We start from the raw sequence: 248,795 nt of genomic DNA on the forward strand, positions 1-248,795 counted from the left end.
ACTGATTCTTAGACGTGGTGGTAAAAAAAATTTTACTCTTTTTATGTATAAAGCACAAATATACACAAAGGAATATATGGCTTATCTGTGGTATTAACATTTCATCATAGGGGAAATGATTAAGGGGAATAAATGTCTTAAAAGGCTTTTCAGAGTGTGCAATAATGAAAAAAAGCTGAGAACACTGCCACAACGGTTAGAGTTCTAGAGCCAGTAGGCCTGGGTTTGAATCTCAGCTCTAGGAGTATTTGCTGTGTGACATCAGGCAAGCTAGTTAACATCTCTGAATCTCAATGCCTTCAATCTATAAAATGTAAATAATAATACCTACCTTATAGGGCTGTTTTAGATTAAAAAAAAAAAAAGTTCAGGCCGGGCACAGTGACTCACACCTGTAATCCCAGCACTTTCGAAGGCCAAGGTGGGTGGATCACTTGAGCCCAGGAGTTCTAAACCAGCCTGGACAACATGGTGAAGCCCCATCTCTACAAAAAAAAATACAAAAAAAATAAAATAAAATAGCCAAGGGTGGTGGTGAGTACCCGTAGTCCCAGCTACGCAGGAGGCTGAGGTGGGAGGATCGCCTGAGCCTAGGAGGTCAAGGCTGCAGTGAGCTGGGATCACACCACTGCACTCCAGCCTGGGTGACAGAGTGAGAGCCTGTCTCAATAATAATAATAATAATAAAGTTAGTATCCTTGGAATAGGGCCTGGTACATTAGGCTTCAGCAAGCATTTACTCCGATCGTTATTAATATTGTAGTTGTTATTATTAATTGGCACTTTTTTAAGGCTCAGGTCAAATATCACATCCCGAAAAAGGCCCTCCTGCAGCCCTCCTCTGCGCTCCCTGAGTTTCTTCCCTAGCCTGCTCTGACAGCATTTTTTGAAGAACATTCAAGTTTTGAACGTAGGTACAGATCAATTTCCTGACTATTAGCTTCTCATGAGTGTAGACTCTGCCCTTGAATCTTCACTTTTTGAGTCCTCTGCTCAGTTCAGCAGGTTGTGCACTGCCCAAAGACACCACATCCCAGGGGTGCATCATTCACATCACACTCTCCTAGATTTGTGTACGTCTATTAGGATGATTTCCCAGCAGATGGCAGTCAAGTATCCGGTTCTAACAATGTCCATGTATGATGACTGTTCTGCAAACGGCCGTCAATGTCTTGAGGAAGGAGTACCTTACTCTGATTTCAACAAATGCATCCCAATGACCTAGGGATAGCCCTGCCCAGTAGCAAGCATGGGGTCTGCACATATCTGGTGCTCAGTGAATGCTAGCTGAATGAATATAAAAAAGCAGCTCAGCATCCCCTTCCAACTCTCCCCGTGCTGACCCCAACTCTACATGTCACCTAGAGACCACCATACCTGAGACCCTGCCATCCACACTGCCTGCCATCCCCACGAGGTGTTCCAGGACCTGCTCACAGCAGGTGGTCTTCCCAGAGCCACTCCGGCCCAGGGCCACAATGCTCTGGTCTCTCCGCTGGTTCAGCAGCGCCCAGTATGCCCGCTGTGCCATGGAGCCAATGTGGGCAGGCAGGCCATCCCGGCGGCCCTTGGGCACCTGCAGGAAGATCACAGGTATCAGCCGTCCCATCCAGCCACTGCCTAGGGAGCATTCTAAGACAGCGCCCCGCCCCAGGCCTAGGGTCCAGATCTGTGTCCCTGCCTCCAGATCTGCATCCCTGACTCCCTTCCTACTCGACTGGGAGGAGCTGAGCCTGTGTGTCTAGTCCTGCCCCTGGCTCCCTGTGAGTCCTTGGACAACCCATGCCTGTTTTCGGAACCTAGGTCTCCTTTTTAGTTAGTTAGAGGCTTGAATGAGAGCTGCATTCGTCCATGAGATTCATCTCACTGGTTACTCAAAGCATCGAATAGTATCTGCCTGAAGCGAGGCAGCTGAATCGATGGCATAATTATCCATCACAATTAGTGATGTCTGCCATGGACACAGGGAATGGCACATGGGGGAGTTAGTGGTATGTGTGCTACATATTTGCCATAACAGATTTAGGTGGTAACTGAAACCGTATCTGCTTCATCCATTCATTCATACTTCATTCAGTAAAATAATCCATTGAGTGTCTACTATGCAGCAGGCACTCGAGCACAGCATGACACAAAATGGATAAAGGAAATTCCAGCCAATCGCAAAGAGATACCATTAAATACCTATTACGATGGCTGAAAAAACATTTAACAGTCACTACCAAGTTTTGGTGAAGATAAGGAGCAACTGGAATTCTCATACAAGGCTGATGGGAATGCTGAATGATACAGCCTCTATGGAAAACAGCCTGGCAATTTCTTCTACAGTGAGATGTACACTCATTACCCCTCTCCACAACCCCACAACCCCTCTCTAGGTGTTTATCCTAAAGAAATCAAAATGTATGTTCACAAAAAACCCCTCTATGTCATTGGTTATATTGACTATATATTCAAAATCACCAAAAACTAAAAACAACACAAATGTCCTTCAACTAGTGAACTACGATAATCACCCATCCTGGTTGTTTTTTGTTTTGTTTTGTTTTTGTTTTTTTTGTTTTGAGACAGAGTTTTGCTCTTGTTGCCCAGGCTGGAGTGCAATGGCACGATCTCGGCTCACTGCAACCTCTATCTCCCAGGTTCAAGCGAATCTCCTGCCTCAGCCTCCTGAGTAGCTGGGATTAAGGTATGCACCACCATGCCTGGCTAATTTTTGTATTTTTAGTAGAAATGGGGTTTCACCATGTTAGCCAGGCTTGTCTCAAACTCCTGACCTCAAGTGATCCGCCAGCCTCGGCCTCCCAAATTACTATCCTGGTTTTAGCATTGAAAGTCTCATGTCCCAGAAAATGTTTTAGTTCCAGGAAAACCAGGACAAGAGGTCACCCTATGAACAAATAAGCACACTAGTGCATCAATGGAATAAAATAAAGGAACAAACTGTGGATAAATAAAACCGCATGGGTGAATCTCCAATGCATTGTGCTACCTGGAAGAGGCCAATTCAAAAGGTTACATACCGTACAATGCCATTTATGTGGGGTTTTTTTTTTTAAGGCAAAACTATAGGGACAAAAAAAACAGATCAGTGGCTACCAGGGGTAGAATTTGGGGCTGAGTTGACCAAAGAGGGGCCCAGAGAACTTTTGGGGGTGACGGGAACTGTTGTGTAATTGATTGTCGAAGCAGTTACACAACTATACACCTTTGTGAAAAACGCACAGAACTGTACACGAAAAAGGTGAATTGGACTATAATATAAACTATACCTCAATAAGCCTGTTTTTTTTTTTTAAGTTCCTGCTTGGTGGAGCTTGCCTTCTGGTGGGAAGACAGAGATGATCGGCGAAAGAAATTAATTCAATTATAGTGAACGGGAGGCATCTGAAAGCCACAAGCCTGGATGAGATCACCGAGGAAGAGTGTGGGGACAGAGAACCCTGACAGGGACAGGTCAGGGAGACCACAAGGAAGACTGACTGGGCGGCCAATGGGTTGGAATGAAAACCAGGAAAGCGGAGTCTTAGAGCCGAGGAAGGGTGTGTTTCCAGGAAGAGGGAGGCAAATGCTGCTGAGTTCAGTAAGAGGAGACCAGAGACTTGACATTGGATTTGGCAGCGAGGGAAGAGGGCAGGTGGTTACTGTGAGGTCAGCAGGAGGGCACCAAAAGGAACAGAGGAATGGGCCCTGCTGCAGGAGGATGTCCAAAGCCCAAGATGCTGAGGGTGCCCACTGGGTCCGGCAAGGCCCCATCTGCCCTCCCTAGCGCAGTCCTTTGGCCAAACTAGGGGCACAAACCCTGGTGTGATGGCCCTCGCCTGGATGACTAGCTTGGAGCTGGGGCTGTCTCCAATCCACTGTTGGCTTTTCCTGCTCCAAGCCCTTGAGGAACAGTCATAGTCCCTATCCCGATGCCAGATGTAGGGCTCAGCAGGCACCTAATGCAGGCAAAGGGGGGATATGCCCCCACACTGGCCGGACACAGCCTTACGGTTTAAGGCAGTCAGAGGGTCCTGGGGTCTCGAGAAGTCCTAGAGCCATCCCCCAGTCTGGAAAAACTAAAGTTCAAGGAACGGTCAGTCCTGTCCATCAGCCCACTCAGGCCTACTGCCTAGAGGGAGAAGGAAGAATTCTGCACATCCAGGTTCTTGAAGTCACTCATATATGCATGCATGCACACATGCCTTTGCATCTGTGTACATGTGCCCTTGCATGCATGCACACAAGTGTGCTTGTAGGCACATGCACGCAACAGTTGGGGCAGGCTCTGCATGCAGAGATGGGATCCACCTCTACCCATGCAGTCACACCCATGCTCAAACTCACGCTCTTATTCACCTAGACCTGCATGTCCCCAGGCACACACCCAGACCCCAGCTGCCTGGTGGGGCTAGCCCCGCAGTGAGAGACGCCCCAGGTGTGGCCCAGACCCCACCCAGCCCATCCTCGAGGTGGTCTCAGCCTCACCGCAGGCCTGTGCTCCCACCTGGTGGCCATTTGGGGAATCAGAGGTTGATCCCGCCCAAGGACAGGAGGTGGCTGTGGATTTGAGTGTGGGAGGCTGGAAGACTTGAGGGAAGGGTGGGGACCAGTGCCGCACCCCACCCCAGGGTTAGGAAGGGAAGTAGGGGGATCTACCTTCAGAGTGCGTACCAATGCCTGCACCTTTTGGTGCTTTTGCCTAAGTTCTGATGCCTCAGTCCAGGATGGCCAATGAGGACCTGCTTGCTATCTGGGCCTATAAAAATGTCCCTTCCAGGGATTTCCAGGGAGCCAGAGGAGTCACTTGGCAATCTGGACAGCTCAGAGGCCTTGGGCTGCAGTAACAGAAGCCTAGGCACTCACCACAAGGACGGCAGAGGGCACATGCCAAGCTCTGGCCCACCCAAAGCTTCTGAGGTCCTCCCAGGCCCTTGACCATGGACAGCTGTGGTGGGAGAGCCCCTGGGAGTGACTGAAGGGGTGGTGTGGGTCACTCTGGAGGAGAAAATCTTGGAGAGAGGGGTACAGGCCCACTGTATCCCCTTTAATGGACTTAGCATTGCTGAGGGACTAGCGATGGGTTTGGCCCACAGGGCCCCAAAGGGCAAGATATGGCTTTTCATCCCCAATTAGCAGAGGATAACATGGAAACCAGAAGAGGTATCAAGATCTTTCCTAGACACCAGGTGTCCTAGGGGCTTCTGACTTCCCAGTGAGTCCCCAGAACAGCACACAGGTAAGATGTCTCACCTCCGACAGGCCTCCCTGCCTCCATTGAGCCTCTTCCCATCTGTCCTCCACCCGGCAGCCAAAGGCAACCTTTTACAACCTAAGTCACAGCATGTCATTGCTCTGCTAAAAACCCCAGTAGGGACTCTCTCTAAGCCTACTCTGGCTCGGGAAGCGGCCCAGTTCATAAAAAATAAATAAAAATCAGCCGGGCGCAGTGGCTCACACCTGTAATCCCAGCACTTTGGGAGGCCAAGGCTGGTGGATCACGAGGTCAGGAGATCGAGACCATCCTGGCTAACACGGTGAAACCCCGTCTCTACTAAAAACACAAAAAAATTAGCCAGGCGTGGTGGCGGGCGCCTGTAGTCCCAGCTACTCGGGAGGCTGAGGCTGGAGAATGGCGTGAACCCAGGAGGCGGAGTTTGCAGTGAGCCGAGATGGCGCCACTGCACTCCAGCCTGGGCAACGGAGCGAGACTCCGTCTCAAAAATAAATAAATAAATAAATATCCACGGTAGCTGCCATCCCAGAGTAAAAGCCAGAATCATCATCCTGAGAACTAACTGACACAGTTCTGTCCCGGCTTTTCCCAACCTCTCCCACCTCTTCCTCCACTCATCTGCTCGGGCCACTCTTATCTTTATTGTTGATGGTCTGTCTTTTCTTCCTAGAACAGCAATTCCACAAGGGCAGGCTTGCTCGCCCAGCATCTTCCCTGCCGTTCTTTGTTCCTGGCCCGGTAGGAGACCCTCAATCAATAGCTCAATCACTATGGATTGAATGAAAGAAGGGGGCACACTTCAATGACTCAGCTGAGGTACCTCGTGAGTCCACAAGGTGGCGCTTAGAGATTTCCTTTGCTCTTGTCCATCTCAACGAAAATTGGCCGTTTCTACACTTGCGAGAAAAAAACTAAAGCACAGCTGAAGCTTCTGTTTCCCCATTGATGTGGGTGCTCAGGACTCCTGAGAGTTCAGCATGGGATGAAGAGCACACAGGAGCCCAGTACCCTGGGTTTTCTCCCAGCTCCTCTGCTTGCTAGACCTGAGAGTTTAGCCTGTGCCTGGCCCAGTCAGCTCTTCTCATTTGTAAAATGGGCTAATCACAGTACCTGTGTTTTCAGGTGGATACGTGAGAATGAACTGAGTTAATACATGAAGGTGCATGAAGCAGCGTCTGGTAGAGTTCATACTCATTCAGTATTTTCTTTCGTTATTCTTGTGATATTTAATGCTGCTGTTTCTGTCCTAATGGTGACTGATCTTTCCCCCCAGGGAATGGGGGAATCTCATGATCCACGCCACAGGATGCCCACAATGCCGCGAGACGGATGCTGCTTGCAGACAGGTCGACTGGGGGCTCTGATGGTTCTACTGTCACCTCAGATGCAGAGGGATTCCCCCCAGACCCTCCTGCCCTCAGCTCCCCAGCCCTGCCCACCATGGTCCCACCTCACCTTCCCTGCAGAAGGCACTGAGGGCCCCCAGGGCTGGAGGACGATCAGATCAGGCCCCGAGCAGGTGTGCGGCAGCTGAGCCCTGTAGCGCTGCAGAAGCGTGTTCAGGACACTGGATTCGTTGACACTGATGAGAGAGGCCAGGTCCTCGACCTGGTCCAGCTCAGGGGGGTTGGCCTGTGAAACCATCACATACAGTCTCCTCTGGCTTCCTGGCCCCCTGCCCCCCCCCCCACCCCCCGCAACCAAACACACACTAAGCCCTCCTCTTGAGAGCTATGTGCCAAAGACCAGAACAGAGCACAGGGACTCTGGATGGAAAGTGATGAAGCCCTACAAATAAAATAGGGCCATCCCTTCTCCTTGCCCTCTGTGTAACCTATGAGGCACCCCCTCTTCGCTGCTGTCCTGCATTCTGTCCACCATGAGGGGAGATGCTCCCAAGTCCGACTTGACAAAATTCAAAGCACTTTCTGGATCTCAAACACCACAAAAAGACAGGTGATGCTCCAGTGTGTGCGAGCATCCATGCCATTTCCTCCTCTTCTGGGTCTTACGGGGAAGCTCTCAATGTGCTCCGTGATACCCAGGAGTGGAGGCCAATGGCCAGACCACCTCACTGGTCTCATAGCCCAACATGCATTGATTCCTAGGAAACCACCCAGACCCTTAGAAGCAAGGGGTATGTGAAGCTGCTTCTTAAAACATCTATTCCAAGAGGCATCCTATCATCCTCTCCAGCTTCAGGGAGTTTTCTGAACCTAGTAGTCTCGGGTTTGGGCCAAGCTTGGGCCCTCTCATGGATCAGCCTTTCTTGCAAGGCCACTGAGCCTCTGCAAATGCCCAACGTGGGAGAGGAAGCCTGAGGTGGGCAGAGGAGGGACAGAAAGGAATGCAGAGGAGCAAGGAAAACTCCTAAGATAGCAGGCTGTGAGGGGCGGGGGGAAAGGGCATCACAGAACATTTTTTTTCTATCATTATACTGTGACTTGTCCTCAAAAGGATTTATGGTGCACAACAAAAATGTATTCAAAACAATTTAAAGAGCAAAGCTGAAAGAAAGTTTGATGCCAAAATATAGGCCATTGGAACCTATGCTATGGTTAATGGCAAGCAGCAAATTTGGCTCTGAGTTCCCTGGCGTCCAGACTGAAAACAGAAACATGCTCTGTAGTATGATTTGCAATATCCAATATCTACAAAATTAAAAGCAGTCATTTTCTTGGGTCCATCAGAAGAACTCCCAGGGCCAAGACCTGACAAACATGTCCTCTGATGTGTCCTCATTAAGGGAAACCACAGGAAAGGGTGAATGACCCCCTAACAGTATCCCTCCAGTAGAGCAATGAGTTCAGTGGGGTTCTTCACCATAACTCCCTCCAGGGCATCAAGCCAAAATGGTATTGGTAGTCAGGAACAAGGAAACTTCTTGCAGGGCTGGGGAAGGAGGGTATGGAGCTGGGGTGAAGTGGGACAGGGGACTCATAATGGGGGGCAGCAGGACAGGGGACTCACCCGATGGACATGCCCCTCATCCACCTCAGTGATGGTTTTGTCAGCATCAATGCAAAGTCTCACCCTTCCTGTCGGCAGGTCTGCTGTTCCCTCATCTGGCTTTAGCACCGTAGCTGGTTGGATATCCCAGAGAGAGAAGGGGAAAGGGGAGGAGACGGGAGGGAAAGAGAGGAAAGAGGCAAGGGCAGGAGATAAGAGAGGCTCTAAGCTGGGCCAGCAAGCTTGGGAGAAGGCTTGGGACAGGTCAGAAAGACGCTACACCTTCTCCACTTGGGGTCTATTCGCTTGGAGCTTTCTGAGTTGTGACCCCAAATCCTTTAAGGTCAGGCTAAGTCTGACTCACCTTAGGCTTTTACCAGCTGTCACAGTGCCAGGCACAGAGAGGGCACCCAGACAGCTGGGCACACTGACCTATCTCACACATAGACCTGGAATGGCAGATGATGGCATACAAGCTGCCATTTCCCCCTCCAGTGTCCATGGCAGACATCACTAATCAACCACTCTTGCCAGCCATGTTCAAACTGAGACTCAGAATCATTTCTCAGTAGAGTGCAGTGATCAGCCACAACCAATCGACAAAAGTAGGCTCATGAGATCAAATCTATTGGCCCACTTGTACCAGACTCTGGCGTCCTCGAAGAACGCCATAGGAAGAAAGCATGCTTGTTGCATTAGTGAGTTACAATAGGTAAATAACTCATTATCAGACACAAATGCCTTTGAAAGACAGCCTCCACTGCTCCTCTCCCCTCCTGACCACCAAAGTGTAATCAGGACCTGGAACATATGGCTGGCAGCAGTAGGGGGCATAGGAGAAGACTCAGACCCTCCAAAGGTGCTAACACCCCTACTTACCAAGAATAAATCCGTCCTTCTGAGCCAGCCAGACTTTCTCTGCCTCATACCATCTGTCCTCAGGAGCCTGAGAACCAACATCACGTAAATTAAACCAGCAAATGGCACCACTGCCCATCTTCTACCCTACACAGGGGTTTCTCACAGTGTGCTCTTGAGCCATCTAAATCAGAATCTCCTGGGGGAGAACAGGAGAGGGAGTGTGCTTATTTAAATGCCGATTCCCGTTGTGGAGACCTGAGAGGCGGAGCCGAGATCACACCACTGCACCATCTAGCCTGGGTGACAGAGCAAGACTCCGTCTCAAAAAAAAAAAAAAAAAATTAAATAAATGCAGATTCCTGGGCCCCACTCCTGGCTTTTGTAATGAGAGACTCCATGGCTGGCCCCAGAAATCTGCATTTTTAACAATCTACTCGTTACGCCATCCCATTTGAAAGCTGGCATGTGACATCATAAGCAAGCTCTACCATGTCAGCCATGAGGAGACACCTCACATTTTGGGGACCTTCCCTCACTCTGTGGGGAATTCCCACCCCAGGGCAGGTGCAATGGAAATTTCAAGACTTCTGCTCATGGAGGAAGTGCTCGTCCCCTCCTCTGGGTGCCTCGCAGTTCCAGCCACCCCTCTCTAATTCCCTGCCCACCCCCTGTCCGCCCCTTGTCCATCCCTGGGGCAGATCTTTGCAATCTCTGCATCTCTGGAGGGCCCTGTCTGCCCCTCCCCGCTCCCAGGGCTGCAGCCCCCTCACCTGGTCTGAGTCTCTGCTCTGGCCTCCTTTGCCATCCTCCTGGGTGGCCAGCCCATCTTGGTTCTCCTTCTGGATTCGAGGCCTTTCTGCATCCTTCTCCAGAGCAGGCTGGCTGGGTCCTTCCAGCTCTGTCTCCAGGGCACCAGCCCCATCACCTGCTCTTGAGCAGGGCTCCTCTGCTTCCTGCCCATGGCTTCCCGGCCAGCCTCCCTTCCCAGGAGCTGTTGGCGACTCCACCATTGTGCTCACCTCCTTTGGGGCTTCACAGCCCTTCTCTGTCTGACTCTGAGCTTCACCTGCGTTCCCAGACTTACCCTGGCGTTGCCCCATCTGTTCCTTCTTATCCCAGGACTCACCTGCCTTCCCAGTCGTGCTCTGAAGCTCACTTGCTTTCTCCCCCATTCTCATATCATCCCCCAACTTGCCATGCACTTGGCTTGTCTTCTCCATCCGGGTCTGAGGCTCAGCTGTCTTCTCTGCCTTACTTAAGAGCACTCCTTCTTTGTCCTTCTTATTCTGGGGACCGTCCCACTTACTCCTTCTTCCCAGGAAACCTCCCCACTTTCTCCCAGGGATTTGGGGCCCTACGTGCTTCCCTTCACTCCCTACGTCCTTAGAGACATTCCCCTTTTCCACCATGTTTGTGGGCTCTGCTCCCTCCTTCTCTGCTTTCCCCGGTCGCACCCCCTCGCCGGGCCCTTGGGCTTGGGGCCTGGTCCCCTGCCTGTCTTTGCCCTGGGGCTCAGCCTCTTTCAGCTCTGTGGTCTTGGGGGTCCCACTCCCCTTCCCCACTATGCTTTGACCCTTCTCGCCTTTTTTCAGTGCCACAGTTCCTTGGCCTGTGTCCCTAAGACCCCCAGTCCGGGTCTTCTCAGCTTTTGGAGCCAAGATCTCGGTGCTGGCCTGGGGGCTACAAGGAGTCCTAGAGGTCTCCCCTTTCTTTTCCTTTCCAGTATCTGTGGCTGGGGGAGGGGTCTTGCAAGGGGGGGTGTCATGGGGATGAGTCCTCTCTGGCTTGGCTGAGTCCGGGTCCAGCTTGGCCACCATCAACAACACATCACCCCTCCTCACGCCCCTCTTGAAGGGGAGAGTCTTTTTGGCTGGTGTCACACTGGAGCCCAGCTCCTGGGCCTTCTCACCATTGATGCTGGTCATCCGCTCAGGGTCGGGGCTGCTGGACCCCTCGCTCTCCTTGCCCAGAATGTCTGAGCTCCCAGGAGAGCTTGACTGGTTGTCCTGAGAGATCTGCTGGCTTCCAGATCTGATGCCACTGCTGGACTTGCTGTTGGGTTGGCTGATGGAAATTTCTGGGGTCTAGGAGAGAGAACACAACCATGCCTACATAGCTGCTTGCTGACCTGACAGCTTTGTCATTCACTCACGCGTTCATTCATTCATTTCGTTGTTCACTTCTCCATTCATCCTTCCACAGATGCTCGAGCACCTCCAAATCCAACAAGCATGGCCAAGCCTAGCACCCTTGACCTTGGCCCAGCCCCTCAAAGTTAAGTGATGGAGGGGAAGGAGTGGACTTTGGAGCCCAACAGAACCAAGTTCAACTCCTGACTCTGACACTCTATAGCTGTGTGACCTTAGCAAAATGACTTCTCCTCTCTGAGTCTGTTTTTTAATCAATAAAATGAGGATGATAAAAGCCTACCTTGCAGGGTAGGTGTGAGAATGTGTGATAATATGCAGAAACTGAGCCCAGCACATAGTGTGTCCTCAACAACAGAAGCTGCTGCTACTACTGTTGTTATTTCTGCCTAGATTCTTCCTAGGCCAGTAGGGGGTCCGGGAAAGGACTCAGGGCCTGTCACTAGATGACCTGTTCTCATCTTGGCTCTAACACTCTCCAGCTAGGCTTCCTTCTATGTCTATCTGGGCTACCATCTCTTCTCTCTGGGCTTCGGATTTCTCCAGTACAGGCAGATACCACCTGACCATCCAGATCTTTTGTAGGATGAGATGTAGAAATGCACTTTGGAGATCATAGAGAGAGGAACAAACTGAGCTGCTGCTACTTCCACTGCCCTGGTCCCCATATCACACCTCCCATACCAGCTGAGGGTCCTGGTTTCTGCCCCTGGGGTCCCCCACTCTTAGCTGACCTAGACATTTGTGACTGCATAACACCCAAGCAGTTTCCACTGCCTGCTCCTCTCCCAGTCCTTTTTACTGCCTTGTGATTTTAGCCTTGCACAGGGCTTCATCCTCAAACCAGCCTGGCTGTGGCCTGAAGAGCTCACAGGTCCAGCTGTGCCTCCATCTCTGCAGAAAAAGACCTCAACCTCATAAGCAAGTTCCACCCTGATGTCTCGCTTCACCACCAGCCCTAGCCTGGGTTCTTCCATCCAGGACAATGCTAGCACAGCCTCAGAGACACCCATGCCTGGGAATCTGGGATTCTCCCCCTCCTCTTGCATTCAAACAAGTCCCAGGGGCATGTTGATTCCACCCTGCCAAGCTTCACATCTGTGTCTCTTTTTCCAAACCTATGTCCGCTATCCCTCACTTGGGCCATTGCCACAGCCTGTGAACTGCTGTCCCTTCGATTTGCTGTCAGCCATTTTATACCAGATCAAAAGATTTGGGTGGCTGCCCACAGCCTAAAGGAAAATCATTTGGCACCACCATTGGTCTTTCAAATTCCTCAACAAGGAACCCCAGCCTCCAATCTGACCATATTGTCCCTACTTGTTCCTATGCATGAACTGTACTGGTCACCTTCTCCCACCTGACCCTTCCCTGCTTCCAGGCTGTTGCCCATGCTGAGCTTGCTGCCCGGCGTGCCCTTTCCCCTCTTCACTTGTTCATGGTCTACTCATCTTCTATACCCAGCTCAAATATCTCTTCTATCTCCTCTCTACAAATCTTTGCCTGAAGACCTCAATCAGAAATTGTCCCAAGCTTGCACAAAGTTCCAGAACACTATGCTAGTACACCAATCACAGCGTGGCCACCTTCTGCGTTCCATTCTGGCTTTTGTGTCTCTCTCCTGTTTTAAGTGACCAATGCCACAGCAAAGTCTCTGTTTTCATCTTTGTAATAATCACAATAATAATAATATCTATCATTTATATCTTCCTTGCAATGAGCCCTATATCACCATCATGCAATTTCCTATTTAATCCTCCTAAGGAACAACTGGAGTAGATTCTGAACTTCTCCCCATTCTACAAGAAAAGAAGTAGACGTAAAGATGTAAGGTGACCCAGCTACAAACGTGAAATGTAAAGCCAGTTCTCTCTGACTCCAAAGCCAGTGCCTTGAACTGCTGCATATTAGATGCCCTTCCTTTTCTCTCTAGGGCTTTCTGGAATCTCCTGGGGCACTTTTAAAAACCTTAACTCCTTGGCCTTATTCCCAGAGACTCTGATTGAGTCTGTCTGGGTTGTGACTGCCCGGGTGATTACGAGGTGCAGCTGGTGCTCAGCATCACGGCTCTGGGGCCCATGGCTGAGTAGCTCCTCCTGACCTTCTGGGGGAAGGCAGGACATAGCCTTGGAAGGGGGATTGACTGCACTTGGCCAATCTCACCACTGTCTACACCATATTCAAAAGTGAGTCAGTGCCTTATTTTTAACCAACCACCACAGACGAGACAGTAACATGGGGTGGGCCAAATAAGATAGCCAGTGCCAGCCTCCTCCCACCCCACCCTCATATGCCCATGGATTCTCTTCCTTTGGATCTTCAAAGTCATCAAAGTCTTTGGTCCCCCCACCCTGCCACCCTTCTTAGCGTATAGAGGAAACAGCACCTCTAGAATCACTGAGGCTAATAGGAAACTAATAGCACATTTTTACAGATGAGTAAACTGAGGCCAAGAAAGGGGAAGGGGTTTAGCCAGGACCACAAAAAGTGGCAGGGCCAGAGCTAGAATCTAGGTCTCCTTGACATTCAATACGGGTTACTTTCCACTCCGGTGTTATTCCAGCCTCTCCCTGTTCCTCAAGGGCTGGGTAGCCCTAGGAGAACCAGGTCACTTCCCCAAGCCTTGTTTTCTATTCCTGCAAAATGGGATGGTTTCTAATGGCTTCTTGCAAGGATCAGATGAGGATCAAATGAAACAGTTGTGCCGGGACAAGACAAGAGAGTACGGAGTTATTTATTGACTGGAACAAGAAAATTAAATTGGCAGGAACCAGCCAGAGCTTGCTGCCTTGTGGAAACATGTCCTGAGGCTCCCTTGCTCCAGCCCCAGGAATATCTTGGCCCATGATCCAGCCACCTGCTGTGGGCTGAGGCTCAGAGCCATACTGCATCTTGGCTCTGAGTCTCCATCCAGGCACAGCAGTGACAGTTGGTCCCCATCCATGGCTTAGCTCTGCCTCTTTACTTGCTCACAGTGACACCAGCACTGCTGGTGTCAATCTCATGGAACTCTTTCCCCCCAGGTCTGTGTGGCACCACCCCGGCCACCTCACTCACCAGACTGGTCCTTTTCCAGGAATCTTGTGAGAGCAGAGAACACACAGGCTCTCCCCCTTGCTCTGCCTCTATCTGGTCTTATGACCTTGGGAAAATCACTTGACCTCTTTTGGCCTCAGTCTCCACCTGTGATAAATGGGTAGAATCCCATCCACCTGCATTGCTGCACGGGGTACTAAATAAGCCCATGAGCAGCAAAGAAGCATTGTCTGGTGATAAACAGCACACAGTAACATTTCATCATAACCTAACAACAGCCTGCTGGGGTCAACTTTGGCCCCCACTTATGCCTTAGGTCAGGCAAGAGTGGGAACAGAGCCTGTCCTCCCTGTCAACCACCCCAACAAAGACTTGGCCGAGGTATTTCAGCAGCTGCGGCTGTTCAGTTGCTGGAGGACCTCTCTAATGCATCAAAGTCGTTCATCGGACAGGTGCAGGCACATGTGGGACTAGCTGGGCAAACCAAAGCTGAAGGGAAGGGAGGGAAGAGCCAGGATAGGTCACTGGACTCAAGCCAACACCAGGCCCTGAGGCCACCAGACCTCTCAGCCCAAGCATTGCAGCATTCACCTTGTCTGAAGGGGGCGCTGCAGACACAAAGAGATGCCCTTTCTACCTAACACAGGGATACTCCCAAGATGCATTGCACTCCAAGCCTGCCTCCCTCATGGTCCACCTTGTCATCCTGCCCAGGTTCCATGGCTAAAGAGGACGAGAGAAATTGCAGTGGCCACCACCAGCAACAAGTTTACAAATCCTTAAAGTGTAAGGGCTTCATTGTATTCAACTATCGCTTCAATCCAGCAGCGCTATTCAGAATAGCTAAGGATTTTTAGTGGACATCGACCAATCAGGAGGGACACCAGATGGAGGAAGGTACGGAGGTTCCTACCTGTGCCAAGCATTAACCCTGTAATTATTGGACTGTAGCCATTCCAAGGGACTCAGGAGAGGGACCTGGGTAAACATGGCAACTGGAGGGCACTTGGGGGGCCACGGGTTACAACCATTTACCACCTGGTATGAAGGATTCAATATTTTAACAATCAATGCAGCTACACCAGTTAGTACCAACTCAATAGCTTTCTGCTTAAAGTTAACCAACTATACATCTTAGCCAGTATCTAGGTTTCCTTTTCTATAAAAATGGTGGTCAAGTAATCCCCACCAACCATGCATCAATGAATATCATTTATTCATTCACTAAACAAACTGTTAAGCACTCACTACTGGCCAAGTACTATGAGGGCTGCTCAAGATACAGAATTGAATGAGAGAAATCATTGTTGCTCTTAAGGAATTCCTAATCAAATAAGTCATATAATCAAATAAGTACTATGCCAACCAACCAGTTAAGACAGGCATAGAAGGTGCAGCTGGATTCAGAGGAAGGAAGGCAATGGAAGAATTTTCCAGAGATGTGCTATTTGAGCTGGGTTTTGAAGGGTACATAAGAGCTCAATAGATCAAGTTGAATAAAGGACATTCCTCAAAGCCAGGATAGCAGGAGCAAAGGTAGGATGACAAATGGACAAATGACTCAGAGGAAGCTTACAAGACAGAATGATGGGTATGGAGACGCATCTGGTCCTCCTTCTTAGGAACCGCTTACCTCTCGTTCCGGAGAGGCGAGAGCTGACTGTTTCCTCTGTCTCGCTTCCTTGGCCTCTTTTTCAGTCTCCCGGACCAGTTGCTTAATGAAGCCCCCTGGGATGACAGAGAAAAGGGGAGGGGGCGAGGATGGTGGAGGGCTCTTGTCCTCTTCCCGAATCTGTTTTGCAGAAGCAAGGAAGGAGAGAGCTCAGTGAGTCAACCAGCAGGAGCAAGGTGCCCTTCAAAAAGTTTGTGATGGAGCCTGGGAGGGGGCAGAGGAGGACATACACAACCAAGCCCATGTATGAGAAGCCACAGCCAAGCAGGTGAGGCCCAGCAGGACTCAGGGGGGTCCCTGAAACAGCGCATGAAAATGGAACACAGGGGCAGCCAGGAATTATGCGGGTCAATGTGATTTCTGCCTGGATCCAGTCTCCTTGTGATATGAACAGTCACTTGCATGGTCAAGGCTGCTGGTTCCCTTCCTTGCCATGGGACATGCCCATTTCCAGGAGGACCTGCTCTGAAAGGAGGTTTCCCGGTTTCCAGAAAGGGATGGATCACAGGGAATCATCCACACACTCCTGGTTCCCCTCAGCTTATAGTTAATATAATAGACGAACCAATTAATCACTTACTGTGCACCAGGAACATGGTAAGACACGGAAAGGCTTATAGCCATGATTTATATAAGGACCTGACCTTGTGGCTCCAACCCACTCAACTGACACAGTGCTGTGGCTTCCTGATGGTCCTTAAACCAGGACTTGGCCAGCCAGGGGCTCTCTAACACTGGGTCCTAGAACAGGCAGGTTGGACCCTGATATTTTACCCCCCAGAAATATGGCCTAGGCCAGCACTGGCTGGACTTGTGGTGCAGCTGAGACCCCTCTGTTGGCCACAGCGACTTGGAGGCTGAGGCATGAGACCAGCTGTGGCCGACTGAAGTGCGTCTTTAGCCTGCATCAGTGACAGCCCATGAGAAGAAAAAAAAGTCACCAGTGCTTTATATGGAAGAGCTCCATACTGGTTTAAAATAGCCTCCTTATCAAGAACCTCTGTGCATGTGTGGTCAAGACTTGCTGTGTGTAGCCCAACTGATAAGGGAGGAATTCAAAGGAGATAGCAAAGGCCGGGAGACAAGGCCATGGGATAAAGCTGGTGGATGCAGACCCCTGCCCAGGCAGAGAGAAGCAGGGGCAGCACTGCGGGGCCCATATCAACATCATTTCCCTTCTTTCCTTCCTGAAGTGGGACTGAAAGACACTTCATAAGTGAGAGACAGTCTTTTTTTTTTTTTTTCTTTGAGACGGAGTCTCACACTGTCGCCCGGGCTGGAGTACAATGGCGCGATCTTGGCTCACTGCAACCTCTGTCTCCTGCCTCAGCCTCCTGAGTAGCTGGGATGACAGGCACACACCACTACACCCGGTTAATTTTTTGTATTTTTTGTAGAGACGTGGTTTCACTATGTTGGCCAGACTGGTCTCAAACTCCTGACCTCATGATCCACCTGCATCGGCCTCCCAAAGTGCTGGGATTACAGGTATGAGCCACCGCGCCTGGCCGAGAGACAGTCTTAAGGCACCCTCTGCAGCTTCCAATGCCATTTTAGCTGCTACCCCCAGATCAGGCTGGGAGCGGCAGGGGCAGGCAGGAGGCAGCCAGAAAGCAGCTTCTCACCCTCCCACCTCCAACTCATCAAATCACATGCACAAGGTGGAGTGAGGGTGCAGGAGGTAACAGGCATCTTAGAAAGAGGCAGCCCTTCGTAGCATATCATGAAAAATACTAAAGGGGAGAAAGGACTATCTGAAAAGAACCCGTTGCCAGTACTCTCTGGTGCCCGAAGGCAGGGACCACAGAAACCCACCCCTGTGGCACAAACCTGGCAGCTGACAGCCCTGCCTCTGTCCCCCATGTGCCCCTTCTCCCACCCAAACTCCAGTGCTCATCAGAGCTGCCATGAGGATCCAGCTGGGACAGCTGGTCTACCACCCCCACCCCCCCCCCCCCCCCACCACCTGTGGAACAGGAAACGACCAGGCAGCCCTGGGGGGAGTCAAGGGTGTGGCCATCAGTGTCCAGCTGGGTTGGAAAGGCCAAGGCTAACCGAGCTGGCTGGGAGAAGGTTGAAGGTGGGATTGTACATGCTACTAGGAGGGCTGGATGTCAGACTCCCCACTCAAGGTGAGAAAGGTTGGACTTGTCTCCCGAGGGTCGAGTCAGTCCCTGCAGATGGCTGCAGCCCCAGACATGAGTGTCACTTTCCTTCTGTTCCCACAGGGCGAGGCGTGATGAGATGGCCATGCTGGGGCAGTGCCAGGGCCGTGAGATGATGAGATGAGATGGAGCTTCCTGCCAGACAGCACGGAATGAGGCTTTACAGACACACGCAGCACATGAGACGGATAGACACAGAACTGACACACAGGGACACAGTGGGGAGAGAAGAGAGAGACAGGTTAGCTCATGGGCACAGCCCTACTCCCACCCCCATCAACGCCATAAACCAAGACCACATGGGGGAATGGGCACAGTCAGGTACAGACACTGTCAGCTACCTTTGCAAGAAGGATGGTCAGGCAGGATTCTGCAGGCCACGGAGTGAACAGTGCCCTGAAATATTATTCCTCTTGGCCCCACACATTTATTGAGACATAATATACGACCAGAAAAATATATCATAAGGTATAGCTCAGTGGCTCTTACAGAAATAACACACCAATATAACTAGCACCCTGATCAAGATTTAAAAGTTATAATTTTATTTATAAGAAGTTCAAGAACAAGCAAATCTAATCCATGGTAAAGAAGGTCAGAGGAGCCATTCGCTTTTGGTTGGGAAGAAGCATGAGGGAACCTTCTGGGGCTCAGGAAATGCCTCGTATCTTGATCTGAAGGATGATTGCACAAGCGTATCATATGCAAAACTTCACCCAGCTGTACAATTAAGATTGGACATTTTACTGTATGTAAATCACATCTCAAAGTAAACAGAGACCTAGAATTTCCCTCATGCTCCCTTCTGGTCAATATTTCCTCAAGGGAAACCAATATTATTGTTTTTTTGATTTTGTGTGATTTTTTTTTTTTTTCTTGAGATAGAGTCTTGCTCTGTTGCCCAGGCTGGAATGCAGTGGTGTAATCTCAGCTCACTGCAACCTCCGCCTCCCCGGTTCCAGCAATTCTGCCTCAGCCACCCAAGTAGCTGGGATTACAGGTGTATGCCACCACATCCGGCTAATTTTTTATATTTTTGGTAGAGAAGGGTTTTCGTCATGTTGGCCAGGCTGGACTCGAACTCCTGACCTCATGATCTGCCTACCTCAGCCTCCCAAAGTGCTGGGATTACAGGCGTGAGCCACCACACCCAGCCGGGAAACCACTATTCTGACTTCTAACAACCATGAATCATGGGTTTTCTTTGTGGAGGGAATATTTGGTTCCATAGTTGGAAGATGAGGTAAGGGCAGGAAACTGTAGCTCTCAATGTGTCCCACGCTTGGAGAAATAATTCGTCATCATATTGAGAGCCTTAGAAAATTTTGATAACTTTTGACCTAGAAAGCCCTTTTCTGGGAAACAAGTTTGAGGAAGTAATCGTAAACCAGAAAACTTGATCACCATGTTGACTGTAGCACTGAAAGAGCAGACACAATGTCCGATAACTAGAGAATGTCAAATAGAGACCTCCAATTCGCAGTAACAGTATGAATCCATCGAAGAGTGTTTAGCAAGCATTGTTTTTACTTGCCATATCTCCACACAATTACTATATTTCCTTGTTTATTTACACCTGTTACTTCCCAGCCAAAGTTGTAACTTTTATTTTTATTATACTTTTAAGTTCTGGGATATATGTGTAGAACATGCAGGTTTGTTACATAGGTATACATGTGCCATGGTGGTTTGCTGCACCCTTCAACCCATGATCTACATTAGGTATTTCTCCTAATGCTCTCCCTGCCCTAGTCCCCCACCCCTCGACAGGCCCCAGTGTGTGATGTTCCCCTCCCTGTGTCTATGTGTTCTCATTGTTCAACTCCTATTTGAGTGAGAACGGGCAGTGTTTGGTTTTGTTTCTGTGTTAGTTTACTAAGAATGACGGTTTCCAGCTTCATCCATGTCCCTGCAAAGGACATGAACTCATTCTCTTTTATGGCTGCATAGTATTACATGTGCCACATTATCTAGTCTATCATTGATGGACATTTGGGTTCGTTCCAAGTCTTTGCTATTGTGAACAGTGCCACAATAAACATATATGTGTATATGTCTTTATAGTAGTATGATTTATAATCCTTTGGGTATTTGTTTTTAAACAGCTATATTGGGGTATTATTTGTATGTCATAACATTAATCCTTTCTAACTTTCAACTTGATTTTTAATAAATTTACAGAGCTGTGCAATTGTCACCACAATCTAACTTTAGAAATTCTCATCACCCCAGCCAGGCGCAGTGGCTCACGCCTGTAATCCCAGTACTTTGGGAGGCCAAGGCAGGCGGGCGGATCACGAAGTCAGGAGATCGAGACCATCCTGGCTAAACAAGGTGAAACCCCGTCTCTACTAAAAATACAAAAAATTAGCCGGGCGTGGCGGCGGGTGCCTATAGTCCCAGCTACTCGGGAGGCTGAGGCAGAATGGCGTGAACCCGGGAGGAGGAGCCTGAAGTGAGCCGAGATCGTGCCACTGCACTCCAGCCTGGGCAACAGAGTGAGACTCTCTCTCAAAAAAAAAAAAAAAATTCTCATCACCCCCAAAAAAACTCTTCTCTTCATGCCCATTTACTGTCACTAGTTGTTCCCTCTTTCAGCCCCAGGCAATCACAAATCTAATCTCTATAAATGTGCCCTTTTTGGACATTTGCTATAACGGAATCATAAAGTATTTGGTCATTTAACCCTGGCCCCTTTCACTTTGCATGTTTTTAACATTCATCCATGTTCCTGTGTGTGTCAGCCCCTCATTACTTTGTTGCTCAATTGCATTCCTGTTGCATGGATAGACAGGCTTTTGCTTTTTTTTTTCTTCTTAATCCATGCAACAGGTGATGAGCAGTTAGACTGTTTCCACTGTATGGGCACTATGAATAATGTCGCTGCAAAGTCACATAGGTTCCTCTGAGTGAAATTGCTGAGTAGTATGGTAATTTTACATTTAATTTAAAAAAAAAAAAAAACTTTCCTGCCAGGCGTGGTGTCTCACGTCTGTAATCCCAACCCTTTGGGAGGCCGAGATGGGTGGATCCCCTGAGGTCAGGAGTCTGAGACCAGGCTGGCCAACATGGGAAAACACTGTCTCTACTAAAAATACAAATATTAGCCGGGCGTGGTGGCAGGCACCTGTAATCCCAGCTATTCGGGATGCTGAGGTGGGAGAATTGCTTGAATCCGGGAGGCGGAGGTTGCAGTAAGCCAAGATGGTGCCACTGCACTCCAGCCTAGGCAATGGAGTGAGACTTGGTCTCAAAAACAAACTAACGAACAAACAAAACAACAAAGAAACTTTCCAACTGTTTTCCAAAGTGACTATATCCTTTTCCACATCCCCACCCCTGCAGTGTGTGAGAGTTGTTTGGGAAACATTTGCAGAATCATTGGAAGGTGCTTGTCTCAGCTTGTAAAGTGAGTAAGATTGAGTACAATGTTGCACACGCCAGAGCTGTCCAAAATGAACAACAAAAGGCTTCCTGTAAAAAATGCACGGTGGCTCACGCTTGTAATCCCAGCACTTTGGGAGGCCGAGGCGGGCGGATCACGAGGTCAGGAGATCGAGACCACGGTGAAACCCCGTCTCTACTAAAACTACAAAAAATTAGCCGGGCGTGGTGGCGGGCGCCTGTAGTCCCAGCTACTCAGAGAGGCTGAGACGGGAGAATGGCGTGAACCCGGGAGGCGGAGCTTGCAGTGAGCCGAGACTGCGCCACTGCACTCCAGCCTGGGCGACACAGCGAGACTCCGTCTCAAAAAAAAAAAAAAAAAAAAAAAAAAAAAAATCAAGTGGGAGGAAACATACCAAGGTCTTAGTAGAAGCAGTCTTGAGTGGAGGAAGGTGTCTCTTCTGCCTTTGGCTTTTCTCACTTCTAGCTCTGGTTGGCCAGGCCCTCTGAGCAATGTGCTTCACTGACCCCTCCTGAGAGACACCCACCCTCCATCCCAGCTGCCAGAGCAACCACTGACCAGCAGTTTTGTTTTTCGTTTTGGTTTTTTTTTTTTTTTTTTGAGATGGAGTCTTGCTCTGTTGCCCAGGCTGGAGTACAACGGCACAGTCTCGGCTCAATGCAACCTCCACCTCCTGAGTTCAAGCAATTCTCCTGCCTCAGCCTCCTGAGTAGCTGGGACTACAAGCACGTGCCACTACACCTGGCTAATTTTTTGTAGAGATGGCGTTTTGTCACGTTGGCCAGGCTAGTCTCTAACTCCTGACCTTGTGATCCGACCCTCGGCCTCCCAAAGTGCTGGGATTACAGGCGTGAGCCGCTGCACCTGGCCTGACCAGGACTTCAAGGCCTTGTAAGCCTGGAAGTGGCGCCCCTTCAGTGACTTGACTAGAAGGTGGCTATTATAACTAAAACTGCTATGAATTTTCATGCAGAAGTGTTGAATGGACATGCATTTTCATTCCCTGCCTGATACCTAGAGAATAGTATGCCATATAAGAGGTGTATGTTAAGCTTTTGTAAGTTCTAGTGTTCTATAGCACTGTATGATGACTATAGTTAACAATATTTTCTTTCTTTTTTTTTTTTTTTTTTTTTTTGAGACAGAGTCCTGCTCTGTTGCCTAGGTCGGAGAGCAGTGGCACAATCTCAGCTCACTGCAACCTCCGCCTCTTGAACTCCTGGGTTCAAGTGATTCTCCTCTCTAAGCCTCCCGAGTAGCTGGGATTACAGGCACATGCCACCAGGCCTGGCTAATTTTTGTATTTTCAGTAGAGACGGGGTTTTGCCGTGTTGACCAGGCTGGTCTCGAACTCCTGGCCTAAAGTGATCCACCTGCCTCAGCCTCCCAAAGTGCTGGGATTACAGGCATGAGCCACTGCACCCAGCCAACAATATATAGTTTCAAATAGAAGGACATGGAATGTTCCCAATACAGAGAAATGGTACATTTTTGAGACAAAAAGGTGAAGGCTGCTTAGGCAGTTTCACATCCTAGAAGCTGGTGAGCCCAAGAGCTGGCTTGGCCCTGCTGCTGTGCTGAAGCCCCCACTCATCATCTTCTGAGAGTCCATTGTGAACATCTCTTTCCAACTCTGCATTCAGCAAAGCCCAATTCATAACTTAACGGCAACCATGGGAGTGTTTACACCACAGAAATTGGCAAATGCTACAAATCAGGGCTTTTATTCTGGGAGCTGGCCATTCCACGCCTATCAGCACGTCACTAGCTGAGACCTCAGCATGCCTACGAAGCCCTGCAAGAGGGAAATCTCAGGATCCAAAAATCCAAGGAGCATTTCGGCTCTAATGAGGTCACGTGCCCAATGGGAGGCCACAAAAACATGCCCAAGTGCCAACAGCCAAGTCTTTACCTTAAGAAAAAATTTCCCACAGTGTGGGCTTTCGCATTAGCCTGTTTTGTGTTGCTATAAAGGAGTATCTAGGGCTGGGTAAGTCACAAAGAAAAAAGTTTGGCCAGGCGCAGTGGCTCATGCCCGTAATCCCAGCACTTTGGGAGGCTGAGGCATGTGGATCACGAGGTCAGGAGATCAAGACCATCCTGGCTAACACAGTGAAACTCCATCTCTACTAAAAATACAAAAAATTAGCTAGGCATGGTGGCGGGCGCCTGTAGTCCCAGCTACTCGGGAGGCTGAGGCAAGAGAATGGCGTGAACCCGGGAGGCAGAGCTTGCAGCGAGCTGAGATTGCACCATTGCACTCCAGCCTGGGCGACGGGGCATGGGGGGAAAGAAAAAAAAAGAAAAAAGTTTAATTGGCTGACAGTTCTGCAGGCTGTACAAGAAGCACTGCACCTGCACCTGCATCTGCATCTGCTGAGGCCTCAGGGAGCTTCCAATAACTGCAGAAGGGGAAGGGGAGCTGGCATCACATGACGAGAGAGGGAGCGAGACAGAGAGAGAGGAGGGCAGTGCCAGATTCGTTTTAAACAAGCAGCTTTCTCGTGAACACACAGAGCAAGGACTCACTGATTAACCCAGGGTGGGCACCAAGCCATTCAGGAGGGATCTGCCCCCATGACCCAAACACCTCCCACTAGGTCCCACCTCCAACACTGGGGATGACACTTCAACATGAGATTTGGAGGGGACAGACATTCAAATTGCATCAGATCTCCAGCTCGCAAAGGCACAGGAAGGTGGTTGGGCGTGTTGGCTCACGCCTGTAACCCTAACACTTTGGGAGGCCGAGGCAGGCAAATCACCTGAGGTCAGGAGTTCAAGACCAGACTGACCAACATGGAGAAACCTCGTCTCTACTAAAAATACAAAATTAGATGGGCGTGCCAGCGCATGCCTGTAATCTCAGCTACTGGAGAGGCTGAGGCAGGAGAATCGCTTGAACCTGGGAGGCGGAGGTTGCGGTGAGCCGAGATCGAGCCATTGCACTCCAGCCTGGGTAACAAGAGTGAAACTGTCTCAAAAAAAATTAAATTTAATTTAAAAAGGCACAAGAAGCTGGGAGGATGGGCAAAAGGGGAGAGGGAATGGGGGAAAGAAGGGAAGGAAAGAAACCCTCCCCTCCCATCCCCCTGGGAGACACTGGCGAGGCCCCTGAGTGACTCACAGGCTCCATGCCTAAGGAGCAAAGCCCGAGTTATAAATAGGCCTGACGTGAGGTGGCTGTCTTGGCCGCCACCACCCGCCTTCCTCTCCAACCCAGGCCTGGCCACGTCAGTAGCCGCTTCCCAAGAATCACCCTCAGCTTCAGGCTCCAGGGGGAATCCTGGCTGTCGTAGGGGCTGTCCTTAGCCCCGGGGCTGCCAGCCTTCCCAGAGGGCCTTAGCAGAAAGGGACAATGCGAGGGAACTCCATGTGGGGCCTCACCCCCCATGTCCTGCCCCCTCAGAGGCCCTGGGCCAGCTCCACTGACCCAGGGCCAGGAGCCAATCCCGCCGGGGAGGCTTTGTCAAGACTTAATTTAAGCAAGTGTTCTTATCGCCATACTTCGGTCCGGGCCCAAACATACACCTGCCTTGTCAGCTGCTGTTTTAAGCCCATGAGGTGGCCATAGACACTTGGGATTCACGGTATGAAATCTCGAGTCTCCCCTTAAAGGGGAGAGAGGCTGGGGAAAGAAAACGCAACCCCAAAGCCAGGAGATGACTTAAAACTGTTTTCCGCGTACACATACTGGAGCTGAGTAGTGGTCCCATGGGACCCTCAAAGGCTTCCCCCACTACCCCACAACGTCCAGTTGTAACACAGCGAACATAGCACCCGTCTCACAGAATACATTTCGAAGTCTTTGTAGCGCCCCCCCATGACCACCTGTCCTAGCGACCCTCCCCTTCTACCCTCTCTGTCAATCACACTGACCTCCAGGATACACCCTTCCAAGCACATTCCCACCTCAAGAACGTTGCACATGCTGTTCCCTCGGCCTCAAATGCTTTTCCTTCTGCATGGCTCACATCGTCACCTAAAGTCTTCTCAATGTGCCTGTGTTCACTCCCTATTTAAATTGCAGCTTAACTCCCAATCCCACCCCCACTCCTCCTCCAGAACACAGCCCCTATAAAGGCCAGAATTTTCACGTGTTCTCTTCACTTAGTGTAGTCCTTAGAGCCTAGCATATACTTAGCTTTCAATCAACATTTGTTAGTCCAGGCACAGCAGATCACACCTGAAACACCAGCACTTCCCGAAGCCAAGGCAGGAGGATCACTTAAAAACAAATAGTTCCAAAAGAGCCTGGGCAACATAAAGACTCTGTGTCCGGAACTGGCGGGTTCTTGGTCTCGCCGACTTCAAGAATAAAGCCGTGGACCCTCGCGGTGAGCGTTACGGTTCTTAAAGATGGTATATCCAGAGTTTGTTCCTTCAGATGTTCGGACGGGTCTGGAGTTTCTTCCTTCTGGTGGGTTCGCGGTCTCACTGACTTCAGGAGTGAAGCTGCAGGCCTTCGCGGTGATGTGTACAGCTCTTAAAGGCAGCGCGTCTGGAGTTGTTCGTTCCTCCCGATGGGTTCGTGGTCTCGCTGGCTGCAGGAGTGAAGCTGCAAACCTTCGCGGTGAGTGTTACAGCTCACAAACGCAGCGTAGACCCAACAATTGGCCAGCAGCAAGATTTATTGCAAAGAGCAAAACAAAAACACAAACATTCCACAACGCCTGAGGAAACCCAAGCGTGTTGCCACTGCTGGTTCGGGTAGCCTGCTTTTATTTCCTTATCTGACCCCACCCACATCCTGCCGATTGGTCCATTTTACAGAGACCTGATTGGTCCGTTTTACAGAGAGCTGACTGGTCCGTTTTGACAGGGTGCTGATTGGTGTGTTTACAAACCTTTAGCTAGACACAGAGTGCTGATTGGTGCATCTACAACCCTTTAGCTAGACATAAAAGTTCTCCAATCCAGCTCCCCCCACCCCCACCCCCGCACACCTGCAGCCGACTGAGGAGCCCAGCTGGGTTCGCTTAGTGGATCTTGCGCTGGGGCCACGGGCTGAGCTTCCCGCATTAATCAGCGCTTGGGCAGTCCATGGGACCGGGTGCCGTGGAGGCTCTGGTGGCGCGCGATCCCACCAGTGGGGGAGTAGGGGGGCTCGGGCATGGCGGGTTGCAGGTCCCGAGCCCCGCCCCGCGGGGAGGCGGCTGAGGCGCGGTGAGAATTGGAGCGCGGCGCGGGCGGGCCAGCAGTGCTGGGGGACCCAGCGCACCCTCCGCAGCTGCTGGCCTGGGTGCTAAGCGCCTCACTGCCCAGGGCCAGCGGCGCCGGCCGGCCGCTCGGAGTGCGGAGCCTCCGACCACCCGGAACTCGCACTGGCCCCGGTTCCCGCCCACTTCTCTCCCTCCACACCTCCCCGCAAGCCGAGGAGGCCGGCTTCGGTCTCGGCCAGCGCAGAGAGGGGCTCCCAAGTGCAAGGGTGGACTGAAGGGCTTCTCAAGCGCGGCCAGAGTGGACTCCCAGGCAGAGGAGGCACCGAGAGCGAGCAAGGGCTGCTAGCATGTTGTCACCTCTCAACCCCATGTCTAAAAAAAATTTTTTAATTAGCCAGGTATAGTGGCAGATACTTGTGGTTTGCAGCTACGCGGGAGGCTGAGGCAGAAGTATCACTTGAGCCCAGGAGTTCAAGGCTACAGTGAGCTGTGATCACGCCACTGCTCTCCAGTCCAAGTGGCGGTAATAGACTCTGTCTCTTAAAAAATTAATTAATTAAAATAAAATAAAAGTTAAATATTTGTCAAATGAATAGGTGAATGAATGAATGAACAGCTAGAAATGAGCCTGAGAAGGGATAGAGCAGCAAGTCTGTGGGCAGAGATTTCTGATGTCCCCCTGTGCTGTCTGCATCCACACATAATGGGAAAGCATGTTTATCATGGCCTGAGTTCACATCCTTTGAGACCCCAGGGAGCTCTCTGAGCCTCAGTTTTCCTAGCCGTGCAATGAGAGGACACCCACATATCAAGCATGTGCTGGATCCCTGGTAACCTCTCTCAGTCAGATTTTCACTTTCCCTTGACTCCACGGTTCAAACCGGACTGAAGACCCCAGCCCAGCACCCAGCACAAGACAATTTACCGAACATTTAGGGAGAACCAACTGTGCCAAGCACTGATATAGATCCTTACTCCTAAACTCCCCCATGACCCCTAAATTCCTACTGGACCTGGAATTTCATTATATTAAAATCCATGATCACATTTCATTCCCACAATAGGACTACATGGTTGGCATCACTCCCATAGAACAGACAGATTCTGAGAGGTTGAGACACTTGTCTGAGGTCCCCCAGCAAGAAAGCCAAGGTGAGACTTAACCCAGAGTGTTCCTGACTCCTCCCACACACGCTCAGCTTCCCATCAAAGCTCCACATCAGTGATGATAAGAGAGGACCAATCTGTGGGTGCCAGGCCAAGCCTCAGAGGTGCCCTATGTCCTGGTGGCAAGCTGTGGAACCCTAGGAAGCTGGCTCAAGTAGGTACATTCAGGGGTAGGGCAGGGTGTGCAGGGGGCACTGGCATTTACTTAGCATCTGTTTGGTGTTAGTCACAGCACAAGGTGTGTGGTAGTTGGGATCAGAAAGGTGAACAAATTGGATCAAGGTCACACAGGAGGAGGTGAAGATAACCTAAGTGCCTAAATCCCTGTATTTTTTCTGTTCCATTCTGAGATTTCTGCCATTCTTCCATTGCAGCAGGGGACATGACAAAATCAGGGCTATGGATAATGGTACCACTAGGATTTCTGCATTGCTCAATACTGAGGACTTAAGTAGATCACATCATTTACTCTTTCCATCCGAAGAGGTGGATTATCTGAGTAACTCTATCTCAGGACACTCAGGCAGAGGGAGGGGATGTGTCTTGTGCCCAGCCAGAAGGTGGTGGGGCTGATTCTTGGACCCAGACGGTCTGACTTTAGAGGCTGAGCTCAGAGCCACTTTAGCACACTGGCCTCCCAGCATGGACCTCCACGTGTGCCTGGCACACGGCAGCTTCTCAATAAAAGCTGTTTCCTTCCCCTTCCTGGCTCTGACTCCGCCATCTTTCATGTGCCTGGGGGGACACCTTCCTCCATGACACCATGCCTGAGGGTGCCAGCCGATGTCACCTTGCAGGATTCTATGACAGCCTCCTGCAGCCTCCACCCAAACACCCGCTGTCACCTGCCCTCCCCTCCACTGGCCACAAGGCTTAGGTCACTATTTGGTTCTTTATTAATTCGATCTTCATTTAGAATTCTGTCTTGCCCATAGTCTGGTTGGTGAGTGTAAGCATGTAATTCCTCAGCTGTTCCACAAGGTTCCTGGAGGCAGGCAGGGGGGTTGGCCACCGAGAACACCAGCACGGAGCTTAGATGCTCAGCAGGAATGATCTGACTGCCTGACACCTGGTTTCTCTGATGGTCATATCGGAGGCCAGACACAGAGGGAAAAAAAGGAGGCTGGGAGAACTGAAGACACCACTTTCAGATTCCCCCTCCATCTCTTCTACCTTGCTCTACGTCTGGCTGCTGACCCTGTGGACTCTTCCAATGGACTCCTTCACTTTCCATCTTCCAGGTGGGTTCAGCTAATGGGAATCATCCACTAGTAGGAGATCAGAGGGCATCTGTGTCTTCACTCTCCCTCCTGGATGACCATGGTTGCCTGCCTCCCTCTTCCAAAGGTGCCTTCAGGCTGCTTTCTCCACTCTCTCCCCTCTCCTGTTGCAGCAGCAGCTCCCTCCTCTTACACTTCAGGCCCAGAAAAGTAACAGCTCCACTGTTGCCATCCTCAAAGTGCTGCAGCATCCCTTAAGGGAGGTGGCAGCAAATATTTTTTGTAAAGTGCCAGATAGGAAATCTTCTGAGCATTGAGGCCTGTAGGTTCTCTGTTACAATGACTCAGCTCCACCCTTGCAGCTCAAAAGCAGCAATACTTAGTGTGTAAATGAATGGGCATGGCTGTTTCAATTTGACTTTATTTTTAAAACCAGGCAGAGTTGGATCTGGCCGTGGGCTGTCATTTGCTGACTGTTACCTTAATGCTACCATTGCATCCTGCCCCTACTTTGGCAAGCAGTTTTTTTCCTAAACTCCTCAAATGGCCCCACTGGAGTGAGCCCTCTGCACCCTGCTATAGCCCTGACTTTACAGCTGCCTCACCCCAAGAAGGAAAAGAACTTCCCAGGAGAGGATTGAGTAATGGGAAGAAGACTACCGCTCTGACGTCCATGTGGCTTGCCCTCTCCAAGGGCTGCCTTCAGGCCACGCTGCTGTGTGCCCCAAGAGCTGACCACTAGGCATTGTGCTCCCCACCCCCAGGCTCTCTTGCTCTCTGGCTTCCCCTCGTTTGGCCAATGGAAGGCTCTGGGAGGACCTGCATATGAGAGGAACTAGCGGTCAGGGTATTTTGTTCCGACTCTACCCACCTCTCTCTGTATCAGGCCCTAATTTCAGAAATGCTGTGTTTCTCCGTCTCCAACCACAACACCCTTCAAGTGGTCCCTGTCCACCAACTCCAGCTATCTCTGTGTTCCTAAATCACCCTTCCTCTCCCTTGTCCCATACAGCCCCAAGGCTAGTAAGGTATTCCCACCACTGCTTATCTCTGAAGGCTTCAACATGCTTTGTTGGTTCCCCTAACCCTGCACACATTTCTTGGGAGAGTTCTTTCATTAAAAAGCTCTCCAGGATACCAGTTGAGGGTGCTGTTTTCTAGTGGCACCTTGACTGATACAGTCAGTGGGGAAGTAGTTTTAATTCACATATCAATCCTGATAGATGGATAGTGGCTGCCTCGTGGGTTACATGGGAAGGACTCTGAGCCTTTATCTGGGCTGAGTGGAAGAAGGGTGCTCTGATTGATTATTAATGTCTGCCCTGGGCGTGGAAGGAGGGAATGGGGCATAAGTGCTATTTATTGCCATCCACAGGCTAAATGGACAAAAGAGACTCATGATTCATACAAAGTCCAGCCTACTTCACCCAAGCCTGGAGTTTGGTGGCCAAAGAGCCAGGCAATAATGAAAAGGGACTTTGCCCAGCACGCAGATCCTCTCCCTAATCAGGGCAAGGGTGGCTCACAGCCAGCTATAGCCAGAGATTCAGGCCATGCTCACAACAATACACATGAAGGTGAGAAAGGGGAGAGGGATGAGTGAGAAACAAAGGCAGGAAGGTTGATGGAGGGAAAATGAAATGTTGAAGAGGGAGGGAGGAAGGAAGAGAAAAGCAGGTGGGGTGGTGAGATGAAGAAGAATGGCGGGCAGGGAGCAGCAGGCGTGAAGGCTGCCAGAAACGCCCCTCAGCATCAGAACCTGGGGCCTTTATACGTGGAGAAACCCCAGAGACCCAGCTCAATTCACAAGGAATTTCCAGGATAGACAGTCAATGAGTTCCCTCTTGGTCATGTCCATTGACAGGGAGGTCACTAATACATAGGACATTTGGAGTCTGCTCTAATTGTGTTTCTTCCTTGGAACCAGAGCTCCAAAAGGCCCTCAGAAGCCATAAAACCTACTTCCCCTATATCCTGGCATCCATAGACCAGGGAAGGGAAGTGACTTTCTTGAGGTCCTACAGCGGCAATAGCAGAACCAAGGTCCTCATGTTCCAGTGAGTAAAGTCTGATGCTTTTTCTTCCTTCTCAGAGAGCTACCTCCCCAGGACAGTCACACAGTGGCCTCAGTTCTGCTCTCTGGAACAACAGACAACGAGGTTAACCCCTTTTCCAACTGAAATGATGGAATCTGCCCCCAGTTTTCTCATCTGTCGCCTTCAGCCTTTTCTCAGGGAACATGGCTCCCAGTTTCATCAGAACAATGCTCACTGTCTCTTGGGACTTTTCTAACCTGCCTTCTGCCGCAGAAGTGGACATTTCACTCTGCAAAGGGTTGACAAGGGTACACACGCCAGGCTTCCCGCACTTCCATGGGTCCACAACAGCCCTGGAAGTCTTAGATCTAAGTGTCGGCCTCCCTATGCCTGTTGTCAAACCTCTCAGGTCACCAACTCCTCCATCTGTCAAATGGGGATGCAGTTTTTCTTGCCCCATTCACAGAGCGGTTTGAGTACTAGATGCTCCGTAGGCCTGTGAGCCATTTCTGACGTTATTACCATGTCCTTGGCAGCAGCTATGTCCCCAGTTGACTCAGATTCAGTCCCAGGCAGATTAAAATCTTCAAATGCTTTGAATATCAGTGGCTGACCAGCCAGTAGCCCCACCCCCACCCTGCCAGCCTCCATTGCTAAATCATGCAGTGGGTGTTTCTTTGAGAAATTAGAAAAAAACATCTCAGCTCCTCCAGCCCATTGGCTCTCCCCTCTCCATATCATGGTTGCTCCACTGACCTAGGCTGGCCACACACTCCTAGCCACCCGGTGAGTCATCAGGCTACTCTTACAGGCCGATGAGATGCTGGACCTCACAGATGGGCCTTGTGGCTGAGTGCCAGGATGGCCAATAATGTTTCTTTCACCTGCCAGCACCAACTGATGTGTAGCTGGGGGCTGCCCAGAGTGTTGTATTGAGAAACATTCTGAGCTATGCCTAGGCGGAACAAGACAGCGTGCTGTGATTGACTAGCAATGTCTGCCACAGGTGTAGGAATGGCTAGGGATGGAAACTGTGCCAAGTATTTGCCATTTCCAGCCTAGTGTTTCCCGGCCACCATGAAGCAAGAAGCTGGTTAGACTTTTGGTAACAGATTCCCCTGACTGATTTTAGGATTGAGTGCTCCATCAAGGGGCTAATTTTCTTTTTTTTTTTCTCTTTTTTTTTTTTTTTTTTTTTTTTTGAGGCAGAGTCTCACTCTGTTGTCCAGGCTGGAGTGCAGTGGCGCAATCTCGGCTCACTGCAAGCTCCACCTCCCGGGTTCACGCCATTCTCCTGCCTCAGCCTCCCGAGTAGCTGGGACTACAGGTGCCCGTCACCACGCCTGGCTAATTTTTTTGCATTTTTAGTAGAGACGGGGTTTCACTGTGTTAGCCAGAATGGTCTCGATCTCCTGACCTTGTGATCCGCCCGCCTTGGCCTCCCAAAGTGCTGGGATTACCGGCATGAGCCACCGCACCCGGCCTCAAAGGGCTAATTTTCTATCCACTACTGTGTTGCTACTTAGAGCTGTAGTTATACAGTAGCCACTAGCGACAGGTGGCTTGTTAAATTTAGATGAATTCTAACTAAATTAAATCAAAAATTTAGCGTCTCAGTTGTATGAGCCACGTGGCTCATGGCTACCATGTTGGACAGCACAGATACAGAGGATTCCTATCATCACAGAAGGTTCTGTGGGACAGAACTCACCAAGTGGTGATTGTGCCTGCCAATGGACATTTTTGGAAACATCCTAAAGACATTTTGGGTTGTCACAACTGGAGAGGAGGTGCTACTGGCATCTACTGGGTCAAGGACAGGGATGCTGCTACACATTTTTCCAAGCACATGACAGGTCCACAACAAAGAGATATGCAACCCAAATATCAATAGTGTCTACACGGACATTGGTCTAGAACCCTGGTCTGGAAGAATCATGACAAATGGGAAGGAGCATCAAGAGAAAAGGAGGGCAACATCATCTTTGCTTTGAATAATAACTAGATGTAACAGAGAAAGAACTGAAAAAATGAGTCATCCACTGTTGGCAGAAAAACAAGCAGAAAAGCAAGTCACAAAACCTCTCTGATGCTGAGTTTCCTCCTCTATAAAACTGGGACAGTATCACTACCCTGCCTTGATCATCAGTGGATTAAATGAGGTAATGAATGTGAAAAAGCTTTCTTATCTGTCTCTGTGAAACAATTTATTATCTCAACGGATGTTGTTTATTACATTATGCTGAACAGTCCAGTCTCTGGCAGGAAGGTATTGAGTCCTGCTTTTACTTCACCCTGCATAACCTGGGGTCACTCCAGGCTCCAAATCTTACTTCCTGGCTTGTAAAATGGGGCTAATAACTCAAGCCCAAGCTCACTGGAATATTAAGCATGAATGAGACATTTAATCCCATCAAGCAAACATCTCTCCCTTAACGCAACAGTTAATCCAGCTGCCCTCCATGAAACTGAAACTCAAACCCCAGCTGGTACCCAAGAAACAGCTGAAAATGCATTCCATCTTTTATGGGCAGAGAAAAATTAACTTGAAACCCTGAACCTTGAAATTCTTGCTACCCTACGCATGAGCACTGGCCAAGTGGTAAACTCACTTTGCCGATTCTTGAGGATCTTTCCTCTGTTGCCAGAAACTACAATTCTTAAAAGTAAATCAGCATCAGGGAGAAACACAGTGAAAAAGAAGCAGATAGGGACAATTGTGAAACTGGATGAGTCAGGCTGTGGGAGAGGAGAGATTCATATGAAGCTAATGGTGTCTCTGGATCCTTCAGACTGAATGAGGTGTGTGTGTGTGTGTGTGTGTGTGTGTGTGTGTGTGTGTGTGTGTGTCAGAGAGAAAGAAATCTACCTTGATGTCCAAGGCCCTTGTTTGTATAATAAAGTTCATTTTCTGCCAGGCACAGTGGTTCCACGCCTGTAATCCCAACACTTTGGGAGGCTGAGGTGGGTGGATCACTTGAGCTCACAAGTTTGAGACCAGACTGGGCAACATGGTGAAACCCCATCTCTACAAAAAGTATAAAAATTAGCCAGGCGTGGTGGTGCACTCCTGTAGTCCCAGCTACTCGGGAGGTTGAGATGGAAGGATGGCTTAAACCTCAGAGGCAGAGGTTGCAGTGAACCGAGATTGTGCCACTGCACTCCAGCCTGGGTGATAGAGCCAGCCCTTGTTTCAAAATAAAAATAAAATAAGATGCAATTTATTTTTGCTGCCCCCATTCAAATGAGAACCGAGGTTTATCATTTCCTTAAGATCTTGGTGGGGGGGGATAATATGGTGGATTTGACTATTATTTCTAACATAAGGGGCTCCTGGTTGCTCCCTGAACACCAGCTGTGACAGCAGGGGCTGATCTTGGCCCAACGCTCTTGCTGCAGGGCTGTGTGTCCTTGAACAAGTGGCTTTCCCTCTCTGTGCCTCAGCTGCACCATCTGTCAACAGGAGGGGTTGGATTTGGCAGCACTCTGGAGGGGAGGGGGATCCTCCCTGGTCTCAAACCCTCCTCCTCCATTTTTCAGATAATTTAATTTCACTTTGTTTATTTTTATTTTTATTTTTGAGACGGAGTCTCTCTCTGTCCCCAGGCTGGAGTGCAGTGGCGTGATCTCGGCTCACTGCAACCTCCTCCACCTGGGTTCACGCCATTCTCCTGCCTCAGCCTCCTGAGTAGCTGGGAATACAGGTGCCCGCCATCATGCCCGGCTAATTTTTTTGTATTTTTAGTAGAGACGGGGTTTCACCGTGTTAGCCAGGATGGTCTCGATCTCCTGACCTCGTGATCCACCTGCCTCGGCCTCCCAAAGTGCTGGGATTAAAGGTGTGAGCCACCGCACCCGGCCACTTTGTTTAAATATTAAAGATATGCCACACACCACAGCAGCTAACCATGTGCTTCAAATGGGCCATTCAGACAGTTGTTTGTATCTACCAGGACCCAGTGAAGGGCCGTCTCACCATAGCCTTGTAGGCTCACAGCCCCAGGTCCCTATCTTTTGGCAGCTGGAAGTGGTTCTGCTCAGTTTTGACGCCCTCCATTCCCATCTCAAAATGCCACAGAAAGTCTTGATCTTACCCCTGGAGGAACATCTTCCCAATAAAATCTTTGCGACAGTCAGACCCTAATAAAGGGCTGTGCACATTTTCCGTGTTTGTGAACATGGAAATTCCATGAGTTTTGACAGGGCAGGTGCTGAGCAACAGCCTTCTGTGGTTTTGTTAGCTCGAGTGAAAGGAAAAGCTCTTCAATTTGGGTAGGCACCAGAACCACCTGTGAGGTTTAAAATCTGTGGATTTCTGGGCCCCTTCCCCCAAGACTGTTCAAAAGGTCTAGGATGAACCCAGGAATCTGCATTTTTAAAACAGCCCCCCCCGCCTCCTGCCCCACATGAGTCTGATAGGTAGGTCGTCAACGCCCGTCACTTCAAGAAACACCTTCCTGGATGCTGAATCCTAGGAAAGATCTCAGAGGTGGTCTAGCCCAACCCCCTCAGGTTTTAGAAGGAGAAACTAAGTTCCGACTGGGGAGAGGACTCGTCCAAGGTTACAGAGCCCACACCAGGATATTCAAGGTGACCAGGCCTGGAGGCAGGTGACATCAAATATTTGTTGATCGGTAACATGCAGCCCTTCAAAAGCCAGGAGACCAGGAGACTCCCTCTCCTCCTCCTCTTCCTCCTTCTCCTCCCTCCTCTACCCACTTGGCCTTTTCCTTTGCTATTCTTCTTCTCCTCCTCCTTCTCTTTCTCCTCCTGCTTTTTGTCCTCCTCCTCCTTCTCTTCTTCTCCTTCTCCTCCTCCTCTTTCTTCTTTTCTCTCTCTCCTCTCCACTATTATTTTCTAGAACTCATCCATAGCCTAAGAGTATATAGACCCCTCTCTTTTCTGCTCCCAAGGTACACACTGGACATGGTACCCAGGCACAGGAGAATACAGCTTAGGTCAGCAATGGATACCGCACCCAAGGCAACCATTATCCTTGTTGGAGTCTAGAAGCCCCAGTGGGACACTCAGCCTCCATGAGCTGGTGCACTGAATGAGGCAGCATCTTTTTGGACAGCCACAAAGTGAAAGAAACAGCCTCGTTTTCCAGGCCCTACAGGATAGAAGCCCAGGCCCCCACACCTGTGGGTTGAGGCCAGACTGGACAGCTTGGAGCCGACTGGGAGCCGACTGGGCTCCCCACTCCAGGCCTCCCCACTCCAGGCCTCCCCACTCCAGGCCTCCTCCACGGAAAAGCTGCAGGAAGGCAGCAGCCCAGGGGCCTGTGGCTGGTCAGGTCTTCTCTTCTCCTGGGAGAGAGCTCCATGTCAAAGCATAGCCCCCTTCTGCCCCACTATGGGGCCACTGAGACCTGTGAATCTTCTTCATTCAAAGAAATGCCTGCTATCGGGGTGCCAGATAAGACACCTTCCCTCAGACAGAGCTCAAGGAAGGTGGCATGAAATTGAAACCTTCGGCCATGAACTTCCATTGCCCTTCCCCCAACACTCATACATGCTTAATTTGCAGTTTAAAAAAGAACATTAAAATTAACATTTCGACTCGACAGGGTTGGAAACACGAAAAGGGAAGCCTGGCTCTTCCCTGACAGTAACTGAACACCAGTTAAGCAGAAATTACTGGTAGTTGAGGAAAAATATAAACCCTGACATCTGCGGGCCAAGATTCACAGTGGAGATTAACTCCCTAAACACATTTTTTAAAATTATTAGCGAACAGCTGGGGCCTGAGGAGAGTGACTCTTAAAAATGTCCATTTGCCCCAGCGTTTTGTTCTCAAATCCTTCCTCCGAAACACTCTTGTTTTCAAAGTGAGCAGCACGGGCAACGGGCAAAGGAATCAGGCCTCAGAAGCTCTCAACACCACAAAGGCCTAAAATAAACCAAAAGACCGGAGGCCTGCCACCGCAGCCCCCGACAGCGCATTCCGGAAAATTAAAACTTGCCGATCAGCTCGCAAGGTGCCCGTCTAAAACCCAGCCCAATAGTACCTTCTGCAAAGAGGACGCAGGTCACAGGAACCACGACCGCCTAAGACGTCTCCCCGGGTGGCCGCGAAGGGACCCCACCAAGCCGGGAAAGCAGGAGCAAAGGAGCACCCTCTCCACACACACCGACACACATCCCTCCCCGTTACTGCCCCTCCCCGACCCGTCCCCCCCCCACCCTCCTTCTGGGCCAATGTGATAGCAGCAGCTGAGATGACCAGAGTCATTTCTAAAATTAGCTTGTGAGCTCCAGGTCTGGCCAGGAGACGGCAGCCCGGGGTGGCCGTTGACCAGGCAGCCGAGACCATGGACATATTTGGTGGCCCCTGAGCAGGGAAGGGGACAGCTCCGGACACAAGCACATGCTCTCTCGTCATCCCTGTCCCAGGGCAGGCCACACACCCACACTCCCGCCTCTGCCCACACAGATAACTGGAGGCTGCAGGAACTGTTTGAGGAGGAGAGCTGGCCGGTTCTACATTCCGGGCGGACTCTGGAAGAAAATAACTTGAATGAATGCTGGTGCGTCGTGGTAAACAACCAGTGCACGTAAACATACCTTATGTCTAGGTAGTGGTTATCGCATGCCAGGCACCGAGGGCTTTCATGGACTCACTTAACATTCCCTATGAGGTAGGGTTTTTCCCCAGCCCCACTTTACGAGTGGGGAAACTGAGGCACAAAAAGTTAACCAACTTGCCCAAGGCCATGGAGAGCCAGAATTCAAACCCGGGCTGTGCTGGCCCTAGAGGAAAGAATCTTAGACACAACAGCAAACTAGGGGCTATAAAAAAGTGCTTTGGGCCTGGCACGGTGGCTCACGTCTGTAATCCCGGCACTTTGGGAGGCCGAGGTGGGCAGATCACGAGGTCAGGAGATCGAGACCATCCTGGCTAACACGGTGAAACCCCGTTTCTACTAAAAATACAAAAACAAAATTAGCCGGGCGTGGTGGCGGGCGCCTGTAGTCCCAGCTACAGGCGGAGCTTGCAGTGAGCCGAGATCGCGCCACTGCACTCCAGCCTGGGTGACGAGAGAGACTCTGTCTCAAAAAAAAAAAAAAAAAAAATCGGCTGGGTGTGGTAGTGGGTGTCTGTGATCCCAGCTACTTGGGAGGCTGAGGCAGGAGAATTGCTTGAACCCAGGAGGCGGAGGTTGCAATGAACTGAGATCGCGCCACTGCACTCTAGCCTAGGCGACAAGAGACTCTATCTCAAAAAAACAACAACAAAAAAAGTGCTTTGTCCACCGCCTAAAAGGAGAAAAGTACAGACTTCAATAAATTAGATAAACCATGCAGGTCCATGCAGCTAGCAAAAGGTAGAGTCGTGACTCAAATCCAAGTCTTTCCGGTTCCAGAGACCACAATCACCCCAGCATGTTACTGCTCCTGTGAGAATTGTCTCAATAATTGCTAAGTGGTGCTGCTCCTCTTTCCCCAGAGCTCATCGAGCAATATTTTCCCAAAGTACTCACTTCCGCCGAGGTCTTGAAAATTAGCATTCAATCAGAAGTTCATTGAAACACTAAGGGAAGGCTGCTTAGAAAATGGCAGTCTAGGCCGGGCATGGTGGCTCACACCTGTAATCCCAGCATTTTGGGAGCCTGAGGCGGGTGGATCATTTGAGGTCAGGGGTTTGAGACCAGCCTGGCCAACATGGTGAAACCCCGCCTCTACTAAAAATACCAAAATTAGCTGGGCCTGGTGGTGGGCGCCTGTAATCCCAGCTACTCAGGAGGCTGAGGCAGGAGAATAGCTTGAACCCAGGAGGCAGAGGTTGCAGTGAGCAGAGATCACGCCATTGCACTCCAGCCTGGGTGACAAGAGCAAAACTACATTTTGAAAAAAAAAAAAAGAAAAAAGAAAAGAAAGAAAAAGAAAATACAATATACATGATGTTGAGGAGGTGTCCCTGGGGCCGCCAGTGGAGAGTGGCATGGGACATTTAGGCCGCACCAGGGAAAGAGTTTGGAGACAGGTCCCAGTGAGCTGTTTTCTCCAGGTTGTGCTAGATCATTTGACATTGAAACAAGAACCTCCCTTCCCCCGCCCCTTGCTTCACAGGTCCTGAACCATCGGCTCCTGGGCTTTTCTGTCCTTGCTGTTTCTCCGATGCTGTTGGTCTGAAGTGGTAGAGTTGAGATGCAGAAATGATTCTCTGGGCCCAGGGCTGGAGCTCTCTGTAGGCCATGACCTGCAGTGATGGTTTGCTGACTTGAAGGGAACCGTCTGTCCCCAGGGAGTCAACATGGCATGTGTTTGCTCCATTCACCTGGTTGGTACCTGTGGTGGGTGGACTTTTGCTACACAAGACGACCAAGTATTACCTTGAGCACACTGTGATTTAGGGCAGCCCTTATAAGCAAGATTTTGTCACCCAGCTGAGCATTTATTGTCCAGTCTCCAGGCTTCATTCCCTAGGCTGGGGGAAAAGACGAGAAAGTGGAGGCTTTCTTATCAAGGCATCCAGAGAACTGGCTGCTTTGGGCTCATCTGATCCAGTTGGCGTGGTGTCATGGAAAGAGTGGATCGTGGTGCTATTCTGTTGGGCGTCAGGACAGTTCAAGTGGCTGTGGGTTTGTCTGGGCAAAGACCAAGGGAATCATCACTTTACACACCTGCCGTGGGGTTGCTGTTCTTCCTTTCCCCTGGAGATTTGGACTCTCCTTAGGCTAAGGAGTTCCAGATCCACAAAACAGCGAAGGGATTGTGACATTTTATATGGACAATTGACTTCTGTCTCTTGATCATCCCTTTTTTTTTTTTTTTTTTTTTTTGAGACGAAGTCTTGCTCTTGTCTCCCAGGCTGGAGTGCAATGGAGCGATCTCTGCTCACTGCAACCTCCGCCTCCCGGGTTCAAGCGATTTTCCTGCCTCAGCCTCCTCAGTAGCTGGGATTACAGGCGCCTGCCACCATGCCTGACTGATTTTTGTATTTTTAGTAGAGACGGGGTTTCACCACGTTAGCCAGGCTGGTCTCACACTCCTGAGCTCAGGTGATCCGCCCGCCTCGGCCTCCCAAAGTGCTGGGATTACAGGCATGAGCCACCACACCCGACCCCTAATTTTTTTCTTTAAATGTTCTTAGAGTCTGGGTCTCACTCTGTCACCCAGGCTGGAATACAGTGGCCTGATCACGGTTCACTGAAGCGTCAAACTCCTTACCTCAAGTGATCCTTCCACCTCGGCCTCTCAAGTAGTTGGGACTGCAGACATACACCACACCACCTGGCTAATTTTTCTAAATTTTTGGTAGAGATGGGGTCTGGCTATGTTGCCCAGGCTGGTCTTGAACTCCTGGCTTCAAGTGATCCTCCCACCTCAGCTTCCCAAAGAGTTGGGATTACAGGCATGAGCCACCACGCCCAGCCCATCCTTAATGTTTTTAATGGGGTCCTGTCATCTCCATTGCTATCAGGGAGCCGTGTGGGTATACAAGTCCCCCTTCGTTCATGGTTTCACTTTACAAGGTTCCAGTTACCTGCAGTCAACCAGCATCCAAAAATCGGTGAGTACAGTACATGAAGATGTTAGAGGGAGAGAGCACATTCGCTGTGTAACTTTTATTACAGTACAGGTATATTGTTATCATTGTTGACTTTATTATTATTGTTATTAATCTCTTACTGTGCCTAATTTATAAATAAAACTTTATCATAGGTTTGTATATATAGGATAAAACATAGTATATAGGGAGGCTCAGTACTGTCTACGGTTTCAGACATCCACTGGGGGGCTTGGAAGATATTCCCTTCATATAAGGGGGAACTACTGTGTGTGTGTGTGTGTGTGTGTGTGTGAAAGAGAGAGAGACAGAGACAGGCATAGACAGACAGACAGAGAGAGAGTAGCTGTCCTGTGTGCCCGTGGGTAGGATGTGACTGTACAGTGAGCATGGAAGCTTGTGAGTATATGTGCATGGATGTGTGTGTTGATAAACTGGAGAACAGGCCTATGTGTGTTTGTGTGCACAACAATCATGAAAGTCCATCCATGTGGCCACTGCAGGGCCTCACTTGTGTGCCACCATCCCTGTAGCAATGAAGAGAAACTGTCTCTGTGTCTCTTGAGGCTGGTTCACAGTAAACACGTGGAAACTGGACTGCAGCGAGTGCCTGAAGACCTAGTCCTGCATCGTGCTTTCCCTAGATGTCCATCTGTCTGTTTACCTGTCTATCCTCCAGCAGTCTCTAGCCTCCTGGTTCATTCCTGGCATTGAGTAGGTGCTCATGGACTCTCTGGTGAACAAAGTGATGAGTGAACAAAGGACTGCAACCGGGAGTGTGGAGGAGGAAGAGATGCAGAGAAAGCCCCACTGGAGCCCACTCTCTGCCCTAAGCAGGAGGTGGGACGTCTGCACAGAGCTCTGGATGTGGGCTAAAGGGTGTGGGCTTTGGGACCAGTCCCCATCCCAGCCATCACCATGTGCCTTGGGAAAGTGGCTTCACCTCACTGGGTCTCAGGTTCCCCTCTGTAAAATGAGATTCTTATCCTTCTGACTGTTCCAGTCCACATGGCCCATAGTACATGCTCAGTGGATGTTTGCTGAATGACTGAATGACTACATTTAGGTCTGTAAAAGGCTTTCCTACCACTGGTGCTGTCTGCAGGGGAGAGCCACCACTAAAATTCTCAGCAGTGTGGGTGCCCTCTCTCCCAGTGGCCTTCGTGTGTCCTGGGCCCCCAGTGGGTGGTCTGGCCTTATTTAATATATCCCCCCAAGTATGCTGAGGTCTCTGAGCTCTTTGATCTCTTCCTTCACCATCTACTGCAGGAATCCTGCATCTCAAGCCCCCTTAGCACAGGCTGAGCTGAATGGGAAGCTCACCAGCACGGAGTTTCATGTCCCTGACCCAACTGTGCCTTGTGGATCTGCAGCTCTGCTGTCTAGAAAACTATGTCAGATACATGGACATCAAGAAGGTGGTGATGCAGGCCGGGCACGGTGGCTCACGCCTGTAATCCCGGCACTTTGGGAGGCCGAGGCGGGCGGATCACGAGGTCAGGAGATCGAGACCATCCTGGCTGACACGGTGAAACCCCGTCTCTACTAAAAATACAAAAAAAATTAGCCGGGCGAGGTGGCGGGCACCTATAGTCCCAGCTACGCGGGAGGCTAAGGCAGGAGAATGGCGTGAACCCAGGAGGTGGAGCTTGCAGTGAGCCAAGATCGCGCCACTGCACTCTAGCCTGGGTGACAGAGCGAGACTCCACCTCAAAAAAAAAAAAAAAAAACAAAAAAAAGAAAAAAGAAAAAAAGAAAGCAGTGATGCAGGTGTCAGAAGAAGCAACAGGAAGGACCAAGTCCCCTCCCGCAATTTTAACTGAAACACCCACTCGTTCACTTTTGATGCTGGGGCTGGCATGACTTCAACAGTCAATGTGGTAAGCTCATTTCCTGGAATGGCAATGAATTTGGGCACAGCAACTACAGGGTAGATTCACGGTTTACGTGCTCTCTGAGGAGTTAGAGCCCTGGTCCCTACACCTGGCATCAGCCTTCAACCTCAATCCTATCTGCCACACACCAAGAATCTCCTATCATCTAAACCAGTGGTTCTCAAATGGGGCGGTGCGACGGTTGGTTGGGGGGGGAGTAATTTTTGCCCTGAAGGTACCTTTCTTTGGCAATGTCTGAAGACATTTGGGGTTGTCAAGATTTGGAGTGGGGAATATACTGGCGTCTAGCAGATAGAGGCTGGGGCGCTGCTACTTATTCCATGATGCAAAGGAAAACCACCTTCTCTCCAACAAAGAACCTGGCCTCAACTATCAATGGTGTTGTGGTCAAACCCTCTTGACACAGTTATAACCCCAGGCCCCTGAGGAGGGAGAGGGCATCTTGTCATAGCCCACCAGTACTATCAAAAAGTCTATACCATACACGCTGAGGGCAGGATGTGGGAGGAAGTATGTGTGTATTCGTCTGTGAGTCACAGCAGAAAAGACATCCTCAAATTGGTTAATCTGAGCAGAGTTTAATAAAGACAGTATTTGCGGCCGGGCGCGGTGGCTCACACCTGTAATCCCAGCACGTTGGGAGGCCGAGGCGGGTGGATCACGAGGTCAGGAGATCGAGACCATCCTGGCTAACATGGTGAAACCCTATCTCTACTAAAAATATAAAAAATTAGCCGGGCGTGGTGGCGGGCGCCTGTAGTCCCAGCTACTCGGGAGGCTGAGGCAGGAGAATGGCGTGAACCCCAGAGGGGGAGCTTGCAGTGAGCAGAGATGGCGCCACTGCACTCCAGCCTGGGCAACAGAGCAAGACTCTGTCTCAAAAAAAAAAAAAAAATACAAAAATTAGCAGGACTTGGTGGCAAGTTGTGTGCTTGGTGGCACACAACTGTAATCCCAGCTACTAGGGAGGCTGAGACACAACAATTGCTTGAATGTGGGAGGTGGAGGTTGCAGTGAGTTGAGATAGCACCACTACACTCCAGCCTGAGCGACAGAGCAAGACTCTGTCTCAAAAGATAAAATAAGAAATAAAATAAAATGCCTTTTATTGAAAAGACAGGCAATAATGAATGCTAGCGAGGATGCAGAGAAAAAGGAATCTTCATATACTGTTGGTAGGAATGTATATTAGTATAACCAGTATGGAGAACAGTTTGGAGAACAATATAGAAGTGCCTAAAAAACTAAAAATAGAACTGCCGTATGATCCAGCAATCCCACTGTGAGGTATATATCCCAAAGAAAGGATATCAGTATATTGAAGACATTCCATGTTTATTGCGGCACTATTCACAATAGCCAAGGTTTGGAATTAATCTAAGCTTCCACCAACAGATGAATAGATAAAAAAAAAAAAATGTGGTACATACACACAGTGGAGTACTATTCAGCCATAAAAAAGAATGAGACCTTCTCGGCTGGGCCCAGTGGCTCACGCCTGTAATCCCAGCACTTTGGGAGGCTGAGGTGGGCGGATCACAAGGTCAGGAGATCGAGACCATCCTGGCTAACATGGTGAAACCCCATCTCTACTAAAAATACAAAAAATTAGCCGGGCGTGGTGGCGGGCGCCTGTAGTCCTAGCTACTCAGGAGGCTGAGGCAGGAGAATGGCATGAACCCGGGAGGCAGAGCTTGCAGTGAGCCAAGATTGCGCCACTGCACTCCAGCCTGGGTGACAGAGCAAGACTCCGTCTCAAAAAAAAAAAAAAAAAAAAAAAAGAATGAGACCCTGTCATTGGCAACAACATGGAAGGAAATGTAAGACATTAGGCCGGGCGTGGTGGCTCACGCTTGTAATCCCAGCACTTTGGGAGGCCGAGGCGGGCGGATCACGAGGTCAGGAGATCGAGACCACGGTGAAACCCTGTCTCTACTAAAAATACAAAAAAAAATTAGCCGGGCGTGGTGGCGGGCGCCTGTAGTCCCAGCTACTCGGAGAGGCTGAGGCAGAAGAATGGCGTGAACCCGGGAGGCGGAGCTTGCAGTGAGCTGAGATCGCGCCACTGCACTCCAGCCTGGGCGACAGAGCAAGACTCGTCTCAAAAAAAAAAAAAAAAAGTAAGACATTATGTTAAGTGAAATAAGCCAGGCACAGACAGACAACCTTTGCTTGTTCCCACTCAGTTGTGGGAGCTAAAAATTAAAATAATTGATCTCATGGAGATAGAGTTGAATGATGGTTACCAGAGGCTAGGAAGGGTAATATGGGGATGGAGGGCAGGAAGTGGGGATTGTTAGTGGGTGCGAAAACATAGTTTAATAAATAAGATCTAGTATTATTTGATAGCACCATAAAGGGACTATAGACAATAATTTATTGTACATGTTAAAATAACTAAGAGTATAATGGGGATGTTTGTAACACAAAGAAAGGATAAACGTTTGAGGTGATGGATACCCCACTTTCCCTGATGGGATGTTACATATTGCATGCCTGTATCAAACTGTCTCGTGTACCCCTGAATATATACACCTACTATGTACCCACAAAAATTAAACATTAAAAACAACAAAAAAATGAGCCATTACATTTCCCCTCATGGATTTCATTAATTATACGCACGTCTAAAACTGTGTATGTGAGCACAAAGTAAAGGCTGAAGGTTTTATTTGGTGAATCTGATCTCTGGAAATAGCCTGAGTAATTTGGGCTGAGAAACTTTCTTTTTTTTTTTTAAGACAGGGTCCCACTCGGTTGCCCAGGCTGAAGTGCAGTGGCCCAATCACAGCTCACTGCAGCCTCCACCTCCAGGGCTCAAGCAATCCTCTCGCTTCAGCCTCTTGAGTAGCTGGGACCATAGGCATGTACCACCATGCTTGGCTAGTTTTTTATATTTTTGTAGAGATAGGGTCTCGCTATGTTGCTCAGGCTGGTCTCAAACTCCTGGGCTCAAGTGATCTTCCTGCCTCAACCTCCCAAAGCACCGGGATTACAGGCATAAGCCACTGCGCCTGGCCTGAAAAACTCTTTTTTAGAACTCCAATATCCAAACTGGTGAAAGTGCCTAGGGCAAGAAAGCCTTGCAGTTGGTAGATGGCTCTCCTCAAATTCAGTACATAGTTGAGGGGCTCCTGCATGCAGGAACTCCCAGTTTAAAGGGGGGACATTAACATGATTACTCATAATGCAAGGTAGGAGGAACCTAGGACTTGGAAGTCATTTCCTTTTTGCAGCCTCAACACGTCCCTTACCTCTAGTCAGAGACGGAGGATGTTTTTGGCTTGGATGACCTTTCAGGATCCTCTAATTCAATCTCCGTAACATAGGAGTGAGAAAACTGAGGGCCACAGAGGTTGTCCAAAGTGATGATGCTGGGAATCGAGATCCTGATGCTATTTCCCCTCCTTCTGGCTCCTGAAGGGGTGACTTGATTTCTGCAGCTCTTGAGAAGGGTTGGGGTGCTTGTTTGAACCCCCATATCCAGTTTCCCTCGGTTACGTAACACATTAGACCAAGGGTTCCATGATGGTTGTCGCCGCCTGCCCATGGACCTGGCTACACACTCCATAGCTCGGTCCCCTGTCAACTATTTTGCAAAATGGTTTTCAAATTGGCAAGCACAAATACATCCCAGGGTTACTCAGTGGCTACAGGGACCAATCGTGACTTCCTTCTTTCCTGAACTAGCAAAAGAGAGGGTATTCCCCACCCCCCCCAGCTTAAAGACAGGAGATACCCAGCCTGCCCTTGACCCGAGGACCTACAGGAAGACAGTCATGCCCAGGCAGCTGTGGCTTGGGGACTGTCATCTTGCATTTCTGGTTTACAGTGACAGGCACCATGCCGGGGGGGGGGAGACAGGGAGCATCTCAGCACATTTCCGTGGGAGCAGGGATAGGGGGCAAGAGGTCTTGTCTTCTGGGAGGGAATCCAAAGGCCCCCAGTGGTGGGCTGGGGAGCATGGAATAGCTTCTAGATGAGCCAGACCTACCGGATTTCCTCATCACCTAGGCTCTCCAGGCTCTTCGTTTGCAACGTGTTATTCTGGGGCACAAGCCCTGGTGTCTGAAACCCTGTAACTGTGCACTTGGCTATGCTCCAGCAACCCATCAAATCAGCAGAAATGCTTTCGGCAGTCCCCTTCTTCCTCTATATAAAATCAGCCTCTGTGTGAATTCCCCCCAGAGTCGGGATTCTTTCCAATCAGTCACTTTCTGATATCTTAACAGCTTGGTAAAGAAATGCAGCTTTTAATTGAGGGGAAAAACAGCACACGGAAGTCGATATCTTTGTACAGATCCTTTTTATTAAGATTTATATAGGCAATTTACCAACACAGAAAACCAGTCTAGCAGCTCCAAAGTAACTGTAAAAATGGTGGTGCTGATGGTGGTGTGCCCCGCACAGGGCAGGTGACCTCAGACGTGGAGCAGCATGTCCCGTGGGATACTATTTCAGACGTGCATTAGTAAGTGTATACTGAGAAGGGATTATAAACCTTCCCTGGCACAATAGATACAAAAAGAGATAGAACCAATGATATTTTGTCTAGGTACAATATCTAGATTTACAGCATCTAGTTTCCTGGCTTCACTTGGTAAGCAATGCACAATAGAAAACGGGTTTCTTTCTTCAAGGGTATTCTACTTTGCCAAGAACATAGTAAATACGTTACTATATTGATGGCTATGAAAACAGACAGAGACAAATGAGTGAGGAGGCACGTTCTCTCACAGAGACAGGACTTCATTCTATTTCACATAAATCTTTAAGGGTCCATTCAAATATAAGACCTCTTACAAAGTTTCAGTCATGTATGAGGGTGCTTACCTTTAAGACCCCATTTCGAAACCATTTTGAAATAGTGAAGGGGGGAAAAAGTCATACTCAAATGTGCTACTCTTAAAAGCAGTGTTTCTAAACACAGCTTGCCTTTTTCAAAGAGTGAAGGTGGCCTTTCTGTTTAGTGGTTTGGTAATCGGGTGCAATAATCAAATCTTAAGGCAATGGCAAGGCTGATGGTGGGGATTTGGCACAATAAGGGGAAGGAATGATGCTGTCCAGTTGTACCTTAAATCCTAAAGGTACTAACGACATGGAAGGGATAGCTACCTGCCCCACACACAGGGGCTCCTGGACAATACCGTGGCTTTAGAAACAAACCTAGGTTCTGAGGGAATGACACTGCAAAGTCTTACAGAAATCCTTTTATGAGATAGCCAGTCCAGAATAAAGCCTTTGGGGTACTTGCCAACAAGCAAGAAGCCTTCTGAAGAGGTAGATGAAAGCAGTATCTCATAGCAGGTTTGCTGCCCGATGTGACAAAAGACGTGCATGCGCCTCTCAGCACAGACCAGAAGATCAACTGTTGTTGAAGACAGTCCATGGTAGTGAGAAGAGATGTTGGCCACATTGCTATGTGCATTATTCCAATTTTATTGTATTAAGAACAGGAAGGACTGCCATTTCTTTAAATAACAAACTATACAAATAAAAAGGAGCAGAAATAATATGGAATGTTTTTGACGAAAACAAACTTACGGATTCAATAAATAATATAAAATGCTTTTGTGCTAAAATAGAACTCTTGTTTCTTATATATATATAGTTCAGTGATCTTTATGCTATCCAGAAAAAGCCAAATGTATTATAATTAAACATAGAAAAATACCATTTAACAATCAAACTAAAAAAATGGCCAGTGTTGAGCTTATAAACCACATATAATATATACATCATTTAATATAATTAACTAAGAAAGTAAATTTCAAGTTCTTTGTAATACAAATACACAATTGAAAATATTTCTCCATTCCCTACCCTTACATCAAAGACATCTGATATTTAGGACAAAATTAAAAATGGAAGCATAGTTACCAGTTTTCAGAGATGATTTTGAGATTGTTAGATACTGGAGAGCTAATTCTACTACATAAAGCTGAGTTATTTAACTCTAAAATGAAGGATTTTTTTCCCTATATGTGTTTGATGAAATGCATATAATCTTAACCCATTTTCTGTAGTTTCTTTGTGTTTTTAATAAAGGCAATTTAAAATTTGGGAGCCTGCATTTCTCAATCAATGCTAACACAGCTAGGTCAGAAAGACAGCCCCATTGGGACAGCTGTGGGGGCCTGCAGGAGTGGTAATCTCCGATATTCTGCTAAAATAAAACAACTATCTTAGTCCTTAAGGACAAAGAAAATATAAAGTTCATTGTGACTTGAGGAAGCCAAGGAGTACCATTTTAGAGTTCAAATTTCATTTGTTCCATAATAAACTTTGTTAAAATGTGACCTGGATTTTTAAAAAACTCATATTAACATGAATTTAAGTAATTAATTCAAGTCTCTCCAGTAAACTTTACATAGGAGGGAAAAATCATGTTAAATCTTTAGGAAAAAATTTAAACTGTTAATTACTTAAAAAAAATTTTTTTTTTAGAGATGGGGTCTTGCTGTGTTGCCCAGGCTGGTAACTCACCGTGGAAGTGAGCAGGGCAGAACAGAAGAGGCCTGTTACTCTGACAGTTTTACCAAGACTTCGATGGATTTGTAACAGTGTCCCCAATTGACCAATGGGGCAACGCATTCACAGTGATCCAGACACTGCCTCTCCACCTCGGGGGCTGCAAAGAGTGCACACACACACACACACACACACACATGGGGTGTTTTGGAGATGGCCTGGTAATGCTTTAGCTCTGGGTCTCCTGTGCCTTCATGGGAGGGTGCCAGAGGGTAGGCAGAGGCAAAGAACTTCTTCAGAAAGTCCTGATAGGCAGCAAATGGCTTCTGATTGAGTTCAGCAGCTCCACATTCAAAAACAAAGTGACCAAGTCTTAGAATAATTATCATAAGGAAAAATCTCCTGTTACGGGGTGGGGGAAAGAAACTTCATCTATTTTAACTCAGTTATTTCCTTGGTGCTTTATGGTGTAATGATTTTTACCAGCAACTTCTTTCTTCCTTCGCCCGATTTCTACCACTATTCTCTTTGTGACACCCAGCCCAGCCCCCACCTGTCACAGATCCCAATGCCCAAATCATCTCCCAACAAGTCAACCTCTCACTCAGGGTGGGAGGTGTTAATTCATCAAGTATCTCTGAATGACACAGAAACATTTTCCTGAACGTAACTGAGACAACACTGCATATGATTAAATCATACAAGAGAACTCTTATCTTACACCAGCACATTTCAAAGCATTTCTATAGGTTTACATCATGCAAAAGAGGCCAGACTTTGAGAACGTTGTTTTCTTCTTGATATGTTAAAATTCTGAAACATTAGAAAAATCAATTCCACTGAAAAGTAAAATGTGTTGAATTGGCCCAGCTACAAATTCCAAGTGAAATTTTAAAAAGCAGAGAAAAACCACACTTTGATCTTTTTAATCTAGTTAAATCCCTGTCATCAATTGGTAAACATTACTTTGTAGATGACCAATGTGGCCTTCAAACAATTGTTTCTAATATCCGTATATGGCATATGTCAGACCAGAAATCAAGCTACATCTTGTTTGCAACAAACAGACCATTGTTTGTTGCTGCCGCTGTCTTGAGCAAAATGCTTTCTTTCCTCAGTGCATCTCACTGGATATTTAGCTCCCCACCAACGTTTTTTTTTTTGTTTTTTTTTGAGATGGAGTCTCGCTCTGTCGCCCAGGCTGGAGTGCAGTGGCACGATCTTGGCTCACTGCAAGCTCCGCCTCCCACGTTCACGCCATTCTCCTGCCTCAGCCTCCCGAGAAGCTGGGACTACAGGCGCCCGCCACCACGTCCAGCTAATTTTTTTTGTATTTTTAGTAGAGACGGGGTTTCACTGTGTTAACCAGGATGGTCTCAATCTCCTGACCTCGTGAACCGCCCCTCTCGGCCTCCCAAAGTGATGGGATTACAGGCGTGAGCCATCGCACCCGGCTGGCCCCTTCTTTTTAAACATAGGACCTGAAATTGTCACGTCAGTGAATGGACCAATCAGAGGCATGAGCACTTTGCATGAATGTTGACATAATAAGCTGACTTCTAGAAGTTTTGTTGAAAAATCATACTTAAATATGACAAAGAAAACCAATGAGCCCCCATGACATGACGGGATGAATGAACCAAAGAGAATGTTTTAGGTTAAAAATAATGAACCTGGATTCACGAAAGTTTCTAATTTATTCCATATATATCTTACATAGCAGCTTAATCTATTATTTTTAGGCCTTATTGATTCTTTTGAATCATGAAATCAAGACTTATTACAGCATGATTTTGTAAAAATATCAACCTCAATTATTTTTCTCATCAATGTTAAAATATCCCAACCATAGAAATCTAAAATAATGAAAAAACATAGGCTGAATTTTGACCTTTTTAATAGTTGGAGTGTAATAAGGGTGAACATCTAGGAATTATGTAACACTTGGAAAACCTTCTAAAATATCCAAGTACTACTTGGATGGGCATGGTGGCTCACATCTCTAATTCCAGCATTTTGGGAGGCCAAGGAAGGAGGATCACTTGAGCCTAAGAGTTCAACACCCCTATCTCTACCCAAAAAATAAATTAGCCAGGAAAGGTGGCATGCACCTGTAGTCCTAGCTACTCAGGAGGCTGATGTGGGAGGATTGCGTGAACCTAGGAATTCAAGGCTGCAGTGAGCCATGATCATCCCACTGTTCTCCAGCCTGGGTGACAGAGTGAGGCCCTATCCCAAAAAAATTAAAAAATTTGAAAAAACAACAGCCAAGTATACCATGATGTTTAATACGACTGACTTTTCCTCTGGCCATGCAGGCAACCGGGTGCAGACACAGTGGTATCCTGTGTCTGGTCGCAGAAACACCTCCATCACAACATTTTGGCAGAAGACATTCAAACCAGACCCCAACACAACTGGTGACCACCCTCAGAAGCAGCTCAATCTAGTCTTACAAAGTACTTTTAATAAATGACATCTAGATGTACTTCCCAACCATATCATTAGAAATCAAATGTGAGTTGGGGAAGTATAAAAATTTACACTTTTGTTTGAAGCAAAAGGACTTTCAGGGCATTTTCCAATTCATATATCTTTTCTAAAAGGGAGAGGAGCCTTATGTTCCATTCTTAGAGCAGAAATTCTAGTTTTTGAAAGAGATGCGGATCAGCTCAATTTTAGAGCAAGTATGGGAAAGTTGAATAATCTTTCTGAACACGTTTGTGCAGCTCACGCCCTAGGTACGAGATATTAGACGCTAAGCCAAGACCCTGGTGGAGTCAACAGCAGGCCCTTTATCCTGGAGATCTAGAACAGGCATGAGGCCCAGCGCATCCTCAAGTGCACATGCTGAGAACCTATGAGCTTGAGAGGCAGACAGGAATGGCATCAGTCACAGCTAGAATTAACCAGGGCTGAGAAGACAGTCACTCTTTAGGAACAATGGCTTTTCTGCTTCTGGGGTGTGTGTGTGTGTGTGTGTGTGTGTGTGTGTGTGTGTGTGTGTGTTTAAATAGAATTTGAATACTATTCTTCCTTTTTAAATAAGGAGAATGCATATAAGTAGTACATCCCTCCTCCCACACTGGAAATAACAGAGAGTAGAAAATGTATGTTAATTTAAACCCCAACTAGTGGTTGAGATAGACAAAAAAACCCCACATTTTTTTTTGGCAAAGTAACTCTTATGAAATAATGGACCCTTTTGGTAATTTATCTTCCAAACTCTCAAAATAACTGCATTAAAAAGTACTTACTTTGCCCATGAACACAGCAAACAAATACAAAGATTTGGAACTGCTAAAAATATCAAGGACAGGATGCAGACAATTATGATGTCAAGTTATTTATACTGTTAGTAGTTAATTTAAAGACATACACTAAAACAACTCCAAGAATGGGACAAATACGTGGATTTGTAAAATTATTTTTTTTTAAGACTGATGACATGGGGGACTTCGCTGGTTCTCATAACCCAGCATCTATTTGGGGGTATCAGTGGGGCCTGGAGGCAGTGGGAGAAAACAAACTTCACAGGGCAGATGCTCCTGGGACCAGGAAAAAGGCTTCATGCCCTAAGGACCTCACTGTCGTACAGCCCAGTGCAAAGTATCATTCATTCATGACAGATGGATGACGACATGAAAGTCAATATACACAGTTAACCCATTTTGACACATTCATTCCTCAGCATTTTTTCAATACAATTCATCTTAAATTATACTAAGATGTAAAACAGACCTGGTTTTGTACATCCATTACTGATATGTCTCCCAGGGTCAGGCAGAAGGAACCAGAATGACTGTCACACAACTGCTAATTGTCGAGACCCGAGACGGACTCACCCACGAGTGCTCCTGCACACCAGGTACTGCTTGTCGACTCACGCACACCGGACTCAAAGACTTTTGAAAACTGCTCTTGCCCCTGAAACCTAAAACTCCACGGCCTGTCCTTCAGAATCACTGTAAATCTTTTCAATGATGGACGGATGAATGCCTTCAATGATCAGTTAATCCCATACACTTGGAGAGTACGTGTCCATCATTCCCACCTGGCTGAGGGGGCCGGCCCCCGGAACAGACTGGTCAGAGGCAGGGCAGTCATGTGAGTGCGGCTCCCAGAGGAGGACCCAAGTGCAGAAATATCTTCAACTTTAAATATCGTCAAAAAATATCTTCAACTTTTAACCCCAGGACAAGAAGTCAGTTGTGAAGTGCACAAAAGAAACACACTGTGGCTCTCCCATCCCCCAGCAGTATGGAGCAAAGACATAGAAAATCAGCAGTGACTAGACAGAAAATGTGGCAATGCTTAGGGCAATCTGTTACCCAACACTGAACATCTTTAAATTCCATCCTGGAAAGTCTAAGATGTGTTTGATATCAGACATAAAAATTTACGTGATAAGTAGGAGTCACTTCAAGTTCTAGGTTCATAGGTATCAAAGTGTGTAGCAAAGAAAAAGAACTTTTATTTCTTCAGTAGTTTTGAATGTGGACAAGTGTGACAAGGCAGGGAGCTGAGCTGACCCCGAGCCGAAGGGTCCCGACTCCTCTCGGGAGCCTGGAGGAGTCCCGGTAGCGAATAGATCAGATGCCTCAACCTCGTTCACCCCAAAAGGCTGAGACCCTGGTGTGTCCTCCGCGAGGACCCTCCCTGTTCGTGGGTGCTAGAGGCCGTTGCTGTTTCTGTGACAGAGGGATGGCTTCGGGAGCTCCACAGTGCCTGACCGAGGTTTGTTGAGGAACTTCGGGGCGCGACGCAACAGCCGCTGGGCCTCCTTAAAGGTTTCGTTCAACTCTTTCTTCCACTGCACAAACTCTGGATCACTCTGAGGGGGAATACAAAGGCAGACGTTGTGACGGGCTCACCCATTTGGCCAACAACGGTGGGTGCCCCTACTGATTACTGGCGTCCCTGGAACCCCTGAAGGAAGCACACCCTACGTGTCCACCCCCAGTGGCATCGCTAGCTGATGGGTCACGCTGCCACCTTCTCCAGAATCTCTTGAAAAGAGCAGGGAAAGGCCACATTAAAACCCTTTAGATGATTCCAGTACGATCCCACTTGGAGAATCACTGCCTTTAATTTGTTTAGATATTACTTTTGATTTCTAAAACAACTGAAATCTATAATAATGTAGGGGAATGAGTTTTGACAAATTAAATAATTTTTTAAATATATATTCATGTATGCAATGTAGTACTGATGTTAGTAAAAATGATTTTTTTGCATCTAATACATCTTTATTTCTCTAAATATGCTCTCTTAAAACACATACATACTAGTACACCAGTCGCGAAGTGTCCGGGAATGAAATTTGTGTTACAATGTAACTTCGAGGAAAAGATGGCATTTTCCTTTAGAGAAGATGGCATTTCAGTTTGCCATCTTATATTTATCAAAATATATAAACCTTAACATCAAACATGCCGAAAAATCTTCAAAGTTATAGAACAAATAAAATTCTAGGCCCTATTAAATACTGAGCAGATTTTCCAGGTAGAGTAATGACATTATTCCACCTACATCCTCCTGCCATTTTCTAATAATATTTGCCTTTTTAAAAATAATGATGAATTTGCTAAAAACCTTGTACTTTGGGGCTTTCTTACTAAGTTTGTAAGTGATAAAACATGGCATAAGAAAATGTTTTATAGCCAGGCAGCCAACTTTGCTGAATATTTAATTATTCTAACATTCCCCTAAGAAAAAATAAAAACTCACCTCACATTGCAAGACAAATTGCTTCCCTCCTTTTATTCTGAACAAAATGCATTTTTTGTCTTTAATTTGAGTTTCTTCCACAGACAGAATCTGTTCCATTGTCAGTAAATTTTGCTAACCGTAAAAACAGAAATTCAAAATTCAAATTATTTTGTGATTTCTTAAGTAGTAATACCAAAAACTACCAAGTTAGAACAAGTAAAAGAAGAAAACGCATTCGGTTTTCTTTCTTTGATGATATTCTAGAAGGGGAAAATGGCTATAAAGGAACACACACAAAAGTTCAAATCATAATGCTTCAAGGAAAACTGCAGAGAAAGCAACGTTTTGCTAAGGAAAAATGGCAAAGCTGTTCCCTCAACACAGAACTGATTTTGAATGATGATGAATCGCAAGCATACTTGCTGTGTGGCACACTCATATACATTCTGTCAATAACGTTGTGAGGAAGCAACGGAGCCACATATGATTTATGTGAGCCAAAGGTGTGTGGTTCAGTTTTAAGGCAGCAACTCAGTAAATGTTTAGTGATGTCAGCTTGTAAGCTAACAATATTTTGATAATATCCCAATGATGTCATAAATAGAGGTGGTTTCATTAAAAGATTAAAAGGTCTATAGGCCGGGCGCGGTGGCTCATGCCTGTAATCCCAGCACTTTGGGAGGCCAAGGTGGGTGGATCACGAGGTCAGGAGTTCAAAACCAGCCTGGCCAAGATGGTGAAACCCCATCTCTACTAAAAATACAAAAATTAGCCCGGTGTGGTGGCGGGCACCTGCATTCCCAGCTACTCGGGAGGCTGAGGCAGGAGAATCACTTGAACACAGGAGGTGGAGGTTGCAGTGAGCCGAGATTGCGCCACTGCACTCCAGCCTGGGCGACAGAGCGAGGCTCTGTCTCAAAAAAAAAAAAAAAAAAGTCTATAGTATTATTGCTTAAGGTGAATGCTATAGTGTCATGAGTTCCTTACCGTCTTACAGTTTTGGTTTTTTTTTAATAAATACTTCAGGAATCCTGAATGAGAAACGGCGCCCTGATAAACACTCAGGTTTCCTTTTTCCTTACTTAGACTTACAACTCTGCTCATGCACATTATATAGCTTCTCAAATAGAACACTAAATGTTGAATCTTTTAAAACCAAGCTCATTTATTGCATCCAATGTGAAACAAAGGTAAGTTTTGTTTTTTTAAGTTTTCAAACATCCTGAAAAGTGGGGTGATTTCCTTTTAACATGCCAGTGGGTAGCATAATAAATGTATAATCTGCCCAGGTCCGCTCATTACCTGGAAATACAGTGAGCTTTCGGGAGCTACTTTGATGCTTCCCACCCCTGAGTTACACTTCAGGGTCCCCAGAAGAATCTTATTAATTGGAACTTAGATCCTAGACTCTAATTTTTCAAAAATAACTTCAATGGCAGGAGTGATGGTTGGGAAGATCTTGTTTCTTTTCAAAGAAATGGAGTGATATGCAATTGTAATCATTCTAATTGAATGAAAACTTTGCCAACAGTAAACTAAAAATACAGTCCAAAGTCAAATACATGAGATTTAGGTGCCCTGTTTTCCACACTTCTGATCCCTGGAGAACAGATGCGTGATATTCCAACACATCCAACACATAAACAATGTTTTGAGTGTTTGGGACCATTGTCCTGCTTACGATGACTCATCAGGCTCCCCACCCCCCAAGAAAAGAAAAGATGCCTTCCACCAGGGTTGGCTCCTTCCTTGTTGACAAGCCCTGGGCTCCTCACACAGTAGGCACTTAATAAATGCTGCCTGATTTGCTGAAAGGTACAGTGTGGATCAGAAATTTCTTTTTATCTTGTTCACAAACATTAGCTCTCGAAAGGATCTTAGAGGGCAGCTACATCTTGCTGTCTGTTGTATGATCCACCTACAAATTCTCAACAAGGTGGAGACACAAGGAAGTATCTTTTGGTGACCTCACCTCTGTGCCAGGTGTCATGGCCTGGGACATTTTATTTGACCCAACTAGGAGAGGCTGTACAATGGAGAGACTGAGGGCACAGGACGACCTGGTCTGAGTCACCCCTCCACCTCCTAACTGTCCAGTTGTGTTTTTGGGTGGCAGACTTTCCTCTTCTGAGCCTGCTTTCCTCTTTATAAAATGAGAGTTGGACCCTCAAAGGTTCCTAAACACATGGAGTTTTTTTTTTTTTTTTTTTTTTTTTTTAACAGCACTTGACCTCAGATAAACATGCAAAAATTACAGTACAGTCATCCCTTGGTATCCACAGGGGACTGGTTCCAGAAACCCCCGAGTAGCATAATAAATGTATAATCCGCCCAGGTCCGAATTATACAAAATCCACAGATGCTCAAGTTGCTGATATAAAATGGTATCGTATTTGCATATAACCTTCACACATCCTCCTGTATACTCTAAATCACCTCCAACGTAAATGCTATGTAAACAGTCGTTAGACTGTGCTGTTTTTTTCTGTATTAGTTTTTATTGTTTTGTTATTTTTAATTGTTTTTTCCCGAATATTTTCTCTCCTTGGTTGTTTGAATCCCAGGATGGGGATCTGTGGATATAGAGGGCTGACTGCAGTTGTTATGATTTCTGTTTCCCTCATTTCACAGATGAGAAAACGGAGGCTGAGAGAGTCAATGTGATGTGTTCAAAGTCCCAGAGACACTCAGCAGTGGAGCTGAACACCTCTGTCTGACTTCAAAGTCCAGCCTGTCTTTTCTTTTTAGATCTGTCTAACTGCTCTCCAGCCTGCTTCAAATCCATCTGATGATGTGGTGCTCCTGACCTCACTAAAAAGCATGTTCTATTTTCAGGTATTACCAAGTTGTTCCTTGACTTGGAAGTTTAAAAACAAGTTAAAGTTTGCACATTACAATCTCATGTATACCAGTAAAATAGAATCACAGAGTTTCGGAGGATACTGTATAAAACATGTCAGCAACATGAAATAACCATATACCATTGTACGTAATGGGAAACATGCTTGGTGAGACTGCCTTAGACTTACCCGGGACTCTCCCTCTCCTCTCCATTCAAGTCTATTTGGAAAGAGGTAAAAATAGCGACGCTGCCACTGAGTCAGAAATGGGTTTCCCAGTTTCAGCATGTACCCGTGCATAATACAGTCCTTCCCCAGAGCGTAATCTGAGGAATACAAAATCACTAGGAGTTAAATAGGCTCTGAAACAAAATGTCTTAGCAGCATTATTCTCTGAAAAAAGAACAGACATACTTTTTGGAAAAAGCAGGTTTCTATAAATAGAACACAGTACAGAAGTCACGATTTTAGTTTTAATGCATGTGTACTGGGGATCTAAAGATCAGAGGGTTCTGCAGCTCTCTCTGCTCACACAGTAAATGATTGCTTCTCAATATGCTGATAAATCCATGATGTTCATTTATCGCTTTGGGAGGGCAAAAGTTAGTTTCCAAACTCTTTTCATTATGTATAATGAGAACTGGAGAATAGAGGGTATTTAGAGCCAAGCTATCCCCAAAGTGCCTTCGCCTTTATGTGGGGTTGAGATTCCCCCTTTAATTTCCCTTTTATCTTAAAAATAATAATAGTGGGAATTTTCTTCTCTAAGTAATTTAAGGTAACATAAGGATCAAAAATGGTTCATTCCTCAGCTTAATGTTAGGTTTATTCCTCAAATACATAGTTATATATAGAGATAATTCACAGACATTGTTGAGTCCTGATTACATTTTTATAGTGAAGGACTGTGTCTTTAAAAAAAAAAAAAAGGTTAATTTTAAAGTCTGTATTAAAGGCTTTGGTGATTCTGCTAAAATCATTCACTCACACACTCATTTCTTCAACAAGTATCACATGAATGCGCAGGTGCTGGGCACGTTCCAGATATTCTGGGTTCAGCAGAGAACAAAAGAGACAAAAACGCCTGCTTCAGAGAGCTTACAATCTAGTGAGTGTTTCAGACCATAAGTAAACAAGTAAAACCCATGTCGTGTCATCTGGAGACAAGTAGGAAAAGAACAAAAGAGAGGGAGGGCCAGGGAGGGTCAGTGGTGATGGGGAAGGATAGAGTTGTCGTTTGCACTGAGAAGTGCTTGCATTTCCAAAATCTATTTAAAATATGAGCACAGTCATCCCTTGGTATCCACAAGGGATAAGTTCCAGGACCCTAGCAGATACCAAAATCAGTAGATGCTCAAGTTGTCAATATAAAATGGCATGGTGTTTGCATAGAACCTACATATATCCTCCTATAAACTTTAAATCACCTCTAGTTTACCTATAATACCTAACACAGTGTAAATGCCACATAAATAGTTGTTATACTGTGTAGCAGTGGTCCCGAACCTTTTTGGCACTGGGGACCAGTTTCGTGGAAGACAATTTTTCCACAGACGGGGATGGAGGAATGGTTTTGGGTTCAAACTGTTCTACTTCAGATCAAGCATTTGATTCTCATAAGGAGCACGTAACCTAGATCCCTCACGTGCGCAGTTCACAACAGGGTTTGCAATCCCATGAGAATCTCAGGCCACTGCTGAGCTGACAGGAGGCGGAGCTCAGGTGGTGATGCTCCTTTGCCCAGCACTCATCTCCTGCTGTGCAGCCCAGTTCCTAACTGGCCTCCCCCCGGGGGTTGGGAACCCCTGCTGTATGGCTTTTATTTGCATTATTTTTAATTGTTGTATTGTTATTCTTATTGTTTTTCTCCAGCTATTTTTGATCATGGTTGGTCGAACCCACAGATGCAGAACCTGAGATGTGGAGGACCGACTTTATTATAATTTTTTTTTTTTTTTCAGGAATCTAAGCCTAGACTATATTTTTCTATAAAGGTGACCTCTGAGATTGTCAGCCAAGACCTACTTATGCACGAATTACTTACTAACACAGGAAGATAAATTCATTGATTTGCTAAACTTTCTAATTACAGCTCTAACTAGAAGGATACACTTGAACATGCTTAGGAAGATCTATACATATTTCCGGATCCAATTAATCAGGATTCTAGTGACATCATGACCCCCCCTTGAGCAAGTCCACATTGATTCAATTTCCTGTGTAAAATCTGCTGTGGCAAACACACCCCAGTGTGATCACGATGGACCTGTTCTCTAAAGAAGAGCTTACGGCCAGGCGCAGTGGCTCACGCCTGTAATCCCAGCACTTTGGGAGGCCGAGGCAGGCGGATCATGAGGTCAGGAGTTCAAGACCAGCCTGGCCAACATAGTGAAATCCCATCTCTACTAAAAATACAAAAAATTAGCCAGACGTGGTGATGGGCGCCTGTAATCCCAGCTACTTGGGAGGCTGAGGCAGGAGAATCACTTGAACCTGGGAGGCGGAGGTTGCAGTGAGCCGAGATCGCGCCACTGCACTCCAACCTAGGTGACAGTGTGAGACTCCATCTCGAAAAAAAAAGAAGAGCTTACAAATAAAGGCTGTGTATCCCTGCAGAATTGAGGTAAGCACAGTTAAAAGAATGCAGGATTCCCTTGGTGTATTCTGGCAACGTTTATATAAAGAGTAAGTCATCCAGAATTGAAGACACTTTAAATGCCACAGGGAAATTGTCAGATAAGACCAAGGAATCCTATACCAAGATGCTGCCACCAAAGTAACCTATTAATAGAGTGAAAGAGTTTCTGGTCGTTCTTGTTACATAAGGTTAACCTTGCAAGGGTCTTTGCTCAGAGGGAAAATGAAATTACATCTTAACATAATCATCAACTACAATAAATTTAATTATCCAAAATTCATGACATCTTAGAAAAATCAAGAGTAACCATATTCAGTGAATCGAGAATGACTGATTTATTTAAAACTTATGTTTTCTACTTGATGTTATGTTTAGTAGGGCATTGAATTATTTACATAAAAAAACAGTTTGGCAATTTTTTTTTTTGAGACAGCTTCTCGCTGTGTCACCCAGGCTAGGGTGCAGTGGCACAATCTCAGCTCACTGCAGACGACCTCCTGGGCTCAAGTGATCCTCCTGTCTCGGCCCCCGAGTCCCTGGGACTACAGGTGCATGCCACCACGCCTGGCTAATTCTTATTTTTTGTAGAGATGGGGTTTCACCATGTTGCCCAGGCTGGTCTCGGACTTCTGGACTCAAGTGATCCTCCTGCCTCGGCCTCCCGAAGCGCCGGGATTACAGACATGAGCCACTGCGCCTGGCCTGATTTGGCAATTTTTAAAATGCTGTTTGTAATATAAATGTCTTTATATATTTAACTCTCTTATCTACGGCCATACCACCCTAACACACCCAATGTCGTCTGATCTTGGAAGCTAAGCAGGGTTGGGCCTGGTTAGTACTTGAATGGGGGACATTTACCTCTCTTGACAAGTGACATGTCGTACTAAGTTCCTTGCCAGGACCAGCCACATACTTCTCGGGCCCCAATGCAAAATGAAAATGCAGGCCCCTTATTCAAGAATGACTGAGTCTCAAGGTGATGACAACAGAGGACTAAACTGAGTCAGGTGCCCAGATGACCGCACTGGGCACACACCAGTGATACCAGCCCCACTCCTGACACCGTCATACTCAATCTGCAAGGAAAAAACCTCCAAACCAGTCCCCAAGCACTCCAGGATAAAAGGGCATACGAAAGAAACCCGGCCACCTGTCTCCATAGACTTATTTGTGTGCTGACTGAAGACTTTGAAATATTAGACTGAGCTCTTCCAAGCCAGAGCAAACTAAAGCGATTTATGGCATTGCTTTCTTCTCGACTGGAAAGTACCTTACGACCCAAATACTTTTCAGCTTTACAAGAAATTTTGAAAATTTACTGCATTCGAAATGTATTGAGACACGTGAGCTATTTTACCTTCTTCGTGGCCAAGTTGCTTATTTTTAGCTCTCTTCCTGGCCTCAATTTTATCCGTGTCTGCATTTACTGCTTCATAAACTGTTTCCGTTACTTCTTGCTGCCAGCGTTCAGAGATGACCAAAGGGAAGTTCTTGTAGAGTTCTTGGTCGCAATCAAGTAGCTGATTATTTTAAGAAATCACGATATTTATGATTTAACATACTTACAAAGGTAAGAGTCCGCGGCGCCACATCCATGGTGACTCTGTCATAACTCTATATAGGAAGACGACTAGATGGCAGCAGTAATCATTTCGAGGCAGGTTATTAGTTATCATAAATCTCTGCTAATGACAACTCAAGCAATTAGCATCCACAGACAGAACTGATGAGCACTTCACTTTCAGTCCTGGATCAGCTACATTCAACCCAATCTTGTATACTATCTTCATGACATGTTTTGCCAACAAAAACTCACATATGTAGGATTTTACTTGAACTACTAAGAGATTCTGACAACAAAGTAAAATTTCAATTATGGTAAGGATATTTTGTTTATATAGGTAGGAAAATTGTTTCTATAGTTTCAGAAACAGTTGTGAGGGAGAAGCCAAGAGGGCTTTTGAACCTACCCTCAATTAATCTGAAAAGTTAGAAAAACAAAAGGTAAATGAAGCTGAGCTTCCTATTAATTCCATGAACCTTCCAACTATTTAAAGTTTGACATCATGATCACATGTATAAGAAATCTCAAGATATACGGGGAGTTTAGGCAATGGAGCCTTTAAGAGCCGCTGTAACAAAAATTACACTTAATGGTAGCGTTTTTCTTCCAAACGATTATTCAAAATTCTTCTTTCTGCCCTCTAGGTAAGGCTGCACTTTGAATATGAGCAAAGAAAATGGTTTTCTGCATGTGAACTATATTTTCATGGCAGAAATACTAGCAAGCCTGCTGATAAATACATGCTTGTCTTAGAAGCACAGACCTCCTTAGAGACTTGATTTGCTTACTCCTTGAAAGATAAGCAGGGGTAGGTATCATAACAGGCGAAATACTAAGAAGGGCAAGAAAGACCAGGGAGGCTAAGGCACTTGCACACACTCCCTTAGCAAATCAACAGAACACCAGAAGAAGCTGCATCCCACATCCCAAATGGGGCCTACTCCATCCAGTCTCATTGATCTATTCTAATAATCTGTTGGTTCTGAGGTCGCTTTGACCTGTAGAGTTTTTCCTCTTTCTGTTTTCTTCAGAGATTCTATCTAAGCCCATAAGTGAGCCCCTCAGTTGCTCTGAATGGGACTGGAGGTGCGTGTGTGAGTGTGTGTGAGTGATGGGGTGTTGAAAACCTCAAGGTCCGATGAGCACCTGAGATCAGGCACACAGGGACAGGCTCTGAACAGTCTGGCAAAGAGTCAAAGCATGCTCCTTGCCCAGGCAGTTATTCTGAAATGGCCAACTCTGTTTAATAGACACTGTTCTACCGCCTATAATTTCGGAAAGACTTGATCTTTATGACTGAGCCCACCTTGCTGAAAATGAATTTTTTTAAAAAAGAACTTACGCTTACATGAGGTGAGTTTTCCCCCACCCTTTTAAAGAAAATGTATTATTTGGGCTGTTTTTAAAAGATAGTTTCTTAAAATGCAGTCCCCTGCCCTCCCTGCTGGACTCAGCTCTCACGGGGGCAGGACCTGGGCTTCTTGTCTACAGCCGAATCCCTACCAGACAGGACTTCTTGTTCTAAGTGTGCTCTTTCTCAGCTCTTGCTCAGGAAGAACCAAAACATAATAGTAGACGCTACTAGTTTGTCAAGCATTGACTATATGCCTGTAGCCTTCAGCAGGCCACCTCATTTATCCTCAGAGAAAGCTTGGCAATGAAACCACCACTTTACAGGTGAGAAAGCCAAGACTCGAGAGGTTGCAGAATGGCCCACATTCACTCAGCTCAGTGGCAGATCCCAGCCCAGTCTGTCTGACTCCAAAGCCTAGATCTTGGTTTACAACATTTTTAAGTATGATCATCTCTTTTTAACATCAAAAAATGTTCGTGGGCGCCCACGTAATAGTGTTTTATTTTTAGTACTCTGATGGATAGATAGTGGTATACAGCAGGTGAAAAAATTCTATTGTGACAGCAGTAAATTTTTTAAATATCTTTGTAAATGGATTGTTCCCCAAAGCACTGCTGAATACTCATATACCTGACAGTATCAATGGTTCCGGCTACAGACGATGCCTGGTGGTGTACAGGTCTAGGCATCGGTCTCAATGCTGACCCCAGCCACTGCTCCAGACCACAGAAGGGTGTCCCTCAGTTGGTCAGCAATCCTCACAGCCCTGTGACCTGGGTCCTCTGCACTTTGCCCTCACCTAACCTCCAACACCAGAAAAGCTGGTCTCATGAACACCCCAATCACCATCATGGCCCAGCCCCTCATCTCCTGGGGCCCCTAGCTCTGACCAGCTGCCACTGGGTTCCCCAGGTGCACCTGGCCTGTACATGTTGCTCCCGATAGCCGCTCTCCTTCCCCACAATCCTCCCATCTTCTTCCAGCCATTTACTGCCTTTTCTGTCCCACGGCCTAGTTGGTCCCAGTCCTACGTGTCTCCAGTTATAGCTCCTGCTAGGCCCTTGCATGTTACTTGTCACTCTTTTATTTACACCTCACAGGTGTGTGTTTTAATAGTGCTGCAGCCTTCTGGAGAAGGAAGCTACTTGGTGGGGAAGGCAAGGCGGGTTTGCGTCAGAAGGGTGTAAATGGGGACAGCTGAGAAGAAACAGGGACGACCTGGGGGCAGGGGGGAGAGCCTGGGGCAAGCTGCCAGCATGGGGGGAGGTGAGAGCTTGATGTAGTGATACACTTTGACCCAGCATCTTAAACAGAATGATCTTCTCTCATGACTCACCATCTCTAATTATGTCTTGTCTCTACTTGGGGGAATAACGATATGAACAAAAGTTTGAAAAATGCAGAGGATTATATTAAAAAAACAGTGATTATTTCACCTTTGATTGAGAAATGCAAAATGATTCGTGCTGTTTGCTCTTTCATCCTAACACGAGGAGATCTAAAAACTTAGAAGAATTGAGACAGCTGGCTCTTTTGCACTAGGGAAGTAGGTTTGATATCACACAGCTGTTTTCCCTGCTTCAGGTATAATTCAAGTTTTATTTCAATCACAAATATTCCAAATCAATAATATTTTACCATGCAGTTCCTCAAAAATAAAATTATTAGTCTGAAGAAAGCTTTCAAAGCCTTTAATTTAGATCCTTAACTTACACATTCTTCAAATATGTTGATACTCATTTGTAAGTTAAATACTACAAACAGCCCAATATTAAAACAACCACTAAGTTTGATTTCCAACAGAAATCACCCCATCCAAAAATAAAAATAAATAAATGATCGCATGTGTACCTTAATCCCTTTGGTATCCTCTTCATCAAATGAGCCAATATCAAAGGCATCAGCAGCATTGACTTCTCCCCGGGGAGGAATCAAGGGTGGTGGGTACTGGAAGATCCAAACAAGCATGGTACAGTTTTCAGATGAACTTATGGCCCCGTCCCAACCTAACGTTCTACAAAGACAGCACAATGCGAGATATCCGCAAGCTACGCTGTGCAGCATGTCATTCAAACTTGCAACAAATCACATTTCATATTTTGTAGAAAAGCCTCTGCAGTGAATAGCCCCAAAGGAAGGCCCTAGATTTTAGACAAATTAAAGAAAAATAGGATTCATGTCCAAAGCTTTAAATAATTTTCAAATATAACAAAATCTCAGGACTGCATATCCGTCCAGCTCAGCTTAAGAAGGCACATTGTCTCAGAGGACGCAACACCACCTTCAGGTTGCTAGAGCCACAACAGACAATGGGGCCTAGAGGGAGCAGGGCACATCTGCAAACACCCCGAGGTATACGTTAACTGACCCAGAGGTCGAACTCTAATTTGGTAGGACTAACAGATTAGTCTTTCTTTACTACAGAAAATCACCATTTCTCTGCAGCTTAAGTTCATGCAAAGCAAGTTGAAAGCTGATAATCAACATTTTTCTAAAAATTGAATTTGGGGTGTTTCCTGTATCAACGCAAATATAATGAAGCTTAAAATAAGGAAAGGAAATTATGCTGATATAAAATCATGCTAATTCTTAAATTATGTAGTATTGGGCTAGAAAATATACATACGTTTATGGCAGAAGTTTCACGTACATTTTATAGAGATCTATGTAAAAATATAGTCACATTGAGATAAGAATTCAAGAAGAAGAGCAAAAACTAAAAAAGCTCAATTATATGTGCATTTGAATTAACTAGATAATAGTTCCATTTAACCTTTTATTAGTTGATATAGGAGATATTTTCAAAATGTTTCTATTAGGGAAATGAAGAGTCAGAGGATGCCCCAAAGGGAATTGGCTACGTGGTAACTCTTGGGTAAGTGGGCAGTGTGGACACAGGATGCTGGGGGAGGTGGGTGGTGGGGATGCTGGGGAGACACAGCCAGGAAGCCAGCAGTGCATAGAGAGACAGAGACAGAAACTGAGACAGAGATGAGCGTGTAAGGGCGGCAGTACCATAAGTAGAGTCAAGAGGGAGTGAGTACCTTTTGTAAGTAGACATGCTGCCAGTCAACACCTTTGAAAAAGCTGTGCTCTTTTACTTCCTGTGAGCTGGAGGAGAAAGAGTCAAAACAGTGCTGAGTATGCATTTGGAAACGTAAGAAATATTGTGCAAAACTGTTTCCTGTTAACGATACAGGGGAACAAGTATTTCCAGTTTTTCCTTTAAGAAAGCAAATAAATATGCTTCCTTCAAAACAACATGAGGAATGCTACGATGTTTAGAATACTGCATGCAGCGCCTGGTAATATTAATCCATATGATCATTTATTTGGGATAGTTATTACAGTTCAAGATAACCTAGAAATTTTCACAGATATATATACACACACGCACACACACACACAATAATTCTATAGTCAGGAGAACGTAACTGAAAATAAGAATTAAATTGGATATCTACACATTAAAGAAATTTACAGCAAATATTTACACATCGCAATAGATAATGTATTACGAAAATGACAGGAATGTGAAGCACAACATTTACTCAGAAGAAAACAACAGATCTCATAATATAATGTATACCAAAACCCTTTATAAACTGGAGAAACCCATCCTGGTTAACACGGGGAAACCCCGTCTCTACTAAAAATACAAAAACATTAGCCGGGCGCGGTGGCTCATGCTGTAATCCCAGCACTTTGGGAGGCTGAGGCAGGTGGATCACGAGGTCAGGAGATCGAGACTATCCTGGCTAACACGGGGAAACCCCATCTCTACTGAAAATACAAAAAATTAGCTGGGTGTGGTGGCAGGCGCCTGTAGTGCCAGCTACTCGGGAGGCTGAAGCAGGAGAATGGCGTGAACCCAGGAAGCAGAGCTTGCAGTGAGCCGAGATCGGGCCACTGCACTCCCGCCTGGGCGACAGAGCGAGACTCCATCTCAAAAAAAAATAAATAAATAAAAATAAAAAACAAATTGAAGAAACAAGTTTTCTTGAAGGTCATGATTAAAACTCGGAGTACCCAGAGCAAAAGTTGGTCAGGCATGGTGGCTCATGCCTGTAATCTTAGCACTTTGGGAGACCAAGGTGGGTGGATTGTCTGAGCTCAGGAGATCGAGACCAGTCTAGGCAACACAATGAAACCCTGTCTCGACTAAAATACAAAAAATTAGCTGGGCGTGTTGGCAGGCGCCTGTAGTCTCAGCTACTCAGGAGGCTGAGGCAGGAGAATTGCTTGAACCCGGGAGGCGGAGGTTGCAGTGAGCCGAGATTGTGCCACTGAACTCCAGCCTGGGTGACAGAGTGAGAATCTGTTGCCAGGAAAAAAAAAAAAAAAAAAAAAAAAAAAGTTGCACACTCCAAGGAAAAGCCCGCATGGGGGAGGAGCACTCCCAGCACATGCCACTGACTTTCTCTCTCCACATCCTGTCACAGAGCTCAGGGCTGCTTCTTGGGGCCCTTCTGTAGTCAGTCCCTGGGGCATCTCGCCCAGCCCAGAGCTTGAGTGCCCTTATAGGACTCCTAAATCTGTATCCCAAGCACTAACCTGTGCCCTGTGTTCCAGGACACTCCTACTCCCCAACCCACTCAGAGGACGCAGGCAGGGCTAACAGAGCCCTCTCCGCACTGCTCCTGCACAGGCCCAGCCAGGATGGCCCTGGATGCTTGTCTTCCCTCAGGCTTCACAGCCACCCCTTGGCCAGACCCAGACCTGACTACTTCCTACCACCTCCCATCCTCACAAGACTCTCGCTTAGGCGTGGTGTTTCTCTCTTTTTTTTTTTTTTTGTCATCCAGGCTGGAGTGCAGTGGCGCAATCTCGGCTCACTGCAACCTCCGCCTCCTGGGTTCAAGCGATTCTCCTGCCTCAGCCTCTGAGTAGCTGGGATTACAGGTGGGTGCCGCCACACCCGGCTAATTATTATTATTATTATTGCATTTTTAGTAGAGACGGGGTTTCACCATGTTGGTCAGGCTGGTCTCAAACTCCTGACCTCGTGATCCACCCACCTCGGCCTCCCAAAGTACTGGGATTACAGGCGTGAGCCACTGTACCTGGCCAGGGGTGGTGATTCCTGCTCAGGGTGCTACTGGCATTTGTGGGCAGGGAAGGGATGATAGATGTACTGCCAGAAACACTGAGGCACCAGGGCCCTGGCACCTCTTGCCTGAACTGCTCTAATGTCTCCTCCTCTGACCTCTAGTCCTGCCCACCTGTAGCCCCATCCCACTTCATATAGCGCCCAAATCATCTTCTTCAATGAACTCACCACTCCTCTGCTCAAAACTCTCCAAAGTCTTGCTTTGCATTTATAACCAAACCCAGTGCCTAGGAGACCTGGCTTTGCTGGATCACGGGAGCACTGATTCTACCTGGAAGTCCTCCCTCACTGACCCCTCCAGCTGGAGTGTTCCTCCCCAGGCCTCTTCATAAGGTGGCGCTTCGTCCCCCACACAGATACTTCTCACTATCTGGACCTGTCTTACTTGATGTTTCTACACCATGGCTTTCCCATAGCATGAGCTTCAGGAAGGCAGGGGCGATGCCTACCATATGCACTGCCTCAGCCACTTCACAGGGTAGCATCAGTGTGTGCCCAGTAAATAGACATTGAATGAAGGAATGGGATCCAAGTCAGAGCGTATCCTTGTGCATTTTTACTGGAAACACTTCAGTGATTTTCTTGTTGGGTTCCATTTTGTATCCATCATTGTCAACACATTAAATGTGGTAAGCTAAATAAGAAGTTTACGTGCATATATCCAAGCAATTAGAAATGCCCCAGAAAGAAGGTTTCTGGTTCAAGCCAGTGATTGCGTGAAAGCATGCAACTTCACACAGTCTCAATAACCACTGAAATGGCAGGAAAGGAACATGGAGATATAAACCCACCACAGGAGACAGGCATGGTGGCTCATGCCTGTAATCCTAGCTCTTTGGGGGCTAAGAGGAGAAAATCACTTGAGGCCAGGAGTTCAAGACTGTCTGGGCAGCATAGCAAGACCCCTTCTCTATAAAAAAAAAAAATGTTAGCCAGGCATGGTAATGTGGGCCTGTGGTCTCAGTTACTTGGGAGGCTGAGGCCAAAGAATTACTTGAGCCCGGGAGTTTGGGGCTGGAGTACGCTATGATCATGCCATTGCACTCCAGCCTGGGTGACAGAGTGAGACGCTATCACTTTTAAAAAACAAAAATAGGTGGGATGTGGTGGCTCATGCCTGTAATCCCAGCACTTTGGGAGGCCAAGGCGGTCTTTGGGAGGTCAGGAGTTCGAGACCAGCCTGGCCAACATGGGGAAACCCCATCTCTAGTAAACATTAGCCGAGCGTGGTGGTGCACACCTGTAGTCCCAGCTACTCGGGAAGCTGAGGTAGGAGAATCACTTGAACCTGGGAGGCAGAGGTTGCAGTGAGCCAAGACTGTGCCACTGCACTCCAACCTGGGTAACAGAGCGAGACTCAATCTCAAAAAAATAAAAAATAAAAAGTAAAAATAAATATTAAAAAAATAAATCCACCATGAGAGAGAGAGAGAGAGAGAGCCATCAGCAGACAAGAGGGGGTGCTGACACAGGGGCAGTGACTGACAGCAAAGCAAGGCAGAGCTACTGCCCGGGGAACGGAGCCAGCATGCTGAGCTCCAGCTCACCACAGTGTGTGTGGCTGGGGGATGCGACACAGGACTGCAGCTCTGGGCATTGAGTTGCACACCTGCACACACATGCACACCCATACCCACCATACTTCCTTCCCCCACACCCAACTCCAGAACACCTGCAGCAAGGTGTTTACTCTAACATGGGGTAAAACCCTGAAAGGTTCTACTTTTAAGAAATTAAACCTGCTAAAGATTTTTAGAAAGAAATCAATAAAAGGGTTGAAAATTTATGCTATCGGCAAGTAAAACGAAGAGTTAAAGCAAAGATGCAGATAATATACAAGAGCAGGAGCACAGAGGCCCAAATCTAGAAAGGAATCCCAGCATCCAGCTACTAAGAGTTCTGCGAGAAACAGAGGAGGATACACGTCAAATAAGTAAAGTAAGGGTGGTCTCCAAGCTGAAGAACACGAGTCTCCGAGCACAAGGGATGTTACGTGCCTGCCATCGCGAGTGGTGACCTAGCTCCATGACCTGCATTGACTGCTCACTTGTACACAATAAAGCAAGAGCTTCAAAGTTTTGGGGGAAAATTATTATTTACTTAGAATTCTATATCTCGCCTAAATATAGCAGGAGGCAGGGAATCAAGCGAATGGCAGATTCAGACCAGAAGACTGGAAAGGGAAGTGTTGGGTGAGATGATGCCAATCAGCAGAAATAGAGCACCTCTTTCTCATTGCAGCTGCAGGCTGAGTCCTTCCCGAAAGAAATATTAGGGAAAAACAAAGTCCACAACTATCATATTCTTTTTTGAGAGAAAGAGAGAGAGATATCATACTATATATGTACATATATAACTAATTTAAGGTTTATTACCAGGCTAAGTAGAAACCATGTAATGAACAACATTTTTGATTCCTTAATAGTGTAAATACCCCTTTTTCATTCGCAACTTTTGAAATCAACCTATATGCAAAGCACAAAGATTGATTATGATTGATTATGATCACAGAATAGAAAGCAGTATCATCTTGATAATGTAAAAATAAAAATTAACATGAAAGAACATGAGACAGAAGTCAATGAAAGACAGGAATGTCAAAATCCTCAACTCAGATACTGTTTATAGTTGGAAAAAGGCACAACCGGGTTAAGCATAGAATTTAAAGCTACAGATGCAAGCAAAAGAGAAGCTCAAAATAGCATTTCAACTTTTGAGAGGTGGAGGAAGGGCAGGCTACAGAGACAGTAATGAGTGAGCTAAATCTTCATCTATTATAGCAGGAATAGGTAATTTTGCAAATTGATAGAGAAGGACATATTCATATATATGTACATTATTTAGCTATCTACATAAAATGCCTATATGTATAATATGCACACTAAAAATACATACACATATGTATGATATACATATAGGTAATATACAGTTAAAAGTTATTTCTTATGCCAAGCAAGCCTGGGGGTGACGAGATACAGGAGAAAGGTCTGTCTTAAGTCCCTCTCTATAAGCTTTCCAGATATTACTGTTCAGAGTGTTTTGGGGCAGGAGAATAGTGAGCATGTGTTAGATCGCAGTTACTCAGTTATGCATGAGAGAAATGTGTGAGAAACTGATCAGAATGTTAAACTGCCGCAATCACAAATATAACCATCACTAAAAAACAAATGGACTACAAAATATCAGAATTCATTTCTGTCATCTACAAGGTCAACCTTTAAAAGTTAAAAAGTGGGCTGGCCGCAGTGGCTCACACCTATAATCCCAGCACTTTGAGAGGCCAAGGCAGGTGGATCATTTGAGGTCAGGAGTTTGAGACCAGCCTGACCAACATGGGAAAACACCGTCTCTACTAAAAATACAAAAATTAGCTAGGCGTGGTAGCACACACCAGTGGTCCTAGCTACTCAGGAGGCTGAGACAGGAGAATTGCTTGAACCCTAGGAGGTGGAGGTTGCAGTGAGCTGAGATCGCGCCACTGCACTCCAGCCTGGGTGACAGGGCAAGACTCCATCTCAAAAATAAATAAAGTAAAAAAGTGAGTGACTTCTTCAACTTCTTAATTATGAAACACATAGGACAATATATGTATATTTCCCATGTGATTTATTTTTTCCCCTTTCAAGTCAAAATGGAAGATTTTAATGACTAGGGATGACTTTTGATAGGCAGTATTTAAAATCACTCTTTTGCTCTTCTGGTAAAGATACCGAAAGGCAGGAACAATGGCCTACCCGCCTCCATGACAGCCCAGCCGCTTGCTAACATCTCGCTGAAGCAAGCCCTCCAAAAGGGACTTCAGTTCAGGAGAGAAGGTGTCTGGAAGTTCCACATTCTGGGGAAAAGACGAGTAAGATTTCAAAAATCCGTTCACGGAAACAGCATCCTAACACTCAACCAGACTTAAAGACTATTACTAGGATAAGAATAGTATTAAAAATTGCAGCCTCATTACGAATTAATATTTACTCTATAGAAACATGAAAAGATAACTAATCAGTTGCAAAATCAATGAGGCTGGGGGCAGAATAGAAGAACCGGAAGGCATTCTCATTCGTTGGCATCTCAGTAATTTCTCCTTTTCTTTGATTTCTTTACTTCTGTTCTCAATTGTCTTTAGCTTCCTCATACTGTTTGTTAGTAAATCCTGATTTTTGCCTTGGCATCTATTTCCATTAATTTTTCTCCTAGAAATTCTTTTAGAAATTGTATCTGCATTTATTTGTTTCAAGAAGGCAAATTTTTATTATGTCTATACATAATTTTATATTTCCTATAATATTTTATGTAATAGCATTTTTTATTATTGACGGAATGAAGCATGACAATTACCGTGCAGACAAGAATACAGTTTTGAATCCCCTTACCACGGTGAGTGTCATTCGGTCAATTTCATGCTTGTCTTTGGTTTTATGTTGTCTGAAAGGGCTGTGACTGTAGAAATAAAGAATTGTTCTATTAAAATATGGCATCAGGTGATACAGCACATATCACTGACTAATATTTGGGTAAAGTATGATGTCCTATCACTATTCATTCAAAACTGGAGAAATGCAAAAGCCGTAAACATTTATCATTTCCATGGAAGAACTGGTGAACAAATGCTAGGTCCTGAAATAGCAAGACTTGTATCTTACTTGAACTGCTTGAATCTCACTTCAGTGAACTTGTGGCCCTAAAATACGCTGTTCCAATGGAAATATCATTAGAAAAGAATATATAACTAGCCAACCGGTACTCATGAGAATACAAATCATTTATATAACATTTGTCATATGAGAGTTCGAGCTAAACAATAACTTTCATGTACATTTTTCAGGAAAATGGATATTGGTCCCTCAAACAGCAGTTGAGGGACCAATAAGGAACAGCAGTTGAACCAAAACATGAAGGAGATGAAACGATTCACCCCTAGAAACCAGTTATTTTAAGTAATACATCCCTTTGATAAGAACAGAAACTAACCATGTACCAGCAAATTCTCCATAGCTCTGAGCACTTCCTGTTTTCCCCGTGCAGAACCCCAGACTCCAGAGTCAGTAAAGCTGGGTTCAAGTTGTGACTTGTTTGTTTAGTGACTGTCAGCCAGATAGAAACCTTCAGTATCAATTCTTCATCTGTAAAGCGGGGATCAAGCCGCATACTTCACAGAAGTGGTGAACGGAAAAACTAAAGTGACATCTATGCAAGTAGCCAAGACAATGGCAGTACACGGTAGGTACCTAATACAGTAACCACTGGTGAAATTAATAAAGATAACTCTTACTTTATGAAATGAATGTCTACTTGGTGAACTATGTAAAACAGATTATTCTCACTCTTTCTCATGTTTTAAAAACTTTGGAGAAGCTGGCTTTCAAAGGAAATCTTATCATTAAAAGATACTATTAAATATGCAAACTAGAATACCATGGTTTATTTTTCATTTTGAAAATTAAAAGGACACATATGATTGAGTTTTCTTATAGCAAGATGTGCCTGGAAAGTAGTAATCTTATAAATTTATTTGTAAGGCATATATGACATAATCTGAGGCAGGCAGGATATTATGCAAAATATTTTAGTATTAACTCCATAAAATGGATTAGAATGTTGAATACATAAATCAGAGATTCTAAAAAAGAATTAAAATGCCACTTATCTTGCACTGCTACTTACTGCTACTGAGCTGGTCATCCTACTGAATTAGGTTATACATTGAACTATCTTTTGAGATTATTACATTTCAGACCATTTATTGTCTGCAACACTTTAATTTTCTTTTTGTACAAGAGAGGGCACCCTAGTCCTTTATTTCCTTCCATATCATGCAGTGAAATACAAACGAACTGCCATCTCTTAAAAGCATTAATTTGGGGGGGGGGAAAAAGATCAAAACAAGGTAAATTAGCACCCAGCAAGCATTTGTTAACTTTTAAAACAGATTTTGATTGGAAATATTCTTTTTGCCTTATTTCTAAGGAAAAAATGTACAATTACCACATTTAAAAAGCAGATATAAAAGCAAACAATATCTGTTATTTATAATTTTTAAAAACATACTTGTATCATTCTTCTATACAAAATCCACGAAAATATCAACATGTTTGCAGTTGCAGAGAAAAGGAATGAAAGTTTATCAAATCTTACAAAAACCTTAGTCTCCCTGCTTGACACTTAGCTGTTTCCACCTGACAGTGTTCCTTAACATATAAAAAGGGATTAAGTGACGATCTCCTGGTGTTTTGACAAATCCCTCGGACCTGGCTTCTGCACGCAAAGCCAGAGGACCCCACTCTGCATCTGGTCCCCGTGTCCTTGCAGCCTGCTGTGTTCTGACACAAGCGCTCTGTGCTAAATTTAAAAAGTCTTTCATGAGACCACAGGGAGGCTTGTGAGGGGACTTGGAGTTAAAGTCAGTGGTGCCAAAACCATTTCCAGCACATGGGCCCCATTGCTACAAATTCCATTTATAAATATAGCGATTCCATGTCCAGCTCAATGAGAAATTATCAGAAAATGCTCTTCAGCTATTCAAGTCTATGCTGCCATGTTCAGACAGTTTGGTCTTTCAAGTTGAAATCTTGATGCACATCTGTTTTCAATGTATTCTTGATTATTCTTTGTGAACAAAGCCAAAGACTTGGTTTCTATTTTGAAAAATGTTAAAGAAAACCTATGATAGTAATAATCTCCATTCTGAGTGAGGCACGTGGTGTGCACAGATCCTGTGTGATCGCAGCTGCTCCCTGATGCAGCCGCTTTAAATAGGGGACAGTAACAGGCCTGTCAATAGCTTACAAGGCACGGCCAAGCTCTTCCCATGCAACATGCTGGCTGCATCAGGGAGCTTTGTGGGAAAAGAATTCACATGTCCTGTGGTCAAGTGCAGCTTTCTGAACTACAGATAGAATGGAACAGCTGCACGTTTCCCCTAAATGAGCTGGAAAATTGTTCAGGACATTATAAATGATGGGGAAACACACACCCCGCCCAAGTTAGCTCTACATCATTTTCATGGGCAAACAATGGGTTCAAAAAATTATGTGATTAAAAACTCTCACATCAAAAGTTAATTTTAAAGTACCCAAAAGAGGCCAGGCGTGGTGGCTCACGCCTGGAATCCCAGCACTTTGGGAGGCCGAGGCAGGCAGATCACTAAGTCAGGAGATCGAGACCATCCCAGCTAACAAGGTGAAACCCCGTCTCTACTAAAAATACAAAAATTAGCCGGGCGTGGTGGCGGCGCCTGTAGTCCCAGCTACTCAGGAGGCTGAGGCAGGAGAATGGCGTGAACCCGTGAGACGGAGGTTGCAGTGAGCTGAGATCACGCCACTGCACTCCAGCCTGGGCAACAGAGTGAGACTTCGTCAAAGAAAGGAAAGGAAAGGGAAGGGAAGGGACACGGGAGGGGAGGGAGAAGGGGAGGGAGAAGGGGAGGGAAGGAGAGGGAAGGGGAGGGGAGGGAGAAGGGGAGGGAGAAGGGAAGGGAGAGGGAGAAGGGAAGGGAGAAGGGAAGAGAAAGATAGAAAGACCCTTCCTTGGTGGCCATTGATTCAACCTCACTGCACAGCTGTGGGAGGAGGGAGGGGCACTGGCTCTGGGGCAGTGGTCCTCAACCTCGGCATTGTTGACATTTAGGGCTAAATGATTCTTTGTTGGGGTGTTGCAGGGGGCTGTCTTGTGCCTCATAGGATGTTGAGCAGCATCCTTGGCCTCTACTTAGGGGATGCCAGTAGCAGCCCCTCCCCAAGTTATGATGACCAAGAATGCCTTCAGCCATTGCCCAGCGTCGCCAGGGTTGAGGACGGGCGCCCCAGGAGAGTGTCAGGATGCAGAGGGGACTGTGCCCAAGCCTGTGTCCCAGAGACCCTGCCTAGTCAATCTCCTCCTCCACTCAGTTGATTTCTTAGGCCCTGTGTGCCTGAGAAAAGACAGCTGCCAGGGGCTCCCTTCTATACAGCATAGGAAAAATGCACAGGAGGCTGACAGGCATATTTTTGAGGTTCTCCCACATGCAACTTTGTGAGGAAGTAGAACAGGTGGCATTATCCCCTTGTTCACAGCTGAGGCAGTAAGGGCTCCTGCACACAGTCCCACCTCCTGCCCGCCTCGCCACAGGGCTTTGCTCCTGAAAGGCCCTCCGTACACTTCAGTTTCATGTGAACCACTGAAATTTTACAGACACTGATTTTAGTAATGACATCGTTATTCTCCCAATCATCTTGAATCTAAATTGCACCATGTTTAACTCCTATCCTTCCATATCCAACCATCTATAAAAAAACAAAAACAAAACACACCCCACGAAAACACTGAAGCATTACGGAAGCTAATTCTGCAATGCCGCCATGTCATTTGCTCCTGTCAGGTTCCAGGGCTGCTGTGCAAGCTCACTGCCTTTTGCTCACATTCTTCTGCCTGCCTCCTGTCTCGGTTCCTCCATTGCTCCAGGCTGCTTCCAGAATCATCTTACTGAAAAGCCACCCAACCCTACCACTGCTCCGCTGAAAAGCTTTCAGCCTCGGGGCCTGGATGATAAAGGTCAAACTTCCCAGCACTGCATCGAGGTCCTCCCAGTGCTGACCCAACCGTCTGAGCCTTCTCCCTCAGCACTCCCTCCCTCTTGAGAAACATAGAAAGCTGATATTTCCCCTGCTCCCAGGCTTTGTATTGTCGTCCTACCTATCTTCAAAGCCTACTCGACAGACCATCTCCCACATGATGTCAACCCTACACTTCCAGGTTAGAATTGGTTCTGCCACGTCTGTGCTCCCAGCACATCGCTACTGTCAAAGTCAGCACAGCTCGGCCAGCTCCTGATGCGGTGTGTATATCAATAGCTACTCTCCTGGACTGCCTATCCCTCAAGGATTTTGTGTGGCTCCCTTCCTGGCTGGCTGGCTTCCTTCCTTCCTTCTTTCCCTCCCTTCCTTCCTTCCCTTTTCTCCCTTTCTTCTCTCTTCTTCCTTCCTCCTTCCTTCCCTCCCTTCCTCCTTCCCTTTCTTTCTCCCTCCTCCTCTTCCTCTCTCCCTTCTTCCTTCCTTCCTCCCTCTCCTTCCTCCCTTCTTCCTTCCCTCCTCCCTCCCTCTCCTTTCTCCCTTCCTCCCTCCCTTTCCTTTTTTCCTTCCTTACCCCTTTCCTTCCCCCACAGCATCAAGCAGTCTCTTGTACATTACAGGTACTCAGTAAATGCTTATCGCATTTAATTTAAATCACTTAAGTCAAAAATGTTTCCTGCTCTTTGGCTCCAGTGCTATATCCTATCTGTGAGTGACTTCTGAACAAACAATAGAAGGAATGGCATGAGATAATAAATCCTAGTGGGAGAGATTCATCTAATCCTATCTATCATGCACTGGAAAGATTCCTTCCATTTCAGGCTCAATCGATGGTCACCAGACAGTGACAAGGAGCCTGCTATCCATGAAGCAGAACACTCCTTCATTGGGTAGCTCAAATGACTGGACATTCTTGTATCAAACTGCAATCTTTTTTCTCCTCAAAATGCGTCCCTCTGGAGTTACACAGCATGCATATGATCCCTTCAACAAGACGGCCCTCCAGCAGCTGCAGCCAACCATGCGCTCCCCTAAGTTCTGCACTCAGCTCTTTCAGTCTTTCCACGGAAGCCATCATTTCTAGCTATTTTATCACTCTCCACTTATCTCATCCATCCCTCCCATCCTCACGGCCATCCTCAGGATGTCTTCCTGTCTGTCAAGACTCTTTTCAGCAGGAGCCCCACTGAACATAATGCTTCCATCAAGGCCGATCAAGGACTTCACAAAGGAATTAATATCTTCCAGTTCAGTATGCCAAAGCTGAATTACAGCCAAATAAGACTGAATTCATTTTATTAGCCACAAACCACACTGTTGGAGCAGACAGAGTTATTGAACAAAACCCTCCAGTCTTTTAAAAAATGAAGCAGTGTTACAGCAAATCCTCCCCAGCCTATATGCATGGACATTTTAACAGCTAGAGTACCAAAACAAAGAAGTACACAAAGCCCTAAATACAAGGCTTCTGGGATTGTCAGATTTTACCGCTGATTTTTGCATTCAACAGTTCAGCTGTTGCACAGAGTTTTCTTTTTGTCATCTCCAAATTCTGTAGGTAGGGACTGTCTGTCTCCAACCACATCTCCAGCAGAGATCCAAAATAAAGACCTCCTGGGTGTCTTCATGCACTCCATATGCATAGAAGCGACTCCACTGGGGAGAACAGCATCTCATAGGGGAAATGGCTTTCTCTGGTTTGCTTAGATAAACTCTCTAATTAGGTCAGCTAGTCTGATGACATGAATTAAAGCCATCCAGGCTCCACAAATACAATAATTCCATTAAGGAATAACAGAACCCGACTTTCTAAGCAATAATACAATTTTAGACACAAGTGAATGCAAAGTAGAGAACAACTGGATTATCAGAGTCCTGACAAACTGAGCGTGCTCAGAACCTAGTTTTGGGGGAATGTGGAATTCAGCCTCTCTCCAGAATGTGCTAAATGTAGTAAGATGCAGTGGTGCTCAGTTAGGCTCTCTGATGGAAAGGTGCAACATTTAGCAAACTATCGGGACTGTGTTCATATGAAAATATTAAAAGGAAAATCTTAACTAGGAAATTTTAATGTAAAATGATTTATGAGTCTGAATAATAAAAAAATTTAACTGAAGTTTTCCATTAAAATTGGCTAAAAGTCTTAGAATTAATGGAAACATTAACATAATTGTTAAGTGTTTAATATAAGAACATATTTTGAGAGTACTTTCCTCTCATAATCTTTTCTACTTTATTTCATCATCTTTGGTAGTTCAGAACAAGGGCCAAGTATACTACAAGCTTTAAAAGACAAATTAATTTCAGCATTTTCCCCGATAAATGCAAGCTTTTTAAAATGGGTTTACCGGCTAGCTGTGGTGGCTTAGGCCTTTAATCCCAGCACTTTGGGAGGCTGAGGTGGGAGGATGGCTTGAGGCCAGGAGTTCGAGACCAGCCTGGGCAACATGGCAAGACCTCATCTCTAAAAACATTAAAAAATTAGCCAGGTGTAGGCCAGGCGTGATGGCTCACGCCTGTAATCCCAGCACTTTGGGAGGCCGAGGCAGGCAGATCACCAAGTCAGGAGATCAAGACCATCCTGGCTAACATCGTGAAACCCCGTCTCTACTAAAAAAATACAAAAAATTAGCCCGGCGTGGTGGCAGGTGCCTGTAGTCCCAGCTACGCAGGAGGCTGAGGCAGGAGAATGGCGTGAACCCAGGAGGCGGAGCTTGCAGTGAGCGGAGATGTGCCACTGCACTCCAGCCTGGGAGACAGAGCGAGACTCCGTCTCAAAAAAAAAAAAAAAAAAAAAAAAAAAATTAGCTGGGTGTAATGGTGTGTGCCTGTAGTCCCAGCTACTCAGGAGACTGAGGTTGAGGTGGAAGGATTGCTTGAGCCCAGGAGGTCGAGGTTACAGTGAGCCATGTCTGTGTGACTGCACTGCAGCCAGGCAACAGAGAGAGACCTTGTGTAAAAACAAAACAAAATAAAATAAAATAGGTTTACTTCGGGTTTTCATCCTTTTTTTGTAACTCTCAAAATTCTGTAAACCCTCAAAGATGATGAATAATTAATTTCTAGAGAAAAAATCACTCTACCTTTTTAAATTACCTACATTTCAAAACAATACTTATTCCTACAATGTGGCTTATCAAAGAGAAAAATTCGAAGCAGTCTAATTTTAGGTTTAAAAGAATTCTGATTCTTACATGGTATAGAATAAAAATACGAAGCCATAAGCTTTTATCTAGCAGCTTATCGGGAAGCAGCTTTCACTCTTCTAAGAGTCTTCCAGATTAGCACGTGGCTTAAAGATCACTGTGTGATTTAAAATAACATTAGCGTCTAGTCATTTCTACATATTCTCAGTTTTCACCCAAGCTCCTGCTGCCATGAGGACAGCACTAGAAGGATGCATTTCAACTCACCCTCTCAGAAGTTTGAAAAGCATGCAGCCCAGGGAGAACCAGTCGGCACTGCTGTCATAGGCCGTCCCCTTCTGCAGCACCTCGGGAGCCATGTACCCATGGGTGCCACTAGGGAGAAGAAAGTATATACAGTTATCAGAGCATGCCCACTTTAGAAAACACTAACAGCGCTCCAAGGTCCGGATGTCATTCATTAGACGGCAGCGACTGCAAACAAAGGAGAGGGGACAGTTGTGTTTCACCGCAAACGTGATGCACTGAACATCCAATGGGAAAATGATCTTTTCTGCCTTCACTCATATACGAATTAACATAAATAAGCATAAGAAATAAATATGTAAAATGCAAGTTCGGGATCTCATTAGTCCTCCTCTACTCCAGCTATGAAGAGCAAAGGTTCTCCTGCTGTTTCAGGAGCTCTCATGTGGAGGTGCATGGGGTCGGGGGAGGCAGGGAAAGGGAGGAGGGAACGGATGATGAACAGGCGACCACGCTGCAGCACGGTGGACCTTGAAGGCATGGAGACGTCCACCCCTGTGTGGTGCTGCCAATTGTGCTGAGGATCTGAGCTCACAGGGGCATCGGCTTGGTCATGGTTAGCAACAGACCCCAGGAGGATGGGGAAGAAGGAGGAACATGAGCCCAGTTGTACATACGATGGAGAAATCACGTGTCAGGTTTCAAAAGCTGCAGAAGGTCAAAGGACTCAGCACTAAGCAAATGCGAAGATGATTTTCAGGAAGTGGAGAAAAATCACTTAGGAGGACAACCATTTTATATATAATCTGCACCATCTGCAATTAGAAAGCCCTTCCCGCTCTAGCACTCTCCACCCCTCCTTGAAGGGCTGAGCTTGCCCGGCTGCAGCAGGAAGCACGCGAGGCAGCCGGTGAGGAACTTTCCAAGATGCAGCCTGACAGGGCTCTGGCAAAAGGTTGTATGCCCTACCACCTTTTCATCCACGATTAATTTTCTTCATCAGTAAAATGGGTAATCAGATGACATCTCTACCTCTCAGGGTTGCTGTGAGCACTGCACAAACGTCATGGGGCCACATACAGCAGCCACTGGATTCGTGTTGGGGATTTGCATCTCTGTGCTTATCTTAGTATAAGAATTTTTAGGCTGTGTGTGCTGACTCATGCCTGTAATCCCAGCAGTTTGGGAGGCCAAGGCAGGCGGATCACCTGAGGTCAGGAGTTTGAGACCAGCCTGACCAACATGGAGAAACCCCGTCTCTACTCAAAATACAAAATTAGCCAGGCGTGGTGGCACATGCCTGTAATCCCAGTTACTCGGGAGGCTGAGGCAGGAGAATCACTTGAACTTGGGAGGCAGAGGTTGTGGTGAGCCGAGATCGTGCCATTGCACTCCAGCCTGGGCGACAAGAGTGAAAACTCCATCTCAAAATAAATAAATAAATAAATAAATAAAATTTTTAACTTGCTTATGCTCAGCAACAGTGAGAATCTACTCAGAATAAATGATCCTGGATCACTAATGAGCCTGGGTCATCACTGGGTCCGGTACTGTCTGTCTAAGAGGTATATTTGAGAGTTTTATCCAACAGTGAAAATGGGCGTTGGTCCATCAGGGCAAATCTAGCATTCTGGAAAGCTCAATCAGCCCAAACCTAAAGTCTGACAGTATAAGGTCATCAGGCCACGCCGTGAGAGGATTGGAGATTTCTATGAGGGGCATCCAAGCCATTTTCCGGGAAGGTTTAATTTCAGGGTTGCCTGGAAAGTCCTTTTCGGTGACTTTGTAACCTGTACTTATCAGGATCAAGTCACAGTTCTGGAATGCAAAGATATCTACAATAGATATCTACAGGATAAATAAGATAAATGAACCAGACCAGTCCCCCATGCTTATACCAGATACAAGGAAAATTCAACCTTGGACTGCCTGCTGCTGAGGTTTTCTGATTCTGCCTAAGGCAGCTGCTAATGCTTCCTGACGCATTCCGCTAAAGATCTGTACTACTATTAATACTGAACGAACACTTGGACGTTTTAAGACACTGTGACATGAGACACAGCTTTGTGTTCTTAGATAAAATAAGCTAGTACTCAAATTAGTCACTGACAATCTGCTCAGCTCCAGAAGTTTTCCTGTAAATTTTCGTGGCTACTTCACAGTTAACTTCTAGTTGACAATAATTTGCGATTCTTTCGTTAAATGGACTAAGTCTAAGCTCAAATCAAAAACCTCAACTACAATACTACTTTGGAGATGGGCCAGCCGCTAGATGAAATCTAAGAATCACATCTACAGCTTTGAAAAGATCTGAGAAACCAAGTTCAGGGTGAAATTGTGGCTAAAAATCTCCAGTCTTGTACTAAACAGATCATGCCAAGGCCTCAGGGAGTTCATCCACACAGCGTAGAGTACAGGCTTTGCAATCAGACACAACTGGATTATAATTCTAGCCCCACGGCATACCAGCCATGTGACCTGGTTCAAGTTACTTTCTCTGAACCTCAATTTCCATACCACAAAAATTGGATAGTGACACCTATAATACATGGGGTTTCCGTGAAGATGACATATGCATGCCTGGGACAGCTGGATATTCAGTGAGTGACACAGTGAATGCTGCTGGTACCGCCACTACTCCATATGCTGGTCACTTGGGGGACACAGTTCTCAGGGCTGCTCGTTCGAGGAGGTCTGAGGTCAGCTCCGTCTTACCATGGCATCGCCAGCAGCTGGCACACAGCAAATGTTAAATAAAGACTTGCTGAATTATCTAGTCAACCCTCACAACTATCACAGGAGATAAATATCATCGTCCTCTCTTCCTCACAGAAGGGAAAAATGAGGCTGACACAACTAGGAAGAAGAACCCAAACCCAGATCTGTTGGCTCCAGAGCCTTTATTCCTAGCCACAAAATGCTTCCTTTATTTAAAAATACAGGATTTTGACAGGACACAGTGGCTCACACCTGTAATCCCAGCACTTTGGGAGGCCAAAGTGGGAGGGTTGCTTGAGTCCGGGAGTTAGAGACCAGATTGGGTAACATAGGGAGACCCCGTCTTTAAAAAATATTTCTTTTTACATTAGCTGAATGTAGGGGCACATGACTGTGGTCCCAGCTACCTGGGAGGCTGAGGTGGGAGGATCACTTGGGCCCGGGAGGGGGAGGCTGCAGTGAGCCATGATCATGCCACTGTACTCCAGCCTTAGAGACAGAGCAAGACCCTGTCTCAAAAAAATAAAAAATATAAAATTTTGTTGTATGTTTACCTTTTTAAAGTAGTAGCCTCCTGATCATTATTTAAACATGGAAACCAACCTTCTCAGTCCTACTTCTTTACAGATGCTGTTCAAATATTGTGCTATCCAGAGCAGGCAAAAGAACAGCCCACCGTTCAGAGCTGACATGTGAATTATAGCAAAAAGTGGACTAGGTCCTGCTAGGAAATAAATAACCCCATATCTGAAAGTTAATTCTTCTGGAAGATTATTTCTTATGAACTCTTGGATTCATATTTAGTTATAACTATACTAAACAGAAAAAATTAGCATACCAAATAGCTGTGGCATTAAAAATTCAAATGACTCTCTTAAAAGAATCTGATGAACTCCCTGAGAGAAGCTTATACGACCACAGGTTGTGGCCTAATAATTGTAAAGTGCTAGCAAAATGCTAATGCTTTTATCACCATATCCCAGATTCTGTAGAAAAAGAGAAATATGTTTACAGAAACGATGCTATTCACTATTAACATTTGATCAGAGCTTTAAAAGGCAATTTTGATTTAATGCAGTCCTTCATAAAGTATTGCAGTTCAGAACCACTTTACTTCTAGTTACACAAAGAGAAGGATCTGTGGTTTATTTTCTGCACAGATGCATGAAATGAGACCACTGGGAGTTTTTTTTCAAGACCAGTCAACACAGAGATGAATGTTAGCTTAAGATGTCAATAAAATGTAATTTTAAAAGATTCAGTGCTAAGGAGGAGACATTTAAAAAGACAAAATAAAGCAAAAGTTGTCTGCTTTTCCACAAACTGTACATGTGTTCATACTTTCCACCCAGATCATCGCCTACCAAAGAAACAGAAATGAAAACCAGTGCACGTTCCATGGCGTTTCTGCAGAGCCCTGGGGGAACTGTCCTAGTCCTGCTGTCTTTTTAACAACCTCGAGCACAGAGAGAAGTCCTTGGGTCAGGGCCAGCTTGCACTGATCAAGCAGGGCCACACCCAAAAGCAGTCTGGTGTCCCCAAGGTGTCAGGTGCTGGCTGAGAGCTGTGGCCTCAAGAATTCCCTCTGGGTGATCACGTAGAGGACCTGGTGCAAGACCCAAGTCTAACAATATGGCCTGCAGTGAAAGCCTAAACTGCAAGTGGATGATTTGTTTCATTAATTAAAAAAGAGAGAAAGAAATATTCCTAATTTCTCTTCAGGGAAAAAAAAACAAGAAAAGCCTTTTTGAAAAAAGAAGGAAAAGTAGATGAAGACAGAAACTTGGCCCCGAGGACCTCCCTTGACCACATCCATGCAGCTGCCCCAGTGCCTTTCTAGGTACAGTCTCTTTCACTTATCCTTAGGACAACTTTGAGGGGTTTATTACTACCATTACTAACAGACTAAGTAACTGACTGACTTTTAGCGTCACACAGGTAGCATGGATTCTGGTTTCTTGCTGAGGTCCTGACTGTTTCTGAGAGGCCACCCTGGTCCCTGAGCAGGTTCAACTCCACTGTGGGTTAATTCCTGCTCTCCGCAGACAGTGAGAAAGGCATGCTGTTCTTATCTCCTTTCCCACAACCTGTGATGTTGGATCTTCCTGACATATTGAAAATCACCACTGGCAAGAGAAATGGGGTGACAAATGGCCACGCCTTAGAAGGGGCAGGAGAGAAATGATGGCAAACTGAAGTTGATGCACGACTTACACGCTTGCATGAGGCTTCTTTTTGGAAAAATCGCAGGCAAGACCAAGATCTGATATCCTTGCGTGTCCATGTTCATCCAAGAGAATATTTGCTGGCTAAACAGAAGGAGAATAATCTTTAATAAGAGTGCCCCAAATGCCATGCAGGCTTTGAGAACGTTGAGTGCAGACACTTGATATCTTACTATTTTATCATAGTTTCTTCCTAAACACAAATTATAGCTTTATCCTATCACATCAAAGTAGGGCATGATACTGAGAATAATATTTTTCATGTTAACTTCAGCAGCGAAGTGGTAATGATAGAGGCGAAGGATTCTACTCATTAGAAGATGAAACATGGGGCAGGTAACACAGGAGTGTTGGGAACACAGTTCATCAGCATTAAAAGCATTTCCTTTTCACTGTACCAAGGACTGCTGCGCAGCCAGAACAGTGCGCCTCTCAAGGGCAGGAGGTGAGTCCACCAGCTTCTGGGCTTCTGAGAACCACTAGGATTTCTAAGAGTAAAGCCATGAAGCACAGGACAGACAGGAAGCTTCCAAGAATGTATCAACACTGATCTAAGCAATCAAAATATTCCACAGTGCCACACTAATCCCAATAAGTGTCATTTCTGCTTATTAGTACATCATTAACATAGGGTCCTACCAAATGACCAAATATAATTTTGACCACAACTCTGATGAAATGTATCCATGAAGATTAGATTTAGTCATCATAATCATGAAAAACAAATCTAGTCTCTCAGATATACATTGAATTATAGTCATCTTAATATTTTTCTGCTGGCGATCAACTATTGTTTTGCTTGAAATAAAAATAAATGGCATGCTACTGAAGCATGAATAATCATGAGTGACTAGAATTAAGTTTGAATAGAAATTAAATAATGCCACTGCCTTCCAAATAGCTTAGAAAATAAAAATAAAGCATAAAGATGATTAGAAACCAGTTACTGATTTAAATTAGAATGTATTACAATGTGCTTCATGGGCCTTCAGCAAAGCACGCATAAGGAAATTTGTTCTTCTGCAAAGCACGCATAAGGAAATAAAATGTCAAGAGCCAACTATTGTCTAGTTATTTCTAATTCAATAAAACTACATTTTTCTTCTTTATGCTTATAGGAAAACTAAGAGAATAATAATAATTCTGTAACCTTACAGAAAGGTTTAAAATTCACAAAGTATTTTGTAAAAAAAAATAACATTCTTGGAAATAAAATACAATTTTTATAATATCTTAGAAAGTAATCTTCAAAAGCCAGTCACGGCATCTCAGCTCCCTAGAGGAAGGAACATAATCTGTACATTTCAGTTGGCCACTGTGGGTTCATTCAAGAAGGCATCTGAAATGAGAGGCAAACACATTCTCCTGGAATCTTGTCGCCTATTGGCAAATTGTTAGTCCCATCATTTTTCTTATTACAATTTACGCATTTCTATGTTTGCGCAATCATTAATTCGTCAAGGTCCCTTTCTCTCCACGCCTGCCTGCAGGCTGTTGGCCATACAACTAGGTGAGTGTCACCATGGACACCCTGAGCCAGCTTCTATCTCCTTCCCACATGTAAAACCCAGGACCAAGCACCGCGTTCTGGAATGGAAAAACTCAGAATACTCGTATATCATTGCTTTCAAGGCGAGTGAGCTCTCACAGAGGCCAAGAACAGAAACTCGGGCACAGCAGTTGGAGGTTACACAGTGCAAGGATCTAACACTCTATCAGTGATTTTTAAGGCAATCTCAAAACAATGTAAAGCTCTGAGGATGGCCTTTGGGAGAAATTCCGCAGGCTGGTCAGCATCCACTATTCACTGATAGACCTTGCCTCAGAGGAGTTATGACTCGGCCATTCTATGTCTTAGCTCACCAGCTTCTAAGCCCCATAAAATATATGTTCTTTGCTTATTCATCATTGTACATTTCCAGCCCTTTATAGAGCCATGACCAAATAAATCAGTTGCTTAGTGAACATTAGCTGAATTATAATTAATTATGAAATGGGTGACACCAAAAGGGCTCCTAAACTGCTTTTGTTTTTTTGTTTTGTTTTGTTTTGTTTTGAGACAGAATCTTGCTCTGTTGTCCAGGCTGGAGTGCAGTGGTACAATCTCAGCTCACTGCAAGCTCTGCCTCCCAGGTTCACGCCATTCTCCTGCCTCAGCCTCCTGAGTAGCTGGGACTACAGGCGCCCGCCACCATGCCCAGCTAATTTTTTGTATTTTTAGTGGAGATGGGGTTTCACCGTGTTAGCGAGGATAGCCTTGATCTCCTGACCTCGTGATCCGCCCTCCTTGGCCTCCCAAAGTGCTGGGATTACAGGCATGAGCCACCGCGCCTGGCCTAAATTGCTTTTTATTAACTAATCAACTAAAGTATTTGGCTTAGTATATGTGCTGCAGCAGGCACTGTAGTAGGCACCAGGGTTATAATAATGACAGGGACAGACATGCGCTCCATCCCCGCCGAGTCTGGTCTAGAGGAGATAAAATGTCATATAGCTAATGACTTCATCAGGGCTGAGATGAGGGCTATGAGAAAAATGATAGGACTCTATGAAATAGAAGGGGACTTCTAGAGGACCATTCACACAATACCTACTATGCAGAATGAGTCTGTCAACTGTCCTCACCTTCAAATCTCTGTAGACAACAAACCGATTGTGCATGTGTTCCAGACCCAGAATGATTTCAGTGGCATAAAACCGCATCTCCTTCTCAGAGAACACACCATGTTGTGAAAGGTGGTAGTGCAAATCGCCCCCTGGAATCAGATTCAGAATTTAATTCAAAGCATGTTAATTTAAAGGAAACAAAAATCATTGTCATCCTAAATAGTCAGGACTCAGTAGAAAAAGGGAAACTTATGCTTCTGCTTGGTCTATATACCTATGTTTCATTCCTGTAGTTTAGCAATAACTTAAATGTTATAGAGAAAACGTAAACATTGAGAAGATTTAAATGCAATGACAGGAAGGACAAGACAGCAAAACCAAGCCACCATTCTCAGGCTGGCAGCTCAGCTTCTAGTTCTGCTATCACAAGGTGGGACTAGCTAACCTGCTTTGATTACCTAAATCCTAGTAAATGAATCAACCCATGGAGTGATCCAACAGACAGCTGAGCAACTGGCTCTATGGATAGACAAAAAAACCAAAAAACAAACAAACAAAAAACTAGGCTGGGCGCAGTGGCTCATGCCTGTAATCCCAGCACTTTGGGAGGCTGAGGATCACTTGAGGTCAGGAGTTCGAGACCATCCTGGTCAACATGGTGAAACCCTGTCTCTACTAAAAATACAAAAATTAGCCAGGCATGGTGGCGCATGCCTATAATCCCAGCTACTCGGGAGGCTGAGGCAGGAGAATCTCCTGAACCTGAAAGGCAGAGATTGCAGTGAGCCGAGATCGCGCCGCTGCACTCCAGCCTGGGCGACAGAGACCCCTTCTCAAAACAACAACAACAACAACAACAACAACAACAACAAACTGATCATATAGACAGATATTTGACAAAGCACATGCAGTACAATTTTAACTGATAAAAAATCCAGGTGGTGGGTATCCCCAGGAAAATTCTTTCAATGTTGCTATCTGCTTGAAATTTTTCATAATAAAACGCTGGAGAAAGGAAATTATCAGATGGCCTCAAATTACAGAGACAGAGAATGCAGTCAACAGGGTAAGGGAATGATTTCATAAAACACAAGGGAAAAGCCTCTATTGATTTATAAAAATGAGTGTGTGTCCAACTTTATTACCCTTGCTTTCGCAAGCATGTTTCTCTCTCCATACACATATTCCTGTAAAACCACTACCACATCAAGATGGAAAAGATGCCCAGCATCCCAAAAGCTCGCCTACCACTATGCCCTTTCAGTCAAGACCTTACCCCCCAGCCCCACTCACACAAAGGCCACTCTTCAGCCCCCTCTCCCCATCCATTAGTTTTGTCTGTTTTGGCAGTCACATAAGCAGGGTCACCTAGGGTAGATGCTGCTGTGTTTGGCTTCTTTTGCTCGTTATTATGCTGTGAAATTCCTTCCTGTTTTGGGGTAGATCTGTTTTTTTCTTTTTTTTTTTTTGAGATGGAGTCTCATTCTGTCACCCAGGCTGGAGTGCAGTGGCGTGACCTCGGCTCACTACAAGCTCCACCGCCTGGGTTCACACCATTCTCCTGCCTCAGCCTCCCGAGTAGCTGGGACTATAAGCGCCCACTACCACGCCCGGCTAATTTTTTTTGTATTTTTAGTAGAGATGGGGTTTCACAGTGTTAGCCAGGATGGTCTCGATCTCCTGACCTCGTTGATGCGCCTGCCTCGGCCTCCCAAAGTGCTGGGATTACAGGCGTGAGTCACCGTGCCCAGCAAGATCTGTTTTTTTTGTTTGTTTGTTTGTTTTTTTGAGACAGAGTCTTGCTCTGTTGGCCAGGCTGGAGTGCAGTGGCACGATCTCGGCTCACTGCAATCTCCGCCTCCTGGGCTCAAGCAATTCTCCTGCCTCAGCCTCCCAAGTAGCTGGGATTATAGGTGCCCGCCACCTCGCCTGGCTAATTTTTGTATTTTTAGTAGAAATGGGGTTTCACCATGTTGGCCAGGCTGGTCTTGAACTCCTGACCTCAGGTAATCCGCCCACCTCGGCCTCCCAAAGTGCTAGGATTACAGGCATGAGCCACTGCACGCGGCCAAGATCTGGTTTTAAATCAAACACTCGGAACATAATAAAACTTCAAGTGAACTTAAAAAAAAAAAAAGAAAAAAAAAAAAAAAACTAGGCATGTGAGTTGTGAATTGTATGCTTTATTTCAGTTCTTGTTACTAAAAATATATATATTTAGATATATATATTAGATATATATACTTTAGATATATACCATGACACTTTCTAGTATCAGAAAGCTCCTTTTCTAGCTGAACGTTTTCCAGCATTTTCAGAATCATCATCCACAGTTTAAAAGATCAATGTACAGTAGTGCAGATTTAGAAGGTGCAGAAGATTGGGCTAAAATCTGTACTTGGCCCAAAGTCAGTCCTTCAAAGTTGGTTTTTAAATACATTTCTATCTTTGGCCTATATTCTTATGAAGTATTTCATTCCTAAAAGTTGAGGGCCAGGAAATAAGCTAATTAAAGATCTAGGCCAGCTGCATTCCAGAAAATCAAGTTTCACTGTAAGTATTTCATGAGAATCTTTTCTAGAATATCCAACTTCTTGGGAAGAGACTGGGAGGCCCAGAAGGATGTTGCAGTCAACATTTAAAAATGAATTTTCAGTGAAGATTAAAGGGCAAAAGGTTTCCTGAAACTTCAGGGGGAACCTAATTACCTGAAAGACTCACATTGCCAGTCTGCCTAGATTAATGCATGCTAAGATTCAACAACATGGCAAAGTCTTTCAAGGCATTCAGACTTTCCAAGTTTTGCTTACCGTTCATCAGATCCAGGATGAAGCAGAGTTTATCTGGGGTATGGAAGGCATAGGTCATACATACAATGAAAGGACAGTCCTAGAGTGAAAAAGTAAAAGTTTATAAGAAGAGCAAAAGCTGCCTAGAAAGCACATCTACCACCAAACACCATGCTACATATTTTAAAAATTACTTTATTTTTTAATTGACACATTGCAATTGTACATATTTATGGTGTACAGTTTGATGTTTTGACACATATCTATGTTGTATAATGATCTAATCAGGGTAGTTAGTGTATCCATCACTTCACACATTATCACTTCTTTGTGGTGAGAACCTTCAAAAGCCTCTCTTCTCGCTATTTTGTAATATACAATACATGCTGTGGGTTTTTATCCAAGCTGCCACCCCATGCATTGAGCACCAACACCTCCATGGTAATTTTTAAAGTCACAGTAAAATGGAGCTGGTTACATAATAAAATGCATAGAGATACAACATTACTAATTAGAGCAGATGACCTTGAAGGTCCTTTCTTGCTTGGATTCAATGACGCCTCTATCCTAATTATATCCTCTTCAAAAGGCTAGACACAGAAACATATCCCTATCTTGCCAGGCTTTTTGCTGGTCAACATTTTGTTTCTGGCTATTCAAATACCCATTTCAATCTCTGCTTCTGAAGTTAATGGAATCATAGCACGGGTCAGGGAGGGAGGAATGTTATTTGTGGTGGTGTTTTGAAACACTGAGAATAAAAATGGAATTAAATTAGCTTTTGAAAGTGGAAAACTATTATCATGACCAAGGATCGAATAACTCAGTTGTAAAGATTTCAGTGTTCCCCTAATTAAGCTATAGATGCCATGCATATCTTAATTGAAATGAAAATTGACAAGCTGGATTCTAAAATACATGTAAATGTAAACAGTCAAGAAAAGTTCCAATATTCTTGAATACAAACAAAGCTGGAAAACTTACAGGACCAGACTTATTAGAAAGCAACAGTAATTCAGACAGTGTGGTATTATCCCAAGGACAGACAAGTAGACCAATGAAATGGAAAAGGGAATCCAAAATAGACCCATACATAAATGGTCACTTGATTTGTTATTAAGGTGACACAACAGGGTCTGGGGAAAGGATGGTCTATTTAATCAGTGGTGCTGGAGCAACTGAATATCTGTACAATAAAATATGAACCTTGACCCCTGCCTCACACCATACGCTACAGCCATTTCCAGCTGATGTAGATCTAAGTGTAAAAGATAAAACAATAAAGCTTCCAGAAGAAAACAAAAGAGAATATCTTCATGATCTTAGGGTAAGTAAAGATTTCTTAGGCCACAAAAGGCAGTAACAATAAAAATGTTAATTAGACTAAAATAAAATTAAGAACTTCTATTCATCAGAGGATACCATTAAGAGAGTAAAAAGACAAGCCACGGGATGGGAGAAGATATATGCAACCCATAAATACACAAAGGACTCATATCTAGAATATACAAAGAACTTTAAAAAATCAACTTAAAAAGTCAACCAACCCCCAGAAAAATGGCACACAAAAAAATAGGCACTTCACATGAGGATACCACATAGCCCCCAAACTAATGAACAGATGCTCAACCTTGATGTCTCCAAGGTAATGCAAATTACAACTACAATATGCTATCACTAAACCCACGAGAACAGCTAAAAAGAAAAACACTGACGATACTGAGTGCTGGGAAGATATCAGTGAATGGAACTTTCATATATGGCCACTGGAAGTGTACAATGAATGGTGCAGCCACTTTAGCAACCCATTTAGTGGTATCTAGCAAGGCTGATACCTTGCTATTTGCAAACTTTCTGACTTAGTGCTTTCACTCCCAGGTAGACATCTAATAGCAATCTGTACCCATGTGCACCAAGATACCTGCACAAGAACAGCATCATTCAAAATAGCACAAGCCAGGAAATAACCCCAATGTCTACCAACAGTAGAATGGATAGAATGGTATATTTATACGCTAGAATACTATACAGAGCATGGATCAGCAAATGTTTTCTGCAAAGGGGCTAAAAAGTAAATATTTTCGGCCTTGCAGGCCACATACAATCTCTGTCATCTATTATTCTTTGCTTATTTTCTTTACAATCCTTTAAAAATGTAAAAAACCATTCTTGGGTCACGGGCTCTACAAAATAAGGCCAACAAGCTAGACTTGGCCTGAGCCACACCTGGCTTTCTGACCTCTGCTACACAGCTACAGGAGGGAGTTACTGCCGTGGGCAACACCACGGATGAATCTCATAAGCAACATGGAGTGAGAGAAGCCAAACACAGAAGAGCACATTTATAAAGTTCAAACACAATTTGCAAAGCTAAATTATGCTGTTAGAAATCTGGATAGTAGTTAAGTTGGGCACAGGGTTAGTGACTGGGAGAGACACAAAGAGATTTCTAGAATACTGATAACTCTCCATCTCTTGATCTGGGTGTCAGAGATGCGTGTATTCCCTTATGAAAATTCATCAGTGCTATGCTAGATCTATTAGCTCTATTTAGATCTATTTTATCTATGAAATCCACTTAGATTCTTTATATAAAGTGTATACTTGTCACTAAACTGATTCAGTTTTTAAAATGGCCTAGATTGTCTATATCCTCTTTCTTAACGAACACAAAAAATTATTAAATTCCAAAGAAAATGTTCAAATTTCAACAGAATATGTAAACAGAATTTGCACTGTTAAAGCTAACAGCTCAAGACCACATCCCTAGGAGGCTCAGCCCCCTTAAAATGCCTGCCTCAGAGAAATCAAGGCTTCCCAAAGAATTTTTATTTGTTCCAGCCAACACTCAAAGATAGAGCCCCTGTCTTCCAGCCTCCATGGGAGGGTAGGAGTCTAACTTGGATAAGTCCCAGTTAGCAAACCCAGATGGGTCCCATATGGACCACGCCCCTTCCTGCATTGTAAAATTCTTCACTTCCTTGACTCTGCTCCAGCCTCCATTGCACTCCATGGGCCACTGTCCCTTTAAAACATCCGGTCACCTCTGCACAAGTCAGAATGGAGCTCCACTATTTCTCTTACTGTCTAGTCATTACCAAATAAATGCTCTTTTAATTACCAAATAAATGCTTTAACTAATGTCCAACTATATTTATCTTTGACTCAATGTAAAATAAACACGCAGGTGAAGGAATCAGATGTGGTTATCTCTACAGAAATCAGTTACTGCAACCCTCACCTCTCGGGGTGCTGAACAGACACTATAATGGGTTTCATGTGGAGTCCAGGACACAACCAAATACTGACCAATATGAAAAAATAAGTGGCAATTTAATGAACGGTGGGATATAGTTCCAAGGATAATTATGGATAAGAGGCCCTGCCTTGATTACAAGTCGGAATAAAAGTGGATTTTTAGAAGTAGACCATTAAGTAAAACTCTTGAGCAAGGAACTGTCTTCTTTGATTTCCTACTAAAAGTGAACAAAACAGCTTACATTTTGCAGGAACTCGCCATAAAAAAACTGTGATAAAATAGGACCATGAAGTCGTTGTTTAAGAAAATCCTCCACACTGCAGTCGGAGCAATCTCTGTGAACTGCAAGGCTGATTATGGCCTCTCTCTAGTTAAAACACTTGGTTTCTAACTGCAGTCAGATCATTTAGGCTCCTCAAGATCGGCCTGCAATGCCCTTCATGGTCTACCTGGCCTTCATGTCTCTCTCCAGCTTTGTCTTGCACAACTACCCCCACCACCGCAGACCCTGGCCCCTCATCTGATTCCCCCAACCTCAGGTGCCTGGGCTCAGACGTGCACTGGCTCCTTCCCAGGTAACCCCCAACTTCAGAAGGGCATTTGTTGACCCCATCTCCACCCTGCAAAAGGCCTTCCGAGCACCTTGTGCCTGTCTTCCATAGCTCTTGCATGCCGATACAGGCTGATCAAAAGCTTCACCTAGTGAGGGTATTTTCAACTAAGTTTTACTAAAAACTATAGGAAGTATCCCTTGATTAGCAAAAACAATTCCAAATAACTTTACTATAATTATTTTGGTTAAATTATGCATTTATAAATTTTAAAAATACCATACAGTTTTGATATCTAAATAAAATACAAATAATTCTTCTAAATTAGTTCAAAGTGATAGCCCAAAATAGCCCTAATTTTTTAATTTACTCCTTAGGGTTACACCAGTGAGAAACTACACAACCACTTAACCACATCTCCTCTCACCTGAGTCAAATCAATATAAAAATACTACATGAAAACTATACTTATGTTTTTCCAATATTAAAACATTTATTTTCTATAGGCTTTCTTGAGAATAAATATCCAAGGCTTTGAGATAACTCAGTGAAAATTAATATTTTAATAACCACTTAAAATCTTCATCCAGTACTCACATCCACGTTTGAAATTTAGGATACAGACATTTCCAATAGAAATTAAAAGCCAATGCCATTCACCTGATTCCAGCAGAGTATGCAGGATGCTTGGTTTCCACTCTCATCAGTCAAAAACTTGGTCATACACACAAAGCAACTCTTATTTGAAATGCTTAATGCCCATACAGTGGGAGGTCAAGGCACATAATTAGAAATTATTTATGGCTATGGGGTTTCCATTTGTTGTAACTTAGCTACATTATGCTATTCTTTTGCTTCAATAGCAAATACCTTGTCTAGAAACACTTTAATGATAGAATAATATAAACCATAATACAATAAATACAGGTGACAAACGAAAAAACATACAGCCTATAAAGTGATGATAAAAGGAGCACTGGCCAAAAAGTCTAGAGATTTGAGGAAGGAAATTAACCTCTCTGGGTCTCAGGTTACTTGCTCAGCAGTTGAAAGGGATTCTTTCATTAGTCACTAAAATTTGGTTTTTTCAGATCCTTTTGGTGAAGACTTTATTTAAAATCCAGCCGTGGGATCTAGAAGTCTCTCACATTTCTCACTGAATATAAATCTTCCTGGCTGGAGTATCTACGGTTTCATTCACACGTGGGGTACACAGTTAGTTAGTGTCTGGCCCCTCCACGCTCACCCCATGCCTCTCCCTCTCTGTCCTGACTCCCTAACCCACTCTGAACACCAGGTCACAGCCATACCAGTGCACACACGCTGGAACAGGGTACTGGGAGGACGGGTTTTTTGGATGTGTCTTCACATACACTGGCATCTGTACAAATACATAAAAGCTGAGGTTTTGATCTTGGGTAATACCATTAACAGAAAAAGAAATGGGAATGGGCAGCTATTTAGTAAGTAAAGAAGATGTAGGGTAAAAGTGGGGTCACACATGTTGAGCTAAAAATGATAGCTTAATATACAAAGAAAGTGTCCAACAAGTGGAAACACAGTGCTAGAAACGGAAAGGCTGATAAACAGAGTAGCAGGTAGTGAGAGGCAGGTAAGATCACCTTCCAGTGAAACACTGACTAGGGACAATCTCAAAAGGACAATTCAGATGTGACTAATCCAAGTCGCTTCTCTCGATTCGCTTCTGAAGAACAGAAGCTACTTTTCTCTTACTTTTCCCCTCTAGGTTAGTCCTTCTTGCCAGTCGTTTAGTCAAGTCTTGACTATATTCCAGTGAGTTTTCTGGCTATCATTATTTTCTGCCATCTCCACTACCATATTCTGCAAAGAAGGAAGTCAAGGACAAATAAATAGGCACTAAAGGGAGAAGCCGTGGGTGTGCATAAGGGAGGTGGCTGGTGTTCTTCTAACTTGCAAAATCAAATAAAGAGATACTATCAGATTCTAACCCACCCAAGAACTCGTTGGCCTTGCAATCAGCTAGAAGGAAAAATAATAAATCATCCTGCTATGAAACAAACAAAACATTTTTAAAAGAAATGCTGGAAATTGAATACTTACTCCTGTGCTGACAAGAGACAACATGATTCTTTCATTTAAGGCTAATGTTTCTCCTTGTTTCATTTTGATCCTCTTCTTATCTAAGCATTTCATTGCATACCTAGAAACACAAATTTATTGAAAAATCTGCGCCGTAAATATATGTAGACTAATTTAAACAATATATGTCACACTGGGGCAAGTTTCTGAGCATTTAGGCCACGTTTAAAAGAAGCAGAGTAGTACCCAAGGGCCATGCAAGAAGTATTTTTATTTTGCATGTATTGTGAAAACAAAACCAAACAATACTTAAGATATTTGTATCATTAAATGGATAGAAGTCCCAGTTAAATAAATGATAAAGTAGATGGACACAAATAATTTTATTATGACTAATAAGGGCATATGTATATATTTAGCAGCTAGGAATTGTGAATTCAGCAATGGTCAATATTTTTTCTTTTTTTTTTTTGAGACAGAGTCTCGCTCTGTTGCCCAGGCTGGAGTGCAGTGACACGATCCAGCTCACTTCAAGCTTCGCCTTCTGGGTTCACACCATTCTCCTGCCTCAGCCTCCCGAGTAGCTGGGACTACAGGTGCCCACCACCACGCCCGGCTAATTTTTTTGTATTTTTAGTAGAGACGGGGTTTCACCGTGTTAGCCAGGATGGTCTCAATCTTCCGACCTCATGATCCACCCGCCTCAGCCTCCCAAAGTGCTGGGATTACAGGCATGAGCCACTGTGCCTGACCAGCAGTGGTCAATTTTTATAAGAGTTTATAGAGGTTAAGAATCTAAAACAGTGATGATCAACAAAATGGAAAGGGAAGGCATGAATTCAAAAGAGCATGTCCTAAAATGCTATTTTATTGATTATTTTTAATTTTGATATTTAAGTTATGACGTTTTAAATAATACAAAGAATCAATAAGATTTCTCTACTATCATTGAGGCAAGTCAATTGAGAAGAACCAATTGGCAACTTAAGATTTTCGAAAACCTGGAACAAACTCATATTAAGAAAACGCAGACAAGTTATATGGCATATTCTACAGAAAACAGGAAGCTTTTTTGGTAGGACAACAGAAGGCTAAAAGGGAATTCTTGCAAGTGTTTTCACACGTTTCACAGGCTGAAAGTTCTTGTGTATAACTCTAAATTCCCAGATGATGGACTACTTCCTTCAGCCGGGATCTGCAGCATGGACACTGTCTCAGTGTAGTAGGACACAGAAAATCTACCTTTTTCTTGTTGATCATAACTTACCATGTTTAAGTTATATAAAAACAAGATAAATGTTCAAATTTGGTGTTTTTATCCACTTTTCTAGGAGTTCTTATAACAAATCAATTGACAAGGCATTAATTTGCTTACATGTGGGATCAAATATTAGAAACATATGAAGTGATATGTTCTTTAAATATCTTACTTTTATTTAAAAGAATTTTCAAAATGTTTTACACTACCTCTATCACCACTCTCTTCCATGGTGGAGGTGATTTCTTTTCGTTTTTTTTCCTTTTTTTTTTTTTTTAAGAGATGGGGTCTCGTTCTGTTGCCCAGGCTGGGGTCCAGTGGGATGATTGTACCTCATTACAGCCTCAAACTCCTGGGCTCAAGCAATCCTCCCACCTCAGCCTACAGAGTAGCTGCAGCATAGTTGGGACTACAGGCACCTGTCACCATGCCCATCTAATTTAAAAAATATTATTTCTAGAGATGAGAGTCTCATTATGTTGTCTAAGCTGGTCTCGAACTCCTGTCCTCAAGCTATCCTCCTATTTCAGCCTCCTGAGTAGATGAGATTACAGGCATGAGCCACTGCACCTGGTGGTTTTTAATAAAACCTTTAGATTGCAGACCAAAGGCGATAGCACACAGGCCTCGGGCCTCTGGGAAGCAAGTGCATCCTTGGGCCTCTGTTTAGAAGTTATCAAAGAGCTATCTAAACAGGCTCCTAGGGGTGCACCTGGTGGTTCACTGATGGGCTCGCAGAGCCAGTGTGCATGCAACTGGCAGCCTGGTGACAGGAACAGACATGAGCGAGGGTTCATGGACCTTAAGACTTGACCCCTTTCTAGCTATATGGCTCCTGAGAAGTATCTACACTTGATCTATGGAATAGAAGAATATTTACTACCCACTGGCTATTTTTGAGAGTTATGTGAAATAGTAAATGTGTACAAAGAGGTAAGTTGATATTATTTACTTTTTTTTTTTTTTTTTGAGACTGAGTCTTGCTCTGTTACCCAGGCTGAAGTGCAATGGTGCAATCTTGGCTCACTGCAACTTCCACCTCCCAGGTTCAAGCAATTCTCCTGCCTCAGCCTCCCGAGTGGCTGAGACTATAGGCACCCACCACCACTCCCAGCTAATATTTTGTATTTTTAGTAGAGACAGGGTTTCACTGTTAGCCAGGATGGTCTCGATCTCCTGACCTCGTGATCCGCCCACCTCGGCCTCCCAACGTGCTGGGATTACAAGTGTGAGCCACCGCGCCCAGCCAATACTATTTACTTCCATAACATCAAGTGTCTGACTAGATATTCTAAATACAATGATGAAGCAAAACTAGCAGAAATTAATGAACGGTGCCAAGCAATAAGTAGAGTATATAATTTAGGATCAAAAAGTCTACTGTGCAAGTACAGAATAAGAAAGAACTTTTCCATGAAAAAGTGACCAGGGTTGCAGAGGACTGTGTTTCAGTGAAAGTGACCAGGGTTGCAGAGGACTGTGTTTCAGTATACTCTTATTTCCTTGTACTTAACACACAATAAGCAGCCTTCTGAAAGCCTGACAATGTCTAATCTCATTTAATTCTCACAACAACTATTACTCCTAGTTTATAGACCAGGAGATGGAGGCATTGAGAGGTCCCAAACTTTGTCCAAGGCAGAAAGTGTGGAGGGTGAACCTGACGTAGCAGGTGTGATACCAGGACCCTTACTCCAGATCCCTAGGCTACATTGCTTGGGCACCAACCTAGACTTCAAAATCGTGAGTGCCAGGCATCAGGCTCGCCCTGCCCAGGCCCCCAAAGTAGAAAGACAACCAATGGGTACAAATTAACAAAGGTAAATTTCAGTCCCCAAAAAAACATTTCATCCATTGGACCTGTCTGAGAACGTAAAGGACTTCCTGGCAAAGCCATCAGCTCCCAATCCCAGGAAGTGCCTGAGCAGAGGATGACCGGAGGCAGGCACTGAATTAGGGGGCCACAAACACCCCTTCTCCCATGGACTCACATACTTTATAACCAAGCCTCACACACTACACTACTCCACCAAGCCCACTGCTCTAACATGCCTGGCATTAACCAAACTTGTAGTTCTGGGTCTATCAAATCATATTTTTCCACTCTCTTTTGCTTTCAGAAATATGTCTTAAACCACTTCCGTTAAAAAAAAAAAAATTTTCCCCCATACTTAAGAATTCCACCATTCACTTTCCAGAAGACCCTTCTACTCAGCTCAGATGCAGTTAGTTTCCGAATGCTGACCTCCCAGGAAAAACGTTAACCAAGGTGAGTGATGGAGCCCACAATCGGTGATCATTGTCCACAGGGCTTCCTCCTCTCCAGCACCCCAGCTACTGATCTAGGGAATCAGCATCTGAAATGCCACAACTGCTTATGCTTCATCGTCGGTGAGTCTTTATTTAAAAGAGAATGTCTCTCTTTTGCAAAGCAAACAATTCTTTGTCATGTGATCTGATGGGCAGGCTGAACGTAACATGCCACAGTTGTCAAGGATCCCTTCTAGTTCACCTCTGGCTCCGTGGCTCCCACCCACAGCCCGCACCATCTTGGGCACAGGATACAAGGTTATTGTTGAACTTCCCATTTGGCCCTAAGAGGTGGAGGTTCCAGCTTATTGCTCTCATTCCCCATGCTTAACAAAATACAGCTTTTTTTTTTTTTTTTTTCCGAGACACAGTTTTGCTCTGTTGCCCAGGCTAGAGTGCAGTGGCGAACTCCGCTCACTGCAAGCTCTGCCTCCTGGGTTCACGCCATTCTCCTGCCTCAGCCTCCTGAGTAGCTGGGACTACAGGCGCCCGCCACCGCGCCGGGCTAATTTTTTGTATTTTTGGTAGAAACGGGGTTTCACCGTGTTAGCCAGGATGGTCTCGATCTCCTGACCTTGTGATCCACCCGCCTCCGCCTCCAAAAGTGCTGGGATTATAGGCATGAGCCACCACGCCCGGCCTACAGCTTATTTCTTTTGGAGGTAAAGTACTTCAAAAGAAATGTCACAGGCTTCCACATTTCTCTATAGGAATTTTCTTTTCATGCAAATATTAAAATCTTAATAGTGCCAGTAAAACATAAGAGCATTGAAAGCTTACATTTTTCCAGTGTCTGCTTTCCTGCAACCATAAACTTCCCCGAATCCTCCTCGTCCAATAATCCTATGCACACTGAACTCATTCATGGTCAACTGGGAAATCCAAACACAAAATGAAAACGTAAGATTACACAAAGCTATGGTGTTTTAAAGATTTTTTCAGGCAAAACATAGACAGTAATTAAAATAGCAATCTGACTTAGGGATCTATCCTTTTCATGACTGAGTCTTTAAGCTGAAGGATGAGATGCCCCAGGGGTGGCAAGACTTTCGACAGCCTCCCTCAGCTCCACCTCCAGGATAAACGAGGCACCAAATGGAGGCACAAGGGAAGATGATGGAGTGGAACCAAGCCGAACTGTTTCTCCACTCTCACAAATCCCAGATTACAATATGTATACCTTGAAGACAAGTGAATGTGAAATGTCTAATCAAAGTGAAAAGCAGCCTTAGCTACTCCGAAGCCTAATGTTTGGGAACAATCCAATGCTTCTGAGAACTGTCAAGAGTTGAAAAATGAGAGTCCATGTCAGGGGCATCTATGTGTTCACGATACGAGGCCATATGATCAGGAAACCCAACAGATGCAGGCCACGTGAATTTGTTATTGATAACATCAGTGAATAGAGAGGACTCATGCTGACCATGTGAGCGTGAAACAAGGCTAAATGTGAGTAAAGGATATACAGAGGCTGTATTCATAAGCACTTTCCTTCAGTCAATAATATCTCAGTAATGCCCCACTTCATCATTAGATTTAATAATGTTAAATGGCACAAAGACAGATAGTGAATCTGACATTTCACGTAAGAGGCCATAAGACAATAGCAAGTACCTACTACTTTACATATCCCGGCAAATTAAGGGTGGGATTCTTTAAGGGTTCCCCTAAACAACCTTAAAACATCATATAGAAACCTGCGTTTGGGCCACAGACTTCACGTTTGATTCTCAGAGTCCACAAGGACACAGGGTCTCCCGAGGCTGAAGCGTATGAAAGACCCAGAGCAGATATAAGGGGTTTTTAGAGTATATGTTATTGCCTCTTGCTTCTAAATCCTTCCAGGAAATATGATGGGAAAAGGAGGTTAGAAATTAAAAAAAAAAAAAAAAAAAAAAGATCATTTCTTGGCCTTTTAGTGAAGATCAAGTATTTTTAAAAAAACAAAACTCCTGCCGGACGCGGTGGCTCAATGCCTGTAATCCCAGCACTTTGGGAGGCCGAGGCGGGCAGATCATGAGGTCAGGAGATCAAGACCATCCTGGCGAACACGGTGAAACCCCGTCTCTACTAAAAAATACAAAAAATTAGCCGGGCGTGGTGGCGGGTGCCTGTAGTCCCAGCTACTTAAGAGGCTGAGGCAGGAGAATGGTGTGACCCAGGAGGCAGAGGTTGCAGTGAGTGGAGATCGCGCCACTGCACTCCAGCCTGGGCGACAGAGGGAGACTCGTTTCAAAAAAAAAAAAAAACTCCTTTTCCAACAATACCATTCAAGTAAAAATCTAAAAAAAAAAAAAAAAAAATTCCAGTTGATTGTTTTGCCCAACTGCAAGCCTATGAGAAGGGAGACTGTAAAACAGAAGGTAAGAAAGACTGTGCGAAGAAATGTGTGCATTTTCAAATTGCAATAAGGATGATGCAACAAGAATTACTGAAATTGAAAACTTAGAGTAGATGAAACACTAAGGAGATGACGTGTTAGAACGTGGCCTGTTTTGGAAGATTGCTTTTAACACTCTCAAAATGATAAAAAAGAAGATGAAGCCTTGGTCTGATAAAAGATGTCATCATTTTCATTATGATACTCAATTTGTATTATTACATCTAATAGTAAGAAAAAGAAAAGGAACTCTACCAGAATGGCAGAAGGCAAGGACATGAAGGAGTTATATTAAGTAAAAGTTTTGTATTTTTACTACTATTTTTGTTAAAGAGTCAATTACCTCTTAAAATATCCTTTCTTACATAAACAAGCACATTCTCATATGAATATGAAAAAGAATTAAAGCTTCTATTGTTTATAAGGAAACATGGGAGGGTGAATGCTTAGTACTTAAAGCTGTAAGACAGACATCTGTTTGGGCAGTGGACCCTCTGGGAGTACGTTCCAGAATCAAGTATTTTCTCATGAGGTTAAGCCAGAGGAAGTTTTTATTTAAAAAACGAAAAAAGAAAAAGATGATACTCACATGGATATTTAATTCAACGTTTTTCCACTGACAAAATCTAGTGAACTTGTCACTAAAAGAGAATAAAATAATTACTAGAAAGTTAAATATCAAATTAACTGGATTTACAAAACAACACCATAAGACAGACTAGAATGGCATTACTTGGGTTGCTTATCAAAAAAGTAAGTTTTCTGAAACCCTTTTTCACAGAGCATTCACCAGTATTCATGGCTTTATTTCATGATTCAAATGAAAGATTTCATGTTCCTTGTTTAATTGTCCTAAGCTATGGTAACACTTTTATCTGAATCAGCAGAGTCCAATACGGAGATGATATGAACGACATATATAATGTAATTTTAATAATATACTTTATGTAACCCAATATATTAAAAATTCTTTCAACATGAAATCAATATAAATTAATGAGATATTTTACATTCTTGTTACTATATTAAATCTTTGAAATCTGATGTGTATTCTGCACTTAAAAGCACATTTTAATTTAGACTCGTCACATTTGAAGTGTTCAATAGCTGTATGTGGCTACTGGCTACCACATTGGACAGCCATGGCTTTTAAAGCACAGCTCTAAGACAAAAAATTAATGTTTACACATAATTCTAAGAGTAGCCACGTGCCAGGCCTGCTCATGTATTCCTCCTACAGACTCTACAGCCAGGTACTATTATGATCCCCATTTTATAGCTGAAGAGACCAAGGCATCAAAATGTTCAGATGCTTGGCCAAGGTCACACAGTGACAGAGTGGGAGAGTGGAATTTGAACCCAGACCAATAGAATCTAGTGTATCATCTTAATCAGGATTCAGTGCTGCCTCTCAAAGACACAGGTAGTATAGAAGAGAAACCCTCAGACTAGAATCCTAAGAGACAATAGGTTCACCACACTGACATGCTCCCACAATTCACTCAACTGCTTGATGAGTGTTTTCTTTATCCATGAGGAAAAAGATACATCCTGTATCTATTTAACAAAGACATTTTGATTATGTTTTTTATTAATGAGCAATATATCTGTAAGGTGGGTTTTTTGTTTTTGTTTTTGTTTCTTTGAGACAGAGTCTCGCTCTGTCGCCCAGGCTGGAGTGCAGTGGCGCCATCTCGGCTCACTGCAAGCTCCGCCTCCCGGGTTCACGCCATTCTCCTGCCTCAGCCTCCCGAGTAGCTGGGACTACAGGCGCCCGCCACCACGTCGACTAATTTTTTGTATTTTTAGTAGAGACGGGGTTTCACCGTGGTCTCGATCTCCTGCCCTTGTGATCCGCCTGCCTCGGCCTCCCAAAGTGCTGGGATTACAAGCGTGAGCCACCGCGCCCGGCCGGTTTTTTGTTTCTGTTTTTGTTTTTGTTTTTAAATGGAGTCTTGCTATGTCCCCAGACTGTAGTGCAGTGGCGCGATCTCAGCTCACTGCAAACTCTGCCTCCTGGGTTCATGCCATTCTCCTGCCTCAGCCTCCCCAGTAGCTGGGACTACAGGCGCCCGCCACCACGCCCGGCTAATTTTTTTTTTTTTTTTTTTTTTGTATTTTTAGTAGAGACGGAGTTTCACCATGTTAGCCAGGATGGTCTCTATCCGCCCGCCTCGGCCTCCCAAAGTGCTGGGATTACAGGCGTGAGCTACCCTCCCAGCCAGCTATTTGTTTTTTAAACTATTTTCAAAGGAAATGCATTCTAGATTGAATACTTCTTAAAAGTAAAGAACATTCTGGTGATGGTTCGATCTCATTTTGCCCCTGGCATGATTCCTTACACAGATACAGGATTCAGGGAGAGAGGGAGGAAGGGAGGAAGGGAGTTACAGGTAATATTAGCATCATACTGGAATGCCTTAAAGACATCCAAATATCACAGTTCCCTAGGGGCTTCATTTAATGAGCTTTACAATTTTTTTTTTTTTTCTTTTGGAGACAGGGTCTCACTCTGTGTCCCAGGCTGGAGTGCAGTGGTGCAATCCTAGGTTGCTACAACCCTCAATTCCTAGGCTCAAGTGATCCTCCCACCTCAGCCCCCCAAGTGGCTAGGACTACAGGCACACACCACCACACTGAGCTGTTAGTTTTTAATTTTTATTTTTGAAGATAGTGGGTGTTGCTATGTTGTACAGGCTGGTGTCGAAGTCCTAGCCTGAAGCGATCCTGCTGCCTCAGCCTCCCAAAGTGCTGGGATTACAGGGGCGAGCCACCACACCCAACCAATAGACCTTTTAAAAAATAAGGATCTTTAACATATTCCTGAGGCTAATAATCAAATTAAAAATCAAAAGCAGAGGAATAGTTGCAATTACAATAGCATCTTTTTTTCAATGAATCTAAAATGACTCACAAAGAGTGTTTCACTGATCCTCCTAACATGTCTAATGAAGTTGGTAAATTAAAATTGTGTTTTGAGAGTTTCTAAGAGTTATTTCAACCTATTTTTTAGAAGTATGGTGCATGCAAAAGGCAAAACCACATTTGGGTGCACTCTCATTTATAAATCTATGACTGGTCTTTGAAATGCACTTGGTTTGTGAGGCTAGCTCGTACTCTCTTTTCTCACAGATTCTGGAGTCCAGAGCTGGTGACAGGGGATGGAAATCTGACACATTTTACAACTAGCTGAGGAGGGTTAACAAACAGGAAAGAGAGAAGTGCCTGCATATTTTGCCCACTAAGAACGGATTTGCTGTAACAAGTTCCTCTTTAGGAAGTACAGACGGCCCTGAGTATCTAGGCTCAGTCCTGTCTCCACGGGGGTTATTTGAGTGCTATTCCCAATCAATGCCTGGGTACTGAGTGGGACACTTTTGACAGGAGGGGAACTGTGACAAAGGAAAGAGCCCAGACAATGATAGGGCTTCAGGTAGCTAGAGCCCTTGCAAATGACTTAAAAGGATCTTGGAGAGAAGATCAGAGGTTAAAGACCTCGAAACGCCTGGGGTGCAGTAAGGGTGGAGTAGAAGAAGTGTTTTAACTCTGATTCCTGACTCAGTCGTTGTCCTGCTGAGCAACTGAAGTTCACTGCCTGAATGAGGCGCATAGCTCTCAACGAGAAGAGGGAAAGCCTGCACTGCCCTCTCCAATTCTGCCTCACCTGGAACTCAGCCCCACAGCCCTGCTTGGACCTCAGGGAAGGTCGGAAGACATTGCACATATCCCTGCATTGCTGATGGCTCCCTCTTTACCATCAGACTCAGGGTGGTCATGGAAAAATCGCCTTTTCCATGGGGCCCTTCGTGTGCCCAGTCCCAATGAGGTCAAAGGCTACATGACCATATTGATGGAGTCCTTGTGCTTTTCAAAATCAAAGCTCCAAACTTATCACCTGACATGATTTTTTTTTTCTAATTTGATGGAAATTAACAAATCAACTTTAAAAATAATCTATTTACAGAAAATTGTAATGGCTGCAGAAAATCCCGTGTGCCTGCTTGCCTAAAATGCAAACAGCATCGTTTGCATTTACTGAGAGGATATGAAATGACTGGCACAATGAGCGAAAATCACTGTATCTGTGAGCCTGGTTTCAAGTGAAAGGATGCATGGCAAAGTTATAAAATATCCATGGGAGAACCTCTTCCCCACTTTTAATTACCTTCCCCTCTCTCCCTTCTCTCCTAAGCATCACACAAAGTTAGGTTTACCCAAGAGTTGGGAAAGGTCAGATTTTAGGACCAGCAGCCATGGAGATGGCCCAGGACTTGGCTGCAACTCAGCCCTGAGCCAGCAGCCCACCCTCTCCGTTTGATGCTGGCACTTTTTGGCAGAGTTCCTGCTACTACTCAGAAAAGTACAGTCGTCTGTAAGAATATTAGTTTCCCAACATATTGACTCTACTCCAGGATAAAATTACCTCTTGAACTCCAATAGAATTGCAACACAACTTTCTTTTTAATTGCTTTAGTTCTGTGAATATGTGGTGAAGAAAACTACAGTAAAGTAGCATTTGTTCTTAAAGTGCAATTACTGAGCAGCTGCAGAAAGCTCTAGCATGAGATATCATCATCACGTATATTGTCTAGAAATTAGCCAAGCTGATAAAGTCAGTGCCAATGCAGATTCTGTTTTAGAAGGTCCAATTTCAGTGGTGCATTGTCACAGAAACATACTCAAAAAATGGAAGAATTGACCAGTAGCTCTATAGTTTGAGTAACCAAGGGACATATTAGGTATTTAATGACATACACAATCATAAACAGGCATTGACCTATGTCCTTAAATTCTACTCTTACATAAAGAATCAAGTACAGGCTTGTCCTACTTTGGGAGACATGTTTCCAAAATCCAAGCAAATGAATCAGATAAATTATAGTCAAGTTTGTATTATTAGCAAAGGTCTCCCAGTAAGATACTTTTTAAAATTGAGGTTCCTCAGTGTGTATTTTAGACTCTATTGAAGCTAAGAAATTGAAGGTCAAAGAGATGCTATGATAGACAAACCCTAAAATTATAATGTAAAGTACTGAGGAAGCAGTTTAACTCAAAGCCTGGCACATCGTACATGGTCAATGAATACTTGCTGAATGATTAACACACATTTTAAAGTCAGCATTTACGGCATAAGATGAGGTACACATACACTATAAAAAATTGTGTATATATATGCATAAAGTTTCATACCTTTCCATAAATTTTTGAAAAATGTCACCTCGAAGGCTTTCACAAATTTCTTCTATGTATGGCTGGAAGAGATGGAAAAGAAATTCCACACTGAATGAATTGGAATGTATCAAAAAAACACAAACCAATGAGACTCAGGTTAAGCGAAGTTCCCAATTATGCACTCCCCATAGCATCGTGTCTGGTACCTGCCTTTCTCCGTGCCTGTCTAATATTCACTAATGGATTCATCAATATTTATCTACACCACTTGATTCTATGAAGACACAGACAGGTCTGCCCTGTTTGCCACTATATTCCTAGTACCTAATATGACTCCTGGCAAGTCACAGACACTTCTTACATGAGCAGGGCTCGCTTCATGGAGGTGTGACTCAGAAAAGCCTGGTGCTGGGTTTAAAGCTCTGTTGTTGCCATTTCGAAATTTTTTTTTTTTTTTTTTTTTTTTTTGAGACGGAGTCTCGCTCTTTCACCCAGGCTGGAGTGTAGTGGCGCGATCTCGGCTCACTGCAAGCTCCGCCTCCCGGGTTCACGCCATTCTCCTGCCTCAGCCTCTCCCAGTAGCTGGGACTACAGGCGTCCGCCACCACGCCCGGCTAATTTTTTGTATTTTTAGTAGAGACGGGGTTTCACCTTGGTCTCGATCTCCTGACCTCGTGATCCGCCCGCCTCGGCCTCCCAAAGTGCTGGGATTACAAGCGTGAGCCACCGCGCCCAGCCTCGAAATTCTTAATCATTTTTGTATGAGGAGCGCTGCGTTTTCACGTTGCACTGGGCCCCACAAGTTATGTGGCACAACTTGTAAGCTAATAAAAGCATCTGTAATCTGTACTGAGTTTTAAAAACTCAAAGCTAATAGGTCCATGAAGTGAAAATTTTTTTTAATTTGCTATTTTATTTGATTTTCTATCTCTTAGATACATAGAGAAAACCACAGGGGAGAGTTGATCCAATCCCACTCCTCATCTTACAGGTAAGGCTACCAGACTGCAGGCAGGTACACTCCCAAGGTCTCTGAGAAGGTCCATGGCTAAACTGGGGTTAAGGCAAGGGCTGCTGGTTCACATGCACAGCGCTCTTCCTCTCATGGAGAACAACTACCATCTACTTCAACTTCATGCCACTTTACCCATTACTGAATAAACAGCATCAGCTTTCCTTTTCCATGTGATGAACTTTTGAAATCAAGAACTATAAAAGTATAAAGTGACAATATTTCACAGTTCAGCCCAGAGTCAATTAGATAGTTTTGGGAAACATTTTGGCACCCTCAGCTCATTGAATGATCCAAATTTAACCTTTTTTTTTATGTCTTCATAGATCATCCTGAAAGTTTACAAAAAAAAAATAAAAGAAAAACTACATCATGGAACAGTACAAACCAAGTGACGAGAATAGGAAGTCTGCAGAAGCCACAGGAACCAAACATGGGCTGGGAGGCAGCTGCAGTCCTTCTGGGAGCCTTGCTTCCTGCAAGCAGAAAGGACGCTAGCCTGGTGGGCAACGCGGGGTAGGGGACACTGGTTGGGGGTGAACCAGTCTACGCCAACTTGCAGAACTATCCCTGTCCTGGGGAAGGCACTGGAGCTAGTTGCGAAAACCATATGGACTTTGTCCCCTTTGTGGTGAAAGAGGAAGCTAAATTATCTCTCTCTGAAGTTCCTTCCAGCTCTGAAATCCTATGATTCCAGGAAACACACAACATCTATCTTAGCAAAGTCCTCGACAAGTCTCAAGAGGTTCAAAAGAGTCAAGAGACGAAATAGATTCAAATGTCCAAAGACCTAAGAAAAGGCTACATTTATAGATCACAGATTTTTCTATTTATAAAAGCTATTACGTCAATTAATATTTTTCTTTCATATTTTATCAAACATCCCTACTTTCTGCTAATAAAGTAAAAGATGAGTGTCACTGGGAATTCCTAAGACTACACAGAATCTACCATGCTGCCACTTTTCAACAGAAGGAACTGCAACAGGCTTGCTAAGGAATATGAAAGCCAGAGTTCAACAGTGAGATGAGGAGCAGACTACTTTCCCTCTCTGATCCTCAGTTCCCTTAATCTGTAAAAGAGAACAGTCGTATCTAAGTTGCAAGGCTGTCGTGAGAATTTGGTAAGATTCAGAATACTGAGAGCCGAGCTCAGGGCCCAGTGCAGTTTAGAAGCACTCAAGCACAAGCCAGGGCCCCTCCCAAGCCCGCCACCAACGGACCTATGCACTTACCTCTAAAGGCAATCTTACAACCAAAAGAATTTAATAAAAAGCATTTGTATTTACTTTAAAAACAGTTTTGTTTTACTATGAACTTCAACTGACTTTACTGGTTAATGTACCTCTGTAAACAGGACATTCAGACATGTACCTTTTACTTATACTTTAGTCATTATGCTCTGATGGTACATAATACATAGAATTGCATTAATGTACTCCTTATTTTAATAAACTTTATAATATTTTCTTCACTTCTGAAATAAGAATAATACCCATTCTATATCTGTTTAGCCAGAAAATTATTTTGACTATTTTTTTAATGAACAAAACAAATCAATAAAGTGTTTTTTAAAAGATATATGAAAGAAATTGCTTCTAAATGAATGTTTTTTGAAGGTATGAAAGAATCCTAGTGGTCTTTGTATCTCAACTGGAACAATTTTTTTCAATGTTATTTATGTTATAGTAGAAGCTAAAATCAGATTTGTAAAACCCATGTATTATGAGGTATAGTTTAGCAATGTTAAATGTAATTGACCATAAGGCTGTCTACGTACCATGGCAAAGTCAGATGAAAACTGAAATTCTGACACTCAAATATCATGGAAACAACAAAAAGCAGATATTGACACTGTACTTGCTGACTGTAAGATGTGTGATAATAGCTAACATTTGTGGAGCACAGTGATAGGCGGGCCTCGTACAAAGCAACCCGTGTGCACCCTTCTCACTGAATCCTCAAGACCTCCATTTGAGGGAGAGCACAGTGTCATTTCCACTTTACAGATGAGAAAACTGAAGTTAGGAAGGTGGAGAAGCTTACCCAAGGTCCTCCAGCTACGGCCCTGGGACTCAAAGCCAGGTCAGGTCAATGAATTTCATAACCCAAGCTTATAACCCACTACGATCCAGACAGGTATTACATTTTATGCAAGTCCATCTAATTATTGTCACAGAAAGGTAACACCCAATTTGTTACTATCTAAATACGCTCTAAGAGCCAAATCAGTATTTGCTCTGCTGAATAATCAAATACATTTTGCATAAACACCATCATAAGATGCCAAAGTTGGCCGGGCATGGTGGCTCATGCCTGTAATCCCAGCACTTTGGGAGGCCGAGGCGGGCGGATCACGAGATCAGGAGATCGAGACCATCCTGGCTAACACGATGAAACCCCATCTCTACTAAAAATACAAAAATTAGCCGGGTGTGGTGGAGGGCGCCTGTGGTCCCAGCTACTTGGGAGGCTGAGGCAGGAGAATGACGTGAACCCGGGAGGCAGAGCTGGCAGTGAGCCGAGATCGTGACACTGCACTCCAGCCTGGGTGACAGAGCAAGACTCTGTCTTTAAAAAAAAAAAAAGATGCCAAAGTCAACTTATCTCCCTTTATAAATGACCAACTTATCCAGGAAAAAGATGAGTTGATTATTTTCACTTATTAAAACCATTATATTAATGACATTCTTTTCTATTTCTTGTAATTCATAGAAACATGAAAAGCACTTTATTCACGGGAGAATCTGACTGTCCTTGTAAACCACTGCCACCTCTATAAAAAACACAGGATGGAAAAGGCTTTTGGGAGGAAGTGAAACCATCTCATCTAAAGAATGCCAAATATATAGGCCTATTAGTTGGGAATTTGATTTTCCAAGTCTTGTCATTTAAACCTATATGATGGTATTGTGTTCAAGATATGAACAGCCAAGGTAAAATACAATTTCCCAAGACTCAAAGATCACTCAAACATCTGCTCCTGAATCTTGAAAATAAATTGTATTTCCCCTAGAGGATAATCACAGCAAGTATCAACAGCCTTGCACTACAAAATAAATCTTGTAGAGTCTTTGCTCATCACAGGTGCTGGAATGTCAAATGGGCAAAAACTTTCTTCTCTGATGTCTTATCTTGACTGATTTCTAGAACATAATGTTACTACAAAGCTCTAATGGCCTTTTTCAGAAAAGGCTTTAGGAAGCACGTTGGTAGAAGGACACTTTGCAATGGGAAGATAAACGATAATAAACTCAAATAGTCCCAGACAAAGCTCCAGAATAGAACACAGTCTTTACAAAGCAAGTCCTCTAGTGTAATTGCACATGCAAAAAGAATGTCACCAAGGCCAAGTGTTAAGCAAATATTATCTATTTATTTTGGAATAATTTTATCTTACCTGAAAAAGAGTTGATGTCACTTGTTTCTTGGATAAATGACTTTGTACATGTTCTACAGCTTGCTTTGAGAAAGGCTGTCAAAAGTCAAAAATAATATTTTTAAGTAATAAAATGTAACAAATCTGTGTATGTTATATAATATCACAACAGATAAATTTAACACAGCAATTACTAAACAGTAACCTACGGTAATTATATTAACAAACATTCTTTAAAAATCTGTTGAGTATTTATAGGCAATCCCAGCAAATGCTTGCTCCTCTGGGCATCCAGTTCTTAGATACATGCCCAGAAGAATGACCATGCAGGGGCTGACATTATGCAATTCCAGAAGGGTTCAAGATCACTCTGATAAGAAAGTGTAAAGAATCCTATTATCAGGTCAAGTGCACTGGCTCATGCCTATAATCCCAGCACCTTGGGAGGTCGAGGCAGGAGGATCGCTTGAGCCCAGAAGTTCACGATCAGCCTGGGCAACATAGTGGAACCTCATTTCCATAAAGATAAAAATAAAAATAAAAATGACCCAGGCATGGTGGTGTGCGCCTGTAGTCCTAACTACTCTGAAGGCTGAGATGCGAGGATTGTTTGGGCCCTAAATGCATACATTCATCAACGAACTGATAATGGGGTTGTAAAAATGTAAAATTTCCATCAAATAAGAGAAAATACACAAAAATACCCCTAAGAATTGATGTCAGGATTACAAAGTCAAGCCATAGTGGTAAAAGGCTCTAAGTTAAGGAAAGTCTTACTGTAACCACAGCGAGGGGAACTAGGGCAAAAACAATGGAGCTCCCTCTGATAAAAATTAAAATGGTATCCTCCCCTCTCCAAACTTCAAATTGTGTCTTCTTTAATAATGCACAAGAAGAAGAAAGGCTTAAAAGTACCATCATACAAACAAACACGCTCTAAACTGCTGAACTACATAAAAACTAAGTTTATGGAGGCTTTCCCATTGAACATCTGGCATTCTTCAAGGGTTCAGTCCTTCCCTACTGAGGCAGCAAAGCATGGAGTAGCAACAATTAGTCCTAGGCCCAGAAATTCCTTCATCAAGCCAGGTGGGTCCAAGGAACAGAGCAGTGCATGCCACAAGAAAGAGACGTCCTCTTTAGCCACAGTTATGCAAATGTCTGCAAGAACTGTAAATAAACAATGAATACAGAAGCACCAAAATACACCATTACCATAACCAGTGCTGTCCAATAGGACTTGCTACGACAATGGGAGAACTGTGTATCTGTGCCATCCAATACAAAAGCCACTAGCCCCATATAACCACTGAATACTGGAAATGTGGCTCATGAGGAACTGAGGTATTAAATTTTTACTCCCATTTGACTTTAGTTAATTTAAAGTTAAATGTAAATTGCCACATGCAGCTAGTGGCTGCTGCGTTGATATAGCAGGCCAGGACTGTCAGGCCACCCTTTGGAAAACATTCCTAATGTAGAGATATTACATGGTAAATGTTCTTCCAGTTACTCCTGGTAGAATAATTTCCTAATAACCTAGTTTATCCTAATGACCAAGTTTAGATTGTTTATCTTATTTACAAGGAAAAAAAAATTACAACTGCTATTGAACTATTAATGGACAAAATTAACATAATGATTATAAGCCACCTTATTCATTCAAAGAGACCATTTAAAATTTATATTTATCAATAGTTGATTAGCTTAATTGTTAAAGTATAGCTCATTTTAAAATAATAAAGCTTAATTTCCTTTAGAATGTCTTGAATTGAGACTTTTTCTTCAGTTGATCTAAATTAGCGATTTTATTTCATTGATTTTTGCAGCGAAAGTATCAGCTTTTGGAAATAAACTAAGCTTACACGAAGCAACACACGTCGTGGCAATATTACCAGGAAACAAACAACAAAGCAGAAGAAATAAGTTCCACCCCGGGCCTGCATTTTTCAACTTTAAACACCTTTCTACTGTTTTACTTTCATTCTGGAAACACTGAACAGGGTCCCTTATTCATCAGTATTAAAGTAACAGAGTAAGAAGAAATACTTACATGTGAACAGGAAAGAAGTTCCTTCATGATGTAGGCATCATAAATTTGTCGACTTCTGCAAAGGCGGTCTTCCTCATTATCAAGTTTTTCATATTCTTTTATCTAGGTTTTTTAAAGTTATCATTGTTAGGTTATATCTTCCTGGAAACTTGCCTTATTAAAATATATTACTGGCCCAGGCAGAAACCACTTGCACATGAGATAAAGCAAATTACTGAACCGGCTATTCCACAGGAAACAGCTACTTCTAATGTTGTAATAATGAACTTGGAATAATTTAAATTCAACTAGAAACATACAAGTGGATTTTTTCCCTATGATGACTCTCATCACTTAAATGTAGAAACATAATATTAGGAAACACACACTGCCATGGTTACAATTATCTTACAATACATGAGCCATAGACCATGCATCCTTGCCAATTCTCCTCTTCAAAGCACAAATCATTTCAATTTGGCTGTAATTCAGTTCCAGGAGTTATGATAGGGAATGTTCTCACTCAACTACAGTGTTCCAAAACTACGAGGAGGAAAAAAATATATTGCCAGAATTCCTGCAAAGAGATTTTTCAAAAATCAACTAAAGCAATTAAATATTATAGAAAGGAATTAACCCACAGATAAAAGGATTGGCTTTTCAGGTTGGAACCTCAGCTGCACTATACAAGTATTAACAGACAGGTGACTTCAAATCGTGTATTTTGCTGTATTCAGCAAAGGTAACCTGGTTGGTGTTAAAAATGACTAAATGATGAAACTGTGCTTTAGAAATATTTGCCTTATGTGGAAATGGCTCCCAATGCTCTAACCTGATAACAGAAGGTCCTGGACCTCAGAATTGTTCCCAATTTATTTACAGAAATACTTTTAATCCAAAAGACAAGAAGAGAATGAAAACATACATGAACTATGAAGCTCGGAGGGAGACTGTCACAAAGATCTTCACTATAATGACTGATTAGTACATATGACTTCCTCTCACAAACTAAATAGAAATAAAGGTTACCTTTTACCTTATAGTATGGCTTTCACAGTTTTGAAATCAAAACCAGCAAATCCTATTTGTTAGATTCCTAATAAAGATAAGGGCACAGTCATGCAGGTGAGGGAAAAAAGGTACGTGAAACACTGAGGTCTCATATGAGTCATATGAGGGCTAGCCGGTTCACACGCTGAGAAATCACCAGGAACATCTCAATTGTCCTGAAAGATCATCAGTGTTACACTGTGATGGCTGAAATTCACATGGAGTCTTCTTGAAGAAGACAATAAAACCTGACATAAAGGCAGGCCGACTGGGGAAGGCTGATACTCTATCCAACAGGAAAAGACCATCTTTATGAAGAATCAGTCCAGTAATGTCAACATAGCCAAAAGACCAGGGCTTAACCATTCTAAGTCAATTCAGGAGAACAAGTCTAACATGTCCAAGTGCCATACCAGATGTGAATATGGTAGCTGCAAAGTAACAGAAGCCAGATACCAAAATCCGAAGGAGAGTCGGAAAATAAATCAAAGATTTGTGGCTTGGTTGATTCCGTTTGTTGTATTTTGCTTTAGGCAAATCCAAAGGTTAATGCCAGAATGCTAGGATAAAATGGTAGACTATCACTAAACCAAAGGCAAAAGTTTCTGCCTCTACATAAGAACAGCCTCAAGGGATAATAAGACTTCATGGAATGATGATCCTTGAAAACAAGTGTAATGAAATTTAAGTCTATGTTCCAAGAAGCCTACAAAGCAAATTGACACCTGGTTAAACAAATGCTCATTCTATGGAAGTTCCTTCCCATGAACAGCCAAATCCCATCATTTCTGGGTAAATGATGCTCTGAACCACAACACTGTCTTGACTAAGAGCCTTGTGACTTCTAAGCTCCAACTTGACAACAGAAAAGGTAACTCTTGGTATGCAAAATAAGAGCCTAAAGCATCTGTGGCTATAATTTGGTATTCGCTTTCTATAATCAGTAAGAACACTGATTAAAGACCATGCAGTCGACTACCAATAGCTCTAAACAGACGTCCTATTGCAACATATACATAGCAAATGCCATCTCTGATTCCGGAAGTTTGGTTGTCCAGGTAACCTGGGCAGGAAGAGGTCTAAGTTCAAGGTGAAAAGTCTTCCCTACTGCAGGATAGAAACACTATCATCAATAATAAATATTCACAGACCTGTAGTCCCTTTCTGCTTTGGTGGTTACACATCTCCCAGGTGAACTGGAAGCCTAAATAACCTGAGCCCTAAGAGCAAGCACTTTTGGTCCACAGGTATCATAGTCTCTGCTTCTGCGCCCATCCTTTGTTCCACCACCATTGCAGTGAGATGGTCTAGTGAAATCATCTCTGCCTGGCCCAATCCAAGGCTCTCTCTTTTGTCCTTCACCTTATTGACTTCTCAGCAGCATTCAACTCAGTTGTCCACTGATGCCTTCTTTGAAACTTTCTTCTCTGACTTCTGTGACCTATCCTCTCCAGGCTTCTCTTTCTTGGTCTCCTTTGGCAGTCCCTCTCCTCTGCTTGACTTCCAAATCCTGAACTGCCTCAGAGCATGGTGCTGGGGGCACCCCTTCTTCACCAGCTAAGTTCTCCCTAGGTAAAGCTATGTAGTCCCACAGTTTCAAATATCAATTACATTCTGATGACTAAGTCTGGATCTCTAGGACTCCTGAGCTCCAGATTCTAAATATCTAACTATCTATTTGACATTTCCAGTTGAATATCTAGAAAGCATCTCAAATTTAACACGTCTAAATGAAACCTTTAACTTCCACATCCTCTGTACTCCAGCCAAATGGGCTCCTCTCCCAGTCTTCTTTATCAAAAAAATGAGTAAAATCATCCTCCCAGTTGCTTAAGCCAAAAAATGAATAATCATAAGGATTCCACTCTTTTGCCACGCCCCTGCCACCACCACCCCCTACATTCAATTCATCAGCAAATCACGTTTGCTTTATATTCAAAATATAACACAAATTCAGGCTCTGCTTCTGGTAAGAACCAATTAATTCCTAACAGAACAATCCTCCTGAGATAACAACTAAAATTCTGGACACATATAGACAATAAGCACTGAAGAGTGACCAAAGGAACACAGAGAATGGAAAAGGGCATCCAACAGAAACTGTAAGAATATAAAGAGCCACAGAAGGAATGCTCCAAAATTCTATGTATAAATCCAGTCAAAATCCCTGGTGGGCCCCATAATGACACACGAGCATGGCAGACCCTAAGCAGCCTAGCTAAGCCTTAAAGAACTGAACAAGATTCATCTTCCACCACTGCAGAGAGGACAGGGCTCAGAGTTTGAGTAAGCCAAGTTAACTGTATTCTTCAACGAACAGATGAAAAAATCCATATGCCTTGGAGGAGCATAACAGAGTTTAGAGTATCCACAATATATCAATCACATGTTCAAGATACAAGCTAAAATTATTCTACAGATGAAGAAACAGAAAATGTGACCCATATGCAAGAGGACAAACCATCAATGAAAACCAATCCAAGATAGCCCAGATGTTAGAATTATCAGACAAGGATTTTAAAGCAGCTATTATAACTGGACGTAACAGAAAGGATGTTAACAGAAAATATTCATGTAACGAATAAAAAGATAGGAAATAGCAGCAGAAAATAACTATGAAAAGAACCAGATAAAAATGTCAGAAGTAAAAAATAGAGTATCTGAAAAAAACATTCAATGGAATGGCAGATTAGAGATGCCAAAAGAAAATGCCAATAAATTTGAAGACAAATCCACAGGAAGTATCCAATCTAAAGAAAAGAAAGAAAAAATATTGGGCGAAAACTCAGACAGGGCATCCAGGATATATAGGATAAATAATATCCAAATATCAAATATATATATATATAATCAGTCTTAAAAGGAGAGGAAAGATTGAGGTAGAAAAATAATCCTTTAAGAAGTAATGGCCCCTAATTTTCCCAGATTTGGTAAAAAATATATATATAAATTTACAGATTCAAGAAACTCAGCAAACTCCACAAAGGATAAATACGATATCTAAAATTACTTCACTAAAAAGCAGAAGCTGTCAGAATGAGGGAAAAAAATAATCAAGACACTTTTATATCTGTCCAAAAGAAACACACTTTATATATAAAAACAAATTGATAGTAGAACGATGGGAAAAGATATATCATGAAAATAGTAAGCATAAGAAGACTGAAGTGTCTACATCTGTATTAATATCCAGTGAAGTCAATTTCAAGACAAAGAATATTACCAGAGATAGACACATTTCATATGGAAAGACACAACAATCAAATGTTTCTGTACTCAATAGCAGAGCTTCAAAAAATATGGAGAAAATGGACAAAATAAAAGAAGAAACAGACATTCTACAATCAGAGTTGAAGATTTTAACACCCTTTTCTCAGCAATTGATAGAACAACTAGATATAAAATCAAAAGAGATGTAGAAGCTATCATATCAACTACCTTGACCTAACAGATACTTATAAAACATGATACCTAATACTCCTCTGTTTTAATTTTTCCACGGGCATTAGAATAAAATGTAAATGTGTTACTCTGGCCCCAAACACTCTGCCTCTCTCTTCAACCTGATCTTATTTCACACTGCCTGCCCCTCTCTTCATGCAGTACAACCAGACCACACTAGTCCTGTTTCAGTTCCCCAAACATGCCCTGTTCTTTCCTACCATGTTAGGGGCTCTGTCTTGGCCACAACTTTAGCCTAAAATGCTCTCCCCCTCACCAAGCTTCCATCTTCAAAAGACCAGCCTCTTTAACATTCAAACCTGGGTTTAGATGTCATCTCCTCAGACAGTCTTTGACCCATCAATCTAAAGTGGTCACCAAGTCACAATACAACATGCTGAGTTTTGAGTAGGTTTTGAGTCATTACATAGCAGTCTTTACTTCCAGGTACATTTCCTGTTTATTATTTGTTTATTGTCTGTTTCTCTCAACCAGAATACAAGCTCGAAGAGATAAGTTCTTTGTATCTGTTCATCTGAACGATGTCTGGCATAATGTTGGTGTTTAATAAATATTGGTTATGCCAGGTGTAGTAGCTCATGCCTATAATCCCAGCACTTTGGGAGGCTATGGTGGGAGGATCACTTCAGGCCAGAAATTCAAGACCAGCCTGGGCAACACAGTGAGACCTCATCTCTACAAAAATTTTTAAAATTAAAAAAAAAGTATCTGGGTGTGGTGGTACACACCTGTTATCTAAGCTACTCAGGAGGCTGAGGCAGGAGGATCACTTGAGCCCAGGAGTTCAAGACTAGAGGGAGCCATGATTGCACCACTGCACTCCAGCCTGGGTGACAGAGTGAGACCCTGTCTCAAAATTTAAAAAATAATAAATAAATATTGGTTGAACCAGTGAAAAAAATCTATATAGTAACTTTATCTTGGAATAATATTTATTTTCTCTTTTCCATTATTTATTTTTAAATCTAGGTATAATGTACATATTTCTATAGGCTGCCTCAAAATCTAACTGGAATAAGAAGTATATAAATCAATATACAGAGCAGTAGCTGTGGGGCATCACTGTTCTGTGTGTTGCGTATATACACAACCACCCTACAAGACAGGTACTATAATCATTCCAGTTCTTAGCTAAGGAAACCCAGGTAGAGAAAAGCTTTCCCAAGTTTACACAACTAGTAAGTAGCAGAGTTCAAATCCAGGCAGTCAGAGTTCAGCACTAGAACTTTCAACCACTATGCTGCACGTAATAGAACAGCATATTATAGATACTATGATTTAGAAAGCAATTGTTCATCTGGTGTCCTATTTGAAACTCACAGTTAGCCTGTGAAGTAAGCAGGAGACGATCACTAGCCTCACTTTATAGATGAGGTAACTGAAGCTCAGATATGAAGCCCTCATACTATGACAGCCTCAAGTACAGGGACAGTGTCTGCATTTGTAAGCTCAGTGTCTGACGTAAGGTAGATACTTCAGGGTTTGCTGAATGACTTGCCCCATATCCCACAGCAAGTAAGAGGCACCGTTGTACCTAGATCCTAGCTAGGTCTTCTGCTGATGAGTCAAATAATGGTCCAGATGAAAATGCTGACCACACACACACAAGCAGCAGGCAAATGGTAGGCATGACATGAGCATTAGGAAACAAACAGTGTAAGAATCAGAGGAGTCAGCCATCACAGAAGACGGAAATAGCTGCACAAACAGACTTGCTAGAAAATGTAGAAATTTTCCATATTGAGCTAGACCTTACAGAAAGCTAGGCTTTCAACAAGCGAAGCAGCAGCATTCTAGGCTGGGGAAAGGACACAGTAAAGTAACAAAAAGAATGGGCTTGGATTTGGGGAATGCTGGTTAGTCAGGTTTGGCCAATGTAGACATTCTATGTAAGAAGGTAGTGAAAACTAACAGGGAGAGGTAGGTAATACGTAATGTAAAGATACTTTGAATGCCAGGATACGCAGTTAGAACTTTAACATGGGAAATGGGTAACTGTTTGGGGACACAGGAAAGTGGAAATACAATGTACAAAATGTACATTTCAAGATACCTGACAAGAGTTTTCTAGAGATTGGGGTCGCAAATCAACAAGCAGAAATTAAAGAAAAATTACTAGACTGACAAAAATGAGGGGTCAGAGAAGAATTACTGATAACTTCAATGTGTAAAGGCTGCATTGATTTAGAGAAATGCACTTGAGCCCCAAGAGTGGAGGGTATCTTCAGCGAAGGAATACAGAGCAGGTTGCTGAGGAGTTTTGCAGCATCCTCCAAGGGGACCATCTGATGAGCCAGACCCACCATGTGCCAAGCCAGAAGAGAGGTGAGAAGAGCTGGGGAGGACGCCAGCTAAGAGAAACACCAATGCTTCAAGTTCAAATGGAAATGTATGAGCAGCAATCACCACCGTATCTGCAATAAGTACTTAGGAAATAACCACAAGTAGATTGCCCATCTGTTTCAACCCAGCAAAAATTATCTGCTAAAGGAGATTTCTCTGTGTTTGACAAGGTGACTTAGTAAATGCTGAAACTGGAGAGTTGAAGTTTTTAGAAACACAAGAAAGAAATTTTTTATGACAGATCAAGCTGTGATACGTATCCAGATAAAATGCCTGATTATGATTCAGACTGAAATAATAAGGTCACTGAGTAAAATCCTTTTGGATTTAGCTTACTTTTTTACATTATGGTAAATGTACATCATAATTTGACCCTTCTTCCTAAAAATACATTAACATAATTTTCTAAGTTTTCATGTGTATGTATATTTTTATGTATATCTTCATATATAAATGAGAAAGAAAAGAATATTCCTCCAATTTTCAAATTTTTACAAGGATGACTAATATCAGGCAGGCCCAGTCATGCTATGCTTTCTTTTGACCATTTAAAATGTTTTAGGATAAAGATACATCACACTAATAATAATGGTATATATCATTTCTTAAATATATTTTCATTAAAAATAGTTTCTAATTTCTATTTTACTTTCCTCTTTGACTTATAAATTGTTTAGAAGTATATTCATTTTCAGGCAGTTAAGGATTCTTTAGTTTAACTCTGTTATTAAATTTGAGCTTAATTCTATTGTTGTCAGAGAACATGCTGTAAGCAATTTCAATCATGAAGTTTGTAGAAGCTTTCTTTAGGACTCAGCACATGATCTATTTTGATGCTCCATGTGTACTTTAAAGAATGTGGGCCGGGCGCCGTGGCTCACGCCTGTAATCCCAGCACTTTGGGAGGCTGAGGCAAGCGGATTACGAGGTCAGGAGTTCGAGACCAGCCTGGACAACATGGTGAAACCCCGTCTCTACTAAAAATACAAAAATTAGCTGAGCGTGGTGGCGGGTGCCTGTAATCCCAGCTACTTGGGAGGCTGAGGCAGGAGAATTGCTTGAACCCGGGAGACAGGTTGCAGTGAGCCGAGATCATGTCACTGCATTCCAGCCTGGGCAAGAGAGCAAGATTCCGTCTCAAAAAAAAAAAAAAAAAAAAAAGAACGTGAATTCTATTTTTGCTAGGTGCAGCATTTTACATATGTCAATTAGGTCAAATTTACTCATCATTTTATTAGGATCTTCTATATCCTTACTAATTTTTTGTCTGTCTGTTCTATAAGCTCTAGGTTATGTGTTAATATCTCCCAATGGGATTACAGATTTGTCATTTTATATCTGCCAATTTTTGCTTTATATTCTTTGAAGTTATTTGTGACATACAGATTTCAGTTTGTGATATCTTTTTGTTGGATTGGCCCTGTTATCATTAAGAAATATATCTTTATTTCAAAGCAGCATTATTGCATAGTTTGCCTGATACTAGTGTAGTTATGCTGGCTTTGCTTTGGTTAGTGTTCGTATTATATCACCTCTTCCATCCATGTGTTTAAACTATATCTCTTGTAAGCAGTATATTGGGGGAGGGTTGGTTCTTTATCCAGTCTGAAAAACCTAATCTTTTACTTGGAGTATTTAATCCTTTACGTGAAATGCAATTACTTAAATAGATTTGTAGCTACTTACTCTATGTTTGCAATTTGACCCACCTATTTTATGTCCTACTTATATTCCTTTTTTTGCCTTTCTGTTGATTAGCAAATGTTGTTTTATTTAATTTTTCCCTCTTTTAACTTAGATATACAGTCATGTGGAGCTTAATGACAGGGATACGTGCTAAGAAATGTGGCAATAGGCAATTTCAGAACTGTGTGAACATCATAGAGCATGCTTACATGAGCCTACATGGTATACCTACTACACCCCTACGCCGTATGATGTAGCCTATGGCTCCTAGGATTCAAACCCGGGCAGCATGTGACCATACTGAATACTGCAGGCAACTCTAACACAATGGTAGGTATATCCAAACATAGAAAAGGTACAGTAAAAATACAGTATTATAATCTTCTGGGATCACTGTCATATACACAATCTTTTGTTGGCCTAATATCATTATGCAGTGTGTGACTATATACACTATTCTTTTATAAATTACCTTAGAAATTAAAATAAACATCCCTGACCGATTACAATCCAATGGAAATTATTACTTATACTAAAATTATTACTTACACTAACCCCCAATAATCCTAGAAACTTAAAATATTTTAACTTCATTAAACTCCCCTGCGTTTTGTGCTACTGTCATGCAATTTAGTTCTAGATTATTTTAAGCTCGAGAAACACGACATTATTGTTTTATACAGTCAACACTCATTTATATTTTACATACATATTCACCCTTCATGCTCTCCATTTCTTCCTGCATCTCCATCTGGATCATTTTCCTTCTTTTTTTTTTTTTTTTTTTTGAGATGGAGTCTTGCCCTGTTGCCCAGGCTGGAGTGCAGTGGCGTGATCTCGGCTCACTGCAAGCTCCGCCTCCCAGGTTCACACCATTCTCCTGCCTCAGCCTCCCGAGTAGCTGGGACTACAGGAGCCCACCACCACACCCAGCTGTTTTGTATTTTTAGTAGAGACGGGGTTTCACTGTGTTAGCCAGGATGGTCTTGGTCTCCTGACCTCATGATCCGCCTGCCTCGGCCTCCCAAAGTGCTGAGATTACAGGCATGAGCCACTGTGCCCGGCCAGATCATTTTCCTTCTGACTAAAGTACCTCCCTTTAGTATTTCTTGTCATGCAGGTCCACTATTGACAAATCCCTCAGTTTTTGTTCGTCTAACTATATCTTTATATCACTTCATTTTTTAATGAGAATTTTTTATTTCAATTATCCACAAAACAATATTATAATACTTTATAAAAATATTAAGTTTAGGCTGCCATTATTCATTTTAAAAAGTGTGCTAGAAGGCTGTTTTTGCTAACTTCCTTTTTTGGTAAAGGTTAACTTCCACATTAAGACATTGAAGACAAAAAGCTGTTGGAAAAACTCTTCAAATGTACAAAGTTGTTTATTTTTCTTGGCAATTTAAAAATACAGAACAATTTAAAATGAATACACATTAAGTTAGTGTTTTATCCCTACCATACAATTGTTATTATATAAGGAACTGCTCCATTCAGTTAAAACCTAATGAATACCATCAACTTTTCCTGGCTTACTTTCCTGATCAGATTTGGTACATAACATAATTTTGTTACCCTTTTGAATATACTTAGAAAAATTACAATATCATAGTTCACATAAAGCCCTTTAAAAATCTCACGTCACAAGTTGCTGACAGGAGGAAATAATGATGTCACTCTTCTTAGGAAGACCCTCTTGGTAGAGAGTCAATACTAAGTAGGTTACATAAACAGAAAAAACAACCTCAATTTTTAGTACCAGAACCATTGCCAACTTTCATGAAGTCCATCTGTCACATTTTAAAATGGTTTGAATTTGAACGTATATGCCATGGCACAGAATTTCAAATCTAATGATTAAATCAGGTAAATAATGATAGTTAAGAATTATATCCTGAAAATAGAGGAACCTAGTATAAGGCTTAATTTAAGGTGTGACTGTATGAGAGTATTTTATAACATACACACCAGACCTTCATTTTATTTATTAGATTTAATTTTTCCTTTGCTAGAGACACTTATACCACTAATGCTGCTATTCGAATTTGTAATTTGAAATTTTTTAGTTGCTCTTAAAAATAGTTTTATTTTGTATGTTTCACTTTTGCACTTCAGGGTAAAAACTGTTAAGTTTAGGCTGCCATTATTCATTTTAAAAAGTGTGCTAGAAGGCTGTTTTTGCCAACTTCCTCTTTTGGTAAAGGTTAACTTCCACATTCCTTTTCACCACTGTTAATATTCAGAATAAGTTTTCCTCCCCAAATCAACTATTTAATATATTCTAAAGGGGAAAAAATGACCACCATTAAGTAGACTTTAAAAGTGAATGTAGATTCAAACATGATTTGAAAACTGGAGTTCTAAAAATGTTTTGCATAAAAGCCGTATCCCACTGGAATGAATGTGAAGCCGTAACTTCACTATTTTGAACAAATAATGCCCAGTGTGTAAGAAAAATTAGTTTTATAGTTAGTTATACCTTATAACTCTTAAAAGTCTCAGAAGATAGCTAAGTGAGGAGCTTTAAATGCCAGCAATGCCATTTTGTCACTCCATGACATCAACATTAAACATTACATTCCATCCCTCTTCTTGTAAAACTTTTCACATTTTCTTTTCTCGTATTTCTTTTAAATACATTTTCCTCTCTCTGTTCATCTATTTCAACATGGGCAAAAGTACATTCAAGTCCCTGATCTGGTCCTCTTTTCTATTTGTGGCACCCATTGCCATAAGGACATATTAGCAATATCTCACAGTACCAAGTCTATTTTTTTCAAAGGGCTCTTTAAATGCTGGGTCTTACTCTGCATGCTATCTAAAGATTAAAAGATTTCCCCTTGGATTGGACAGTTTCAATTATATATTGCCTTAAAAAATCGCTGGGCATGATGGCTCATGCCTTTGGGAGGCCAAGGCGGGCGGATCACGAGGTCAAGAGTTCAATACCAGCCTGGACAACATGGTGAAACCCTGTCTCTACTAAAGACATAAAAAATTAGCCAGGTGTAGTGGCGGGTGCTACTCAGGGCACTGGGATTAAAGGGTGGCACTGGGATTACAGGGTGCTACCTATAATCCCAGCTACTCAGGAGTGCTACCTGTAATCCCAGCTACTCAGGCGGCTGAGGCAGGAGAATCACTTGAACCAGGGAGGCAGAGGTTGCAGTGAACCAGGATGGTGCCAATGCACTCCAGCCTGGGCAACAGGGCGAGACTCTGTCTCAAAGAAACAAACAAACAAACAAACAAAAAAATCAATGCAACCTCATACAAGATTAAGTCACTTTCCAGTTACCTTCATTATTCTAAGCCAAACTCTTCAGAAAAGGACTGAAGTGAAAAATTTCTTATTCTACTTTTCAGTTCTATTAATATGAATGTTAACATACTGCATTATACTTTCAAATTCCACGTCTGTGGTCTAACATTTAATCAAGTTTGAGATCCTGTTTATATTCCTTTTGAAAAACCTGGCCCATGTCCATGCAAAAGGAGGCATATATTAAGATTGCCTATTGACTATTTAACTTAGAAAAAACTTTTGAGAATAATAAATATAAGAAAGTTTAAAAAACTGGAATGGAATTACTTGGTCCCATGATATTATTTAATTTTAGATTTTATTATGGTATAGCTTTTTATCACTCAAGTTTTATCTATAACAATAAATAATTTTCTTTGAGCAATTCTGACTTTGGGGAAGAAAAGAAGGAAAATAATTTATAAGCAGTAGCCTCACTGTCCTTCATTACCATGCTATCACTCACACTGTCATCAGTATCTTAGCTCTATTTTCTTTGGACCCTGAAATCGGTTGGAAAATTCATCATCGTACTTTAGAGTTTAATACTTGGGGAAAAAAAGTGGTTTTGTGGAACCATATCTGGGATTCCAGTTTACCATAAAAAATGTGGAGAGTAAAGAAGATTTTCTTCTTTTGATCCCTGTAGAAACTCTACACAGGTTCTTCACATTTTGGCAGATTTGTGCACATAAAATAGGCTACTTGAATTAGAAGTTTTCTCCTGGCTGGTACTATGGCTCTGTAGCAGTGAAGTAGTCTCCCAAGAAGGACTGAATATATTCAAATGTTGGTCTTTCATCAGGGTCCTTCTTCCAACACAGATTCATCAATTCATGGAGGGATTCTGGACAGCCCTGAGGGCAGGGCATCCTGTATCCTCGCTCCACCTGTTCCAGTACTTCACAGTTCACCATACCTGGATATAGCACTCTGCCCTTTGTTACCAGTTCTGTTTGTAGAATTCCAATGAGCAGACATCAGACTTTATTGTAAACCCACCATACAGTGCAGCCTCAGGAGCTGTCCATTTGACTGGAAATTCTGCACCTTGTCTTGATGTGTATTCATTGTCTTCAATTAACCTTGCTAAACCAAAATCTGCTATTTTGCACATAAGATTTTCTCCTACAAGAATATTAGCAGCCCAGAGATCTCAGTGAATATAGTTCATTCTTTCAATATATGCCATACCATCAGCAATCTGAGCAGCCATATCAACCATTTGTGGAAGCTTCAAATACTTTCCATCTCCTTCCTTAAGGAAATCGAATAAGCTTCCTTTTGACATCAATTCAGTGACAATGTAAATTGGCTCTTCAGAAACAACAGCATATAGTGGAACAAGTTTACCATGTCTTATTTTTTTCATTATCTGAGCTTCTTGAAGAAAACTTCTGGCATCATTGTACCTGGTTTTAGTATTTTGATTGCTACTTTTGTGGTTCCATTCCATATTCCCATCCACACTTTGCCAAAACATCCTTGTCCTAGTTTAACCTCTAGTCGCAGATTACCAAGGGATTTCCCAAGCATCTTTTGCTAGACCTTGAGTCTGAGGTTTCACAGTTGTTAACTTGTGGCATAAACCATCAGCATGTTCTGTGTAGTGTTTTGCCAATTTCTGCAGAGTATCAAATTGTTCTCTGGTTGTGATATAGTATCCACCATTGTCAAGTTTCCTAATTTTGTAGTGTTTCACGTTGTCACCCCTTACCTCATCCCAATCACGAATAGAGAGGGAATAAGCACCTTTAGTAGTTTCACTCTCTCGTTTTTGTTTTGTTTTGTTTGTTTTTTAGACGGAGTTTTTGCTCTTGTCACCAAGGCTGGAGTGCAGTGGCGCGATCTCAGCTCACTGCAACCTCTGCCTCCCAGGTTCAAGTGATTCTGCTGCCTCAGCCTCCTGAGTAGCTGGGATTACAGGCACTCACCACCACGTCCAGCTAATTTTGTACTTTTTTTTTTTGTAGAGATGGGGTTTCACCATGTTGGCCAGGCTAGTCTCGAACTCCTGACCTCAGGTGATCTGCCCATCTCGGCCTCCCAAAGTGCTGGGATTACAGGCATGAGCTACCGCGCCCAGCCATTTCACTCTCTCTTCCTAAGAAAATACCTCATTGATTTCCAGGATTCAGAAGTAATCTTTCAGCATCTTTTCTCCCCATTTTGCCAAAATACCATTCTTCTGCCTGAATGGAATCTGCAGGCGCTACATAACTGCTCAGGATATAACCATTCCTTCCTGTAGTGACTGATCTTGCTTCCCACTAGTCTCCTTCTGTATTGTTAATTATTTGAAATCTTTCACTCTTCTTAAATGAAAGGTCTTCTGTAGTTCTAGCTTCATAATCATGTAAGGCCACAAATATAGTAACACCACGTGTTAAGCCAGCAGGATATGAACTTGGCACCACTGAGAATGAGGAAGATGCCCACCTCCAAAAGGTGTAACCCCTGAGGATCGTCCAAATGGTGTCATGGAAAGATGGATGAAATTAACTGCTGTTCCCTTTGCTGAAGATGATGGACATGGTGAGACTGCGCTGGGTTCTGCTCCTATGGCTCACCCTTGTACTGACAGGCTCTGGAGTATTTTCAGGTATTTAATGGCTGAACTTTTGTTTTCTTTGCTTCTAACGCAGCCCATTATCAAATCTGTCCTCCGGCTGCGCTCTCAGGAGTCGCTGCTGCTGCAGCTCCCGGTGGTGGGAGGGGGCGGTGGGTGGAGATGAGGCCCGGGGCCCTCTCCTTCCTCCACCTCCTCGTCCTCCATTTTTGAAGGAAATTTTTGCTGGGAATAGAATTCTAGACTGGCAATTATCTTTCTCTCCTTTAATGCTGGCCATTTAATTTTTTTTTTTTTTTTTTTTTTTTTTGAGACAGCCTCCCTCGGTCACCCAGGCTGGAGTGCAATGGCAAGATCTCAGCTCACTGCAACTTCTGACTCCCAGGTTCAAGTGATTCTCCTGCCTCAGCCTCTTGAGTAGCTGGAATTACAGGCATGCAGCACCACACCTGGCTAACTTTTGTATTTTTAGTAGAGACGGGGTTTCACCATGTTGGTCAGGCTGGTCTTGAACTCCGGACCTCGTGATCCACCCGCCTTGGCCTCTCAAAGTGCTGGGGTTACAGGCGTGAGCCACTGTGCCCAGCCTCACTGTCTTTTTTAAAAATCATTTTTCTTAAGATGTCAGTCAGTCAAATTGTTGCTCTTTAAAAGTATTGTGTCTTCCCCACTGCTCACCATGGCTATTTTAAATATTTTTTCATAGTTTAAAAACTTTCTCATAGTTTCCATAGTCTTATACTGACATCCAAAGGTGTGTTTCACATGTATTCATTCTGCTTAGGGTTTCCTAAGCTTTCAACTCTGTTAGCTGCTGTCTTTCATCATTTTGTAAAATTCTTAGTATTATCTTTTCAAATATTGCTTTTGCCCTATTCTCTCCCTTCTCTTTCTGAAACTCCAAACCTACATGTGTTAGACCTTTTAAGAATGTCTCATGTGTCTTTAATGTTCCTGTTTCTTTTTTTGGTTCCTTTTCTCTGTGTTTCAGTTTGAGATTATCCACTGACTTGCCTTCCTATTTATTAATTTTGTCTTGAACTCTAACCAATCTGCTATTGAACTGAACCATTAGTTCTAATTTCAAATATAGTACTTTCTGTTCTAAAGTGGTTAAGTCTTCACAATAAATTCAAATATTCCTGAAATTATGTATCCCTTCATCTATTTTGTCCATCATTTTCTCTTTTTTCTTGAACATATGATTCATAGTTATTTTAAAGTTATTGTCTGCTAACTCCAATATCTGACTCACCTGCTGGCCTGCTTTTATTGCCTTGTTTATGATTCACATGATCTTGCTTCTTAGCATGTCTCATAATTCTTTACTGTATGCTAAACACTATAGAGTACTTATATAATGTTATTGCCTAGCTATAAAAAAGACAGAAAAGGACTCCCTTTGTACTCTGGTAAGTACGTAAGGAGGGAGCTCATCATCCAATGAGGGATGGTGCTAGGTTGGGTTGTCATTTTTGTAGGACCCCGTCTGCTTCTGCCTTAACCCTCTTTTTTTTTTTTTTTTTTTGAGACGGAGTCTCGCTCTGTCACCCAGGCTGGAGTGCAGTGGCGCCATCTCGGCTCACTATAAGCTCCACCTCCCGGGTTCACGCCATTCTCCTGCCTCAGCCTCCTGAGTAGCTGGCACTACAGGCGCCCGCCACCACACCTGGCTAATTTTTTGTATTTTTAGTAGAGACGGGGTTTTACCGTGTTAGCCAGGATGGTCTCAATCTCCTGACCTCGTGATCCACTCACCTCGGCCTCCCAAAGTGCTGGGATTACAGGTGTCAGCCACCGTGCCTGGCCTGCCTTGACCCTGTTTCTAAGGCACGCCCTCCATGGAGTTCAAGGAGAGACTTTTATTTCCTTAGCACTGGATTCAGTTCTGCCCATTACAAGTTTTCAGCTTAGCTCTTTGGCCTCCCACCCCACTCAGTTTGAAAACTTGGCGTGTGTTTTGAGACGGTGACTAATCATATACGTGGGGCTCCTCTAGTGTTATTTTTAAACTCTAGCTCCAGAAACCTTTTCTGCATTTTTTGTCTCCCAGAAGCAGCCAAACCTGGATGCTCATCTGCCTGCTACACCTGAAATCAACAGAAACCCTAGGTGAAAAGTAGCTGTAGATACTCAGTGTCACCAGACCACATCTTCTAGAGTTTTCACCTCTTGCCCAATCTGTTTTCAGACTCCAGACTCCAGCAGGTCTTTGTTTCCTAAGCGCTGTAAGGCTGTAGGAGATTTCAATGTGCCTTCTGGAAGTTTCTGGCCTCTCTCTTCAGCTCCCCTCCAACCTCAGATTTCACCAAATGTCTTATGGGGAAAATCAGTCACGCATTTGAGCACCCCACCACACCCCCCACCAAATCTCCAATTTGTCAGTCCATTATGACCAGAAAACCTTGGCTAGTATCTGTTTCAGAGACAGTAGCGGTCCTCTGCCTCTGCTCACATCTCCAGAACTAGCACGCTTCCACAGAAAATAAAATAACTGGCGCTCCTCGGTGCAGCTCTGCATGAGCCTCCCATCTCTGGAACTTTAGTCCAACTGTCCCTCATTGCTTCCATAGCACTCTGAAGCCTTTAAGAATGTGATTTTATGGCATACTCAGCTTTTTATACCTGTTAGCATCTCAAACTTGATACTGTATTTTGCACTACTAATTACTTTCAATGAATTTCTAAATATTTATAAGATATTAAGTAGTCTTAATATGTTCCAAAGTACAGTTTAAATATGCTTTTGAAAGAAAAGCATCAGTAAAACAGTTACTTCTTACCTCTTCATAAAACTTCACCTGAGGTACAGCTTCATTAATTTCATTCAAACAAAAATCTTTAAATAGCAAGAAACCTAAAGGAAAAAAATAAAAAATTTCAGGGTGGGCAATTACTTGAAATTTTATCCCACAAGGGTGTTTTCAAAGCAATGTGTTTATACCTCAACTTCTTCCTCCTCTACTTTTTTAAAAAAAAAAAAATTTCAAGAAGCTAGTGAATTAATTAATTCCTAGAAGGAAATACTGTAGGCAGAAAAATACCACATACTTGGCTCCTTGCTTCAGGATTCCTTCTCTATTCATGTTCACCCCCGCCCCCCACTTTCCACAAAAGTATGATACAACAGGGCTGGCATTCACCACCACCACTTGGAGCCGCTGACCATTGTAGCGACCAAAATAACAACCAAAGGAATAAGAGATACAGACGGTATGAAAGTGTTGGTGAGAATCACCAAGACACTAATAAACACTATGCCCACTAAAATAGGACGAAACTCCCTAAAAAACAAACAAACAAACAAAAAAAACCAGAACCTTTCTAGTCCTTTCTTCCCAAATCTTTCTAGTCCTTTCTCTTGCCACTCACTCACTATTTCCAAGTCCCTACCAAATACCTAGTGCCAGAGCAGATTACCCATTCCCAGGTCATGCTTTACTCCTTCACAACTACAAGCCTCACCTTTAAACAACTTTGCCTAGAATACCACGCCTCTCTCTGTACCTTGAAAACTCCTGAAATAACCAGAATTGGACTCAAAAGCAACCTGTGCTCTGAAGTCTTCTCTGATGAGACAGACCCTATTGCACAATCCCTGGTACACAGTAGGTGACCAATAAATGTTCACTGAATGAATGTTTACTTAGCCTTTCCAACATTCTGTCAAAATATTTACCACACACTAATTACCTGATTTATAAGGCTCCCATTCCATTTGAAAACCTAGTGCCTAGCTTAATGCCTAATGGTGATGCGTAGATAAACAAAATTAAATAGAACAAGCCGACACCAGACTGAAGGTAGACGTACTTGAAGATTATAAAATTCCAAAAAGTCAAAACAACTAAACGGAGAGTTTGCAGAAACAGAAGCTGCAGAAAGGAACTGAAGAAAGACTCACAAGGTCTACCATGTAGAGATGAAGTGGACCAGAATTCCCCAGGTGGGACTGAAAAAGGAAGTGGCTGTGATGAGATTTTAATTAACATTAGCATAAGGATCTTGTAACTTGCACTGGTCTGTGACTGATCCATAAATTCCCCTCATAGTTCCTGGAACGTGGCCTTTGAAAATGGTAAGTGCTCGTTCACTCAAACTAGAGTAGAATGACTAAGAGTACTAGTTAAACAGGCATAGCCAGACTTTACCAGGGTCAGGCGCACACCTGCAGCGGGAGCACAGCCACACTCCTCCCATGGAGAAACTGCAATGACCCCAACATAGGCAGGAAGTAGGAAATTCAAGAAGCAGGAATATGGGGAGGATACACATCTCTATCTGTTCGTATGTCAGTATTCTGATTTTAAGAGTAATGGTTGTCTCTTCATTTTCGTTCATTTCAAAGGATTTTCTAATTTCCCTTGTCATTTCTTCTTTGATCCGTGAGTCCTTCAGAAGGGTGTAGTTTAATTTCAAAATATTTGGGGATTTTTCGGACACTGATTTTCTGTTTAGCTCTGTTGTGGTCACAGAACATGCTTGGTACAATTTCAATGCTTTTAAATGCATTAAAACTTTTGGTCTATCTAGCGGAATGCTGTATGGCACTTGAAAAAAGTGTGCATTCTGTTCTTATAGGGTGGAGTGTTTCATTTAAAAGAATACAAAGGCAATTAAACCAAGTGGGCTTGATAGAGTTGTTCAACATGGTCCTCTGCAGCAACACAGATGGAACTGAAGGCCATTATCCTAAGTGAAGTAAGTCAGAAACAGAGAGTCAAATACTGCACGTTCTCATTTACAAGTGGGAGCTAAACAATGGGTACACATGGACATAGGGAGTAAAATAATAGACACTGGAAACTCCAAAAGGCAGGAGGATGGGAGAGGAGTAAGCCATGAAAAATCACACATTGGGTACAATGTACACTAAAAGCCCAGAGTTCACCACTATGCAATGTGTCTAGGTAACAAAATTGCACTTGTACCCCCTAAATCCATAAAAATAAAAAGATCATCCTCTGAATCTTTACGGAGTGTCTATTTATTTATTTATTTATTTTTGAGACGGAGTCTTGCTCTGTCGCCCAGGCTGGAGTGCAATGGCGCGATCGGCTCACTGCAACCTCCGCCTCCCAGGTTCAAGTGATTCTCCTGACTCAGCCTCCCGAGTAGCTGGGATTACAGGCATCCGCCATCATGGCCAGCTAATTTTTGCATTTTTGGTAGATACGGGGTTTCACCATGTTGGCCAGACTGGTCTCGAACTCCTGACCTCAGGTGATCCACCCGCCTTGCCCTCCCAAAGTGCTGGGATTACAGGCGTGAGCCACGGCGCGGCCATCTGTCTATTTATTCTATCCATCATCAACAGTGAAGTGTTGAACTCTCCATTTGTAATTGTAGATTTGTTCATCTTTTTTCAATGTTGTCAGTTTTTGCCACATGTATTTCTTTCTCTATTTCTGGAAGACAAAACTAACATAAGAATTTGAACTTAAGTATTTTGATCAAATTAGAGATGTTTCCAAAATATCTAAATGACAAAATGAAATAATACCACACATGGACCACTGTCTTTTGACTACACTTGGAATCAAACTGAAACTCTTCACCATAGCCTACCCACGCCCTCTGGAGTCACCATTTCCTTCTCTGGCCTCATCTCACAGTGCTTCCCCCAAGCTCACTTCACTTAGGCCAAGCTTCTGTACTGTAGTTTCTCTAACACCAAGCTCGTTCCCTTCTCAGGGTTTCTTACCAGCTATTCCCACTGCCTCACACACTTTTCCTGGATCTTCTAGACGAACAGCTCACTAGCTCACTTCAAATACCCCTTTCCTTGAGGAGGCCTTTCATGATTCTCATTCATTCCCACTGTCCTGCTGTCTCTATCTCGCATTCATTCACACACACACATCACAAAACACTTTGTAGCACTTATGATGAGCAAAAATTGTCACATGTTTATATTTGCTTCTTTACTGTCTACCTCTCTCACTACAATGTAAGCTGCAATGCATAGGGTACAGGTGTTTTATTCTCTGCTACATCTGCACAAGAGCATTGACTGTAACAAAGACAGAGCTCAGGAGAGAGAACAAAGGAAAAAAAGTAGAAGAGAGAGCATAGGTACAAGGAGAGGGAGGGAAGTTGGGGGAAAGGAGGAAGGAAGAGGACAGAAAAAGGAGGGATGAGGGAAAGAGGGAGTTGAATGAATGAACACCCAACTTTGAATGTGTTTACCTATTTATTTAAGGAAATTTCCATTGTTGGTTGGTAGAATAAGCCAAGGACTTAGTTTAACACACAATAGAAAACACAAAATATTATTTTCCTCCTGTGTGCACATAAACTGAAGCTTTACTTGCTACCAGCTGTTTAAATGGAGCTGCTAAAATGGAACAGCAGGAAGAAAGATATTTGCCTTTTGGCTAAATCCTAGATCACTGTGTCCTAGGCTGAATGCGACTTACCTTCATCAGCCTTAAATTATATAAAAAGCAAATGAAGCATGGCCTAGATTAGGGCAAAATATGAGAGGCAAAAATAAGGAAATATTTTGACTAACAAGTTCACTTCATCGTTGCAATTTCTCCAGATCTTAAAGAGTAAAAAATAGTGACCTAACACCTGCTTTGTAGATATTTGTGAAATGTGTTTACTTTGTTTCTATATTTGAACCACTGCAAAATGCTGAATATTAACTTTTTAGTGTACGTAACACCCACCATCACGATAATTTTTCAAAAATTAGTAGAAAGAATTGTATTGCTTTTTATAAAATGTAAGTTAAGAGTTTTTGAAAGTATTAAATATAAGTGGTTTCTATGAGAAAATTTGAAATTAAATCCCCTAAAAATTAAAAAGGTGAAAAGAGAAATATGAAAATTTTCTTGCAAGAAAAAATACTTGTCCTCAGTTTTGCCAAGGAGATTAAGACAGTAAGGAGAATAGACTGCATAACTGCTAAAACCTCCTCCCAATATTGACTAATTCTACAAAACATTTACTGAGTATCTACTAAGAGCCAGTGTGTTATTGACTGAGGATGTGATTGTGAAAACAGTGTTTTTCCAATAAAGGGCTTATGGATTAGTGTAAGAGACAGACAACAAGGAAATAAACATATATAATTTATGACAAGGAATATAAAGTAATTAAATATGATGCTGAGATAACGATAAAAAGAGGAAGATGTATTTCAGATAGAACGGTCAGTAAGGCCTTTCTGAGCTGTGAGACAAACAAAATACAATGCGTGTCAGATAAGAAAATGCTGCAATATGTAATCTCACTCCTCTTCAACACTGTATTGGCGGTCCTAGCCAATGCAATAAAGTAAGAAAATGAAATAAAGGTTATTCAAATTGAAAAGGAAGAATTAAAACTGATTCTATTCAATCTGGTTACCTACCTGGCAAATCCTATCTATAAGTAACTACTAGAATATGTAAGTAAATTTAGCAAGGCCACAGGACATAAGGTCATTAGATAAAAACCAATGAAATTTCTATAAACTTATAGCACATAATTTTAAAATGGAATTTTAAAAACAAGTCAATTTGTAATAACAAAGAACTATCAATACATAGGAATAAACAAATAAATGACATGCAAGACCAGTATGCTAAAAACTATAAAATGTTACTGAGAGAAATTAAAGAAGATCTAAATAAATGGAAATACATACTCAGTTCATGGACTGGAAGATTTAGTATTGCTTAGATGTTAATTCTCCCCAGATTAATTTGTAGATTCAGTGCAATTACAATCATAACTCCAACAGGCCTTTTTAAAGAAACCGACAAGCTGATTCTAAAATATATATGGAAACGCAAAAAACCTAGAATACCCAAAACATCTTAAGAAAGAAGAACAAAGTTCAAAGCCTTAATGCTATCCAATTTCAAGACTCATTACATAGCCATACTAATCTTAATCAATACATTAGATTGATTAATATGGCTATATAATGTAGTGGCATTAGAGTAAATCACTGGAGCAGAAATATAAGGTCCCAGAATATGCCCATATTTATATAGTCAATTTAAGTCTTTTCAACAAATGATGCTGGGAAAGCTGATATCCATATGGGGAAAAAGATGAAAGGAATTGTTACCTCACACCTTATAAAGAATTAAATTAAAGATTATCATAGAACTAAATGTGAAGGCTAAAATTATAATGCTTCTAGAATATATATAGAATATCTTCACAGAAAATCTTTATGCAAAAGATTTCTTAGGCAAGGTAAAGAAAGAAATGATAAATTATACTTTATCAAAATGTAGAACTTCTGTTCTTCAAAAGACACTGTTAAAAAAATAGACCAGCCATGGACTGGGGTAAAATATTATAAAACCTAAGTTAGAAAAAATGCCTTGTAAATTTGGATTCAAAGAAACAAACAAACACAATTCTTACAAATCCATGTTAAAAGAAGAACAACTCAATAAAAGAACTCAAGGAAGATTTGAACACATCACAACACATGAACAGTTCACAAGAAAGGGATATAAACAGCCAGGAAGCCCATGAAAGGGACTCAGCATCATTGGTCATCATGTAAACGTAAATTAAGCCACTCTAAGATATCCCTTCTCAACTACTAGAATGGCTAAGTTAAACATTGACAACCCCAACTGCCAGCAGGGATACAAGGCAGCCAGAACTCCAATGAGTTGCTGAGGAGGACAGACAATGCCTTGGGTCCCCCATGCCTCTGAATCAACAGGCAGAGAAGGGAGATCTTGTGTTGACTGGAGTAACTGATCCTGACTGCCAAGGGGATCCACACTAGAGAGATAAGGAAAAGCACGTCTGGAATACAGGAGATTTCCTAGGGTATCCCCCCACTATTACTATGGCCTGTGATTAAAGTCAAGGGAAACCTATAACCCAATTCAGGCAGGGCTATGAATGGCCCAGACCTTTCAGGAGTAATGATTTGGGTCATCCCACCAGGTACAGAACCATGACCGACTGAGGTGCTTGCTGATAGTAAAGGGAACACGTAATCCATGGGAGTAAGGAATACCAGCTACAACCATGTAACCAGTTACAGGAATGAGGACTGCAACTGTCATGAGTGTTTCCCCCTTATTGTGTGTATGTTAAGCAAATATCTTTGCTTTCTTCTCCACTTCTTGTCCCTTTATCATGTAACAGAAGACATACTGACTTCCTAGTGTAGCATTTAAATATTGTTAACTTTACATGATAGTATTTAAGTTGCAGGACATCGAAGAAAAGAGCAAACATCATCCAAGGACTTTGCATCCTTTTCTGGGAAAAGAGTCAGTGCATCTTCCATTGTACGCAGACTAGTTGTATCATGTTAGGTGGAAGCATGACCTTGTTATCGTCTTTACTGGAGATTAATCATGGTGTAAGGAGATGTGTATGAGCACCAGGATGACAAGGGGTGGATGTGTGATGGTTAATTTCATCTTGGAGAGTGTCCTGGAATGAGATTAAAATTTAGATCAGTAAACTGCGAGTAAGCAGATTGCTCCCCATAACGTGGGTGGGCTGCATCCAATCGGTTGAAAGCCTGAATAGAACAAAAAGATCAGATGCCCCAGGGAAGGGAGAATTTCCCAGCAGACTGCCTCCAGACTTCATCTGCACCATCAGCTATCCTGGATCTCGAGCCTGCCAGCTCACACTGCAGATTTGGACTTGCCAGTCTCCATAATCACATAAGCCCATTCCTTACAATAAGTCTCTTTCTGTCTATATACACACATCCTATTACTTCTGTATCACTGGAGAATGCTGCGTTACATAGATTTGGAGCATGGTAAAGAATATACAGTCCCTTAGGAAAATAGCTTGAAAGTTTCTTATAAAGTTACACCCACACTTATACAATGCAGTGATTCCTCTATTAGATACTTATCCAATGAAAACTTGTATCTCCAAAAAGACTTGTATAGGGAATCTTCATAGCAGCTTTATTCATAACTTATCTGAAATGATTCAAAGACTATCAACAGGAAGATAAGCAGATTGTGATATTTTCACACAATGGAATACTATTCAGCAATAAAACAAAACAAACTACTGATACATCCAGCATTGTACCTGTACTAGTCAGGGTTCTCCAGAGAAACATATAAGCAAGTAAGAGGAGACTTATAGGAATTGGCTCACATGATTACCGAGGCCAAGAAGTCCCATGCTATGCTGTCTGCAAGCTGGAGAAACAGATGGTGTAACTCAGTACAAGCTTAAAGACCTGACAACCAGGAGAACCAATGGTGTAACTCCCAAGCCAAGGCCAAAGGTCTGAGAACCAGGAAAAGGCTGCTAGTATCAATCCTGGAGTCCCAAGGTCTGAGAAACTGGAGCTCCAATGTCCAAGGGCAGGAGAAGATAGATGCCCAAGCTCAAAAAGAGAGAAAGGATGAGCTCTTTCTCCACCTTTTTGTTCTATTCCTGCAGGCCCTCAATGGATTGGGCAATAGCCACCCATATCCCTGATGGCAGATCTTTTTACACTGATTCAAATGCTAGTCTCTTCCAGAAACATCCTCACAGACACACCCAGCAATAATGTTTTACCAGCTATCTGGGTATCACATTTAATGTAGTCAAGTTGACTACTAAACTTTACCATCACCATCAGTAAGTGTCAGACATTACGTTGGTCAAAAGTTGCCAGATACAAAGAAGTATAAGCTGCATAATTCTATATATATAAATTCTAGAACAGGCAAAACTGATCTATGGTTTTTTTAAAAAAATCAGAAAAATGCTTGCCTCGATGAACATGAAATTGGGAAGAGGCATGAAGGAACTTTCTAAGAATGGAAATATTCCGTCTTTTGATAGAGGTAGGGGTTATGTGGGTCAATACATTTATCAGAATTAAAGTGTGTACAGTACTGTAAGTAAATTTACCTTAAAAAAGAACTGGAAACAAATATTAACTCTAGCTGGTAGGTTTGCTTTCACAGCAGTAAGAGTTAGCAGTTCGGAAACTATTTACAGTGTATTCTAGGCTTACACAAATGAGTAAATATATTGAGGATAATAAGAGCCTTTTTGGATAAGAGAGTTGAAATATGGAAAGAGAACAGAATGTACATTGTAGCACTGAATTGGAATGGGAGTATCTATTTGAACTCATTGTTTCTGGTAGGTAGATATGTGGACACATACACATATACACAAACATTTCCTTGCTCTGTTTGTAAAGGTCTAGAAGCAATGACACACCGGCAGCAATGAGCACTTCTAGTGTCCAAATTTAGGCTGCTAAACACTGTTCTCCATTAAAAGCAACTAGAGCTCCTTAGAGAAAAGGCTGATTGATTCTAGGGCAAGGACAGTGAATAAATAACAACATGAGCTTTAAACATCTGCTAGAAAGTAAGCAAGCACTTGTAGGATGATGGAGCTATATGAACAGGAACCAGCTTGAAAGCGCTCCTGGTAGCCAAAACTGGGAAAATTTGAACATCAAAATAAATAAGAAGAGTAATAGATCATAACCCATTAGATAAATTAAGGATCTATGAATGCATACTGATATAAATAAGCAAATAAATAGGGAGAAGGAAAAGCGCTTTCTTTTTTTTTTTTATTTTAAAATTAAAATACATTTTAATTGTAACTTTTCTCAAAACATCTCATTGCCTTTTTTTTTTTCTTTTTTTTTTTTTTATTATACTTTAGGGTTTTAGGGTACATGTGCACAATGTGCAGGTTTGTTACATATGTATCCGTGTGCCATGTTGATTTCCTGCACCCATTAACTCGTCATTTAGCATTAGGTGTATCTCCTAATGCTGTCCCTCCCCCCTCCCCCCACCCCACAACAGTCCCCGGAGCGTGATGTTCCCCTTCCTGTGTCCATGAGTTCTCATTGTTCAATTCCCACCTATGAGTGAGAACATGCGGTGTTTGGTTTTTTGTCCTTGCGATAGTTTACTGAGAATGATGTTTTCCAGTTTCATCCATGTCCCTACAAAGGACACGAACTCATCATTTTTTATGGCTGCATAGTATTCCATGGTGTATATGTGCCACATTTTCTTAATCCAGTCTATCGTTGTTGGACATTTGGGTTGGTTCCAACTCTTTGCTATTGTGAATAGTGCCGCAATAAACATACGTGTGCATGTGTCTTTATAGCAGCATGATTTATAGTCCTTTGGGTATATACCCAGTAATGGGATGGCTGGGTCAAATGGTATTTCTAGTTCTAGATCCCTGAGGAATCGCCACATTGACTTCCACAATGGTTGAACTAGTTTACAGTCCCACCAACAGTGTAAAAGTGTTCCTATTTCTCCACATCCTCTCCAGCACCTGTTGTTTCCTGATTTTTTAATGATGGCCATTCTAACTGGTGTGAGATGGTATCTCACTGTGGTTTTGATTTGCATTTCTCTGATGGCCAGTGATGAGGAGCATTTCTTCATGTGTTTTTTGGCTGCATAAATGTCTTCTTTTGAGAAGTGTCTGTTCATGTCCTCTGCCCACTTTTTGATGGGGTTGTTTGTTTTTTTCTTGTAAATTTGTTTGAGTTCATTGTAGATTCTGGATATTAGCCCTTTGTCAGATGAGTAGGTTGCAAAAATTTTCTCCCATTGTGTAGGTTGCCTGTTCACTCTGATGACAGTTTCTTTTGCTGTGCAGAAGCTCTTTAGTTTAATGCGATCCCATTTGTCGATTTTGGCTTTTGTTGCCATTGCTTTTGGTGTTTTAGACATGAAGTCCTTGCCCACGCCTATGTCCTGAATGGTATTCCCTAGGTTTTCTTGTAGGATTTTAATGGTTTTAGGTCTAACATATAAGTCTTTAATCCATCTTGAATTAATTTTTGTATAAGGTGTAAGGAAGGGATCCAGTTGCAGCTTTCTACATATGGCTAGCCAGTTTTCCCAGCACCATTTATTAAACAGGGAATCCTTTCCCCATTTCTTGTTTTTGTCGGGTTTGTCAAAGATCAGATAGTTGTAGCTATGCGGCATCATTTCTGAGGGCTCTGTTCTGTTCCATTGATCTATGTCTCTGTTGTGGTACCAGTACCATGCTGTTTTGGTTACTGTAGCCTTGTAGTATAGTTTGAAGTCAGGTAGCATGATGCCTCCAGCTTTGTTCTTTTGGCTTAGGATTGACTTGGCGATGCGGGCTCTTTTTTGGTTCCATATGAACTTTAAAGTAGTTTTTTCCAATTCTGTGAAGAAAGTCATTGGTGGCTTGATGGGGATGGCATTGAATCTATAAATTACCTTGGGCAGTATGGCCATTTTCACGATATTGATTCTTCCAACCCATGAGCATGGAATGTTCTTCCATTTGTTTGTATCCTCTTTTATTTCATTGAGCAGTGGTTTGTAGTTCTCCTTGAAGAGGTCCTTCACATCCCTTGTAAGTTGGATTCCTAGGTATTTTATTCTCTTTGAAGCCATTGTGAATGGGAGTTCACTCATGATTTGGCTCTCTGTTTGTCTGTTATTGGTGTACAATGGGGTTTTCTAGATATACAATCATGTCATCTGCAAACAGGGACAATTTGACTTCCTCTTTTCCTAATTGAATACCTTTTATTTCCTTCTCCTGCCTGATTGCTCTGGCCAGAACTTCCAGCACTATGTTGAATAGGAGCGGTGAGAGAGGGCATCCCTGTCTTGTGCCAGTTTTCAGAGGGAATGCTTCCAGTTTTTGCCCATTCAGTATGATATTGGCTGTGGGTTTGTTGTAGATAGCTCTTATTATTTTGAGATACGACCCATCAATACCTAATTTATTGAGAGTTTTTAGCATGAAGGGTTGTTGAATTTTGTCAAAGGCCTTTTCTGCATCTATTGAGATAATCATGTGGTTTTTGTCTTTGGTTCTGCTTATATGCTGGATTACATTTATTGATTTGCGTATGTTGAACCAGCCTTGCATCCCAGGGATGAAGCCCACTTGATCATGGTGGATAAGCTTTTTGATGTGCTGCTGGATTCGGTTTGCCAGTATTTTATTGAGGATTTTTGCATCAATGTTCATCAAGGATATTGGTCTGAAATTCTCTTTTTTGGTTATGTCTCTGCCAGGTTTTGGTATCAGGATGATGCTGGCTTCGTAAAATGTGTTAGGGAGGATTCCCTCTTTTTCTATCGATTGGAATAGTTTCAGAAGGAATGGTACCAGTTCTTCCTTGTACCTCTGGTAGAATTCAGCTGTGAATCCATCAGGTCCTGGACTCTTTTTGGTTGGTAAGCTATTGATTATTGCCACAATTTCAGAACCTGTTATTGGTCTATTCAGAGATTCAACTTCTTCCTGGTTTAGTCTTGGGAGGGTGTATTTGTCGAGGAATTTATCCATTTCTTCTAGATTTTCTAGTTTATTTGCATAGAGGTGTTTGTAGTATTCTCTGATGGTAGATTGTATTTCTGTGGGATCGGTGGTGATATCCCCTTTTTCATTTTTTATTGCATCTATTTGATTCTTCTCTGTTTTCTTCTTTATTAGTCTTGCTAGCGGTCCATCAATTTTGTTGATCTTTTCAAAAAACCAGCTCCTGGATTCATTAATTTTTTGAAGGGTTTTTTGTGTCTCTATTTCCTTCAGTTCTGCTCTGATTTTAGTTATTTCTAGCCTTCTGCTAGCTTTTGAATGTGTTTGCTCTTGCTTTTCTAGTTCTTTTAATTGTGATGTTAGGGTGTCAATTTTGGATCTTTCCTGCTTTCTCTTGTGGGCATTTAGTGCTATAAATTTCCCTCTACACACTGCTTTGAACGTGTCCCAGAGATTCTGGTATGTTGTGTCTTTGTTCTCGTTGGTTTCAAAGAACATCTTTATTTCTGCCTTCATTTCATTATGTATCCAATAGTCATTCAGGAGCAGGTTGTTCAGTTTCCATGTAGTTGAGCGGTTTTGACTGAGTTTCTTAATCCTGAGTTCTAGTTTGATTGCACTGTGGTCTGAGAGACAGTTTGTTATAATCTCTGTTCTTTTACATTTGCTGAGAAGAGCTTTACTTCCAACTATGTGGTCAATTTTGGAATAGGTGTGGTGTGGTGCTGAAAAAAATGTATATTCTGTTGATTTGGGGTGGAGAGTTCTGTAGATGTCTATTAGGTCCACTTTGTGTAGAGCTGAGTTCAATTCCTGGATATCCTTGTTAACTTTCTGTCTCGTTGATCTGTCTAATGCTGACAGTGGGGTGTTAAAATCTCCCATTATTATTGTGTGGGAGTTTAAGTCCCTTTGTAGGTCACTGAGGACTTGCTTTATGAATCTGGGTGCTCCTGTGTTGGGTGCATATATATTTAGGATAGTTAGCTCTTCTTGTTGAATTGATCCCTTTACCATTATGTAATGGCCTTCTTTGTCTCTTTTGATCTTTGTTGGTTTAAAGTCTATTTTATCAGAGACTAGGATTGCAACCCCTGCCTTTTTTTGTTTTCCAGTTGCTTGATAGATCTTCCTCCATCCCTTTATTTTGAGTCTATGTGTGTCTCTGCACGTGAGATGGGTTTCCTGAATACAGCACACTGATGGGTCCTGACTCCTAATCCAGTTTGCCAGTCTGTGTCTTTTGATTGGAGCGTTTAGCCCATTTACATTTAACGTGAATATTGTTATGTGTGAATCTGATCCTGTCATTATGATGTTAGTTGGTTATTTTGCTCGTTAGTTGCTATAGTTTCTTCCTAGCCTCGATGGTCTTTACAATTTGGCATGTTTTTGCAGGGGCTGGTACCGGTTGTTCCTTTCCATGTTTAGTGCTTCCTTCAGGAGCTCTTTTAGGGCAGGCCTGGTGGTGACGAAATCACTCAGCGTTTGCTTGTCTGTAAAGTATTTTATTTCTCCTTCACTTATGAAGCTTAGTTTGGCGGGATAGGAAATTCTGGGTTGAAAATTCTTTTCTTTAAGAATGTTGAATATCGGCCCCCACTCTCTTCTGGCTTGTAGAGTTTCTGCTGAGAGATCAGCTGTTAGTCTGATGGGCTTCCCTTTGTGGGTAACCCGACCTTTCTCTCTGGCTGCCCTTAACATTTTTTCCTTCATTTCAACTTTGGTGAATCTGACAATTATGTGTCTTGGAGTTGCCCTTCTCGAGGAGTATGTTTGTGGCGTTCTCTGTATTTCCTGAATCTGAATGCTGGCCTGCCTTGCTAGATTGGGGAAGTTCTCCTGGATAATATCTTGCAGAGTGTTTTCCAACTTGGTTCCATTCTCCCCATCATTTTCAGGTACACCAATCAGACGTAGGTTTGGTCTTTTCACATAGTCCCAAATTTCTTGGAGGCTTTGTTCATTTCTTTTTATTCTTTTTTCCCTAAACTTCCCTTCTCTCTTCATTTCATTCATTTCATCTTCTATGAGCGATACCCTTTCTTCCAGTTGATCGCATCTGCTACTGAGGCTTCTGCATTCTTCGCGTAGTTCTCGAAACTTGGCTTTCAGCTCCATCATCTCCTTTAAGACCTTCTCTCCATTGGTTATTCTAGTTATCCATTCTTCTAATTTTTTTTCAAAGTTTTTAACTTCTTTGCTATTGTTTTGAATTTCCTCTCGTAGCTCAGAGTAGTTTGATCGTCTGAAGCCTTCTTCTCTCAACTCATCAAAGTCGTCCTCCATCCAGCTTTGTTCCGTTGCTGGTGAGGAACTGCGTTCCTTTGGAGGAGGAGAGGTGCTCTGTTTTTTAGAGTTTCCAGTTTTTTTGGTCTGTTTTTTCCCCATCTTTGTGGTTTTGTCTACTTTTTGTCTTCGATGATGGTGATGTACAGATGGGTTTTTGGTGTGGATGTCCTTTCTGTTTGTTAATTTTCCTTCTACCAGACAAGACCCTCAGCTGCAGGTCTGTTAGAGTTTACTAGAGGTCCACTCCAGACCCTGTTGGCTGGGTGTCAGCACCGGTGGCTGCAGAACAGCGGATTTTCGTGAGACCACAAATTCAGCTGTCTGATAGTTCCTCTGAATGTTTTGTCTCAGAGGAGTACCCGGTTGAATGAGGTGTCAGTCTGTCCCTACTGGGGGGGTGCCTCCCAGTTAGGCTGCTCAGGGGTGAGGGACCCACGGAAAAGCGCTTTCTTATAGTCAAATGCCAATCAAAAACTATGGAATGAATGATGAAGTCAGAAAACTGATGGGTGCCAAAACTAGTGGGTAAGTTTGAGTAGGAGCAGAATATTTACGTAGTGCAAAAGTAACTCCCACGAGTTACTTACTTACAAAGGGAAAACTCATAAGTAACAGTGGAGGATGCTAGCAAACACCCCCTTTAAGCAAATGGTCAAAATTAACAATCACCACACTTGGGACAATGCAACATTATGATGCCTTGAGAACAACACGACATCTGACCTATGGTCTCCCAACAAAAGTGCCTAATATGAATCTTAATTATTATGAACCACTAAACAAAACAAAAGAAAGGGATATTTTACAAAATAGTTGTTCTGTACTCTTTACAAATGTTAAGGTCAAGAAAGTAAAAGAAAGCTGAGGGATTTGTCCAGATTAAAGGAGACTAAAGGTATGACAAGGAAATGCAGGCATGATCCCACACTCAATCCTGGACCAGGAAAAATTATAGCAAAAAAGAACATTTTGGGGAACAATTGTTGAAATGTGAATATGGACTTTGGATTAGACAGTAGTATTATATCTGTGCTCAATGTCCTGATTTTGAACATCATACTGTGGTTCTCTAAAAGAATAACCTTGTTCTTAAGAAATACAGGCTGAAACATATAACGGTCAAGAGGTGTGATGTCTCTAAATTACACCCTCCAAAAATCATAAAAAGAACGAATAATGAAACAAATGAGGCAAAGTGTATACAAACAATGAAACTGTTTAAATCAGGGGTGTCCAGTCTTTCAGCTTCTCTGAGACACATTGGAAGAAGAATTGTCTTGGGCCACACGTTAACAAAAAAACAAATCACAAATACATCTCAATATTTTAAGGAAGTTTATGAATTTGTGTGGGGCCACATTCAAAGCCATCGTGGGCTGCATGCAGCCCGCAGGCCGCAAGTTGGACAAGCTTGGTTTAAAGCGTATACAGAATTCCTCATACCATTCTTATGACTTTTCTGAGTTTGAAGTTATTTCAAAATATAATTTTAAAATGCATATCAAAATACAGTTATAAGAAAAGCGGCAAAATCACAAAACTCGTTTATGACTAAGATTATATATAATTATTGGCAAAAAGGCTAGAGAAAAATAACTGAAATTTGGCTTTTAACTATTAGAAATTTTATGTGACTAATAATAGAAATGATTGCTGTCAAATTAGCTTTTCAAATATTTATTCCTTTTATAATTAGTAATTTCCAACCCATTTAAAAACTATGTATAGACATTTGCACTGGAAGAAAACTTATAGCACTTTAAATCCTTGAACAAACACAATATAATGGAAATGCTAATATAATTTAACTAGAACAATGTTAATAAGCTCCCTTATAATTAAACATAATTCTGGGAGGAAACATAAAGGTGCTTTAATGCAGCAAATCAGTTACATGTTCCAAGAGTTTTCTAAAATATTTTATCATAACAATTTGAAGATTATCATTTTCACATATTATATTTCTCTATAGCCTTTTGAGTAAAACACCCTAAGCAAGCACACTAGCTCCCGTATAATTGGAAATTCCCTCCAACCCCTGCAAGCACCACGAAACAATTACCTTACATCTTATCATCCAGCATCACAACACGTATCATGAGACAGCCCCATTGACCATACTAGAATTATCTCTAAACCAGGATCTCTAAACCAGCATTACATGTTAGACCTTGCGTCTTAACTTTTCCATGTGAACAAATTAACAAAACAGGTGTTAGGTTTCCCTAATATTAGTACATTTTTTCATGTTTAAAAGAAAAACCCCTTGGATTAATCTCCAGAATTTTTTCAACTCTAAGATTCTATATCTCTAAATAAAATAAAATTAATCAAATTAGTCATTAATTGAATGGTGAAAAATACAAACGTAACTAATAATCATGAAATCAAAGAGAAGAAGAAAATGGAACGGACAAAAGCAAGCTGGTTATTGAAAGACCTTAAAAGCTAGGGACAAACACCTAGGCAGTAACATGAAGGTCTAGAAATAAAAATTAAATTATCCAAAGAGCAGATAGTGAACACTCACCATAACTATGTTGTATGGAATAATAAAAAGCCCTAATAATCAAATTATCAAATTATTTTAATGCATTTTCTTTTAAAGTTTCAAAAGTTTGACCAACCAAAGCATTAAAATAAAACATGAAAAACCCACTATTTAAAATATTATCATGAAATGCACAATCAACCATTTTGCCAAGAGATAATGGAATCAAAATTGCCCTAAATTATAATTTGCTTGAGAAATAAATTAATTAAATAGAGGTATTCATATATTTGGTGCACATTCTCTATTGATATCTTTATTTATTAGTACTGAACAATGGGAAATTTAAACTTAAGCAACAGAACAATTAATAATAACACACCAAAAAACCCAACACTTACGAATAAATCTAACCAGATATGTGCATGATTGTATGCTAAAAACTACAAAATACTAATGAACAAAAACAGAAGTGATCCAAATAAGTAAGAATAAAACCATGTTCACGGAATGGATCGGAAGACTTGATATTGGTAAGATGGCCATTCTTCCCAAATCAATTTATAGACTTAACATGATCCTAGTCAAAAATCCAGCAGAAACTTTTGTTAAAAAATCAATAAACTGATTCTAAAATTTATATTAAAAATCAAAAGAACTAGAATAATAAACTTTTTGAAAATAACAAAAAGGATTTACACTATCTGGTTTCAAGATATATTATAGGCCGGGCACAGTGGCTCACGCCTGTAATCCTAGCACTTTGGGAGGCCGAGGCGGGTGGATCACTTCAGGTCAGGAGTTCGAAGCCAGCCTAGCCAACATGGTGAAACCCTGTCTGTAATAAAAATACAAAAAAAAAAAAAATTAGCCAGGCTTGGTGGCAGGTGCCTGTAATCCCAACTACTTGGGGGGCTGAGGCAGGAGAATCACTTGAACCTGGAAGGCAGAGGTTGCAGTGAGCCAAGATCATGCCACTGCACTCCAGCCTGGGAGACAGAGCAAGACTCTGTCTCAAAAAACAAAAAAACAAACAACAAAAAAAAGATATATTATAAAGATACAGTAATCCAGGCAGTATGCTGTTGGAGAAAAGGATAAACACATAGATCAATGAAAAAGAATACAGTCCAGAAATAGATCTACATATACATAATCAATTGATTTTTCACCAAGGTGCAAGGATGGTTCAATGAGGAGAAGAAAGCCTTTTCAACAAATGGTGCTGGAACAATTGAACATCTCTGTGCAAAAATATGTGATTCCTACAAAAATTAACTCAAAATGGATAACAGAATTAAATATAAATCTTCAAACTATAAAATTGTAGGAAAAAATTCAAGAAAATCTTTGCAACCTTGGGTTAAAGCAAAGGTCACCAAGATCCAACATGATCTATAAGAGTGAAAACTGGCAAATTCAATTTCATTATACTTTAAAACTTCTGTTCTACATGCTTAAGAAAATGCAAAGACATGCCACATATTTGGAGAAAATATTTGCAAAATATATATCTGCTAAAGGACTTGTATCCAAAACATATGAAAGACTCTCAAAATGCAATAATGAGAACACAAACCAATATTTTTGAGCAAAAGACTTGAACACACTTTCACCAAAGAAGATATATAAATGTCAACTGAGCACATGAAAAATTAACATCATTAGTCATTAGGAAAATACCAATTAAAATCACGATAAGATAATCCTATATACTTACTAGAATAACAAAAGCAAAAAAGACAAGAAAAGACAACAGCAATGCTGGTAAGGATGTGGGGCAGTTGGAACTCTTAGACTGCTAGTAGGAATGCAATTTGTATAGCCTCTTTGAAAGCAGTTTCTTTAAACAAACATTTGTCGTTTGACCCAATAATCCCACTCCTAAGTATTTACCAAGAGAAATAAAAATGTATGCTCTTATAGTCACACAGAAATCTGCAAACAGTTACTTAAAGTAGCTAGCTTTACTCGAAACAACCCAAATGTTCAGTTGGTGGATGGATAAACCAACTGTGATGCATCCATACAATGGAAGCTTCCCAATACACGGGAATGAACTACTGATATGTGCAACATGCCAGTCTCAAACACATCATGCTAAATAAAAGAAACAAAAGGCTACATGCTAAATGATTCCACTTATAAGACATTCTGGAAAAGGAGAAATCATAGGAACAGAAAACAGATCCATAGTTGCCAGGAGCTGGAGCATAAGCTGTGGGTTGACTACGAAGGGTCACCAGGAATTTGGAGAGGTAACTAACTGCTCTGTATCTTGATTTTGGTAGTAGCTGCACACTTTATGCATTGGTCAAAACTCACAGAATTGTAGATCTAATTGCTAAATTTTACTTTATTTAAATTATACCTCAATAAACCTGCACCTCCACCCTCCACCTAAATAAAAATAACACCATGGAAGAAGAAATAAAAATAAAATTGGGTACATACAGTTGAGCCAGGAATAAAGCTCAGAGATGTTCCCTCACAGTGGCTGTAAGTAGGCCACAAATTGGAATCTAAAATTTTTAGAAGCCAGCCTGATCACTTGCATAGTTCTCAATGTCTACAGCATGTTTTCATAAACACAAGTTTGTATGGAGGATAAAATTATTCACACATGGAAGTGTGGACTAAAATAAGTTGTTAGAAAGGTTCTTGGTAATACAGAGGTCATAAACAAGTACTCTTAACACGTCCAGGATACATTCTTCACAAATGAAAATAAGGGAAATTGTAGATGACAAATAAAAAAGTAAATTCATAAATAAAGAAAAAAGCATATAGATATAAAACCTGAAAACTCCCATAAGATGTCATGTCCCTACTGGCTAGGGATTACTAACCTACATTCCCAATTAACAATTGTCTGCTTTTTTTCTTCCAAGTTCCAATAGGAGCAAATAAACATAAATCAAAGTGAGTATTCAGTTAACTATAATTATCTATTTCATAGTTAATTATAATCATCTATTTCATATAAGCCTTAAATACATTTATTTTTATTTAACTCTACTTTTCAAATTGGAACTTTTACTTCTTGACTTAAAACTTTACAGGAGGAGAAAATTATAAATGAAATATAATTTGGGAATATTGTAAATAGTTGGATCTTCTTCTAAAACCCAAGTTCTCCATCCTGCCCACAATTTAAATTCAACACATATGTATTCTTCCAGCATACCAATAAATTATTCCTAGATTAATTAATGGGATCATTCATTTAGATAATGGAGAGATTTTGAGCCATGAATATTAAGAGTCCAATAGACAAAAGCACAAATGGAAATGAATGTGGCCAAAGAAAAATTCATGGAATGTTCCAAGCAATTGGCTCTTGACTCAAAAAGGAACAACGCGAACTGGGACTGGGAGGGAAATGTAAGAATGCAGGGGTGAGAAAATTCTATCAAACCCTTCCAATGGTTGGATTGCTTTCAGCCTTTTAAAACCATTATGTAATGACAGAAAAGTAAAAATTTCTGACTATGCCACCATGCTAATACTCCTCTCCAGATTGCACTCAATTTTTTCATTTATCACAGTTCTCTGCACATCAGACAGTAAACAAACTGACAGTTAAAATAAGAGAGATTTAAAATAATTTAAAATGAAATAGAAATATTATTCAAATAAGCCATATGACTTACATTTCCCAGAGACTTCTCTAAGAACAAATATTAAAGCTGGCATTATGGAAATCAGGGTCTGAGTGTACAACACAAGTCATCTATCCACCTCTCTGGACAAAGTGGGAGTGGGGAGGTTGTGAGCATGCTGAGTCTAACCATAATTTTAACAAGGAAGAAACAGAATAAGAGCCAACCAATCGATACACATGAGTTTGCTTTGTGATAATTCATGTGGCTATGAACTCATGATTTCAGTACTTTTCTATATGTATGTTTTATTAAATCAATAAAAGTTTATTGAAAATAAGAGAATCAGCCAGGAAGTATTTATGGCATGATATTATAATGTAAAATGAAGGGGTCCTCAATGCAATTGTACTCTGATTGGAGATCCTGATAGCTACACACAAAATGATAACACTTACTTGTCTTGTATTAAGCGCCAAATTCACTTGGTAGAGGAGAAATGCTAAAACGTCAGTGTTACTTCCTTAGATGACAGCAACAGCACCCTCACTAAGCTCCCAGCCACCTGTCATCCTCCTTTCCAATTCATCCTTCATGCTACTCACATCAGATCTGGAGCTGATCATGACACTTCCTTGCTTTGAAACTTTCCATGGGTGTTGCAGAGGATGTTGGATAAGACATTCATGTTACTGCAACGCACACCACGCTCTGTCCCATACCTCTACCATGCAAATGCACTGGCATAGACCTGACCTGCCCAGACCTGACCTGCCCACCCGCCAGCCAGGTGTCCCTTACGACTTACAGTCCCCTGCATAGAGTTGGGAGAAAAGACATCAAAGTCATCACAGTGATTTCTTAATGGCCTTGGCCCAGAGGTGACACACCCCACTTTTCTGAAAAGATGGGAGAAACTAGTAACAGTAGTTGCCTTTGGGGTGACAGTGGTTCCAGCAGGTTCCAGCACCCACAGCTCCATATGCTGTATTAACCTATTTACCGTAAATCCTGCCTCTGTATCTTCACATGGACTCCTTCCATCTTGGCAGCCACCCTCTCTTCACCAATCCCCTGGAAATTCTCTGCCATCCACTTGTCTAGCCCCTTTCTCACAAGCCTCTTTTCCTGCAGGCTTGACCTGGTTAACACCCGCTACACCTTTAGGGCTTCAAGCGAGCACCACAGAAAGCAGTACCTCCCCGAGGTAAGGCAGAGCTGCCCCTTCTATGCTCCCACAGCACTGGGTTCTTACCATTTTCAGAGCATGATCTGGCTTTATTACAATGATTTGTTTTTATTTTATAAATGAATAATATAGTTCAAAATTGCTAGAATATATTTTAAAAGTTTTCCTCTCTTTCCTGCACTTCATCTTCCTGCCCAGTCACGTACCATCACCATCACCCCCAAGGCACCTGCTGTTATTAGTTTCTTCCATCTTTTCAGGAAAGTGGGGCATGTCACCCTTGGGCCACGGCTGTTAAGAAATCGATGTGACAGCTCTCTGCAAGGGACTCCCAAGTCCTAAGGGACACCAGTGCCACAAGATGGAAGTGCACGGAGAAAAGCCTCATGCTGATCTGTAACAACCTGTTACAAATGTTACAGGCTTGTGACAACCTGTGACAAGCACTGTTACCAAATGAGAAAGAACATGCCTTGTGTACAGTCCCTGACATTCTGGGGTTTCCTTGTTACAAGTGCTTGTATTACCTTCGAATACCATATAAAAGCAAGTGCAAATATGAACTCTAATTTCCCACCGTACTCTATACACACTGTCAACATCAGCCTTTTTTCCAAAACACTATGCCTTGGAGATCTTTCTATACCAGTCAGGAGGAGCTACTTGAGTCTCTTTATAACCGCATGGCATTCCATCTCATAATTTACATAACTTGCTCTCCAATGAATATTTGGGTTGTGCCAAATATTTTGCTTTTACAAAACTGCTGCAATAAATAACCCTCTACATCCACTGTTTATCATGTATTCAGGTACACTTGCAGGATACCTTCCTCAGAGAAAAACTTGTAAGTTAAAGGTCATACAGACATTTTGTTATTTCAATAGACATGGCCACATTAGCCTCTGCTGGAGTAGTATCTATTTTTACTCCCACCAGCAATGGATAGGAGTGCCCATTTTGAAACCCACTGCCATACCAAAAGTGTGTTCTTTAACTTTGGGCTTTTTATCAATTTGAAAGATAACAAAATAACATTTCAGAGCACCTTTGTTTCTCTTATTTTTGAATAACATTGAAAATCTTTTCTTAGGTTTAAGTTCCATCTGTTTCCCCGTTTTAACGACCTGTCTGTCTCTCAATAGGACCTTTGCCCAGTTTTACCCTGGATGATGGGGCTTTTGCTTAGAAGTTTCTAGGGCTTTTCTGTATTGGGATTTGCAAGTCAATACTGTTGCTTAAGGAATCCTCTGGATGTCCGCCTCTCAGGTACTTGGTCAGATCCATGTGAGTGATCTGTGTGTCTGTTCCTGGCTCCTTGTCATTCCTGGCGTTGACAGAAATACCTCTAGCATTCTCCTCTTAAACATGACACTGGCCTTTGAAATAGACAGCCTGCATCATGTTAAGGATGGACACATCTCTTCCTAGTTCAATAAGTGGCAGCTGGTTCCTCATTTGTCTCCCTGACTAGGCAGGCTGTGGGCTACAAGAGGGAAGTGGTCTGTTTTTGTTTATTTTTCTCTCTAATCTCTAGCACAATGGCTAGTACTTAATCGGCTCAATGAACGTTGGATAAATTTACTTAAGGGAAGATCAGCATGGTTGTGGTACAGTCACAGATGGTTTCAGGAAGACATTAAGTGCAAGCTAGACTTGGAAAGATTAATGGGCTACAGAGTCAGGAGAAAGAATGAACCAGCGCTCAAAGGCAGGAAATTTAGCTTGAGATAAGGAAAGAGTGTGACTTCAATTTAGGCAGAGCAAGTTCCTACAGGGAAAAGGTGGAAGGTATGCTTTATTACGCCAAGGAGGCTCAGGGAGGGTTGGCCTTCAGCCACCAGGCTAAGGGATCCAGCCTCAGAAATTCCAATACTTAATATTTATCAGTTATATAATACTCTGCTTGCTGAAAGCTTCAAATGCCAAAAAGCCTGCTGGGGAATAGTTTTTAGTATACGTGGCCAATTGTTTCATAAAAAATAAAAACTCGGCTCTTCAGCCCAGTTCTGAGGATTTTAGAGCAGAAACTCTCCCCAACACGGGAGTCCCTGAGCAACGCTGAATGTCGGTATTATGAGTCTGTACTCCTTCTCCTTCCCCAACGTACTCTGCAATATGACACTTATCTGCCATGACACCTGTCCCCAGATGGCCCTTGCATCCTCTTCCCTGTCCCTAACCTTACCTAAAATAGGTACTTGGTGTCAACACCTATACACTAATAGTGCCTGCCTACCTCCACCCCGCTGAATATTTCTATTAGAATGTGAAGATGTTATCAAAAGCCTTCAAGACTCAAAAGACTAAACCCATAACAGTGGAACACCAGGTGGTATGGGTGCCACTGCCAACCCACTGGGGGCAGACGTTAGCCCTGACTGTGCACCAATCTTCACACCTGCAGCCTGGTGCTATGCCGCCCCGACTAGCTTGTGGTTAGAGCTGCTTTTCATATTTACTGTGAAATCTAATGCATATAAAATGACTACTTGCTAGAGCAATCACATGGTTTCTGTGATTATTTTGCCCCAATTCATTTTAACTTATAACCAACTGAATATAGTAATTTGTCAATTAAATAACAGAGGTATTTTTTTTAAAGTCATCTGGTAAGTTGTGAATACCTCTAGTGAGAGTTCACTCTGAATGTTTTAAAGGGAGTAACACCTAGTGCCTTAATAGCATCCCAGAAGTGGGGATATCTCCTGTGGAAATGAAGTTGGCTTGATCAGTGAACACTCCCTCCCGCTCCCTGTACAAGGGAAGGGCAGTGGACACAGCTGCTATTCCCTGATCCCTACTCAAAACAGCTGCCCAAAGGATCCCTCTATTTCCACAGATATTCATCCTATCACCCATCCCAACAGTGCACAAACATCTGCAAGTCCTATGGCAAGACGACTTGGAGATGGGTGCGTGGGCTAGGACTTCACACTAAGAGAATCATCATTGGCCAGGCGCGGTGGCTTATGCCTATAATCCCAGCACTTTGGGAGGCCGAGGTGGGTGGATCACAAAGTCAGGAGATCAAGACCATCCTGGCTAACACGGTGAAATCCCGTCTCTACTAAAAATACAAAAAATTAGCCGGGCGTGGTGGCGGGGGCCTGTAGTCCCAGCTACTTGGGAGGCTGAGGCAGGAGAATGGTGTGAACCCCGGGGGGCGGAGCCTGCAGTGAGCCGAGATCCCACCACTGCACTCCAGTCTGGGCGACAGAGCGAGACTCTGTCTCAAAAAAAAAAAAAAAACAAAACAAAAGAGATTCATCATCTAGTATACACTCTTTATATTAAATGCTGCAAAAAACGGTTTGATACTAATGGCAGTTAAAATCATTGTGTGCGGAAACAGAAAGTCAACCAAAAAAGAAGAGTCAATTCCTCAGATGTGTAAAATACTGAACTAGAAGCTTTAGAATTACAAAGAGAAAATAGCATCAGAGATGAGCTTTGATCTCAAGGATCAGTTGGGAAACATTAAAGAGGCACCTCACAGTACTATACTTTCCACAGTAAGCGCCAAATGAATGCTACAGACAATGAGTAGAGCAGGAACATCAAAAGAGATTATTCATAGACAGAAATCAGGGTTTTGCTTTGTTTTGTTTTGTTTATGATGGAGTCTCGCTCAGTCACCCAGGCTGGAATGCAGTGGCGTGATCTCGGCTCACTGCAAGCTCCGCCTCCCGGGTTCACGTCATTCTCCTGACTCAGCCTCCCAGGTAGCTGGGACTACAGGTGCCCGCCACCACGTCCGGCTAATTTTTTGTATTTTTAGTAGAGACGGGGTTTCACCGTGTTAGTCAGGATGGTCTCGATCTCCTGACCTCATGATCCGCCTGCCTCGGCCTCCCAAAGTACTGGGATTACAGGCGTGAGCCACCACGCCTGGCCAGAAATCAGGGTTTTAAGTTAATCCTTGGATGGTGAATCGTTGTGAAGAGCATAGGAAAGGAGGTGGCCTTCCACAGAGGGAGACAGACTGTGAAAGCAGATGCGGGGTGCCAGGAGCATGATGCATGTTCACAATGAACACTGAAATTAAAAGATGGAGGCAAGTTCAGGGTACCTGAGTGACAGGAATAAGCTGACCGCACCCTGCAGTGGGGGCTTAGGAAAGTTTCAGAATGCAATCACACTGTGATGAGACTATGTTTTCAGACTGCCAGATAGCAGAAAAAGAGCTGGAGATTGGAAGTGCCTGATCCTGACTCCTGGCCAGAGGCTATGTTTCCCAGCAAAAATTAAAAGTTTAACAAAAGGGCTGGAGAAAGAAAAAAAATCAAAATAGGATAGCCAGTTAGGAAGGTCCTGAACTGTCTGGGTCAGGGTAATAATGGCATAACTAAGGTGGCTGTGGTGAAAATGGAGGATGATGGGGCAGGAGAGACAAGGACGAGAAGGCATCAGCGAGGCTTCAGACCTTTGGATCCTGGACAGCTTAGAGAATAGTGGTGTCATTAATGTCAACAGAAACAGAAGAAAGGAAACTAAGTGTGCATGCGCATATGTGTGTGCACGAATACAGGCGTGTAGGTTTCTTGGTCTGTGTTTTTCTGGTCAGGGAGGGGATTGGTGAGGTATTGGATCTGTTGTGGTAGAGGCAAGGGCAACGCATTACACTAGAAATGCTCATTCATTATGAAATGAACCACAAAACTGAAATGAGCTGGCTCACTAAGGCTGCACCAAAGCTGTGCCATCAAGTAAGTGCAGAGGTTACTTGTGGGAAGGGACAGGTGCAAACAAGGACGCAGGAGACGGAGAGGAGCACAAGCCAAAGGCAGGGCCTTACAAGGCGGGAGTCAGGAAAGCCTGATGCCATCATAGCCGCATCACTCTGTCTCGTCATTTCATCTTTCTGAGCAATAGCTAGCTCCTCTCCTTCTATAGTTTTGAATAACTTAAGAAAGTATGGCCGGGCATGGTGGCTCACACCCATAATCCAGCCCTTTGGGAGGCTGAGGCAGGCAGATTGCTTTGAGCTCGGGAGTATGAGACCAGCCTGGACAACATGGAGAAACCCCGTCTCTACAAAAAAATACAAAAATTAGCCACATGTGGTGGCGCACACCTGTGTTTCCAGCTACTCAGGAGGCTGAGGCTGGAGAATCACTTGACCCCGGGAGGCAAAGGTTGCAGTGAGCCAAGATCGCGCCACCGCCCTCCAGCCTGGGTTGACAGAGTGAGATCCTATCTCAAAAAACAAAAAGAAAAGAAAATATGCTTTATAGAATGTATTTATTCCCCTAAATTATAGAAACTATGTATACGCTTACCCCCAAACTATGGCATTGAACTTCTCCTTGAGTCTTCTCTTCCCTATTCAGTTCTGGCTCCAGAATATATCCCAGGCCACCCATTCTTACATCTCTGCTGCTCTTACTCTGACAAAAGCCACCTTTGGCAACCTCCTAAATGGGACAGGGGTCTCCAGATTCTTCTTCCTGTTTCCATGCTCCTACTCTGATCCCAGCAATTCATTCTTCATAAAGAGGCTAGAATGATCTTAAAACATACATCGGACCTGGTCAAGACCCACCAGAGCTTCCCATCACACTCAAAACCCTGGCTCCTGCGCAGTTCCCTGCCTCCCCTCTTCTCTCTCATCGGGTGCTGCCTGCATGGGCCTTCTGGCGGTTTCTGAAACACACTGCACTCTCTCCTGCCCTGGCTGATGACGACGCTGATCCGCATGATCCCCTGATCACGTCCCCAAAGAAATGTCCCCTAAACAACTAACCTAAGTAAGCGCTACTCGGTCTCCTTCAGGTCCTGGCTCTTCATGATCCCACTGCACAGCAAACGCTAGGATCTGGCTGATACCCTCAGACACTGAGGGAGCTGATCCCCACATCCCGCCCAAGGTTAGTGTTCCCTGCATTACAGCGCCTGCTGCACACTGACAAGCTGCATGGTTCTACCAAGTCACTTCCTGCCAGTGTTCCCTAGTTTCCTCATCAATCAAATGAAGGGGCTGGAATGCATAGACTCTGAGGTTTCACTTAGGCCTAACATTCTGTGGTTTCATGAATTCAAGTGGGGTCAGTTTTGATTTCATTCTCTTCTGCTGGTGATCTTACTGCTATTTTGACAAAGAGAGGAGGGGTTTAAAAAAAAGGCAAAGGATGTCAACAGGACACAGTTGGAAAAACTGGTTATTTTACCAAGGCTTTAACTGAAACAGTGTGTTTCCCTTTAAGGAATCAAGCTTAACATGTAGAGCCAATAAAAGCCCCTTGGGGAGAACTGGCCTCATACCTTGTCTACAGTCTCTGCACAGGGTTCCTAACCTGTGGTCAGTAAAGAATGTCACTTTCTAACAGGTCTGGGAGCTCCCAGTTTATCTTGGGACCTCAAGGGGAGAGGATTACCCAACTCACAGGTATCTGAGGATACAAACCCATGGCTGGGCTCGACTTTAAGGGTCTTATCTAAGATTCCTTATGGAATAGAGTTTCATCAAAGCTAATCCAAAAGGCCCATGTAAAAACCATTCTTGCTGCCCTTTATGCAAATAATCAGGCCACGTATAAGACTAAAGTTTATTCATAATTAGTTTTTACCAAAAATGAGGACTGCAGAGAAAAATTTTGCTCCAAAGGTTATCATACATTTGTCATTAAATCCTAGTCTCATTAATTGTTTTTAAGCTTTTTGCCTACATTTTAGACTAACTCTGCCTATTCCTGTGAATCAAGTGGTGATCTTCTGCAGCTTGAAAAAAAGAAAAAATAGGGATCGGTAACGTAAAAATATCAATCAATATACTAGTTCTGGGCAATTATCTTGCAAATTCTGCCAGGTAATGAAAGTGAGTAAGGTGCCCATAACCCAGAGGTCTTTGTTTGGGAAAATAAAACCAAGGAACTTCACAGACCCCCAAAGGAGAATTCTATGTGTTGGCGAGTAAAATTTTAGATGGAAATTACCTACCACACCACACTTGTGGGAATTGCTGTCCTCACTCTACTATTTGCAATAGGGTTATACACAGTAGCACCTTCTAGCTGAATACTGGACAGAATGTTTCCATCGCTGTCGTATTTTGCTTAATTATTATCCCTATAGCAGGGATAACAGTTACTAACAAAAAGGAAGCATGAAAGTTTTACTATCACTAAGTCTGCTAGGACTTTTTACTGGGTCTGGTGACACACTTTTAAATGAAACATGCTGCTTTTGGATGAACACCTCTAGTATATAAAGGAAAATCTACAGGTACTTAAAGATCAAATCAAAATTATTGACAGGCTCAGGGAAAATGCTGGCTTCAGTCCCGAGTGGCTACAATCCCTCTTTAATAAATTCCAGTCTTCTTGATGGAATTTGTTAACCCCTTTATTAAGCCCCCTCTTACTTATATGTCTGGTATTGATATTTGGACTCTGTTTACTCAATACTACAACTCAAATTGTTTCTTCTTGCCTAGAAGCAATCAAACTCCAAACGGTGCTGTCAACTGAACCACACAAGGACACGCCATTCTTCTGAGGACCCTTAGATGGACTCCAGGAGGAGCCCTAGTTGCTGTTCCCCATTCAACACCCCTTTTCTGCAGGAAGTAGCCAGAAAGAGTCGTCGCCCAAAACCCCCTAACAGCAGTTAGGGGGGCGTCTCCACTGGGGGGAATGTTGTAGGAGTTATTAAGAAATTATTTTAGGCAGACAGGGAGGAAAAGTTTTGGGAAGTTTTCATTTTTTAAAGCCTCTCGGGAAAAGTTTCTTGTAAAGCCCCTGCTCTTAGAGCCAGGCTGGCAACTTTTGATATGCAAATGCAGGCAATTAGAAACTAGGTCCACCCAACATGACAATCCCCGCAGCCTTCTTGCCCTTGCCCCATATGTTCCTGGCAACCTGACGGCCCCCACATATCCCCATGTGTGTAGAGCATCATGGCGTCCTGTATTTGCATATTAAAAGACTAGGGTGGGAGGGCCAACTTTTTCCACTGGCTACGTGAAAGACAGGCCTGGTCAAACCAATCCCCTGAGCCATATGCAAAACAGACACTGCCTCCTCCAGCCTCTCTATATATACACCTGGCTGGTTTCTGCCCCATTTGCGGTTCCCTCTCTTGGCTTTGGAGCCCCCCTCCCTCTGTCTCCGTACAAGGGAGCTTCTTCCTTCTCTCTTCCTTCTTGCCTATTATACTCTCCACTCCTTAAAACCATACACACACACACACACACACACACACACACACACACACACACACACACAAAGACAAAGGAAAGGAAGAGTAAAGGAAGGAATATGGGGAGCAGGAGAGAGTAAAGGAAGAGAGAAGGGGGAGAGGGAACCACTTTTTGTGGGAAATGAATCATAATGCCTTCTCCTGGCAACAAGTAGCTACCTCAGTAAGAAACCAACCACTTCCTGGATGTTCCAGCACGATTTAACCTGCTGCTGCCCCTTAAGACATTTCAAAAACTTAGTTTGGTCTGGCTCAGTGGCTCATAATCCCAGCATTTTGAGAGGCTAGGGTAGGAGGATCACTTGAAGCCAGGAGTTCGAAACCAGCCTGGGCAACGGCCAGATCCTATCTCCACAAAAAAAAAAAAAAAAAAAAAAAATTGCCAGGTATGATCGTGTGCACCTGTAGTCCTAGCTACCCTGGAGGCTGAGATGGGAAGATTGCATGAGTCCAGGAGTTCGAGGCAGCAGTGAGCTATGATCACACCACTAAGCTCCAACTTGGGCAACAGAGCAAGACCCTTTCTCAAAAACAAACAAACAAAAAAAAACCTCCTTACTCAGCTTAGTATAGTGGTCAAAAGCTTTAGCTTGGAATGTGGCAGACTCCAGCTCAGTCCATCACTATGTGCAAGACACCAGGCAAATCCCTTCACCTCTGAGGCTTGGCTCTTTGCCTGTAAAAGGGGGCCAAGAATGACCCACACAGGGTCATTCTGAAGACTAAATGAGATCACATATGTAGAGCACTGAGCACCAAGGGACTCAATAACTGTTATCCTCACCCCAAACTGTACGGACACAGCCTTTTCTAAAGCTTCTTAGACTTACCTGTCTGTTATGGGTAACTTGGAAGCCAACCATCATGTTTGTGTGGCACCATCAAGTTATAACAAAGACACTGTATGTCTAAGATTTTACAGGGAGTCTCAGTTTCAAATATTTATCAAATTTTCCCACCAAGAGCCAAACATTTTATTTCAAAAATGAAATTATACTTCAAGGGCATAACACAATAATGACCAGACTTAACCTCTCACCATGAACAACCAGGAAGCTGGACAGAAAAGTTCTATGAAATAACTGTTTTCAGACATGGAAAGGGCTGCGGTCTTTCAGAGAAGGAAAATAAACCAGGAGGATCCCAGGATAGACTGGCTCTTCGCCTGGAGGTACCTTAGTATAGTAGTCAACAGCACTGAACTGCAGCACTAGGAGGGGGACCCAAGCAGACCTTGGTGGTCTTGCTGAGGTGAGGACATCAAGAGTTCAGGGATGCTGAGGTTCCTGGAACACCAAAAACAAATACTGAAATGAAGAGGTACAGCTGATAAGCCAGTGTGGCAATAACCTAACATACCAAAGTATATTCAATTCGAAAGACAACAGGAAAAGGAGAAAAAAGAACAAACAGAAAACAGTTAGAAGGATGGGAGACTTCAGTCCAACTGTTTTGATAACTAATTGTAAATGATCTAAACATTCTAATGAAATAACAGGGATTTGATCTGGGTTTAAAAAGCAGTCTCAAGCAGATTCTGCCTGTAACAAACACACTTTAAATAGAAACACTTTGAAATCGAAGAATGGAGAAGAGATGTACCATGCAAACACTAACATCAGAAAGCTGGAGTGACTAAATCAATATTAGACAAAGTAGACACCAGAGCAATATATTGCCAGGATAAAAGACATTTCACTGTGATATAAATAAGTCAATTCCTCAAAAAGACATCGCAAACATCATGTGTGTGCACCTATCAGACAGGATCCAGCAATTCCTCTTCCAGGTATTTACCAAAGAGAAATGATAGTGTATGTTCACAAGGCTTGTGCAGAAATGCCTGTGGCAGCTTTATTCATACTTGCCCCACACTGGAAACAATTCCAGTGTCCATAGACAAGTGAACTGTGTTAAATGCACATAAAATAATAATATTCAGCAAAAAAAAGAAACAAAATTCCGACTGGAAATATTGGTTCATGCCTGTAATCCCAGCACTTTGGGAGGCCGAGGCAGGTGCATCACCTGAGGTCAGGAGTTCAAGACCAGCCTGGCCAACATGGCGAAACCTCATCTCTACTAAAAATACAAAAATTAGCTAGGCGTGGTGGCAAGTGCCCGTAGTCCCAGCTACTCGGGAGGCTGAGGTACAAGAATCGCTTGAACCCGGGAGGTGGAGGTTGCATGGAGCCGAGATCAAGCCATTGCACTCCAGCCTGGGCAACAAAGCGAGACTCCATCTCAAAAAAAAAAACGAAAAACAATCCTGATAACAGGAGCCACAATATGGAAGAATCTCAAGAATATTACGCTGAGCCACATAAACCAGACACAAAAGAGCATGTACTGTTTGAATTCATTTATATGAAGTTCTAGAAAAGGTGAATGTAATCTATTGTGACTAAAAGCAGATCAGTGGCTGCCCAGGGCTGGGGTGAGTTGAACCCAAAGGGCAAGACTATACTTTCTGAAGTTATGGAAATGCATATTATGGAAATGCAGATTTACATCAATTAAATTGTTTTAAAAAGTAAGAATACAAGTACAGAGCACATTTATTAGTAAACAAGAAGAAAATAACATTAGATTCTTGTATTTGGTACCTCATGAATAGGAAATCGGGTATATTCTGAAAATAAACTAAAAGGCAACAATGAAAGAAAGGGCCAAAATCACTATTCCCAGCGAGCTATTCCATTTCAAGTTCTTTCCTGTCACCAATTCGGAACTCAACTGCCGGCTGAAAAGCAGAAGCCAAAAACAACTAATTTCAATCTTCTTAAATAGCCATAAATTTTAAGATAAGGAAATGAATTCCTAAAGAGCAAATTCCAAAGGCTGACAATGATTTAAACTAAAAAAATATATATTTCTTCGGAGAGTAAGTGCATCGTATAAGGTAAGAATATGTGCTTCTTTAAAAAGTTGTCCTAGTTTCTCTTTTTGTGTTCCAATGTTATAAACAGACTATCTGGGGGCCTAGAAGGACTCTCTCTGTCCCAGCTGGGATTTCACTCCCGACTCACAGACGTAAGAATCTTCTCTGTTCATCTAGCAAAAAGCTATCAGCATCAGGACAAAGCTCTTAGCTTAATGCTGACCTCAAAGCAGCAGCTAGAATGCAAAGGAGGTGTGACAATACTCCAGCAAATGGCCCACTGTGCAAATCAAGTTACTTTAATTCCAAGAGGCATAAACAATATCATCGCCCTACAGTCTCAACCTCTTATCAGAACCTCTCCTTTATCTTTAGACCTGAGGACACAGTGTCCCCAGCAAACCACTTCTCCCCACAACCCTTTTCTGTACTGCAACATAATTTCTTACCAATTCTATTGGCTCTATCTTCAAAATTGGGAATTCCATGGCTTCTGTCTACTTCCACGGCAACCCCAATGGTCCAAAGGCCAGCATCGTCTCTCACAGCCTCTAGCTTTCTAAGAGGCCTCTGAAATGTTTTGGATGTGTGTCCGTGCCCAAATCCCATGTTGAATTATAATCCCCAGTGTTGAAGGAGGGGCCTGGTGGAAGGTGACTGGGTCATGGGGGCGGATTTCCTCCTTGCTGTTCTAGTAAGAGTGAGTTCCCACAAGATCTGATGGTTTAAAAGCGTAGGACCTGCCTTTCGCGTACTCTCTCTCTCTCCTGCCGCCACATGGAGAAGGTGCTTGCGTCCCCTTTGCCTTCTGCCATACTGTAAGTTTCCTGAGGCCTCCCAGTCATGCTTCCTGTTAGGCCTGTGGAAATGTGAGTCAATTAAACCTCTTTTCTTCATAAGTTACTCAGTCTCAAGCAGTTCTTTACAGCAGTGTGAGACAGGACTAACACAGCCTCCCTGGCCCATGCCCAACAGCCAGACTGATCCAGGAGCACTTGAGTCAGATTATGCCATCCCAACTCTCAAAATTCCCTATGTCCCACCTCTGGGTAAGAGCAGAAACCCTCACAAGGGCCTCAAGGGCCTGGCCACTCTCCACCCCCACCCCCACTGTACTCCCTGCCCTGCAGCCCCCTGGCCTCCTTGCTGTGTCTCAACCGTGAGGCTCCAGCCTTAGGGTCTTTGCCCTGCTGAACACTTCACCTGGGTACTCTTGCCCCAGATAAATCCACAGGGGCTCAGTACCTCCTCTCCCAGAGGACTTTGCTCAATTGTCCTTTAAGAATGGCACCTTCTTAAAACACCCCATTTAAAGCCACCATGTGCACCAGCACTCCCTGCCTCTCTTCGCAGCTCTTCTACCTTCCTTGAGATTTACCCCCTTGTGGACAGTATGTATTTGTGGATCTTTCTCCCCCAAGAAGGAGGAGTTAGCTCCATAAGGGTGTGGATTTCTGCTTTTGTTCACTAAGGGATTCCCCAGTGCTTAGGAGAAATGTATGGCACATAGTTAAATTTATTAAACGAACAACCGAATGTTTAGCAACAAGTTTCAAACAAAGCTTAACCATCACCTCCATAGCACATCTCTGTATTTCCTGGTTTTAACTTTGACTAGAAGTAGAAATACTAAAATAAATCAAAGACAAGGTGTAAAACCATCAGAAAAGCTATCTCCAAAAATGCTAAAACCAGAAGATATTATGACAATGCAGCACCACCTTGAATTTCAAAACCAATTGAGGGCTCTTAAAATCCTAAAACAGCCCCATCGTCCCCCACTGTCAATTCAAAAAGTTTACAGAGAACTTTTCCAGTAGAGGTGCTGTTTCATAGGTCCTTGGCATTCTCTAGCAACATAGATTAAGATCCCACATTTGCTAATATTGCTAGAGCACACAACTTTTTTTTCCTAAAATACTTGGACCCTGGCAGAGAGAGAGCTACAAAGCGGAGTTTAGCTGCAGAGGCTGGCTGATCAGCAATGCTTACCTCTTGGCTAAGAGAGTAGCTTCTCCACATTTGCCCTAGGATTTAAATGTGTGCCTCAGGAAAATGACTAGTAGGCTCTTCTGGGAATCTCAGGGGCTCCCTGGCGATAGTAAACACACTTAACAACTGTTCAGTACTGGAATGTCAGAGGTCTGTGCGCTTCCACACATACTTTGCTACCCATCTTTTTCAGGGTGAGCTGGTTAGGGATGGGAGCCTTCTGTCTTAGTCTTCTCCACGTGCCTTTTTGTTTAATGAGACATTCCCAGTCAAGGACTCAAACATATTTGATTGAATGTCCCCTTCAGCAAAGCACATAAAGTAGACCAGCTACAGAGAGATCTTTGTGCACAGCTGCCAGATCCTGGATTTTAGTATCACTATATAGGAAATAAAAATTATACAGTAGATATGTCATTTTTTTAAAGAACTTCATATGCATGCTAATTTCCACGCTAAATTTTGCTGGTTATAGGCAGAAAAAGCACGACTTCCAACTCTGGCTCTGCCACTTGGGAGTTATGCAAACTTGATCATATTATTTTACCAGCACATAAAATACTCACTGAAGTGCCTAGTACACAGGTAGCATCACTGTCTTAAACTAATAGTAAATCCAATTGTGGACTAATAGTATTCCAATCACACAATCAGAAGAACTCTGGGAAAATTAAGCAGTAAAAATTTAACAGATAATAGATGGCCAAGCACAGTGGCTCACACCTATAATCCCAGTACTTTGGGAGGCTGAGGTGGGTGGATCTCTTGAGCCCAGGAGTCCAAGATCAGCCTGGGCAACATGGCAAATCCTTATCTCTACAAAAAATACAAAAATTAGCCAGGCATGTTGGCACATGCCTGTGCCTGTAGTCCTAGCTACTCGGGAGGCTGAGGCAGGAGGACTGCTTGAGCCCAGGAGGTTGAGGCTGCAGTGAGCTGAGAGTGTACCACTGCATTCCACCCTGGGCCACAGAACGAGACCCATCTCAAAAAATAAATAAATAACATTAAAAAAAAGATAATACATTTGCTAGCCAGCAAATCAGCGCTCCTATAGTTTCTAGTGATTAGTAGATGTTAAAGGATTGTGCTTTTCCAGTAAAATGTAGCTTTTCTGAATTTTTTTTTTGGGTGGGGCAATGATAATTATGGCTGGTCTTTGAACTTGAATGATAATTTTAAGAAGGAAAACCAGCCCTACTATGCTGGGTTTAAAAAAAAAAAAGACAACCAAATTTTCCCATAGAACTGGTTTAGCCTTTTTCTCCTCTTTTTATCCTTTTTAACCCAAAACGCTCAGATGTCCCAAATGTTCAGAGCTGCAGAGGCTGCACTGCGGGGGCATGTGGCAGCTCCCAGCCCGGGCAGACTGCAGCACCAAGAGCTGATGCCCAGACTTGTTTAGTCCAACACAGATAATGAAGTCAGCTGAAAAGACTGACTTGCCAGTAGGTTTGTAAGTAACAGCTTTTCCTCTACCCTAGTGTCTTTCCTCTCTGGGCAGCATTTTTATTAGGAAACCCAAGTTGAAACTGTGCAGAGGTTGTGACCCTAAGTCACCCAGGCTCCCCTTACTGCTTGCACCCTGTCAGTGCACTGGCTCTTCAACAGAAAATCCAATTAGCTGTGCTTAGTCCACTGTTGGTCTCTGCTGTTAGAAAGTTTACATGCCTCTTTAACTCTTCCCCTCACGAAAAGTCTCCTCAAAGGCATGGATAATAGATGCAGAATTGAATAGGGCTCCAGGTTTTTCTTCTCAGAGTCTGTGGTTGCTCTGGTTAGAGAACTCTTACAGATAAGGCAGGGTGGGAACTGACTGTGTCACTGTCAATCAGGGGATCTGTCAGGGGAGGCCCTTCACTGTGACAGAAACAAACACTTTCAAACAAAGGTAGGAACACAGAGGAAAACAAAGTTGAAGTTGGTTCCCAGGATAACAGTTCCCTCTCTACAACCTTATGCGAGACAGCTCTATGTGCTATAATTTAACCTCAACTTTTGAATCCAAAGCTGCTGACTTATACATGTTTTCAGCTTTTAACCATCTATGTGTTATATTGTAGATATTAAACATGTCAAACAATAATTTTACAAACGATGAAATCAATTGGCAAGTTTATTCTTTGAAACTGACAAAAAAGTGATCCTAAAATGTTTTAGTTTATGTTTTTTAGTATTTTGGGGTTTTTTATAATTACCAAATTTTTAAAATAAGCATCTATGGTATATCTACATCCATCTTTATTATGATACAGACTGCTCAGAATTTTCTTTTTAAAAAAAAGGAATTTTAGAGGTAGTAGTTTCTGTTTTTATCAATGTATTCTTTTTATAACGAAACATACACCTTTGCTTTCAAAGCCCACAGCAAGTACATTTCTTATGCCTTGGCCCTAAATGTCAAATATAATTTATGTATTCTTTCTAGGTAAATGTTCTTTGAAATCATGCTAAATATGTTTGAGACCAACTTAAAAAACATTTAAGAAATTAAAGTGAAAAGTAAAAACTGAAAGGAAATAAAAGACACCAGACTGGAAACAAAGAAGTAAAACTCTTTTTATTTAGTTAGGATTCCATACATAAAAAATCCTAAGGAATACACACACACACACACACACACACACACACACACACGCAGACACACCTTACTAGAACTGATAAACTAATTCAGGAAGATCACTGGATACAAGATCACTACAAACAAACTCATTCTATTTCCATGTACTAGCAATGAATAACCAAAATTAAAATACATAAAACAATTTCATTCACAATAGCATCAAAAAGATTAAAATACTTGGGAATAAATTTAATGAGAAACACAAAATCGGATATCCACATGCAAAAAAGATACATTTAGACCTTGCCTTACACCATAGACAAAAATTTACTCAAAATCGACCACAGACCAAAATACAAGAGCTAAAACAATAAAACTACTAGAAGAAAAAGAGAAGAAAACCTTTGCAAATTTGTTAGGCAAAAACCTCTTAAATATGACACTAAAGGGCGGGCTCGGTGGCTCACGCCTGTAATCCTAGCACTTTGGGAGGCCGAGGCGATTGGATTGCCATGAGCTCAAGAGTTCGTGACCAGCCTGGGCCATGTGGTGAAACCTCATCTCCACTAAAATATAAAAAATTAGCTGGGTGTGGTGGCGTGTGCCTGTAATCCCAGCTACTCTGGAGGCTGAGACAGGAGAATCACTTGAACCTGGGAGGCGGAGGTTTCAGTGAGCCCAGATTGCGCCACTGCACTCCAGCCTGAGTGACAGAGTGAGACTCTATCTCAAAAAAAAAAAAAAAAAAAGACACTAAAGTTGAGTCATAAAGGAAAAAAATGTATAAATTGGACTTCAAAAATAAAACCTGTGCTTCAAAAGTCACCATTAGGAAAATGAAAGAGACTGGATTCCAGCCACCAACCAGAAGAAAACATTTGTAAATCATACATAAACAACAAATAACATAAAGACAATCCAAATTTCAGGATGGGCAAAAGATTTAAATAGACATTTTACTAAAGAAGATATATAAATAACTAATTAGCAAAACCATGTTTAATATCATTAACTATTGGAGAAACACAAATCAAGACCACAATAAGATACCACTTCCTATCCATTCAGATGGATACAAAAAAGACAGATAACAACAAGTATTGATGAGGATATAGTAAACCTGGAATGCTCATAAATTGATGGTGGGAATGTAAAACAGTACAGCCACTTTGAAAAGCAATTTGGTAATTTCTTAAGAAGTTAAACACAAATTTGCAATACAACCCAGCAATTCCACTCCTAGGTAAAGACTCAACAGAAATGAAAACATATGTCCATAAAATACTTGTACACAAATGTTTATGGTAGCATTGCTCCATAAACAAGCAAAAAGTGGCAATAACTGCTCTAGAAACAGGCAAAAAGTGGAAATAATCCAAATGCCCATCAACTGCTGAATGAAGAGAGTGTGCTCTGTAGGCTGGGCACTGTGGTTCACACCTGTAATCCCAGCACTTTGGGAGGCCGAGGTGAGTAGATCGCTAGAGGTCAGGAGTTCGAGACCAGCCTGGGCAACATAGTGAGACCTCGTCTCTACTAAAAATACAAAAATTAGCTGGGTGTGGTGGCATGCACCTGTAATCCCAGCTACTCAGGAGGCTGAGGTATGAGAATCATTTGAACCCAGGAGGCGGAGTTTGCAGTGAGCAGAGATGGAGCTACTGCACTCCAGCTTGGGTAGCAGAGCAAGGCACTATCTCAAAAAAAAAAAAAAAAAAAAAAAGTGTGCTCTGTCCATAATATGAAATGCTATTTAGCAACAAAAAGGAATGAAGAACAGATACACACAACAACATGGATTAACTTCAGAAACCTTATGCTAAGTTAAAGAAGCCAGATGCAAGAGACTACAGACTTTATACCATATAATTCCATTTTTATGAAATGTCTTGAAAAGGCAGATAGAGGCAGACAGATGAGTGTTTGTCTGGGGCTGAGGATGGGAGCAGAGTAATGACAAACGGGCAGGAGGGATCTTTTGGAGGCATGGAAATGTTTTTAAATTGTACTGTGGTGACAGGTGCACAGCCGTAGAAATTTACCAAAATCATCACATAATACATTTACAATGGGTGAATGGCATACAGTAGTTTTGCATTTTGAGAGTTGTTTTTTGAGATGCTGCCCAAGATGGAGAGCAGTGGTGCGATCACGACTCACTAAGGCCTCGAAATCCAAGGCTTAAGAAACCCTCGACCTCAGGCTCCTGAGTGGCTGGGACTACAGGTATGCAGCACCACATCCAGCTAATTTTATTTTTAAATTTCTATAGAGATAGGGTCTCACTGTGTTGCCCAGGCTCGTCTCAAATGTCTGGCCTCAAGTGATCCTCCTGCCTCAGACTTCCAAAGTGTTGGGATTACAGGTGTGAGCCACCACACCCAGACAAGTCATTTTTTAAAAAGTAAAAATTGCAGGGCTGGGCGAGGTGGCTCACGCCTGTAATCCCAGCACTTTGGGAGGCCAAGGTGGGTGGATTCACAAGGTCAAGAGTTTGAGACTAGCCTGGCCAACATGGTGAAACCCTGTGTCTCCTTAAAAAAAATACAAAAATTAGCCAGGCATGGTGGCGTGTGCCTGTAATCCCAGCTACTCAGGAGGCTGAGGCAGGAGAGCTGATTGAACTTGGAAGGCAGAGATTGCAGTGAGCCAAAATCACTCCACTGCACTCCAGCCTGGGCGACAGAGCAAGACTCTGTCTCAAAAAAAAAAAAAAAAAGTAAAAATTGCAAAGTTTTTGTGTCTATATCTCAGACACCAAATTATTTCACGGAAATTGAAAAAGATTACTATTCAAACTGGGGATGGAGCTCTGAAGTAAGTATTATAAAATGAAATGCCTTTAATGGCAGTATGTGATATAATATTATATTAATCACCATGTTCTTTATACATGAGAATGACATTTACATACTTCATGTATTAAGTATTGATTTGGGGGCTGGGTGCATTGGCTCAAGCCTGTAATCACAGCACTGTGGGAGGTCCAGGTGGGCAGATCACAAGGTCAGGAGCTCAAGACCAGCCTGGCCAACATGGCAAAACCCCATCTCTACTAAAAATCCAAAAATTAGCTGGGCATGGTGGCACATGACTGTAATCCCAGCTACTTGGGAGGCAGAGGCAAGAGCACCACTTGAACCTGGGAGGCGGAGGTTGCAGTGAGCCAAGATTGTACCACTGCACTCCAGCCTGGGCAACAGAGCAAGACTGTCTTTAAAAAAAAAAAAAAAAAAAAAGGGATCTATTTTGGAGTCTCCTTATAATTTCAAACATGCTCCTCTAACAGGAATGAATATGCAGACAGAGAAGCTAAGTAGCTTGTCCACAGACAGATGGACTTTATCAAATGCCATGTGCCTCACTTCATATGATGAAATTACAATTTCAATGTATCTTAAAGAAGAAAAATAGTCACAAAATAATCTTAACTATAGCTGATACAATGATTTTCCTGTCTATTCAATAACCAGTAGCCCCTTAAAACCAAACATACTGTGTCAATATCTAAATGTGTAAGTTTTACTGACAGCAAGTTAGGGATCAACTTAATATTTCTTAAGATAAAATTTCTATATACGGATAAGGATAAAAGTAACTAGCATGTAACCCCTTTATTCTGAATAGTGGCAATTAAAAACAACGAATGGCAATTTCGCCTGCTGTATTAGTTTTCTCATGTGTCACAAGTCACCAGAAACTTAGTGACTTGAAAACAACACCCACGTATCATCTCACAGTTCTGTACGTCAGAAGTGTGGGTGGGTTCCACTGGGCTCTCTGCTTAGGGTCTCACCAGGACAAATTCAAGGTGTCGGTCAGCCCGGGTTCTTATTTACAGGCTCCAAGTAGCAATCTGCCTCCAAACCCATTCCAGTTATGGATGGAATTCTGTGCTTTGTGGTTGTAGGATGGAGGTGGCTGTTTCCTCGCTGCTGCCAGCCAGGGCCACTCTCAGCTCCTAGTGAGCACCCACACGCCCTCCATCTGCAGAGCCAGCAACAGTGTGTGGAATATTTATTGAGCTTCATATCTTTCTGACTTCCTCCTTGCTGCCAGTCTGAGGAAACTCTCTGCTTTCAAAGAGCACATGTGAGTAGATTAAGCCCACTCGGACAATCATCTTCATTCCAACTGCAGAATCTCTTTTAGCCATGTTACGCATGGGGGCAACACCACGAGGCGAGGGTCATGGGGCTGCACCATGACCACCTGCCTTTCTAATTAAACTATATTTAAAGGCAACTAAATATCCTCCCACTGAGGAATAAAAGTAATCAATGTAGAAAGAATCGTGTATTTAGAAAACTCACCATTTTGTAACTCCCTAATAAACTCCATTCTTTGTTTTTAATTGCCACTATTCAGAAGAAAGGGGTTAAGTGCAGCTACTTTTATCCTCATCCTTATATAGAAATTATATGTCTTAATGAACATTAGTTAAGTTGATCCCGAATAAAATAACTGATTTAGACAATGATTGTCAATGAGAAACTGACGCCGACCACATCTGAGCCCACTTTAGAGACCTGACTACAGAGACCCTAAATGGCATGTGCCTCCTGCTACGACGTACACAGCACCACCTGTAAAGCGCTCCTACCAAAAAACAGCTGAAGCTAAACCTCATTAAGCTGTTAGAGCAAACTCTCGGTTTACAGGAAATGTAGGAAACAGAAGTACAATTTAAATGATACCATTAAAGGCCGGGCATGTTGGCTCACGCTTGTAATCCTAGCACTTTGGGAGGCCGAGGCGGGCAGATCACTTGAGGCCAGGAGTTCAGGACCAGCCTGGCCAACATAGTGAAACCCTGTCTCTACTGAAGAAAAAAAAATTAGCTGGGTGTGGTGGTGCACACCTGTAATCCCAACCACTCAGGAGGCTGAGGCACAAGAACTGCTTGAACCTGGGAGACGGAAGTTGCAGTGAGCAGAGATTGTGCCACTGCACTCCAGCCTGAGTGACAGAGCAAGACTCTGTCCCAAAAAAATAACTAAAAATTTAAAAAATTTTTTAAATGATACCATTAAGAAGCAGACAGAAAAGCCCAGAACATGGAACATTCTACAACACATGGGACCCAGTTTCTTCGGTAAGTTAATTACCTGTGCATGTGCTGGCAAGGGCAATGCGGGGGAACTGGTCTAGATTACAAGAAATATTATCACCAATTACAATACAAGAACAGTATTTGAATCCTGATTCAAACCAAGAGTTTAAAAAAAAAACAAAAAACATTTTTAAGTTAATCAGAGAAATTTGACAATAAACTCGGTATGAGAGTACACTAAGAATCATGGTAAATTTCATGTTTAGGATAAAGGTACTGCGGTTGTATAAGAAAGCATGCATACACTTTAGAGATGCATATAGGACAAAATGCTGTGACTGCTTTGTTAATTACTTCAGCAACCACAAGAAAAGGCAGGATGGGAAAACAAAGTATAGCAAAATGGTGAAATATATCAAATCTAGGTGATGTAACTATATATATATATATATATATATACACACACACACACACACACATACATATACATACATATGGGGTTAATTATTCTAGTCTACTTTTCTGTATGTTGAAAATTTTTAACATAAACAATTTGCTTCTATTCACTGAGCATCTGCTGAGAGCCAATTGTCGTGTTAAGGGATTCAGGTACACCACCAGCTAAACCCTCTCGACAGCCTCATGGACCAGAACTATTATTATCCCTACTTTCATAGATAAAAAGTAACGAAATAACAACCACTTCAGGGTGTAGCCAAACAATCTGCCAGTTCGGCAATGCCTCAGAGGCCAAGTAAATTAAAGACTTCTATGGTTTCCATTTTGAAAACCATTTTTACCAATTGCCCACAGCATACATTGGAGGGCAGTTCCCAAGCCCTATGGTGATCCTGTGTGTCGGGGACCTTGGGAGGTAAGGAAAGAGGGAAAAGGAGCAGATGGGTAGGCAGATAGAGGGTGAAACAGAACAAGAGGACCAGCAAAACAATGAGGGGAGAGGGAAAGAAAGATGGAGAAGGGAAAGAGTAAGGCAGGAACGCAAGGAGTCAGTGACGGAAGGCGCAAACGGAACCTGGAAAAGGAAGATCTGGAGTGTCAGACACATTTACTCCCACCATGGCCCACTTTCCACTCTCCCCCAATCCCTGAGACCAGGCAGAAAGTGGGACTACTACAGAGAAAAACGGGGAGCAGGCCAACAACACTGGACAGCTCTGTCAAAACGTTAATTACAGATGGTGGTGTGCGCTCTCCCTAAGCCTCCGATCAGCCGCTGTTCTTTCCTGTGACCATGACCTCCCCAAGCTCAAACTCAGCTTCTCCTGACCAGATCCAAGGTCACAAATTGAAGGGAAGAGAAGAAGAAATTATTTATTTAAACAGTGTTTAACAGCTTCAGAGAAAATGCACAGCCCATCAGCGCCCAGTGAGGCTGCTCTCAGGGAACAATCCGTGCAGCTGAGATACTCGGCTACACTAACCACTGCAAGCTCAGGTCAGAGTCTCCTGGTGCCAGGGTCAGGTAAGGTTTTAATCCAAGCAATGGGAAATACATGTGTGGGGGGCTGTATGTATGTTTGGGGGGACTGCAGACAGGAAAAGAGCTACAGAAGGGAGAGAGAAGAACAGAAAACACAAAAGAAGAATCCTGGATGCATTTCAGACACTGGAATGAGAGCTGAAGGGAAAGCAGACTGAAGTTCTGATCCATGCTACCACCAGAATGAACCCTGAAGGCCTTATGCTGAAGAAGCCCAGTGCAAAAGGCCACACAGTGTGTGATTCCCTTCATGTGGCGTGTCCAACACAAGCAAATCCATAGAGGCAGAAACTCGATTCGTGGTTGCCAGGAGCTGAGGGAGGGTAGAAGGCAGAAGGACTGCTAATGGGTACAAGTTCTTTTGGGGGTGATAAAAACATTCTAAAATTAGGCAGTGCAGATGGCTGCATGACGGTGAATACACATGAAGTCACTCAACTGTTTACTTTCAATGTGTGGATTGTATGCTATGTGAAACATACCTCAATAAATCCACAAAAAATAAACAAATTTTTAACTAGCAAATAAAAAGATAATTCCTTTTTCCCTCCACTCCCAGATACAGAGTTTCTCTCTCGTTATCATATATTATTTTGTTTTTTAGTACAAAATCAGAAGCAAAGGAGAACATCTCTGTAGCTTACAGTAACCACACACCATGAAAATAACAAGAAGCTGTGAGAACTAAAAATGAAAGCCAAACTCTTTTAACTTATCTGTTCCCCAACCAACTCCTGAGGAGCAGGATGAAATATCTCTATATGGCAAAGACCAATTGCTTTCCACACACAGTGCTCAGGCACAGACAGACCACACGTCATCTGCTTCTCCAAACCACTCCGTCCACCTTTTCCTCACTGTACTTCATGCATGATCAAAGAAGCTGTATCTACCAAAGACCCTCTTCACAGACAGGCTAATTTTTGTAAATCAGATAAAGTGGTTTACAAAAATCCAAAGATTTCTGCACCAGCTTCTACTGGTAATTATTTTATTATTTACTGGTTAATATTTTATTATCAGAGTAAAGAAGAAGGAGAACTGGGAATCAGAACAAGTCACTCCACCTCCCTGTGTCTACATCTCCTCATCAACAAACAAAAGGGCAAGCCCAGAATTATCTCGAAGAATACGCAGTCTTAAAGGGATCTATCAGTCTATGTCTATTAATCATGGAAACAGAGCACAAATTGAGTTCTAGGGAACTTTAATTTCTTGGAATTTTCATAAAGTAATTTCCTCCAGCCATAAAATAATTTTAAAACTATCACACACAGCTCCCCAGCAAACCACCTCAGTAACCACATGAGGCAGGCAAGGCACAAAGAAAAGAAAGGAATATCCTATTTTCTTACATTCAGCAACGCTGATTTCATGTAAAAATCCTAGAATTACCCCTTTCCCAAGAGCTTAATCATAGAATATGTTACTAGGAATATAAGTCATCTTTAAATACCTTATTACATGAAATTTCCTTTATTTCCAGCTGCAGCTATAGAGGCTATAAAGCACTGGGGGGTGCATTCATATATTACTATAGTATCGCCCAATTTCATCACTAAAATTACCATATGCCAAATGAACAAGCAGGACTTACCAATTTTCTGATTGAATATCTTGTCAAAGGTTATTTCATTTCTCTCTGCAAGATACTTCTGCATCACACTCCGGATACTGGAAGGGAAGAGTGACACATTTTTAACAATACAGCCTACATTGTGAGTAACCATTCCCAGGATGGGAAAGATATGGATGTCTTGACTCAAAGATACCAGCTTTACAAGAGACCCTTCTTACCACAACTGCATGAAATGCAGACCAGCCTAAAAGCTGGAAACTTCACGGCCTTAGCCACCATCCCCTCCTGCAACACAGGGCCAACCTTACATGTAGAAACTCAACTGCAGAAAATAACTTCAGGGCTTCAAAAACCCACCCTCAATATATCTGCTCTCCAAAATATTCACAAATGTGTGTGCACACACAAACACATGCACACAGCACACACCCTACCTGTACACAACACACATACCTGTGCCCCCCTACCACAAATTCTGCTAATCAATAAATGAGCTTCTTTCTAAAACAAAAGCAAAAGTTCCCTAGATATAAATATTCTTAAAATCATATTTCTATACTCCAACAATAAAGCACAAAACGTAATTAAAAGATTTAGCTTGCAATAAAATAAAAAACATCAAATACTTTGAAATTATTCTTTCAAAATATGTGCAAGAACTTTATGGGAAAAATTACAAATTGTATTGGGAGACATTAAGGAGGATCTAAATAAATAAGAAGATATACCACAGTGATAAACAGAGAAATTTAATACTGTAAAAGTTCAAAGTCTACCCAAATTTATCTATGACATCAATATAATCCCGATTAACATTCCAGTAGAGTTTTTCATAGAACATAGAAATAAATAAGCTCTTTCTAAAATTTATACAAAAAATACAGGATCAATAATAGCCAAAACACTTCTGAAGAAAGAATAAAGATACTGGGGCTTATTATAAAGTTAAAATAATAAAGACAGGATAAACAAACTAATCAAGGAAATGGAAGAGAGTGCAGAAACTGAGCCACACATGCATTCAGCGTTGACATATAATAGAAGTAGCAAGTCAGAAAAATGGGGAAAGGATGCATTATTCAGTAACTGAACCCCAAAAGTGATTATCCAAATGGAAAAAGTAGAAAATAGAATCTCTATTATCCACTGATGGTGGGAGCGAACAATAATTTAGCATTACTTGTTTTTTTACTTTTTAAAACAAATTGAGGCATAATTTATACATAATTAAATGCACACTTAAAGTATATTGTTAGGCAGGCGAGGTGCTTCATGCCTATAATCCCAGCACTTTGGGAGGCCGAGGCGAGCGAATCATCTGAGGTCAGGAGTTCGAGACCATTCTGGCCAACATGGTAAAACCCTGCCTCTACTAAAAATACAAAAATTAGCTGGGTGTGGTTGCGCGTGTCTCTAGTCCCAGCTACTAGAGAGGCTGAGGCAGGAGAACCACTTGAACCCAGGAGGCAGATGTTGCAGTGAGCCGAGATCGTGCCACTGCACTCCAGCTTAGGGGACAGAACAAGACTGTCTCCAAAAACAAAGTATATTGTTAAATGTGCTTTTCACAAACATATACACTTATGTAACTACTATCTTAAGATACAGGATATTTCCATTGCCCCAAAAAGCACCCTTTACGATCAGTCTCCCCATATTCTAGAATCCAGGCAACTATTGACCTGCTTTCTATTAACACAGATTACACGCCCCAGTTCTAGAATTTTATATAAAATAAAATTACACACTATGTTGTCTGTTGCGTCTGGCTTTTGTTTGACATGAGACAGCTTCATCCATATTGCTATGTGCGTAAGTATTTCATTCCTTTCTAATGCAAACAGCATGCCATTGTATGAATATTCCACAATTTGTTTACCCAGCCATCTGTTGACAGACATTTGGGTTGTTTCTATAAATAAAAGTGCTTTAAATATCTATGTATAAGTCTTTTTATGGGCATGCGTTTTCATTTTTCACAGGTAAACACCAGGAAGTGAAATGTTGGTCATATGGAAAATCATATTTAACATTATGAAAAACTGATGAACTACATTACAAACTGGTTGTGCCATTTTACAATCCCACCAACAATGTATGATAGTTCCAGTTGTTCCACATCCTTGTCAACACTTAGGTTGTAAGTCTTTTTAAATTTTGGCCACTCTGTTGGGTGTGTAATAGTATTTTATTGTACTTTGTATTTTAATTTGCATTTCTCTAATGAATAATGATGTTGAGCATGTTTGTACATGATTATTGGAATTCTCCTCTCTTCCTTTTAGAGGTGTGTAGACAAATCTTTTGTCTACCTTTTAATTGAGTTGTCTTACTATTCAGTTGTACAACTTCTTTACTTAGTCCAGAAATAAGTCCTATGTCAGATTTATGTGATGCTAAGATTTTCTCCCAGTTAGCACCTCAGCCCTTCATTTTCTTCAAAGAATCCTTCTCAGAGCACAGGTGTTTAGTTGATGAGTTCCAATTTATTGACATTTCTATGATGGACAGTCTGTGCTAAGAAGTCGTTCATGCCTCAAGGTCATGAAGACTGTAAGCTATATTTTCCTTTAAAAGTTTTAAAGTTTTTGGTTTTGTGTAAACACAAATATGGTCTAATATCCATTTCAGGTTAATTTTTATGTAGAGTACAAGGTAGAAATCAAAGTTCTTTTTTTTCTGTATACTATTTCATTGTTCTGGTATTACTTGTTGAAAAGACTTCTTTCTTTCTTTTTCTCCATTAAATTATCTTGGCACCTTTGTTGGTTCAACACTAAGTATGTGCAGGTCTATCTCTGGGCCATCCTGTTGCATTGATCTGTACATCTATCCTTATATACACATTGTATTGTCTTCACTGCTTCTTTTCTAACTTAAGAAGTTGGATCAATGAATTTAAATTATTTATTTCTAATATAACCATTTAAAATTATAAAATTCCCTCTAGGCATCAATTTAACTGCATCTCACAGATATTGATATATTCTACTTTCATTTTCATTCTATTCTAATTATCTTCTAATTTCCCTTGAGATTTCTTCCTTGACCTATGAGTAATTTAGAAATGTGTTGCTTCATTTCCAAATACTTGGAGATTTCCAGTTATCTTTCTGTTACTAAATTTTACTTTAATTCTTTCATGGTCAGAAAACACACTTTGAATAACTCAGTTCTTATACGATTTATTGATATGTGTTTTGTTGCCTAGAATATGATCTACTGTTTTGAGTAGTTCATGTACACTTAAAGGGAATGTGTATGCTGCTGTTGGATAGACTGATTCATAAACATCAACTGAGTCAAGTTGGGTGATAGTGTTGCTTAGATTTTTCTATATCCTTACGGATTTTCTGTCTACTTTTTCTATAAATTACTGAGAGAGGAGTGTTGAAACTGTCAACTAAAATTGTGAATCTATTTCTCTTTTCAATTCTGTTTTTGTTATATATTTTACTGCTCTGTTGTTAAGTACATGAACATTTAAGAACAATGTTGTGCTTCCGTGATGAAATAATCCCATGATCATTATGAAATATACCTTTTTAATGCCTGTTTATAATCTTTGTTAAGTCTATTTCATCAGATGCTAATCAAGTCATTCCAGCTTTCTTTTGGTTAGTGCTTATACAGTATTATATTTGTCTATCTTTTTGCCTTTAAGGATTTATATCTTCACATTTAAAATAAGTTTCCAGTTTACAACAGATAGTCATCCCTTGGTATACAAGCCATGAGTTCTATCTAGGACCCGCCTCGGATCCCAAAATCCTAGGATGCTCAAGTTTCTTATATAAAATGCTGTAGTATCTACAGAGCACTTACGCACAACCTCTTGAATAGTTTAAATCATCTCTAGTTACTTATAAGACCTAATGCAATGTAAATACCATGTAAATAGTTGTTATACTGTATTGGTTTTTATTTGTATTTTTATTGTTGTATTGTTATTTCTCATTGTTTCTTTCTTTCCAAATATTTTGATCCGTAGTTGGTTGAAAACCCAGATGCAACCCGCAGATATGGCCAGGCACAGCGGCTCACACCTGTAATCCCAGCACTTTGGGAGGCCGAGGCAGGTGGATCACCTGAGGTCAGACGTTCGAGACCAGCGTGGACAACATGGTGAAACCCTGTCTCTACTACAAATACAAAAATTAGCGGTGGTGGTTGCCTGTAATCCCAGCTACTCAGGAGGCTGAGGCAGGAGAATCATTTGAACCTGGGAGGCAGATGTTGCAGTGAGCCGAGATCGTGCCACTGCACTGCAGCCTGGGTGACAACAGCAAGACTCCATCTCAAAACAAAACAAAACAAAACAAAACCCTGCAGATATGGACAGCTGACTGTAACCCACATATATGGGCAGCTGACTGTACAGCTGGATCTTGCTCTTTCACCCTACCTGATGATCTTTTAATTGAAGTATTTAAACAATCTGCATACTTCTGTTAGGTAGATACAGTTAAGTGAATTAGCTAGATCATATGGTAAACATGTTTTAGTACGACTTTTTTAAAAACTGCCAAACCACCTTCTATTGTGGCTATACCTTTCAGATTCCCATCAGCAACATAGAATTCCTGTTTCTCCTTGAACATACTTATTTTCTGAGTTTTTTATTTTAGCCATTTTAGTGGGTGTGAAGTAGCATCGCACTGTGGTTTTAATTTGCATTTCCCTAATGAGTAATAATAAGCATTTTTTCATGTGCTTATTAGCTATTCATGTATCTTCTGTAGTGAACTGGCTATTCAACTATTTTGCCCGATTTGAGGAGGACTGGTATCTTAATATTCATAGAATTCTTTATATATTCTGGATACAAGTTATTTATCATATATGTGATTTTCTTTTTTTTTTTTTTTTTTGAGACAGAGTCTCGCTCTGTCGCCCAGGCTGGAGTGCAGTGGCACGATCTCGGCTCACTGCAAGCTCCGCCTCCCGGGTTCACATCATTCTCCTGCCTCAGCCTCCCGAGTAGCTGAGACTATAGGCACCCGCCACCATGCCCGGCTAATTTTTTGTATTTTTAGTAGAGACGGGGTTTCACCATGTTAGCCAGGATGGTCTTGATCTCCTGACCTCATGATCCGCCTGCCTCAGCCTCCCAAAGTGCTGGGATTACAGGCATGAGCCACCGCGTCCAGCATATATGTGATTTTCAAATATTTTATCAGAGTCTGTAATTAGTCTTTGCACTTGCTTAGTGGTGTCTTTAAAGGACAAGTTTTAAATTTTTTATTAAACCCAATTTATCAATATTTTTCTTTAATGGTGTCATAGCTAAGAATTCTTTGCCTAACCCAAGGTCACAAAGATTTTTTCTATGCTTTCTTCTAGAAGTGTTATAGTTTTAGCTCATAAATGCAGATTTATGATCAATTTTGAGTTATTCTGGGAGTATGGTGGGAGGTAAATATCTAAGGGATTTTGGTTTGTTTTTGTCTTTGTTTTTGCATATCGACATTCAATTTTTCTAGCATCATTTTGTTGAAATTCCTATCATTTCCCCCACTAAATTGTCTTGGCATTTTTTCAAAAATCAATTACTATAAATGTGAGGATCTCTCCCCTCCATATTCTGCTCCATTATCTATGTTCTTTATGCCAGTGTAGCACCATGTTGATGACGACAGCTCTACAGAAAGTGGTCAAACCAGTCTAAGTTCTCTTTGTTCTGCTTTCAAAATTGTGTTGCCTATTCTGCTTGGATTTCAAAAGGGACTGCAGTAAATCTATAGATCAATACGGATCAATATGGGAAAAATTGCCACCTTTTTGTTTTTCGCACAGGGTCTCTCTGTTGCCCAGGCTGGAGTATAGTGATGAGATCATGGCTCATTGCAGCCTTGGCCTACTGGGTTCAAGCAATTCTCTCACCTCAGACTCCCAAGTAGCTGGGAACACAGGTGCATGCCACTGTGCCCAGTTAATTTTTAAATTTTTTTTGTAGAGACAGGGTCTCACCATGTTGCCCAGGCTGGTCTTGAACTCCTGGGCTCAAGTGATCCTCCCGGCTCAGACTCCCAAAGTGCTGGGATACAGGCGTGAGCCACCAAGCCAGGACCAGAACTGGCATCTTAATAACACTGAACCTGCTTTCATCTGTATTTTGTTCTTGTTTTCCTCTTTTCTTGCCTTCTTCTTGTGATTCAATTTTTATCTCCCCTACTAGATTATTTTAACGTTTTCTTTCTTCTTTTCCTTAGGGGTTGCTCTAGGGTTTACCATACACATTTTTACTTACCATAGTCTACCTCTAAATAACATTTTACATTTCCATGTCCTGTCTATGATTTGTGCTATTATTGTCATATGCTTTATTCCTACATGTTCTAAACCTCATAATATATTTGTATTGTTTTGGCTTTAGACATGCAATGTCTTTACATTCAAGGGCTTTTATATTATTGCAGGTGCTCTATATTTCTTTGTGGAGATCCAAATGTCACCTGGTACCACACACCTTCTGCCCAACACACTTCCTCCATCTCTTGTAGTGCAGGTTAACTAGCAATGAATTTTCCCAGCTCTTGTTTGTCTAAAAAGTCATCATTTTGCCTTTAGTTTAGAAAGATATTTTTATCGGGTATAGGATCCTAGGTTGGCAGGTTTGTTTTGTTTTCTCTCAGCACTTGATGTCACTCCACTGTCTTCTGCGTGCATAGGTTATATAAGAATTAAGCAATGGCAACAAAAGCCAAAATCGACAAATGGGATCTCATTAAACTAAAGAGCTTCTGCACAGCAAAAGAAACTATCATCAGAGTGAACAGGCAACCTACACAATGGGAGAAAATTTTTGCAACCTACTCATCTGACAAAGGGCTAATATCCAGAATCTACAATGAACTCAAACAAATTTACAAGAAAAAAACAAACAACCCCATCAAAAAGTGGGCAGAGGACATGAACAGACACTTCTCAAAAGAAGACATTTATGCAGCCAAAAAACACATGAAGAAATGCTCCTCATCACTGGCCATCAGAGAAATGCAAATCAAAACCACAGTGAGATACCATCTCACACCAGTTAGAATGGCCATCATTAAAAAATCAGGAAACAACAGGTGCTGGAGAGGATGTGGAGAAATAGGAACACTTTTACACTATTGGTGGGACTGTAAACTAGTTCAACCATTGTGGAAGTCAGTGTGGCGATTCCTCAGGGATCTAGAACTAGAAATACCATTTGACCCAGCCATCCCATTACTGGGTATATACCCAAAGGACTATAAATCATGCTGCTATAAAGACACATGCACACGTATGTTTATTGCGGCACTATTCACAATAGCAAAGAGTTGGAACCAACCCAAATGTCCAACAACGATAGACTGGATTAAGAAAATGTGGCACATATACACCATGGAATACTATGCAGCCATAAAAAATGATGAGTTCGTGTCCTTTGTAGGGACATGGATGAAACTGGAAAACATCATTCTCAGTAAACTATCGCAAGGACAAAAAACCAAACACCGCATGTTCTCACTCATAGGTGGGAATTGAACAATGAGAACTCATGGACACAGGAAGGGGAACATCACGCTCCGGGGACTGTTGTGGGGTGGGGGGAGGGGGGAGGGACAGCATTAGGAGATACACCTAATGCTAAATGACGAGTTAATGGGTGCAGGAAATCAACATGGCACATGGATACATATGTAACAAACCTGCGCATTGTGCACATGTACCCTAAAACCCTAAAGTATAATAAAAAAAAAATAAAAAAAAAAAGAAAACAAAAAAGAAAGAAAAAGAAAAAAAAAAAAAAGAATTGTGCTATAATTTTTATCTTTATTCCTCTGTACATACGTTTTGTTTTAATCTGGCTGACTTTCTTTATCTAGCTTCTTTAAGAATTTCTCTTTATTGTTGGTCAGTAGTTTAACTATAATGCATCTACAGGTATGCTTTCTCTCCCTACCTTTACCCTGCTTGGGGTTCTCTGAACATTCTTTTAACTTTGTTAACTGACACATAATAATTGTACATATTCATGGGGTGCACTGTGATATTTTGATACATACGATGCAGTGATCGGATCAGGGTAATTAGCACATCCATTATCTCAAACATTTATCATTTCTTTGTGATGGGAACATTCAATGTCCTCCTTCCAGCTATTTGAAATTATGTTTTATTGTTAACTATAGTCATCCTACAGTGCTATAGAACACTGGAATGTATTTCTCTTATCTAGCTGTAATTTTATATCCTTTAACAAATTTCTTCCTTCCCCACCCTTTCTCCTATCCTTCCCAACTTTCTATCTTTCACTGATTTTGGAAAATTCTCAGCCATTTTCTCTTTGCATATTTTTTTAGTCGGCTCTTTCTCTTCTCTTTCTGATATTTCACTTACTCGTATGTTAGAACATTTGATATTGTCCCATAACTTTCAGACATGAAGCATGAGACCCTAATTATAAATCCAAAACTAAAAATATAATCTATAAAATACATGTATGTAATAAAACCATACATTTCTTAAAGGCAGGGAAGTGTGTAATGTGTAATCCATAATGAGTGGCTGCCTACAGGGAGAAGGAGGAAAGGAAACACAAGGCCAGGAGACGGAATGGGGAAGGAACTCACAGTAGTAGGAAATTATTCTCAGTATCCTTGTTCTCATGCTGGTGCTATAAGTGCTTATAATATTATTTAAAATGAATTAATGAATGAAACAATGACTATAAAGAAGGCCATGCATAAATTAATAATGAGAGAGTATCATGAATCAAGTGCCATGATTAGTTAAATTCTGTGAATGTAAGTCTAGCACTTGAGCCATGGTAAGTATCAAGAAAAATTATGAGTCTCAATAAAGATGTGAATGAAGAGGGAGGGTTTATTTTTCAAACAAGTTACAAGACATGCTAAGACTCTGCCAGGGATGGCCTATCACTAATTGTAACAGTACATAGAATAGCCAGTTGCTTGTCCCTGCATTTAATTATACCTAGCTATGAGAAGTCACTCATAGTACTCTCCTGTCTCAAAATTCTGAGGGAATAAATTAAATGATAGTTTTAAATTTTTTTGAAATTGCTAATTTATTAACATTTTCAAATAGATGTTTAAAATGCAAGTAATATGAAAGTAAAAACTAGATATTAAAATGTTCTTCATCTCTCACTTTTCATATTGTCAAATATTTCCTTGATTGAAGCAGAATAGTTCAATTGAGTCTAAACTCTATTCATAGATCACATTACTTCTTTTTGAAGAACAGCAATCTTTTTCTTTGGTAAATTAGAAGACCTCATTTGATTCATCCAACATTTCATGTATGACAACTGGTTTTTCACCTACCCATGACTCTCATTTTTCCCCATGAATACTCTCGAAGAAGTGTTCCAAAAGCATTCTAAAACAATCAACAAATTTAGCAATGTACTACCTATTCCATTCTGACTTTCCAATTTTTCCATACAATTCCTACCATGATATGATTTTTACTCTTCCCTTCTTGTAGAGGGTGGTTGGTGGTAGTGGTTCTTATATACCTTCATGTAATCATCTTCCTTGAAGTAGAATATTTTATACATATATATATACATATACAGGTGTATTACATATACATATGTACATACAAAGCAGGTCTTGCTCTGTCATCCAGGCTGGAGTGCAGTGGTGTGATCATAGCTCACTGCGGCCTCAAACTCCTGAGCTCAAGCCATCCTCCCACCTCAGCCTCCTGAGTAGCAGAAACTGTAAGTGCACACCACCACACCCAGTAATTTTTTTTTTTGGAGACAGTCTCACTATGTTGCCCAGACTGGTCTTAAATTCTTGGCCTCAAGAGATCCTCCCACCTCAGCCTCCCAAGTGGCTGGAATTATTGGTGCAAGCCACCATGCCCAGCCATTTGTTTATTTAAAAAGTCTAATTTCCTAACCATGAGAAATCTAGTATGTGCTTATATTTTTATTTTTTCCTACAATTCTTCACTATTCCCTTATGTTCTACCTGTAATTTTCTTCACTGTGCTATTCAGTCCCTATTTGTATTTTTAATATCTTGCATGTTTTTATTTTTAGCTCAAAGAATGTGGCTGGTTGTCTAATACTACATACAAAAAGTAATTTGATGTATTCCTAAGCATTTTGTGTGTGTGCAGCTACTGTAAATGGGACTGCATTTTAATTTGGCTCTCAGCTTGAATGTTATTGGTGTATAGAAATGCTACTGATTTCTGTACATTGATTTTGTATCCTGAAACTTTACTGAAGTTGTTTATCAATTCCAGGAGTCTTTGGCAGAGTCTTTAGGGTTTTCTCGGTATAGAATCATATCATCGGCAAAGAAAGACAGTTTGACTCCTTCTTTTCCTATTTGGATGCCTTCTATTTTTTCTCTTGCCTGATTGCTCCAGTACTATGTTGAGTAAGAGTGGCAAGAATGAGAATCCTTGTCTGTTCCAGTTCTCGAGGGGAATGCTTCCAGCTTTTGCTCATTCAATATGATATTGTATTTAGGTTTGTCATAGATAGCTGTTATTATTTTGAGGTATGTCCCTTCAATACCTAGTTTGTTTGTTCAGGATTTTTAACGTGAAGGGTGCTGGATTTTATTGAAAGCTTTTTCCACATCTATTGAGATGATCATATGGTTTTGTTTTTATTTATTTTATTTATTTATTTATTTATTTTTGAGATGGAGTTTCGCTCTGTCGCCCAGGCTGGAGTGCAGTGGCGCGATCTCGGCTCACTTGCAAGCTCTGCCTCCTGGGTTCACGCCATTCTCCTGCCTCAGCCTCCCGAGTAGCTGGGACTACAGGCGCCCACCACCACTCCCGGTTAATTTTTTGTATTTTCAGTAGAGATGGGGTTTCACCGTGTTAGCCAGGATGGTCTCAATCTCCTGATCTTGTGATCCGCCCATCTCAGCCTCCCAAAGTGCTGGGATTACAAGCATGAGCCACCGCACTGGGCCAGTTTTTAATTTTTTATGTGTATAACACATTTATTGGTTTGCATATGTTGAACCAATCTCGCCTCCCAGGAATGAAGCCTACCTGATCATGATGAATTAACCTTTTTGATGTGCTGCTGGATTTGGTTTGCTAGTATTTTGTTGAGGATTTTTCCTCTGTGTTCATCAGGGATGTTGGCCTGTAGTTTTCTTTTTTCACTGTGTCTTTGCCAGGTTTTGGCATCAGGGTAATACTGGCTTTGCAGAATGAGTTAGGGAGGAGTCCCTCCTCCTTGACTTTTTTCTACCAGTAGAATTACAAAACACCAATGAAAGAAATCATAGATGATACATACACACAAATGGAAGAACGTTCCATGCTCATAGATTGGAAGAATCAATATTGTAAAAATGGCCATGCTGCCCAAAACAATCTACAGATTCAATGCTATTCCTATCAAACTACCAATGTCATTTTTCACAGGATGAGTAAAAACTATTCTAAAATTAATATGGAACAAAAAAAGAGCCCAAATAGCCAAAGTAATCTTAAGCAAAAAGAACAAAGCTAGAGGATCATATTACCCAACTTCAAACTATACCATAAGGCTACAGTAACCAAAACAGCATAGTGCTGATACAGAAACAGACACACAGACCAGTGGAATAGAGGAGAGAACCCAAAAATAAAGCCACATGCAGCTTCAGCTATCTGATCTTTGACAAAGTCAACAAAAATAAGAGAGAAAGGACTCCCTATTCAATAAATGGTGCCGGGATAGCTGGCTAGCCATATGCAGAAGATTGAAACTGGATCCCTACCTTTTACCACATACAAAAAAGTCCTCAAAAAATGCAAAAAAGTCCTCAAAAGCAACTGCAAAGAAAACAAAAATTGACAAGTGGGACCCAATTAAACTAAAGTGCTTTTGCACAGCAAAAGAAACTATCAACAGAGTAAACAGACACCCTACAGAATGAGAGAAAATATTCACAAACTATGCATCTGGCAAAGGTCTAATATCCAGATTCTATAAGGAAATTAACAACAAAAAACAAATAATTCCATTAAAAAATGGGCAAAAGACATGAACAGACACTTCTCAAAAGAAGACATACAAGCACCTAACAAACATATGAAAAAATGCTCAACATCAGTAATCAGCAGAGAAACATAAATCAAAACCACCATGAGATACCATCTCACTCCAGGCAAATGGCTATTATTTAAAAAAAAACAAAAGAAAGAAAGAAAAGAAAAGAAAGAAACAGATGCTGGTAAGGCTTCGGAGAAATGGAAACGCCTATACACTGCTGGTGGGAATGTAAATTAATTCAGCCACTGTGAAAAGCTGTTTGGAGATTTCCCAAAGAACTTAACAAAGAACTACCATTCAACCCAGCAATCCTATTACTGAATATATTTATTTTCTTTCCAAAAGAAAATAAATCGTTCTACCAAAAGAAAAAAAAACCCACATGCACTCATATGTTCATCACAGCACTATTCATTAATAACAAAGACAAGGAATCAACCTACGTGCCTATCAGTGGTGGACTGGATAAAGAAAATGTGGTACATATACACCATGGAATACTATATTGCCGTAAAAAAGAATGAAATCATGTCCTTTGCAGCAACATGAATGCAGCTGGAGGTGATTATCCTAAGCAAATTAACACAGGAACAGAAAACCAAATACCACATGTTCTTACTTATAAGTGGGAGCTAAACACTGGGTACTCACGGACATAACCTTTTTGATGTGCTGCTGGATTTGGACACCAGGGATGAATGGGGGGTAGGGAGGGAAGGGAGCAAGGGTTGAAACACTACTGGATACTGTGCTCACTAACTAGGCAATGGGATCAGTCATACCCCAAACCTCATCATCACGCAATACACCCACATAACAAACCTGCACATGTACCCCTTAAATCTAAAATTAAAGCTGCAATTATTGTTTCTAAAAAGTAATTCAAGATTGATCATAGATCTAAATATAAAGCCTTAAACTATAAAAGTTCTCAAAGAAAATATAAAAAAAACTTTGTGATTAGTTCAAGCAAAGACTTTAGACATGAGAGCAAAAACATGAATAATAAGAGAAAAACTGATAAATTAATTTCGTCAAAATTAAAAACCGCTGCTCCTGAAAAGACACATAGGAGGATGAAAAGACAAGCCATGTGCCGAGAGAAAACACTGGCAAACCATCTATCCAATTGAAGATCTGTACCCAACATAAATAAAGACCCTTTAAAGCTCAAGAATAAGAAAATAACCTAATAAAAAATGGGCAAATGATTTGAATGGACACTTCAAAGAAGATATGTGGGTGGCAAATAAGCATATGAAAAGTTGCTCAACATCATTAGTCATCAGGAAAAGGCAAATTAAAATGACAAGAAGATTCCACTACATACCTATTAGAGTGGCTACAATTACAAAAGACCATACTAAATGTTGGGAGGGATGTGGAGTAACTGGAATTCTCACACACTGCTAGTGGAAATGTCAAATGAAGCACACACTTTGGAAAACATTTTGGCAGCTTCTTAGAAAGTAAAGTTAAACTACACCTACTATATGATAAATCCATTCCATTTTTAGGTATTTTACCTGAGAGAAATGAACGCATATATCCATACAAAGATTTATACATGGATATTCTCAGCAGCTTTATCTGTGATGGTCAAAAGCTGGAAGCAAAACAATAGCCAACATGGGTAAGTAAACATGCGTATCACTATAATGAAACAGTACTCAGCAATAAAAGGAATGAACTATGAATACATTTAAAAACCCAGATGGATCTCAGAATAACTGTGCTGATTTAAAGAAGCCAGACCCCCCAAAAAAGTACACAACGTTTGATTACAAAGAGGCAGGAGCGAACTTTTAAGGATGGTGCATGTGGTATAATAAAAAATATATTTAGTTTTTGTCTCTGGTTCCTGACACAGAGCTCCAAAAACGCTTGAAATTTCCTGAGAGGAGTGTCTTTTATTCCTAAGGAGCCCTTTTCAACCATACCTGAGTTTATGCTAATGAGCTGACTCTTGGTGGGCTTCCAGATAGCTCAATATGGGGGCTTGTTGCCAGAGGAAGCAAAAGTATGACTAGAGGGTTAAGACTTTCACCCTTATCCCCTGACCTCAGGGAGGCTGGGGATTGAGTTCTGTCACCAACACCCAACGCTTTCTGCAATCAAGCCTACTTTGCTTAAAAACTCTTGAAGAGTTTGGAGAGCTTTCAGGTGAACACATCATGAGATGGGAAGGTGGTGCACTCAGAGAGGGCACAGAAGCCCTGCTCTCTACCCCTCCCTGCAAGACCCTGCACCATGTACCTCTTCCATTTTGCTATTTCTGAGTTGCATCTTTCATAATAAAATTAATCATAAGGATAGCATTTTCCTGAGTTCTGTGAGTCGTTCTAGTGACACAGCACACCGGAGAGGATGGTCATGGGAGCCCGTGAATTTGTGGTCAGCCAGGCAGAAGTATGGGAGACTGGGAACTCCATTCCTAGCTGGCATCTGAATTGGGGCAGTCTTGTGGGAATGAGCCCTTAACCTAGCAGTGGAGAGGGATCTCTGCTAACTTAAGGTGGTGTCAAAATCAAATTGAATTGTAGAACGCCCAGCTGGTAAGACAATTGAGACGTTCATTATCTGAATTTTGGTAATGGTTTTGCCAATGTAGACAAACTCACCAAACTGTGCACTTGTAATATGTTGTTTATCTTAGGTTAATTACACCTCAATAAGCTGTTTGTTTTTGTTTTTTGTTTTTTTGTTTTCAGACGCAGTATCACTCTGTCGCCAGGCTGGAGTGCAGTGGCGCAATCTCAGCTCACGGCAACCTCCACCTCCCGACTTCAAGTGATTCTCCTCCCTCAGCCTCTCGAGTAGCTCGGACTACAGGTGCCTACCACCACGCCCGGCTGATTTTTTTGTATTTTTAGTAAAGAGAAGGTTTCAACATGTTGACCAGGATAGTCTCAATCTCTTGACCTTATGATCCATCCGCCTCGGCCTTCCAAAGTGCTGGGATTACAGGCATGAGCCACCGCGCCCGGCCTGTTTGTTTTAATTGCACCATTGGGATGCAGTAAGTAAAACCCTGAGTGTGGGGAAACTACACAACAAAATGACCTGGTATCTTTAACAAAAAGTCTCAAGAGAAAATAATGATAGCAGAGGAATGTATAGGTCAAAAAAGAATCAAAAGAAATAACAATAACATAATGTATAGCCCTTATTAAAAACTCAATTCAAGTAAAACAGCATTCTTTAAAAAAAATAGAGAAATGAGAATATGCATTGACTATTTGATAATATTAAGGGAGCATTTTTTTCGTAGTGGCATTGTATTCCACTTTCACTTTTGTATTCTGAAAGAGTTTTTATCTTTCAGGAATGCATATAGAAATATTTAAAGATGAAATTATATATATACGATCTCTAGACATGCTTCAAAATAATCTAAAGAAAATAGGAGGTATAGATAAAACAAAATTAGCTATATATTTGATCTGCTTTGGCTGTGTTCCCATCCAAATCTCATCTTGAATTGTAGCTCCCATAATTCCCACATGTTGAGGGAGGGACCCAGTGGGAGGTCATTGAATCATGGAGTCGGATCTTTCCCATGCTGTTTTCATGATAGTGAATTAGTCTCACGAGATCTGATGGTTTTACAAAGGGGAGTTCCCCTGCACACACTCTCTTGCCTGCTGCCATGTAAGACATGCGTTTGCACCTCCTTCACCTTCCACCATGATTGTGAGGCCTCCCCAGCCATGTGGAACTGTGAGTCCATCAAACCTCTTTCGTTTATAAATTATCCAGTCTCAGGTATGTCTTTATTAGCAGTGTGAGAACAGACTAATACAGTATTAATAACTGAGAAAGCCGAGGGATGGCTGTATCAATTTCATACTCCTATTCTCTCCTTCTGTGCATGTTTAAAATTTTCATTATACAGAGTTTTAAAGCATCAAATTCTGGCCTCCAGAGTCCAGGATTATTACTTTTATACTCCTCACCAAAATAAGAGTTACGTATATCATACACTGTATACTGCTTGGAGGCATAATGACTTGTGTTAATTTAATACCAACTGGCTGGAAATATACCAGCCCTACCTGTCATGGCCTACTGGGGTCCTGATACATAAATCCATGGTAAGCATAATAAATATTGTATTATAATTTTAATTTTTTTCTACTACAAAAGTGGTTAAAAGACCAGCCACCAGACATCTGCTCCCTATGGGCCAAGAACAGGTGGGCTAGGTTGTACGTCAACACCTTACTAGTAGAGAAACTACAGTGTTTAGGACACTGCTAGATAACCTCACATTATTGAAATCCTACATATTCTGAGGTTTAATTATGTTTTATTCTAATGTCCAAAATAAAATGCATTTAAGCAAATATTTTAATTAACAGGTAACATATTGCCCAGAAAAACTAGTAGCACATAATAAGGTAGTCGTAAAGGTTGAACAAGTTTGTAAGAGAGTGCTTTCTAAACTATAATCAGTGAGTGGGCTTGCTGGCTCTATAATCTCAGCTCTTCAGGAGGTTAAGGCAGAAGCATCACTTCAGGCCAGGAGTCCAAGAACTGCCTGGGCAACATAGCGAGAACCGCTCTCTACACAAAAAATTAAACAGCCAGCCAAGATGGTGGCATGAACCTGTAGTCTCAGTTACTCAGGAGGCTGAGGTAGAATTACTTGAGCCCAGGGGTTTGAGGCTGCAGTGAGCTATGATCTCACCACTGCACTCCAGCCTGGGCGACAGACCTTGTCTCAAAAAAAAAAAATTAATAAACTATAAGCAGCACACAAATGAGAATTGTTACTATTACTGACCACCAAGAAAACCAAAAGATTCTTTTTAATGACCACACAATCATATCAAGATTCTGTTCCCCTATATATATAAAGAAACTACTTTCTTTATATGTAGTTACTAAGTATTTTCCACAAACCACTCAACAAGCACACAGAATAGAGCTCTGTTATCCAAAGTCACAATAAAAACTTGACCACTAGATTTAAAATCACCAAACTCCGCCAGGATTCTGATGTAGTCTGTAAAATAATCTTAAATAGTTTAATGTCAACTCTTCCAGTTTCCTCAGTTTCTTATGTCTTTTACAGGAAAGTCTCATATAATTTGCATAGCATTAAACAATTCAGCACAGGACAATCTATGCTCAGATAACAATCCAATCAGGCTAACTACAAATTTATTTTGTGCTTTTCCTACAATATTTTGATAATCCACATTCTGTTTTAATGTTTTTTTCTTTGCAATATAACTAGATATTAAGGTGACATTAAATATACTTGAATTTCACTGGCCCACAAACAGTCATCAGATACAAAAATCATCCCCAAACAGACACCAGCAGAATGATAAATAAATTTATGGGGTCCTCAGTTTACCTAATTAAAGAGACTGAACCTTTATACTCGAAACAATCCCTTTAAATTAGTTAAAACAGGCAGGGCGTGGTGGCTCACACCTGTAATCCCAGCACTTTGAGAGGCCGAGGCAGGTGGATCACTTGAGCTCAGGAGTTTGAGACCAGCCTGGGCAACATGGTGAAACTCCACTGTATTAGTCCATTTTCACACTGCTGGTAAAGATATACCCGAGACTGGGTAATTTATCCAGGAGAAAGGGTTTAACTGGACTTACAGTTCCATGTGGCTGGGGAGGCCTCACAATCATGGTGGAAGGCAAAACGTACGTCTTACATAGCAGCAGGCAAAAGAGAGAATGAGAACCAAGTGAAACGGGTTTCCCCTTATCAAACCATCAGATCTCGTGAGACTTACTCATTGCCACGAGAACAGTGTGGGAGAAACTGCCCCGTGATTCAATTATTTCCCACCAGGTCCCTCCCACCACAAGTGGGAATTATGGGAGTACAATTCAAGCTGAGATTTGGGTGGTGACACAGCCCAACCATATCACCCATCTCTACCAAAACTATAAAAAAATTACCCAGGCATGGTGGTACGTGTCTGTGGTCCCAGCTACTTGGGAGGCTGAGGTGGGAGGATTGCTTAAGCCTAGGAGGCAGAGGCTGCAGTGAGACAAGATCGCGCCACTGCACTCCAGCCTGGGTGACAGAGCAAGACTCTGCCTCAAAAAATAAAAAATAAAAATAAAATAAATTAGTTATAAGAATCATTTCAGAATCCATTTGCCTTTTCATCAAAATCCTTTAAATCAGGAATAATACAGAGGAGACTATGTTCTAGGGCTGTGGCGTTATTAGAGGACTGAGACTGGGGTCAGGGAGCCTCATGCAGGGAGGGTTGCAGCCTCCTTGTTTCCAAGAGTAATTTTTCTAAAATATAAATCGGACCATGTAATCATCTCATTTAAAAGACTGCAAGGGCTGCTGGGCATGGTGGCTCACACCTGTAATCCTAGCACTTTGGGAGGCCGAGGCAGGGGGATCACCTGAGGTCAGGAATTCCAGACCAGCCTGGCTGACATGGTGAAACCCCGTCACTACTAAAAATACAAAAATTAGCTGGGCATGGTGGTGGGCACCTGTAATCCCAGCTACTCAGGAGGTTGAGGCAGGAGAATTGCTTGAACATGGGAGGTGGAGGTTGCAGTGAGCTGAGATTATGCCATGCACTCCAGCCTGAATCAGACTCCATCTCAAAAAAAAAAAAAAAAAGATTGCAAGGGCCTCTCGCTTTGCCCAGCGTCCAAACCCCTTAGGGTACTGCAGGGAGCATTTTCAAGGAGGCTGCCTCAACCAGGTCTTGCTGTTGTCCTTCTCACACTGCAGCCACACTTGACTTTTTCATTTTTCATGAAAGACACAGGCTCTTCCAGCTCCATCACTCTGTAAATACCATTCCCTCTAATGCCCTTTCCTTTTCACATGAAAATCTCCTACTCATCCTCCATGACCCAGTTCAGGGGTCACCAACACTATGCAGCCCTCTCCAACTCTGCAGAGGTGAGCCCTCCCACCTCTGTTCCTACTGCTTGCTGTACATCACTGCTGTATCATTTCCCACGATGGACAGTCATGATTTTCTTTTTAATTTATCTTTTAACATTTATGGGTACACAGTAGGTAGATATATTTATGGGGACATGAAATATTTTGGTATAGACATGCAATGTGAAATAAGCACATCATGAAGAATGGAGTATCCAACCCCTCCAGCATTTCTCCTCTGAGTTACAAATTATCCAATTATACTCTTTAAGTTATTTTAAAATGTACAATTAAGTTATTATGGACTATAGTCACTCTGTTGTGTTATTGCACAGCAGGTCTTATTCACTCTTTCTAACTGTTAATGATAGAAGTCCCTGTGTCGCTCACCACCCTTAAAGAGACATCAGCAATCATTCTAGTACTCAATCCCCCACCTTCAACACTGTTGCATACCAAAGGACTCAACATGTCACTGCGAAATGTCCACAAAGGAGTGAAAGAGCATCATCTTTCTAAATAAACTACACAATGATACAAGCATATTCACGTCAGTTAATATTTGCTAAGGATCTGTTATGGGTCTGGAAGTATTCTGGCCACAAGAATATAGAAAGATGAGTAAGACTAATTCATTTATACTAAATCTGTACCCACCAACACCATGGAGCCTTCCCCAACCCTTCAAGAATGGTTTCTACAATTAAGAGTGTATATAGCAAGATAATAAAAAGGGGGCTCTAGAAAATGTGGTGCCCTACCAAAAATGATATTCCTATTTAACCTTAACTTTTTTCAGATTCTACACCCTTGAAGTTGCTATAACCTTTATGTGATGACCCAGGATTGCAACTGACATCACCGGAATACGTTTTGGCTAAAATCGCTTTTCTGCCTCTTTAAACAGCTTGCACCAAGGGAGCCCAAACAAATGAAAAAGTCGCCCACAGCAGGTTTTCACTCCTAAACAACTCATAAATGATAGTGGAACAAAGAGCAACAACTTTATGATTAATATAAACTAAAAGCTTAGTAAGTGTAAACTTTAAAACTTTGTAATTAATGTAAACTAAAGCCTCTCCCAAGTCTTTGCATCTAGTTCATAGCTTGCCTGTGTGTGTATGTGTATAATTATCTCACATGACATAATTATATATATGAGGTCAGTTGAACTCTGTTCAGCTTTAGAGTTGATAATTGGTAATTGATAATAAATAGTTTTAATTAATGGATAGCATGGTAACCATTACACTCTTCTACCTATCAGTAACAGAAACCTTCCCACTTCAAAAATGAGCAGGGCAGATGGCCAACCAGATTCACGTCACATTTCTCAACCTCTATTGCGGTTACATAGTCACATGTCCTAGCACCCGCCAATGGAATGTGAGTGAAACATGCTACTTCCAGTTCACTTCCTTAAAAGGAACTTGTGCACTCCACTTCCTCCTGAGTGGGAAACAACCATAACACGAGGCCTGGCCGAGAGGTGAAGGCCCTATAGGGAGGCAGGCGGAGCTGTTCTACGAGCCCAGGATGAGGGATAGCTGTGGGCTGCAAAACTCAGTCCCCTCCCTAGTCAGTTCTGAATAACTCCAGGCCAGTGGTTCTCAACTTTACCTAGACTTTAGGATTACCTGGGAAGAATTCTAAAAATCTTGGTGCCTGGTCCTCTCCAGGGAGAGTCTGATGTAATTGGTCTGTGGTGTGGCCTGGGCTTGGGGGCCATCACATTTTGGGGTCTCTTGGTTACAACAGCTTAAGCCATGTTTTCATTAATAAAGACGGCCTTTCCATTCACGTGACCAGGCACAGGGTTTCCCTGTATCTAAGTTTCTCAAATCATCTTGACTAAAAAAGAAAATACAAGGCCAGTGGATACCTGAACCTGCAGATAGTATAGAATCCTATATTTACTGTTTTTTCTTATACATACACATCTATGATAAAGATAAATTTATCAGTTAGGCACAGTAAGGGATCAACAATAACTGCTAATAGAACAATTATAGCAATATAATTTCACAGTTCACAGTTTCATGGACAGAACATTCTTACTTCTTAGAAACCTCCACATATGATTTATTCTGTTCTCTTACATTGAGAATGTTCACCTTTTCACTGAGTCAGTACTTTGCAGCTTCCCTTTGGCATATCTGAACTGCCAGCATTGCTACTCACGAGCTTTGGGGCTATCATTAAATAAAATAAAGGTTACAAAGGATCTGATACCTAAGCCAGGTACTAAGGGACTCACAGGGCAGTAGCATCTACACTGAGGATTCTTTGAACAAAGAATCACATTCCAGACAGAATGGTGCAAGATTTCATCTTTCTAGTCAAAATGGCATACAAGTTAAAACTTAGCAATTATCTATTTCTGGAATTTTCCATTTAATATTTTCAGGCCTCGATTGACTTCGGACAACTGAAACTGCTAAAAGCAAAACCACAGATAATGGGGGAACTACCACATGGCTATAAGCAGAGCTTTCAAAGCCACTTTTCAAAACAAATCATAGTCTTCCAGAAAAAGTACTCCCAAAGATTTTAGGCATTTACTCCCACCTCCCTACTTCTGCCCCCAGTTGATTCTAGTTTCATATTTGCATATTTCCTTACTCATTAATAAATCATTAGCTTTTCTCTAGTACTAATTTTTCTCACATAAGCTGCCATAGCATTGTTTAGAGAAAACTATCTTTCATAGTTTATAAAAGCTATAATGCCAAATCTGTCCAAATTTGGAGTTGAAATATGATATTATAACCTATACAATATTTTTGTACATTCGAATGAATTCAAGAATTTCTGATCTTGCACCATTTGAAGAATCAAATCTTTGCCACAGCTCTCTCTAAAGAGTCAAATACTTGGTATATTAGCTATGTCTAATATAGGCTATTAAATACATAGACTCATTGGGAGGAAAAGGAAAAGACAACTCATCTGTTCATTCACCCATTCGCTCATTCAAAAGATAGGTGCTGCATCCTTACCCTGAGCCAGGCACTGAGTCTGACCCTCAGAATACACCGTGAACCCCACTCATCCCCTGCCTTCAAGGAGCCCATGTCCTGAGGGGGTGACAGGAGAGGACACAGACAGTCCCAACACAGTGTGACCGGTCAGCCTCCACAGGGGCAACTGCAGAGTGCCCCAGAACCCAGTTCACTACAGCTCAGCGACAGAATCTAAGGGACCGCAGGCAAGGCTGAAGTGAGAGAAACCAAGGGGACCTCTCAGGAAGAATCGTGTAAGTCCTGTTAGCCTGCCCCAAATAACCTTATCGAACAGACAATGGATGACAGTATCTAAGAAAAAAAAATACACAGAAAAATGCCAGGCCACAAATAGCCTCCACTTTCGGACTGACTTATTTTTGTAGCCATGTGAGAAGAATTCCTAAATTACCACCCATGAAATCAACGTCCATCTTTCTGTGGCATTTTTAAAGCAAACTCTTCCTTCCCAATGACTGAGAGATGAAATTACCACTAGCAAAGAGGTGACTCATTTGATACAAATTGCCTTACTTCCTGGACACCCACAGTCCAGGCCTCCTACCCCCTCTCTTCCCTAGGACAAGAGCCAGTCAGGAATTTTAGTAAGCATGCACTGTCTAAGCAGATAAGACTTACAAACTAAAACATGCTCCACAGAAGGTCATGCAATGTAATTTTTCCGCCTGTCTTTTAATTTGGATTCTGAGATCTCTGTCACATGCCAACTTTTCATTCATGTCCTTGTATCCATTCATCTCCTCCTTTGTGGTTTCCAGGTTTGGGGTTTGCTTAGGAAAGCCCAGAGTATCTGTACTCCACAATAAGAATATATTCCCTTTTTGTATTTTTAGCTTTTTTATTATCTCATTAAATACCCTGGAATTTATTTTTGTGTATAACGTGGAGGAATTATGGCTTTATTTGATAGATAGCTACCACACATCACTCTTCCTCCTCCACTCGAAATGCCACCTGTATTTAACATAAACCAAACTGATGTGTACACATCTATGCATGAATATTTACACTGTTTTAGTTGCTAGAGGAATGTTTTATATTAGAGCAGATCTCCATTGTTTTACTTTTCCAAAATTGTATTGGTTATTTTTGCCCATTTTTTCTTCAGATGAATGAGCACTGGCTTGTGAGTTTCTTTAAAATTCTCATTTGGAATGATTCTCTTTTGAATTTTGGTCTTGAATTTACAGATTAATTTGTAGAGACCTGACATCTTCACAATGTCGAGTTTTCCTGTCTAGAAATACGTTACAGCTCTCAATTCACTCAGACTTTTTTAAATTTTTCTCTTAATAAACTTTATTCTTCACACTGGTCCTGTTGGTAATTACTTAGTGAGGCCCGGTTTAGAGCAACACACTCTTTTTTTGAGACAGGATATTGCTCTGTCACCGGACTGGAGTGCAGTGGCGCAATCTCGGCTCACTGCAACCTCCGCCACCTGGGTTCAAGTGATTCTCTTGCCTCAGCCTCCTGAGTAGCTGGGATTACAGGTGCCCACCACCACGCCTGCCTAATTTTTGTATTTTTAGTAGAGACGGGGATTCACCACGTCGGCCAGGCTGGTCTCGAACTCCTGACCTCAGGTGATCCATCCGCCTCGGCCTCCCAAAGTGCTGGGATTACAGGCATGATAAGCCACCGCACCCAGCCATGAAACACTTATTTATTTTAAAATGATTATTCTGAAATGTTTTCACAAATTAATATTCAAGTAATTTAAAAATAGAAAGCTGTTAACATAATTTTAATAAGAGAGACTTACATTGCAAGGTTTCATTAGGCATGGATAGTATGCTTAGAGGTAGATTATCTTAAAGAGCATGGGTTATTTTTTTTTTCTGCTAAATTTAAACATCAGAGCCGTTATTTAATAGATACCCATCATCTGAATGAAGTCAGTGAAGTCTTTCGCACTCAGGAAGTAAACAGATCATCGTTTTCTAAAGTATGATCTCTTACTGTGCTTTCTCCTTTCAATAGCCTTCTTGCATTTTTTTTCTCATCCTTCTATAGCAAGCCTTCAGGTCAAGAAGTTGTAAATCTGTCCACTCTGGTTGGATTAGTCGGGACTCTTAGGTTGCAAATGAGCCTCTTAAAACTCTACCTGCATCTTTGGAATCAGTGTCACAGAGCCTCTTTTTGAGTCATTTAATGCAGTTTCCAAAAAACACATCATCCTCCCGTCAATCTAAGTTGTTTGAGATGCAGTACATTTTGCATCTGTGTATGATGCTGTCATAGAAATTATATAGTACATCTTAAGTCACCAGTGCTATTAAACATGACATTGGGAAAACTGAGGCTTCCATTAGCCCTGCAGGGACACAGTTGTGATCTTCACATCTAGCCATCTTCTCTACTGTTTTGAAAAATTATTGCAAAAGTTTGCAAACATGCAAAAGGATATAATATGGTGAACACCTAGACCCATCACTCAGCACCTCATTGAAGTTACAAAGATTGTAATCTGCTACTTTTCCCTACCCCACCCTCCATTTTTTTTCTTTTACTTTTCTCTTTTTTTGAGACAGAGTCGCACTCTGTTGCTCAAATTAGAGTGCAGGAGTGCAATCTCAGCTCACTTCAGCCTCACTCTCCTGGGCTCAAGTGATCCTCCCCCCTCAGCCTCCCAAGTAGCTAGGACTACAGGTGTGTGCCACCATGCCCAACTAATTTTTGTAGACATGAGGTTTTGGTGTGTTGCCCAAGCTGGTCTTGAACTCCTGGTTCAACTGATCCACCTGCCTTGGCCACCCAAAGTGCTGGAATTACAGGCATGGGCCACTCCACCCGACTTATCCCACCTTTATTTTTTAAAGCATTTTAAAACAAATCTCAGCCAGGCACAGTGGCTCATCTGAGGATCACCTGAGGTCAGGAGTTCAAGACCATCCAGGCCAACATGATGAAACCACGCCTCTACTAAATACAAAAAATTAGCTGGGCATGGTGGCAGTTGCCTGTAATCCCAGCTAGTTGGGAGGCTGAGGCAGGAGAATTGCTTGAACTCGGGAGGCGGAGGTTGCAGTGACCCAAGATTGTGCCATTGCACTCCAGCCTGGGCAACAAGAGCAAAATTCCATCTCAATCAATCAATCAATCAATAACAAGTCTCAGAACACATGTCGTTTTAGCCTATTTCAGTTTGCATTTCTAAAAATTATGGATAATTTTCTCATATAAACACAGTCTATTATCACTTCCCAACTTCCCCTTCGAATTAATAATTCCCGAAGATCCAATGCCCAGTCTCTAACCACATTTCCATGACTCAAGTGTCTTTTGTATAGCTGGTGGGTTTCAATCCGGATCTAATCAAGATCCACACATGCATCTGATAGTGCCATCTCTTAAATCTCTTCTCATCGAGAGCACCTGACTGTCCCCACCCCTGACCTTTATCTGCAGTGACCCCCTGAGGAAGCCGAGGAAGCCATCACGGGGGATGCCCTTTCTGTCTGTTGCTTCCTTATAAGGTCTTTCATTGTTCCTCTCTCTCCATATTTCCTATAAACTGAAAGTTACCTCAAAAGGCTTGATCATATTCAAGTCCATCATTTGGGGGCAGGAATACTTTTGAGATGGTTTTGGTACTTATATTGCCTCACATTAGGGGACACAGTTATTTCATCCTAGTGATGCAAAATTTACTTAGAAAATTCAATTGGTGATAGTCTGATCTCTCCATCTGAAGTTCCCCATCAGTCTTTCATTTAGTGATATCATACATTGATGATCTTTGCCTAAATCAATATTTTCATTAAGAATTGCAAAATGGGGATTTTTTTTTTTATTTCACCATTCCTTCCACATTAATTTGCTGCCATTCTTCTGTAAAGAAGTCCCCTCGGCCAGGCTCGGTGGCTCACTCCTGTAATACCAACACTTTGGGAGGCTGAGGCGGGCGGATCACGAGGTCAGGAGATCGAGACCATCCTGGCTAACACGGTGAAACCCCGTTTCTACTAAAAATACAAAAAATTAGCTGGGCGGGGTTGCGGGTGCCTGTAGTCCCAGCTACTCAGGAGGCTGAGGCAGGAGAATGGCATGAACCCGGGACATGGAGCTTGCAGTGAGCTGAGATCATGCCACTACACTCCAGCCTGGGGGACAGAGTGAGACTCCATCTCAAAAAAAAAATAATAAAAATAAAAAAAGAAGTCCCCTCATTCATTGGTTGGGCACAGTGGCACAAGCCTGCAATCCCAACTTTTTGAGAGGCCGCAGTGAACAGATCATTGAGCCCAGGAATCCTTGACCAGTCTTGGCAACGTGGCGAAACCCCATACCTACCAAAAAAAAAAAAAAAACATGGTAGCGTGTGCCCGTAGTCCCAGCTACGTGGGAGGATCAGTTAAGCCCAGCAGGTTGAGCCTGAAGTGAGCTGTGATCACACCACTGCCGTACTCCAGCCTGGGTGACAGAGCGAGAGCCTGTCGCAAAGAAAAAAAAAAACAAAATTCCTGTCCCACCACTCCAACCATCAACTAGGGTTCTGAATACCCTAAGAAGCAGTTTTTACAGCAAAGGCAGGATAAATGCTTAATTCTTTACCTTTTCAATTGCCACTATTCAGAGACAGAGTAGGTGCCTTGGTTCTACTGCTGGTGGTGATCAATGAGGTGTTCTCTTCTGTCTTGTTTGGGGATCTCTTGGGGATAGCATGAGTATCTTAGTTTGTTATTGCAGCCATAATAAATTACCACAAACCTGGTGGCTTAAATCAAGCAGAAATTGACTCTCTTACAGATCTGCAGGTCAGAGGTCTGAAATGGGCCTCCTTGGGCTAAGGTGGGTCAGAGTGTCAGTAGGGCTGCGGTCTCACATGGAGGCTGTAAGGGACAGGCCATTTCCTTGCCTTTGCCAGATTCTACAGGCTGCCCACATTCCTCGGTCCATGGCCCCTTCCTCCTTCCTCAAAAGGCCAGCAGTGGCTGGTTGACTCATTCTCATGTTGCATCGCTCTGACACCAACTCTCCGCCTCCCTCGCAGTAACACTAGGGCCCACCTAGATCATCCAGGATAATCTCTTTATCTTAAACTCAGCACCTTAGCTGCTGTGATGCCACCTACACCCCAATGCCCCCTTGTCATATAACATAACATGTTCATAGGTTCTGGGGATTAAGATGTGGATATTTCAGGGGGCATCATTCTGCCCATGCCCACCACAGGGGGTTTGTATCAGTCATATTCTTTTGATGTTCAGGGTGTCTCACTTTTAGCCAGTGGAAACCCCTTCTTCTGGCCTCAGAGTTAGTTAGGGATGGTGCCCACCACATTTCTTGGATGGCTCCTTTGTTTTCTGACACAACTGATAACAGAGGGTCCAGGCTCATCTCGCCCACACCTGGAGTCAGGCGCAGGTGTATGGGGTGCCTACGTGATGGAAATGCAACTGCTTCTTTGATTTTTTTAAAGACTGGGGATGATAAGTACACATATTTGAAAAAAAAATCATGAATTTCAAATAACTTTCCAATTCAAAACTGATCTTACAGAATTTTTATTTAACTCTTGTACTCATGTGGCTCTTCATTTACACTTAAATTCTTGGTTCTAACCAAAAACAATATTGTTCTTTTTTGTTTTACCCAACTATATATATGAAATAATTGTTTATATGAAATAATTTCAAACTAAAAATAATATTACTCTTAACAGTAAAGCTTCTGAATAAAATTAGAATTTCTTTGCAGCTCTACGTAGAGGAGACTATGCCCATACCTTACTGATTTCTAGGCGTCCATCTTAGAGAAAGGCTCACACATAGACCCAAAGGCACCTGTGTAAGAACATTCACTGCAATTGCTCTTGGGCTTATGCCACAGGGTTAAGTAGATCAGAGTTCTGACATCTCATGCAGCGATTCCAAACACTGAACAGATCTATATACTGCTGACGAGGAAAAGCTCCACGCGCATTACTAGGTGAAGAAGGCAAAAGCCGTAAGTGGATTTACTAATGTGTTCCTGACAAATACAACTCTGTCCCAAGCTGAGCTCAACAACCTTTCTGGGTAGGGGTTAGATATGCAACCTGCTCCATTAATTTTCCATCACAATTTAGAATGAACTGCTAATGACTGCCAAGTTTAACATTAAAAATCCTTTACAGTCCAGGCACAGTGGCTCACACCTCTAATCCCAACACTTTGGGAGGCTAAGGCAGTTGAATCACTTGAGGCCAGGAGTTCGAGACCAGCCTGGGCAATGTGGCAAAACCCTGTCTCTACAAAAAGTACAAAAATATTAGCCAGGCATGGTGGAGCACATCTGTAGTCCCAGCTACTCAGGAGGCTGAGGCAGGAGAATCAGTTGAACCTGGGAGGCGGAGGTTACAGTGAGCCGAGATCACACCACTGCACTCCAGCCTGGGCAAGAGAGCGAGACTGTCTCAAAAAAAAAAAAAAAAAATCCTTTATTTCTAGAGTAACTGACAAATGTGTTCAAGTCAGGGATACTCATTTACCAACTGGCAGGCATGGAGATGAATTTTAATTAAGAATGCACCTAAAATCACAAAAAGATGTTTGGGATAAGAAAACATTAAGAACTCATGACATGTAGCTTTTCTCCAGTTATAACTTTGCCATCATTATTAATAACAATCTTATTACTTAACATGGAATCTATGACATCTTTTCTTCTAGGGAATTATTAATGTATTTATTATTACGTTAACGTGGCCAGTGAAATTATGCTACTGGAGCACTTCCTCAGACCTCTGCAGTGGATAATCTTTACTGAATGAATACAATGCATTTTCAAACTGTGTTACTAATGTCTGAAATTGACAGTGCTCCTCTACTCAAATCCATGAGCCCCCTCCTCATAAAATAAGATTCACCAGGAAAAAGACAGTCTGAAGGCTTTTCTGAAAATATGCTGAATTTGGAATCAGAAAACCTGGGTTTGAAGCTCAGCTGCACCATTTGTTATCAACGCGACCTTGAGCAATTAGCTTCTCCCTGAACCTGAATTTCCTTCTTCTAAACTAAGATGATGAGTATTATGAAGCCATTTCCAAGAATCTCTAAATAAAGAAAAAAGCTTGCTCTCTGAGAATAAAAACTTTAAATCAATACATAACACAAACGGCCGAGAAATGCCAAAGGTTTCTGGTCTAGGCAGCTTTGGCAGTGGTTTCATGAACCATAGTCTCAAATCCAGTGGAGGTGTGCCCACCAATTACGATGGGAAACATGAAAATACGGAAAGATGACTTGTCCCAAAGCCAGCGTAGTCAGGGATTTCAAGTACTGGACATCCAGCGTAAGCCACCCCTAGGAGGGGTGACTTGGTCCCAAGTAACCATCTGACTCATCCGACCATGGGTCTGTGCTCGCTACACCACCTTCTGATGGTCATTTTGCTTCCCACAAGGGCGACCCACGAGAGAGAGCTCCAGCCACACAGATGCTGGGCACGTAGGCTCCTGTGGGAGCCAGTGTTTAATGCAACGTAGCAAACTGGACATTCTAGCTATAGTGTAGCTTTTCAGATAAATCTGTGTAAGTGAGTTAGTGCCCTTTTGGGAGGGGGAGGCTCTCACTTAGTAGGATTCTCAAAAGGGTCTTTAATCTTAAAATAAGAACCAGAGGCCTATAGGAAGAGAATAATTTAGTCAGGCAGACTTGGCTGATTATGTGAGTTTCACAATAAGAGGCGGATGCTTAATACAGTGATACAATAAATTCTAGTTTCTGAGTCTGGAAGGCTGAAAGCCACTCCCTGCACCACAGTCAAGATACTAGTATCTAAGGAGAAAGCCAGCTGTCCTCAAATAGATAAAATATACCTCTCAATGTCTCCACATGGATGTATCTGGAGTAATTTTTTTCTTTTTAAAATTTCTACCTACTACCAAGCATAATTGTAAAAACTAAAAAGAGTTAATATATATAAAACTATAAAACACTATCTACAAATCTTAGTGGGGTTTTCTTAAACTCTAAATAAATGACTATCTACTGTGGGGTTTTCTTAAACTCTAAATAAATGACCATCTACTGTAATAAACACGAAATAAATGACCATCTACTGTCACTGGGTTTAATGAGCTAACCTGTATAACTACAGATCTACATGAGAAGTCCAGCAAGTTGGCCTCTCGCTAAGATCATTTCAATACTGACCCAATTCAAACCCTAGTTCTAGAGCATACGTTTCCTGAAAGTAAGGGAAAGAGGGTTGCGAAAGGATAGCACCACTGAGCACTTCAAACTTGCCCTGCTTTTTCTATCTGCTCCACCACCATCTATGCTACCCCAGCTAGTCATAACCATAGGCCATAACGCTTCACTTAGAACTCTCATCTCACAGGAAGGCGTTTCCACCCAAATAAGCTTTTCTTATAGAGTAGCCTGAATTTTTTAAAATAATTTGAAACATCAATCCAGCATCAAGCAGGTCACCTTACTTAAAGGACAGAAATGTGGAGAGTCAAGCTAGTTTTCTATGTGGAATTTAATAAGCCAGTCAACTAAATGATGAAACTCTAATAAATCCCTGTCCACAAAAACTCTGTTTTATTTATTGGAGGGATGAAGAGGAACAACAAAGTCACCAACATACATGTCCTCTCATTCATTGCTTAGAAACTGCTATTGTGCAATTTTTCTCTTCTATACTATTGGGATGTTTTGCATAAAAAACAAGCTTTTCTCCACTGCCACTGGAAACAAAACAGAAAGAAGCAGGTCCAAAATGGAACAAAAAAGATAGCACAGAAATTTTGCACGCTATTCTAGACTTACTGGTGATGACGATATTTATTGCATGATTCTCTTCCCAGTTACTGTGTCATAATATAAAAAAAGACAAAGAAAATTCACTTAAAAAGGTAGGACCATGTTAAAGATGTGTATTAAAGTCCCTTGACCTTACTTAGCCATTAGGATTCGTTCCTTTTTAAATAGAGAATAGACCCCACCACCACCACCAAATACCTCATATTTTTTTAAAAAGATGTTTCCAAAATACCATCATGGCCTTAGACATTCACAAAGAAAAATGAAAGTCTGCAATATTTAACAGCTGTGTAAATGCCATTCCATGCAACTTTTAGTTTTTGGTTTTATTTGTTTTTTTGTATTTTGAGACGAGACCTCACTCTGTCCGGCTGCAGTGCAGTGACATGATTTCAGCTGACTGCAACATCTGCTTCCTGGGCTCAAGAAACCCTCACACCTCAGCTTCCTGAGTCGCTGGAGCTGGGACCATAGGTGTGCACCACTATGTCTGGCTAATTTTCTGTATTTTTGGTAGAGACAGGGTTTCACCATGTTGCCCAGGCTGGTCTTGAACTCCTGAGCTCAAGCGATCCTCCTGCCTTGTCCTCCCAAAGTGCTGGGATTACAGGCGTGAGCCACCACACCTGGCCTCATTTTTAATTTAAACTTTTATCAAAGGCAATAAAGATACAAAAAATTTACAAGAAATACACCTGAAAATATAATCAGACATATCAGTATCTAAACAAGATAATAAAGATCAATGGACTGGCTTAATGACACAATGCACAAATACTAACAGCATATTATTCAAGAAAGTTTTACTGCTGACATTGAAGAAACTTGCTGTCTTCCCCAGCCAATGGGATTTTATGGGTTTGTTGTTGTTGTTGTTGTTTCATTGGTTGGTTCGTTTTTTTGTTTCTTTGTTTGAGATGGAGTTTCACTCTTGCCACCCAGGCTGGAGTGCAATAGCACGATCTCGGCTCACTGCAACCTCCACCTCCTGGGTTCAAACAATTCTCCTGCCTCAGCCTCCCGAGTAGCTGGGATTGTGGGCGCCTGCCATCATGCCCAGCTAATTTTTGTATTTTTAATAGAGACGGGGTTTCACCATGTTTGTCAGGCTGATCTTGAACTCCTGACCTCAGGTGATCCACCTGCCTCAGCCTCCCAAAGTACTGGGATTACAGCGATTTTATGTTTTTGACGATATGAAACATACCCCCTAATATCCTATGACCTTTTTCTGCATATTTAAAGCTCACTTTCTTCCTGAAATATTTTAGTCCATAATTATCTAAGAATTATACAGTGCCTAGTACCTACTTAGCAGTCAGCAATGGCAGCTGTTGTCATAATACACATGTAACCCATACCTGGCTTCCAAACTCTGATTAATGAAAATATTCATCCCCTAAGCAAACTGGTATAATGAATTTTAAATCATTCAAAGAACCAAATCCTAAAATGGAACTTCAGAGGGACTCAGCCACATATTTGAAATAGAATTTATTACTAGCTTTGCCATTACTAAATTAATTATGATAATTTTACAGATCTCTTTTTGGTCTTCATAAATTTTGATATCCTTACTCAGCTCAGTAATGTTCAGACTAATGAGCATAGATTACACACAGCAGTGTGCATTATGAGGAGTAAGTAAAGGAACTGGGGACAGCTTCTTATAAAAGGCATCTTGAGCTAGAGGAGCTGCCTCCAAATATTTGATGATCTGTCACATTTGAGAGGAACTAAACTTGTTTCTCACAACTGCAAAGGGATAAGAGATCAGTGCACAGAAGGTAATACAAGAGAGCTTTCTGATACAACAGTTTCAAAAGATGCTTATCAAAGATGCCTGTGGCTAGATATTAGAGAGGGAAGTCACTCATCAAAAAGCATAACTAGAATGGATGTCCCCCAAGACCTTTTCAAACATGAGATACTATAATCCTATGTTATTCATATGCAATCTGTTAATGTCTAAGAAAGACTGGAATGAATCACCTTATGCACAATACAATGAAGCCAGCTGCTTTTAGATCATGATTTTTAGTTCATTTTTCTGAAACAAAGACCTCTAAAGAATGAGTCAACTCTGCTAATTGCCTGGTTACACCTATTTAAGTAGCACGCTTGCAACTCTTAGGCACTGATACCACCACCCCAGAGCCTATGGGCTGGAGAGATGGACAGATGAAAGACAGAAAGGAAAGAAGAAAGGGAGGAAGGCAAGCAAGCAAGAAAGTGTGAGTGCGATGAGATACCATCTCACGCCAGTTAGAAAGGCGATCATTAAAAAAGTCAGGAAACAACAGGTGCTGGAAAGGATGTGGAGAAATAAGAACACTTTTACACTGTTGGTGGGACTGTAAACTAGTTCAACCATTGTGGAAGACAGTGTGGCGATTCCTCAAAGATCTAGAACTAGAAATACCATTTGACCCAGCGATTCCATTACTGGGTATGTATCCAAAGCATTATAAATTATGCTGCTATAAAGACACATGCACACGTATGTGTATTTTGGCACTATTTACAATAGCAAAGACTTGGAACCAACCCAAATGTCCATCAATGATAGACTGGATTAAGAAAATCTGGCACATATACACCATGGAATACTATGCAGCCATAAAAAAGGATGAGTTCATGTCCTTTATAGGGACATGGATGAAGCTGGAAACCATCATTCTAAGCAAACTAACACAGGAACAGAAAACCAAACACCACATGTTCTCACTCACAGGTGAGAATGGAACAATGAGAACACTTGGACACAGGGTGAGGAACATCACACACCAGGGCCTATCCTGGGGCGGGGGGAGGGGGGAGGGACAGCATTAGGAGATATACCTAATGTAAATGACAAGTTAATGGGTGCAGCACACCAACATGGCACATGTATACATATGTAACAAACCTGCTTGTTGTGCACATGTACCCTAAAACTTAAAGTATAATAAAAAAAAAAAGGTGTGAGTGAGGTATCATGTGTAGAAGGTTCTGGACACACAGTACCACAATAAGCAGCTAGAGGAGGAAAACTGAGAAATCTGGGCAATCAACCTACTTATGAGTCTAAGGCTCAACAATTGCTCTTCTCCATTCCAGCCAATCATCCAGCTTTTCAGAAGTCCTGCCTCCCAAACCCACTCCCTCCTCCCTCAGAGCACATGGTACCAGGGTCTCCTTGCAAGACTGCCTTAACATTCGCTATTATGTTGTACTTTTTTAAAGGTGTACTTGGATCTTATACTATACATAATCTCAACAACAATAACCCTATAGTATCAGTGTTTTTATCATTTCTTTTAATATTCCTTCTCATCTTCTTTTCTGAGTTACCCATGTCTGAAATTCAATATGGGTAATTTTTAATGTTTCCTATTATTTACAAATGTATTGCATAGACAGAAAATGCTCACAAGGCAGATTTTTATTGGGACATTATACAATCAGAAAGAAATAGATATTGTATTTTACTGATGGAGAAACTAAATACAGCAAATTTAAGTGACTTGCAGAGGTGCCATAGCAAGCTGCCAGTGGAATCAGATCCTTACGTCTGGCTTCTGATTTAGAACCTTCTCTTCTATGACAGTTTGGTAGGTAGTAGGGATGACACAGGAAAACCAGGGGCCCAGCAATGACAGTGGCCTTCTGGTGCACTAAGGATGAAGGTCTGGGCTGGCTATTTTCACATCGGCATCTTTTTCTGCTCCTGAAACTGCAGGAGAAGGAAATGGTGGCAAACAACAGTATAGGTCCAAGGCTGGATCAAGCTGACCTTTACCAACTACCAATCACAAAATATTTTACAAAATATGTTGCAAAAATATTTTCACTGCATTTGCCACGGGCTGTCTATATAGTGTCCTACATAGAAAGTATTCAAATATGTGTATGTTCTAGTGGAAGCAGAGAGGACCCAAAAGAAGGCTTCCAAAATTAGAAGAAACATTTACAGGATATGAAGAGCCATATTATTACTTATTCTGCATTTTAGGCCCATAGAGCAATCAAAAAGGGCCCAGGGGTTGTAACTTCTAATCAATGATAAAAATAGCAAGGGAAGAATAAAAAAGTAAGACATAGGAGAAGCAGAGGGGGGCCGGGATATCCAGTCCCATTTGCATGCAAATTACTTACCATACAAATGATTTTGCAATAATAGAGTAAAAGTTGCCAAATTAATCATTTCCATTTCCCCATTGCCAATGTCCAGAGAATAAATAAGAAGAGACAATGATAGCCATGCAGACAGCCTACATTTTCACCTACAGTGGTCCGCAGATATGTGACTGTATTAACAAAGGAAGATTATGTGAATGAGAAAGTGATTTTTATTGCAAATAAAGCCAAAAATATTGTTCTTCCCTTTTACTCTTTTTCCAGAAATGAAAATTTCAGGGGAGGGGACAGCTCAGGCTGCCCCTTTTTTAAATAAAAAGGAGACAGGGCAGCTCAGGTGGCCTCTTTTCTAAATAAAAAGACAGTAGAAATCCTGTTTTGAAGCTGGGGGGGTGGGACGGTGTATTACACAATTTCTCATTAACACCAGCAAGATTGCATGGCTTGTGTTAAACAGAATAGGCATTTAACCTTCAAGCTCATGGGAAATAAGGAACAAGCTGCTTATTCACTTAATCATAATTACCGTTTTTGCAGGTCCCAGAGGAATTCTCTATCAGTCTCTGAGGACTAGTAGCTGATCGGGAGAGTACGAAAAAGGATTTTTCCCCCAAATAAAAATGTATCACAGTTTCATCCATTCCTTGCAAAATAAGACGTGAGGGAGTTTGGTATTCGTTTTTGGTGGGGCAGCCCAGCAAGACCCTGCCTGGGCAGGGAAAGACCCCGAGCTGGGCGAAACCTGGGCGTCACTCCTGCCTCTCCCACTGTCAGGTGTCACCTGGGCTGAGCTCCTTACTTCCCTGAGTGTCTGCTCCTTCTGTTAAATGGAGCTAATGCAACTCACCTGGTAAAAGTATTGTGGGGACAAATGAACTAATTATGCCAACTGCCTGACGGAGGATGAGCTCTCAATTAAAGGTAGTTATTCCATTATTACATCATGGGCGTTAAACTTCTCTTTCCCTTGCCAGGGCTCCAGGGACCCTAGGGAGGCCAGGGGTCCTGCTAGCTATTTAATACTACTTTGCAAAAATTTTCTCCCATTCTGTAGGTTGCCTGTTCATTCTGATGATAGTTTCTTTTGCTGTGCAGAAGCTCTTTAGTTTAATGAGATCCCATTTGTCGATTTTGGCTTTTGTTGCCATTGCTTTTGGTGTTTTAGACATGAAGTCCTTGCCCACGCCTATGTCCTGAATGGTATTGCCTAGGTTTTCTTGTAGGATTTTAATGGTTTTAGGTCTACCAAACACCGCATGTTCTCACTCATAGGTGGGAATTGAACAATGAGAACTCATGGACACAGGAAGGGGAACATCACACTCCGGGGACTGTTGTGGGGTGGGGGGAGGGGGGAGGGACAGCATTAGGAGATACACCTAATGCTAAATGACGAGTTAATGGGTTCAGGAAATCAACATGGCACATGGATACATATGTAACAAACCTGCACATTGTGCACATGTACCCTAAAACCCTAAAGTATAATAAAAAAAAATAATAATAAAAAAATATTACTTTGCATTTCACTGCTCTGCTGGCCAGCCACTGAAAAAGACCTGCGCATCCCTTCCTCAAGCCTTGACACCTTCCTCTGATAGCTTCTATCCTTGTCCAAACACATGTTTGGCAAAGTCCAACTCAGCGTACTGGGGGAAACACTGTAAGAGGCTGTCTCTAAGAACACATTGCATGTAAAAGCTGGGACTGCTTGTACCCCAGAGAGATCTATGAGGCTCTCGATTCGAAGCATTTCACGATGCTCAGCTTTGACAGATTCTAGGTCCAAAACTGATTTCACAAGAACATCCATTTCTTTTCTTTTTTTTTTTTTTTTTTTTTGAGACGGAGTCTCGCTCTGTCGCCCAGGCTGGAGTGCAGTGGCGCGATCTCGGCTCACTGCAAGCTCCGCCTCCCGGGTTCACGCCATTCTCCTGCCTCAGCCTCCCGAGTAGCTGGGACTACAGGCGCCCGCTACCACGCCCAGCTAATTTTTTTGTATTTTTAGTAGAAACGGGGTTTCACCGTGTTAGCCAGGATGGTCTCGATCTCCTGACCTCCTGATCCGCCCACCTCAGCCTCCCAAAGTGCTGGAATTACAGGCGTGAGCCACCGCGCCCGGCCTCGGAACATCCATTTCTAAGAATTGACATCTACATGCACTCTTTGCATCTTCAAGTCACTGGCAAAGTTAACTCGGACCAAAAATGAAATAATAACTGTAAGGTCAGAACAAATTACGGTTTGAATTTGTACCTCAATGAAAAAGAAGCAAGAACACTACCGTTTCTTACACATAGAAATACTCCTATCAATAATAAGGAATACTTTCTTTCTGAAGGCTATTTGTGCTTTCAACACGGACTTTTCAGTTCAAAATTAGGCTATGAGCACAGGAGAGTGAAGACACAGAAAACTCTGCAGCCTAAACGGAGAGGAATATTTCAAGTTATCCACCAATCACTTACTGATTGGAGTTAAACAATTACCGAATAAACTCCATGTCCACTAAAGAAGAAAACTGGGCCACTTTTAAAGATCAATTACATGTGGTGGCTACACAAACAGAAAGATGCAAACTACCATATCACTATGGAGACTATGTTTAGATAGTTCTTCAAAGGTACTCACTAACAAATTATTGTAAAACACCAGACATCATGTGTTCTACGCATTATCCTATATTCTATATTCATTCTTTGTTATTATTCTATATTCTATGCATATAGAGTAATAAAAGTCATCCGAACGCTATTTGTTTGTCGTTAAATAAAATCTTCAAACAATTACACTTTAAAGCAAACATACTTCTTGGCTCAAATCTTTGTATTTCACACTAGTCTATAAGCTCCACGAAGGAAGGGGCTGTGGCTGGGTTTGTCATAGTATCCCTGTGCCTGGCTCATAGAAATGGCTCTACAACTATGTACTGAATTAATGTCATAAACGGTATCATAAATGTCCTTTAAGGACTGTCAGTGCTCCTAGAAAATTATAAAGAATCTTTAAAATGTTGTTTCAGACCTTCCTATCATATCGTATGAATACTTTGAAAGGACAAGCTTTGCAATAGGTGATCCAACATTCGCAATGTCCAGTAAATAGAAATGAGACTCCAGGGGAAAGATTAAGTTCACATTACTCAACCGCCTTCAATTATATGTGATTTCAAGCCATCTGAATTTCATTCTGTTTTTTTTTTTTTTAAAAAAAAGAGTAACAGAGTAATACAGCCTACAGTAAAAGTCGTCTGAATCACTCCAGGGCTTAAGATGTTGACCCTTTGTGGGCCTTTGCTTATGAATTAGACTTTACTTAAATAAAGGTATTTATTTTCCAACATGATGTAAAACAACTGGCCTGCACATCTAAATGCTCCTGTTTTAACTGGGCCTGCAAAGGAGTCTATGGGTCACAGTTTACCACTCCCAGTAGGCCCCATTATCAGCTACATTAGCTCAACAACATTTCAGTAAACTAAAGCAGCTATACCATTTGGACAGTCAGCTTTTCCAGGATTTGCACTCATTGGTTGGTTAACTGAATAAAGTGTCAGCATAACAAAATGTTTGCCTCTTGCCATCTCAGGGAAGCAAAATCTCCCCTAGACAGAATGCTCCATTTTCTGAGACTCTCCTGTAATAGGCAGGAAGCTGCAAACCCATTGTTTCATTTAAATTAGCTAGATATTTCGTTCTGATGCTCTTCTGTTTAAAACTGCGGAAAAGGCAAAGTAACTGAAATAAGGAAGCACAAAGAATAGTGACTGCAAATAATTTGCTGGAAATAAAAAAATCACTAGTGATAGACCAAAGGCAAATTAAAATGTATGCTTCTCATTCAGATACTAAAAATACAAATCTGAACATCTCTTTCAAGAATACCAAAAACTGGCAATCACATGGCTCGCTCTATAATGAAGCTGAAATAGAAACTTATCAGAAAACATTTGACCCGTATCCCTTTTACCAATAGTGTGAAGTCATACCAGCTATTGAAGTCATTAGGCTGAGGCATTTTAACACGCAATTAACTTTCTTACAGGATCTAGAAATTCCCCAACCCCCAACCTCCAAATCAAATAGGTAGGCTACTAACTGCCATCCTGTGGTAAAGAGAATTTTGCAAGATGTTTTACCTGATAATCTTAATGTAACAGAATCCTAGCACAGCACAAGGAGTGACTGTTACTATGTAAATAGCTACATTACAAAACTAAAGCTTAAGATAAGTAGAAAACAAATTAGAGTCTCAGGAGGAGGTTCCAATGGCCCAACTCGAGAGTCTATTTTAAAAAGAGCAACAGAATAACAATTACTGAAGAGCTGTTTCCTAAAATTACTCTCTAGTTGGTATTTCTCAATTTTCAAATGTCATGAGAAATATGCTGCCTGTCACTTACTCTGCCTTAAAAGAAAGCATTACCAAAGAATACCACTGAAAAACAAAGGCATTCATACAAGGAAGTGAACACCCTAAGTGCATAAGTACGTTCTTAAGAGGGACACTAAAAAAGCAGAAGTCAGATTAAGTTCCAAACACCAAGAAAAAAAAAAACTGAACAGAAGTTCCTAACTTTAGTAACATTATATGCTACCCCCCCAAAAAAAAAACTGCCCATGAGTTGAGATTTATCAATTTTATATATAGAAACCCTACATATTTAGGACTCCCTGCCTTTGGGTGGTGGAGAGACACTAGGAAAGGCAAGAGAAAAAAGGAATTAAGCCTTTTTCTACACCATGAGAAATGCACAGTTTTTTCGGTGAAATTTAGGTTTGATATAGGAGTTCTTGTTCTCTAAGTAAGTTTCCCATTTGCCGGAAATTTTAAGCAGCATTGATTTTTTCAGTTAGCTTCAGATATGCTACACTCTGGAATAGGGGTGTTAAACTCAGGACATTGCAGAAAGGTTTGCACTTTTCCCTCATTTTCACTACTTGGCATTGCCTATCAAAGAGTAGCACATCCTGCAAAACCAACAAGAGGCATGGGCTAAGGAGGAGAAGCAAGCCAAAATATCTAGCAAGCATGTCTTCATTTGCACAATTTAGCTTTTCACAACAAATAACAAGGGGACTGGTATTTTCTGTATCATAGGGCTCATAGATGACTTGTAAAAAAATCAGATGATGATCACTTAGCATTAGGTAACATTTAAGCAATCTTGGGCGCCTAACGCTTGAAGGACTGATGATTTCAAATGGACAATAACTTTGGTTTAGATTCCAATATTTTACAGAATTGCATGGTTTCAAATTCACCATAAACAAGATGCCTCTTTTGAGCATCAATTCCAAGAGCTATTTGGCATCAAGGAACCGCATTAGCTGTACAACTCATGATGGTGTTAATTAGGAAAGTAGCTAGAGAAAAAAAAATCCATCGCTGACGCTTTGATACACTATTTAAAACTCACTATTAACCTGACAAAGTTTTTTCTGGGGAAGTGCTAATGATATGAACTAGCAAAAAATTTTACTAGTTCCTTAATAATAAATCATTTGAGAGAAAATTGCAACTTGGTACGGACCTCACCGAGACCCTCGCCAATTCAATCGGGCCCTCCTTTGATAATTTAACAACAAATTCCTGTCTGGAATCACCCATTCAAGTGCCTTTTTAAGTGACTCCCGTTTCAATTTTTTAATAAAGTGCCACCAGTAGATCTGCAAGTTGAGGAAAGCAGCTCAGGTGACACACTTGACACCAAAAAGAATACTGAGTGGGTCAAAATCCTGCCTGGGCACAAAATAGAAGAGAAGCCGAAGAAGGTGACTAGACTTAATGGACTTCAAGAAGAGCAAGCACTGAAAACAGCAGTTTAACTACCTGGGACAATAAGCAACAAGCCTACAGTCCCCAGGTAAGCGGCCCAGAGGCAGCTGAGAGAATGGAGTTGGAAAGGGGGACCGCTAAGCCCGGGAAGGAGCGACCAGGATGGAGCGCAAAGGAGTGACAGGCAAGGAGCCAACGGGGACCACACCAATGCAACAGGAAGAACCACAGGGATGGGACAGGGCAGGACAGGGCAGGGCTGGGAGGGAGGGGGCGACAGGGATGGAGCTGGTCCAGCCAAGTCATAACCAGCCCCTGGCTGGGGCGCTCGCTGCGCGCAGGGCGCCGCGCCTGGCACTTTGGAGCGCTCTCTCCCGGGGTGCCCCCCACCGGCCATCCGATGCCCCATTTCAGAGACTGGAACAACGAGGCCGGCCCCGCATCGCCGGCTCCGCTGTGTCACCCGCCCCGGGGCAGCGGAGGCTTAGCGCCCGACCCTCCAGGAAGCAGGGGGTAGCTGGTGGCCGCAGGGGGCGGCGGCTTGAGGCCGGCGCCGGCCGGGGCAGCTGGTACCTGGGCTCCGGCAGGACGATCCTCTTGCTGGCGCGGGCGGCCGGGGTCGCCTTGCTCTTCTCCATGGCCATCAGGTAACTGACATCGGCCAGCACGGCCTCCAGGTCCGCCATGTTGGCGAGCTTTGGCGGCGGCGGCGGCGGTTACTCCGGACCTGGACGGGACGCGCGCCCGCCGCCGCCGTCCGCCGCGCCCCGACCTGGGGGGGCCGCCCCGGGGCAGCCCCCCCTCCGCGCGCCCCCGCCCCGCTCGCGCGCCGCGCGCCCCACTAGCGCCCTGCGCGCGCCACAGGCTGTAGCCCGCCGGGGTCGCAGCGCGCCTCCCCGCTCCGCCCCCTCGCGCGCCTCCCGCGGCCCCGCGCACGCGCGCCGCCCCCTGCTCAGTCAGCGAGGGTCTGCGAGGAGCGCGCGTCCGACGGTCAGCGCCCCTCAGTGCACAGTCCCAGCGGCCCGGCTCGGCCGGCGCCTCCCGACCAAGTCTCTACGGTCGCCCTCCCCTCGGGGTGGCCACGAGGTACTCTCCTCCTCTTCCTCCTCCCCTCCCTCCCCCTCGGCCTCCGCCTCCTCCTTCGCTGCCCGGACCTCCCGCCCCCAGTTCCATGCGCTCTGATGCCCGCCCCGCTCATCCAGAGCAGCCCAGGGCCAGATGTCCACAACCCAAGGGGTCATGGGGAGGCCTCTGCTCCCGGGACACAGTAGTTCTCAAACTGGACAGTGTCAATCAGCATCCCCCGGTAGGTCTGGGATGGCCCCGGAAATAGATGTGTCCCACCTGTCCGGGGGCAGGTGATGATGAAACTCCTGCTCTGGTCCGAGCTACCGGTGAACAGCGCCCAGCGGGCCGGGCCCCCAACCTCGCTCCTGACCCTGAACATCCCCCCAGCCCTGCCGTGAGAATTCAGCGAAGAGTAAAAGCTGGAAAAAGTTGCGTGTCTCAGGCTAACCAGAACACAGTGGGGTGATGGCTCCCCCGCTAGGTACAGAGATGCCCTTAGGGAGCCCCCCGATGGAAGAGCTCTGGGCTTAAGAAGGTCACCACTCCCTTACACTCAGGTGAGAGGTTTTAGTTTGGGTGTTGAAATGGTGTTGAGAAATAGAGGGAGAGAGAGTATTCCTGTCGTTAGGGTTTTACCGTCGATACAAGAGACAATTAGGGAGCATTTACTGCGAGCACACTCGCACCACGAGGGTGATTTAGGGAAGTGGAAAAGCGAGATAGAGCCCAAACACCGAAGCTGGGGGGAATTTCCAGCTTCCTGATCTTGGGTCACGGTGTCTTTCCTCATCACTCCACCCCGCTGCTTGGGTTTTCAGTTGCTTCTTATTTTTCTACAGTGTGCACACAAGTCCACATTCAGGATCCATGTGACACTCAGGCTGGAGTGGTGGTAAGGGACACGCAGGCAGTCTTAGGAAGACCTAAGCTGGAAATTAATGTTTTAAAATCCCTTTCATTCACCTGAATTAGTCACGTATTTCCATGAGCCTAGACGTTGCTAGAATTTGAATGAATGTTCTGTCCATAACTTACAGGGTTAACGGGACCCACCAGATAGAGTTAAGGTCAAATTTCAGATATTTCATGTAATGTCATTGCAGAAGCAGCCTAATTCCGTCATCAAGTAGCCTGTTTCCCTCTTTTGTTTTCTCTCCCACCCCACAGCCCCCCTCAATCCGATTCCCTGCTACGTCTGCCATCACCACTGGCCAGTTTTACCATATGCTTCTCAAGACGCAAGGCACAATAGGCATAAAGTTGTCCTGAAAAGGACAAGAGGAGTGTCCGAAGTAGGAATGGCAGTCGAAGGAGCTTGGTCTGGCAGCAGAAAGCTGAAATGACAGGCAAGCACAAAATATATTAATGAGACAAAGCTATGCATGAGCCAAATATCAAACTTTCATCTTCTACCCACTTTTTTTTTTTTTTTTTTTTTTTGCTTAAAAACAGGAAGACAGAATGTCTTGTCAAGGGTCACCCCAGGAGGAGGAGTAAATTCCCCAAAAAGCAGAACATATTTTTATGATTTAATTAATACAATTTCTCTCAATGTGTCTGTTTATCATTTGAGCATCCACATGATCAGACCTGACATCTGCCTACATTTTCTTGGTCGTCTTTAACTTCAGTTAAGCACTTTTTGGGTTTTGCTTTTTGCTCTTTCTTTCCCCCAGCAGCACGGTGTAGTAAGTTTGGAACAAGACACACCTGAAATCAAATCCCTGCTCTGTGCTGGGTGATCTTAGAGGCAGTCTTTTACCTCTTTCTACTTTATTGTTCTCATAGGAAAAGTGGAAATGAGGCCTTTTACCCCAAGGTTGTTGAGAAAACAGGAGGAAAAGCACATAAAAATGCACCTTGTCGGGCATGGGGGCTCACACCTGTAATGCCAGCACTTTGGGAGGCTGAGGCAGGTGGATCGCTTGAGGCCAGGAGCTCAAGACCAGCCTGGCCGACATGGCAAAACCCTGTCTCTATTGAAAATACAAAAATTAGGCCGGGCGCGGTGGCTCACGCTTGTAGTCCCAGCACTTTGGGAGGCCGAGGCAGGCAGATCACGAGGTCAGGAGATCGAGACCATGATGAAACCCCGTCTCTACTAAAAATACAAAAACTTAGCCGGGCGTGGTGGCGGGCGCCTGTAGTCCCAGCTACTCGGAGAGGCTGAGGCAGGAGAATGGCGTGAACCCGGGAGGCGGAGCTTGCAGTGAGCCGAGATTGCGCCACTGCACTCCAGCCTGGGCGACAGAGCAAGACTCCGTCTCAAAAAAAAAAAAAAAAAAAAAAAAAAAAAAAAAAAGAAAATACAAAAATTAGCCAGGCATAGTGGTGCACGCCTCTAATCCCAGCTAATCAGGAGGCTGAGGCAGAAGAATCCCTTGAACCCAGGAAGCGAAAGCTGCAGTGATTCAAGATCGCAGCACTGGCCAGGCACAGTGGCTCACACCTGTAATCCCGGTACTTTGGGAGGCCGAGGTGGGCAGATCACAAGGTCAGGAGATGGAGACCATCCTGGCTAACATGGTGAAACCCCGTCTCTACTAAAAATACAAAAACAAAATAAGCTGGGCGTGGTGGCGGGCGCCTGTAGTCCCAGCTACTTGGGAGGCTGAGGCAGGAGAATGGCGGGAACCCGGGAGGCGGAGCTTGCGGTGAGCCGAGATTGCACTGCTGCACTCCAGCCTGGGCAACAGAGCAAGACCCTGTCTCAAAAAAAAAAAAAAAAAAAAAAAAAAAAAAAAAAAAAAAAAGCATCTGTCCTGGCACCCAGTAGATCCTCAATAAAGGTCATAGCACTTCCTCTATTTATTTTGCTTCATTTTACCCTGGCATGCTAGAGAAGATACTGAAACTAGTTGTTCACAGTCATTACACTTGAAGCAGGAAGACCCCTTACCAAAAATAACATCTCCCTAGGGCATTTCTAGGAACCAAAATGGCAAAAAAATTTGCATTTATAAACACAAGCAATTACTGTTTTGGCAGAAAGAACAAGGAGTCCAAAATGTGATCCTCTAACTGAGGCCCCTGCACCATTTGAGTCAGCTGACTCAATTACCCAGGGGTATTTTTTTCTGGTGTTCATAGTGTATGAATTTCTGTTCCCTGGCTGTCTCTTTGGTTGTCTCACTTTCTCCACCCCCCTTCCTTCTCTTTTTCTTGACTCTCTTAATACTGAACAGCTTTTTGTGTTCACTGCAAACAAAAGGGGTTAATGACAGTGATGAAGTTGTCATAACTGACCTGCTGGATCCTGTTACTAAACACCATCCCCAGCCTGTAATCATCACAAAGAACAGAGAAAACAAATAGCAACCCATTTGTACTTAGCTAATAATGCTCCCTTGCAAATAATTATGTTCCCACCCCCAGAGGATTTAAATGACTTGGGGCTCACGCTGCTTGTGATAACAGACAAAACTCCAGCATTCCCACAAAATTCATAATGTTCCCTTTTCTTCTTTTCTACGCCTTTCCATCGTTAGAGGAGATGTTGCCGAGATGGGTGCATTAAAGTTTAGGCTTTCCAGAGTTTATTTTGCTAACAACTTGAAAGGAAAAAAGCTAACTAGAGAACTGACTGGTCTTATTTGTTTTAGATTCTGGGCTTTACTAGGACTTCCTACTCTCAGAATCTCTGGACTGTAAACGCTGGGTGGGGTGGGAGCTTGGAATGTTATTCTGGGAAATTAATCACAAAGAAAAGAAAATCAACTCTAAGACTTCAGTTAGAAGATTTTTGAAAATGGCAGAACATGACTGGCCTTCATTCAAGTCAGAATATTTAAAGCAATCCTTGCTAAGAAGAACTTGATTTTGTATAAGCAGTCCCTTAAATACAGTTGCTTCTCAGGAAAACCACACACAATTGATGTTTGAATGGCTTTATTTACAAACATCTCACTCTGTAAGCCTCTGCAGGTATTTCTAGCCTCCCGGGGGGGCCACTGTCCCGTTTCACCTGTAATTTGGATCACAATTCTGTTTGTTGTCACACACATCATATGAACTGCTTTTCATGCTACTTTTATCCACAAAGCTTTACAAACTTTAATGGCAGCTCTATATATGACAGCTTTATAAAGATCTGCCAAAAGGTATGATACCAAGCTTTGGTTTTATGAAACTATTAGCTATTAGCATTGAAATGATGTTCAACACAGAAGTACTTTCCTTTCAATATGTGAGTGGAAACACATTTCTCTATGGGGACTGCTGGTCAGGGAGTCAGTCTAAAGAAAAGCCACAGTGTTGTGGTTCAGAGCATGGGCTCAAAAGAGAAATGGAAAAGAAGCCCAAGACCAGTCCTTCTGAGCTGTGTGACCTTAGACAAGTTGTCTAATCTCTCTGTGTCTCAGCTCTGTCTCAGTGTTGTTAATGGGACTGCCGTGAGAGCAATGCTGTAACATGTAAAAAGCACTTAGAACTGTGTCTAGCACACAGAAAGCACTCGATAAATATTGACCTGGTTAGCAGCAGCAGCAGCATCATTGGAGCATCTCTGCATCATACAGGGCCTGAAGGAAAGAGACCAGCACTGAGAATGAATAAAACAGTGCTGGCTCTGACCCGCTGGCTCTGGCATTGCTGAGTAACTAAGCAAGTCTCTTAAGCTTTTTAAATACCATTTTTCACCAATAACTAATGAAGGGATTGAAGGAGCAGGTCCCCTGATGTCTTTTCAAATTCTGAAATTCTCCAGCTTTATTTAATCCTGCAGTGAATCCTTTTGCAAAGTAAAGAATACTTGCTCCCCTCAATAACATCTTATGAGTTTAGGTTTCGGTGCATAGGGCAATACCCAGGGCATAAATCATTTCCACTGTCACCATAGCCCGCAGGTGAGGTGAGCAATCCATTAGCTTGCTTCTGGAAACAAGTCTGTCTGTATTTGTTCCCCCAGCATCTGCACTCAGCACACTGACTTTGCTCAACATATGTGTTGGATGGATAAGTGAGTAAATGAATGAATGACATAAAGATCGTAGATTGCCTCAGCCTTCTATTGGAAAATAACCTAAAGGGAGGGGGGAAATTACTACTTAAAACCACAAGTGCCACTCAAGGGATGCCTCCTATGAAAGGAGGAGTGCTAACTGCCAGGTCCCCACGGGTCCTTGGTGCTGCTTATGGCCTGGAAGGCCTCTCCTGCAGCCAAGAGCCCTGATGTGCTTGGGCTGTGCAAAGGTGAGTCTGGGAACTTTAGGCGTAGGAATGGAGAGAGCTCACTCCCTTTGCCTAAGAAAGGGGACTTAGAGGGGAACTTGAAAGAGGGAGTAAGAGAGAGAGCAACAAGAGGGGCCGAGGCTAGGCACTCCATGCAGTGGCTGCCAAGCCTGGAGGTGGGGTGGTCTGGAAAACATTCCGGAACAGGAAATCTGTTCTTCTGTCTTCTGTGCCATTTTAAGTTCTGTACAGCAATGCCTGCTTTCCCAGTGACCCTTACAACTTCCCAGCTTGTATTTATGGGTACTTTGATGGAAAGTTGCAGGGGAAACAGGGAATCAGGGCTGGGATCAATACTAGGACCGAGATAAAGGAACAGCTGTAAGAGCAAGAGAACAAGAACTAAGCAAAAGCAGGGAATTTGGAGCCTGCCGTGATGATGGGAACGTGGGCTCTGAAGATCCGCAGACAGCCAAGGCAGGCCTTGGCCTCTCCATGGGACTGGAAAGCCCATCTTGTCTCCCTCTCAAGGAGTAAGAAGATGACTTCTGGATATGTGAGTCACAAAAGGCCAGAACTTTTCTGCATCATAAAGTCACCTCTGGCCCTTAGCCTAGTGGCCTTCCCTCCAGCATTCTATCCAAAAGGACACATGCCATTTAGCTGGGAAATTATATCAAAACCAATCCAGGAAAGGCTACGACCAACCCCAACCTGCTGAGAAAATTTGTACAGATCTCCCACAGCACCCCCTTACAAGGGCAGGTCATTTGAGGGCAGGTCATTTGAGGGCATGCCACCTGGGCCAGTGGCAGCAGGTACTGAGCAAATCTACCCCCCACCTCTCAGAGCTTGTCTCTTCCTGTCCTGGCCAGGTCTGTTTCTTCTCTCTTGATCAACAGAAATAACTCCCAAACTGCTTGCTATAGAGCAGCTCATGAATAGAGATTCAAACAGGTCACACTCAATTATGAAATCAGGGTGCCTGGGCCAGGCCTGGCATAACCCTGATCCCAGAGGACCACCCCTACCCTCCCCAGGGAGCCACCAGAGAAGCTGTCACATGCTCCTAAGACGTGCTTGCCACCAGCACCCCCAGACACTTATGTGCTAAAATTGCCAACATGCAGATTCGGATTCAGAGGTCCAGTCGAGGCCTGAGAATCTGCACTCCTTGCAAGCCCCCAGGTGGTGCCAACACAGCAGAAACATTGACATCTTAGGCCCCACCACAGACTCAAGCCTAATCTTCACTGGAACAAGATGCCCAGGCAATCTCCCACCCTGAAGTTGTTCAGGCTGGCCTCACTTAGGGGAGGGAGTTCCAGATTAGAGAAAGGTCAGATCAGCGGAGCCCAAATGGACAGCCACCAGACAAAGGAGGAGAGGAGGGAGAGGCAGGTCAGAGAGCTCAGCAGGACTTGAGTCTGCAGCATCTGGAGCCACAGTGGGGAATTGAAGCCCTCCTCGGGGCACCAGAAAGCCAGTGGAAGGTTTCCAAGAGGAGAGTGACAAAATCAGATGGACCATTTTATAGGATTCTTCTGGCTGGGGATACAGGTCCAGTTGGACGGGGAGGATAGTTGAATTAAGGGATGCCCTAGAGAGAGCTAGGGTAGCAGTCCAAGAGACCCAGATGAGGATAGCTGCAGTAAGCAGGCCAGCACTTCACTCATGGTCCAGGGTGATTTGCAGGCCTCTGAAGCAGCCAAGTACAAAATGAAGGCCCTCCCACTTCCCTTCTCCCTGGACCAGATCTCTCTGACTTCTCACCTGGAAGGTGCCCACAGGTTGCCAACTCCTTGTCCTGTTTCCAAACCCTCCCTCCTTCAATCCATCTGACACTCTCCTGCCCCTGCTCAAAAACCTTCAATAGCTCCCCATTGCCTGCCAAATGATCTGCAAACTCCTCCACCCACACTTTTATGTTCTACTTCTATGTCTGCCTAACTCGTGACACAGTAGTTCACACTTTCATTCATGCAACAAATATTTATTGAGTACTATCAATGTGGCAGGCACTAAAAAGAAATCACTCATCTGCCAAGGCACATAATCAATTTCAGGAGGCTTATAGCCACACTAAAATGCTCTTCCAAATAAGCACTTTGGCTGTAGCAAATGAAAATAATAATAGAAAACACTTATTAACTACTAACTTTGTGCCAACTATCATGTTAAACACTTTGTGGGACTATTTTAATAATCTTCCTCAGACACCTATAATGGAGAGGGTTGGCCTCATTTTTTTGTTTTGTGGGTTTTTGTTTTGTTTGTTTGAGACAGGGTCTCACTCTGTCACCAAGGCTGGAGTGTAGTGGTGTGATCTCAGCTCACCATAGCCTCAACTTCCTGGGTTTAAGCAGTCTTCCCACTTCAGCCTCCCAAGTAGCTGAGACCACAGGGATATGTCACCATGCCTGGCTAATTTTTTTGTTTTCTCGGGGGGGTGGGTGCTACCATGTTGCCCGGGCTGATCTTGAACTCCTGAGCTCAAGCGATCCACCCACCTCAGCCTCCCAAAGTGCTGGGATTACAGGCGTGAGCCACTGCGCCCGGCTGGTTGGGCTCATTTTAGCCAAAAGAAAAATCTTAAGTCACTTGCAAAGTAAGTGCAACAACTAAATTCATAGGATATGAATTCAGGCAGTCTCAACCCAGGACTTCTCCCTCAACCCCTGTCCTCTGAATGTCCTTGTACTCTAAGTCATGGAGCTGTGAGTGAAACAACATCAAATAAGGCATGTTAAAGTGCACAATAAAACCCCATTCAAATTCTCTTTCCACCTCGCCTCCTGCTACTCCCAAGTCCTCCCACGATGCCCGGGTCACACTGACCAAGCAATTCCAGCCTTGAGGGTTTTGTCTTCCTTTTCCCTTTGTCTGGAACACTCTCCTTCAAGGCCTTTTTTTGGCCTCTCACCATTCAGATCTCTGCTCAGATATCACCCCTGGCATCTCTGGGAGAGAAGCCACTAAGACACTTGTAGGCAATAATGCAAATCTGCCAAAAATTCTCTTGGTGGGCTCCTATCATGTTCTAAGCCCTTTTCTCCTGTTTCCTTTTTTCTCTCTTCCTCTCCACTTCCTCCCACCTCCCCTTGCCCCTTTAGCCCTTCAAGAACAAGTGCCTCTCTCTTCTCCTCCATGCTCTCCTCCTTAATCAAAAGCTGCTCTCATCAAAAGATGTCCTGTCCATCATATACGCCTTAGTGTGAATTTTTTGGTAGGTCAATTTTCCCAGAAATGTCTGATTTATTTTTTTTTATTTTTTTATTTTTTTGAGACCAAGTAAGTCTTGCTCTGTCACCTAGGCTGGAGTGCAGTGGCGCGATCTCGGCAATCTCAGCACCCTGCAACCTCAACCCCCACCTCTTGGGTTCAAGCACTTCTCCTGCCTCAGCCTCCTGAGTAGCTGGGATTATAGGCATGTGCCACCATGCCCAGCTAATTTTTGTATTTTTAATAGAGTTTCACCATGTTGGCCAGGCTGGTCTCCAACTCCTGGCCTCAAGTGATCTCCCTGCCTTGGCCACTCAAACTGCCGGGATTACAGGTGTGAATCACCACACCCGGCCAGGAGTGTCTGAATTTTAAACCATATGCTTGATTATAAAATAGTAGAGTTTGCCTTTCTTAAAGGAATTTCATAGAACAGGATTGCTAGTTGTGTGTGTGTGTGTGTGTGTGTGTGTGTGTGTGTGTGATGTGTTAGGGGCAGCAGGTTTTTCCTTAACCCCAGGAATCATTCAGGCTGACTTTGTTTGGCTGGAATAATTTCAGGCATCGTGATACAGTTGAAAGGAAAGAGGATGGACATTAAAATAAGGAAGGCCTCAATTTGAATCTCGCTTCTAATAGTACTCAAATTATCTTAGACTATGTGATCTCACTCTGACTCCCAGTTGTTTCCTTTATAATGTGAGGGTAATTAACTATTGTAAAGATTATTGTAAGGGCTAGATGAGATCACAGGACACACGATAAGGGCTCAGTGGGGCTGGAATGCGTGAAGTCCTCTTTGGAGCAGTCAGGCCTGATGGACCCAGTGCCTGGGCTCGAAGACACCTACACACACTCCCAGGGCCCCCACTGCTTATAATTGTTTCTGGAAATAACTGGGCATGAAACTTGGCAGGAGACCACAAAACGTCCTGGAATCCTGGCCACTGTCGAGTCTAGAATGCTCTCCTCCAGAGAATCACATTCTTGGGGCCAGTGTTGGAGCACGGAAGACTTAATTGGGGATTGGAACTGCTCCAGCCCTGAAGCCCTCCTTCCTGTCCCTATAACCAGCAAATGTCACTGTCTGTCTTGCCAGGCTAACAACCTTTCTCATAAGCATCACCAAACCTGACCAGACATCAGTCCCCTGAAAAGAATCATAATCCAGCCACCATAAACCCAAAAGCCAAAGTGGTAATTATCTAAAGATGAGGAAAGGTTTCCTCCCAGGCCCTCCAGGGGCCAAGGAAGTTCTCACATTAAACAGTTACACTGATCTCCATTGATTTCTTCAGTCCATCAACCAATTATTTAGCAACTTTTTATTGGAAACCTACTGTATGTGAGGTACCGGGATGACAGTGGTGGACAGGTAGACACCCTCCACCTTCATGGAATAACATATTTGCAGGGGGGTGCATTGGCAGTTAATTGGTTAATTTATTAAAATTGTGCTATGAGACAAAATGATGTAATAGATGTCTTAGAAGAGCCCACAATTGGTTGTGGGTCCAGGAGGCCTTCTCTGAGGAGGTGACATTTAAGCTGAGAACTGAGGGAGGAATAGAAGGGGGTCAGAGACAGCCTCCAGGTGGACCATACAGCCAGGCAAAGGCCCTGGGTGGCAAAGAAGGAGCATAGCTGGGAAGCAAAAAGTAGGATGTGTGATGATACCTGAGACTGGGCAGAGGCCAGACCCTGCAGGGCCTTGGAGGCCACACCAAAGAGCTGGGTCTTTGTCCTGAGAGCAATGAGAAGCCAGAGATGGGCTTTCAGCAGGGATGTGACATGATCCAATTGACCTTGTGAAAGAGAACTCTGTCTGCTCTCTGGATAACCTTTCCCTCCCTTTAACACAGTCCAGAAAAGGCATGTGCAGTGGTGGGGAGGAGGCTGGATTTTTCTGGAGGACTTTCCTTATAAACTGCTTTAAATAGAAATGAGAGGAAGCAAACAAATGATAGCTCTGTCCATCCAGGCCTTAATTTTTCTAAACAAACAAGAACCATGGGCAACTGCAGGCAAAAGTGTTTCCACCCTTGAGGTCTTGAAAAGAAATGTCTGTTTCACCTCTTCCTCAGAAGTGCAGGGAACAGTGTGTGCTATGCAAATAGATGCCACATACAGATGGTAACTTTTTGGGCTAATTGGCTGGGGGCAAAAGCTCTCCGGGGCTCACCCAGGGACGGTGTATTTGACAACATCTGACCTCTCCCCTGTGCTCACTGATCTTTCTTACTCCATCAGTCCAGCTCCCATCCATGTGGACACTGAGCACATGATCAGGAAGCTTCCCAGGCTGAATCCTTGCTCAAGAAATGTTGCTGCAGCTAACAGCCCACTGGGGAGTCTTTGTGACTCTTTTGATCACCCCTTAGAATCTAGCAAATTGCAAGAGAAAAAGCGATTTCCCAAGACTGGAATTACAATCCAGATGTCATGGGATGTTTGGCTCAGAAAGCCTTCATCTGCTGGTCATGAGTTACGGGATTTCAGCAGCTCTCCAGGGAGTTTTCTCCCATCTACAAATGGTGTGGTTGTCTGTCACCAGCACTTAAACTGGGTGAGATCTGTTGGCTGATGTGATATTGTGACTTATAAAGATTAATAGATATTCTTATTACATATTCGTATATATTCATATTCATGTATACATTAAATATTTGTGTATATATAGATATATATTTGGTCTTCATCCATTTCCTGGCACAGAGCTCCTAAAATCCTTGGAACCCTCAAAATGTTAAGTGTCTTTTGTATGTTAGTGAGATGACTGGTGGCTAGGGTCCCTAGACAACTTCAAGATGGGGACTGGTTACCCACAAAACCAAGGCATGATTAGAGGGTTGAGACTAAAAAACAAAACATAGAGTCTGGCTCTGTTGCCCAGGCTGGAGTGCAGTGGTGTGATTACCACTCACTGCAGCCTCAACCTCCCAGGCTCAAGCAATCCTCCCACCTCAGCCTCTGAGTAGCTAGGACTAAAGGCACACACCATCATGCCCAGCTATTTTTTTTTTTTTTTTTTTTGTAGAAATGGGGATTTTGCTATGTTACCCAAGCTGGTTTCAAACTCCTGGTCTCAAGCAATCCTCCTGCCTCAGCCTCCCAAAGTGCTGGGATTGCAGGCATGAGCCACCATGCCCAGCCAAATCAGATTTCTTGATTACATTCTTTATCTCCATGCAGAGACAAATCTTTTGTATTAGTCATTGCTGTGTAACAATATGACCACACACTTAACAGCTTAAAACAACAAGAAGACATTTTTGCAGCCAAAAAAACATGAAAAAAGCTCAATATCACTGATCATTAGAGAAATACAAATCAAAACCACAATGAGATACCATCTCATGCCAGTTAGAATGCAATTATTAAAAAGTCAAGGAACAACAGATGCTAGCAAGGCTGTGGAGAAGTAAGAATGCTTTTACTCTGTTGGTGGGAATGTAAATTAGTTCAACCATTGTGGAAGACAGTGTGGCAATTCCTCAAGGATCTAGAACCAGAAATCCCATTTGACCCAGGAATCTCACGACTGGGTATATACCCAAAGGAATATAAAGCATTCTATTATAAAGATACATGCATGCATATGTTTACTGCAGCACTATTCACAATAGCAAAAACATGGAACCAACCCAGATGCCCATCAGTGATAGACTGGATAAATAAAATATGGTACATAATACACCATAGAATACTATGCAGCCATAAAAATGAACGAGATCATGACGTTGCAGGGACATGGATGGAGCTGGAAGCCATTATCCTCAGCAAACTAACACAGGAACAGAAAACCGAACATCACATGTTCTCACTCATAAGTGGGAGCTGAACAATGAGAACACATGGATACATGGAGAGGAATACACACCGGGGCCTGTCAGGGGTGGGTGGGGGAGGAAGAGCACCAGGATAAATAGCTAATGTATGTGGAGCTTAATACCTAGGTGATGGGTTGATAGATGCAGCAAACCACCATGTCATACACCTATGTAACAAACCTACATGTCCTGCACATATATCCCAGAAATTAAAATAAAATTTAAAAATAAATAATTTTTTTAAAAAAAATACACATTTATTATCTCAAAGTTTCTGTAGGTCAGGGGTCTGGGTATGGATTAGCAAGGCCCTCTGTTCAGGGTCCTACAAGGCTGCAATTACATGTCAGCCAGGGCTGTGGTTTCATGTGAGGCTTACTGGGGAAGGATCCACTTCCAAGTTGATGTAAAGTGCTGCCAAAATTTAGTTTCTTGTGGTCTATTGGATTTAGGCTGTTAGATTTTTGCTGACTGTTGGCCAGAGGCTTCCCTTAGCTCCTAGAAGTAGCACTAATTTCCTTGCCACATGGGCCTCCCAAACATGGCCCAAAGCATCTCAAGATGGGTATTATAATCTTTTACATCCCATCACCTTTGCATATTGTATTGGTTAAAATCCAGTCATAGATCCCACACACGCTCAAAGGGAAGGGCCCACAAAAGGCCAGGGACACCGAAAGATGGGATCATGGGGCTGCCCATGAGCCCAGAGTCTGTCTGCCACAACTCTAGAAAGCTTTCCTCCATTGAAGAGAACAAAACTGTTAGCCACTGGTTCAAGTAGCTTGCTATTTCATGTATATATTCTTAATCCATTGGAGTCTTAGTCTGAGCTGCTATAACAGAATACCCAAGACTGGGTAATTTACAAACAATAGACATTTCTTTTCTCGTGGTTCTGGAGGCTGGGAAGTCCAAGAGCAAGGTGCCAGCAGGTTCCATTGTCTGGCAAGGGCTGATCTTTGCTTCCAACACAGTGCCTTGAGCACTGCATCCTCCAGAGGAAAGGAACTCTGTGTCCTCACATAGTAGAAGGCAGAAGGGCAAGCCAGACTGTGTGAAGCCTCTTTTGTGAAAGCCTTAATCCTATTCATGAGGGGAGGAACCCTCATGACCTAATCACCCCTTAAAGGCGCTACCTCGCAGCTGGACAGGGTGGCTCACGCCTGTAATCCCAGCACTTTGGGAGGCCAAGGTGGGCGGATCATGAGGTCAGGAGATCAAGACCATCCTGGTTAACACAGTGAAACCCTGTCTCTACTAAAAATACAAAAAATTAGCCAGGCGTGGTGGTGGGCGCCTGTAATCCCAGCTACTCGGGAGGCTGAGGTGGAAGAATGGTGTGAACCCAGGAGGCGGAGCTTGCAGTGAGCCGAGATCAAGCCACCGCACTCCAGCCTGGGAGACAGAGCGAGACTCCATCTCGAAAAAAAAAAAAAAAAAGGTGCTACCTCTTAATAGCATCACATTGGCCATTAAGTTTCACCACCTGAAGTCTGGAGGGAACACATTCAAATCTTAGCATGTATGTGTGTATGTATATCTACATGTATACACACATATATATAATTGATATATAGTTAATAGATAAATAGGCAGAGATATCACTTGGCTAAAATGTATGCTTTTAACAAATAATTAGCTCTATCAACACAATGTACAGGGTGTTGAATGGATGAGCCAGGGTGAAGGGTGGTCCCCCAGACTCCAAGGAGATACTTAATAAAATAATATAATTACATGTGAGGATACAATACATGGGGATTGTATCCCAAAGTACCTCAGCCTAAACATTGACTTGGAGTGAAAATGGATCATGGCACAGCACATCCAGCAGGGACCAGGAACCCAGGGTGTTATATGCACAGTTTGAATCTCGACGTTACTATACACTGGCTGAGAGAGCTTAGGCAACTGGCTTGACCCCCCAAAATCTGTGGTTCTTTAATTAGGAAGCAGGAACAATAATGAGTTTGTCATGAGGATTTACTGACATCATGTGTATAACTGTGCTTTATGTTAGAATGGCTAAAATGAAAAATACAAACAAAACCAACACTGGTGAGAATGCAAACAGAGCTCTTCTGTGGCCCTGGTGTGAGTGTAAATTGGTTTGACCATTTTGGAAAGTTGTTTAGCAGTATCCACAAAAGCTAACTGTGTGACCAAGGAATTTTAACTCCATGATATACACCCTACAGAGATGAGCGCTTATGTAGACCAAGAAAACCTGTACATGAATGTTCACAGTAGCTTTATTCTCAGCCCAAACTGAAACAACCCAAATATTCATCAACAACCTAAGGCAGTGGTCGTCAACATTTTTGGCACCAGGGACTGGTTTCATGGAAGACAAATTTTTCATGGACAGGGTCTGGGGAGATGGTTTCGGGATGATTCAAGCACATTACATTTATTGTGTGCTTTATCTCTATCATTATTACATTGTAATATATACTGAAATAATTCTACAACTCACAGTAGTGTAGAATCAATGGGAGCCCTGAGCTTGCTTTCCTGCCACTAGATGGTCCCATCTGGGGGTGATGGGAGACAGTGACAGATCATCAGGCATTAGATCCTCATAAGGTGCACACCACCTAGATCCCTCACATGCACAGTTCATGTTGAGAATGTAATTCCTCCACTGATCTGACAGGAGACAGAGCTCAGGTGGTAATATGAGCAATGGCAAGTAGCTGTAAATACAGATGAAGCTTGGCTTGGTCATCTGCAGCTCACCTCCTGCTATGCAATCCGGTTCCTAACAGGTACCGGTCTGTGGCCAGGAATTGGAGACCCATGATCTAATGGATACATTGTAACATGTTCACACAGCATAATACTACACAGTGATAATAAAGCACACGCCACCATGGCATGCAGCAATTTGGTTCACACAGACGTACTGTTAAGGAAGTCAGACACAAAAGAATGCATGTTGTTTGAGACCACAAAAATGTGAAAGTGAAAAACAAGCAGAACTGGTCAACGCTGATAACGATCAGAATAGTGGTTACCTTGGGTGGATATTGACCTTGGGTAGATACCTCCTGGATATTGACCAGGAGGGAGCTTCCTGGGGGCTGGAAATGTTTTATATCTTGAGCCAGTCGTGGTTACATGGTTTTATACATGTTATTGACCCATGCACTCATAGAGTTACACACCTCAATAAAATATGTTTTAACATAAGAAAATAAAAGCAAAGTATTTGGTGCTGACCCTCTGTTCCAATCCCTAACCTTCTTGGCCATAGAGCAGCAGACTGCCTTGATTGTCCTTACCTCAGGCATCAAGAGAGAGGCCATCCATCATTTCCCAGCCCAAGATTTCTTCCACACAATGATGCTGACCAGCGAGGCAACATGGGTATGCAACTATGTGAGTTATTATCTATACCTATGTGAGTTATTATCTACATCTACAAGAGTTATTATCTAATCTACACAAACTTGATCAGAGGCAGATGGAGATGCACAGTTTGCATCCTGCCTAGAGTTCTCCAATGCAACACAAAGTCTCTCGTTCCTCTGCTCTCTCTCTTCCTTCCATGCAAGATTGTCCCCACAGTGTCCCATCTAGGACCCTTTGAGATCTGCACATCTAGTTCTCTCTCTGTCTCCCTCCCTCCCACTCCCTCTTTTAGAGACAGGGTCTTACTCTGTTGCCCAGGCTGGCATGTAGAGGCATGATCATATCTCACTGCAGCCTCAACTTTCTGGATTCAAGCGATCCTCCTGTCTCAGCCTCCCAAGTAGCTAGTGATTCTTCCCATATTATTGTAATGATAACACTGGAGGTTTGGTGTCTTGAACCTCCATGTTTAGGACCTGAATGGCCCTTAGTAGTAAAAAAAAAAAAAAAAAAGCAAAAAACAAAAAACCTCTTGCTGTCTTCTTCCTGACATATAAATTATATCATGCTCTGTGACCACGATGACATGAATGACAGGTGTTTCCTTCCACATACCTCCATATCACAGACACCAGCTGGGTTTAAAACAACTTGGTTTTCATTATGCTTGTCCCTGGGCAGGACTCTGCATAGGAGTGTTTTCCTTCACTCACATCTATCTACTCATTCCTACCATATTGTCAGACCTCTTTCATGTTTCCTGTTGCTCTCCATCGCTGAGCACGCCATAAGGACTCAGTAAATGGGAGCAGTGAACACTCCTTAGCAAACTGAGCATGACAGTCGCTAGAAAAGTGAGCCCTGCAAGATAGCAGGTATAACTCACGCAGACCTATCACACTGTTACTCAATTCACCCTCAGACTGCTCTCACACTCTCCACTCTGACTCGAGGTATAACAACAACTTTATGATGATTAAATTCAATTTTGCTTCCTTCTGAGATCCTTCAATTGCAGGAAGAGAGGCCCTAGCTTTGTGTTTTTTATGCTGGAACTCAAGGCCAATCGGTAGGTCATGGAATACATTTACATGGATGCTAGCAGCATTTTTACATAATGAAGTGAAATAGAATGGAATAAAAATCATCAGAGTGAGTCATACACAGTTAGTTTTAAGCATCGTTAAGTGAAATATCTGTTTCAGATATGTGTGTGTGTGTGTGTGTGTGTGTGTGTGTGTGTGTGTGTGTGTGTGTGTGTGTATTCCACTGCTTTGTATTAAATAAAATGTACTTCTTACCATGGGCCATGATCAAAGACTTCCAGAGTCCCTGAACCCAAAAATGTATCCACAAGCATTCCAGTCCCTGCAAAGGTAAATTAACAAACTGACTTCACCCAAGTGAACTATAGAATTGAGTTTCTAAAACAGAGGTCAGCCCCTGATCTGTGGTGGCCCCAATCAAGATATAACCACCCCATAAGAAGCTCTGCCAACAACAGCTTAAGAATTAGCCTCACTTTCCCCACTTTAATGTAGAAATGGAAATTGCGACCACAATGATCAATGCAAATTGTTTTAGGTGAAGACACTCTCTGACCTCCCGGGTAGATGTAAGCACTTTAGAGAACAGGCTTTGAGAGTGTGGCCTTTTAAGAGATGAGTCACTCCTAATAGGCCCGTTTCTAGGCCAAAATGAGTGCTGTGTGATTTGGAGCAAAGTGCTTCACCTCTTTGGACTTCTGCTTTTTGACTGTGAAACAAAGAGTAAGTAGGGCTGGGAGGGTCCTTGCAGGGAAGTCTGGAAGCTTGTTGTGTTCAGCTGGTGCAGAGGCACTAGCTTCTCCCTTTTCATCACCTTCTCCCTGGGAAGGAGACAGAATCTTTCCTTCCCCCCTACCCTGCTTTTTTTTTTTTTTTTTTTTTGTACTTCTGCATTGCCTCATTCATAGAAAGGAGACGAAGTTAACATAAACAAGAGGGTTGGGCTAGATTATGATTTCTCAACATTGGAAACCCATGTCTCCTTTCAGTAAAATGGAAACTGTATGTGCTTGGACCACCTTTGCAGGCCTTGTTCTTCCCTGTGCCAAGTTCAGACCAGACCTAGGACACCTAGAAGGGAGAAGGGAGGGAAGGAAGAGAGGGAGGGAGGACGGGAGGAGGAAGGGACAGAGGGAAGACGAAGGGATGAAGAGAGGGAGGAAGAAAGTAGGAAAGTGGAAGAAGTAAATCCAACTGAAACAGTATGGCCAAGGGCTGTGGATTTTATTGAAGATGAGGTGGAGATATGAAGGAGGGAGGGATGACATCACTCGTCACACAGCAAAACTGCCCCAGTACCCTCTTTCGGCCTCTCTGCTCTTTTTTCCTGTTCTTTGAGTACAGAGACTACATCTACTGGATTATTCTGTTGGCAACTTGGTTATGCTGGGAACCACATTTCCCAGACCTCCTTTTTCTGTATGTTCCTAGGTTAGAGTTGCCCCAAAATGAGGTCGTGCAAGACCAGGGAGGCTCACAGAAAGCAGCAGCCGTTACACTCTGAAGGTCATCATTGGTTAGAAGCAGTGAGGGGTGGCCAGACACAGAGGGGCCAGCAGCTTCCAGTTTGTCCTCCATCTTCCCTGCTCTGTATCTAGCTCTCCCCTGACCCTGCTGACCAGCAGTGATGGCAAGCCCACCCTCAGACCCTTAGCTGCAGATTCGCAGAGGCAGTCACCGTGGAGAACTAATACATTCCATAGACTTCTAAATCAGCCCCTTTCCTGGTGCCTGTGCACCAGCTCAATACATCAAGCTTCGGACTTCCCTGCAAGCTCCTGACTCATTCACTTGCACCAGCCCTTGTTAGTGATCCTCAATGCCCTCAATGGACCTTCTTCCCCAGCTTCTCCTACAAGCGTGTATCATCTGATTCCTGTAACGCAGTTCTTATTCCAAACATACCACCGTGTGGCTCTGCTTCCCGGACTAACCTGTCACTGACACACCTAGTTTCTGCCCCCGCACCCAAACCGCTATCCTCTCTTCAAAGATAGCAGAAATGAGATTCAACTGGAGATACCAATGAAGAGCTAGACTCTGCAAGTTCTCAAAGTTTGGATATGAAGTGTGGGCTGAATTCTGAGAACAAAAGGGAGCCATTGAATGTGTTAAGCAGGCACTGGGGCATGATTTGTTTTTTTTGTTTGTTTGTTTTGTTTTTTCAGAAAGACTGCTGTGAACATAATGGGTTACTGGAGGGCCAGAGAGATCGTGGGGAGACCAGTGAAAGGGCTGTCACATATGTTCCCAATTATTTATTTTCATCTATATAAATGGAGCAATTGTTCAATGAAAGTTAAACTTTAATCATGGCATGAAAGGGAATAAATCACTTGTCGAGTAAATATTTACTGTTTCTGGACCATGGCTCCTCAATAAAATGTGGCTGTCTCCTCTTTTCCCATCCAGTATCCAGCATAAAAACCAGAATTTAAGAACCCCTCTGCTGGGTGTGGTGGCTCACGCCTGTAATCCCAACACTTTGGGGAAGCCAAAGCAGGCAGATCGCTTAAGCCCAGGAGTTTGAGACCAGCCTGGCCAACTTGATGAAACCCTGTCTCTACAAAAAATACAAAAAATACAAAAAAATAGCCAGATGTGGTGGTGTGCACCTGTAGTCCCAGCTATTTAGGAGACTGAGGTGTGAGGATGGCCTGAGCCCAGGAGGCAGAGGTTGCAATGAACTGAGCTGGCACCACTGTGCCCCAGCCTGTGTGACAGAGCAAGACCCTGTCTCGAAACAAAACAACAAAAACAAACAAACAAAAAACCCCTCAAATCGTGACAACACGGATTAAATCAACCAAATAAACCAGAAAATATGAACAAGTAACACCGAGAGAAAACAGACACAGGGGACACCTTAAACAGTAACAACGGCAGCATGGTGGTACCAGGTACCAGGTTTGTAGAAATTTGTTCATCTACAATAAGAAAATGTTACAATGTTCAAAAGGAAAAATGGAAGAAAAAATATCACAGTCTCCCTTGCCATCCTTCCACTGCCTTTTCAGCTCCGTTTCAACACTCATGCTTCTTTCAGCTCATCAAGAACAGGCTGTGTGCATATCAATTTCCAGAGCAGTTTTCTGAGGCTCCAACTCTGTATGATATTATCCTTCTGAAAATTAAGTCCTAAAAGAAGCACCACTATTTTTTTCTTATCTGCTGGGAAAAAAATGAAGGATAAGGAAGGGAAAGATAGATTTTGATCGCATATTCTGACTCCCAGTTAAAGCAAAACGAAAACAAGATACAGCTGCCTTGAGCTTCATTCTTTTGAATTTCTGCTTTGAGGTTTTCATTCAATAACAACATTTGATTGAGAAAGTTCCCCCCAAAACCTGAAGGGGCCTATGGATCTGAGTTAACAGCATTTACCCAACAGCCCAAAGAAAAATTATTTTCATATCTTCTGAAATTAAGGGAACTATCTTTATTCCCATCTCATAAAAAGGAAGTGAAACGTAATGATGAAGCTGAACTACAGTAGCCCACAGTGTCCTTTTGTTCCCCCAAGTGGATGCTCTCAGATTGCAACTTTGAGGAGAAGCTCACGTGGGTAATAAAGGCTCTGGGAGGGCACAGACCCTGAAATACCAGGGGTTTGGCAGAAATTAAGTGAAGCATCTGAGGAAGCTTCTAATGTTCATTCTATTATTTTTTTGGATGAGTAATCATCTCTTCCTTTCTATTGGTCGATCTCTCTCTCTCTCTCTCTCTCACACAGACACACACACACACACACACACACACACACACACACAATTCCTTTTAAAAATACTCTATGAGGCCAGGTGCCACGATTCACCCCTGTAATCCCAGCACTTTGGGAGGTCAGGGCGGAAGATTCATTCGAGTCCAGGAGTTCAAGACCAGCCTGGACAACACAGTGAGACCTCATCGCTACAAAAATTTAAAAAAAGAAAAAAATTAGCTGGGTATGGCCTCAACTACTCAGGAGGCTGAGGCAGGGGCATCACTTGAGTCTGGGACGTTGAGGCTACAGTGAGCTATGAATGCACCATTGCACTCCAGCCTGGGCAACAGAGCAGGACTCTGTCTCCAAAAAAAAAAGAAAGAGAAACAGACAAAAAAAAAGAAAGAAAGAAGAAAGAGAGAGAGAGAGAAAGAAGAAGGAAAGAAAGAAAGAAAGAAAGAAAGAAAGAAAGAAAGAAAGAAAGAAAGAAAGAAAGAAAGAAAGAAAGAAAATGGAAGTACCCTATGAATAAACCCGGGTAACAATTTCCAAGTAGCAGCCTGCTGCCTCTTCCCTGTCACATTGCTCACACTCCCAGAAATTCCCTCCCTCACCGTGACACTACAAGTACCTTATATTCCCTACTCTTCTGGAAAAAAAAAAAAAACCACTACTGCCTTTGTTTCACTCCTAAGGCTCTGATTATTTTTTGCTCTGTGCCAGCCATGTGTCAGGTGCTGGAGGCACCAGGAACACCAGCACGGGCAGAGGCCCTGCCCTTGAAGAACTCTCATTCTAACAGGGGATAAATGAACCAGATGACAAGGGAATAAATGAACCAGATACTGTGAGTCTGTAAAAGTGTTGTGAAGGAACTAAACAGTAATTTGTAAAGAGTGTCAAAGAAGGAAGATTTTCTTTAGCAGGTGATCAGGGAAGGCCTCTCTGAGGAGAACCTAAGGTAGATTCCAGGAGGAGAAGTCAGCACAAGTGCATTCTAGGCAAAGAGAATAGCAGGTGCAAAGGTCCTGGGGCAGAAATGAGCTCAGAGGATTTAACATTCGGTGAGTTGTGGGGTGGGTGAGATTGTAGCTGATAAGGTCAGATAGCTGGAGAGTGGTCAGTTATAAAACCTGTAAAGAGCAATGGGAACAATGGAGGGGGTTTGCCCATGTGTGGGAAGGCCTGTATTTCTTTTATGGAATATTCATCATCTTTTTGCCCAAAGTCTCCAAACAAGTAGACTCTCCTTGACTGTCAAGATAAACAGATATTCCTATGTGTAGATCACTGTAAACACTTTAAGTGCTAGGAATTCATACCAGGCCTCGTAAACTCTAAATTTTAGAACTAGAAGTTATCCCTGAAGATCATTTATTTTGATATTGTTCTGCATTCTCTGAATAACATTGTCTTACTTGATTAGAAAAGTGATAAAGGCTGAATCCACTGAAAATAGTTCGCATATGAGCAATGAAGACTCAGCTAATTCACTTAAACTATATAGGCTACTTATTGACCTTTGAACAAGAATTCAACAGTGTCAGCTTCAGGTAAGGCCTGATCCAGCTGTCTGATATGATGTCCAGGACCTGCTCTTTCCATTGCTCTGTTCTGTCGTTTCTAGTGTAAGTTTCTGCCATCCTTAGTATAAGCTCCTCCTTAGGCTGGCTGTTTTTATAATTTCAGGATAGCTGTCTGCACCTACCTACCATGACTATCTATCATCTTCCCTAGTAATGTCTAATAAAAGCACTCGGGGTTTCAACTTACCCAGCCGACATCTTAAGATTAAATTTGGACCAACTTAGGTCACATGCCCACCCCTGCACCCGTGAACCAATCACTGTGGCTGGAGAAACACAAGGACCTCATGGCTCAGCTTGGGTTACATACTCTACTCCTAGATTCCAGAAAGTGGGGTCACCTTCCTTAGAATCACATCAGCTAAGATTAGAGAGAGGATGATTTCCCTAAAGCAAAATCAGTCATATTGTCAAAGTTAGGAATGGTAGGTGGATGTCTGAAGTAAACCTTCAGGTCACTTGTCAAAAACGAACACTCAGATACATAATTCTTATAAAAGTTACAGTTAACAGAGCTAACTCAAAGAAGTCAACAGGTGTCACTAGTGACCACCAGGAAGGTGGGTTATATTAGTCACGATATGCAAACTGCTATAACAAACTATCCCTAAATCTCAGTGACTTGACACAACAACGGTTTGTCAAAGAAGTCCAAGATAGCATGGGTTGGAAACCACAGTGCTCCACACAGTCATTCAGGGACCCAGGCTCTTTCCATCAAATAGCTCTCTCCTATACCCAAGGTCCTTGGGGATCTTCATGAGATTTGTTACATCCAATGAGCAGATGAGGAAAGAGAGTACACAGAAAAGGCACAGCTACCCTTAATTGTCTTGACCCAGAGGTAACACATGACACTTTTGGTCTCTTTCCATTGGCTGGAACTAGTCACATGGTGCCACCTACATACAGCAGAGCTGGGAAGTATAGAATAGTGGGAGCCCAGGTAGAGGTGGGAACATGGATAGTTGTGAACACCAGCACCTTCCTAACAGTGTGTCATCAATCACAGCTTCTGGAATCTCTGCAGTTCTTTCACATGGTTATTGTAGAAAATTTAGAGATTCCAGAAACACCATTTTTAATTTTGATAAGTAACCCAGAAAGGGAAGTACAGAGTGGGATGTGGAAGACTATTGTTCAGAAATATTGACTGCCTGTTCCCTCTCCACTAAAAGGACAGAGTCTATTTCCCCCACTTCTTGATGCTGAGTTAGACAGTGTGAATCACTTTGGCCAACAGAATGAGGCAGAACTCACTATTGCTAGTTCTGGACCTACGTCTCAAGTGGCCTTGCAGTTCTCACTTGCCCTTTGGTGCTTCTGCTGTTGCCACTGGAAGAACATGCTGGGCTAATATGCTGGAACCAGGAGAAGGATGATAGATACATGGGCAGAGCCACTCCAGCCAATTCTCCCTAGATTGCCCAGCCCTCATTGCCAACCCTCAGATGTGTGAGCAAACCCAGCTGAGATCAACAGAGCCAACCGGCCAAGCCCACCTAGATCAGCCACAATCCACCCAAAAACCACAGGCTAAATGAGTTCTTGCTGTATGACATTGAAATTTGTTGTTTATTGTGCAGCAATGAGCCAATATGGTGGAGTTGCTCAAGTTCGCAAAGGATACTGTGTTTTCCCAGGTTACTTTTTTGCTGGAGACAATAAAAAAAGGAGTAGGAACATATTACAGAAGTGTCAGGTGCATGTTTAAGGAAATATTCCAGACTCTGCTGAATATGCTCTGAGATGACACATGACCCAGAGACGGAATTCCAGAGCCATGGTTAACTTCATTCTTCATGACGTGAATCCAGGGCTTCCGAGGACAAGGGACTCAACAAAGCACTGTGCATCAGCAAAGAAGGTGCTGGAATCAAGACAGAAAACACCACCCACCACTCACCACCACCACTGCCTTCACCCCCACCACTCATAACTACGAAGCATTTATGCCTACAAGTCACTGGGTTGTTTTGCTTACAGAGGAGCCAATATGGGCATAAATGGAGCTGGAAGAGGTTCAGACACCAAGAGCAGAGGGGAACTACAGACCAAAGTTCCCCATTCTGAAAAGTCAAAAATAATTGGAGAAAAGCTCTGACTTCCCAGTGTAAAAGAGGGAAACTTCCACAACCCAAAGTAGTAGAACCAGCACCTAACACCCAGATCTTTGTTTTTAATGCCATTCTCCAATTACGAAAAAAATTTTGGAGAAATGGTTGATTCTAGGACTGGGGTAGGAAATCTACAAGATGAGCCTGGAGGATCTTGTAGTGCTAGAAATTGTTCAAACAAAACCACACACACACACACACTGATGGGGTGTGTCAAAGAAACACATGGGCCACTGAAAGAGCTCCCAATGGCCAAAGCTGGAACAATTTGAGCAAGAAAATAAATAAAGTTGCACTGGATTACAAACCAAAGTATTAAAAAAACTCATGAGTTTATACTGATATTCATGAAATAAATACAGAATAAAATAGGCAATCTCCTGTGCAGAAAAATTGCAAAAAATGTACATATACATTCTGCCCTCAAGGAGGAGGAGTCTAACATCCCACTCCCTAAGTGTGGGCTGTGCATAGTGACTTCCCTCTACAGGGGGTACAAGGCAGGGGTGGGTGAAGGAAGAGAAGCATAACTTTACCGTGGAGAAAACTGACAGACTCTACCTCAGCCAGGTGATCAAGGTTAAATCATGGTGTCGTAGGTAACCTTAATATGATATGATGAGTTATGGCAATTTATCTTTGTGGTCTCCTTCCTAAAAACCCACCTCACTGGTTTAACCATGAGCAAAACACCGGACCAATCCCGGTTGAGGAGCGTTCTATAAAGAAAACCTAACCAGTACTCCTCCAAACTGTCAAGGTCATCAAAAACAAAGTCTGATTAATTGTCACAGCCAAGAGGAGCCTGGGGAGGCACGATGAGTAAGTGGAATATGTTATCCTGGAAGGGATCCTGGAACAGAAGGAGATTGGCCAGGAGGGGTGCCCCACACCTGTAATCCCAACACTTTGGAAGGCCGAGGTGGGAAGATCACTTGAGGCCAGGCTGGTCAACATAGCAAGACCTGGTCTCTACCAAAAAAAATTTTTAAATAAATAAATAAAGGATATTAAGTAAAAATTAAGGGAATCCAAATAAAGTAACAATTGTAGTTAATGTATCAGTACAGGTTCACTTCTGGCAAATTTACCATATTAGTGTAAAGATAAATTAGTGTTAATAATAGAGGAAACTGGGTGGTATGTTAGAATGCTCTGCACAATCTTCATAACTTGTCTGAAATCAAAATCAATTCTCAAATAGAAAGTTTATCACTAAAAAATGTGAGAACCAGGGCCATCCTTGAGGATGAAAGAGGAAATTTAAGCATAGACTTTGAAGTCAGGGACAGCCAGATTTCATTCCAAGTTTGCATTACATTTGTTGGTTGTGTGGTCCTGGAGAAGTCACTTAACTTCCCAGCATTTTGTCTTGTCTATAAAATATGACTATCAAGGTGTCTTCCTCCAATTGTGGAGAGATATAAAGGAGGTCACATATGAAAGCAGTGTGACATATCACAAACACTCCATAGATTATGGCCATCATAATTGTTATTTATTTCTTAGTAGGAAAATCAGGGAAATCTTACCTTCCCAACCAATAATAAATAAGGCAATAATTCCCTCAATAGGTTGTGCATGCTGAAAAGACAAAACAGTTTCTTTTTTTAAATTTTAGATTCAAAGGGTACATGTGCAGGTTTGTTACATGGGTAGATTGTGTGATGATGAAGTTTAGGTCTCTACTGATTCCGTTGCCCAAGTAGTGAACATAGTAGCCAATAGGTAATTTTTCAACCCTTATCTCCCTACCTCCCTCCCCGCTTTTTGAATCCCCAGTGTTTATTTTTCCCATCTCTATATCTGCATGTACCCAAAGTTTAGCTCCCATATATAAGTGAGAACATGCAGTATATGGTTTTTTGTTCCTGTGTTAGTTTGCTAAGGATGATGGCCTCTAGCTGCATCCATATTGCTGCAAAGGACATGATTTTATTCTTTTTTTTTTTTTTTTGACAGAGTCTTGCTCTGTTGCCCAGGCTGGAGGGAGTGACACCATCTCAGCTCACTCCAACTTCTGCCTCCGAGGCTCAAGCGATTCTCGTGCCTTAGCCTCCCAAGTAGCTGGGACTACAGGTGCCCACCACCATGCCCGGCAAATTTTTTGTGTTTTTAGTAGAGGGGGGTTTCACCGTGTTAGCCAGGATGGTCTTGATCTCCTGACCTCGTGATCCGCCCACCTCGGCCTCCCAAAGTGCTGGGATTACAGGTGTGAGCCACCGTGCCCGGCCTCCTTTGGGTATAGTTTTAATAACCACTGAGGCCAGTGCAGTGGTTCATGCCTGTTATCCTAGAACTTTGGGAGGCCAAGGCAGGTGGATCATCTGAGGTCAGGAGTTCGAGACTAGCATGACCAACCTGGTGAAAACCCATCTCTATGAAAAATACAAAAATTAGCTGGGTGTTGTGGCGCGTGCCTGTAATCCCAGCTACTCAGGAGGCTGAGGTAGGAGAATCGCTTGAACCAGGAGGCAGAGGTTGCAGTGAGCCGAGATTGGGCCGTTGCTCTCCAGCCTAGGAAACAGAGTGAGATTCCATCTCAAAAACAAACAAACAAACAAACAAACAAACAAAAAAACCTTTGAGATAAATCAGTGAACATGAGAGTTACAGTGGAGTGGTCGATGGTATTGTTTGTTCACGACTCTTCTTTCTCCCCCACCTTGGGCATGGCTTCTCTTTAGAGAGTGTACGATGCTACCCCACTGACTTGAGCTGCTGCCCTGTGATTTACTTTGGCCAATGGCCCACAAGCAGAAATGATGCAAATAGAGGCTTTAAGTATATTTACGTGCCGTGGCTTGGCCTCTTGCATACTTGCTGTCACCATGATGAGTATGCTCCCAGTAGTCACTGTTTCTTCATCCTGGTCCTAACGTGAAAGACACACGGAGCTGTCCTGAATCTGAGCCCAGTTAACTGTGGCTGATATCCAGACCCATGGGAGAGAAATGAATGTTGTTTGTCACAAGCCGCTGAGATTTTGGGTTTACTGTGCAGCCTTATCCCAGCAACAGCTGACTACAAGTTGATTGCTACCAAAATATGTGGACACCACCCATGTTTCTTCTTTATTGTTTTATGGTGACTCAGTAGAAGATGAAGATATCTTTCTAGGAAAAGCAAGCAGTGCCCCTCCAAAGAGACAATCACAGTGGAAGAAGAGTTGATCTTACCCACAATATTTATGTCTTGTGCCACTCAAGAGTTTCCATCAGTCTTTTCTTTGAATGCCCCCATTTTTTGTTTATTTCACTTATTATTTTTTCTTTGTAGTTATTAATCACGCAAACTGTAGGTACTTCTAGAGTGTCTGTGATGTGTTAAACAGAGCAGACACTTCACAGATATGATCCCTAGATCATGCAATATCTTTGTAAAATTTGCTTTATTGGCTTCAATTTACATATAAGGAAACAAAGGTCCAGAGATACTAATTGCATCACAGAGCTGGTAGGTAAGTAACAGTCTTCAGGCTCAGATGAATGCCTTTGGTTTCTACAATCTTTGTTTCAATATTGCAACTCTTTTATTTTATTTATTTTAGAGACAGGGTCTCGCTCTGTTGTTCCAGATGGGGTGCAGTGGTGTGATCATAGGTCACTGCAGCCTCAACCTCCCAGACTCAAGCAATCTTCTTGCCTCAGTCCCCCAAGTATCTGGGACTACAGGTGCATGCCACCACACCTAGCTAATTTTTTAAAATTTTTTTTGTAGAGGTGGATATCCCTGTGTTGCCCAGGCCGGTCTCAAATTCCTGGCTTCAGCTTCCCAAAGTGCTAGGTGTGCCATCATGCATGGCCTTATTTTTATTTTTATATATTTAGAGAGAACAAATACAGGTTTCTTACATACATATATCCCACAGTGGTGAAATCTGGGCTTTTAGTCTACCCATCACCAGAATGGTGAACATTGTACCCAATAGGTAATTTTTCAACCCTCATGCCCCCTCCTACCCTCTCACCTTTCGCAGCCTCCAGTGTCTAGTGTATGCTGTATGTCCATGATTACAACTATTTTTAAAGTGGACAACTAGAACTAAGGGATGGGTTCAGAAATGCATATCTAATGTGGGGTTTAGAGACACTGGAAGCTTGGTGAGAGAGGTACCTTTAGATAAGAAGATGTCTCAGAGATCCCCAAGCTACCATCTAATTTAACAGTGACTGTTTATTGAGCACTTATTACATGCCAGGTGCACTATGCCTTGGAGAGGCAGAGATGTGCAAAGATTCACATGGTAAGGAGATTGAGTTTTGTTCTGAGGGTAAGGGGGATCCACAGAAAAGTTTTCAGTGAGGGCTATGAAGGAGCAGTAAGAAGGCAATTACAGGAGTCCAGGAAAATATTGGCCTGGACTGGGTTAAGGTGGTGGTGGGTAGAGAGAAGGGAGAGATTCAAAAGGCACTTGGCACAGGCAACAAAAGAAAGAAATAGACAAACTGAACTTCATGAAAATTAAAAACTTTGGTGCATTGAAGGACATTCTCAACACAGTGAAAAGGAAACCTATAGAATGGGAGAAAATATTTGCAAGTCATATACCTCATAAGGGATTCATATCCAGAATATATGGAGAACTCCTACAACTCAACAACAACAACAAAGGCCAAACAACCCAATTCAATCCAAACAACTTGAATAGACATGTCTCTGAAGGGATATACAAATGTCAATAAGCACAAGAAAAGATGCTTAGAATCACTAATCATTAGGGGAATGGCAATCAAAACCACAGTGAGATACCACTTCACACCCATTAGGATGGCTACAATCAAAAAAACAGAAAATGACAAGTGTTGATGAGGATGTGGAGAAATGGGAACACCTATGCCCTGCTGGTGGGAATGTAAAATGGTACAGTCTCTGTAGAACACAGTATGGCGGTTCCTGAAAACCGAAATAGAATTATCATATCATCTAGCAATTCCTCTTTAGAGTATATACCCAAAAGAATAGGAAGCAAGGTCTTGAAGAGCTGTTTGTACACTAATGTCCACAGCAACATCATTCACAAGAGCTAAAAACTGTGGAAGCAACCCAAATGTCCATCCACCAATGAAAGGATAAGTAAATGTGGTATATCCAGACAAAAGAATACTAGTCAGCCTTAAAAGGGAAGGAAATTCTGGCGCATGCTACAACATGGATAAACCTTGAGGATACTATGCTAAGTGAAATAAACCAGTCACAAAGAGGCAAATACTATATGATTCGTTTATGTGAAATACTTAGAGTTGTCAAAATCATAGAGACAGAAAGTAGAATGGTGGTTGCCAAAGGGCTGGGGGTTGGGGCAAATGAGGAGTTACTGTTTTATAGTCTCAGTTTTACAAAATGAAAAGGGTTCTGAAGATAGATGGTCATGACAGTTGCACAACAATATGAATGTACATTTAACATCACTGAATTGTACACTAAAAAATTAAGATGGTAAATTGGCTGGGTGCTGTGGCTCATGCCTATAATCCCAGCACTTTGGGAGGCTGAGGCGGACAGATCACCTGAGACCAGGAGTTCGAGACCAGCCTGGCCAAAATGGCGAAACCCCGTCTCTACTAAAAATACAAAAATTAGCTGGTTGTGGTGGCAGGTGCCTATAATCCCAGCTACTCAGGAGGCTGAAGCAGGAGAATTTCTTGAACCTGGGAGGCAGAGGTTGCAGTGAGCTGAGATCATGCCACTGCACTCTAGCCTGGGCAACAGAGCAAGACTCGGCCTCAAAAAAAAAAAAAAAAAAGAAAAAAAAGGTGGTAAATTTTATGTCAAGTGTATTTTACTACAATTAAAAATCAAAATAAATAAGTGATATTTTTACAGGCACTTAGGAAGTAAAACAAGTAGGGCTGGGTCTCATTTATTGCATGCAAGTGGGAGGGACGAAGGAAAAGAAAGGAATAAAAGCAAATCCCAGATTTCTGGCTCTGACACCCACATTACTAGTGGCGGCATTCTTTAAGACAGGGAGTACTAGGGAAGGATTCATCCCTCCACACATTTGCCTTTGGCTGGTATGTCTCTTTAGTCTCCTTTATCTATGGCTTCTGCCTCTGCCTATTTTTTAAAATTTTCCTTGCAATTGACATATTTTTAAAAACTGAATAATTTGCTCTGTAGAGTACCTCACAATCTGGGTTCCGTTGGTTGTATCTTTGTGGCATCTTTTAATATGTTGTTCCTTCTCTTGCATGTCCCGTAAATTGGTCATTAGATTTAAAGATTTGATCTGATTCAGGTTTGAGTTTTCAGCAAGAATATTTCGTAGTTAGTTGTATTATTCAGTCAGCAGGCTCATAACGTCTGGCAGTCTCTCTTCGGGGGATTTTAGCAGCCTATGATCACCATTGCCTAGAGCCATTATTTCCTCAGGCACTTGCAAAATGGCTCTATTTTAAGTCTATCACTCCTTCCTATTAGTTGGGCTACTTCCATGAGAAAGCTTTTTTTCATCGACTAAGATACAGTACCTACAGGAAAGGCAAGATAAATACTCAATTCTTTTATTTGCCAATTTTCAGAATAATAAGTTGGTTCTTTAAAATTCCTTCCAAAGGAGGCCAGTGAATTTTGGTTTGATTTGTTTTGTTTTTAGGATCATTGTTAACTCATGAACTTTAGAATAGTTAATGTGTTTCACTGCATTGTAGTTATTCTTCTTTCAGATGTTCATAGAATTTCATCTTTAGCCAGTGAGAGCCAAGTGGGTTGGTTTCTGAACCCTTTTGACAAAACCATAGTAATCTTTGATAGCCTCCTTTCTTCTGATAAACAAGATGTCCTAAGATCATCTTGTACATTTCCTGCCCCACTCTTGGAATCAGCTATTTCCCCCAGGAGCTGTAATTCCTTTCACTTTGAAATTGTTCTTAGAGACCATCATCTGTGTTATAGCTGGGTTGGTCATTGTTTCTAGGTAGTAGGTTGGTGCAAAACTAATCGCCATTACTTTTAATGGCAAAACCTGCAAATTCTTTTGCACCAACCTAAAATTTCAATAATCAAAACTAGGAAGTAAAAATTTAAAAAAAGAAATGCATCATAAGTTCATACTATTTCCAGTTCAAATTTAGGATTACAAGGCTTCACTTACCTAGGTGATCTTATATTTTTATGTTTTCTCTTATGCTGAAAATCTTAGTTGCTAACAACACTAATTTACCAATCTATTTTACCCACTATGTATTAAAATAACAATACCAATATTTTTGCTAATAGTATGATTAATGAGAATAGTTTCTTTCTTTTTTTGTTTTTATTGTTATTTTGT

At 42.8% G+C, this 248,795-nt stretch overlaps 3 protein-coding genes, 1 long non-coding RNA gene and 1 pseudogene across 9 annotated transcripts in view; 1 reads left to right on the forward strand and 4 right to left on the reverse strand.

The window, feature by feature from the left end:
• MYO18B (myosin XVIIIB) overlaps positions 1-37,169 on the reverse strand; it is a 297,959-nt gene extending 260,790 nt beyond the window's left edge. The window contains exons 1-8 of the mRNA XM_063623416.1: positions 37,050-37,169; positions 18,082-18,248; positions 15,845-16,003; positions 9,799-11,112; positions 9,047-9,113; positions 8,189-8,301; positions 6,674-6,850; positions 1,378-1,576 (exon numbers count right to left, since the gene is read on the reverse strand). Coding sequence (XP_063479486.1) covers positions 1,378-1,576; positions 6,674-6,850; positions 8,189-8,301; positions 9,047-9,113; positions 9,799-11,112; positions 15,845-16,003; positions 18,082-18,135 — 2,083 coding nt within the window. The 5' untranslated portion in view covers positions 18,136-18,248; positions 37,050-37,169. The remainder of the gene's footprint in view (positions 1-1,377; positions 1,577-6,673; positions 6,851-8,188; positions 8,302-9,046; positions 9,114-9,798; positions 11,113-15,844; positions 16,004-18,081; positions 18,249-37,049) is intronic.
• A 9,567-nt stretch (positions 37,170-46,736) lies between these two features.
• GRK3 (G protein-coupled receptor kinase 3) lies at positions 46,737-217,221 on the reverse strand. Of its 6 annotated transcripts, XR_010117117.1 has the most exons (22): positions 216,998-217,221; positions 175,854-175,930; positions 131,027-131,100; positions 113,845-113,946; positions 111,813-111,887; positions 107,420-107,481; positions 102,819-102,870; positions 100,630-100,721; positions 96,303-96,402; positions 90,432-90,510; positions 87,640-87,770; positions 85,004-85,098; positions 80,093-80,200; positions 72,507-72,573; positions 71,874-71,974; positions 66,074-66,140; positions 64,881-64,976; positions 61,469-61,631; positions 57,660-57,796; positions 54,649-54,762; positions 52,660-53,752; positions 46,737-47,932 (listed from the first exon to the last, which is right to left on the reverse strand). XR_010117117.1 is itself a non-coding variant. In XM_055254259.2 (21 exons), exons 1-21 carry the CDS (start codon positions 217,108-217,110, stop codon positions 53,591-53,593), a joined length of 2,067 nt encoding a protein of 688 aa, XP_055110234.1. In that variant the 5' UTR covers positions 217,111-217,211; the 3' UTR covers positions 46,737-53,590. The 6 variants fall into 6 exon arrangements, 5 of the variants coding, with proteins under 5 accessions (XP_055110234.1, XP_063479487.1, XP_063479490.1 ...); XM_055254259.2 differs by having other exon boundaries at positions 46,737-53,752; positions 216,998-217,211; XM_063623417.1 differs by lacking the exon at positions 216,998-217,221 and adding an exon at positions 163,597-164,006 and having other exon boundaries at positions 46,737-53,752; positions 175,854-175,936.
• On the reverse strand, positions 115,777-131,017 carry LOC129468550 (tyrosine-protein kinase Yes-like; annotated as a pseudogene).
• Positions 190,538-216,955, reverse strand: LOC134733538 (uncharacterized). Its single transcript, XR_010117123.1, has 2 exons — positions 210,665-216,955; positions 190,538-210,242 (listed from the first exon to the last, which is right to left on the reverse strand). It is a non-coding gene; the product is annotated as an uncharacterized lncRNA (long non-coding RNA).
• On the forward strand, positions 217,101-221,360 carry LOC129467500 (sterile alpha motif domain-containing protein 1-like). The gene is made up of 4 exons (XM_063623430.1): positions 217,101-217,510; positions 217,783-218,049; positions 218,660-218,838; positions 218,945-221,360. The coding sequence occupies exons 1-2, from the start codon at positions 217,109-217,111 to the stop codon at positions 217,888-217,890; spliced, it is 510 nt and encodes a 169-aa protein (XP_063479500.1). The 5' UTR covers positions 217,101-217,108; the 3' UTR covers positions 217,891-218,049; positions 218,660-218,838; positions 218,945-221,360.
• The last annotated feature ends 27,435 nt before the right edge of the window (positions 221,361-248,795 follow it).

This window comes from Symphalangus syndactylus, chromosome 18 (assembly GCF_028878055.3).
Source record: "Symphalangus syndactylus isolate Jambi chromosome 18, NHGRI_mSymSyn1-v2.1_pri, whole genome shotgun sequence".
Classification (NCBI taxonomy): Eukaryota; Metazoa; Chordata; class Mammalia; order Primates; family Hylobatidae; genus Symphalangus; species Symphalangus syndactylus.

What these genes read in the sequence shown, in the direction of transcription:
- LOC129467500 (XM_063623430.1), top strand. Translation starts at nt 217,109, where the DNA reads ATGTTGGCGAGCTTTGGCGGCGGCGGCGGCGGTTACTCCGGACCTGGA. An exon ending in CCCCTCGGGGTGGCCACGAG is followed by an intron (nt 217,511 to 217,782) that starts GTACTCTCCTCC and finishes GTCCGGGGGCAG; the next exon opens with GTGATGATGAAACTCCTGCT.
- GRK3 (XM_055254259.2), bottom strand. Translation starts at nt 217,110, where the DNA reads ATGGCGGACCTGGAGGCCGTGCTGGCCGATGTCAGTTACCTGATGGCC. An exon ending in TGACATCAACTCTTTTTCAG is followed by an intron (nt 107,482 to 111,812) that starts GTAAGATAAAAT and finishes CATCTCTTCCAG; the next exon opens with CCATACATAGAAGAAATTTG. An exon ending in ACGTTGAATTAAATATCCAT is followed by an intron (nt 100,722 to 102,818) that starts GTGAGTATCATC and finishes TGGATTTCCCAG; the next exon opens with TTGACCATGAATGAGTTCAG.